This window comes from Anopheles coustani, chromosome 2, assembly GCF_943734705.1.
Source record: "Anopheles coustani chromosome 2, idAnoCousDA_361_x.2, whole genome shotgun sequence".
NCBI lineage: Eukaryota > Metazoa > Arthropoda > Insecta > Diptera > Culicidae > Anopheles > Anopheles coustani.
The window spans coordinates 72,134,087-72,385,632 of NC_071289.1; the positions used below are offsets into that span (position 1 = coordinate 72,134,087).

At 45.9% G+C, this 251,546-nt stretch overlaps 18 protein-coding genes across 19 annotated transcripts; 7 read left to right on the forward strand and 11 right to left on the reverse strand.

Moving 5' to 3' along the window:
• Window positions 1-25,539: 25,539 nt before the first annotated feature.
• On the forward strand, window positions 25,540-26,409 carry LOC131264960 (uncharacterized). Its single transcript, XM_058267222.1, has 2 exons — window positions 25,540-25,584; window positions 25,666-26,409. The coding sequence occupies exons 1-2, from the start codon at window positions 25,540-25,542 to the stop codon at window positions 26,407-26,409; spliced, it is 789 nt and encodes a 262-aa protein (XP_058123205.1).
• Window positions 26,410-30,787: 4,378 nt separating this feature from the next.
• LOC131264961 (uncharacterized) lies at window positions 30,788-32,547 on the reverse strand. The gene is made up of 3 exons (XM_058267223.1): window positions 32,497-32,547; window positions 31,095-32,357; window positions 30,788-31,003 (listed from the first exon to the last, which is right to left on the reverse strand). The coding sequence occupies exons 1-3, from the start codon at window positions 32,545-32,547 to the stop codon at window positions 30,788-30,790; spliced, it is 1,530 nt and encodes a 509-aa protein (XP_058123206.1).
• Window positions 32,548-33,360: 813 nt separating this feature from the next.
• Window positions 33,361-35,045, reverse strand: LOC131264963 (uncharacterized). Its single transcript, XM_058267224.1, has 3 exons — window positions 34,989-35,045; window positions 33,656-34,918; window positions 33,361-33,573 (listed from the first exon to the last, which is right to left on the reverse strand). The coding sequence occupies exons 1-3, from the start codon at window positions 35,043-35,045 to the stop codon at window positions 33,361-33,363; spliced, it is 1,533 nt and encodes a 510-aa protein (XP_058123207.1).
• Window positions 35,046-38,785: 3,740 nt separating this feature from the next.
• LOC131264964 (uncharacterized) lies at window positions 38,786-40,527 on the forward strand. Its single transcript, XM_058267225.1, has 3 exons — window positions 38,786-38,830; window positions 38,957-40,228; window positions 40,315-40,527. The coding sequence occupies exons 1-3, from the start codon at window positions 38,786-38,788 to the stop codon at window positions 40,525-40,527; spliced, it is 1,530 nt and encodes a 509-aa protein (XP_058123208.1).
• A 25,167-nt stretch (window positions 40,528-65,694) lies between these two features.
• LOC131267626 (zinc finger MIZ domain-containing protein 1) lies at window positions 65,695-185,449 on the forward strand. Its single transcript, XM_058270547.1, has 13 exons — window positions 65,695-65,798; window positions 68,145-69,282; window positions 180,421-180,590; window positions 180,635-180,750; window positions 180,829-180,972; window positions 181,155-182,313; window positions 182,566-182,912; window positions 182,992-183,207; window positions 183,267-183,409; window positions 183,485-183,991; window positions 184,078-184,303; window positions 184,367-184,942; window positions 185,312-185,449. The coding sequence occupies exons 3-13, from the start codon at window positions 180,434-180,436 to the stop codon at window positions 185,447-185,449; spliced, it is 3,729 nt and encodes a 1,242-aa protein (XP_058126530.1). The 5' UTR covers window positions 65,695-65,798; window positions 68,145-69,282; window positions 180,421-180,433.
• A 9,088-nt stretch (window positions 185,450-194,537) lies between these two features.
• On the forward strand, window positions 194,538-203,922 carry LOC131264965 (serine protease nudel). The gene is made up of 17 exons (XM_058267226.1): window positions 194,538-194,568; window positions 195,145-195,291; window positions 195,390-197,168; window positions 197,713-198,845; window positions 199,112-199,445; window positions 199,522-200,049; window positions 200,107-200,210; window positions 200,256-200,860; window positions 200,926-201,095; window positions 201,180-201,293; window positions 201,373-201,547; window positions 201,609-202,217; window positions 202,285-202,454; window positions 202,673-202,996; window positions 203,066-203,195; window positions 203,253-203,468; window positions 203,547-203,922. The coding sequence occupies exons 1-17, from the start codon at window positions 194,538-194,540 to the stop codon at window positions 203,920-203,922; spliced, it is 6,945 nt and encodes a 2,314-aa protein (XP_058123209.1).
• A 408-nt stretch (window positions 203,923-204,330) lies between these two features.
• Window positions 204,331-205,180, reverse strand: LOC131264966 (general odorant-binding protein 67-like). The gene is made up of 4 exons (XM_058267228.1): window positions 205,136-205,180; window positions 204,888-205,064; window positions 204,541-204,807; window positions 204,331-204,470 (listed from the first exon to the last, which is right to left on the reverse strand). Exons 1-4 carry the CDS (start codon window positions 205,178-205,180, stop codon window positions 204,360-204,362), a joined length of 600 nt encoding a protein of 199 aa, XP_058123211.1. The 3' UTR covers window positions 204,331-204,359.
• Window positions 205,181-205,761: 581 nt separating this feature from the next.
• On the reverse strand, window positions 205,762-206,591 carry LOC131264967 (general odorant-binding protein 67-like). The gene is made up of 4 exons (XM_058267229.1): window positions 206,544-206,591; window positions 206,300-206,476; window positions 205,956-206,219; window positions 205,762-205,875 (listed from the first exon to the last, which is right to left on the reverse strand). The coding sequence occupies exons 1-4, from the start codon at window positions 206,589-206,591 to the stop codon at window positions 205,762-205,764; spliced, it is 603 nt and encodes a 200-aa protein (XP_058123212.1).
• Window positions 206,592-207,776: 1,185 nt separating this feature from the next.
• Window positions 207,777-208,670, reverse strand: LOC131264968 (general odorant-binding protein 66-like). The gene is made up of 4 exons (XM_058267230.1): window positions 208,419-208,670; window positions 208,082-208,339; window positions 207,970-207,997; window positions 207,777-207,892 (listed from the first exon to the last, which is right to left on the reverse strand). The coding sequence occupies exons 1-4, from the start codon at window positions 208,668-208,670 to the stop codon at window positions 207,777-207,779; spliced, it is 654 nt and encodes a 217-aa protein (XP_058123213.1).
• Window positions 208,671-209,414: 744 nt separating this feature from the next.
• LOC131264969 (uncharacterized) lies at window positions 209,415-210,041 on the reverse strand. The gene is made up of 2 exons (XM_058267231.1): window positions 209,604-210,041; window positions 209,415-209,525 (listed from the first exon to the last, which is right to left on the reverse strand). The coding sequence occupies exons 1-2, from the start codon at window positions 210,039-210,041 to the stop codon at window positions 209,415-209,417; spliced, it is 549 nt and encodes a 182-aa protein (XP_058123214.1).
• Window positions 210,042-210,591: 550 nt separating this feature from the next.
• LOC131267640 (general odorant-binding protein 66-like) lies at window positions 210,592-211,270 on the forward strand. The gene is made up of 2 exons (XM_058270564.1): window positions 210,592-210,825; window positions 210,893-211,270. The coding sequence occupies exons 1-2, from the start codon at window positions 210,592-210,594 to the stop codon at window positions 211,268-211,270; spliced, it is 612 nt and encodes a 203-aa protein (XP_058126547.1).
• A 433-nt stretch (window positions 211,271-211,703) lies between these two features.
• Window positions 211,704-213,579, reverse strand: LOC131267638 (protein THEM6). Its single transcript, XM_058270561.1, has 3 exons — window positions 213,419-213,579; window positions 212,453-212,667; window positions 211,704-212,382 (listed from the first exon to the last, which is right to left on the reverse strand). The coding sequence occupies exons 1-3, from the start codon at window positions 213,570-213,572 to the stop codon at window positions 212,020-212,022; spliced, it is 732 nt and encodes a 243-aa protein (XP_058126544.1). The 5' UTR covers window positions 213,573-213,579; the 3' UTR covers window positions 211,704-212,019.
• Window positions 213,580-214,602: 1,023 nt separating this feature from the next.
• LOC131264970 (uncharacterized) lies at window positions 214,603-215,313 on the reverse strand. Its single transcript, XM_058267232.1, has 3 exons — window positions 215,215-215,313; window positions 215,026-215,148; window positions 214,603-214,962 (listed from the first exon to the last, which is right to left on the reverse strand). The coding sequence occupies exons 1-3, from the start codon at window positions 215,311-215,313 to the stop codon at window positions 214,603-214,605; spliced, it is 582 nt and encodes a 193-aa protein (XP_058123215.1).
• A 1,444-nt stretch (window positions 215,314-216,757) lies between these two features.
• LOC131267639 (uncharacterized) lies at window positions 216,758-217,670 on the forward strand. 2 transcript variants are annotated; one of them, XM_058270563.1, is made up of 3 exons: window positions 216,758-216,892; window positions 216,966-217,088; window positions 217,155-217,669. In XM_058270563.1, the coding sequence occupies exons 1-3, from the start codon at window positions 216,779-216,781 to the stop codon at window positions 217,509-217,511; spliced, it is 594 nt and encodes a 197-aa protein (XP_058126546.1). In that variant the 5' UTR covers window positions 216,758-216,778; the 3' UTR covers window positions 217,512-217,669. The 2 variants fall into 2 exon arrangements, with proteins under 2 accessions (XP_058126546.1, XP_058126545.1); XM_058270562.1 differs by having other exon boundaries at window positions 216,966-217,670.
• Window positions 217,671-219,353: 1,683 nt separating this feature from the next.
• LOC131264971 (uncharacterized) lies at window positions 219,354-220,917 on the forward strand. The gene is made up of 2 exons (XM_058267233.1): window positions 219,354-220,374; window positions 220,913-220,917. Exons 1-2 carry the CDS (start codon window positions 219,354-219,356, stop codon window positions 220,915-220,917), a joined length of 1,026 nt encoding a protein of 341 aa, XP_058123216.1.
• A 313-nt stretch (window positions 220,918-221,230) lies between these two features.
• Window positions 221,231-222,978, reverse strand: LOC131264972 (putative alpha-L-fucosidase). Its single transcript, XM_058267234.1, has 3 exons — window positions 221,930-222,978; window positions 221,570-221,855; window positions 221,231-221,490 (listed from the first exon to the last, which is right to left on the reverse strand). The coding sequence occupies exons 1-3, from the start codon at window positions 222,976-222,978 to the stop codon at window positions 221,383-221,385; spliced, it is 1,443 nt and encodes a 480-aa protein (XP_058123217.1). The 3' UTR covers window positions 221,231-221,382.
• Window positions 222,979-224,135: 1,157 nt separating this feature from the next.
• LOC131264974 (putative alpha-L-fucosidase) lies at window positions 224,136-225,942 on the reverse strand. Its single transcript, XM_058267235.1, has 3 exons — window positions 224,891-225,942; window positions 224,541-224,817; window positions 224,136-224,460 (listed from the first exon to the last, which is right to left on the reverse strand). The coding sequence occupies exons 1-3, from the start codon at window positions 225,940-225,942 to the stop codon at window positions 224,344-224,346; spliced, it is 1,446 nt and encodes a 481-aa protein (XP_058123218.1). The 3' UTR covers window positions 224,136-224,343.
• A 1,721-nt stretch (window positions 225,943-227,663) lies between these two features.
• On the reverse strand, window positions 227,664-242,953 carry LOC131264975 (death-associated inhibitor of apoptosis 1-like). The gene is made up of 3 exons (XM_058267236.1): window positions 241,928-242,953; window positions 241,416-241,527; window positions 227,664-228,472 (listed from the first exon to the last, which is right to left on the reverse strand). Exons 1-3 carry the CDS (start codon window positions 242,951-242,953, stop codon window positions 227,664-227,666), a joined length of 1,947 nt encoding a protein of 648 aa, XP_058123219.1.
• Between the last annotated feature and the right edge of the window lie 8,593 nt (window positions 242,954-251,546).

Below are 251,546 nucleotides of genomic sequence, written 5' to 3' on the forward strand. Positions count from 1 at the left end.
GAAAACGCGTCTTTTTTAGAGAACAACCTGCAGCCTACAGATTCCCAATCCTAGCATTAAACTTAAATGCAAATAATTTTATTAAAATTAGAGTAGCAATGGCCACAGATGAGTTTAGCGACCTCATAATAGACACTGGCGCAGACGTGTCTTTATTCAAAATTAATAAAATAAAACAAAACCACCGATTACATTCCCAAAATAAAATCAATTTAACAGGTATCACTACTCATTCAATTCACACTTTAGCTACAGCAAACACCACCTTACAATTTGGAAATGAAGCAATTAATCACATATTTCACATCATTCCAAAAGAAATAGATATCAGAGCAGATGGTATACTAGGAAGGGATTTTTTTCGCAAAATATAAATGTGTTATTGATTATGAGCATTGGCTTCTTAATTTTAATTTCAATGGGGTAACAATCTGTCATCCTATAGAAGACAATATAAGCGAGGGTTTCATCTTACCAGTAAGAAGCGAGATAATACGAGAGGTAAAACTGCCAAACATAGAGGAAGACTGCGTAGTCTTTGCAGAAGAAATCAGACCTGGAATATTTTGTGGCAACTCGATAATATCTAAGGAAAAACAATTTGTACGGTTTATAAACACAACCGAAGAAGATATCTTCATCAGTAATAGATCGTTTAAGCCACAAATAGATTTGGTGAGGAATTATAACGTTACATGCAGAAAATCCAATGAATCTGATAAAATTCTAAGAACAAGCACAATTTTAAATAAAGTAGATACACAAAACATTCCAAAATACATTCAAAAGGAGTTAAAAGAACTAATTGGAAATTATACCGACATTTTTTGCATAAACGAGGATCAAATCACAACAAACAATTTTTACACACAGTCAATACAATTGAAGGATAAATCACCATGTTACATCCCAAATTATAAGCAGATTCATTCCCAATCGGAGGAAATCAAACGACAAGTTGATAAGATGTTAAAAAATGACATAATCGAGAACTCCGTCTCTTCTTATAATTCTCCAGTACTCCTTGTACCCAAAAAATCAGATGAAGGAAAAAAATGGAGGCTAGTAATAGATTATCGTCAACTAAATAAAAAAATTATCCCAGATAAATTCCCCTTGCCTAGGATCGATTCTATATTAGATCAACTAGGTAGAGCAAAATACTTTTCAACATTGGATCTAATGTCAGGTTTCCACCAAATCCCTTTAGAAAAAGAATCAAGGAAGTACACTGCTTTCTCGACCTCTACGGGACATTATCAATTTAAAAGGCTACCATTCGGACTAAACATTAGCCCCAATAGTTTCCAAAGGATGATAACCATAGCTATGGCAGGTCTAACACCGGAGTGCTCGTTTGTTTATATTGATGATATTATCATCACAGGATGCAACGTCAATCATCACCTGGATAACTTAAAGAAAGTATTCGATAGGATACGGCAGTACAGCCTTAAACTAAACCCAGAAAAATGTAAATTTTTCAGAACAGAGGTAACTTATCTGGGACACAAAATTACAGACATAGGAATATATCCGGACGACTCCAAGTTTCAAGTAATAAAAAATTACCCCAAACCATGTAATGCAGAAGACGCCAGAAGATTTGTCGCCTTCTGTAATTACTATCGCAAATTTATCCATAATTTTGCAAAAATCGCAAGACCCCTCAATGAATTACAAAAAAAAGGGAAATCCTTCGATTGGACAAAAGAGTGTCAAGAAGCCTTTGATACTCTTCGGTACAAACTATTGTCACCTACAATTCTGAAGTATCCTGATTTCCAAAAAGAGTTCATTATCACCACAGATGCTTCAGATGCAGCGTGTGGGGCCATACTTTCGCAAGTCTATCACGAAGACGACCACCCAGTGGCATTCGCTTCTAAAAGTTTCACCAAGGGTGAAAGAAATAAGCCTACCATTGAAAAGGAGTTGACTGCCATACATTGGGCGGTCAACTACTTTAAACCATACGTTTATGGGCGGAAATTCAAGATTCGCACCGATCATAGACCCCTAGTCTTCCTATTTAACATGAAAAATCCTACGTCAAAACTAACTCGCATGAGGCTAGATCTCGAGGAGTTTGATTTTGAAATAGAATACGTTCCGGGAAAAAACAACGTAGGAGCAGATGCCCTGTCAAGAATTACTTTTACATCCGAGCAGCTGAAATCTTTAAAACAAAATCAAAGTGATGGTCCTGAAAATCAAACATTAATAGTGAAAACACGATCAATGACTAGAACCAATAATGATGAGGAAATCCCAGTGCCAATGACGGCACATCTTGAAAAGAAATATACCAATACTCCATCATTTTGGCAAACTGAGAATCCCTCAGAAGTTGACAAGCTACTAAAAATACAGACTAATATGCACAAAGGTTTTACAAAACTTTCACTGTGTAATCATAATTACAACAAAGAATTAGGCAATGTCGTTATTCCAAATAACCAAAATGGAAGTCAGGCGATCGAGCTTGCTCTTCTAGAAATATGCTCAATAGCGAAAAGATTTAATAGAAATAAAGTTGCCATCTCTCTAAACGACGAAATATTCAATAACTATGCGTATGAAACCATAAAGGAAATCGCTAATAGAGCCATTTCCGGTTGTGAAATTATCGCGTATATTCCACCCAAGTGGATTACAAAAAGAGAAGAGATTAATGAAATCCTAAGAACTTATCACATGCTACCTTCAGGGGGGCATGTAGGCCAATATCGACTTTATTTAAAAATTAGAGCAAACTACAAGTGGAAAAACATGAAAGAGGAAATTAAAAGTTTTGTAAGAAATTGTCAAAGGTGCAAGACAAGCAAAACTCTCAGACACACTAAAGAAAAAACAGTGGTAACAACAACCCCAGCTAAGCCATTCGAAGTTATTTCAATTGATACGGTTGGTCCATTGCCAAGGACGGTAAATAACAACAGATACATTATAACGGTCCAATGTGACTTGACAAAATATATAATACAGATACCAACCAGCAATAAAGAGGCGAGCACCATATCCAAGGCACTTGTAGAAAATGTAGTATTGAAATATGGAAAATTCGTGGAATTTAGATCTGATCAGGGGTTGGAATACAATAATCAAATATTGAAAAAAATAAGTGAGTTATTGAAAATCAAGCAGACATTTGCGACTGCCTACCACCCTCAAACCATGGGAGCGCTTGAACGAAACCATAGAGCTCTCAATGAGTACCTACGAGCATTTACAAACGAGCATGGGGACGATTGGGACGACTGGGTAAAATATTATGAATTTACATACAATACCACTAACCATACCGATACCGGTTACACTCCATTCGAACTAGTTTTTGGAAGAAAAGCTAATTTACCACAAGATATGCTAAAAAAAATAGAACCTGTGTACAACCACCATGAATACTATAATGAAATGAAGTACAAGCTACAAAAATCGAATGAAGTGGCGCGGAGAAATCTAGTTGAGCGAAAAGAAAATCGAAAGGAAACAGAAAATCAGAAGATCAATCCACTTAAAGTAAAGCTAGGAGACCTGGTATATTTAAAAAACGAAAACAAAAGAAAACTAGACCCATTATATATAGGTCCATATATAATTACGAATATCGATAACCCAAACTGTACTATAAAAAATAAAGTAACAAATAAAACTAGCGTAGTACATAAGAATAGGTTAATTAAATGATGAAAATTCTACGCAAGAGCATAATTTTCATCTATAAAAGGGGGGAGGTGTAGCGCCTTTATGTAGGCACTAAGCAAATGTTTAGTTTATAGTTATAGGAATTAAAGTTATAGGAATTATAGTACTAGTAACTAGTGTTAGTGATAGGAATTTATAGTTATAGGAATTATAGTTAGATACTAGTGTTAGTGATAGGAATAGATATAAAAGGACAGGGGCAAAGAGGCAAAAAGGATCATTCGCGAGTCAACCAAAACTGAAGCAAAAGCGCGTTACGAAAGATCCAAGAAGTTACTAATAAATAACTACTTAAACTAAAGCCACTAAAGTTTAGTTCGAACGTCACGATACGAAGACGTCAGTATATAAAGAAAAATAAAGATTTGGAAGAACACCACAAGAGCAAACGATTTTCTCTTAAAGGAACTGGACAACCAGGATTGCAGGAAAGTATAATCCACCCTGTCCTTTGCGTGGAAGGTATCGAATCAGAGTGCAAGGTAAAACGAAAAGATGGAGAAGAGAAATTACACTGCGTTAGATATAGTGAACCATCTTGTTAATGAATGAAAAAACATGGTAATAGGAGGACAAACACAATAGTTTTGAAGGTTAGAAGAATCTATTCATTTATGAAGGATTCTTGAAAATATTCATGCAACCGGTAAAAAACTAGAACGTAATTTAGAGCGAAACCTTCCGAAGCCTAATGCACCTTAAAGGAAAAAAAACAAAGTGCAGCGAAAACTCTGGCGTGAGAAACAGAGTGTAGGGAAGTAAAGCGAAATAAACTAAACGAAAATGCAATACGTGGTGGGAGAGAAAATTTATTGGCCAACAACGTTTACCAAGCGTTTTGCATCCGGACTATGGAACGACACGGAAACCCATAAAACACTACACTTGAGAACGTAAAGGGGTATTTGCTTGCGCATCATATCGGTGCGCTTACACAATTCCGATGCATCCGGCGGAAAGTCGACCGGAAGTGGTGCTGTGTTTTCTGGGGTGGCTTGTTCACATGATATGGAGCTGGAATTTAGAGGAAGAGAATCAACACATACGGCTGACGGAAAGCGGAGCGAATTGATCAAATAATAATGTGATGGAGACAACGTGACGAGTATTTGTGAGACTGTCAGTCACTGAGAGACTTTTAACAATTATCTTTAATTTTAGTAAAGTGCAAAGTGTAATAGACGGCTAAATGAAAGGTTACAAATCGGTCGACTCTGACTTCTGACGTATTGTCTGACTCATTTTAATCGGGAATCGTATGGGAAAATCATTTCTCTCTTTTGCGATGTTGCAAAAAGTCGTCGATCGAAATAATCTCAAATTGAATAATACTCTGTTGCTTTCTTTTCCGGCTCGTGGTGGAAAGAAATTTTCCAACCAGAATGAAACCAAGCGAGGTAAATGTATACGCCGGTGGTAAGGGAAGCTGGATCAGCAAAAGGAGGTCAATCCGGTGGCAAGTGGCGTCCGTTGTAAACAAATCCCATTTATTTTTAAACCATCACAACTCATTACGGGGCGCACTGCCTCTGCTACGCATATAGAAAGATTTTCCAAGCGATCATTCTTTGATCGGTTCTTAGCATCCCACTCCGGTTGTGTGCGTATAGACGGGGCGTTTTGTGTCGAAATTTTCTTCCACCGCGCAATAATATCGCCTCACATGCTGGAAATGTCGATTTTGTCTTGGTGGTTACAACGTGTGGTATTTTCATAGGTACTTATGATTGTTTTAAAACGCCGAAACATTGTATTGGTTATATTTACACATGCGCCAGACTAAACGGTAAACGCCATTGTTTTGGGACGAAATTATTTATTTGCTGTAATAGTTTGTGGGAACTTGTTTCGACACAAACCAACCCTTTGAAATTCGCCGTCAGAGGAGAAACCGCCAGCGTTAGACACAACAGGTTTTTAAATACACCGTATGATTTCTACCAATAAACAATGAAGTTTTGTATAAGTTCTTTTTTTTTAAGAAAGTTGTGGCACGCATAGTTTTGCTAGTTAGCTTTTTATATTTTATATTGTTTCATAGTGTAGCAATAGCCAGCAGAATAATGTCTTATCATTCAATTACAGCGTCGGCTTTTGTACATCAACTTGGAAATAACCTGCGGTAAGTGAACTAAAAGATATATAAAGTCGTGTCCTTTTGACTACTGGAGTACGTAACAGTACTTGAAACTTAACCCATCAGTTTGTTAATAAATCAGAGCCGCACACCACTTAATTTATTCACTTAGTCTACTTTATTTGTATTTTTAACTCTGTCCCTGAAAAGATGTATTACACTATTTCTTCTTGACACGATAATTTTAGTTATTATGTTGAAAATCTGATTCCAGTTCCTGGCGTTACAATATGAGCTTAAACTTTTCCTCTTCACCTGAAAATATAAATCGGTTTTTAGTTTTCCACATGTGTGGGTTGGTCCCCCAGATGAATGTTGTTTGGTTAGATTGGGAAAAGCTATCGACAACTTGAGCAATCATGACGAAAATGGAGCACTGCTTCAATCCCCGGTAAACGTCTTGGCCAACCGTCATGATTGTTGTGCCTGTTTGTCGGTCGGTGGCCTCTGTCGTGACAGAAAAGTCTTGTACAGTAGCTAGTACGCGGCCAGTCCGTAGGTAACAGTGTCAGCAGAAGTTTCTACAGCGGACAATCTATGTGTACCTCGATCATGGTTCGGTTGATGGTTGTCGCACTGCTTCTTGTATGCGGGCACCAGGTATGTAACGCAGCGCAAGTGATCAAAGCACTGGAAATCAATAGAGACTAATATAAGTCGTTTTGTGGCACATTTTAAAAAAACACGCAGGTTACACTGGCCAAGCCAGATTATGGGATTTACGGACCGGTCCAGGACAGTGCATCCATTAGGCTCGTTGCAATTGAGCTGGGAAGGGCATTCGAGCAGCTGCAAGCAGGCTTGGAATTGGAGATAACCGCACCCTCGAGTGCTCTGGAGCAACTCTTTGCGGTACTTCAAACCATCACCGATACGCTGGGTCCTTTGGGCATTACAGCGTCGACTGCTCTGGCAGCCGCTACGCTCAGTATGGCCGACCTCGAAGGAACCTTCCGGGACATTCTGGACCCCCTGGTCGATATGCAGACCGTTGTGGTGGTGCAGATTCCGGAGGTATTGCTCGCGATCAATGAACTGGCTGGATCCACTCTTGTGCTTCAGTTGATGGACGAATTCAGCATGATCTACGTGTCGACGCGGACCTTGATCGGGTCGGTAATACAGCTGGTGGCGAGCGTCCGGAATGTTAGCAATCCGTCGGAGGTAAATCAGAGTGTTATGGCTGGAGTGCAGCGCGCCATGCAGCTCCTGCGATCTAACATCCAGCTCCTAACCTATACAATCGGTTCGACAAGCATGGAGTTAAGTGTGGCGAATGAGTTTCTGGTAGAGCTGACGGCGACGCATAGTACCGCAGAGGCTGACAGTCGTGCTGCACTGGATCGTTTCCGATCAAAGCTCGATCGTTTCGAGGACAGCCTAACGTACCTGACAGACTGCTTGGTGGGCGAGTACGCCGACCTGCGGCCGTATGTTTTATCGTATCTAGAGAGTCTCGGTACTTCGTCCGGTGAGTGTGTGCTCCATTCGGCCGCCGAATCTCTCGTGGACACCGTAACTACCGGCTGGGATCGGGCGGTTTGTGTGGTCAAACGCCACTACAAGATGCTTGGTAGGAATTGTGATCTCATGAAGGACCTTTCGGAAAGCTACGAGCAAGTGTGCGACGTTGGTATGGCACTCGCGCAGACAACTGTGGCCAATGGTCCAAACGCGCCCTACTGCTTCTATAAGTTCTTCCGGCTAGTCGAGCATCTACTCCTTCGTCTGGCGGACGATGCAAGCTTATGTCTGAAGCAGGAATCAATTCGCTTGCGGTCACTTCAGGAAAGCGTGCAGAACATGTTTCCGACCGTTGTCTACGATGTGGAGGAGCTACTGATTCACCTTGAGCTGTGTGGAGAGGTCCTGGAACAACGGAACCGCTGCATATCCGACTTTGGTGAATTGTACGAACATCTTGCCTCGCATACCGAGCAGAAGCTGGAGCTTATCGAGAAGTTCTCGCTAGCCGAAACGAGTGCCAGTGCCGATCGACTGAAGCTATGCGTTTTACACTCGCGCTATAACGTGCTCCATTTGGAGCTTGCTCGATTGCAGAACGACCTGGAAGAGTGCAGTTCGTTCGACGGATCATTATGCGACGATCTAACTCCATCTGTTTGATAGATTTGAGTTGTACAAAACTCACAATACATTTTAATTATAAGACCAACTTTTTATATAAAATAAAAGCATAGTCCAACATGTGAATGCATTTGATGGATTTTCGTAAACTGGAGGGTATAATGAACAAACATTTTACTACTTGTACTCACATCGGTATTTGGTTCCTGGCGTTTAGAAGAAATCCATTCTTAATTCAGAACCCACGATGAAAAAAACGTACAGACATTTTTAAATTTATAAGCAGTAAAACATATCTGAAATACATACCAGAAAATTTGTTTTTAAATAACAAAAAACAATAAATTTAGAAGAAAATTCGAATGGACAATTCGTTAACAACGTTGAAGGTGTTATCATGGAATGCTTTCAATAAAATATGTTGTAGATTATTAACGTATTTATATAATTAGTATAGCGCACTTAATATTTAATTAAATCTGACATTAAAATGGTGATATTTGCTCCTATTTCCTCTTATTTATTTTCAAACTGCTCATCATGTACACAAACGTTTCTGAGAAAATGTGTTGAATACAAACATTTTTTCTCGGTTTAGCCTTTCTTACAAGAAATGCAACAGCATGCATTGTTGAACCCAAATTAAGCGTCAAACGAAGTGTAATTCAATTTGTATGAATATAAAAAATCATTTATTTTCCTGCTCAACAAAACGTGTTATCATTGCTTTTGGTAGTACAAACATTAAAAAAAAAATCTAAGCGGAAAAATACCTAGTGAACAAAAGGACTGATTGAAGGCGTTTTAATATTAAGGTTCAATTACCGGTGGCATCATACCTTCACCGGATTCGCCTGATTCGCCTGATTCGCACATTCCTGCCATACAGTCATGGCCTTCGAAGCAGGACGTCATATTTTCCACTAGCTCATACACCACGTTGTCCAATGTGTAGAAGTTAGCTGCGGCCAGACAGATTTTCAGCCGCGTTTGGCTGGCCGTAAGCTCTGTAGCGATGAGTTGTTGGAGTGAACTATACTTTGCCTGATGATCTGCTCCAAGGGTAGTGTAGAGCTCAGTTAGCTAAAAGTCATAAAGGTTGCAACAGCCTGTTATTATGTGCATATTTTAGTACAGTCCTCTAGTACTTACATCGGAGAAACATTCGTCACGACGGGTTCTATGCTTCGCGCAGGTTTCAAGATTAAGCCAGAGGTCCTCGACGTCGTACGACAGCAGGGTGACAAATGAATCAACAACATGCCTAAATTTGCGCCATCTTGGGTGCTCCGTGTCGAGGCACTCGTTTAAGTGAAGCAGCCCTAGAGTGGGCAAGTCTTCTACTAACGCTTGGTACTTGGCGAAACAGTATTCTGCGAAGACATCGGAGTCAATCAACCCATTCACCAGCGCGTCGGCAGCATAGAAAACCTTTGGACCCTGAAAGTAAGCTTCGTCGACGGTACCCTCTAGGTCGGTGACATAGCTTTCCACAGCCATCGCAGCGGAATCCTGGAGACCTTCCAGCAACCCAGGACTAGTGGTCACGAGCACGGTTAAGGCAGTTACCAGACCGTTGAATGAAGGCGAGGAGGAAACGGGTCCAGACAGTCCCATTTCCAACTTTTCTCTCATAGCATCGTACTCCTGCACGAGCTGGTTAAAATAATCGTTGACAGAGTCCCTGAAATCGTAAGCGACCTCGTTGTAGCTGGAAACTTCGGTATCGAATAGACCCAGCGCCATCCCACTGACTTCTTCCTCCACGGGTTCGTATAGATCCGATACTGCCGCTTCATAGGACACGTAGTATAAGTCCGCTGTCCTTAGGTTGACCCCGGCACGTTGAAATACGTAGCACATAGCCTGTAAGTGTGCATTCAGCGATGCCAACGCTAGCAAAAACTCGCGAAACAGATCATCCAGTTCTTCCTCAGCGTTTGGGTCCGTCAAGGCATCTTGTAGGCTCATGAAGGCATCTCGGGACGGCGCAAGCCTACTGAAAGCGAATGTGAGGGAGTCCAGCATTTCTTGGTACAGTAGGCTGCCGTAGGCTTCACTCATCGACGAAAAGAACGCCTCATTGTTGTCGTTAACGAACGTCATCAGCTCGTCGTACGCATCTAGCACGGAACCGAACGTGGCGGGCACGTCGCTGCTGGAACTTACGGCGGTCTGGAGTGCATCCGTCACAAGTTGACCTTTTGTCAGCAGTTGACCGGCGAAGGGAGCCAGCAATGCAAGCTTCGCCTCACTTCCGGTGATCTGCCCAGAGAGCGTGAAATCTAGCTGGTCGTCCAGTGAGCCCATATTTAACGCGATCGAAACGGCCGCGGAGTTGATGTCAGAACTCAGGGCATACGTTAGGCTTGTCCCGAACTCGGGCCGTGCGCTGACGATGGCAACCTGTGGACAATGAAAATCTTAGTCAATCTCGGATAGCAAACGTCGGTACGAAAAAAGCTACCTGCACCAGGCAGAACACCCAACAAACATAACGTGGCGAACCCATTCCCAATCGTGCCGGAGATAGTAACCACACTTCAGATCACACTTTGCTCCCCGGACGGTGGTGCGTATTGTTTTATAGGTTTTCTGGCTCAACTAGAGATGAGGAAACCATGGGGATGCAGGCCACACTACTTTCATCTGAGCCAACATTGCACCACGAAAACTAAACCAACCCGCAACCGCCCGTTACGTAGGTTGTAGCAACATGGCGATCGGCTTTAGGGGAGAACTCTTCAGAAGAGTATTACTCAAGCTCAAACCCAAAAACAACATTGGGTCACAGCCTCTCGGCAAGTGACCCTCATACCACAAAACAAAAAATTGTATGAAAACATGGCTGTTCAACTTTGAGCGATAGTGACATAGTTTGGAAGCATCTTCTGTGAGCTGATGGTTTAGCGGTCTAGAGAATCAGAAGATCAGTTTTAACTTTGATTAACATTCAACAATAAACAATTCAATTCTTTGTTTATAAGGATGGAATACACGTATTGTATCTTTAGATACTACTGTGTCCAAAAAGTAAGGTGACTATGGTACGCAAACTGTGCGCGTCCAAGGTATTGGCGGATTGTTATTTTTTAATTGTTGAAATATGTGTTTTTGACTTCTTCAGCAAATTTCATGTAAAAATATTCATCAGGATAGGAGATATGATTTTTTTTGTGGCCTACTACACGTATGACCCTCGTTGACCCGACTCTGGGCACATTTGGGGAGCAAAGAATTTGCTTAAACTTTGTATGCGTAACTAATTTTTAGCTGCGGATTCGTTGAAATAGCTTTTGGCGATGCAGTAATGTCGAAAAAAAATGTTTACCAGGGGTTTAGTGAATTCCAAAATGGCCGCCATGGCCACAATGGCCAAAATGGCGTCATGGGACACATCATCCTCAACGATTCGTCATTCGACAAAGCTCACGTTCAAAATTTTAAGGAATCAATGTTAAATAATCGTCGATTAATGATTAGAGACTTCACCGATGATATTGAAATATCGAAAGTATCAGTAAATACCATTTTAGAGGAGGTTTTGGGCCTGGAACTCGACTGGTACCAAAATCGTTGAATTTTTTTTAAAAAGGTGTTGCGTTGAAGTGGATGAAACAGCGCTATCCGACTAAATTGACTAGACGAAGTGCATTATTACTGTAGACGAGACTTGTAACTATGCTCCAGACTGTAAAACAATCAATCAATCGAATAAATACCGTGCCAGGAATAAGCCAGGACCAAAAAACTAGCCAAACGAGGGCCATACGTTTAGTAGCGCACAAAATAAATCGTATCTCCTATCCGGATGAATATTTTTACATGAAACTTGCTGTAAAAATCAAAAACACATATAGCAACAATAAAAAATAACAATCCATCAATACCTTTGACGCGCTCAGTTTGAGCACCAAAGTCACCTTACTTTTTGGACACAGTAGTATACTTTTTAATTTTTACGACCTATTCGTATTTTGATCATTTAATATAATTATTAGTTTTTAAAAATACATAATTTATTATGATTATTTTATCATACAAAGTAGAATTTATTTTACGATACTTCTGTTATATGATAAGTTACTTGCCTCTCATCTTGGTTTAAAGAATTGGTATGAAAAATGCACCTATGTTGTTTGCAGCTTCACAGTCTCTTGGTGCCTTTTTTATATCGCGCTCTTCGCTTCAAATGTCAAAATATTTTTTTTAAATAAAATTATTAAAATATTTTCTTCCATTACATAACATTTTTTTCCGTTACAAAATTAGGATCATGAAATTTTCTTCAGTTAATGTGTCTTGAAATACAAATCATAGAAGAAAAGCTAGCCTGTGACAGCGTGTCCTTGTAACTCCTATGTCGCTTGGGCTCCGAGACGTTGAACTGATAAAGGCAATCTTCATCATCGATGAATATTGATCCGATTTAGCACCCAAACCACTCTCTTCCGTGGGCGTAACGCGTAAAGACAAACGTTGTTGCCTTGGGAACGAGGACGAAGAAGTTGCCCATTCCCCGGCGAAAGTGTACACACAACCAGAACTCGCAAAGCACCTCGGGGGTACCGCTATTGCTGGGTTTTGATTATGTTGTGCCATTCCGCCGCTGGCCGTGCTTATGTAGGGGAGGATCACGCCCTGATTAAACCATTTCGATCAGTTTCCGTTTATGGAGCCGCTTCCATTCGAATGCACACTGGCCGCCGGAACTCGCTCGTAACAGTCTTCAACTCCTCGGACCACGTCCATACGCACACCGGATAAGGCTACGCTTTCGCCACGGAACCTATCTGCAGCATCTATTTCCTGTCCACGCGGAATTTCCCTTTCCTTTCGCGCTTATTAGGCTTTTCTTTTTTTTGCCATTGCCTACTCCACGTGCCACTCGGGGTGGCTCTTCCTCTTCCGTGTCCCTCCTAATCGTCACTTACTATTTACCTAATCAATTTGAAAGTGGATACTGTTGATGGCGTCAGACATCAACACCCATCCGCTCCTCCCGAGTGCGAAGCTTTCGTAGTGTGGGAGTCAATGTGTGTGTGTGTGTGTGGGTGTGTGTTACCGGTGTGTCTGTGTGATGAAGCGTTGGATGAGCAAGTGTACGGTCATGATTCGCTTCCGGTTTATGAGCATATAAATCGTCCCTCGGCAAAGCTCGACGGGACGATGGGGTTTGCGTTCGTGGGACGTAAGAGTGAAAGTATTCCCCGAAGGAATGGAAACAGCAACCCAAAAGGATCAACCACGGCAAGAACCATAATGGCAAAAGTCAAGCAAGGTAACGGAGGAGCTCGGACGGTTAGCAATAAAAAGGCTCCAATGCCAGTTCATGGGAAGAAATAGAAAAAAAATATAAAAGATTCAAAGCTCCCCCGCAACGGCACCGAAAAAGGCCATCAAAGACGCAACAGAAACGGAATTGTGCGCTCTCCCATTCATGCGCCGTCCTTTCGTGGGCTTCGGCCGGTTCCTCCCTATCCGGATCAACTGAATGTATGTACAAAGACTTTCTTAACAGTGTTTGTTCTTTCCACACGCGTCCTTTTCTCCGTGTGTATGCGTGGTTAGTGTTTGGTAGTGTACCTGCAGGTGAATTGATACGCTTTAGGAGTGAAAACATTTGATATGTTTTGGGAAGGCATATTGATTAATCAACCATTCTATAAAATAATTTAACATCCTTCTGGTCGCATTGTGGGGAAAATATCAAACAAATATAAACTGACTTGGTTTAGATTTTTTTTTATATTGTTCACAGTAGATGATTGATTTCAAACAATTTTATTCTGATAGGTATGGAAAGCACTTATGTTGATCTTCTTATTTTCTTAGAGTGGTAATAAAAATATGTAACAACGGTAAGGTATTTGACAAGTACTGCTACGACGTTTATTGATGTACAGCAAAAATGTATTTCCATGAGCATGCATTTTGGGAATATTGTCTGGAAATGGAATGAAACACTTTTATTATGTAACAATCGCAAAGCTAAATAAGCTAATCTTATCCTCACGTTGGATTTACTTTTCTAAAATTGAGAACCCAACTTATCAGATGTGCCAGAAACTTATCAATCAAAAGAACAAAGAGACCAATTTCTTCAAGCCAACCAGACGGTAGGGCAGTTGGCAACAGTCCTGCAAGGAAAATGGAGAGTGTATTAACTTAGCAGAGGCGAGTAAGTAGGACGGAGTGCCCCCCCCCGCTACTGCTCCCGAAGCCGCACAGGCAATGTCGCACATACTTTCGGCACCAGCTCACGTCAGCAAACTCACCCACGAGCCGTGCTGGCCGGAACTCCGGCGATCCTTTCGGCGAAGCGATCTGCCTCGGTGTTAGTGTCGCAGATTATGTTGCCCATGTACTGCGCCGTCGGGAAGGTTACGGTGTGGGTGGTGTTTCAAGTATCTAACTTTCACCCACACTGCCTCCGGGCACGGTGGATGAGCCGTCGTCGCCGTCTCCGTTCGTTGGAATTCGCTCCCAGTCGGAGTAAAAGCCAGCACAGGGCAATGTTCATCCCCACTCGGTCCATCCCCTCCACGAATGCCCGTGGCTTCTCGAGTGCCCTTTTTTCCCACCCACTTTCCTGCCACCGCTGGGCCACCCAACCCAGCGACATTATTCGGTGTTTCCGCATCCGGTGTTTGACTTTTCCATTGCAGTTGTTTTGGGACCGTTTTTCCCGTACTTAGGGTGCTTTGCCAGCTATCAACCCGTCAGCCCTTGGCTCCTGTTGTGTCTCAGCTCGATCTGTATTCTTCTCTCTCTCTCTCTCTCTCACTCACTCTTTTTCTCTCTCCCTCTTACGCTAAACACCAGTGTTCCGGTGCGCAAATCGGTTTTTATTTATTATATCTTCTAATAATCGAGTGGCATCTAGTGGCGTGGGTTTGGAGGACAAAAGAAATCGTTTCACCGTGCTGTTGATGTTTGCGTTGTGCTGGTGAGAAACAGAAGGAAAAAAATGAAGACATCCTGGCGGTGGATGGTGCGACGGAAAGGCGTCATCTCACTCCCCACCCGCACCGTCCTCAATACTTTTCCACCAGGGTGTTGTGGCTCAGACGCCCGTTGAAATTGATGAGATTGAACGAAGAGTGAGAAGATTAAATTTGCCTCCCGCGTCAAAACTCGTCGGGAAAAGCTTGGAAACTTCTTGCTATTTAACTCCCCTTTTGCCGAATGGTGGTTGTTGTTGCTGGCGGGGATTGGAAACATTAAATTTTCATCGGGTAGGCCCGTGCAAAACAGGAACGGGTTTTCTTTTTTGTCGGTCCCCTGCCAAACTGAAGACATTTTAGGAGCGGGGCGGACTGGGCAGGGAGGGCTTTGATAAACTGTCGGTGATTAGTAGGGCAAAATATATTCAATCTGTCGGGAGTCGTGCAAATTTTCGCGGCCACTCTGCATGGTGGAGTAGGGGAGAAACTAATGAAACAGCACGAAATTGTCCAACAAATGGTATCTTCTTCTTTTTGTGGGATTGTTTGTACACGACTTGGAAACTTTTGCCGAAACCGTTGTTTGAGCGATGGAATGTTGTAGCGAATTAAACATCGGCTGTAGCTATTTTCACCACCAACGATTTTCTTACGATTTTGTATTAATTTCCAACAACAAATGTTGTTAAGAAACTGTTAGAATACAACTCGAGGCTAGTCTACTTTGTTCACTTTGACAGGACACATACTTAATTTGTTTAATTGGTGGCTTCATCTAATTGCGTGCAATAGTTATTAATGTCCAAACTGTAATGCGTGCTGTTGTTAGTTTACTTACAAAATCTTAGAAACATTTGTGAATGAACAAACAGTTTTCGATTTTCGAATTCGTAGCAGCTGCTTGTTTGTAATCTCTTTTCATTCAATCATATCATTTTAACAGCTAAACGAGTTTTTAAATACTTATTCGTTCTATTGTGAATTACGTCACACCATGAAAAATTGATGAAAAATATTAAAATAAAAAAAGGAAAATACAGGAGAACTTCTCCACCTTCAAATGGCCAAATGCCGAAGGTTACGTCAGTGGCGAACACTTTATGCGTGTCCCAGTCATCCAGGGTCTCCGTGATTGGAATAATGATGCTTGCTCCTGAAACAAAACACCAACCCACGGATCGGTATTCCATTGCTGCGATGTAAAAAACGCAAAAGAAATCGTTTGACTACGCTCCAGGACAAAGTCTAGGAAAAGGAAAGAAAATTATCATGTGTATGTAAGAAATGCACTAGAACGTAGGAGAATCCTACTCGAGGGATGAGGCCAATCCTCTTCAGAACGTCTTCGGCGTTCGTTTCTCGCGGTAGAACAGGGAAATCAAAAAAGAAGTGGCGGAAATCGAGAGACATTGATAAAAAAACAAAAACCTCTATTTTCCATCCCTCCAGCAGCGAGCTCCGGGAAGCTGACGGTGCAGGAACTTTTTCACAATAGGGAAAAGTGGACGAACCTACTGTGTGTCGAAATGGAATCGTTGCGAGCGCCAGCAAAAGGCAAAGAATGGATCGCGCGCGGGGTGAGGAAATCCAACCAAATATATTGAAATGCGGAAGTGGGAAAACTTGTCGATGGTTTTATTTTCGATTCACGTGAACAAACCATACGGGAAGCGGTAGAATTCGTTGGAAAATTTGACTGAATTGCTCAGCTAGGCCCCAGCAGTTTGTCGGAAATTGAATGTCGTGCGCTCTTAATGGTTAAAGGGAATTTCTTATTTTGTTCGAATATTTGAAGTGATGTTTTGGCCAATTTTCAAAAGACTTGAATGAATATGCTTATTAAAGTAATATGAAAGATGTACGATTTATTTTAATTCTTTCAAATACGATTCCAAATTTCCATTATTTTCAAATAGCATTTCATCATCCGGAAACGATTGATTGTTAGAGAGCATCACAACTTCTGCATGCTGCAGGTGAGTAACTCGATGACTACCATGGTGCAAAACTACTAGAATCGACCAAAAATCTTCGAAACAGCGCGTTGTTACTTCTCGGTTTGGGAAGGAGAAAACAAATTCGACCCATCGCAGGGAAAAGACTAAGGTTAAAAGGAGGGAAAACATACCGGCACCAGCAGCAGCAGATACATTGAATCCACCCGAAAACATTGTGACTGGAGTTGGTTGTTTTTCTTGTTTTCTGTTTCAGTTTTTCCCTTTAGCGGTAGCGAAAAGCTTCGGCACGACGATGCCGTTTGCGCTGCGCCCTGACACTTGATGAAACGGTCTCGCAATGAAAGTTTGGAAAATGCATAGGGTAGCAGGTGCAGAGTGTGGGATGGTACTAGCGGGAGCCTTGCTGCAGGATTAGACTACGGTACGGTCAGTTGTTCTGACTAGTTCCCATTGTCAGTGTTGCCCTGTCTGTACCATAGCGCCGGCAGGCTGGTGGGTTAGAGGAAGAACAGAACGCACGGTTTATTGTTGCACAGGACACTGGACGCAGTGTGAAATATTATCGACGTTTCAATAATTATGTCAAGTTGTTCATGGGCTTTACGTTCAAAGTTAGGCGTTTAACTTCAACTCGTATTAAGAAATAGATAAATGATGTTAAAATAAGGCTTTACTTTTACGTACTTTACTACATATTACGTACATATTACTATTACATTCGTTGGGTTCGTAATAAGACAATGACATTTTCCTACAGACTGAAATATTGTCATAATTATAGGGATTGAGCCGATCTAGATGAATAATTAGAAAAATAGTAATAATGAACGAATTGATAAACGAATGAATTATGAATGCGAGGCAACGAAAAATTAAAAATGAAATTAATCGCTAGATAGTTGGCAACAAAAATTACAAGAGCGATGGCCTACTACTGAACCGAGATGGATCTGCAGATGGAAAAAGATGGAATAAAGCAGACATTGAAAAACGGAAAGGGTTGAACCATCGGTCTTGTGATTGAATTTGACGAGAGTGGATAGTGAAAATGAAACAAGTAGTTGAATTTGGAAGTTGAAATATAATGAAATAGAGAAATAATCCGTGAGATCACGACAATAATGTCACAAGTCAACAAATACGACAGTTTTCTCAGCATTTTCCAAAAAATGAGGTAACTCGTAACATTCATAAATATGCAACTCGACTATCTGCCATATCCAATGGAACGATATTAACGAGGGTTATTTTACTTTGATAATGTTTAAACGAGAGCGTTTCATTTTACCAGTTATTTTGATTAAGCAACTTTTTTCCATTGCCCTCTTTGTGATAGTAAAAGATTCATTGTCCTATCACTTTCTTAAATAGTGGCATGAAGTATTTGTTTTTATATTATGATGTATTTAATAGTTAGTAGACCATGTTTTCGATACATCAATATTTGCAAACTAAATCTTATGTCCAGTATGTCCTTCGATAACTTTCCTACTGTGCCAGCTTCGACCGTAGAATCTAAAGATACATACAACTTTCATTCGAATGTTCGTTGCCCTGTGTCAGCCTCGGCCACCCTTACCACCCGCATCCGGCCAAAGTCCACAAATTCAGGACGCTTTTTCTCTGTCACGTGTACGGTTATCCTCGTCTCCGGGCATTGAGCCTTCCGCGCCTTCGGTCATGGCTCAAGCTCACACACGGTAAAGCACCGTTGCGAACCCTAAGGTTACGTGGATCGGGTTTCAAAACCACTGTGCACACATACACACACACAGAGTTTGGAGCACATTGTCTCTTGGGCAGACGTTGTAGGAAAGGATTGTGGTTTAGTGAGAAAATGGAAAGATGGCAAGATACAACGAGAGGTAGAGATCGTGAGAGGAGAGAAGGATGGGGATGTTTAGTATGAAAAAGGCTCGGAAAAGCGAACTGCCAAGCGGTACAGTTTTTTCTATAAGAGGAAAATCTCCATCCAGCGAAGCGGTACCGGGATGGCGAGGGATGTTTTAAATTTATTCAAACAAAAATTGTTCGCTTTTCCCAAGCATTGGCTCGGTGGAGTGAAGGGAAAGAGGTGTTTAACGCCACGACAGACTAGGCTGCCCGGACGATGAAAGTGGTAGTGGGTGGAGTGGTGGTGGAATGGCATGATGGTCATGTAGGTAGGTTTCCTGAAGTATGTTTGAGCGAGGACTTTTTCTGGATGGAGGGCTGCAAAACCAGATCCACAACGATCTACATTGAAAGGAAAAGAAGGAAAATGTCTCTTATCATTTTATTTCTCTCCCTCTCTCTCACATGCATTCTCTCTTTCCTTCACTCTTTCTTTGTTTTATATCTCGCGCTCTTCTTACACAAATTGTTGTTCTGTCGCCGCCACTCGTGTTTCATTCTCTGTCCTTCCCAAGGAGCTGGTGGAAAAACACTGCGCCGGAAAAACCATCCAAGGATCGGTACTAACTTGCAACCTTGCGTACCGACGTAGTCTTTGCTGAGCTTTAACGGACGAAATAAAACGACAGCAGTTCCATTCCGTCAACTTTGGTTCGAAAATTTCGCCAACGCCAACGTATCCGACCGTTTGGAATGTTAGTCAGATTTGTTCCGGACGGTTTACATGCGGTCGAAGAGGGAACGGTTGTTGGGAGCAGGCGGACCGGGTGATAGGTTTTGCATGATAGGATAATGGTGTTCAGCACTTTACCAATGGCACTAGAGTCTGGCGGTAGGGTTCGGGTTGTAGCCAGACTTCTTTTTCCTCCATCCGAGTACCGACGATGGAGCATGGAGTATTTTTAAATTTCTCTTCGTGGGTAGCAGCGAAAAGCAGCACCGGATGTAGCTTTTCATTAGAGTGTGAAAGTGAGGAGAGATACGCTGGTTGATTTGCGACCAACGACATCCAACTCAAACAAGTAGAAAAAAAAGCTTCTTCCTGCTAGATGAGTAAGGAGATGTGCGTTAGGGTTTTCCAGTTGCAGTGCGTAACAGAAATGGAATGGTACCAGCTAGACATGTTTTTTTGGATCTCCCTGTTCCGGAGGACTACTTCGGCTCGCTAGTATTTGGGACCAGAAGAGAACATATGATTGGATGCTTAGTGAATGCTGACCAAGTTGTCTCCAAAATTTAATCCAATAGAGAAATAGAGATGTAAGATAGAAAAACGAGATGAAAGTTTCGAAAACCACTGCTTTCCACGAGCTTCCATAAACAACGACCCTACGCGAACAGGAAACGTACGCACGTTAGTTATTTATTTATTTGCGTTTGATTTACAAAGACGGGGTTCATCACATCACCCAAATTAAAGCTGAATGCCTACATTCGTTTTGAAAAATATCGGTTCTGACAAAGCAATAGTAGCTATAAATTGGTTTCTTCAAACATTAGAGTAACAAAAGTCATTACAAGTAAAAAACAGTTTTGGTTTGCTAATTGCAATGTTGATCAACAACTGACTGTATTTTTCCAAAGAAATGTCTCAAGTATTATGAGGTAAGTTTAAGCACATCTGATGTGTTCTATATTTCATAAAACTTTTTCTTCTTGTCATGTTGTGGTAATCGTTAAAAGTTTTTATTGAAAACGCCGTTAAGATTTTAAAATTAGTATAACCTGATTAAAATAACTGTAGCTACTCGTAGCTGTTAGCTATATCATAACTTCATTACTCAACTTTGCCAAAATTCTCCATTGCATGTATGAGAAAGATGAAAAAGGATTTGTTACACTACTGCAAACCGATGTTAACGTGTGTTAAACATAATTCAACCTTTCGTGGCCGCTTCAATATCGTATTTTAGTGGGCATTAATTGCTTTCGGTGGCTTTTCCATCCCCATATAGAGTGCTCATCCAGTCGCCAATTCTACCGAAATATGCCGGTGGCATCTTCGGTGGCATCAGACGGATGGAGAGCCAAGACACTGTGAGAAGCAAAATTTTAGGCAAATTAAAGCAGCCCAAAGACGTGCAGCCATGGCCAAGTCAACCGAGAAGAGCCGCTCATAAGAATGAGGTTAATAATGGGTGTGCGGAGGAAGTTAGCGCAGGTGATAAAGAAAGTTAACTTGGCCCCGTCACACGCGCAATGGGACGCGTTGGTTACAAAAAAAAGGAAATAAAAACGGGTTGGGAATTTTTATGCTAAAACGTCAAGCATAAATAAATAATCGATATCGGACCACCCAGCTTGATGCGTGTTGATGATGCGGTTCAAAGCAGACGCGAATGCAAGGGCGAAGCATAAAAAGGAAGAAACAAAAACGAGCCGATTCAGTCTGAGATGGTCCGATCGGTGATTTTGCCTTTTTTGCATCTGATATTGGTAGGTTTATCAAGTGAAATAATGATCACAGATAAAACGAACTCCTTGTTTTGTCTAATACACTTGAAAGGCAATGACAAAAATGTGATAAGCTCCCATACAGTTTTGTATAACTATAACTATGTATAACTCAAATTATTCTTATTGAGCATCGTTATTCTTATCTGTCTTTCATTTTGTAATTCAATGTTGAATTTAAAATCTGTAACTTTTCCAACAAACATGCCAAATTACTTAGTTTATCTAGCATCTTATTTACTTTACTTAAAATTAAATGATTTCGTTTTCAAGAATTGTTCCATGTGTCAGCAATGGATTAGTTGAGCACCGAATTATACGACCATTTGAGAGGATGGCAAGTCAATTTTCTAACTGAAACCTGCTTGGCTATATTGCACACCTCTTCCACTTTGTCTCAAACAAACTTCATCATATACGTCTATTTCGGCATCTTTCTAAGTTCTCTTCGATGGAGTCACTGGTCCACTGTTTGGGTGTTGTATATGGCTTTACGTAATGACAAGAACATGTTGGGAAATTAACAGGCAGCAAGTGGGGCAACAATGTGACAACACGGATTTTCAGACCCAATCTGGATTGATAGTTTCGTTGGATGTCGGTGGTGCGTTGTTCCATAAAGCTGCACCGAGCCGAGTTTACTTAGCTGCACCGCACTGTTGGGAGCATTCTGTATGCGCCCGGGTCAGTGGAAAGTACTATAAATGGTTCGACGCATGCTAGCTGCAGCGACACATAGTAGTGTTTCGGTGTACCTAGGAGTCCGATGGCAACTGCAATGAAGTTTCGAGTGTGGGCACTTTCGCTGGTCGTGATCTGTTCGCTGCAGGTTGGTCCATAGGCGGCACTGTCGTGCATGAGGATGGCGTTTTTTTTCTGGTTCAAAAAAGCATGTTTTGTCTTCCTTGTACAGTGGTCCGTTCCTGCAGAACCACGGCCCGACTTTGCACTCGAAGATACCGTGTACGGTGCTACGAAGGTGTCGTCGGCGCTGTCGGTCCTTTACAGTGAAGTTGGCAGTGTCACCAGTAGTTTACAACCGTTAACACTAGAGTCGGACTATGAAACACTAGGTGTACTGTACAGTTTGTTGAATGCGGTTGGCTTTCCCCTGCAAGGCTACCTCGGAGCAATCGTGGAGAGCCTCGAGACTCTCACCACGACGGATAATACAAGCGATTTCGGCTTATTTTCGTCCGTGACCGGCATTATCGACGCTGCACAGACCTGGATAGCCGAAGATTTTGATGTAATCCTTGGTGTCATGAACGAGCTCGTTGGAGGACCCCTTGCAGCGCAGTTCAACGACGCACTCTCGCGCATCGACGATGGTCTTAGCGAGCTTCAAGACGCATTGGAAGAACTTTCCTCGGTGGTCCAGGGAATCCTGGGAAGCAGCGAGGAGTCCAGCTGCCAACGACGGGATGTACCGCCGCGTTATGTCTATCGGGTAGTGTATGCTGTGCGTGCCTTGCGAGGCTATCTGCCGTTGGTCACATACCTGATTGTCACTACGGTGGATAACCTTCGGACAGCCGACGAGTACGTGGTGCGGCTGGAGGCTGCAACATCCGACGTGACCGACGTAACGCAGTACACCGAGCTGGTAGAGATTGGCGTCTATCCAATCGTCACCCATGTTGCGGAGGCCGTGGAAAGTGTTCACAGCGATCTGGGGCTGGTCGTGGGGCAACTGTCAAGCCTTACCAATGTTCAGTCGGTTTCCAGTTATTCGGGTGTGGTAAGCGCCCTCTCTAGCTTTGACTCGGTCCTGAACAGGTTGAGCTCCGCCAGCTCTAGCTTCTATCTGGCCCTCGACGATATATCCGAGAGCCTCGAGGAGTACCTGACCGACCCCGACAATACCGATCCGATGAGCAACAGACAAGACGTCGTAGACACACTCTTGGACACGCTGCTATCCAACGGGCCCTTCTCGCGCTACTGCTTCTACAAGTACTCGGAAATACTGCTAGGATTCACCGATCTCGGCTACAGTGGCGTGGAAGAATGTATCGACAGGGAGTTGGAGAGGCTGCAGTTTCTCGAGGAAACCCTACTCCGACTGGTCGCGGCACTGGAGTTCGACTTCGAGGACCTGTTTGATGAGCTTACCGCGTGCGAAGGAATACGCCGAACCAGCAGGCGTGCGCAATGTGTCGCCAATGTATGTACGGCATGCAACAACCCTAAGCCCCATTGTCACTAACTCTTACTTTTTGCGTGTTTCAGCTGGCGTTCACGTACAACTTTTTGGCGAGCAGCTTTGAAACAAAGTTTGATCTGATTTACGAAGTCGCCATTGCGGAGGCGGTGGCAAGTAAATACCGACTGCTGGCCTGCGTGGAGTCTCTGACGTTCAGGCTACTCGATGAATCGACGGATGACCTGAGAAGGGAGATTAGGAAATGCAGACGACATGGACCGTACTGTGAGCAGGAATCGGGCGAGGAAGGAAAGCTACTTTTAGCAGGTAACGAGGGGAAAGAGGTAAAATAACAGGCTGACCGTACTTGACCCAATGCATAATGCACGCTTACTGCAGTTGACCTGGAAGCAGGGCGGTAGATAATAAGGATGCCTTCGGGTGGACAAGCAGGATGGATGTTTTATTTTTCTAAAGTCCGGAGGTATCAACACAGTGTTTGTAATAAAAAACCATTTTCATTGGCTTAACGTGTTTGCTGTAGTCTTACTTCTTGCCCTTAGTGGTCATCTGCGAGCTTAGAGTTCTCAAGTGAAACAACGTGGTTTTCAACGTCTTGATTTTGCGTCACTTTCTCATTTGTGTGGTACTATTCTCTATTCTTTTCGAAGCACTTAGCAAAATTGTTACCTGTTCCTTGGCAAATTATTGGGTCTGTGGTTTTCGAATGTTTGTCACAGTGACACACACACCCCACCATTCCATATCTGCTCTTTTGACAGCACCGAATGTCTACTTGACGGATGAAATTCTTGGGCGGTATCGCTTACATGAAGGTAATGATTTCACACAACAAAACCAAACAAACAGACATCCCACGTCGAAAATGGTTGGCCCATAAAGCGGCTCAAAGGAAAGCCTGCGAACGGTCCGATGCCCGGCGTCCTACGCTGCGAGTCGCAAGTGACACTTCAACCCCCGTCAGAGCAGGAGGTGATCAATCTTCATTCGAAATGATTTTACGGCCACAGACATCGTGGCGCGGATCACGTTACTTTGCGTGCGGCACCGGGAGAACGGCGTGCAAATGGGGGTAAAGATCGCAACTATCAAGAGCTCGACGGAGGAGTGAACTGACCGAAAAGGAAGGCTTCAGTTGCATGTTGAGGCTGAGGGCACGTGTCGTTCAGTTCTCTCTCGGTGATCGCCGATCGGGGAATAACGCCATGACCTTGGCTGGATGCGTTAATCGAACGTGATCGCACGACCTTTGCTTGGAGCCAAACGTCATTGGAATACGTTTGATTGGAGTACCAGGGAGAAACCGAACCAATCTGTACTTAAGGGAGTGGTTCAACATCGAGCCGTACTGGTGTCTAGTCGGTACCACACTCTGTAGTCTATCCTCTTCAACTTGACAGAGGAACTTCATCCGAAGGCTTCTTAGTGGCGTTACTCTTTGGTTGCTGTAATGGGTTGCTGTTTCCTGTATCACCTACCTTATTTTATGACTTGTTTATTGCTTCGACGTCATACTTCCTAGATGACATTGCGCCATAAACGCTATTGATTTGGTATACTTTTAAATTGTGGGAACAAGCCATGGTAAATTTATTTCTAATCGATAACCATTTAATTTGATGCTTCTGTATTTTAATATATTGCTTTACGTTGCTGCTATTTTCAGGTTGATTTATATTTTACCTGTTAAGTGATGTTTTCATTTAATTGAATAAATTCTTAGGTTTTATCAGTGAGATTCTGTTTGAACATGGTGAACAGCAAAAATAGTATTTAATCTACTGGAGTTTAATATTATTTTCTTGTTTTAATTTTACACACCTAACCTGAAAATTGTGTCGATAAAATAATTTGTACAACAATTATAAAATTTTTAAAATCAAACTATAAATATTTTTTGTGTAAAACCATTCCGATCTCAAATTGATAACATCATAATATTGTGCCGCTTCCAGAGCGATCCCGCTTAGAACGTTCATCGTTCGGTTTTTGCATCGTTTTGATCGTGTATGGAACAGAACGCTATCGGCCGCTGCACGAGTCAATATTTAATCAGCTGATGCTCGAAACGGTCCATATTATTGTTCAGTTTGGCGACGGTTGCAGACTCACTAGATGTGAGGATGAATTTCTGGCGTCGAGTTTTCGTGTAGCACAACAATCCGAAAGGGGTTTTTAAAATTACAAATGGCGATACAAACGTTATTATTCTTGTTTTTCATTTTATTCGAGGTGAGTTTTGCGCACACTAAGCAACAATGATCTCAAATTAAGAATTTTGGGTTTAATGGTGTTTTTTTTACCTTCCCCCAGCTTGTACTTCCCAACCCCGTTCCAAACTTTGGTCTTCCGAGTCCAATTTCCGGCAGCGATCAGGTGTCCAAGGTAGCCAACCAGACTGGTATTTTGCTGCGCACAGTTGACGATCGGCTCAACATCACGCTAACATCGAGCTATGCGAAGCTAAACCAAACCCTCGCTCGACTGACAACGCTGGCACAATTCATCGTACACGTGGACGCTCTCGTTACAGCTCCCCTGCTCACCCTGACCGACGATGTTTCCGGCGATGTGCGGGGTCGGTTCGCACCGGTTCTCGCCGGGATTGCCGCCACGCGAGCGTACATGGAACAAACCTTGCCGTCCGAGCTGGACCAGCTGCAAACGTTGATCAGTGCGTCGGTGCCGAATCGGCTTAAGGATGCCTTCGGTTGTCTGCGCAGTGGGTTGGATCGGCTAGGAGGAAGTTTGGACGTACTGAGGGGGGCATTGTTGACCGCGGTGGCGAAGTTTGGCTCGGGGGATGTTCCCTCGGCCGTTCTGTACAAATATCTTACCGTGGGCACCGTTTACGATGTTGCACGAGCGATGACTGACGTGAAGATTTGCATTCCTTCGATTGTGGACACCATCGATACAACGATCGCACACCTTAAAACGGCAGATGACTACATTTTATCGGTCAAAGACAAGATAGCAAAAATGTTTGGCTCAAACACAGGTTTTAATACATATCCAAATCTCTTGTGTGGGCAAATCAAAGACGGAAAGCAATAAAACAAAACAAACATCTTAAACTTTGTTTTGATGTGTGAAGAACCAGGCGCCTCCATCATACCAATGCTCTTTATAGTTTCTACTTGTTAACTATTTTATACGATTTCACGTACGATGTCAAAGCTACGACGTAACCAGTGTAATGTAAAGACATGATACACATTTAGATTTAAATTTATCCCTTCAATTTATGGCGAAATGAATCCAATCGGGGGGAAATAGCGTATAACTGTTTTTATTTAGCTTTTGATTTTTCTTGACGTGTTTTATGATATTCTTCCAATGTGATCAGCCTGTGTACATCGTCGTCACTTATACGGCCTAAAGCGTATTTACTGTGAATCGCTCATGTGTTTACCGTTTCAAAGAGCAATGTACATTAAATACCAATCATTTTCTACAAATGACCCGTGGTTGTCAATTCTCCATATTGATTGTGCTTTTAGATATTGACGGTCTTGTTAATGGATCTTTATTTCACTCACTTTCTTTTACTTTGCTCCTATATTCAGTTTACAAAAATAGGTCAAATCTTTCAAATCAAATTATTTACTAATGCATGTTGCTGCATATGTTCAGGTAATAATTTAGATTCTTTGTGTTTGTTTTGATTTGTGATGAGCATTTTCCATGTGATATATTTTGTTCATTAAATACTGTTGTGTTAGCTTAGCTAATTTTGCTCAGTGCATATAATGTTTAACGTTGATTTCAAATGAACAAGTTTAGAAGCCTGTTCCTATGTGTTTACCCTGGCATAAAATACTCTATTGTAAAGAATTAAACTCACAAATGTGTTCGTAAAGTGTGAAGCATGTATGTACAATTAATCATATAGTAGTTTTTAACAACATTTTTCTTGTTTTACGCACAAGTTTATTAGTGAATCTTGAATAAAGAACAACATTTTTTAAAAATCATACCCATAATTCTCAACAATTATATTAGTGCAAAACAGTGCTGGTAGAAGGTATAGTTTCAATTGAAAAACCACTGTTGATGATCAGTGCTCGAGCGATGTGATTTTCTCCTTGTATTTCATCTAATAAAAGGAGGTGCTTGTATTTCTGAATTTTACACCTTGAATATTTTTATTTTCCGTCAGTCCCGTTCGCGAAGCGTCGTTGTTGCTTAACGCAGAGTGATGGCCAGTGGCGTTCCCGGTCAGGCTCGACTAGTGTAAGAAACGGATTTGAAGATGCCAGCGAATGTACTGCTAAAGCTGGCAGTTAAACCGAACCGGGTGCGATGGCGTTTATTAGGTTACGGAATTCGCCTCGGATCGCCGTCTGTCTCTCCAAGCATCGCACGGCTGTCATGTGAATAATTGCACGTGGCGCCCCGGGACGAACATGCCGGCAGTCGCGGGGTGGTTTTAATTTTATCTTTCTCTCTTCCCATCCCTCCCCCATCGCTAACCCACCCGCTATACAGGTGCGCCCATTAGAGGGTGTTTTTGCGGGGCGCCTCTTTACTGCAGTTTGCTGATTGCATGCAAATTGTAGCAAACTGTTCACTCTCCCACCCACTACACGGTGCGAAAACCAATGCGAAGATATACACATTGCGAACGGGGGTAGTGTATCGTATTATATTTACTGGACTTTTTTGTTCTAATTACTACCCGATACGGTCAACAACGACGCATTGCTTCACGGTGGTTTTTTAGTGTCTTGTAAAGTTGTTAAATCATCTTCCTAATGGTTTCCGTCATAAGAACCACCGGTGCGGCGCAGATTTATAGCCCCATCGCCGTGGGGGCAATTTGTGGCATCACTGCTCACGCGCACACATACACATACACCCAAAACCTCCAGTGTACGTGTTGGTGGCACACCGCTTGGTCAGAATGCTTCCTTCATCGAGAGCTGCGGAGTAATTCATCGTTTAATTAACTCATCTTTTGCGCCAGAGCCGCTTGCTCAACGTCTTCGATCACTTCCATCTTGCTGATGTGTGCTAAATAGCGTGCAGAAATTCTAACCATCTTACAACCTTCCCCCGTATCACTTACCGGTCCCATCTTGGCGTCCTTTTATCGCCGTTGCTTCAGCTCACCGTTCGTTGCAGCTCGCATCATCATATCCGATCGCGATCCATCGCTCAACGGGTACTGCCGCATTCCCCCTCCCTCAACCATCTCAGTACGATCTCGTTACGTGCCTTCGGTGGAAATAATATTTTAAATATAAACATTTCTCAACATTATAACGTTAATAATAGCCACTCTGGCGGTGTAGATATCTTGTTGTCTCTCAAAGGTGTGTGCGTCGGTGAGTGGTTCGCTTCGTCTCTCAAAACCATCCCGGGGATGGCCGTTCCGGGACGCCAACTAGGACGCCTCGGTATAGTCAAATTGGTAAACCGTTTGTTGCACGCCGATATTTCTTAAAGTAAGAAGTTTGGCGTGGTTTAAGGTGGGTGGGATGGGTTTGGGGTAAGGTTGTGGTATTAATAGAGCAAAGGGCGACCACCCGTTCGGTTTCTACTCCCGCGGTTGGGAAGCACCCCATTTGCAGCTTGCACCAACTACCGGTTTCGGTATTTCCAAATCGGCGTTCTCGGATCATGTAGTTCGAGAAAGCGGGCAAAAATGAAGGAAAACCTACAGACGCCGCGTTAAAACGAGATGGAAACGCGCGCGGATAGCAAGATCACGGCGACGACGGCTTCCAATGATTGTCTATTAATAATCTGTAAATCATATAAACTGTTGCTTGCTCGCCTCGGGATGGGGCACGCTGTTGTACTGGTAGTTATAAGCAGCCGAGAGCTACCATGCTGCCGATCGTTACACTCGTGAGGAGGGCGCATTAGAACACGTTAGGCCCCACGTTGACAAAAGTAACCATAAGTATCATACTATGCCCGTTCCGTAGCTTGATGCTGGCCTTGATGCCATGTTATTCATTGTTGTGCTTATTTAAATGGCGACACTGTCTTATAAAATGTCTCTAATGCATCTTCAATTGTTTTTCAATTGTCACAATCAATATTGTACCAACAAACAAAAGTGTTCGGAAAGAAACGACCCTTCATCCTTTGCATAGTTTTCTGGACAATTTCGGTCTCAATCGTTGCGACAATTTTCGCTCAGTTTGTCAACTATTCCGGTTGGTTTCTGATTGCAGCTGAAACACTTGAGGTAAGTGTAGAAGATGGAATCATTTGTCGATCTTTTCTGCCTGAAATCATTAGCTTAGATAGCTGATTTACATTTTTCTGAGGCCCCTTTATGCTGGCATTAAAAAATAATAGCTAGTGGAAGATAGTAAAAACTATCTGTTCGCATACATTCGCGTACATTCAGCCATTAATTCCCAGCACCTTAACATTTATTTTAAGACATATTTCAAAACATTATCATCATCTATCGCTACTCAACATGTTTTCAGTGTACGCCATCGGTGATTTAAAATAAGTTATTTTTATTTTTTACCCGATTCGATTACGTTCAAGTTCCAAGTGCACTCCAAGGCCGCGGCGTTGGAGCAGTGGATAAGACAACTAATGTCTGACCATAACTAAATTGAACCAAGGAAAGCGCGCTGCTGTAGCGCTTCTAGTATTTATTAGTAGTATTAGTAAATAGTAGTAATCAAGTTGTGAAAGTTTCAGACCTGTACTATTTTTTTCGCGAAATGCCGTACAATTGCTCTCTAAACAACGACGATAACCATTCAGGATCCAAAGGCTCCAGCATATGTAGTCACGGAAAGTCATTTGAGCTATAACTTAACAAAGTCATACATGAAGAGAAAACTACGTTACAATCATATACTATTATAAAATAAGAAGCGCACATCGTAACCACAGTTTGGATAAAAAGTCTTAACATATGTGTTCAAAATTGTATAAATAAAAACACTGCGACAGAACAGTTTGAAGTTATTATTATTCCTTCAAACTTCAATTGCCGACAAGATACCGGTAGTGCCGTGAAGTCAAATGTATGAGAATATATGCAAGCGATATTTTTTTTTTAAGTTTTCGTATAGATTCAGACTCTCAATGTTGTTGGTAATCGTGTTTAGCAAAACCAAATATGTATTTGTGTCTCCTATTGCCAACTCACTTTCAAGTTTGCAACCCTTGGACACATCTGTGCAAACAATACCTCGCAAGTCTTCGTTTTTTTCTAGTTGAACATGATGTTGTGTAGGAGAAAATACTATATTCCTTTGAAAAGGCTTCGGGAATTCTCATCAGATTTGCATCAATTGATGCTCGTATTTGATCCTCGAGCCGCTCGGATTATGTATCGTATGATTTATTTAAGCATAACCGTTCACAATAGTATAGTTCTGACTCTCGTATTCTGGTTCCTCTCTCACCATCTCAGCGTTGAAGCAGAAGGAATGTAAACATATCAGGGCCACTAAATATTGTCGTCCGCCGTCGGACCATCCAACGCACACTGTCGAATTTCGTCCTGCAGGTTCGATTCACTGATCTCGACCAGGTTGAGCTTCACCAGCTCGATGCAGATAAGGAACCGGTTACCGCTTGCCTCCGTTTCCGCGTCAATCAGATCGAACAAGTACTGCAGCTTGTGTCCGAACTCTGTGGCAATTGCGGTATAGAACCCGGATAACTGTGCAATAAACGATAGAGGGGGTGGTGTTGAAGTGTGTTCAAATGAAATCGGAATGGATACTTGACTCCGAAAGCGGATCGTAACTCACCGTGGTAATGCATTCGCCAAGAGTTGTTGAATCGGTGATCGTATCACAGATGCCCACCTGGTCCAGGATGATGTCGAAGTCGAACGGAAGCAGCTGAGTGATCAGTGGCAGCGAGTCCTTGAGGTACGTCAACCGACGCTCTTCCTTGTCGAAGCACAGGCTGGCGTTATCGGCGATCGTGGTGAGGAAGGCGAGCACCAGTCCGTAGTACTTGTAGAAGCAGAACTGGGCGTAGCGGCCGTTCTCGATCAGCGTGAGGATGAGGCTGTCCAGGAGGTCCGACGAGATCCCACCGGATGACCCAGAACTGGGGAGCGCTGTGTTGAACACTTCGAGTAGCGCCGCCAGATATCCGTCGAGGGCCGGGTATTTGGTAGGCTGGAGCGTATCCAGGTGAGCCTTGTACGCTTCTAGGGCGGTCGTGAGCGTGGTGTAGTCGGTGGCAGCCGCCACGGCTGCGTAGTCGCCAACGTTGGACTCCAACGTATCGAAGTCGCCCACGTAGCCATCGAGAGCGGTTTCTACGGTGGTGGAAATGGCGTCGGTGACAGCGCTCATCTGAGCCTGCAGTTGTGTGGTGGTGGCGTCGGAAGCAAGCATCGCACTGGACACCAGCAACACGTAGTCATCGGCCAGGTTGATGTTTTCGAGCGTACTGTCGATAGTGTACTTCACCTCCGGAATGTAAGCCTTCAGCTGGTTGATGGAAAACACTACCCGGTACACCAGTGCCGGTTTGACGTTCTTCTTTACGATCGCCGGTGTGATGGCATCGGCACCTGCCTGCAGTACAGCTGCGTCGATGGCAGTCTTCAGGCTGCCTAGGATAGTCTCTAGTTCAGTGAGCCCGTCGGTGATGCGCGCGAAACCGTCGGTGAACTGTTCCGGCACGTAATGGCCCACGAGTTCCCCGATGGCAATATTGTCCATGGGCATTTCTGTGCCGATCGCCGTCTTAATATCGGCGATCTTCGTAAACACGGGCCCGAAAGCACCCGCTACATTGCCCGACATATCCGCCACCAGCGACGTCACCAGCGGCACCAGCTCGTCGCTCAGCCTCACCGTCAGTTCGGCCATGCTCTTCAGTAGATCCGCTAGGTCCTGCAGTCCCGGGTAGTCCGATTCGGCGGTATAGAGCGTGTTTTCGTCCACCGCATCCACCACATCTTTCGCATCATTAATCGCCTGCGACACCTTTCCGCTACCCGTGATCGGCAGGTTGATGCCAAAGTCTGGCTTTGCCAAGACCATCATTGGTACCTACGTCGGTTTGGGAGAAGAAAAAAAGAAGAAAACAGCAAAAAAAAAAAATAATAAAAAAAGGAGGAAAAGGACAAATCCGATCGCGGATTGGGAAGAGATTCATCAAGGATACCCCAAGGATGACCTATCGCCCAACTACCTGCAGCAGGCTCTGCACGCACAAGGTCAACACTAGTAGGCGAAGCATTGCGTGCTAGGACCTCTCCGAGGAACTTCAAAGGAGTTTGTTTTTGGTCTGAAGGTGTGAGTGTGTGTGTGTACGTGTGCTTGTATGCGGACACACGACGGACAACTTCGAGACAACTTCGCCGAAAGTCGTTAAAACACCCGTCCCCAAAAAACTACAGCAGCGATGAGTTACTCGATACCGTTGCGTGGTTACTGACGCGAACGGATGGGAGGCAACGATCTGCGCCACGGACCATGTGCGTGCGTGTGTACAGATGCTTCACGACGGCGAAGGTGCAGTTGTGTAAAGAAACGTCCTGCCCCGACAAGGGAGGCGAGGTGTGGGAAAACGAGGAATGGACTGTGGCAGTGCAAAACAACTTTCTGCCAACTAGCTCTTGGTGGCGTTGAAAATGTTTGTAGCATGCTGGACGTTTGGTCACTGTTCCGGAATGTCCGAGTAGTGATATATATTCTCCTCAGGGTTCGAAGCTTTATGACACGTGGTGGCAGTTGATGGAAGCCGTTTTACATTGGTTGCTATTTGGGATAGTATTGGTATTTCGAACACGCATCAAGTTTTTCAACACGCTACACAGCACCTACAGACATAGACCGTAGGATGATTTGCACCAACCATTCAATACTATACTACTGCAATCGAACGTTTGACAGAATGAAATACTCGTTAAGAAAATAAATAGAGTTTACTAGATTGGTTTATTTCCCTTTTTTCAATAACAAAGAAACGATGTCTTACATCGTTGGTACGCATGTAAATTTATATGTTTACGGTATTGGTAACCGACCACAAGGAGGAACCAGCCACCAGTTATTCGTCCTGGCCAGTCGGTCCGTCGTTAGCACAGCTGTTGATGTCCTCTAGCAGTACCGGGACCTCGTCGTTGCTCAGCGCCGACTGCGACATAGATATACAGATCTTCAGCCGGTTGCTACTGGCGGCGATCTCATGCTGGAGTGATTGATAGCCAAGGTTTATCTTGTTGCCGAAGGCTCCTTCCAGGTCGTTGTAGATTTCTGCAAACTACGAACGATAAAGAAAGAGGTAGGATGTAAAGATGATTATTAACAACCGGAAGACCGGCCGGGTGCTCGTGGTACGTTACCTTCAAGGTGCATTCCTGCAAGTTGGTAGCATCGTCAATTTGATCGCAAATTTCCAAGTCGTCCGCGATATCCTCGAAATCAAAGAACAAAATTTCGAGCATTAGCTGAACCGTACCCTGGTAGTACTCGAGCCGGGGTGCCTCCTCTTGGATGCACTCGCTCGCGGCGTACGCGATCCAATCCAGCAGGACGAAGAAATAGTCTTTGTACTTGTAGAAGCAGTACTGGGCGTAGTTGCCGTTTCCGACCAGGTTGGTTATCAAGGCGTTCACCAGCGGGCTTTCGTAGATGAAGTACAGCGGGTCGACCACGTCGTACGCATCGATGAGTGCCTGCTTCAGCCCGTCAAGGACTTGTGTGATCGATGGATCGGCCAGCGATAGTAGGTCCAGGTTATCCTTGAAGTTATCCAGCACAGTGCCCAGGTCGACCGCACTGGTCGCGGTGCCGAGATTGGTCAAACCAGCGAAAGTTGTCGCAAGCTCCCCGAGGTCGCTGTCGATGGTGCCCAGTGTATCGGTGATGTAGTCTCCTAGTGGACCGGTAATGGCTTCCACCTCCAGCTGCAGGTTAGATGACTCCCCGATCGTGTCGTCTACCTTTTGGTCGAGCTCCAGCATAAATGCGTCAGCTATCCCGATGTTCTCCATTGTGCTAGAGACGACATACTCCAGCAGCGGAACAGTGGCCTTCAGAAGGTTTAAGGCGTAAATCAGATCTCCTACCAGTGCGCGGGATACCGTACGGTGCACAATGGTGGCGGTGATCGCGGAGGAGCCAGCCTCAGCCACGGCGCTGTTTGCAGCGTCTTTCAGCGCCGTGAGGCTGGTTTCAAGCTTCTCCAGAGCCTTCCCGATGTGCTGGAAGCTGTCGAGGAATTTTTCTGGTAGTGCATTACCAACCAAGGGTACCAACGGGGCCTTTAGGTCCGGTAGCGTGTCATCGGCAAACGCGATGGCGTCGGCAACCGCACCCAGTGCCACAGCGAAAACGCCCTCGACATCGCCGCTCGTGTCGCTGGCAAGTGCTGTGATCCCATCGATTATCGCCTCGGCAAGTGGCTGATACTGGTTGGCAATGTCGGCCACGATTTCAGCCACGTCCGGCAGTAGTTCCAAATCTGACTCAATCAAGTAGTTCGTGACCGACACGTTGATATCGGCGATCGCGCTGTCAGCTGCATCGGCTGCCACTGATACCCGGGACGTACCGGGAACGTTAGCAGACAGGGCGAACTGCGGCCTAGGTTCCGCTGACGTGTACTGTGGGGGAAAAGGCATTTTGGGAAAGTCGTCACCGAAGCTCACCAGCAACGCCACCAGTAACGCTTACCTGCACCAGTGCCAGCACACAAAATGCCACTATCGAGAGTTTATTCATCTTCGCCATGTAGCTTCTTCGGGGACTAGCTCCAGTGGCGCTAGCTGTCAATATGGTAAATCGTTTCGTTTGTTACTACATTTCGATGCATTCAATGCCAACAACCAGAGCACTCGGAGTTCCGAAACGATTGTCTAGCAGCCACAATAAGAACATAGACGCAACGTTGCTAGTGCATCTGTGTCAACAGCAGGGGATTTGGCACGACGCACGGTAGTCTTGAACGTCGGACAGAAATGTGTCGCTCCGGGTACGGCGCAGAAAACGTGGCTGGTAGAGGCCCAATCCAAGCAGCTCAGACCTCATATCGCACCATCGCGTACTTTTTCACAGGACACGATGCCAGAGTGCTGTGTCTTGCAGTATCGTGGCCGTTGTTTTTTTGTCTCTCGAGCATTCGCCCGCGCTTCAGCTCAACATCCATCCTCAGGGACACGCAAACCATTGGAGCACGTCAGTCCATGACGGTACGGTACGCCAGTCGGGAGGCAAATAAATCTGTGCAAACATATGCGTCTCTCGGTAGAAGCGGCTCCAAAACACGTGAAAGGACAATTTGGAGGGGACTGAGGGAAGGTGGTACTAGTAAGGAGGGACGATGTTTTTCATGGCGTGATAGCGAAAACAAGGTGCTATCGTAGACGACCGTAGAGATGTTTTTCCATCTTCTAGAAACAGTATCTCACATGCCAGTAGAATGATTTTGCCTGTGATGTGGCAACCGAACCACCTCTCAGCTGCATGACCACGCGTAATAGTTGCAATGCTTCTCGGTGGACTGCGTTGGTAGCAGCAGCGTGCTGACGTATTAGGTGGTGAAAACTTCTCCCAGAAAACTTTCCCTCAGCCCAGGACACTGGCAGTGTGTTAGCATTGTTTGAACAGTTGATAGCTGGCGGTTTGCGTGGCAACGTTGCACGTTCTCCTTTGGAGCGGTAGGCTCAGTTCAAGCCCGAACAGTTATTGTATTGGATAAACGTATCAACGTTAACAGCACTATGGGCGGTTGGTTGCCGATTGTGAGTGCGATGGCCGTAGGGATCGTGCTGTGGCAGGTAGGAAGCCTCTGCTGTAGCTCACATTGACCGGATGGACCGGGTTTAGGCTGCCCTTGCTTACGCTTGTTTCGTATCTGTTCTGCAGAGCCCTCCGGTAGCCGGTGTACCGAACTATGGACTTACGAATGATGTTCCTGGTAGTCAACGGGTGGCGAACAACATCGGCCGTGTTGCTAGCTATCTTCCATCATTGGCCGCCGACCAGCTAAGCACGGCGACGATAACGCAGACTGCATACGGTTTGCCGACTATCGTACAGCTGCTGAAAACGACGGGCAACCATGTGTCCGAGGCTGGACTTGCCGGTACGGCGGCAATATCGGCGCTCATCAGCGGTAACACCGGTTCGTCAGCCAATCTGTTTCAAAGTGCCATCCAGACCGTCGACGATGGATTGGATCACCTGCAGCAGCATCTACCGACGACGAAGGCAGCTCTGACGCAGCTGATAGGGGAAAATGTTTCGGACCGACTAACCGACAGCTTCTTACGGATCGAGAACGGTCTGACGCGTCTGAAGACTGCCATAACAGCACTTAAAGACGCGGTAGCTGCAGCCGTAGCCGTAGCTGGTTCTGAATCGTCGGTGTCGAACGCAATTCTTCAGCAATATATCACGGTGCAGCTCGTCTACGAACTGGCCGATTCGGCCAGCAATCTTCGAGCGTTTCTGCCGGTCGTGCACTATACTCTTACCACGTCGCTTGAGGACGCAGCGACGGCGGATACGTTCCTAGCTGCATACCAAACAACCGTCAATTTGGTTGGTGGGCTGATTGATCTGATCGTCGCTCCGCTCGTTACGACTAAGACCCAATTCTACAATAACTTCAAACCAGCTGTCCAAGAGCTGGCATCGTCCTTCGCTGGCGTTAAGGATGCGCTGGCGGGCCTGCAAATGAGGAGTGTGCCGAGCCTTGATAGCGCCGTCACAGCGATGCTGAATACCTTCGATCTTACCCTGATCAATACCAATAGGGATGTGACTGCTGTATCCACCTCGCTAAAAAACTACGTTAACTTCATCAAGCAACTGTTGACTATCACCGATACCGAACTTGTTTCCATCGAAGGGAGTGAACTGATCGGAGCCCTCATCCACACTCTAATCGACTGTGGTCGCTACTCACGGTACTGTTTCCACAAGTACGAGTACCTGGTGGCCAAATTAATCGATTCCCTCATTGAAAAGATGGGATTTTGCGTGCAACGGGAAGAGCGTCGCTTGACCAATCTCGGTACGGCCACCAGCTCGCTTGTCGAGTACACTACGTACGACATCCAGGACGTGACCGACTTTCTATCCATATGCGACATAATTGAGAACGCCACAGATAAGGCCAACTGCGTGTCGGCGGTACGTTCAACAGCACTAGCAGCACTTTCGAGCCCGGGATCTAACATATCGCTTTCTTTCGCAGATTTCGGGGTCTATCACACCGCTCGGGTCAATCTTCGGTGACTTTTATCACTTGCTGTACCAACTCACCGGCACGGAACTGGACGCTAGCAAGCAACGTGTCAAGATGTGCGTGGGGCTAGCCAAGCGATTGTTCAGCGAGCAATACATACCGGACCTGCGGGCGGAAATCGAATCCTGCGCTACGGATGGTCCCGCATAGCCTGTGGTCTAATCAATCCATGTATATGCCATGAAAAATATACAAATAAAATCACCTTTAATTTAATCGTCCCAAAGTGTTCCCAATCTCGTAGCAACACACCGAAAAGAGACTTTAATCTCTACTCTTGCCCATTTTCCTTGTATGATACATTTTCAGAATAAAACTGTAAAACGAATTTTGTACCTGATTTAACTTTGACATTGGGTTCTCCTTGCCAACGCAACACGTTGGCTCGTCTAGACCGGTAGATGTACACGTATTTGATCAGTGGTTTGGTTTTGCTACGTTCGCCTCGAATGTTTAATGAATCTGCTAAACTAGTCTGAAGAACGGGGCAGAAACTGAAGGTCCTTGAAACTCAAAGAAACTCGAAACTCAAAGAAACTCGAAACTCAAATAATATTATACTGGATGTGGTATGGAGTATGAACACATACACTGTGTACTTTTTTTATGATTTTTATTATAAAAAACTGTGACAAACAAAAATAATAATAAAAACTTGTTATGAAAAATACACACTACACTGTGTATGATTTATTATTTTAATCAATTTCAATGCTGAATCTTTTGGGGGACCGAATTTGCAAGGTTACATGATTATTAATAATATAGTATGCTGTTACATTGCTGAACGTTGGCACGAAAAGCGAAAACCAGCTCACATGTTGTCCCCAATCAGCCTGTGGAAATCGACCCTTTAAACATTCCAAGGTTCCTCGATCGGTTCAAAAGTATTCGTCAGCGCCGAATCTGCGCAAGTGTGCAGGTATGGATATGGAACGGACTACCGGTGACACCATCGGATTGGCAACAAAATGGTGGCCACGTTTTCCACACGTCCGCGTACGTGTTTGCCGCGTGTCGGAGCGACGGAAAGCTTCCTCCGTTACGAGCTGTGATTTGGCTATGTTTGCACAGTTGGCACCGGGCTCCAGCATTGGCCGACGGAGCTGCGTAGTGCGTCTGGTACGCGTCGCAAGTACCCAGGACAGTATATAAGTTCAATTTGCGGTCCGTAGTCTACAGTAACCAGTCCTCTAGCATAGCAGAGAAGGTCTCCGAAATGAATCGTCTAGTGTTAGCGTTCGGTATCGTCTGCCTGTTGCAGGTAAGTGGTGCAGGATTTCTTTCCTGGTACTCAATGATGATCACATCGCCCGGAGAAGACTCTCGGATATGCGCAGTCTGACACACTTGCTGAGGATATCGTTCTTTTGCTTTCTATTTTACTCAGGGACTCTCGGCGGAACCTCGACCGGAATATGGCCTTTCCTTCACCATCAGGAACAGTGATAAGATAACAGCGGTGGCAACCAACGTAGGCAACATCGTTGACACATTCGACATTACGACATACACTCCTACCTCGGGCTACACCAAACTTTCTGATACGCAAGGCGTACTTGATGGCATTATCGGCGGTTTGCAGGGCTATATCAATCCAATCCTCGACGGCTATACCGCTTTGGTTGCTGCCACTGATGGTGATGTGGACGCTGCATTCGCGGATATCCTAGCCGCCATTTCAGATGCACTAGCTTACCTGCAGGGATCCGATGTTGCAGGTGTCTCTACGACGCTAAATGGATTAGACTACAATGGCATTTCCAATCAATTTGAAGACGAGGTGCAACGTGTCACGGCAGGAGTGAGCACGCTGCAAAACGAGGTTACAAATGTGAAGGCCAAAATCGTTGCAGCAGTGACTGCTGCCGGTAGCGACCCTGTTACCGCTGCCATTCTGCGGACCACGCTGACGCTGAGTGACATGTACAACTTTTTGGAGGCTGCCAGCAACCTGCAAGCCTTCCTACCCCTGTTTGAGTACATTATCTCCACCGCGGACAGCAACGTAGAGGAGGCTGACACTTACATCAACAACTTACAGGACGAGCTGGATACCGTCACCTCAAACGCCGAAGATGACTATACGGATGAAATTGATAACATTACTAGCGACGTCGAAGCAACCCTGATCGATGGATTAGGCGATATCTACGATGCATATGCCGACATTTCAGGTGGCCTCAGTAGTAGGACGGTATCAGCAACGGCTACCGGCTTCGGTGATCTAGGAGACATTATTGACCTGTTCGTCGACACGTTTTCAACTAGTGCTCTGGATGCAGCAAGTGGTCCGTTGGATACTGAGATTTCCAATTATATTACCGAGGTCGGAGATTACGTCTCAACTACGTCTGACCCAATTGAAGTTAAGGACAATCCGCTCGTCCAATTGCTGGTAGACACGCTTATCGGCAATCTCGAATACGGACCCTACTGTTACCACAAGTACAAGGATTTGGTGGAGAACTTACTGTCCCAAGGAAGCGACGATGGCTTTTTATGCGTCGACAAGGAGTACATTCGTCTGTTGCATCTGCAGGATACGCTAGAGCTCATTTTGGATTTGCTGGCATTCGACTACGAGAACATCGAAGCCGAACTAGATGTGTGTGAATCGGTGGGCGCCGACACTACCCAGAACAACGACTGCATCGTGGCGGTAGGTTAATGCGATGCGACGTGTTGAATCGGCAGGGTGATACTATTATAAAATTTTCTTTGAATTATTTCTCTTCCCAAACCTAGCTCACGGGCTACTACACGGATCTGCAAGACGCTACCGAGAGGAAACGCGATCTGGCCTTCCTGCTGGCTAAGGGTGAGATCGTGGCGAGCAAGAACCGTCTGCTGATCTGTATGGAACTGGTGTTCATCGACTTCTCCGTGACGCAAGTTGATTTGCTTACGACCGATCTGGAAAATTGTGCCGATGATGGCCCCACTGGAACACTGGAATAATTATACGCGGTTAGTGCATCCGCCTAATACGACTTTATAAAATCATGAGGACACTGTTTTAGAAGCATAAGCGGCAGCAGCGCATTACCTTGCTAGAATGAATAAATGCAACCAACTTACTGCACAGAAACTTCTTTCAACTGAAGATTTTTGCTAAAATTATATTTCATCCGAAACTTCAAAGAAAAGCGCTAGCAGAAAGGGGGCTAATAGATTGCAAAAGCCAGGGCATCAAGCTTTATCCGAGGACATGCCAACCGTTGTAGCTGGGGGGTTTTGTTTTTGTGTCATACGATTCCACTATAGCACTGCCTTGGTGGACTTGGTCATTTGGAAGTACCTCTCTTTGGGCAGAATTCAGTATTAAACAACAGTTCGTTGGAGCCGCTTAAACGTAGCCTGCTGAAAACAAAACGTCGATGTTTATTTTGTCTGAGACATACCAAACGTGTCCTCGTCAAACGAGTACAGTTGGTCAAACAAGAGCACATCGCTTCGATTTTGTTTTTCTTTCCAGTTTTTCGGCGGTGCGCCCACTGCACGTTGGGTGTTAAAATTTGACTGTTTAATACGCCTTAGTATTTATTGCGCTGTAAAGGGTTGGATCCGACGCCTCCTGAAGGCTACTATAGGCTCTCCTCCCCAACTCCTACTCAATACGTCCGCGACGTACAGAACGGTAACTTGTCGCCTAAATATCCAAGCTTGGGTACACGGGGAAACCCACCCCCTTGGGCGGATGGGCGGCAAGGCTGAATTGAGAGGGGGAATGGACTGCTACTTGCTAGTAGTTCATCCCCGAGCGTCTGTTCTCCATGTTAGGAGCGGCTCGAACCAGCGTCTGTTCCCCATGTTAGGGGCGGCTGTACACCCTGTCCTGGCATCCTACGGGACGTAAAACAGCTAGGATGCGTTGTTCCACCGACGAGATAGGAGGCGGGGGGAGAGGCCTTGCAAGCCACCCCCTGTATAACTGCAACGAAAAGTTACCAAGAAGAAAAACCGATTTGGACCAATCATGCCCGACCCTCGCAACGGAAAAAGGACTATGATTGGAAGCTCGGTACATGGAACTGCAGGTCTCTTACATCACCCGGGAGTACCAGAATACTCACAGAGGAAGTGAGAGCCCGCGGCTTCGAGATAGTAGCACTTCAAGAGGTTCGCTGGAAGGGAGTTTCGGAGCGCCGCTACCGCAGCGATTGCATGATCTACCAGAGTGGTGGAGATAAGCACGAGCTCGGTACGGCGTTCCTTGTTATGGGTGCTATGAGGAAGCGTGTGATCGGATGGTGGCCGATCAACGACAGGATGTGCAGGTTGAGGATACGTGGACGCTTCTTCAACCTGAGCATTATAAATGTGCACAGCCCGCACCTTGGGAGCAGCGATGACGACAAAGACGCGTTTTATACGCAGCTGGAAAGGGAGTACGACCGCTGCCCACAACATGATGTGAAGATAGTCATCGGAGATCTAAATGCTCAGGTCGGGCGAGAGGAGGCCTATAAACCTACGATTGGTAGCTTTAGCGTCCACCAGCTAACCAACGACAACGGCCTCCGGCTCATCAACTTCGCATCCTCGAGGCACATGAACATCCGTAGCACCTTCTTCCAGCACAAACCTCGTTTCAGCTACACCTGGAGATCACCACAGCAGACATATTCCCAAATAGACCACGTTCTCATAGACGGAAGGCACTTCTCGGACATCATCGACGTACGTACGTACAGGGGCGCAAACGTCGACTCGGACCACTTCCTGGTTATGGTGAAGCTACGGCAGAAGCTCTGCGCTGTCAATACACTGCGTCACCGGCCTACCCCACGCCTAAACACGGATCGGCTGCGAACACCTGCTGTTGCCGAGGGCTACGCGTCAGCGCTTGGGGAAGCGCTACCGGACAACAACGCGACCGCCACGATGTCCCTCGATGACCACTGGCGTATGGTGGAGCGAGTCATCAGCAGCACAGCCGAGCAGACACTGGGCCATAAGCCACGTAACCAGAGGAAAGAGTGGTTCGATGACGAGTGCAGGCGGGCACTATCCGAGAAGAACGCAGCGCGCGCCCGAATGCTGCAGCGCGAAACCCGTCAGAACGTGGAACACTACAAACGACTGAGGACACAGCAAACCCGGCTCTTCGAGAGCAAGAAGCGCCGCTTCGAGGAGTCGGATGAACAACTGATGCAGCAGCTAACTCAGTCGGGGGAAACTCGCCAGTTCTACAGGATGTTGAAGAAGACACGAGGCGGCTACACGCCAAACGTCGCAATGTGTCGTGACGAGGAGGGCAACATTCTTACGGACGAGCGAGAGGTGATCGAAAGGTGGAAGTGCTACTTCAACGGACACCTGAACGGAGCGGAATTAGGGGAGTCCAGCAGCGGCGCAGGCAGAATTGAGCAGCACATTAGCCAGGAGGTAGATGACGATGTGCTCCCACCATCCTTGGACGAAGTCACTAGTGCCATCAAGCAGCTGAAACAGAACAAAGCAGCTGGCAGCGATGGGCTGGTGGCAGAACTATTCAAGATGGGTTCGGTAGAGCTTGCCGTCAGTATGCACCAGCTAATTGTGAAAATCTGGGAGCAGGAAAGGATACCGGATGACTGGAAGCTGGGTGTCATCCACCCAGTGTACAAGAAGGGTGACAGAATGGACTGTGCCAACTTTCGAGCCATCACAGTCCTCAATGCCGCCTACAAAATCCTATCCCAGATACTCTTCTGCAGACTCGCGCCCCTTGCTACAGATTTCGTCGGAAGCTACCAAGCTGGGTTTGTTGGAGGCAAATCCACCACCGACCAGATCTTCACTCTACGGCAGATCCTCCAGAAGTGCCGGGAGCACCAGATCCCGACGCACCACCTCTTCATCGACTTCAAGGCGGCCTACGATACCATAGATAGGAAGGAGCTATGGAAGACCATGCGGCAGTACAGCTTCCCCGAGAAGTTGGTTCGACTGCTAGAGGCCACAATGGAGGGGGTGCAGTGTAAGGTGAGGATTTCGAACATGCTGTCGGATCCGTTCGAATCTCATCGGGGTCTGAGGCAAGGTGATGGACTCTCCTGCCTTCTATTCAACATCGCTCTGGAAGGTGTCATGAGGAGCGCGGGCTTCGACATCCGTGGCACGATTTTCACCCGCTCTCTCCAATTCCTCGGTTTCGCGGATGACATCGACATCATCGGGCGGAACACAAGGACGGTGTGCGAGGCGTACACCCGACTGAAACGCGAGGCCGCAAGGATTGGATTGATGATCAATGCGACGAAAACGAAGTACCTGCTCGTCGGAGGCTCTGACAGAGACAGAGCCAGGCTGGGGAGCAGTGTATCAGTAGACGGCGACGAACTCGAGGTAGTAGAGGAGTTTTGCTACCTTGGCACTGTCGTAACTCCGGACAACAACGTAAGCTGCGAAATCCGGAGGCGCATTGTTCAGGGGAATCGTGCCTACTATGGGCTCCACAAACTCCTGAGGTCCAGATGGCTTCTCCCACGCACTAAGTGTGCCATATACCGCACGCTGATTAGACCGGTCGTCCTTTATGGGCACGAATCTTGGACCCTACTCACGGAGGACGCTAACGCTCTCGCAGTCTTCGAGCGGCGCGTGCTCCGGTCTATTTTTGGCGGCGTGTATGAGCAGGGCGTGTGGAGGAGAAGGATGAACCACGAGCTAGCTGAGCTGTATGGCGAGCCGGACATCCTGACGGTGGCGAAGGCCGGCAGGATACGTTGGTTGGGGCATGTCATGAGGATGCCGGACTCATGCCCCACCAAGAAGGTGCTCACCAGCGACCCGCCCGGCACGAGACGACGAGGAGCTCAGCGAGCTCGGTGGATGGACCAAGTGGAGCAGAACCTGCGAGACATCGGATGCGACCGGGGTTGGAGGGCTGCAGCCATGGACCGAGCAACCTGGAAAGCGATTGGTGACCAGGCCATGTCAGCACGACGTGCTCAACTGCGAGCGGGCCAGTGAAGAAGAAGAAGAAGAAGATTTATTGCGCCTTCGATTGCTGGCTTTTAAAAAAATCATCTTAATTTTACATTTGGAACTCAGCACTAACACAAACAAAACAACCATGTACAGTTTCTGCACTTCTTGTCAAAAAACAGCAAATGATAAAATGCTCAAAAACTTTACTTATTTATTTACTACGTTAACGTTCAACTACATGTTTCTGAGTTCCATGGCTGCTGTGAGTCTACGACGCAGGTGATTTGCGTAAGATTTTCTTTAATGTTTATGGCAACATCGAATCCAGCAGTGTATACTTTTGAATATCTCAAAAACTTTGATCAAAAGGCCAACACTTCGTCATTTTAATTTATTCTGACGAACGCCTTAGCAGCCGTCAATGAGTTGGCCGAAAACGTTTCCGTAATAGAAAAAAGGAGGAAAAATAAAAGAAAGGAAAACAGATACTTAGGAGAGTTAAATTCTTTCGCTTCGAAGATTCCTTGAATGTGCGATATTGGAAACTATTGTTGCAGAAGTATATAATTATAATGATTTATTTATTTATTTATTTTTCAGGAAGAACGGCCTGGCCAATTTAAGGTGGATTAGCACGATGTTCTAATGGGACTTGTTGCCATTAGCGGTTGGTGTTCTACTCTCGGCGTGAGGAATTGTTGATAATTATAATGATATGTGCTACAGAACTATCTGATCACTTTAAAGAGAAAGTTATTTGAAGATCAAGAGGCATGTAAGGTAGTAGCAGTAGGCTATTGTAATTGCACCGATTTTCCTCTCGAGATGCTTTTTGTCTGTTTGTTGTTTGGTTGTAAGCAAATCTAAGTACATGGTTAATGAACAAATTTTATCAAAACTGATTGTATTTGTATTCCATGGACTTCCGCTTTCGCTGCGCAAAGGACGATAAATGTTTAGCAACGCGTTGAACAGGAAGCATAGGAAAAATTCAAAACGGTTTCAACTCGATTTTGTTTCCGTGCCAGTGATGAACATTCTGGCGCAACCGATCAACCGAAGACCGAAAACCGAAGAAGTGCAAAGTGTGATCATTCGGAATACACGATTGTTTATTTGCTGGGAAATAATTTGTGTCTGGAAATCGTGCGAACGTGCGTATAGGCGGATAGGTCTATAGGTGTGTGTGTGTGTGTATGTGTATTTTTATATTACCAGGGACACACTGGCCAAGGTTGGGGCGCTGGACGAAGTTCGGAAGTAACATCCGAAATATGACGGGGAAGTAAGAGGTGGGAGCATAGTTGGTGGGGTAGATCTTATGTAGTATTTTGGAAAAGGCAAGAAGGGAATGGAAAATGGGCCGCCGACGGGCCAATAGACACTGTACTGTCAGAGAAGGGCGTACGAGGGTCCCCCGATCGATGTCTATTTTTGGTTTCGTTACAATTTCCCACCAAATTTTGCCTCACCCAAGCCAATGCGGAGTGTTTCTTTTTCGCCCCTTGTTTTGCTTTCGATGAGAGCGTGTGGGCTCTGTCGGGGGAGAGGATTTTCCGATGCGAACGAAACGGGTTGGGTGCAGAGATAAGAGGTAATGTTTTGTATTCATTTCTATTCCATCCAATCGCACCATTTGTATTGCCAACTATCTAGTTTTCACAAAACCAGAAGAGATGAAGAAGAAACCGAAAGAAAAACGTCCATTGAGGAATTTGGGGTCCAACTTAACACAACGCCTTTCCCTGTCCTTGTTGGTTGAATCATTTGCAAGCGCGATGGTGAAGACAAAGATCCAACGACATTAAAATTAACCTACCGTAGGAAAACGTTGTCCTGAACCTGGCGGAGCAACTTGCTCAAAAGTCGATCTCACATGCGCCTTCCATTTGGCTCCTCTTCATCTAGTTCAACTTTAGACTCGGACCCCCCCGCCGGCGTAACCGGCCCCATCAATACGCACGAAAGGGTCGACGTTGTTTGATTTTCCACCAGCCAGCTCGGATCGAAGAGGAAACCGAAGAGGGCAAATCGAAATAAATCCGAAATAGATGGACAAGAATGCAAGCCGGATGGGGAAAACAGCGTGGGCGTATGAGTGGGAAGTGGCAGCATGTAGCTGGAGCGTGGTGCCAGTATTCACCGATGCCTTTGAGCGCAATTTGTCAATCGGCTAGAGGGGAAGAGCAGCCTACGGTTCCGAAGACATTCGACTGAGAAATTATGACCTCGTCTGGATGAAGAAAGGGCGAAGCGAGTGTTAATGATTTCGGTGCTGGTCGCTTGGGTTGAAAGGGGGCACCATGCCACTATCTCTGGAGTGGCAGATGGCAGCTGTGTTTTTCTTCAGACCAACACTCGTTTGGACACTGGATAGGTTAGTTTCTTTTATAAAAACTTTATTTTAACTCACATGATCTTATTATCCAGTACTTATTATATATTTGGATGTAACTTATCCTAGAACATTTCAATGTAGATCAAATTCGAAATTGTCTAGACTAGTGTTGTGCTTAATGAATCTTTCGATGAGATTCATACATATGAATCTTCTGCAATGAGTGATTCGATTCACGATCCGAATCTTGAATGAAAAAATCTCCACGATTCATGAACCTCTACGATCCACGATTCTCCACGATTCTCCTCGATTCTTCGGAGAGGTGTGGATTATGCGACCAAGAAAAATAAAGGATCCCTCAACCCAGTTTTGGCTGATGACTTTTCCTCCCTTGGTGTGTCTTGAGGATTTTCTGATTCATGAATCTTAATCAGCTTTACACAACTTTAGTGCCCTCTCATTTTCTTCCTGCTTGTTTTCATTGCAAGCCGGGTTTCATTAATCTTGGAGATTCGTGAATCGTGAATCTGAATCTGATTCGCACAACACTAGTCTAGACATCACATAGACATGGCGATGGTTGTTGCAGTGGAGAAATAAATCTTTAGTTTAGCTTAGTAAATATAAAACAATCCATGTCTTTTATTTGCATATCGAAAACATACGTTTGGCTGACCGCAAACTACTTTAGCTAAAAATGTTTCTCCCACGAGTGGGTGCCGGAAAAATCGGGCTTTTCCACATTGTGCGACTCTATTGTATACCTTAGGCACGCGAAAGGTCGCTGACCCTTTCGCCTTCTCGCAGCCAAAAACGAAATCAAATTGTGAGCAAAACGAGAAAGAAAATCTAAAAGCTAATCACCAGCATCTTCTTCAGGCGGTAGGAAAGCATCGCGAACGGAGAGGAAACTATTTCCAAGCGGAGCCAGCAGCCCGTTAATACGAGTAGCGTTTGTTTGGTTGCCAACGTGCGAACCCCAAAGCCCGCCCTGATCTGTTTTTCTCGCCCATCGCCCCCCCATCATCCCCTTCCGCTTGGCATGGCTTCCGAATGGAGGCCCCAAAAAAACCGGGAGAAATATCCAAAACCGCACAATCGGAAGCCCTAGCGATGGTGGCCCACTCTTCGCGGGTTTTAGACCCTCGCCTTTCGGCCCACGGGTTTTCCATCCCGTTTCCGTTGCACCCCGAGCCGACGGGGAAACGCGGACGACGGGTGGGGTGGGGTCCCAGTGGTGGCCGCGTACTAAATTTAACTGATCTTTCCCCTCACCTGCTCGCGAACTCGGTGGACGTGCATTTTTCGGCAGCTCCACATACGAGCAGCTTTTCTCGGTTTTTGATCGTATTTCGTTTTCCCTCATCCTCTCCGTATGGTTTCGTCTGTAGAAGGTGCCTCGGGTGAGTCTGGACTCGATTTTTCTTAATCTAACCTAAGTTTCCCGATAGTATGCGCCACTCTCTTGTGCGCTTGCGATCGGTTCATCATCTCAGTGTTTTCTCACTGTTGTGGTTGTTTCGTCGAACTAACCTCAATCTCGGGGAGGACCGACGAAATTTGACGAAAAATAAAAGGTAAAGCAAACGAAACCCACCGAACGCCACGAAGGCCGCTTGGGACAGTTCCATTTCGGGGTGAGAAGTTGATGAACGACTCGCACCCGGAATAGGCGCGGCACCTTTGTCTATTTCCGCCACACGGTTTCTCACTCCTCCCCCCCCTCCCCTTCCCTCTCCCTGCTCTTCGTTTGATCGAAGGTTGAAAACAGAAATCCACACTACGTACTCTCTTTCCCATTCACATCCACCCCAGTTGCCGTTTCGCCACAATCGTGAGTCGTCGAGGGCACAAAACCACAAAACTTCCGTGGTAAATGTCTAAAACGTTCGCCAGTGGTTCATAAACGCAATTTACATTCAGTTTTGACTTTGTTTTCTTTCGAAGAATTAAAGATGCTCGTTTGAGATGTAATTTGTTACGGGTGAAACGCTATTTTTCTTTACAATCTTCATACTTAGTTGTACATCACATTAGGCAACTTACTCTAGGGCAGATCAGACCGCGTTAAAAATTCTTTACCAAGCAGCTGTTTGTGTGGAATGGTTTCTATATTCAAATGAAACGTATTTTATTTACAATTATTCTTTGATGAAGGTGCAATTTTGTGGAATGTTACGCTTGTATACTTCTTTAACGTTAGTTTGACGAAAGTTTGTTTAACTAGTTCATTTTTGCGACGGTTTGCAAAAGTTCCGCAACTTATCTCTGAAGCGCGGGGAAGGTGGAGGGTGTGGGGAGTACAACAACTGGAAACAAAACCTGAATCAAAATTCAACCACAAATTGTCAATCCGATCAAACTGGCTACAAATTAAAGCATTCTGCTGATATTTTCCATGTTAATCTATTTACATTCGTTATAACATATGTAAAGGTATAATGGAAAATTATGTTGCGGATCGAATTCAGAGACACATTTGTTAGAAACAACGGTCAATATAGAATATGACAATGCTGCAAAAAATGTATACCGGACTACAAGCTTAATATAACAAATTAGGTAAACTTTGGGCTTTGGACCATTTAGGAGAATGGAGCTTTAAATGTTGAAATATAGCCTCAAATTACCTTCTTTTACCTCAAACAGTGTGCATTATTTTTAAAACAGCGATTAAGAGTTATTAGCGATTATTAAGTGGACTTTTGATTTATTACAACGTAAACTTCGAGGCTCAACCTTCAGTAGATAGTTTTACAGTTGAACATACTACATAGTATACGATTTTTCAAAAGTCAGGCGCGTTTAACTATTATCATCGTGTTAAACCCTTTAGTTTCCCTCGCATGGGAGTCGCCCTGGATGGTCTCGAAGATACCGTCCTTTTATTTTTCGATCTTTGCCAAACGGCCCATCACTCTTCCCCATGTTGTGTACATGATCTTCCAAATCAACCGGGTTTCCCAAACCGGATGTCCACCCGTGGTACCGAGTGCCGAGATACGAAGGTTCGCTCCATTCTGGAACGAATGTTTCATCTTAAAGTTTCCGCCAGTTACAGGGCAGCATATCAACGCGTCCACACATACCAACACCTGGCACGGATCCCGCAGGTGGAAAAGAAGGTCACCGGGAGGGACGCAGGAAGATGAAACCGTTTCACCTCGAACTCGGGCTGAAATGTGGGGCCACCAGAATCTGAAGTCGGAATAATTTGTTTATTTGTTTATTTGCTTGCACGGACCCAAGCGCGGGCATCCCGTGGCTCCCGTTGTCCCGGGATGACCGCCGGCCGCCCTTCCCCGCGGGCCGTGTGTTGGTGTGCTTCGGTGGGACGGCGGAGAAGCGGCCGCGGCGAGGGTCCGTTTTGCGGTACACTTTGTTCATCTCCTGCTTCGTTTCTCGTCCGTTAGTTTTGTTTCTTTTTGCTGTGCACTCTTTTTCCATATGGACACATTTTCTTCCATTTGTCAAAACCTTGGCAGAACGACAGATTGTATGCTGATGGTATGTTGTGGGATTCGTGTTTATTACTAAACTGTTCAAACAAATATAGTAATTTGATGTTCCGCAATTAGAATATTTTGTTTGAGATTATATTTAAGGCCATTTAAAGGGTTATTCAACAAAAGCTGAGTTGAACAAAGGTACGAACAAAATTGTCTCCTTCTGGCCAGTCAAACAAATCAAGCTTTAATATATGGATTCAGTATCTCTTTGGTTCTGAGTTTTATACTTTTATCTCTACTTCATTCTTATATTCACTTTTACTGTATTGTATTGTTTTATGGTTTACTTCTTTCTTACAAATTGGAACCAAATTGAATCTGATAACCACTTTTTTAAATCACGTGGTTAGGCATTAGGATTTATTTATTTTTGTTATGTGATAACAATTATTTGATCAACAGTACATTCCTTTTATAGATATGATTAATATAAGAACATGCTTTTAGTATGCTGGAAACAGATATGTTGTAATGTGTTTAATGTTCTTTCCATGGTGCCATCAAGTCCAGAGCAAGTGCTAGCATGAAGCATGTAGAAAGAAAAAGCTTCGAACATACCGTTCCAACAATTTGCTCCACAATCCACGGCCAGCCAAATCCAAAGCCGCACATCATCAGCATGCGTTGAAGATCGATCTACCTTTCCCTTGCGCTCCCTTAGAGCAACGAACTATCTCTCCCGGCCCGGCCCGCCTCCCACCAGGGTGGTTACTTCCAGGGCGCCGTTTTTTTTTGTCGTTTTGGTGTTGCTTCTCCGACTCCGCTATCGTATATGCTCCATCTTGACTCCCATGCTTGCTCGGACATCGGCCGATTTGAGCAGTTCGCCTTGGTTCCCATTACCGCCCGTCTGGCCCGTCTCACGTATTCTCGACCCGCCGTGGCTGTGGTACCGTTTGACGCGAAACGAAGATGCGCCATCTCGCAAGCGGCAGCTTTGCCATCCAAATGAGCCAAACGCTCTGGGCGAACGCTCCGTGTAACGACTCGGCTCGGCCATCCCCGTCCCCGGGTGTGTGGTTGGGTGCCGGAACGTGTCCGTGTGTGTTTATGTGCCGCCCTAAGAACCGTGTCTCCGGCAGGGGTAGCCGTTGCTGTTGAACTCGCTGTTCTTCCGTATCAGTCGATTTCAGCTCGGTGTGTTTGTGTGTGGGGGGGGCATATTTTTTTTTCTTCCATTTCCCTAGCAAAGTGTTCTATGCTCGATGCCTTCGAACGGTACCTCCTGGCTTCATCGCCCGAGAGGCCTGGACGATCGTCGGCAGAGACCCGGAACGGGCGAAAGCGCGAACGAAGAAGACCATCAAATAAATACCTGTTAAATCCAATGTTGTGTGGATCGGCGTGTTAGGTTCCACCCCGGGGGCACAATGCTTTGCCACCTTCCTGCCTCGTACGACTCGCGCCCGGGGGTGCACGAGGGCAGCCCGATAGCCGCGGACGGACGGTGGCCGGCGTTTCCGATGATCGGTGTCGAAGCGGGACCGAACGCGGCAGGAAACGGCCGGGCGGGTCTTCGAGGTCCGCACCTCTCGCGCCAGAGATCGCGATCACGATCTACTCTTTGATCTGGTCATTCATCATTTTCCTCCTGCCGTGCTTCGGGTTCGGTGCGGCTTGCCGTCCCTTGGCAAACCTTTCTCCGCCCCGCTACACCGACCTCGGCGTGTAGCGCTTTCCTTCGTCCAACCCGGCTACCGGGAGGGAAGGCTCGGTGAAGCACCGATCATGCTCTACTTTGCTAGGCACCAAGCCCGCGTGCGGATCACATTCAGGAAATTTAAGGATCATTACCGGAATCCGCCCAACCACCGGCACGACGGAATGCGCTCAGAAGCTGCAGCCGTGAGATGGGAGAACGGAACGAGCTGAACCCGAAAGGAATGCACCTACACCGGGTCGGAATGGAAGGTGGTACGAAGTGGGAGGATGGAGGAGTGGAAAATTATGGCCCTTTAGGGCAGATACCCGCAAGCGCGCGCTGCTGAGTGCAGGTAAAGCACAACCGCGTTGTTCTCTTTGCTTTCCCGTCAACAACTCGATCGGATCATTTATGAGTGGGTTAGTTTTCTTTGTTTGCCGTATTGTTTTGGGTGTTTTTTCTGATGCACAAATACGATCATTCTTCATGTCACACGGCATTAGAGAAGCTTTTATTATCTAACGTTTTTACTTTTCTTTACAATTACATACATTTCTATCAGTTAATTTATTCTACAACTTTAATTAAAATAGAATATTTCTTTACTGATACTCTGCTTTTTATTAGTATCATATGAAAAATACAGAAAATCTTTAAGTTTATTTTTGATCTTGTTCATCATTGATTGATTATACATTTTATTTATTTTTTAATGTAAATATTTTTAAAGTAAATTCCTTATACTATTCTCTTTACACTTACATTCTTGGTGGGTTTGTGTGCCTTGCTTTTGACATTCAATTTAAGATATTTTATACATTTAACCAACATTTTTTGAACTCATACTTACATCAATGACACATTTCTTTGTTATACTAGGATCTCACGAAAAAGTCGCAACAAAATTAACTCGAAATAAAAATGATAAACACGATACTGCAACTACATTTAACGTCATTAACACAAGGAGAAAGGTTGAGGAAAAACGTGGTACTCAAAATAGGTTGCAATAAACTAAGTTACTAAGTAGTTGCATTTTAATCAAAGTTATACTTTGCGAGACGTTGTTTGCTATATTTTCACTCGTCTTTATTTCGAAGAAAACAAATATAACTACTTTGTCTGATAAATGGTCATACCTGATACGACGAACCAGATCGAAAAAGTCCAGCTGAATGTTTTCTGACCGATGGAAAAATCAATTTATCAATTCGTCCGGTACCAGACCATTAACATCCCATCTTTTCCCGGGGTTTGACGACCCATCGGCTAAATGGTAGAGAAGTGTTCCGATTGAAGAAACCATAAACTAAACTAATAAAAGATGAAAGATCTATAAGCTCGGTAACGGAGCCGCCCGGAGCATCCGCCGAAATTCTTCACCCAAATGCACCGCATACAACGACACCGTCAAAGGCGCAGGGCTTCTGGGGGCTCGAGAAATTCATTCCAAATGTTCGAGAGATTCTCGTCCGGGCTCACGCTTTGACGCCGTTTTTCCGCTCCGCTCCGTCCATTCTGTGCTCTTTACCTTTTCTAATAGATTTGTTTTGATCGTTTGTAATCAAGTGGGACGAAAGCGCACCTCCAGGCCACTTTTCTACACCGCACCCCGGTTGGCCATCCCTCGCCTCACCGCCATCTTCTTGGGGTCATCTTCTTTCGTAACCGTCCGGCGTTTGATTTATCCTTCGGTGTACTGCCGTCCCTCGTTCGTTCGCTCGCTTGGTTCGGTGTGCTCTCTGGGGAACTAATCATATTTTTATAACGATCGCCGCCTCGCTACCCAACACTGCTTCCACCAGCCATCCGCTCAACCAGCGCCAGGTCGGGGACCAACAGTACCACGTACACGGAGGAGACGACAGCTCCAGATGAACTGTTGCGGGCTGGAGCATCTCTTGGCTGATGCCTCCGAAGAGATGAGCCCGCTTAGGAGTATTTCTTTGCCTTTTCACGGTTCAGCTTTCGGGCTGCGGCTTTTCACACCCCAACTCCCTCCCCCGCCGAGCCCAAGCGAGTCGAACGTCCGGGCCACAAAGAAAGGGAGCCGATTAACAACAGCAGAAATCACGGCGAAGCGATCGCTCGGCCAAACCCCGCGGACACATTCCCCGGAACGGGATGCTGCGGGGGACGCCGATGGCCGAGCGTCGGAATTCGACTGCCCGACTGTCGCCGTTCTTTACGGGCGTGTGGCTTTCTCGCGCTTATTGATTGTTTTGCCCTTCGCGCGAGTGTGAGTGTTTGTCCGTGTTCTTTCTTCGCTTCGTTCTTACCGTTGTTTTTTTTTTCTTATCGTACTTCCAATTGTAGATTCTGCTTCGTTCCGTTCCACGGCGGTGGAAACGCGGGCTAACCGCAGCCACCTGATTCACGTGATCCCACGGTGGTCGCCCGCCTGTTTGTTGACCCCTCACAAAAGCGGAATGGAAACGTGGGTGCTTACCATATCATCTCGAGCTGAACTGAACACCAATGGTTTTGAAGAAGAAAAGACTTGAACCAATAGACATATTGCGAGCAGTAAAACACGTTTTTCTTACGCAAACAAACTCAAATTTGGTTTTGGTTTTTCAAAAGGAAGTTATAGAGTACGTTTGAGAAAAACTTCTACTTCAATTGATCAAATCTACAACATTACATTAAAACGAACACTGTATTGAATAAATCAAAATATCCCTGAGCTATCGGAGCACGTCCCGATCTATTGCTGTTCATCCCTACGATTTCATAAAAATTCCCCTACAAGTTTCGTGGGAACTAGACATTTTATCCACTTCCATATTTCACGTTAGAACATCATCAACTCTATGTATATAATTTAATAAATCGACTGTAAACATATACTGTAGCAAAATGCAGTATGTTCATATTTAAACGTCTTACATTGTATTTCTTAGTGAAGTAAAAATATTAATATCACGAACCCAGTTACATTAACTATGGGAATTACAGTAACTTTGTTGGGATATTTTCATTTTTTTTTTCCTTTTTTTAAACAGTAAAATGATGAAATGTTTTAAACAGTAAAGTCAACCCCATGGTATGTCCTATCTTTCTCATCGGTCACCTAGTGTAGCATTATGCAGCCCCGGACCTTTCGGACCAACTCTGGCTCTGGCCTTGCTTTCGTCCGTCACCCTCCTTGCCGCGACCGCCCGGAGTCGCACCACGCACGAGATTCTTTGGCGACCGTTTGCTCTTTGCGAGCCAAAAGTGATGCGATTTCACGAACCGGCCACGCGACGCTGGCGACGCCATTTTCAGGTTCACACTTTTTTGCTCCTTCGTTCGGCATAGTTTTTGTCACCCGGTCGCGTGTTACGGCATTACGGTCAACCGGTCCGGGCGGCAGGCGAACCAATCCACCGCAAATGATAGCGGTGATGACGCTCGGTGATGATGGATGAGATCATCAGTTGACACCTGTCTCTATCGCAGAAGCGCCCGCCGGTGCTTCTTTCGATTCGGTTCGTGGCTTAACCTCACGGCGAAGACCTGCAAAAGAGGTGGACAAAAACAGCCCGGTAAGGCTCGAATCTGGGAGCGTCCCGCACAGTGTTATGCTTTTGGTGAAAGGCTTCACCATCGATGAGCAACGTTTGATTTCTATTTCTGTAATCCAACGCTTATGGTAATGTTTCATTTTAAGGTAATAGTCGAATCTGTTTGTAACGTGAATCTATGTCAATAAGTTTTTGTACCAAAACGTAACACCCATGTAACTTTTTATAGATGAACCAACTTTCATACCAAATTGACAACATTTGAATGTTTTTCCAACAGAAAAACAGTTTTAACGATCATAAATTGCATAAAAATCTATTTGTGACACGGATGTTTAAGTACTGAGACTAAACAAATACTCGAGGAAAAAAAATAAATTTGAAGTACACGGTACACAAAACAAAATTATACTGTTTCACTAGATATGTGCAGGCTAGGTTAGATACTAGTTTATGTACACAAATTAAAAGCAATTTGAAAACTTTCATTATTTACACCATTTAAGTGCAACTGTTCAGTCGCTTCCGATTACCTATCATGCGGATTCGATTTTTTTTCAAGTATAAATGTTTTGTATAAACATCAGCAAAATGAGCTAAAACAATGTTAGATATTCAGCGCTTGATTTAAAAAATACCTTGTTTTCTTACAATATGCGTAAGCCATGCATTAGTCTTATTGTACTAGTGAGATACAATCTTCTATCGTTACAATTTGTCAAATGCAACAAATTAATTGTAGAATACCTATCCCCAGGTTCAAGTCCCCTCAATCGCAAAAGCATGGTTTTATTTAACTAATCGAATTATACGTTTATAAATTGTAATTTATTTATTTGACTCTTACGGCCCAGCCTTTTCTTCATTTATATCATTATTACATGCTTCCATCCTCAGTTTTCACTGGCTGCAAATAGTTGTTTAATATGTAACTTTCTGAAGCATTCACTGCCTCAACCCATCGTCCTAGCTACTCATGCTAGGCGAGCCCTCTTTTTGTCGCCCAGAATGTTTGCTGACCATCGGAGTTGGACTTCCATCCAGTACTCTTAATTTAGTAGCCACTTTTTCACTCCCATTGGTATGTTTTAACGAACCGTGTGAATGACGTTCCACGGGACATCATTAATTAATCAAATCAAGCCCCGTACTTAGTCAGTAAAGTCTAATAATTAGACGCACATACGGGAATGCTACCAAGGGGTGGGCCAACAAATGCGATGTCATTTCTGGGCGGATCGGTAAACAAAAATCCAACCGGAAGGTCTTTTGGCATTTATGTTAGTTATTGCGCATAAAGCGCGTTCCAGGAAGTGTAAAACCTACTATTTCCGATTGCACTGGTTCGATTCTGGTCCGTGCCCATCTCGTTGCGCGGAAATGGCCGGAAAAAAGCAAGGCTTAAGAGAAACCGATCGATTCACCAGAACGCGCTCCGGCTCCTCCGGTTGGTGTAAAGTGTTTGTGGTAAGTATTTACTCCACATGCTACCGCAAGGAGAACCGAAGGTAAATCTGTAAACAGACCGATGCTACACTCGGTGGAGAAAAAAGAAGAGTGCTGCTACGTGTACTTGCGGAAGGCGAGCAACTTGCGAGCGGTTCGTTTATTTGCTACGTTCTTGATATTTTGATTATTTTTATCCATATTCATCTTCTCTTTGGCTGCCGTCGACGTCGCCTTCGCCATTGCCGGGAAGGGGGAAAGGGGGGGGACAGCGAACCGGGGGGGGCGCATGGTGGGCGACGAGGTCACCGCGGTGTTTCTCTCATTCTCACGGCCCGAGCCCCTTCCCCTCCCCCCCCCCCCCCCCCTCTTGCCCACCCCTTACGGTCGGTCTCCACCCGTTTCGGTGGCTGTTGGACGTTTGTACGTGAAAAACCGAAGCAAACCCCGAGACCTTCCCCGACCGGCACCTAGTCCCAAGGCCCGGAGACGTTACGGTTGCCTCGAAATAATCTCCTATCGTGTCGCAAAAAAGGTGCAGCAGCTGATGCCGCCATCCAGATCGATGCTGGAACGCGGGCGGATGTCGTGCGAGGCGAGCACCGTTTTGCGTTCGATCGAGAAGACTACAGAAGAGCAGAAATGCCGCCAACGGGCAGGATCTGGGACCGGCCAGAGGGGAGAGGGTGGGAGAGAGAGCGAGAGCGAGCTTTCTGCCAGCAGAGAGCCAATTCGTGTGTCGAGGCTTTCGAGCGCAAAGTGCCCGCGCCGTGTCGGGGTTGAGTCTGGCCAACTCCTCCATAGCACACAGCCTCGCATGCACGTCCATCGCCATTAGCCTTTCCATTTTCGCTTCAAATCTCGCACCATTGCGAAAGTTGTCTTATGAACTCTTGCGCGTGTATATGGTTCGACCTGATGGGCGACGGTTGTCCACTTACAAACGCCTGGCGGAAACGGAAAGTGTCTGGAAGGAGCTTGGAAAAATCATCTTCAAATCATTTCTGTCTCGTAATTTGATTTTCAAATGAACGTCAGGAAACTAACAACAAGCACTAATATTCGGAATAACATTTGTAAAAAATGACAAACTAATGTGTATTATGGTTCTTGCAAACATCCAAAACCAACACGGCATTCTTAAACGATGTATTCGGTTTAGCATTTGATGATTCAAAAATTATGCAAAACCAGTTTTTTTCTGGTTTATCTGGGAAACTCTTATTTGTTAGTAGTTATCTTGGATTTTTTATGGACAGAAAAATCATCAAAAATTCAAATATAAATGTTCACCTACCAAAAGTATAATCTAAAAAGAGTCCTGAAGTAAAATGTTAAGCAGTTAAAATTAGTTGTTTTCACAACATTGGGCAGTTTTAAGAAGGCCTTTCTAGAGACTTTTCAACTCAATCGGCCCGCTTATGTTTCTCCGATAACTTCATAGCTTCTCTTTCTCTTGCAACCATTCATACGACCGAAGCAGACTGTTCCAATCTCGCTTCCGATATTTCCACCAAACCGTGGATCGTTGCCACCACGCGTCTCCATTGCATCCTCCTCCACCCCCCTCAACCGAGCGGGTGTTCCCGTGTGCGACAACGAGCGCATTAGTATGCGAACGAACAACCGAACCGTCCGTCAAGTCTGTGGCTCTTCCTTCCACCGCAATCGCCCCTCTGCGTCCCTCTCCAACCCCTTCGATGGTTCGGCGGTTCCGCTAAGGGGGTGGTGTGTTTGGCGAGTGGCTACAATCGATGGATAAACCGCGTGAACAAAAGAGCGAACAAAACGATCAAACGGAACGGGTGAGATGTAGCAAAACTCTCGCCCCAACACCCCCGCCGTCCCTGGAAACCCACCCCCCACTGCGGAACACTTTCTTCGCCGCTCGTCCTGGACGGGGGCAAACCGGCTCACCGATCTGCGTGAGAATGAGATGAGAATGAGCGCGAGCGTAAAACCACGCGCCTCACCGAAATACCAGCTGGGCTGGAACGGGTGAAAATGGGAACGCCAGATGCAAGGACGTTGGGTTCGGCGAAAAGAGAGCGAAAGAGAGAACGCGTGAACGAGAGGGATGGGCAAAGGAAAGAGAAGAATAGAGACAAAAAAAGAGCGTCAAAAGCGTAACGAGGTGCCACCGGGTTGATAAACAAAAGGGTTGCTGCGGTGGGGTTGCTTGGAGCGGCTGAAAGGGGTTGGCAGGGGTGGCGTAAGGCGGGGAAAGGAATGGGAAGCGCAGGGGCAAAATGGAGACGAGGCCACGTACGTACGTATAGGATCGGAAATTGAATAATCCGAAGGGCGAGAAGGAATGGGACGGCATTATTGCTCCAGCGCTAATCAATAGACTCATTTCGCACATTAAACACACACACACACACATACACACATATACCAGCAACACGAGTGTATGTACGATTCGTCGATTAAGTGCGGCTCCGTGTGTGATGACGACAATGAGGCAAATGACGGAGTATGATGACAGTGCGCTGACAACGAAAATAAAGATGACGGCCTCTTCCTCCTGCGGCTTCCTTCTTCCTTTTCGTCTTCATCATTCCCTTCTTACCCTTCCTTTTGTTCGTCCCTTCGGTCATGTGTGTTTGTGTGCCTTTTTTTCCTTGTTATGCTACTCCTTTCGCTGTAATGTAGTTAATAATTGTAATTGGACTTGTCTGGAGCTGCTTTGCATGGGCGCAACACCGAGAACGAGATGGACCGGCCGTGTCTCTAAGGACTATTTAATTAAGGCACGCACAATCCACACACACACAATTCACCGCAGTAGTGCCGCACAAAACACTTGCCATATTCAAACAAGTGTGCTTCCCTTATCGCTTGCACAAGCAAACTCACGCTACCTTCGTTCTATCTTGATCGGGTGCGTTTGGAATTTTCTGGGCCAATTTGCAAAAGCTTCTCACCCTCCTCGAGTTCATGTCATTTTACTAATTTTGTTTTTAGCTTTTTTGTTAACATTCTGCTTCTGTAATCCATTTTTGTTTTTGCTCTGGCGGAGTTAACCGGAATAGTTTTGTTCCCTTTTTCACCTGTTTCTTCAGAGTTTGTGTGGCCTTGCTTCGCCTCTCAGCTTCTGTCCGGCCATCGCATTTATCGATTTAGCTTTTTTTATTTTCGTTTTGATTCATCTTCTATCCTTCTTCAGTTCAGAAATGTTCCGTTGGTATATTTCGAATTATATTTTTTTTTAATTTATCTTCAAAGCACTTATTTAAAGTAAGTTTTAAATAATTTTAAATACATACGAATGGCAAATATAACTAGGATAGTGATGTATCATATTAACATTTCGTTCGCTCTACAGTTGTCTGTGCATGTTTTTTTTTAACTACCCTCTAAGAATATTTGATATAGTTTTGGTTTTTGATTATATCAACCAACCCTTGAGCTGGTATATTTCTGTTCTTACGAAAACATTAGTTTTATACTGTTAATTTTTACGTTTTAAATAAGATCTGTAAGATGGAATGGATTAGACCTCTGTCACTTTTTCATATCCGACACCAAACCATTCGAAATTTTCAACCTTTCCCCGACCCAACTAATCACAACAACAAGCTACATCCCAATACCGTCCTGCAATTTGTTGCTCCTTGCGGGAATCCGCCTGCGGTTGTGCGAACAGGATTTACGTCCTGCGCCATCGGTGGATCGGCGGAAGTGTAGCACGTACTTCAGGATGAAACCTAGCGGCTCTCACGCTATCATGTCATTTATGTATGTATTTATTTATTTATTTATTTATTTATATCGTCAATTTTTTTCTTCTCATTCTCCGTTCTCACAACGGAGAGGAAAAACTGCGCCGTCTGTCCGTCGGTCAAAGTACGCAGACTGTCATCACCATGTACGGTCGCTGTTCGGGGCAAGTACGGCGCACTCGGTAACGGATAAAAACCGCACCGTATACGATCGATGTAAGGATGTGTTTGTGGCTGCCTGTGGGAAGGAAAGAGTGGGTAAGAAATAGGTGACCCGAAGTGAAACAAAAAATGGTACAAACCGAATCAGGCTGGCGTGCGCAAGGATAACAACAGAAAAAAAGCAAAACAAAATGCTACATACGTGAGTTGGAGTAGTGAGAAGTGAGACGACTGTTCTACCGAGCGTGAGGATGAGAAAATTTTACGACCGAGAGCGAGCAGAGCAAAAGGCACCCCTAAATCAAAACGATTTCCCCGCAACACCCGATAATCACGAAACGATTCTTGGAATTAGCTTCACTCGTGTGAGTGAGAGTGATGGAAAGAAACAGAGCGAGAGTGGTAAACGGATTTGTTTGAATGCTGTCTTCCTCGCACGCCTCACTGAGGGTAAGGTGAGAGACATTGGTTGGATTTTTGTGGAGAATTTGTAAACATTTTTCTTGCTCATTGCTCTCTTTATCTCGTGTCACTTGGGGCAGAAAAAAAAGAGGCACAAACCATCGACTCTCTCCGCTCTCTCTCTTCCGCACACCCCTGTCGCAAAGCAAACAAAATATTCTTCGAACATCCCCCGATGCCTACCGTTTGTCATTCGTCGTCTTGCTAACGGATGAAGTTACATCTTCTGGGGTAATTTTTTTCTCCTTCGCTTTTTCGATTCTGTGAAATGATACTGTTTATGCGCGCGTGTGCGTGTGACTTTCCCGAGCATATTTTCCGTCCCTTGCCACTAGCGTGTTGTTGCTTTCGATCTGCGATAGCCGTGAATTCTGGAAGGGTCTTGGGAAAAGCTGAACGGAAAAAAGCATGGCGAGAGATGCTCGTGTTCCAGTGACACGCACATGTGCACACACAAACACTCGAGGTCGATTTGTTTATCTTGCGTCTCGCTCACTCGCAAAGGGTTGATCGGCTTCATTTCATTCGGCGTTTAACGTTGCTCGAATTCGACCGCATTTTGGCATTTTATTGTTCGGTTCGTGGTTGGACGGGGTGCAAGATCATCTGCTTGCTTGTACGACCAACCGACTCACCAACCAACCGACGAGTGTGAGTTTATTTCGATTCACCGTTTTTTATTTGTCTTGTTTCTTTCTTTTTGTGTTTGAAGTGTGACGTTTTCTTTTGCACGGATTTCGTTCGTACGTACGTACGTCCACGCGAGCACATGGATGAAGCTCGACGGAACGGGACGAAGAACGAAAAAGGGTGGTGGAATATTTTCCCTCCCCCTTCTGAACACAGCCATTTTTCCACCCCTATCACGAGACACCCGCAAGCCGTAACGCTCTCTCGCTGTGAGGTGCTAAACGGAGCAGAAGATAAAACAGACAACAAATATTTTTCAAATCGTATCCACCATGCACCTCCCGCCCGCCACTCGCGCTCCCCTTTTCTTCAATACCGCATCCATCTCTTTCCTTTTAGCATTTTTTGTCACGCTGTTTCATTCTCTTGTGAGAGCTTATGTGTGTGTGTCTATAGGAATCGAATGGTCCTCTCATTTGAGGCCACAAATGTTTCTCCATACGCTGTTGCGCATCTTTTTCCGCCATCATTCCTTTGCCCTGGCAGCCTCTCTTCCTTCCTTCCTTCCGCCCTTCCTTCGGCGAACGAGGAAACGGCCGTCTCTTCCCCTTCGTCAACTACCCGCTTGTTGACGCTGCAACATATCGAGTGTTTGCCTCTGCCACTAACGTGTAGGGGAAGCTGTGCTTAAATAAACCCTGTAAGTGTGAGGCCGATTGTAGTTAACGAGATGGCAAGTTTATAAAAACTAGGAAGCCATTGTTAAATTACCAATTATTCACGTTTAAAATGCCTCATTGTAAACTCGTAGTTGGAAAATTTGCCAACAGCTATATTTCGAACAGGTTTACTAGTTAGAAAAAGTGTTCAAAGTAGATATGCCACTATTTGCAAAGTTCCATCAACCGAATGCGTGAGAAAATGCAAGAAAGATTTGTGAAGATACGTAAGTAATATAATAAAGGATTGATTATCATATTGATTTGAAACCGGGAAGGTGGTACATGCACTACAATTGCTGTTTGATTTAAAATGTAAGTAGAAATGGATAATCCAATTTTACCGCATTTAGCAAATTTGGCATTTAGTACATTTCTTCAACAAGGACGAAAGGCGTTATGCTTTAACCCATAAATGAATCAAATTCATTGATCAGATTTTACGTCCATTGCGGCACTATCCCACATTAAAAAGGGAGTGTATAGTGCCATACTCTCCCCTATTAATGTAGTTTTTTGTTCACACAAACACTTACTTTATCGTGCGAATGCGAAGGGAAAAAAATGGCTTATAAAAACGATACGCAAACTTTTGGAAAAAATAAGGTTGGGGTGGAGGGCGCGCGAAAGAGCGGAAAGCAGACGAGAGGACGAGAGACAGCAACAGAGCGAACGAAGGATTGATACAATAAAGAGACGGTAACAACACCATCTAAATAGCAGCCAGTTCGTCCGCACGATCCCAACCGGCCGGGAGGGCGAGGGAAGGCGGCCGGGCGACACATATACTCATAATTGCTCACTCCACTTCCATCCCGACATTTAGGGGTTGATATGCTGATGATGGAAGGGCGAGCGAGATGGAGGCGCCCAGTCCGAGCGAGACGGCACATTTTCCAGAATGGCGAGAGATCAACACGCGCAGCAGGACGAAGTTTGACATTGATGATTATTTTTCGGTCGCTATGCGACAAACACACACACATACACACACGCTGGAGAGGGAAAGGGATAGCTCTACGAAGACCAACGAGTGCGTGAGGGTGAAGCAAATGTCAAACGAAGAACCATCGAGCGCCGAAGCGGGACGGAGTGTGATGAATGAATTTTTCCTGATTTTCCTCCTATCCCTCACCCCGGCTGACCGGTCCAAGGAAAAGCTTCCTTCCGCTCTGAAACCGGAGGTGTGTCCATCTCTTTCGAGCACCCGGTTTTCTTTCTCACTCTAGCGCTCACTCACAGCCTTCTCGTTTCCAGACGCGTCTCACGCTTCCAGCGAGTTTCAGTTTCGGTCGTCGACGGAATGATTGTATTCTACTCACGCATGTATTTCACGCTACCGCACCTCAAGTCCCTCTCGCACCTCGCGCAACCCTCCCCACGGGGGTTGATTCGGCGTTCGTTTAGTTATGTTTGCTCCCCGCCCGGCTCGTCCGCCATCCGCCGTCCGATGCCCCCTGTGACATATACATAGCTTTTCGCAGTCGTCACGCCGACGCTTCTGTGTAAACGGAACCGTCTCGCCGCGTGTTGTTCCTGCTGTACCCCGCCGGATAAGGGGGTGGGAGGTTGGAAGCTGCGCGTGGCAAAGGGGGCCGGGGAATAGGGATGAAACGTACTCGGGCGCAAGAGCGAGAGCGACCGGGGCCTTCGCGGACAACCGTGGCGGGCGAAGCATCGTGAACTGTGGCGACGTTTTTCACCTTCTCGCGTCTCATACCTGCATTATTTTTTTCCCATGTCATAGTTTTTTTTCCCTTCTGCTTTGTTACTATATCGGTGACGGATGGATCCACCTAGATGGAAATTGTGTTGATTATTTTTGTTTACACTAATATAATTGAGATGCTCAATCCGTTGCTCGATTGTAATCGAATGAAAAGCAGTCTGGCAACGTAATTGATACAGTTTTGAGAACAAGAGTCGATATTTTAAATGTCTGACGGGATAGGAATGAGAGTGATTTGTTTATGGTTTATGTTAAGTAACTATCACTATCACCTGCGATTGTCTATGAAAAGTGATTCAATTTTTTTAAACAAAAAGAGGACTCTCTAATATTTTGTATTATTTTAATTGTAATTAAAGTAGATCATGTGTCATTTATCAATTTCTGAAATGTGTAAGATTAAATCAAATTTTGCCAAAACCTATTGTTTTATTAAACGTTGCCACATAATTAGAAACGATCCGATTAAGGATCGCACCAATTCAAGGCCACGCTCATGTGTACGCGAATAGCATCGAGCAACCACTCCGGAGGAGGAAAATCAACCAATTACATTTCGATTTGCTTACCCAACTCATCAACCCCTCAGCTGGAACAGTGGAAGCGGGGGCGGGGATGGTTCGATACCAAACCCGAACGGGCCAGTTTTCCGCCCCGTTAAGATACACGCTCCCCCCCTCTTGCGGGTCAGGGAAATGTTTCCCCCGCGGGTTGAAAATGGTTAAAGACGGATGGGGAAAATTTTGACAGCAACCTATGTGGGAGACCAGTAGATTAGAGCGATGGATAGAACGAGGCAGAGAAAATAAGGTCGCACGGGTAAAAGGGACAGGCCGAAAGTGTGTGCGCGCGCGCGCAATTCTCTGCCCAAGCCGCCATTACTACCCCAGCACAAATTCCCTCCCGAGCAGCAACCCAGTCGTCATATCACCATTGCGTTTTTGCTCGAAAAAGTCTGCTTTGCGACGCACATAGCCTCACCGTTGTGCGACTCACTGAGTCTAACTTTTTTAGCTCCGCGTGAGCTGTGTCGTGACATTCGCGTGTGCGTTTGTGTGCGTGAGAAATAGTGCATGTGTTTGTGACTACTACATAGAACGGGGCGCTATGATTGGCTACCAGAATCGGTAAATACCGCTTCGGAACCGGTAGACAATGGTTTGGCGAGGCGAGCGTCGGTCGCTGTGAAAGGCACCGAATCGGTAATTCAAGGACAGTGCGGCGCAAACTACACTCACGAGATGAAGAGAGCCCTCTTGTGCGAGTCAGATGATGAGTGGTGTAAAATATCGCAGTTTTTACTGTTTAGTCTATCGTTTACCTTCCGACCGAGCGCTACCTTGATGTGCGTCGTCGCCCTTTCGACGCTGATCCAGTGTTTTTGTCGAAACTACGCGACCCTGCAGACGGTTCGTGATTTTCCTTAACGCAGAAAAACTGGTAACTTTACATTGAGATTCATTTTCGTAGCAAACAGAAGTGTTAAGAAGTTTGTGTGATTTATTTAAAACAAAATGTAAACAAGTGAAACCATTGAAAGTGGATCGAATAGTATCAATCGAGAAATCCTGTCTGAAGTGTCTTCGAATGAATTAAAATATAGAGAATTTTTAATGAAACAAATTGTGTTTGTGACAAACGCTTACCGAAAAATTGGAATAAAGCTTGATGGAACAGTGAGCGGGATGCCGTTGAAACAAATAGTGAAAAATAGTCAATCCGACCAATCGGATGTGGAAACGATTATTATGTGCTTCTGATAATTAAAGCAATATTACAAACGAAAGAAATACACGACTCAGAAACGATTTTGGGCCACGAAAAAAGACACTATTTACACACATTTCTTCGAGTGGATCCTGTGGTTGATAAGTGATCGGCTTATAAGAAACTATCAATAAATAAAAGAAATAGTTGAAACAAGCATAATAGTTTGAACCGAACCGAACACGAACCGAATGTGTTAAATCAGTGAAAACAGAAAACCATTTAAAACAGCTACTTTCCGGAATGAGAATGTTTGTTGTTATCAGCTAAAGCTATAGCACGTTTGACAGTAGTGCTGCTTCCGTTTGATGTTGTGTGCGTTAAATGTCGGGGCTAGTGTAGTTTTTCATTTTCTTGCCATTGATTTCGACTATGTGGGATTTTTTGTCCAACAGTTTTATGTTAAACTAGAATTAAAAAAAAAGGTCACCAACCAAAGGGACCAACCGAAGAGTGGACAAGGTGCCGGAGTTGAGGGTATGGTAAGGGGCCAATAAACATAAACGCACGACCACAGACACAACGACCCGTTGACTTGCACACAAGCAAGCCAGAAAACGTGTAACCTTCGAAACGATCGTGGAACGCACGTGTACGCGAGTGCATTATTATCAGCAGAGGAATGCACGCACCCTCCATGAAGCCACCACTGGTTTACACGTTAACAGCGCTGGCTTACATTTATATGCTCTGCGCTGCAGACCCCAACGCTCAACATGCTGAATCGGCTGCAAATGGTGGAGTGGAATGAGAAACAAAAACTATAAAACACATCTTCCGTGTGTGAAAAATTGAAGGACATACATAAACCACACACGTAAACAACAACATTACTCACGCCTCGAACAGAACCGCGAGAACCGGGGAAGGGAACACAGAAACCAACAACAACAACCACAACAAATGCAACGTCGATCCGTATCGACATTTATGCAGCGTAAACACAGCCTCTAAAACGTCAACGCCTTGTGCCCGGTCATCCGTGGAAAATCGTGCGTGCTTGCGTGCCTTTGTTCGAGCGAGTTCCGTGCGCCGATTTCTTGGCCAAATCTGCCAGCTACCCATCAACAAACAATAGAAAACTGCACCTCAGCTGCGGATATCGCCAAACGCTCACAGTTGACGAGTCAGCTGTCAAATGGCTCATCATGATGGAAGGAGTCGTATGCTCTCGCATTTGTTTATTTGTTTGCCGTTCGTTCATGTTTCCTCTCACCCCATCGTACAACCTGACAGAAATCGTTATCAGTAGTTTTGTTTGAACCGAGTTTTTTTTTCAAAACCCTCAAATGGCCTACTGAGAAGAGGCAACTGCTTGGGGTACGATAAGTGTGGTGTATGTGTGTGTGTGTGTGCGTGTGTGACTGTGTGTGCATGTGCGTGTCGTTGGCGACGATATGACCTCCTCCTTCTTCTCCACCTTCTCCCTTTCCTCTTTCCCGTTCTCAGCAAGCATCGCGCTGCTGCTCAATTGCGCGAACATGTGAGTGTCGCAAACAATTGGGTGTCCTCGAGGGGACGACAGCTTTTGTGTGCGGTATTGCTTGCCACCTGGGCGAGTGAGGTGCAACAAATGAGCCCGTGAGCGTGTGTGTATGTATGCGCGGCAAGCTGGTAGAAGCGAAACCTCACCGTATTTCACGAGGGGGTTGGTGTGTTTTTAAAATATCTTTTTAACTCCGTTTGTGTCTCCATTGGGTTAACGCTTTTGCTTGAAGAAGCTCTGCTGTACACTGGCGGAGCTGTGTAGTACAGTGCAAAAGCAATACGCGGAGGACGGGAAATGCAGGCAGGTGCCCAGGAAAAGGGTGGTCAGATATCGCGGTTTTGCCTCCAGCGGCCTTTTGACTTCCCGATGCGTGTAGGTTTCTGTGTGCGCTCTACTTCTCGAGCGATTGACATTTTTGCCGCGGTTGCACATTTGTGTCCCCATTTCCTTCGCAGTGTTTCTATCCACCACCGGTGTTGCCTCTCTCCCTCCATTTCCTAACCAATTGTTTCGAATACGTATCGTTGCAGGAATGAAACAACCAAAACTCTGACATACTGCGGTTGAATGAAACCCTTAGTCAATGTACGACGAGCGGTTCCTTCGTGAAAGAAAAACAACTCCCAACGGCAGTACTAGTGATGCACAAAACAAGCAGGAAACGCAAAAGTTCAAGTGCGTCGAGACGAGACGAAAACAAAAACATAGAGCTGTTTCATCGCAGGAAGCATTGAGCAAGCGAAGAGCCAAACGTCTTCGGCAGTGAATTTCCGATCGAAAACGGAGCCCGATTTGACACGGAACCATACGCAATCGGAAGGTAAACCAGAGATAAAACGGGAAGTAACCAAAGAGTTCATCAACAGCTGCAAAAATAAGCTAGTGAAGTAAGATAAAAGTGCGGTGTGCAGGTGAAGTGGAAAACGTGCAGTTTACCGGCCGTAAAACCTTGAAGTGCGCTGTGTTTGTGCAAGCTTCAAACGTACTTCGGACGCGTGTTTTTGCTCCAGTCCCGTGCGAATGGCGAGTGTGGAGTAGAATCGGAAAAGATTTTCCTCGCAGACAACGTTCGTCGAGGAAGCGATGTGAAAGTTCCTGTGACGTCCTTTTGCGTGACGGTTCCTGTGACATCCTTGCGGTGGTGGGGTGGGTTAACAGGCGAGCAGCGAGGGCACAACAGATTGGCAAAGCAAATCTGTGGTGATTGCCAAACGATACCGGCCAACCCGGTTTGGTGAAGAGTGAAAAACCGGGCAAGTAAAAATAATCTGAAAAGAAAATTGAAAAGAGTTTCCACACGCCAGTGCCTCCGAAAGGTGTTGTGTGACCGAGTGCGCACCCGTAAAGTGTACCGAGGGTGGTGGTGATAGTGGCGGTGGTATTGGAGGGGGTGTTATTGATAGTGGGGTTGAAGAAAAAATCGTGTGTGACGAGAAGAGGCATTAGTGAGGGAGAAAAAATAAATAAATTACAGAAAAAAACCGTGACGTACCGTGTGATAAGGGATCGTATCTAAAACAAACGCAAACCCAGCGTAACGTGGCGGTGAAAAATTGTGTGCAAAGTTGGTAGACAGAAGCTGCTCCGGAACCGTGGCGACACTGACACACATCACGACGCGCTGCCTCACACACCAAAGGACGACGCAAAACATCAGCTAGGCTGAAGGTAACGAGCGCTTCTAATATTTTCTTATCAGATGTTTACACTTTCGTAAGGAAAACTGATCGGTAGAGAAACTGAAATTAAAAAACAAAACATTTTTTTATATTGGTTTTGTTTGTTTTTTTATTTTGCTTTGAACTAGCTAGACTTCCGTAATCGTTTTCTTTCTTCGCAATCATCTTGTTGCCTTATTTAAAAAAAATAATTTCCTTAAAACAAATCTACAATTTAAAAATATAGATACATCTCTAATAAGCTGCAATTAGCACGTTTGCATGTACAAAACTTTGATGTACAAGTAAAACAAAATCGCACTAGGTTTATCAAGGCGAACAACACACAACCCTCAATATTAATATATAACCATACTTGTAGGGCAGAATATGTTCGAATGTGTGTTTGCTTGTGTGCGGAAAGGTCCTTCCGGTAGCCGCCTGTTGGCGTGTGTTGAGAGACCCGTCGATGTCCCTGCGGATGGAAAGGAAATGGTTCGACGAAGGAAAAAAAAAGCTGATTATGATGATGGCAGTGATGATGACTACATATTTCCAAGAATAAAATGAGAGGAAGAGAGAGAAAGAGTGCAAGAAAGAGAATGAGAAGGGGGAAGGAGGAAAACGTCCTGTGCGTGCGCGTGTGTTCGTGCCTATGTGTGTGTACGTACATATGGTTTTCCGCCGTTACTCTTGCGCTTCCTGTTGATTTCCTATTTCGTCAACCGGCTGTCCTTTCGTTCGGTGGATGTTTTCCTTTTTACTTTTATTATTGGACGACGATTCCACTTCGCCACGTCCTCCCCGCGATCGCTAAGGATTATTGAATCCTCACTAACTGCATCGCGCGCTTACACACACGCACACACACACTCCTTCCAACCTTCACCGCCGTCAACAGCGCGGTTTGGGTTTTCCAGCCAGAGCGAGGCATCGGTCGAACAACTGCTCGGCCGCTTTTCGGGTCGTCTCGATCCAGCTGTTGATTAGTTGAGCCTCTTGACGCAGGACGAGGCAAAGAGACAGAAAGGACAGAGGAGAAAGAAAAAAGGAGAAAAAGGTCCCCGTTCCCTGCCGGGCGGAAACTAGCAGGACCCCGGAGGCCAGTGTGCGCAGTTGTGGTTTTCCCTACCTACCCTGCCTACTGCAGTGGCGTAATTGAGAAGCGAGCGAAGCGGTGTGTTTGATAAGTTTGGTGTTTATATTTTTCCCTTCTGGCCCCTGCGTGAGACACACGCATACACGCACACGATCGTTGAGCCCCGGGCGGACAAAGGACGAACCGCGTCGCTTTCCATCCATCTCCGTTTCACACACTATAAGCCATCATTGCCGACTAGGACGAGCGTTAGGAACGGGTACGAAAGGCTCCGGTGAGGTTGTTTCTCAGCAAACCTTCCCCGGGGAAGTGAAATGCATCCATGCAAGCGTTGTGGATATTCTTTTACACAATCGCTACCTCAAGCGGTCGTTCGAGGATCAAACGACAGCCCTCGTCCTGCCAGAATGTAAGGCTTCGCTTTGGGATGGCGCATTCCAAGAAAAGAGTCCGGACGAACAGAGCCTCCTTCTTATGATCGTCGTCGTCTCAAGACACCCGGGCAGGGTGGATATCCCCAGTCCGTGAGTCCGTCTTCAAGCCGATAGGATCGGTTCCGCGTGGTCGATTCCGTTCGAAAGGATCGCATGTTTCGGACTCGGTGTATCCTTACGTTTTTTTTAGAGGAAACCTTTGAAATTTAAAACTCACCTCCCGCGCATAATCTGCGGCGGGTTGAGTTGGTCGATAGAAACATTCCTGGAATGTAGACAACCGAGGTAAATTCAATTTCGACGTGGAAAAAACACAAACCTCCAGTCCTCCGGCAAGGTGAATCATTCGTACGATCGTCCCTCACTAGTTATCAGCTCGTTCATCGACCGAGTAGCCTGTTCCGATAAATAATTTTATCTTGCTTGCCTATAATGCACGCGCAGACAACACTTGGAAGTGTTGCGCAATTTATCGCGACCCACCGGAGCCGAGGAGGCCCTAGATTGAGCCCATTCCAGGCATTAACAGATTTCGAAAATCACGTCTCTGGTGTGCACCATAAATTAACCGACTCATAACCAGTGCCGGCCATCGACCACTTCCAACGGGTTCGAACGCTATCGGGCTAACCTTCGGTGACAGAACTCACGGTGGAAAAAACTGACCAGTCACCGGCATCGATGGATGCTTTCCGTTTTGTGCAGTCATGCAGTGGGCAAAGAAGACGACTTCCAACAAGCAACGGAAGTGTTATCCCACGTGGGTACACCATTAGGGGAAAGTGGGGCAATGTGGGCTTGCAAAAAATATTTTAAACTATAAATTGATTCATTTTGATACTGTATCCAGTGGGTTAGATAGCTGATGTGTGTTGAGAATTTCAACACAATAAATAAAATTCAAAATAAGATATCAGGTATGGTAAGCATGTTAGACATGACAGCGATCTTTATATGTTTAACATGTGTTTAAATGTGATTTTCATTCAAGAATGACGAAATCTGAAGAGTATTCTTTCAGTAAACCTTACGTTCCAGTATTCTGGAAGAGTTATACTGCCAACAAACCTTACACCATCCTCTGAGATTGCGACTAGACTTTTATAAATCTGATTCAGATTCATGAATCTGAATGAATCTCTGCCTTATAAGGCCTCGATCTCTGCCTTATCTCTCGACGAAAGATTCATGAATCCCATAGACACCTCAAATGATGAAAAGTCACTGGTCAAAAATGGGTTGAAAGATCTATATCTATACCTATGAAAGAATCGTGGAGATTCATGACAGATCCATCAAAGATTCATCAAGGTTTCGAAAGATTCATTAAGCTTTGAAGATTCGAATCCGCAAAGATTCATGAATCCATATGAATGAATCTTAGGTGAAAGATTCATGGGAATGAATCTCGCCAAAAGATTCATTAATCACAACACTAATTGCGACCCAATGAGATTGCGTCGAAGCTCGAGGTTTCGAAGAACATGAAATTCTGACTCGAATTTGACAATTTTTTATTTCATGCAAACTCATACTGCTGTGTGGAACAGAATGGAACACGAGATTCAAGTCTTAGGATGATCAATTTTGTTCTCGAAACCAAAGTCACCTTACCATATTGCAAAACGCCCAACTGTGATTCTCCATGGTCCATGTGAAAAGGAGTTCATACTTTTCATCGTAGAAAAGAAAGCAGAAAATAGAAAACTTTTGATACATTGCAAAATATGGAAATGAGATCCAATTTCGGGAGTGATTGGGATATGAGATTACTTTTTTTGCTTACAAGATTCATATGGCCCCACCGCTCCCTAATCCAACCTGCCGAACCAATGTCGACCCATCGAGCACTGCACTTGTTGATAAAGGGTTTGCCCGGAGGCGAATCCGGGTGTTTGCGTGGTGAGATTTTCTCCACTGATAAGTTACACCGGACGCGTCGTGTCGTCGCTCGAAAGGCGGGCCGCCCTTCACATTTGGTGGTCACCACCCCATGCTGGGCGTGTGAGCGTGTAAGTGGCAGTCGTTTCTAGGAATCACTACAAACTTTTCCATGTTTTCTGCCCAGCCAACCCGCTGGACATCCTGATATCGCCCGATAGAACGTGCCTGGTGCTTCCCCGGCCAGCTGCAAACAGTCGGTTATCGACGGTGGGTTTGCGACTATGGGGCAATGTAACGGAGGGGGGATCAGGGAAGAGGGTGGAGGTTGCGAAGAAACCCCCAAGGTTTCCCAGAAGGACACCCCCGGCGTACGCTGGAGCAAACATATGCGCAAACACATGCGTAGTACTTTGAAGAACTCGTCGATCGCGATTCGATTGATCGATCCTGTACGGGAGTGTTGATATGTCGCATCAAGACGACACCCGACATTACCCTACCCCCGTTCGGTTGCTCCCCGTTCCCTAACTCTCCCAAACCCATCTCCAGGTTGGAGTATTGACTTTTAGAAAAATGGGGACGTGTAGACTAAAAACGCCACCTCCAGCTCGGGTGACGAACACGACGACTAGAACAAAAGTGCGAAGATGAAAAAAGATAACCAACCTCATGTCGAACCACCCCCGAACCCCTTACCGAGGGGTGGCTTTCGGGGTTACGGCCAGCAAAACGACCCAGGGACGCACTCGAGCGCTTCCAGCTCGCGGCGTGCGACAATTGCTCGCGGGAGGCACCACACACAACCACCCACCGACACAAACACACATAAAGTGGGGTGTGTGTTGCCACAAGTGTTTGCTTGATTAATGCCGGCAAACCAAACGGACGTGGTTGGAGCGGCCGGAATGGACCGGGAAGGGCCGGCTAGATGGCAAGATGATGCTCCAGCGTTGTTTGCGGACTCGGCGTGCGTGTTTGAGGGTACGGAATGGTTGGCCTTTGAGGGTGTGAAGGCAAGACAGAGGAAACGATCCGCATTACGAAACGCGGTAAAGCTTGGCCCAACTTCGCGCAAGCCTGTAAGGGCACAAGGCCCGATGCGGGTTCAATCGAGTGCGGTATTCATTCGGCTTATCCGAGTCGGAGAAAAATCATTTCCAACAGCCCTACACACACATACTGACTATACATCGGAAGTGGACCGCTAGACGCTTGCGAACGAACCCTAATCGAGCCCAAGTGTCACTGTTGCCAGGCGTCATCGAGTCATTACATCCAAGAGGCGGAGGAGATGGAGTGGTAACCCTTTTTCTCCTATAGATATCAATATCTAACTGCTACCATAGAGTTTTTCTTGCAAATGTAGCTTCTGAGGGACGATGCAGTGATGCAGTGATGATTCGATAAATTGTTACATCAATGAATCGAAGAGACAAGAAGTTCTTTACGCCAGTTTAGAATCAATTCCGAATACGGAAAAACACGGTTTGTTTATGGGATCTTTTAAAGGGACAAGCAAACTAATTGTTCAACAAGCCCTTTGCATCACCAGATCATATTTTTATACCAGATTACAGAGCCGATAAATGTGTTGAGTCGGTTGTTAAATTAAATCCATGTACCGATTCGAAAATTTCCAACGAGAAAGATAAAAAAACACATGGCAATCGGTGGAAAAATCCGGCCAGGAATACACGAAACGGGAAGGGAAAATCACACCCGCGAGATGGAAGAGAAAAATGGGAACGTAGCCGCCACTCGACTCGGTGTTGGTGTTGAGATGCATTTCCCCCAGTGCACCAATTGCCCCACCGACCCTGGTGGTAATCCACTTTGTTTTCCATTCGATGGATTTCTGTCTTTTCCCTGCTGTTTTTTTTCTCCTCTTCCGTTTTCTGGAACGCCGCGTACATCTGCCCCGTCGACAAAGGGCTTTTTCCATATTTTCCACAGCTTCCACTGCCACACCCGGGAACCTTCTCCCGGGGGCGTCTTCGTTGTTGTCTTCATCGTTTTTTTAAACGTTTTCTTTCCTTGTTTTTTTTTTGCTTTCTTCCATTGGCTTACCTTTCCACCGACCCGGGCAGAGCCTCCGTCGTGCTTTCCGGTTGTCGCCGGTTGCGCTGACATTTTATGTTCTGTTTTCTGTTTGTTGCAGTTTCGCCTAGCATTTTCAACCACAGTGTTTTATAGACACGGGTGCCTCCACCCGACCCAACCCCTCTCTCTGTCACTTTCTTACAGCCACACATACACGCTCTTTTCCCAATCCGAGAATCCAATGGCAAGCGTACGGCTCTCCACCGTACCGTCGTTTGACGCGATGCTAGTAGTTTTGAGGTCGCGCAAGTCAATAATGCCAGTTAATGTGGCTGGAAGCGAGGTGGCGGAAAGTGGTGTAGTGGTAAATCGTTCGTCGATTCGGTGGTGGCGGAATCGTCTAGGGCAGGGGTTGGCAACATGGGCATAAAATAAAAATGTCATATGCCATCGCAACTTAAATGTAAGAGAGGTATTTTGAATCTAATGACAAGAGCACGAAAAGAAAGATTTAAAATCAATTCATACCTGTAAAGGTTGGTTTGTGTAGCCATTATTTTCAATTAAGTTACAAAACCAAACACTGAATAAATGATAACCAAAGATGCATGGGATCATATGAGATTTTTGTACGTTTTACATATTGAGCTTACGAAAGCTACGAAAAGTGGCCTGAACCTGGCTAGAGTAAACACAATTTAAAGTATTTCTTTAACTGCGAAATATTCCAAATTGTTTACAACATTTATTACAATTTTTTGTTTTACAGTTGAAAAGCAATAATGAGGCGAGAAAAGCGTTTAATGATGGCTGATTTGCTTGCCGACTCCTGGTCTAGTTGAATGGTGGAAGTATGATGGCACAATCGGTGTGATGCCACGACTGGGTGGATCTTCACGCGAGACGACAATAAAAAAAATGGAACCCTCCGGAAAACCCCCGGAAAGACGCTGTCGAGCGGGGCTTCGGAAAACAAAACCATCGCCACGCAAAACTCTCCGCCACCGTGATGAAGCACAACTACCATTGTTCACAAAACATTGTACAAAATCATCGATAAGCACATATACATACACACACAAATCGCTCTCCTACACAAATAATTGCTAGTACGTATGTTAAAAAACAGAAAACATGGGAAAAGATAAAAACTGGGCAAATGATTTGCATTGCACTTTTCCGATGCACGTCGGACAAGTTTGTTGTGCGCACCGGCATGTGGGCGTGTGAGTATGTGTGTGTGTGTGTGTGTGTGTGTGTGTGTGTGTGTGTGTATGCAGTTGTCCCCTATGTGCAGTACGGGCCTCGATCATGCGATTCGCGATGCAACTGCACTGCGCGTGCAGCGAAATGCATCGATTGCGGACGCTCATTGCCAACGTCATCCGTCGCCATCGCGTCGTTCCGATGGCGATATTTATTCCATCTTGCCATCCCCCTCCCCCCACACAAAACTGCCCCAGGCTCTTCCCTCTACGTTCATTGGTGTGCATAGTGTGGCGTATGTGTGCATCGCTTCTCGTGTCACCCGTTCGCTTCCATCGCACAGCACAAGGCTTGCGTTCCATCGGCTTCCGTTGCAATGAAACCTCACAGCCAACCCCTTCCCTCCCCAATCGCCAGCCCCACCTTCCCTCCTTGACCTATCACTGCGTATAACAGTGCCACGAGCCGATGGCGACAACCCGCGCCACCTTCAACCTCTTTCTCCTGCCGACCGAAATGCAACTTCCTCACGGAATGGAACCGAATCGAACCGTGGCCGGATACGAATGATTGACAACGGAGCGGCCCGCAACAGCGGCGATCGTGTGGCGACCGTCGGCTCTCGAGTGTCCGTCCGTGTTGCGTGTGTGTGTGGTCAGGAAAAAGGTCATTCGACATCGTGTCACACCTTTGCGCGGCACGATCCACTTTCGGTGTCTTCCAAAGGGTCTTATAACTCTTTCTATCCGACATCAGGTGAGACGCCACCCTTTTGGCTGGGTCCTGCAGATGAAAATCTGCTGGTGTATCAGGCTTTTCCCAAGCAATCTATCATCCTTTCGAGGTAGACTGCCTGTGTCTCGTAATAGATTGCCAAAAGATAAAGGTGAACTTTTTTACTTCCGACGACCATCGCGTCCAAAGCTCTGTTCCGCTTTCGTTCGTATTGGACGTTGTTTTTCCAACACCCGCCCTTTAGCGTGTAGGTGTCAGGTGCGCTAAGTGACGGCGCCGCGGCTTTAGTTCAAAAAAGGTTGCTGCTTCACATTCACGAGCCTTACGTTGGGGAAATAAAAGCACAAAAAATACTTCACAGGTTGCGGCGGTGACCTCGGGATGCAAATTGACGAAACCACCTGCCTGCCACCCCATCGGCTTCCGGGGAAAGATACGGCTCAGCGTCGGTCGGGGAAGATAAGGCTTATTGAGCCGAAGTGTTGTACCACGACCGGGGAGGGCAAAGATTTGATAGCCAAATAAAAAATGTTGGTGAAAACTAGGGCCAAATGCTTTGAAGACAAAGCGTGAAACCGAGAATAGGGACTACATTTGGAAGTTAAAAAATTAAGAAATAAAAAAAACTGTATTTAGTACAGTGTGGTAAAGTGTTCTACCTATTTCTAGTCAATGCATTTGAAGAAAATTGAAACACTTTCAATCAAAACGATTAGGTTTTATCTGAGCCACCCTGTTTTGAGCTGAATCGATTTGGTCCGACAATTTCCTCCGAAAGGTTTTGCCTTGTTTGTGGGAATGGAAGGTGACTCCATTTTTATTTTTATTTTTTATTTCTCTTCAGGACTGGCGCTCACCCCGTCACTGTGCCTTTTGCCGATCAATTATGTTCATTCAGTAATTCTCGGTTTGTGCTGTTTTGATTTTTTGTCTTCGCTCGCTCCTTTCTTGGATTATCTTCTCACAACACGCTGTTCTCCTGCAGGCAGACACCGTTCTTTGCCGATCTTTAGTTCGCTCCCCCCCCCCCCCCCCCCCCCCCGCCTCTTGTTCCTCACTCGTGCCCAAGTGGCAGTGTCCTTCTGAGGAGCTGTTTCCTTCGTTTTCGCTGTGCTGTGTGTGTTAGTATTCCTCGCATCGCTCTGGCAGTGGACCAAACTGAGGCAAAACTACTCCATTTGCTCCCTTCCATTCGGCACCGCGGCCCAAATGGAATGGTAAACTTTGAGACACTGCACCACTGATCGGCCAGTTTTACCTTTATCGCTCTGGTCGCCGCACCGACTCTGATTGGAGTCCGCGTGCAATTTCTTGGGCTTCAGCCCGACCTAAAAGCAGAGGACGGACGAGTTGGCGGATTGTTGGATTTCTTGATATTTTGTTTTATATCCTCTCCCCGAGCCGCCGGCCTGGGGAAGGTTTGCATGCTCCCCTCTACACCCCTTTCCACCATTCGCTATGTCATCTTCCGATCAGTGTCGTTTTGCTGCGTCCGTTGCGTTTTGTAGTGTTGAAAATGTTGAGCGATTGGCCCACGGCGGGGTGGGGCGTTGTTGGATGCCCCGGCCTCATTGCTTGCCCGCCTTAGTCTGCAGATGCCTTTTACCACTCATTTTGTGCAGCTACCCGTTCGGCGAGCGTTCGCCTTGGGTGCATTTATTTCGCTTCCTTACCATTCCCTTTTCCGTCCGGAGGATTCGTTCTTTTGCATCCTTTCAACGATGCTTCGCCAGACCTGGCTGCCGATCCTTGCATAGATCTTCCACTTGCTTACCTCCTATACTTTTCCACGTTCATTTATTTTTCTTTGTCCTCGATGGTGTTTGCTTGGCCGGTTTTTGTTTTTCACGTTTACTTCTTCGTTATAAACTTTAAAACAAAAGCGAATAAAACCGAATGCTGGAAAGATGCATTTTATACCGAGACAAATTATTAATTTCCTCCATGAGGGGCAGACTGAAGTCTCGTGGGGAGTGCCTGGTGCTTTGGTCTGCGTTTGGCAGTGTTGTGATGTTTGTAGTCGAATTTTTATCTGTCTATATGTTTTTATTGGCGGTGGCTCCGGTTTGTCCCTGGAAAAGAGAAAACCAAATCATTCCATCCAATCAGGCGGTGATGTTTTCGATCGTGCTAATTGTTTAAATATAAAAATTGTGTCTCTACGAAAGTGTCTTGCTAAATGTACTTTTAAATAAAATTTGCTACATTTTCTCTCAGTTTAATGAATTCGAATCAAAAGTGTAGTTTAATGTAAGTGGAAACTTTTGATCTTAAAGACATATGGCGAACAAATCTAGCACGTTTAGCTTCGTTCTTCACCTCGATTCAATAAATACTTTGTCATCTGCAACCTCTATGCTTGACCGACTGATGACAGGCGATAAAATCACCGTTTCGCCGAGGTACGAGATAAGACTTCACAAGGTTACCGGCTGGCGAGGGGAAAGAGGTGGTGTCGTCGAGTTCAGCCCCATAACCGCAAGGCATTCAGTTAGGCTCGATCGTAGGTTTCTTTTTTTCAAAAATGGCAAAACTGTTTTCGTCTCTCCTCGCCGAGTTTCGATGCACCCGAAAGATTTTGGGGCCATTTGTCAATGGCACACATTTTGGCACCTTCCTAAATGGGGTTAGGCAATTAACGGCACGCACATTTTGTCGACCAAGGAGGCCGGGGGAAAAGTTGTGTTTTTTGGGCACCTTTTTAAAAAAAATGCTACCCGATTTCAACATTCAAAAATGGTAAAATTAAAATAACAAACGAAGGAACTATCAGGTCGGCACGCATTCGGAAGTCACGCTCCTATCTACATTTTCCAGTAATCAATTTGAAATAATGGGATCAGTGGCGAGGTCGCCGATGAAAACACATTTACAAACCGCTACATAGTTTCGGTCCACGAGGTTGTTGAATGCGGCAGTAGTTTGCCGAAGCTGGTCGAGCTGCTGATAAGAATCTGTTACCGCAGCGTGCCCTCGGCGGGGGAAATCAAACATGAAGCCCACTCCGGGGGCAGCGTTGTAAAACTAAACACGTGAAATCAAACAAAAGGGGACCGGGGGGGCTATCAGAAACTGCTTGGGCACCATGTGAAAAACGTGTCACATTGATGGGCTCCGTAAGCGGGTTTCCGTTCCGGTCGATCCGCACACCGAACGCTACAATGGAGTTGAGGAGTTTTCGACTTCTCGCCGATTTCACCAAAAAACCTCTCCTGGTCGACCTGGGAGGGACCTTCGTAATTTGTTGAAAAGTCACCGAAAATCGACCGATCGTCACCGTCCGCAATCGTCTCCATCGGGCGGTGCCAAAAAAAAGCTGCGAAATCGTTGCAACCAAATGAGCGCGCTAGAGCAGGACAAGAACGGACGAACGGGCAAACGGCAAGACGGAGAAGAGCATCGCACAAGGGAGGGGAAAAAAGAAACAAACCACGCATCAGCTATCAACGACAAATGTGAAGAAAACGTTGAATTCACCGCCGGAATCTGGGTTCATCTAATTAGCAGGTCGCGTAGCAACGGTTTTTGCCTCGCTGGGTGCAGAACGTACCCGAACGACGAACGACGAACGAGGTGGATTGGAAAGAGGCGTGGAAGGCGAGGAAGGCGTGTAGAATGGCAGAGAATTTAAAGGGTGCAAGGGGTTGGAGTGGCGGCAGATGTGAAGGGCAACCCATGCCAGATACCGCAAAGCGCACGGATCGGAGTGCGATACGGAGCGATAACACGTGTGTGCACATTCGTCGCAGATGGTTGCAACGAGCCGTTAACAATGTGTAAAAACTTATCACCAAAACGCTATGTAAATGAAAAATTGCCATCATACACGATTGTGAAAAATTGCAAATTTTATGGTATATCATTGTCAAATAATGAGTTGAGAAATCACGCATTTGAAGCTTACTTTAAATTTTATCACACCACTTCCTGACAAAGCTTTCAACAAACATACATTTAAAAAATGATCAAATCGTGGACGTAAGAAAACTAAAACTATGTTTTGATTACTTTGTAAATTCTATTTGATTACTTCAGTAAGGTATTCAGCAAAACGGAGGTTGTTTAACCCTTTCACGACCAAGGGAAAAAATTTTCCCATCTACAAAACTCGTTACTGTTTGTTCAACTATTATGAAAACGATACTTTTGAAACGAAACATCAAAAAAATAAAACATTATATACACAAACATAACAGTCAAAGGCAGCGAATGTCTTTCTGAACGAATTAACAAAAACGAACTACCAAAATTAATAGATCCAAAATCAAACCATTCGTGCGTTCAACCAGCAACAACAACTTAATAGTTTGGAGAGTTTATTAGACTTGATGAATTTATTATTTTTTTATTGGAATGCCTAATATCTTTTTTTTAGAACTTTTAATATGTAATTTGCATTGAAACGCAAACAAAAGAAATTCCGATATCATTACTATACTCGTCATTTATTTACTTTTATGTTCATAGAGAAAAATATTTTCCATGAAATTATCAAAAAAACCTACACAGACTGCTAGGTTTTACTGGTGATATTCTCTTATTTTACACCCCACATAGCCAAAATATTGTGTTGTGTAGTCAATTTTAGTCTTGGCTTATGGTCCTGAAAGGGTTAACTGCTTGTCTGAAAGATAACGAAACAACATATTTTCCATGTTTTCTATGTTTTATTGATAGAACAGGTCATTTTTGATTTTGGTTTTCTTGCATTCATGCGTTGTATTTTCTATTAATTCTTCTAGGTTGCTTTTAAATTTCCATAAGTCTAACAAATTGGTGCCTACCAGTTAATACTATTTTCATACAAACTAATCTATAACTGCATAAGTTCATTGAATGCTATTGGTCTAGAACGGTGTCCAATCGGCCATTCGATAGCCCAATATTTCGAACGGTTGGCGCGCCTTCCCTGTTGTTGGCTGTTAGTTCGTCCACCAGTGTCGTCGGTGCGGCTGGCGCTCGCGTTTCGCGTATCTCCACCGTTTCGCACGTACGTGTTTCGCGAAACCCCCGTCCCGCAGCATCGCCGTGCCGGGGGGCGGGAACCCGAGCGCGAGGCCCGGGGACCGTGTGGCGGGCAGCGCCGAAAAGCACCGTGAAAGAAATAAAAACAAAAATCGCGAGTGCGCGCGACTATTTTGCCGAGAGATTATGTGCGCCTCCCCTGCCGCCCGCTGCCGACTCGCTCGCCATTTTGGGAGAGTGGGGGGGGGGGGGGGGGGGGGGGTTGCAAGGGGTGGTTTGTTGGACTGGACGTGAGCAGACGCCGCCACCACCGAGCCACGATCGGCGGTGTGGAAGTGTGAGTGTTCGTTGCGCTCGGCTGTGTTAGCATCGCTCTGTTTTGGCATCGCACCGAAGCGCACGATTAAGACGATAATGATGAACATGCTTCAGCACCCGGCGGGATGGCGGCTGGCCGGAAAGGGAGATGGAGGGCCCAGGGGCACATAAAACCGTCGACCGTGATCTGCGAACAAATCCACCTCCGGCGTCCATCTTCAAACCGATCGACTCGCCGCTGCTCGTGGGACGGTTTATGTTACATTTTCCCGCCCTCCAATGGGCAGTGAGGTGAGATGGGGACGGAGGCTTCGGGCAGTTGCTCACCAGCCACCGGGGTGGGGGTTGGTGTGGGAAATGGGGGGAAAAGATGAATTATTATTATACCATTCCCGTCGCCCGGCTTTCGTCGCGATGGGCGGTGGGTGGGCCGATCAGAGTGGAGTAGGTGAGATGGGCGGGCGTAGCGATGATCACAAGGGGTGAATATGTATTGAAACGAGTCACCATCGATCGTTATACGAGATCACCAATGTAAATTTAGCAGCGCGTGAAACAATGCACTCAAAACAACTTTAATAAACAGAACAAACGATTTTTATAACCAAAATAATCGCTATTTATCAAAACATTATTGCTATATTCAAAACCATACGAAATACATTGTTCTATTTCTATCTTTAATTGCTTATTCAAGTTTTAATTACATGAGGTACATGCTATAGCTTTTACACGTTTCAAAATTAATCACTTATTAACTTTTTGTATCAATTTGCCTCGATTCATGTTACTTCGTTTGGATGATTGGCTTTTTCTAAAAGATGCGGCAATCAGATTGTTAGTTTCCGGTTTGGTTGGGTGTTACAGTTGTTTGTTATGGAATGGGAAATATTGATTGGAAAAGTATACCTATTACATTCCATTTTAGATTTAATGTATTTTTGTAGTTGTTTATATTATTTTTTTATTTATTTTAGAGACTTTCCGCTTGAAGGACGACATTCATCTATGATTTAATGTGTTGATAATAACAAATTTAGAATATACTAAACTTTCTACCTGATACACTGAAAAGTAGTAGCGATGAGTTGGGATTAATTTTGGTTTTGTAAGGCGTATTTCCCACTGCATTTATTTACCCATTCCTTACCCGTCAACATTTGTGGCCATTCTCGTTCTTGACCGCAATTTCGTTGTTTTTCAACTCCACCGCCGGTTTCGTCCGTAGCCTTTTCGTTTCCTTCATTGTGTTGCTGCTTGTTTTTGTTTCTCTCCGCGGTCCTGTTTCTCACCGGCCTCATCTCATCAGCATCTCACCGCCATCGATGGTCATTTCTGGCGGCTTATGGCGTACGTACGCGGTGCGCTTAATGTAGCGTCTTATCCCGCCGTTCCGACCGTCCGTCCATTCCCCCGTTCGGTTGTTTCCGCTTCTTTATCGCTTGTTTTCCGCTCGCTTGTTTACCTTTCCACCAACGTCCCCTTTCATCGCCACCTGGCCAGCTTCTTCGGTTACTCGTCAGCAGCCTTGCCGTTCCGTGCGTTGTTGCGGGCGCTGCCGCATCGAACCACCTGCCCAGCGCTCTTCCGACCCTCGGGGCCAGGTGGAGTGGTCGTGGCGCGTTTCTTTTACCCGCTCCTTCTGGTAGTCCTACCCACTTTCCTCGGCAGCGAGTTCGAGGGCAAACCGAGGGCGCGAATGCTGTTGTGTCGCGCGATATGTCGCTATGACATTTTGTGCCTGTGTGCGACCCCGCGTGCCCCCGCGGTGCTCTGCACAAAATGTGTCAAATTATTCATTTCGACGGCGACTGCTCGTTTTCAATGTGATGCGGTTTTGCTTGCAGGAAGTTTTCCTAATGTTTAAAAGCACAGAGATAACCGCGCTATCTCTGCCAATCGGTCCGACGAAAACCGGACGGGAAGTTCGCGAAGGTCGCACTAGCGGCGTCTCGCGAGCCGTTTTACGATCGTTCGAACTTGTATCTGCATACGCGTGTTCTAAGGCTACGCACCGTGCAATGCTAATCAAGCTAATGAGTCCGCGACAGATCTGAAGAAGAGGACGAAAAACACCGCCGCGATTTATGAGGAAGCTCGTCGGGCAGCGTCGGTGAAGCGCACCGAGATGGCCATTAAAGGCAGAATCGATGAAAATATTTACCAACAGAGCATACACGCACACACACCGTCAGGGAATCCTTGTCCGATGGGAAAGGGAGCCGCTTTTCGCAGTCTCCGCAGTTGGTGTTTGGAGGAGATCTTCACCCCCTTCGCGAGCAACGATCGGGCGGATCGAGGGGCGGGCGTGCGTGGGTGGCGCGCGGGCAGGTGTGTGCACAAAACATAAATACGCCTGTAGACGGGAACAACAACACAAAAACGACACGACGGACACACACGCGCAAACAAAGTATCCCACAAAACACCACGCGGAATGCTGATGATCTCGTTGCTGCGAAGACCCGAGCAGTGAGTGCCGCGAGATCTTGCCGATCGCACGAGATCTTCCTGGTAGCTCAGCGAGATTGATCCAGCGATGGGCGCGTCTGGCACTTTTGTTAGCTGGTATGCGTACACGCATGAAAACCCGCTACCCTCGTTTTCGCACCGGGGTGGAGGCGATGACGGCGGCGCGGGTACCAACCCCATCCGAGTTGTCCCCTGAACAGGTAAACAGGGGCAAGATGATGAGGATCATCTTCGCGTTCACCGAGGCCATTATATTTCGGTCGCACTACACACACTGTTTGCCGTTCGGGTACTTCTCACGGGATTCGCCACCCCTAAAAAAGGCACACGGTATATGGAACCGTACGGTTCCTTCCGTCTTGGTGGTGGTGTTCTCCATTCCCTCCGCCTTTTCCGCCAAGTACCAGCAAGATCGTTTGCTTTGCCTTTGTTTTGCCCCTCCGCAAGAGATTGATTTTGGTGCTTTTTTTTCTCATTTCGGAATGATCGTCTCCTTCACCAATCGAACAAAAAAAATTAAAAAACTCCGAAAATTAATCAGCATCATCCTCCGCGGTGGAGATAAAGATAAAGAGAGAAGGAGAGAACGGAAAGAAGCCTCCTGCCGGGATGGCACCGCGTTTGACGGAACGGTGGAACGGAGCGAGCCGGGGATCGGACACAAACGCAAACAGTTGAAGGCGGACGAGAGAAGGAAGTCGGTCTCGGAAGGACGATCGTCAGATGTTTTGTATCTTTTCTGTTCTCTGTCGCTTCCTTCACACGGGACGGTCGGGCGAAGGTCCACAGACGATCAGATCTTGCGGGGCGGAAGATGCTCTCACGCCTGCTCACCTTTTCCTTTTAGGTTTTGTCTTGTTTTAATTTTTGTCTGAAAGTTCTTCGTCTCCGGTATCACCAAATGTTTTCGCGTTCCACCAGCGCTCTCATACGTTCTGCTACAGATACTTCTGCTATGGTTGGTTTTTGCTCTGTAATTATGTTCTTTTTTTTACATTTTGTCTTATTGTATTCTTTTTTGTCATGATGTTTATATTCTTTTAATTTTCTTATATTCAACATGAGAACACATTGATTTTGATATTTTTTCCATTGAATAATGTTTTTAATGAGATGAATAACTAGTAGACTAATTTGTTTTTTACTTACCAAAGATGTTCAATCGTTTGATGATTACAATAAATATACCGATTGATTTTTTGTATTTTGATGACATGATAAGATTTAAGTTCAATTTTACGATGAATATACTATTGAGCAACATGAAAAGAGTTAGGGCACGTTTCGGTCCAAGCTGTTGTTGTTTCAAAAACGGAATAAAAAATGGTGAACAAAATAACCTCCATAATGCCAATCAAAGGTACGATCATGCTGTCAATGAGGTGCTCAAGTCGGCTACCTGGTTCTTGGTCCGCGCTACCGTAGCCCGTCCGGAGGAGAGCATAAAAAAAACCCATCAAGAGAAGCACCTCCGATTCGAACGATGGTTATCAAGCTGCCGTCAAAGAGGTTTGATAATCCTCGCTGTTAGCTGCCGCGCTCATCCGCAAAAGAACTCCTACCCGGAGGGTCTTGTCCCATCATCTCGTCCCTGTCTGGTCGAGGCAAACCTTCCCTCGAGAGGCAGAAAAGGTTCTGTCGTAAAGGTATAGAAGATCCTGCCCTGTGTGAGGTGCAGATCAGTCGAGGTAGTGAAACAGAAGTCTACATCCGTTCCCAATGCATGCCTCTCGGGGTGAAGATCTCGATTTCACCAACATTCCGTCAAGGACTCGGGAGGTTTCCGATTATCCTCTAACGAATGTTTTTTCTTGAAGATACTGCTTCTTGAGATGCTTTATTGGCCTGCGATCTCTAACGGTCTCGTTTGGGATCTCCCACACCAACAGCCATTCAATTCCCGGATACCCTTACCTCAGAGATCCTTAGAACTTTCCGGAGTTCGGGCGAGCGCGTGATCGACGCATTGTGGTATGCTGTCTCTTCACGCTGCTCCGACGACGTCTTCCCCGCGCAGCCAAAGGTATTTACGCTCCCGGAGGTCATACACACTCACCACCACCACCACCGCCTTCCGAACTCCTCATCCACTAACGTCAGAGCTCCCTTTAACTGTTTGTCCCTTCCGTTCCGTGGCGGTCGAACGGTCGGATCTTCTTAAGACGATCATTTTCCCTCTTTGCTACATCAGTTTTTTTCCCTTGGCTTTCCCCTTCTTCATATTTATCCTCCCTTTCTTTTCTTCGCTCCTTCTCTTTCCTCCTCTCCGGTTCGTGTCCCTGCAGCCTTGTGGACAGAAAAAGTCCCGCGCCGGTGTATATTGAGTGTTTATACACTTTTATTATCCGATCATCATTTCCATGTGTTTCCCCGGTGAACGATCTTCTTTTTTCGTTCCGTCGCCCTGCGGTTTCCGCCTGCCGCTTCCTTTGCGCTGAGGGCTTTTTAGTTTTGTTTCGTATCGGTTTTGTAGAGTTTGTATTTCTGTGTTTTCCTTTCCACCTTCCCGCCCCCTCCCTGGGTTGCTTCGAATCTGCCCTTTTCCCAACCTTCTCCTTCGCTTCGCTTCCCCATCGGTGCTCCTATTTGAACGTCTTCACTTCGCTCTTTCCCTTTCTCGCTCGCTCGCTCTTCTTCTCTTTCTCTGGACTCCCGCGTGCGTTTATGTGCGCACCTTCGAGACCTTCTTTTTCAGCATTTTCTCATAGTTTTTCGTCGGTACCGGCACCGCGTCTTCCCCGTGTTCGTCTGCTCACTTCGCATCGTTTCGTTCGTTCGACCGGTGCTTGCTTTTGTTTGCTTTGTTTCTTCTGCCTTAGTTTTATAATCTCTCTTTTCACCTTTCCCTGCGTTTCCGGCAGCGCACACCCCCTGTTCCTCCCCGCACGATCGAGCGCTCGATCGGCCGCAATCTTGCGACCCGTTGTGTACCCGCGACAGACTCCCGCACGTCCACCTGCTCAACCTTTCTGCCTTCCTGCAGCCCTTGCCGCTTCGCAAGGCGGCTCACGCGAGCGAACACCCTACCCCGTCCCGCTTCCCTACCCCTACTCGCCCAGGGTTTCCCTCGGGCCCCGAGACGTTGGTTGGCCGTGGCGGCGTTTTCTTAACATTTCCCTCGGTTCCCTCTTTCGCAGCTGTTTCGTCTGCCTTTCGTTTGGGTCACTCTTTTCACCGGTGCTTTCTTTCTCCCTCTGCTCTGCACCTATTTTATCACATCTTCGTCACCCACCGCTTCGGCCCAACTTCTGGCCCCCACGGGCCGGCAAGGCGTACGCGCGCGCGCGCGCTGATGCGTTCGATTTGTATCTTTTTCTCGCCTGTCTTCCGATTGCCTTACCGTGTCGCAATGTCTTCGGTTTGTTTCTACCTTATTTTTATCTCCTTTTTATTCGTGCTTTTCTCTGTACTCTCCTGGCTTCCTTTCCCTTCGCGCCAAACATCTCGCTGTTCTGCGCGCCTCCGCTTGCTTTTCTTTTCGGGCTCCAGTATTTTCCCCTGCCCCGGGACCGTTCTTCTTCTGGGCGCACCAATGGCACCGCGGTGGAGTTGGAGTTGAAATTTGTCTTTTCTCGCCCTCCGCGGAGATGCCTTTCGCGCGGAGTGCCGTAGGAATGTTGAAATTATATTTATTAAAGCAAATGAAGTCAAACGATGATACTGACTCGTCGCGCTCACTCTTGTTTCAACCACCGAGCAGTGCAGACGTGTTTGCAGCAGCCTACCTCCAGCATCCAGTGCAGTGAAAGTGCTTGTGAAAATCAGTCGTGTCTTCAGCTACCTGCCTCGAGCATACAGCTTAAAGTACCTGTGAAAGTGACTTTACCTGTGAGTGTGTACAAGTACCTGTGACTGTGAGAGTGACGGAAGTGAAATCTCTGAAGGTGGAATTTTGGACGGACTTTAACATTGGTGTGGTGAAAAGAAAATTTACTCAAAGTTACTGACACCCGCCCAGGATATGGCGGGTCATACACCGCCTTGGGGAGATCCTTCTCCCCGAGAAAATCAACGTGGACGCCTAGCACCGGAATGGATGGACCCGAAAGGAGTAAATGGCGAACTCCTTTACTTAATCCTACAAGCACCAGAAGGACTCCAGCTGCCGAAAAACCCGTTCCTCATCAGCAAAAGTTTAACCAGCATTGTAGGCGATATGGAACCCTGCGCTCCGATCAACAAAGGAACCAGGTATTTATTAAAAACCAGATCTAAGAACCAATTTGACAAACTACAGACAATCACGCAGCTATCGGACAATACCCCCGTACTGATCACGGAACACCCATTTTTAAACCGCGTGCAATGTGTCATCACATGCCCGGAACTAAAAGGACTAACGGACGAAGAAATCCTGGAAAACCTAGTGGACCAAAAAGTGACAGCAGTTAGACGATTCCTGCGACGCAACAACAACGAAACAACGGAGACAAACTCTTTCCTGTTAACTATAGATTCAGTGCTCGTGCCCACAAACATCCGCATTGGACTACTACAAATAAAGACCCGAACCTACTACCCCCGACCCATGCAATGTTTTAACTGTGCCAAATTCGGTCACAGCAAAGCAAAATGCCCGTCGCCTGTTCCAGTTTGCTCAAACTGTAACCAGGACGCGCACGGCACTTGCAATGCTGCCCCGAAGTGCAAGAACTGTGACGGAGACCACAACTCTTTGAGTCGCTCCTGCCCAAGATATGTTGATGAACAAAACATCATCCATATCAAAGTGGACTGTGGAATCACATTTTTTGAAGCACGGAAACAGTACGAAGAACAAAACCGAAAATCAGTTAACAACCGACTTGACGCTTTGAAGAAAATCGACCCACGAGACCAACAAATCGCTGACCTTACTTCCTTGGTCGCAGCCCTCCAACTGCAAATAAAAACACTTACGGAAAAACTTGAACAAAACAACACAACCACCGAAACTGAAGACACTGAAGAATCCGACGAAGAGATGTCCACCGCGACATCTGACTCCGAAACTTCAAACTCCACCTCGAACAATACACAGGAACACGAAACGAAAACAACCCAAAAACGCAGAAACACCCGACCAAACTCATCCGAAGAAGACCTTCGCTTAACGAACAAAAAATCACAGAAACTTGCACCCAAACAAAGCGACACCCAAAACACTCCCAAAAAAGACACCAAAAAGAACAAAAAGCGGAACGGCTAACAAACACACACGAGTTAGACTCAAAGAAACGACCCTAGCAAGCCCCAAGACACATTCTAACGGACCTACGCTCTTAAACAAACTATCTGAAAAAGAAAACAACCCCCTTTTTAAAAATGACAAACAAATTAGCACTACAATGGAACATACGTAGCATCAACTCGAATATTAACAACCTCCTACTTTTAATTGACAAACATTCACCGATTGTTATATCATTACAAGAAGCATACCCCCGAAGACACATAAACAACAATTACAAATGGTATTTCAAAGAATCCAATCCACCCCATCACAATGTCTGCCTAGGCATACACAAAGACTATCCTCACAAAACACTCAACACCAACACAGACCTCCCTGCCGTAGCAGTACAACTAAAATGCCCAATCAAAGCCACCTTCATCAGCATCTATCTCCAAAACCAAAACATTCCTAATCTCAACTCAAAACTACAAGACCTAATAGACAAAGTTCCCAAACCAGTCGTCTTTCTTGGAGATTTCAACAGTCATCATCCCATTTGGGGTGGTAGCCATATCACGCCACGGGGGAGGGTGATAGTTGATTTTTCCATCAGAAATGACCTCATAATAACCAATCCAAACAAACCTACCAGAATCTCATCACATAACGGACATCAAAGCACACTCGACTTGGCAATACTATCCTCCCAACTAACACAACAACTACAAACAGACGTAGAAACCGACACGTATGGCAGTGATCATTTCCCTGTCATGCTGCAACTTAACGACAATCCTTCCGAATCCCAACTTCGCCCAAAGTACATATATCAACAAGCCGACTGGATTGGTTACCAAAAGGAAATAGACTTTTGCACAACTTATCAACAAAACTGGACAGCAGAACAATTTACAAACCTTATTCAACAAACAGCAAATAGATTCATTCCCCAAAGTTCCAACAAACCAAGAAAACGACGCAACCCCTGGTGGAACGCGGACGTAGCCCAAGCCATAAAATCCCGTAGAAAAGCCCTAAGGATGCTCCGCCGAGCAACCAAAAACAACCCTCCAACAACCCCTCAAATCCTTGCTTTAGCAGAAACATATCGGACAGCCAACAAACATGCAAAAATAATCACAGAAAAGGCAAAAGAAGACTCTAGAGGACGTTTCGTTGAAGAAATAAACCCAGACATGACCTGTCAAGAAATGTGGCAACGGGTTTCTCTCCTCAACGGAACTTACAAAAAACCCAAACCAATCCTTTACCTGAATAACACGTACACCACAGACCCAGCAGTAATAGCAGAAACTTTCAACAAACATTTTTACAATACCTCGTCTACCCAACAATACTCAATCCCATTCCAAAGGACCAAACAGACAGCAGAACTCCACGAAATCAATTTTCCTACCCAAACAAACGCTCCCTACAACAAACCTTTCGACGCTGCAGAACTTACCTGGGCACTCTACAAGTGCAAAGGGAAGTCTGCAGGACCGGATGACATCGGCTACCCACTGCTTCAAAATCTACCCCATTCAGGAAAACTGACCCTCTTATCCATATACAACGACATCTGGCACACTGGCAATATACCCTCGAACTGGAAAAATAGCTTAATAGTCCCCATACCCAAACCAGACAAAAACCCACACGAAGCAACAAACTATCGCCCCATATCACTCTTAAACTGCGTAGGAAAAGTGCTAGAGAGAATGGTAAATCGTCGTTTGGTTTACATTCTCGAAAGCCAAAACCTGCTCAGCGACGCTCAGCACGCTTATCGTGCAGGGCGCGGTACAGAATCCTATTTCGCCTCATTAGAAACAATAATCCAGAAATCTTTTTCTAAAAACGAACAAATCTCCTGTGCAACAATAGACATCTCCAAGGCTTTTGATCGAGCATGGAGATACCCGATCTTAGATCAGTTATCGCGCTGGGGCATCGGAGGAAACCTTGCTTCCTTCATCTCCAGCTTTCTCTCAGACCGAACCTTTCAGACAATAATAGGAAACACCCGATCATCAGTAAGACAGTTAGAAAATGGTGTCCCTCAAGGCGCCATTCTCTCCCCTACACTATTCAACATCACAACACAGACACTTATAAACTCACTCCCAGAAAACATCACGCCACTCATATACGCCGATGATATCCTTCTGATAGCTACCGGCTCAACACCGAAACAAACACAACAATCTCTTCAGAAAGGACTCGACAAATTACAACAGTGGTCCCGCTTCACGGGCTACGACATTTCCCCTGAGAAAAGCAAAATCATCTGTTTTTCCCAATTTTCTGCCCGCCGCTCAAAACCACTATACATCAATAACTCCAGAATTCCTAACGTAACAAAAACCAAAATTCTAGGAGTAGTCATTGACTCAACTCTTAGCTTCATACCACACACTCAATATCTCCAATCTTCCACCAAAAACAAACTACAGCTGTTCAAGTATCTTGGCTGCGGTAAAAAGCGAGCTTCTCGCGAAACCCTGCTGAAGGTCATGAACGGCTGGCTTGTTCCGAAAATACTATTTGGCGCCGAACTCTACTCTAGAGGCGGCCCTAACATCCAAACCAAAGTAGAGAAAATTTACAACCAGGCCCTGAGACAAATCTCAGGAGCTTTCCGCACCAGTCCCATATCTTCATTAATCTGCGAATCCGGACAGCTCCCTTTCAGTCACACCTTACTCAATAGACTAGTATCAGCACAAGCACGACTCAACGAGAAAAATTTCCCAGCTCATCCCCTCACCAACAGAACCAAAACCCTCTTCAAACAAATTACCACCAAAGAACTCTTAGAAATAGAAAAACTAAACAGACTCAAAGACAGACCCTGGAACGCAACAAAACCCAACATAGACTGGACAATGAAAGACATTAAAAAGGACAACTACAACCCCACCATTGCTCAACAACTCTTCCAGCAGCTCATCAATGGCAAGTACAAAACACATCACCACATCTACACAGACGGTTCCGTTCAAGCGAATGAAACCGGATGTGGAATATACTCGGAAACCACATCCAGCAGTCTTAAACTCAATAATAATCTATCAATTTTTTCCGCAGAAGCTTTAGCCCTCCTAATAGCGGCCGATGAGGCCACAATAGACAACAAACCTAACGTTATATTTACAGATTCCGCAAGCGCACTTCAAGCAATAGAAAAAGGAACATCAAGACATCCCTACATACAATCCATTGACGAACACCTAGACACTCGGAACATCACCCTTTGCTGGATACCGAGTCACATGGGAATCGCTGGAAACGAAGCCGCCGACCGATTGGCGAACGAAGGTCGAGCGAAACCGGTCACCATCGAGACACCCTTCCCAAAGAGAGACCTCCTTCGCTGGGCCCAAGACGAAGTACGCTCATCTTGGGAACGCAAATGGAGATCGCTCATCGACGCCAAACTTCACAGCATCAAACCAACCACACTACCATGGAATGACACACCGAAACCACGCGACCAACGGATCCTCACCCGCATCAGAATAGGACACACCCGACTGACTCATAGCTACCTTTTCACGAAGAACAGCCCACCACCAATGTGCATCACCTGTGGATGCCAGCTCACCGTCAATCATATCATAGTTGAATGCAGAGCCCATACTACAGCCAGACAGCAATTCAACATCCCACTAAACCTAGAATCCGCTCTCAGCAACGACCCCACAAGCGAAGACAACATCATAAAATTTTTGAAAGAAATTAAAATATATAAAGAAATTTAACAGAAAGGAAAGAATAAATAAAAATGAAAAACAAACCTAGTCTTAAATTTAAATTAAGGCAATATTGTTCCCCTCCCCACCCAATCCTTTCCTTAAACTATCCCATGATTCCAAACATTTCCCTAATATGTAACTTTAATTTAAGATAGAGATGAATGTCGCCGTTAAGGCGCAAAATCTCTTAAATAAAAAAAAAAAAAAAAAAAAAAAAAACTGACTCGTCGCGCTCTCCGGTACGACTGTGACCCGCGTTCTTTCGGTTTCTTTTTTCTCTCGTTGTTGTTTTTTTTTATTGTTTTCTTTTTACACCGTGAAAACTGCGGTAAGACGTGAAGGTAAGACGTGCCTTCCGACGCAGGGGACTGGCCGCCCAGTTTCGTTTGGCCAGAAGATGGGCGCTGGGAATCGAACCGAAATGGGAAAGGAGAGCATGCACACCGACCGAATCCGAGTGGTCGGTTTGATGGCCACGGCGCAATTGTACGTGTGCATGTGCCGTGTCGTCCGAGCGAAGGAATAGGAGAGGGAGGGGGGGGAGGGAGGGGCAGCATTCAAAACAGCACATACAGGCAGTGCCTCATGCATGCCGTGCCGGCGTCGTTAAACTTTTTCCAGCCGGCGTCCGCCGTCCTCCCAGCGAAGACCGAAGCCAGCAAGATGTTAATGTCTTTTTGTTTCTCTTCTCATTTTCAAATATATTTTTCCCTTCGCCCGGACGGGCATTGCATTGCGTCCACCGGGTTTTTCGTCCGGCGTCCTATCTGCCAACACCCCAAACGAACGGCGTCCGGCTGAGTGGCCGTCACATTATTCACGTTCGTATTAATTTTGGACGAGTTTGCTCACCTCGCTGCGCTGCCAACTTTATTTCTTCACTGTGTACTCGGTTTCCTACTCTTTCTTACCGGGCTCCGCTTTCACGGGTGCTTGTTTTATGTTTTTTTTTTCGATTCATTATTTTGTATGCTAAATGTTAACTTTTTACTCTACAAGTTCAACATTGTTTGTTATTCTAAAAAATGTTTAATGTTCATTTGTTTTTATCAAAAGAATGTCTGTACAACATGTTGTTAGAATAAATGTATTACCATAAATTAAACTATTAAAAAGAAGCTTCAAATTAACAATAGAACACATCAAATAATTCATAAAATTAATCAAACAAATCTTAGCAACAATTAAACTTTTCTCGCAGTACGTCTGCTGCAGTCTATACAATTTTGAAATTTATTTTCCCCTTGTTTATACTACTTACTCGAGTATAAAAATGACGTAAAATTTTATACGTCTTATATTCGATCCAAGTGTAAATAAGGCAAATCTGTTCTATCTTATTGTATCGCTATAAACGATTGGGAAAGTAAAATTAAAAAGTATGGTTCACACGCTCCGCATTTAAAATCGGAACGCTGGAGGAGTGGGACGGTGAAATATATTGTAGAAATATGTTGAAGACAAAAAAAAAAAGAGGGAAGGGTACAAGAGCGAAGCCATGGGATGCATGTACTCATCTCGGCTCGGATGGAAATTCGGATGGATGCATGATTTATAGCAGAAAGACACAAGAAGCAAGAAACGATAGGCTCCAGGACGGCATTGAACAGCGACAGCAAATCGTTCTATCCCGAGAGAACGAACTTCTCGTTTCATGCCACTGGAGGATAATGTTGTGGTGGAACGGAAAACTGGGAGAAAATCAGGCAGGAGATAAGGGCGAAGCAGAGAGATATGCACACTGGAATGCACTGCAGCATTCGTCGCAGCGCTCAGCAAACTGCTGTGCAAGCTTCGGCTCTCTATTTTTAGTTTTCCCGCGAGTCTACGCTCCGTGCGCACATGCGGCGAAGATGTGTTGGAAGGGCAAGAAACCAAAGAAAAAAAGCACGAAAAGGAAAACAAAATGCACACGTGAGTGATACGCTGAGAGCGCGAGAGAGCGAAGGGTTGGGAAAGCGCGTACATTGTTTGTTTTCCTTCCTTTCTTTCGTTCCTCCCTGCGCCGCAGCATTCGGGATTTGCTGGAGTGAGTTTTGGAGTGATCTCCTCTCCCTTCTGGGACCGCACTGTCCTCCGCCCTTCTGGGGTGGTGGGAATTTCCCACGGGAGATCCAGTGCCGCGTGTGAGAGACGGCGCGGTTTGAATCGGACGTGATCGAGTTCGGGCCACTTCGGACACAACCACCACATCACATGGGAGGACGTTGCCGGTGGTTTCCAAAGACTGGGAATGCTGCGCTATGCCGAGCCAGAACACGCCGAAGAGAAATCTGGCGAGAAAGAAGGGAATGAAAGAGCCTCCGTGTACAGCATTTCCTTACCTTCCTAGGAGCGAAGGCTATCAGCTGACGGAGGGCGGTTTAGAATATGACTTTCCTTGCCCTTTTTTCGCTTCCTCTCAAAGTCGATACGGCGTTCCAAAAGATAGCGAAGGGGATGGAAAAGCCATGGGAAACAAATCGGATGCTACGCCATGCGGGCCAAAAGCAAATCGCGTTGAGGGAAAGAAACCGCACACTAACGAAAAATCACTTTATTTAGATGACCCCGCTGAACTTGGTCTCTTTGGTGGTGGTGGGGACGAGCCAAGGGGAAGTGGCGCGATAATGGTGCAATTGTTTTTTTTTTACTCCAGCACCCACACGCGTTCCGTGGGAAATTTTCTAACGTCTCATACACCGGTTTAGATTATTTTGTACGTTCGTGTAGCGGGCGGGGATAACAAAAAGACCACACCTTAGGGTTCACGTGCCAATAGCTGTTTGGAGTTTTGAAGAGTCTGAAATTAAACTAAGATTACCAGTCGTTTCCACAAGGAACGCCTTTTGTTTTCAAATTATTTTATTGAAAATATTTGGTTTAAAAATTAACGTTAAACCTCATCGCCCATCACTCGAAGCGATTCGATCGGGTTGGAGAACAAAAGTAAAAGTGTCGAACCGCGTTCTTCGGCGCGTTCGTTGTTCACAACACGAAATTTACATACCCAAACAAAATATTTTATGTGGTTTAGAGGTTTGGGGCAAAGTTTTATCAGTGAGTTGGAAACCTTTGCGCGCTACCAGCGGTTGCCGTTTCGCGCTCGGTGACACATTTCACCCAACGGTTATGCAAATGTCGCACCAGGCAACCCGAAAGCATATGCATAGTTTTAGCTCCGAACCCCATCCGTCGGGGGCAATGCGATAACCAACACCGGTTCGGCCGCGCCGGGCCCAATCGTTCCGGACAAATCTTTTCTATGTAAAATAGTACCGGTAAGAAAACGGGCGAAAAATAAGTGAGGATAAATAAGAAAAGCTCAAGAAAGCCAACCAATACTAACCATTTTTTGTTTTTCAACCATCCACAAACGCACAGTGGTTCTTACGGAGGGGCTTGCTGGTCGTCAAGGCGTAAACATTTTCAAGGTGAAAATGTATTATAATATAGTTCTTCAAATTTCGGTTCGTTCTAAGATAAATTTTGAACATGTCTTTCAAACGTTACCCTTGTTGTTTTTAAAGATATCTTTCAATTACGATATCTTGGTAGTTTTTACTTCAGATAATATTTAAGAACAATTCAAGTATCGACTTTGATCGATCGGTAGCAAATTTTCTGTAAATATATTTTACAAACTGTCAAATCAAAAATCTACTCTCTTTGACAAATCAAACGTCTGACTGACGGCACCCCAGTGTGCGCAGGTGACATCTTCGACGAAAGAAACATCTTCAAAAAAGCGGTGGACCACGCCGGGCGGAGGGATCCGGCATGTAATCCATCGTTCGCGGTTGTTTGGTGGCTTGATTTATTCAGCGAACACAGAAGCTAAACAAAACTTAAATGAAAAATAAAAACCAACGAAGCATCATTCACGCGAGGAACGCTGCTGTCGCTAGGTTTGGTGTGCCCGTCCCTCGGCTAAACTTTGCACTACCGCAACCAGCCTTCCCTGAGGCGCGGAACAAGTCAACCCTTCCGTTGACCCCGTGGCGTAGGGCGAAGGCTTCGCGGGGAGGGAGAACCCGGGAGGCAAACAGGGTGCTTATGCTTCCTTTTTGACGTTTCGGCCTCGAACGACGGCGATGGTCGGCTGATTACACGAACCCCGCGGTTCCGTGGTGTTAGCGGCAAAGTTTTTCCACTTTTCACCTTCCAACATTTTTCCACCCTCGAGGGGTGGTGGGTCGAGAAGGTGGGGAGGAGGGGAGGCGTTCACTACTTTGAGGTCATTCTGCTTCGTTTTCTTCTCGTTTCTCCTCTCCGGTTATGTGTTTTTTTTAGTCCCAATCGATTCGGGTTACAATGGTTTGGTGCGGTTGTGGTTTCGACTGCTTCTACTTGCGCCACGGAATTTGAATGTATTTTCGTTCTCTTCTTCCCCAATGGTAATTCAACCGACGATCTTTTCCGCCTTCCGCGACGCTGGCTGGCTTTGTCGACGCTTTCCATTCAATCTTCTTCGTCGGATATAGAACCCGCGAATAGATGAATGGGTTGCCGGCTGCCGGGGAAGGCTGCGGGGATGGTGTGGTAGGTGTCTATGGCGTCGCTGTTTGGTTTCACGATTTCCAGTTCCGCTCGCGTGATATGTATCCGTGCTTCGGTGGAAGTTTAATTCCTCACTGGTTGTTGTTGTTGTTGTTGTTGTTGTTGTCACTATTCTGATGCTTTTTTTCTCCCTCCCGTGTTGTGTTCCCGTTTCTTCTCTATTGCTTTCGGGCTCCATTGTCTTCCGCGGGGTCTGGTTAGGCGAGTTTGTTTGCGCGCCCTCAACAAATAGCCGTGTGTGTTATCTACGATTTTTGGTTTTCTGGTTGGAGCCTCAACAGTTAGTTTCAGCCGTTTTTGACGTACGAAGGCTTTCTCGCGTGCGCAGCATATTCGACAGATGAACGTTACTAATGCTATAACCATTATTTCTTCTTTCTCTCTTCTCAGGTAAGCGGTTTCCTTGCGCATAGCCATTCGGAAAGGTTGATGTCACCATCAGAGCCGCCACAATACATATATGTACATCGCAGGTATTCTTAGAGGCGTTGAAACTATTTTACCCATTGCCGTTATCAGCTTTTTAGATCGGTCAAAACGTGGAAGATAAAAGGGGAGATTGGCATTCACATTTTATTTAGTTAAACCGAAAGCTAAAGATTGTCTTTAAGAGGGAATCTTCCCTCTCCCATTTAACAACTTTAGCGTGAAATTATATTAAATTAGCATTCGTTTATGTGTAAATTAGCACAATTATCCAGTTTATACGAGCTCTTGAGGAATGTCTAAAATCCTTATTGAACCAACTGATTTTTCTCTTCGTTTTTCTTCTTAATTTTCATGTTCTATGACTTAATTTCATCGTTTAGTTCATCAAGCCAATTGGACAAGTCTTTAAAATAGAACCAGTTCCTATAATTGCAATTAGATTTTTGGTTATTTGATATTTGTTATTTTATATTTTTTGTTATTTGATATTTTTTTAACGATCACCATTGAGTAAATAAGGTCCCAAATACTTATGACCGCTTAAAACATTTATCATGAATTGTCATCATTTTAAGCTACATGTTTAGAAACATTTGTAAATGCTGTGCACCGCCATAGTTGTATTATTGGTAATGAATTTTCTATTATTCGAGCATTTTGTGACCATGTGTTTCGGTTCACGCTCTGGCAATGTGACATAAGTTCGCCGGCGTTAAACATACCTCCCTAACTCCCCCTACGCGTTACGATAAAGTCAAATAAATCCTCGACTTCAACCGGCGGGGGAGGGGTGCCCCTTACTATCATGCGTAGGAGAGTTGAATCTCGGCATCAGCATAGCAACAGTACGATCGTCGGAGAAGAAAGTAACCGAGCCAAGATGGTTCGAGAAGGGTAGCCGGTTGTCTGAGGATCGGCTCGCATAAACAATAAGTAAGCCATCGCGCATATCTTTTACTTAATTGCACCCAAAATGTCACGCTACGCTACGCCGAACCGTTTGGCTAGTTAGTGGCCTCTGACAACTGGGGGAAACCCTCCCCGGCGTGGATGTGTTTCCCTTCAAATGGAAGCGATTTTCCATCCCGGCTCGGCGGTCGGTTGCAGTTCGGTTCGTTTTCCCCCCGCTGGCCCTTCTTATCTGCCTGCGTCGGAGCAAATCGATGGAGTTGACGCCTTCCAACCCCCGGCAAACATGGCACACACACACACACACACACACACACACACACACACACACACACACACACACATACGTTAGAAACGGTGGTGGCCAATTGTGGTTTCTGCTTTCCGATTGTGTTCCTGTTCAAAGCTGTCGTCACACTCGCCGCCGTCGAGGGGTTTTTTTTGACGAAGCAGAGAGGTCGGGGAGGTGCAGCGAGAACATTAGAGGGCAGGAAAACTATTCTTGGAGCATTAATGTTGCGAGCACACATGCACACATGGCGGTCGGCATTCCGTTAGCATTCGGGGCACAAATAAACTCCGGGCGCGTCGTGACTCCAACGGCGAATGGGACGCTAGAACTCGACGCGCACGGCCTATTTGGGGCGCACGTCAACGGAGCTGAGGGTGGCACCAGCGTCTCGTTCTGGTCGATGGGAGGAAGGGAGGGAGGGAAAACACCGGTCTCTCGTTGCCTCGTTGAGACACGAAACGCCGGCCAAAGAAGGGAAATGACTCCCCACCGACGACGACTCCACTTCCACAATCTGTCCGGATGCGTGTTGGTTTCGAGTTGACAATACGATGAGCCATGCACAGGCACACGCATACACACATGTGCAGACACAGGCTCGCGATGTAGAAGCGAATGCATACAATTTATACCGATATTCTTCAGCTCCCACGCAATCACATCTCCACAATCCAAGGCGAACGGCGTTGTCTCCGAGAGCGTCCCGGGACGATATATCCGTCCCCACGGTCACCGCCACCACCGACGACGACGACGACGATTTCCGCTTCCGCCCTCCACCACCGTCTTTGCCTCCCTCGACCCGGGATCCGGTGAAGGAATGCATTCGCTGCCAAGTGGCTGGTGATTCGCTCCAGTCGCTGGAAAGACGGTGCAACTGGAGCAACGGCAACGCCTTGCCTCTGGACTGCGGCGCAAGGGACTGTGGTGTGTGGTGCTCTGCCCCCTGTCCATACCCAACCACCCGCCCGCCGAGTGGGTGGTGCAGCAATAAGCCCGTGAAGTATCTCGACCTCGGCTATAACCGTAAATGGTGTCGAGAAGTTTCATATCCAACTTTGGGGCGGGAGTTTAGCCGCCCCTGCAAGGGGAAGGGGAGGGGGTGTAGGTGGGCTATGCTACGTTTTGGACCTGCAGCATCGCTGCATCGCATTTCGAGAACCGATGGTGTGAGCCCATTTGGAACCGATTAAACCGAATGAAAAATTACTCTCAAACCCAGCGAATGCGAGGTTGAGTTTAGAAAAAAACGAAAACATCACCCCGTTCGTGGTGTTCGTATGCGCTCTCGTATTGATAGTGACGGTAGGGGCATCCCTTTCATGGCCCACGCTCTGCCAACATCCGATGATCAACGAGGGCGACAAATTGCGCCATCCGATCGATGCGCGCCCAATCGGTGGACCAAGATGGCCCGGAGCTAACCTCACTTTTTCGAGCGGCGCGTCCGGCGCGGATTAGAGCGTGGGCTCTGTTTGGATCTGTCGTTTGTTATGTGTGTGAGCCCTGCTTTCTCACGCGATAAATCGATATTGATGATTTTATCATCGACTCACATTAGCCGTCACTTTGCGTGGAAGCCGCCGTGCAGGGAGAATGCTTCAGTCGAATGCATTAGTCGAATCCCATATGGTTTATTGTTTGGCTGAAGTTAATGTAACATATTTTAGGAATTCAAGTGCGTAAATTATTGTTCAAAATGTGGATATTTGAGAAACCCATCAAGCTAATTTTATATTTTTTGTGACATTCAATTTATTTTATCGGGTGTTCTATCTTCAAATCTATATAAATGCTTTAGTTTACAATGGAGCTGTATTTTTACTTGCAATTTACGACACATTTTAAAATGCTTTGAGGAGATTCAGACATATGAATGATTCTAGATTGGCATGACAAGCATGGAGCTCGCCGTAAGACCTTGTATCGATGACGATGGAAATCCTTCAGCCCTGCCCGATACGAGATCGATTGACTGTCTGTCGACACCTGATCGCAACGGCTCTGGATCTCGAGTGTATGTGTGTGTGTGTGTGCGTGTGGGGGCCGGGACCGGGGTCGAGTGTTGAGGTGTCGAAATGTGGTGCCTCAAAGCCACCCATCTAAACCTTTCGCTCGGGCGGAAATGACCAAATCGGGCTGCAAAGAAAACAAACAAACGCAAGCTGTACGCCCGAATCTCGCGGTGTTTCGGTGATGTTTTGTTTTTTTTTTCTTCTCTCTGCCTTGACCACCTCCTACGCCATCGCGTATGGGAGGAAGACGTGTGTGCGCGTGAGGATGAAGCGGGCGAGAAGTGAACGGCCCGATATAAACGCCGGTCGGTACGACCGGTGCGGTTTATGATCGCCACAAATTTACTTTTGATTTCATTTGCTCGCCACTCGGCTCGTTGCGGGAGGGCACCAGACCGGCTGGAGAGGGAGGTGGAGACGGGGAAAGACGAACGCAGCCTATGTCCTTAATGCTGCGCGATCGAGAGCCGAGACTGGTCAACGTCCGGCCCGGAGCGTACAAGGGCGTTGACGATGGCGACAGAAACGTGGTTTTCTGCTTCTTTTCGGCGGCGCAGATCCTTTTTTGGCTGGCGCCCATAAAAACCACTGGCGTGCGCGCGCGAGGTGCGATGAAGACGTGGTCGGAATTGGCCACCGGAGCTCCGGCGACCAGCGCTGTCTATTCTGTCCGAGCGGGCGAATCTCGGCTCGGGTGTGTTCGCCCGGCCGGAACGCACCGGCGCGCATTAGATTATTCATTTATTTATTTACTTAATTTTGCATCCATTTGCAACCATCTTCCGCGGGTTGGACATTTGTTTGACCATCGGCACACAAGTGTCCGGCCTCGTTGGCTTTATTCTGGCCAGTTTTTGTCCTACCAACTGTTTGCGGTCCGTTTTGGCCTCAAATCGAGCTTGCCTAAAACGAATCCGTCCGAGTGGCGAAGCGAGAGAACAAGGAGTGGGATAAATCATACCCTTTTTGCTTCCCGGCTTGCTCGCCGTGTCGCCGGGCATGGTCGCAACAAATGGCTGAAAATATGGGGGAAAAAAGGGGGGCCAACGGTAAGCAGCCAGAGCACCAGAGCCAAAATGATTTTACTTTCAAATCGCCAAAGCCACACACTGCAGCAAAACGAACGAATGGAAGCAATCTTTCAAGCACTCAAAAGAGTCAGTTACAGACGTCAAAGCAGAGGGAGAGAGCGAGACGGTGAATGATAAACCCCACCCGATCGAATCATCTCGTCACCACGCGATCGTCGATCGTTTGTCGATTGTCGATCGTTGTGTCGACGCTCAAGCCCGCCATTTGGTTTCTATGGCAACCGATTGGCGTATTATTTGGCTGCTGGTTGACGTTTTCCTTCTTTTACCACTCGGCACACAGTAGTGATCGCAATTTGCACCGATTTGCAAACCGAATCGACCGTACCACCGAACCCGAGGCCTTTCGAACGATCGTGAGCGTGCGCGCGCTAACGCGGCGAAAGGGTTCGTTGCTTGCCGCCGAACGGTACGGGTGAAGTCTCCCAGCCGCATTCGGGCCGTAATCGCATCGTACCGCCGCTTCTACCCCTGCCGATCGGCTGAAGGTTTTGTTTTTAGACCAGGTCGGGCTTTACACTGCATGCTCTTATTAGCCATCGTGTTGAATGATTTTTTTTCATGATTAATTGGAAGCAAACTTTTACTCGAAATAATTTTTATGCGCAAAAAAGGGTTTCTCTGAAAATAGCCCATTTAATAGAAGTATGTATCCTTTCAATATAGAAAAGTTTCGTACTGAAATTCGACTTTGTTTTGAAAAATTCCTCTAGTGGAAGTATTGCTTTACATATTGCAAGCAACATTTGTAAAACCTACTTCGCAAAAAATAAATTTCTTTCGATTATTAACGTTATCAATTTCATCCATTGCCTAATCGATTACTACTACTACTATTTTAAATTAGCCAGCATTTGTTCATGCGTTCCTTAAAAACTGAATGTCCCGGGAGCATGATCAAATTCCATAAATTTTTCAAAACTTCCTTTTTGTTAAAAAAAAGAAGGGTAATCGAAACCTCTCGATGACGCTGATCGACAAACCAACGTGGAATGCTTAATGAGCAAACCCGGTGGGGTGGGGAGAGGGGGGGTGAGGGGGAGAGCGGGAGGCGGGTTAGCTTTCGTTGCGTTTTCGCTGCAGCGACGCTTGATCAGGGTGTTGCATTTCATTTTTCGATTCAGCATCGAACGGACGGATGTGTGGAGGAGCCGATGGAAACGCCTGGTCGTTGACGATCGCTTTTATTTGCGGCGAAGGGCGCGCGGTAGAGGAGGGTGAGAGGGCTGGCAGTAAGCGACGATTCGTGTGTTCGGCCGGGAGGAGATTTCTCCCTTTGCGACCTAATACAGTCACTTCGGTGGCGTTTGCCGAGTGAAGGGGAAATATAAATTGATGAACTGCTCTCCATTGGGGTGTGTAGCAACACACGGGGTTGCTAGATGTGTGTGTGTGTGCGCTTGAAAATGAGGGCTCCATAATTGGCGAGCTTCTCAGGCCTCCTGCGATCGAGATGTGCAAAATGTGCGAGAAAGAGTGGAATATCGAGGAATAACAAAAAAAAAAACGAAACATAGAAAAACCAAACGAACCCAAAGAAAACGGTCCATCGATCTCGGCATGGCTTCCTTCTCTTCCGAGCGAAGGGAGCTGCTGGAATTTAAATGCTGCCGCAATGGTCCAGCGTTCGCCACTTCGCTTGGACGCGCGCGCGCGCACACCCGCGATCGACTGCCACCGACAAATCATTGGCCAGCCCTTCCCCGCCGACATCTCCCCCCCCCCCCCCCCGCGAATCCACCATCATCCCTTTCGTTCCATTCTGCACGATGATCCACGGCTTGATGATGCCTCACGGTATCAACTCCAACGCCCGGAAAGAAACAACAACAACAACAACAACATTATACACACACACACACACCCTCCACAGATTGTGCGATTGTGTCTCTAACGCCGCTCCAACGGACCTTCGAGCGGATCCTCCTCAGCATATTCGCGCAATCTCGTCGGGCTTTCCCCGTTTCATATACAGCCCTTCTGCCCACCCTCTACCCCACCGATGTACGGGGGTAGGGAGTGTGTTTTCGCATGCTTTCGTCAGGAGGCTCACGGGGGGAGAGGCTTCGGCTTAGGCCTGCGTCAATTTCCTATCCACGGGCGAATCTGTCCCTCTGCGGAGAAAGGCGCAGCGTCTTAGGTCCGCACAAAATGTGAATGCGAAAGACACACACATCGACACACACACACACACAGTGGCCAGTGCGCAATTTCTTCTTCATCCATCCATCTTTTCCGGGCGGTGTGTGTTATATGCTACAAATTCCACCCGGCCCATTTGACGAGACCTCGATCGATGTTGTGCCGGGTTCGCATCGGGGGTCTCTATTTTGAAGTTCCAACCCTCTTTCCACCCCCTTCCATCCTCTTGCCAATCATTTGACAGGCATAACTGACCGTCGGGCTGCCGGGTACACTTCTAATCCACGGTTTCCCGTCATTTTTTGTCCCCTTCCCCGACCGGTGGCTTTCCCCAGCGCAGTGTTTCATTTCTTCGTCATGCGGGAAAAACAAAACCGGGACGTGGTGTTTGCAGCGATTGATTGTTTGCTTGTGGATTAACTATACACACAGCGCACATTTTGAATGGTTTTAAAATCATAGTTTTATTTGATCGTATCTTCTGAACCACTCCGAAAGATGTAAGCGTATCAATATTCAATTGTTCATCTAGTATTTGTTATGATATTTCATAAAGCTTTCAAAGAAGAATCCAAACAACTGATGAGTTAAGTTAGTTCTCTGGACAGTTGCTTTGATTTGAAAGGACCCTACTACTCAGTATGTTTGCAAATCTGTTTGGATACAGATATTTCGTTTAATTGTTTTTGTTTTGACGTTTACGATTTTACGAAATCACACTAAACAGTTCCTTATGAAATTAAACAACTCCCAAAGAAGTATTCGTAATGGAAATAGGTTTCAAGAAAGGCATTTTGGTTGAGTTTTTAATTTTTTTATCAAAGAATCCCGGGGTCTCTGCAACAAATTGGAAAGTTCTTACTTCCTACAAACCTTAACAGTTAACAAATGTAAACAAACAGACTGTCCAGCTACACAATCAACCATAGCATTTCTAATGTCTTTACATTTATTTTCCTAGTGTTTTGGTTTAATTGAATAGCAAATTACAAGATATTAGTGATTGATTTTGGTTCGCTCGGGACCAGCAGCTTCCACTGTGAGCAGCTAGTCCAGGTTCTGTTCGATTAAATCTGCTGTGCTCCACTTTCGGCTCACCTTTTTTCGTGGCTCTGGTTAAGCGGTCGATCATGAGCTGCCAATGAAGCGTGTGCATTTGGGAGTTAGCCCGTTTGTGTTACTGTATGTGTGTGTTTGTGTGTGTGCGCGCGCGGTATGCTGAAACAGCTGCTCGGCTGCCAACTAATATGTCCGCCAGGGGATGTATGTTGGCGCTTTCGGTCGTGATGAGCCAGAACGGCGAACGACGCGCGAGATATTGGGGCCAGCGGTATTTGCCCGGCATTTCGAAGCCCCGTCCCTTCCTCCCTCCTTCCCCGTCCCGCGGGGTGGGGGAGCGAAGAAGCCGCTCGGCGTGGAGGAGCATAAATATTAACGGCAGTGGGTGTTACGCGATGCCCTAGCCGGAGCAAACGTGATCGACGCGTTATGGTGATCGTGGCTAGCGGTGGAGTCTGGTTGTTGGGAGAGAAAGACACAAACCTCCGATCGGAATGGGGGGGAAAGGCGTGCCGGGGGACGGCGGAGGGCTCAACTCAAAGCTAAACCCATGCTAAAGCGAAGCGATCTGAGATGAAGCAAAGACCCGAACCGGCGCGGGAAGAGAAAGAAGAAAAGGGTTCAAGCAATCACTCACCGTTATGCTTATGCTGTTAGCGATGGGCCGCTCTTATGCTGCGGTGATCTCTACTTCCCCCTACCATTCGCTTCCCCCCCCTTACACCATCCCGTTCCCTTTCCTCTCGCTTGACACTGGAGCGTTCCGCTAACACAGACAAGAAGAGAAGATATTTTGATGCCGTTGTTTGGGTTACCTTTTCCCCCGGTGTTACTTCGTTTTTCTCAGTTTTCATCACTCTTTGTGTATCTCCCGGTCGTTCCACCCTTTCGCCGCGGCCACCGTTAGGACGGTTTCCCCCCGGGGCACCTAGCACCGGTAAGGTTCATGATCTAGGGTAGGGTTTTGACGAAACGAAAGTACCGAGCCGAACAAATGATCGAGGACCTGTTGACATTTTCGGATGCCAGACGAATGGTCCAACGTCGACCGTCGGTTCGATGTAGCGTGACTGATTTGGAATGATTATCTCCTCTGTCGCTAGGAAAAAAAAACTTATATGTCGAGAGATATGCGGTATTGTTTTGCAAAACTTCCCAGATGTGTTGAATCGGTTTTTAACTACCCTATGTGCGAATGTTTTTGTTTGGCATTTTGCAGTACGTGACATACGAGCACTTTCTCTAGATTACCAATCAATCATCCTAAATCATGTTTTCATTACTATAAGAGATTGTAAGGCCGCCATAGCTGTAGGTACGATCAGTTAAAAAATCAATAAAATGCCATATTAATAGAGTTTTGATTGAAAAACGCGATTGGTCAAGTTGTTGTGGAGACTACAAGCCCAGTGAAGTGGGTTTTTTGTTCAGAATCAAACATTAGCATATGGCCAACCGTTCGGGTCGTAACTCCTGTATCGATTTTAACATCGAGACACCAATTCACTTGCCGCGAGTGACCATCTTCTCTATTATTTCTTCCAACGTGGGCCGGCATCAATCACCTCACGAAGCGCATCATGCCATCGGGCCCATGGCCATCGGTTTCCTTTTATGTTCCTCCTCGCCAGTGGTGGGTGGAACATTCCACCCACCTTACCGCCCGCCGGCTACTCTTCCCACCCCGGGGGAGGGAAACGCCTGGAAGAGACGCTGGGAACAAGTTGACCGTTTGTGACCATTTCCTAACCTTCTCGTGTGCGTTGCGTGCCAAGCACCGCTTACATGTGCCCGTGAGTTTGGTTGTTTTTTTCTTTTATAGTTTTTGTCACTACCCCCTTTGGGGGGAGTCTAACGGGGCTTCATCCAAGCATCGACGGTGGCTGCTGCCCTTCCGAAACGCTGCCCATCCGAAGGGGATGAAGGCGAATGCACCCTAAAGGCCCAAATGCGCACCTAGTTCAAGCTCGAGCCAGAGCGCTTTTGCTCTTTGCATCAACATCAAACATGTCCCTTGGTTTCCACATTCCACAACGCCCTTTTCCCAACCTAAACCACTATCCGTCACCGAAGACGCTACTTACGTACAACGTGCTGCAAAACATTGAAACGGCTCATAAAAAGCATCTCAGCCGCAGCAGACTCTTCTCTTATTATAGGTTTTCCGGCGTAACCTCAAGCTAACACCTCCTAGAGGGATGCAAAGTTACCTTCTCGTTGGACGCCACTGGTAGCCGCCATCTCGGCTTGAGCTTTGACACCGCCAAACGAAAGCTAAACCGTTCAGCAAAAAGGTCGCCCCTGGATTGGAGGGAACGTCGCTCGTGTTAAACTCGTGGCAAAAGGGCGGCAAAATAATGCGCATGAGCTGAGGTGTTAAGTAAGCCAGCGTGCTTCTTTCCACCGTTTGTGCCACAAAGGGGGGTTGAATTAGTTTGTCAAAAAACCATAAAATCCAACTGGAACCGAATGGTAAAAGGTGATGAAAACAAAAATCCCGATCGTCAGCTAACAATCGGTCGGTCGCCTTCGAGCGCAAATTTGGTGTCGAAGTGGCGAAAGGTAGACCATCGTTCGTTGGTGACGCGAAATTGATTTAAACCATTTCGTAAGCCCTGTCGGGTTTTCTTCACGATTTAACCAAACGCAAATGGGGAGTGGCAGCAAACGCTAGCTAACACGCCAATGAAGGTTACCTTTTGGCTTGTAGTACCTTTTATTTAGATAGCGTATTAATCTGGTTTCGTTCATTGCGATATACTTTTGAATTACAGATGCTTAATGTGAATCACTTTGTCTTGGAAAACAGTTTGGGAAAAATTTATTTGTGAAAATTTTCAGGATATAATTCAGAGGAGCTAAGTGAAATAGAGTAACGTTGTCATTCACAAACTTAGAAATTAGAAAACAAAAGGAGCTGTCATTACACAATTGATAATAAAATCGAATGAAAACATCTCGTCTATCGATGTTTAGAATTGCAGCAAAAATAATTTATGCTACAAATCAATATGAGCAATTATATCATACACTTTCTATTGCGTTTTTCTTTCATTTTCATTGAGTTATGTTAAAATTATGTTTTGCTTTGAACAAACGATGTTGAACCTTCACATTTTGTTACTTTTCATATTGGAAATATTACATGAATTTCTATTGAAGACACGCCAAATCCCTCACAGTATAAATATTTTCTGTACGTAAAACCTTTCATGTTCTCTACGGTACTTTTGCCGAATTCTAAATCATATGTGCCGCCCAAATAGGGGTATTTAATGTTCAGAATGGCCGTATCCTGGAATGGTAGCTCCTGGTTAAGTGCGTGCCCGTAATAATTGGAAAATGAGTGAATTCGCCGGCCCCGGGTGTGGAAAAACTGGACACATCGGTGTCAAACGTGGGACCGCCCCTGCAAACGTCCCTAATCGATTCTGATGATGGTTATTAAAATAATTAAAGTTTGATCAGGTCTAGCCGTTAATGGAATGACCAGGCAACCTGCACCACAACCACGCACCGGGGGAAGAGGGTGGGGATGGAAAATCCGGCATCGATCAATCGTGCGGGGGTGGGTTGGGATGTTTGGTATTTAGTTTATTTTTTTCCTCTAGTTTTTGTGCATGTCGCGGTATCGGTGTTCGCTTGAAATGATAGCGCCACCGGAAGGGAAAAGGATGCGAGTCGGTGCGTTTGAATGTGTTCGCCCCAACTGCCCCAAACCCTCAGTCCTCTTTGCTTCCCTCCTCCACTTCCTATCGTAGGAGGCATAGAGAGTAGCGGTATTAGATAAAATCATTCCATTGCCGCGAACAACGCGGAGTTCGTCGTCCTAATTAGCGGCAACCGGAGGGTGGGTCGTAAGAGAGAGAGCGAGAGAAAGGGAGTGGGTGGATGGGTTTAACGAGCGAGAGGGGGTCGGAAAATGTTTCCCACAAAAACCCTCCTCCCACCCATCAGCTTTCCCCATCGTTTTCCGCTGTCCCCCGTGTTCCGTTCGATTTTGTGGCCAGCTTTTGAAGCGACGAGAGCTTTTGCGGTCAACCGGAAGTTAGTTTATGCCATCTAACCATCCGGCCCGGGAGAAGGGGAGCACGGTGACTAGAGAAATGAGTGTATTAGTGTGTCTGTGTGTGTATATATATATATGTGTGTGTAAGCCATGTGCTCGTTATTTACGACCGCTACGCTTCCCTGTGTAGGCATTTCCAGTAGGTGGAGATAAATTAGAGCGCGAGAGAAAGAAAAGGTGGCACTTGTCCGCGTGCGAAAAAGCGAGATGAAAAGAGGGAGAGCCTTGTTTTTTTTCTTGTTTCGAACGCCTCTTGTCGCGCGAGGTAGGAATTTCGAGCTGGAATGGAATCCCTTTTGGCGTTCGCCGATGTTGCGGTAACTTAACGGCCGTCGTCCGTGGATCGATTGATTGATTTTCGAACTTTTTTGTCCCGCACCTTTCATCCGCCATCCGCCTGCCGAGGGGGGAGAGATGTGCACGAAATGCAAGTAAGCGAGGCGTACCCAGCATGTGACAGCAAACTCACGGAAAAGCAAACGATGCTTTCGAAGCCTCGGAGCTGAAATGAAGGAGGCGAAAGAGAGAAGGAAAAATATGCTTATATAAAAGGTCACCCCGGAAGGTGAAGAAAATCAAAACGATGGGAAAACGCCGGTACCCAAGCCACGCCACGCGGACGAAAAGTGATAGTATATTTATTTGAAAAATAACCACCATTCACCGACCGGGCCGCGCGTCGCTGTTTGATTGCTTTTCTTCGGTTTCGGGCGGAAGAAAGCCGAAACCGGTCGACACTTTGCTAAACTGCCGTCCATCCTGGGACGTCCATCCGTCAGCGGAACGAGATGTGACGAAATGGGGGCGCCGACGAAACGTCCATTGCGTGGTTGGATGTGTGCGCACGTGTTCGGTGGCGTTCGTGCATGACCGATGGGACACATAAGGGTGGTAGTTCCATTGAAGCGCTAGGTGATCATATGGGCCGCAGAATTTATAGATTACAATAAAAAATGCAGTTTACTTCAGTTAAAACATCAGTCAAAAATCACTGAAACAATATTTACTATGTGTGTTGGAAAATATTCCATTTCATTGCTTTTTAATATGAGATAAGAAAAGTGAAGAATAAAAACATGAAAGCAAGTCGTCCAAAGTGTCAGAACAGTTACAACATTAATGCAAATAATATAAATAAACTTAACACTTTATCAACATGTACATAGCATAAACATTGTAAGACGCAAAGTATCGATTCGATATGTTGAAATCTTCCAAAAAGAAAACAAAATATTGACAAACATGCAAGTCGATATAAACATTTTTGCACAAAGCTTTATAAATCACATTTGTACTACTACTTTGTTTACCTTCTTCTAAAGAATGCCACACGTCGTTTGGAAATGGCTAGAAGTATAGTCTATTGCGTAGTTTAAAATCTTTTCTTTAGTGTTCAGTCCACAACATAAACAAAACATTTAATGTAGAACAGTGTGTCTATAGTAGTGTAATTTAAAGCGTTTCGATTTTCGTCGCGATTGCGTAACAAAAATAAATACAATGAGAAGAGATATATGTCTCCATACACCCATTATCCCTTATCGGACCTAATTGGCCAGCGCTCGCATGTCCACCAGCCATCCATCGCGTCATTGCTGCACCTTTGGGTGATGGGTGATTTTTTTTAAGAAGCCCAACCGCAATCCACTGCACCCAAGACACGTCGTTGCGTACATCGGATCGCGGTTATGCAAATGCCATCGTCGTCGGCACGTTGACGTTTCCAAACGTCACCGTGCGTTGTCGCTTGAAGCGTCTGACTGACGTCCGTTTGCGAAAAGGAAGAGGAGGGGGGGAGGGGTAGGGAGGGTCCACTGTGTGTATGGAAGGCGCACGCGAGTGAATTGAGACAACAAACATTGCAAGACCCGGCTGGAACCGACCCGGGGATCCGTCTTTCGTGTGGCTTTTCCTTTCCTTTGCCATTATTTAACATTTTCGGACCAAAACGTTTCGAAACGCGACAAAGTGAGCAAACTACCGCACCGCTATCACCGTCGATTTTGTTGTTTTTGTTTAGCCATTTTTTTTTTTTATTTTTACTTGCTTTACTTTCTAGCTCACAACTTGTGCCGACTACTCGAGCTGTTTTGCAAAGTCGAGCCCTGGATTGGATTTTTCAACGATCGGCCACTAGGAGGCGTCGCGGTTCGCTGGAAAGGGGGAGCAAATTTAAGAAAAATACGCTCACCAAACCTACCCCCTCCGAGGGTGGCGGGATGAGGGAGGAGTACTATTTTTCAAGCACGCCGCGAAACGCGCCGATTTGTAACAAAGGTGTACTGTGACTTTATTGCTCGGAGACGGCGCGGAATGCGAACGGCTGACGTCTCCATATCGTTGCAATTGGGGAGGGTTGGAACTGAGGGTGGTGGGAGGGGAGTTTGAGAGGAGTAAGCCAATGGTGCCGATGACTGCTCGAGAGCCAGCCCTGCCTCGGGGCAAGGTAAATCAACGATAAACGATGGAGCCGACTGAACGAAACGGCAGGATGCAAACGTGCGATAGTTTTCGTAAAGGCACAATAGTTTACTATATGAACTGCACGTTTCGATGCATTTGAATTTTTATTTTTTAAATTTGCTTGATTTCTTTTTAGATATTTTAGCAAACAAATCATCTTTAACCGGCGCTTAATGATGTCAACGGAAAATATCTATTATCGTGCCCGATTTCGCGCGGAAGGATTTATTTCATGCTTCCATAAAACAACATTTATAGACACTCGCAGACAGTACTGGGTGCTCGAGTGTCTCGATGTTATCAACCCATTATCACTGCCCTTCGTCGGGCGGATTTTTTTTTGTTGATAAAAATGACCGAATTCTTTACTTCAGATTTTGTTTTACAACCCTGCCGCAATCAACGGCCAACGAGCGGACGATTGCACTGGCCGCCATACAACCTGTTACGAAACGGGGCGTTTCGGCGTAGCTCATGGCTAAGAAGACATGTCAGAAGAGAGAAGAAAAAAAAGCACGACAACAAACAAAATCAAATCGAGCCCATCGTTCGCACGTTCGACGGCCATCGCCACCACCAGCCGCCCTTCCAGCCGGCCTCGAACTGCAGTGCCACTGAGACGGTTTTCGGGTGCAAGCGCTGATTAGATAAAATACAGACGACGGCAGCGACGACGGAACAGACGCCAAACGTGGCTTCAAACCCGGCCGTTGTCCGGAGGGTTACATTCCACGCGACGTAACGTCACTGGCGGGAAGATTTTGCGTCCCAAAACGTTTTTTTCGACGAGGAATGGGGAAGGGAATGAGCCGGGAGGGTTGGTGGTTCGGGCTGTGCGTAGTTCACGGTTCGACGCTAGGACAAACAAATACTTCGAATGGCCGATGTGGGCTGTTTCACAACATCTTCGTTCGTGGAAAGCGAGAGAGAGAGAGAGGGAGAAGGAAATATCACCACCCGTTCAGTAAGGTGGACGAGATAAGCAATTCGGTGGACGCTACTTTGTTCGGTGTGACCTCTTGGTACCGCGGCGTCAACCATTCCACCACCACGGTCGACCATGAGAATAATTGGGTTTTGGGGGTAAGACGCGTCGGGTGACATTTGGGAGATGTCACCCCTCCCACTTTCAATACCTTTCGTTTGCTGCCTCGTTTTTTTTGTCTTCCTCACGAAACACCTCCCGGAAGCACGAAAACATAAATCTCCATGCGGCACGCCATGATCGGCGGAGATGATGCTTACGGGTAGAACTTCCGTAGGTGTCACACTCTTCACCGCCAAACCCCGTGTGGTTGCGGCAGCGGCCTGTCAAACTAAACGGATGTATCATAGCAGCGAAGGGGCAGGTAATGCGATCACCGACCCGCCCGCGACCCGCCCGCGATCGAGCGATAAAAAAGCGATCAATCATGCTGATCATCGGAATGGGCAGCAGGGGCAACCGGAGCGGGACCTTCTTAGCCGGCCAACGAGTCCAGCGAAGCGACGGTGAAGAAGCAGTAATTTCAGTGATTTATCAGGCTTAAACGTTGCATCATCTGCATCCGTATAGAACGCCATCGCCACGGCAGTGGTCAGTCACTGTCACTTGAATCGTTCGGAGTTGGTGAAGCAGAACTGCTCTACGAACACTTCTGATGTAGAACTTAGTATTAATATACACTGCTCGTTGATCGTTTTCCTACCACGATTTTACTGGTTATGCAAACAACTGGTCGATTCCGTTACGCTTGCTAGATCAATCCGTGCTTGAATGAATTCCACCTTTTGCTAGAAGTGGATTGTATTTCGAACTGGCTTATCTCACTTCCACCAGTGCAACGAGAAGAGTTTCGCACCTAAAGCTGCTCCCTGTCAACTGCGCAGCTTCATCGCAATCCAGCGAGGTTCAAGCGAATTTTGGCTTATCTTTTCTCATTAGTGTCAATGCTCCCGGTTTTATTAGCAATCATGGCACACTATTTTGTAAAGCGAAGGTAAAGCGAAGGTTAACCGTGTGTGCGTACTCGAGTCGATGGTCATCCCGTGCCGTTGTTGGTGCGAGTGTCATATCGGATGTTCGATTTGCTGATTTACCTTCAGACAGATTCCGGGTTGCACCGAAGGTACTTCATTCAGTTGGTGCCTCGAGTGGTTTGGTTCATCGCGTCGCAAAAATCGAGTGAAGTACGATTTGCAGTGCGCGTTTATGGATTTTTATTTACCATCCTTCCTCCCGTTGCATGCTGCCTGCGGGGAAGGGGGGGGGGGGGGGGGGGGGGGTGACGAGGATTGAGGAACAGGATTGGCGTGGCAGAACAGAGGAACCAAAAGAAACCATCCGCCACCGTTGTCGATCGTTAGCGAACGCGCCGACTGGTTTGCTTTTGGGCGTCCATTTTCACCGGCAATCCAGTCAATCCTCCCCTCTCCCACCATTCGTCCATCCGTCTGTGATTTCGAGCACTCGCGCGCCACGTCCTCGTCGCCACCCCATACACCACCGCAAGCCATCTCGCACCAATCGCTCGCACGCATGGTTTGCTTTTTGGTTTAATTTTACCATCACTATACGCCCGCTCGCCCTCGGCCCCCCACCCCGCCCGATCGACGACGGGTTCGCTTTCGGCCAGCGCACGGCAGCATTCGCCTTCGCACTGCACCCGGCGTCTTTCGTTCGGTGTGTTCGTTCGTTCGCGCAGCGTTTATTTTATTTACTGCGCTGCGGCCACTACCACGCGCTTCACTTGATGAGCTTCGGCTGCAACTGCACCGTTTGTTGGTTAACTGCATCGCAATGCTGGCATTGGGAGCGACCACTTCGCCGCCGTCGTCACTTGATCCTCCGCTTCGCCGCCACCAACGCCACGCCATGCACGTCGCTGGCGTCATCTCGCGAGACACCGTGCGACGGCCTGGTGTGTGACCTCGACTGCAAAGTAGCGCGGCAATAGGGCGGTCACGGTGCACAGTAGGCAAGGGATAGGGCAAATTTTAATGATTTCGCGTCAGTACAAATCATTCAGTGCTCTAAAGTTGTTGTTGTTGATTGATTTTTATAGAGAGTTTGAGCCTTTCGGCTTCATTCGCCACTTAGTTCTGTAAAGATCAACAAGGTACCAACATTTTTTAGCAGTGAAAAATCTTCCAAGAATATACTTAGTAAGAGACATTTGAAATCAAACGGGGCAATTATGTTTGGATTTGTCAGAATGTGTTGTGTTTAATATTAGTTTATGACAGACATTTCATAAATATTTCGTTGATGTAACAACAAAATGTATGAAAAGTTAACGAATTCATGAAAATATTGAGCTCAGTCAGTGCCTTCGTGTAAAAAGAATTAGTTATGCTGAATTTGCATCTCAGTCTTCTTCACTAGGCGTTGCATTCATGAATTATGTTTATACAACTTGAGTACGTTCTTTTTTACCTCTTCATAGATAAAAAGGCAAATTTTGAACAACTGAAGTTCCAACTACTAAAATACTCCATTCGGTCTACCCTGTTCTTGACGCATGAAAGACTACGTTGGAAGCTGTTACTATAATGTTTTGTTATATAGAGGAAAATATTATGGGCAGTAAACAGTGTTAGAAAGGAATGATGATAATTTATAAAAAAGTAGCTATAGTAATAAAAATACGTGGAGATATTCGTATTATACCATAAAAAAATTCCTTATATATCAAATGCTGGAATATTGTGAGGTTGTAAATGATAACCCAGTGATTGAAATACCCGTATACAAGATCATACAATGCAATACATTGTTATTTTACGCAAACCCATAGCAATTTCTATTGTTTTGATCCGCGTTTTTGAAACTGTTTAGTTTCGTCCCAATATTTGTATGCCAAACGCCTTCTGTGCCGTTGTGGCAGCGATGATACGACAATGAGAAGGCAAATTATTTATCATCCGTCCCTTCCACGACGGATCTCGCAACGAGACGGTCGGGGATTTTTATTTCTCCTCTTCATTCGGTCGCGGTTCACTCGTCCGCTGCTCGATTTGCGAGTGTGATTCGCAATGCGAGCTCTGGCCCGGAATGAGATGGGGCAACCCCAAAACCCTACCACAACCACCACCACCACCTACTCTTGCTCATCCCCTGTGGTAAGGCAGGAATTGTTTCCATATCTTCTCGATGGTGGTTTTTCTTCTTTCTCCGAGTTTGTGTCCGAGTTGTCGCGAATCCGTTTTCCCTTCCATTGCCGCCATTGCGTCGACCATTTGCGCTTCTTGCGGCCGCGTCCACTCGACTGTTGCCGTTCGTGGGCCTCCTCTTCAGCGCTGCTGCTGTTTTGAAGCCGACACGCGCACGCGAATCTCGCACGCACGCAGCCCCAACCCGGTGCGCGCATTCCGGCTGCGGGTGAAAAATAAAACAAACCATCCCCAAGCGCCCCAACCCGCATACGGCAATCTCCTTCCTTGTGGTCGATGTACCTTACCCACTTAAACCGGGTGTGTGTGTGTGTGTACGGATTTCTGTGCTGCTCATGTCCACCGGCTTCTTGAGCTTCTTGTTACGTTCATCTTCCGGTTCTGCTGCTGCACTTCGATTCCTCACCCGACCGTTTTGCGCAAGTTCTGGTGTGCTTTTTTTATTTTATTCCGGCAAGGTTAATGTGATAAAGTGCAACACGAAGGGGAGGCAGACCGCGCATTTGCGGGGCCAGAAGGAGGAGTGAAGTCTCCAAAGGCGGTGGTGGATGAGGTCATTGAGTTCGCGATCGAAGAAGCGGCAAAGTTTTGACAGAACGATCTGCATACGACGATCCGTGTCTCATCCCTTCCCAAAACCCTCTTCACCACCCCCCGTGACCGTCGGAAAGGTTATCGAGGCCGGAGCTTGTTGAAAATTTGTTCTCGGTTCTCTTCGGGAAGTGGTTGATTTTTTTTTCGCTTTGTTGCTGCGACCGGATCACCAAGGCTGTGATTGTTGGTATTATTTTTATGCTTATTAATACATATCGTCGTACCTCGCCAGCGTCGCTTCTTCACCACTTGCGCGCGGACGTTTAGTAACCTCGGAACGGGGGAGGGTTCTTAAGCCTACGAAATAAGGACACAACGACAGCACTTGCACCGTGGGGTGAGATATGTGTGCGTACCTTGGGGAGGGAACCTCAGGCGGTCGCCAACGATGGAGAGGCAGTGACGGGCACGGGACGAAAACATGGAAACGGAATGCACTCGATGCATCCGTTGCCGTGGCTAAAGGCTGGGGCAGACCTGTTCGAGGACCGCTCCACCCGTTCCCTCCCTGCCCGCTAAAAGTTTGAAGCCTTTGGCATCATTTATCGTTCTTGAGGGCGAAACAAAGAATCTGAAACCCGGCAGAAGGTAGCAACGGCGGGCTCGGGATAAAATGCACGGCGGCACACAAACAACCTCCCCGAACCTTGGTTGATTCTCCAGTCCCAACAACTTGATTGGATGGATTTCCCCTTCTCACAATGAGCAACGAATGATGAAAAAAAAAAATGGGGAAAAACGAGGACGATCGGGAATCATGCGTTCTTCGATCGTCTGATCCTTGAAACTGAAGAAGCTCCAGTGGTAATGGAACCGAGGCCTTAAAAATTTGCGGTCGTCGATGGAATGGAATGTTCATAAATTAATTGAAAATATACTTTCTGCTCAAGGTGCCACAGAGATAAGATCAAAAACCGCATTTATTTGTTTTATTAAATTATGCCGATTGTAGAGCGTTACCCTTTTGATTATAGCAGTTCTTCTCAACCGAGTAGGCTTATATCGCGAGAAAGGCAGGCAAAAATCGTGATGCTAGATGTTAATATCGGAATAGGTGGCTCAAAAACGTAAAGATACAACTCATTTCAAATGCATCATGCTCAAATGTCATTTGCTAATTGATATTCTTTTAGATGGTATAGCTCTTAAGGTCGATCATTCATATAATTCTTGAAAAGTCATGTAGCAACGGCAGCGCGTTGACTCAACCATGGTGGACTCGGAACTCTGCTCGGTAAGAACCCAAGCTCCCCCCCCCCCCCCCCCCCCCCCCCTTATATACGCCTAGAAGAAGAAAAAAAGAAGCATAAAAAAATTGTCACCAGAAAACGAATATCCAAACTCAATCATTACGTTGATATAAAGAATGAATGAAGTTTTACAAATAACCCAACGTGCATTCGTCCAATTTAAACCTGAGTTTTTCTTTGACGTACTACGTTGCTGTTTACGCTGTTGCGTTGTTTCGTTAAAAATGATTAATTCTAGATATATTGCGGTCCGTTTGTCAATCGATTCACCGTAAATAATTCTATCGTAGACGATGCGAAATAAATCGACCCGCTCTTGCCGTGGCATTGAAACACTATTTTCTTGATTCTTATCCGCAACGTGCCGTTTGCATGGGGTAGGTACTCCTATCCGACGGCCGGCCTGTTGTTATCCATCGTGAATTTGTGTTCCTCGCTACCCCCGGGGCTGCCTGCCGGAAAGAAGGCATCGCTTTACCGACATCGGTTATATTTCAGTTATTCACTTATTTATTGCCCACTGTCGTCTTGGCGCTTTTCAGGGCGGGGAAAAAGGAGGTGAGGGGAGGGTGAGGGTTGAGTGAGGCGGTGAGGCGCGTGGTAAAGTGCACCGGTGGAATGAGGAACGCGATGGACTGGACTTCCAGCATGTGAACTCGCGGTGCAACTCCTTGCGCTTCGGCATGAGCAGATAAATTCGATTCCATCGGTTTTAATTGGTCGATCGCGGGGAGGGGTCGGGCGGTACTCAAGGGTGGAAGAAAGGGAGAGGGGCTAGAGGGGTGTAGCTCTCGCGAAAGTCCAGCGACGTCCGCGACGACGACCCCACTATCTGTGTTTGCCTCGGTGTGGTTTGTTGTGTGTTTCCGTCCAGGGTCGATCTAGCGACGATTGTGCGCGCGCGCGCGCGTCTCTTGTGCACAACGCCCCAACCCCACCTCCCTTTTACCCCACCACCTCATCCCCAACCCCGCCAATCTTTCGCGAACCCATAGTCTGCCCGATGAACGACGTCGCAAGGTTTTCTCTCGTTCGCGGCTTTGTCCAACGAGACAGTTGCATTGCGCCGCGTCCTCCATCGTTGTTCGATGTGCATATGCAACCGCATTCAGACGTCGCCCCCATCCCACACTCCCGGTACCCAGCCCCGCGCGTGCTGCAGTTTGTTTTTCGCCGAGATTCCTCCAAAGTGTTGCTCCCACTCCGAGCGTCTCCGTGGTCGTTCGAAGTTCGATGGCCATCGTTTGCGCCGTTCGCGAAACGACACCCGCTACCGATCGAACAACGGATAGGGAGCTCGCTTCTGCGCTTCCTTACGACCGGTTCCAGCGAACAACAAAACACGACACCGTCCAGCGAACCAATTCTGATCGGCCAGAATGCTTATGCTAACTCTCGCCGATGCCGCCTCATTACAGGGTTCGTTCAGTGTTGCCAGCCGTCGGATCATAATCCTCCGGTGGTACGGTTTGTTTCGATCCCAGGTGGACAACGTTAAGGTGCCTTCGTTCCCATTGCTCGCGAGAACGCGCACTGCGATCATCGGTTCGTGGCTTCAATTATCCGCAGTTCATTAAAACTGATTGCTCACAAGGCTGCAACGTTTTTTTCCGCGGCGATAAAGGCAGGGCTGCTGGACATCGATGATTTACCTATGATTTACCGCTTGTTAGCTCAGTCTAATGTTTTCGTGATGTAACGACGAAGGTAAAGGTACCTTGCAAATACGATTTGTGCTTTTACCTGACGGTTCAAGTAATAATATTCCCCCATATAAAAATCAGAAGTTTAAATTTTTCAAAAATTCCACCCTAGGTTCCCTTTTACTGATTTCCCAATGTTTTCATTCGTACAAGCTTTAAAATCGAAAACACCTGAAGTGCGCGCACTGAAAAGCCGTTACCAAAATGCCACTGATTAAGCGATTTCAATTAAACGACCGCTTATCGACGAGAATGAAAACAACAATATAATTAGTATAATGAACGACCGGGCCACCCCCGCTCGGGTGGTGCATTGTTTCCCATTTTTCCACCAAATTAGTTTCACTCCTTTTTTTATCGCGCTTCATTCCGCTTCCGGGTCCAGCGCGTGGAACGTGTCACTGTTTTTTTTATGTCCTGGGGATGGGACGGGGTCCACTGTAGGGAAATAAAATGAAGCTGCGGTTTGAAGTAACCATATGCGATTTCGATTATTTGTGTCCTGCAAAATGGGATTTTGTTATACTTTTATTCATTTGCTTTTATTTGATTAAACGAAAATAAGGATTTTATTCATTCATTTTTATATTATACTAATTATTTAGAGAATAAAATAACCTCTGGCAACGCGTGTAAATAAGAAACATTGCTTATAGTGAAGAAAAGCAAACCCTCATACATAAATCGATTGCATCTATTTTACACAGAACGAAAAACTCATAACCAATACACTACTTGGGTTAGTTTCAGCCGATACCGAAACGGTTTCAGGAGTAAAAAACAAGGAGAAAATAAATTCATTTTCACCACTCCCATTCCTGGCACCCCCTTGTGCCATTCCGGGCCGGAAAAGCGGTCCTGATTTTCCCTTCCCAAACTTTTGCGCCCGAAGCCTTGTCCTTTTTGGTTTTGGTTTTTTACCTCACATTGTTCTACCACTCCACCGGGCACTTATTATGTTTCCCGGTTGTCCCGCCCCCCACCACTGACCGGCGGGAGGTATGGGAGGCAGACCCCCGTCCGGATATCGGAGCAATCGTTTGTTCATCGCGTGGGGGTGGAGCCGGCCGCACCAAATTCATTTATCGATCCTTTCACAGATGGGTGTCATCGGTTTTATCGGATCGGAAAAGCGGAAAACAAAAACACATTTACTCACACACACGCAAACACACAGGAACACAACCGCACTCGCACACTCGGTAGGGATGAAAACAATAAAATGGCGAACCCCCCGGTCGGCCCCTCCCGGCTGCTACCCGAAAATGACAACTGTTCATTATTTCACATTATCGCTCTATTGTTTCTCACTTGGCTGCGATGACGGTTATGGTGGTTCTCGCCGATCGTGATCGCGACACGTTGACGCTTTTATTCAGTTTCGCCTTGCTTGTATGTGGGTGGGTGAGCTTTTTCATGTGTAGTGCCAGAAATGGAAACTTTTGGAAAATCAGGATTAAAGTTGCCCGCGTAAAATAAAAATAACAAGGACCAACTGAAAAAAACATTCACAGGGTTGACAAATTGTTATCCCGAAAAAAGGATCGCTTACGGAAAAGAGTAATTTTTTTTTGTCCGTAGTTGTTTTTCACAGCTAAAAGTAGCTTTCGGAGGGTATCGAGTATCTGCAGGGTGAACGGTGAAAATCGATTTTTGCCAGCAAATGAAACTAACCGGAAGCGACCCATTTCAAGCGATAGGAGAACTATTGTATTGATGGGAAGGAAGTGTTAGTTGATCGTGTAATGATGCGTGACTTAAAAGCCGAATTAAAACGATAGAACGGATGAAGCGGATTTAATTAATTTGTTTGTTTCAATTTAAAATTCAATCGAAAGAGTAACCTAATATAAATTTTCTTACTCTTTATTAAGCAAAAGGATCTAATTTAAAAGAAACTGCTCGTTTTGCTTATTTCTAAAGCATTAGAGAACAATGTATTGAAATAGTGCTAGTGGGTTTCCATTGAACCTGCTGATATTGACAACATTCCTTAAGACTTTTTGTCACTCACACCGACGCCGTTGTGTTGACCCATAGCGTTCCCTGCTTCGTGTTGGACTTATTGATTTTCCTCAGCAAACAGCTCTTTCCGATCGACACCCCAAAGATGCGCTGGGTGGCCCAAGTGAAGTTTATGAAACGCTCCGGAACGGTCCGGTCATTAGTCAGTTCGGGGTCGACGGAGTGGGCGGGGAGGTGGTAAAAGAAATCAATGACCCTTCCAGAACGGCCGCCACCTTCCAAACGGAACGTGTCCACACACAATCGTCGGGCCCAGTGTATCGGTAAACCATTAATCGATCATAAAGGCCCTGTTGTTTCTCCCTTTTTTTCGATTCCGGGTCCCTTCCCCATGGTGCTTCGTGAACATTCCGGAGCGAGCTTATCTGTTGTGGGCTCCGGCTCGCCCTGGAATCGATCCTTGGAGGCTTGCCCACACACTTTACACATGAATAGCATCCACCGAGCGCGGTTGTATCCGAACGAAGCGAGCCGAGGAGAAGAAAGGAAAACAAGCAACCATCCCCGTCCGTTTGCGTCCGGGAATTGGAGAAGTTGCGGAACTTTTACGAGCCAACCCGACGACCACCGCACCGGCGAGTGTGCTTCCTCCGTTGGTTCCGCGAGCGAAGAAAAAATAAAGCGGGAAATGCACCGATTAAAATGAGAAAGCGAGAAAGCCGACGAAACCGCCGCACGGAAAAGCTTCGGCGACATAAGCGAGGAAATGTGGCGGATCGAAGTAAAACAACGTAGGGAAGGGGAGGAAACCACTATGGGAAGGGAAAGATTAAAATAGTCATAGTAATGAAAGGAGGACCATCTAACGGCCAACCGGGAAAGGGGATGGAGCATTGATGCGGGTTGGGTGGGACGATGTTGGCAGAGGGTCACCCGAAGGTGGGACGCCGTCGTGGCGTCCCCAAGTGACCAAGCGAGCAAACAAACGAAAATATACGCCACAAGAAGGCAGCAGTGTGTAATGTAGCGCAAGTATTGCGAACAGCGGTGTTTATACAGTAGTGGATAAAAAAAACACCAAGCAATGCAAAATGATTATTATTGATCAATTAGGTACGGTTTTGGAAGAGACAGCTTTACGTTTTCAACAAGAATATATGGGAGACACTTCACTCATTGTAATATTTATTTAGTCACAAATTTTACTGGATGCAACGTGAGACAATTTTTCGAAGGGTTTAATATGTTTATGGGATTTGAATTGATGTTTTATGACTTTTCTTTGTCAGAAAAACGATATTTGTTTATACTTTCTAATGTCTCACTACTTATTTTATTGGCTTCCCGAACCTTTTGTTTTTTTTTCTACACCAACACACTTAAAATCAAGAATTGTTTTAACTGTACTTAATTTGTTCATGTTTTCAAATGAGTTTCTGTTTGACTTCTTCATGCATATACTGTTTTATTTTTGTAAATCAACGGTAGATTTTTACATGCTGAGAGTTTTTCAGTTTTTCATCATATTTTCGACCAGTAAAGTTTTTTTTTTATCGTAATAATCCTGTTACATGAGTCTACAACCATGAAGTATTTAGATGGTTATTTTTCCAAAACACAAAATATACGAATGAGGGTTATAAATAGATTAAACAAAGCTAGAACTAGATTGCCACCATGGTTTGTGGCCATTGTAGTACACTTTTGTAACCATCCCGTTGGATAAGGTTATTTATCGCAATTTGTAGCCAACCTGTTGCAAATGCTGTGTGCATGACTGTGTAATCCAGTTCCAGCTGTCAGAAGTGTGCTTTCGGGGCCATCGAAGAAATGTCCAGCAAACGGTGCAAACGAGGGGCGGCAAATATCACTCGGGGGCCACCCCCCTCACCCGCTGATTTGGGCTCCAGTTTGCTTCGGTTCAGTCCCCAACCTCGATGCGACGCCGCACCGGGCGCGGGGGACGGAAGGTCGTCGAAATGCCGGGGAAATGGCAAATGCGCCTGCTGGCGGAGAGGGAGCGACGATGACGACGTGAGGGCAAGTGACGTAAGGAAATTCATGTGAATGTGAGGAGGTCGCCCTCAGGGGTGGCCAACACTAAACCGACTCATGGCGACGATGGCGACGACGACGGTGATGGCGCGACGCAATGGCAAAGCAATCGCCGTTCGCCCTCGTTCCACTTCTCGTTCTTCTTTCTTCTTCATTAGTGTACCAACCCCGGTTGGCGCCGCCCCGGTCGGCCCTCATCGCTCCTCATCCGCCATCGCAAGTGGAAACCATTCCGTTTGTTTCCGAGCGCCTCGCAGTTCCATCATTTTATCGTCTTAAGGCGCACGGCCGAGAGTCATCGTCGAGCTAGCGTGAGGCGTGTGTGCATGAAGCGACCATTGTCGCATTTGCCACTGACCACCCCAGAACCCCCATTCTCTCCTCCCCCGCTCCACTCGCTCGTAAAACCGCTCATCGGAATGGTTGGGTGGTGGTTTTAGCCTCTCGCCGGGGTTTTCCATATCGTTTCCATTGGGTCGAGTTTTTATTTCTTTCCCTTTCCCACCGGCAACCCTTTCCAGCAAGAGCGACGACGACCTCCCACTCCTCCTCCTTCTCCCTGAACCGTCGGCTTCTTTTCCCCGTTTCGCGGCTTCGATTCGCTCTTATTTCGTTCGCCTCATTCAAAAAGCTTCGTCGCCATCCGCCTGCTTGGATCGCGCTTATGCCGACTACCCTCCGGTTTGTTTTCTCTTCTTTTGCCTGATGCCTGATGCCCTCAACCCACACACACACATACACACACACACACACACACCTTGCGATTTGGATGGCATTTTCCACCGCGCGCAGTCGTCATCATGCCACCCGAACGCGAATCATGCCCTGAACGGCGCGAATGCTGCCGGTTTGCGAAGCTTTATTTTTACGTTTCACGCTCACCCGCCCGCCGCCCTGCGCACACCGGTGTAAGATGGAAATGAAATAAGAAATACACACGGCGAAAAAAGACCCATTTCATGAACCCACCGGCGGCGGCAGCTCCACCGAGCGAACGAATGTCTCCAAGCGCGCGCTGTACGTGTGCTGCACACGAACACGCCAAGTGGTGTCGAAGTGGAGGGCCTTAAGGGGGGTGAACAACGAACGTGAAGGGAGCGCGCGCGGTCGACCGTTCCCCCCCAATCGCACGTCCATTTTGCCTCGCGCAAGATGGTAGGCAAAATCACATTTTCACCCTCCCGCTCCCGTACGTGTGCACACCGACCCGATTGTACGTGTGCTGGCTCGGAGAGCTCGAAAACTGGCGCGCGCTTGTTTGTATGTGAGTTTATAAATTGAATATTATACGCCGCTCGCAAACACACGCTGCAAGAGTGAAGCAACTTGGCTGGCTTTAAGTCGAGCCCAGTTCCACACCTCCTCCCATCGCGTTTCCTTACCGGTCCGCTCCCCCTCGCGGTGCGGGAAAATGGGAAAATGAGTTCATTTGGATGGGCAGGAAAATGGGAGGCACCCGGTGGACGAACGACAAACCGGCTGCCGGTTTCTGGTGTTTTGACACTCGTTTTTTTCATTCCTGATGTTTTTTTTTGTGTTTTTCATCTTGTCTTTCATGTTTATCATTTCGTTTTGGAAAATGTATGTATGCGTCGATCTGAGCTGTTTTTTCTTTAAAGTTAAGAATGTAAGAAGCAGGATTAACTATATCAAACGGTGTGGTTGGTATATTTTTTTTAGGAATCCAAACCATCAACACAAAGTTCTGAAAAACATGTAAAAAGATTATGTTTGACATTTAAAATGTCAATATTCAAACGGGCAGACCATGCCCACAATCTTTATGTTATTAAAGTAGTCCCGTTTCTTCCCTGCTTCCACCCCTACTTCCCAAATCACCCCTACGCAACCGAACTTCAACAACTTCGGTTTTAAGCTGCAGTGCTTTCATCGGTTGAAAAGCATCATTTGGGCACCTTCCATCTTTCTGGTTACGTGAGCTTTTTCTGTCACCCCCGCCAGGCCACCCACTTCGTGCAAAAATTTACCCTACCGTAAAGGAAAGCTACGAGCGGGGCTGGAGCTTCCTCAACAGTTTCCAATAAAACAATTCCGGCGCGAGTTTGGCAAGTTTTCTTTCTTCTTCGTGATTCATTTTACACTTGTCTGCTTGAGCTTTTTGGTTGCGGTCGGAGAAACAAAGGAAACCCCATCGACAACCAACACTGGGAGGCACACGAGGGAAAACTTTACCATCATCGGTGGTACTCAGCTCGGTTAAAGATTACAGTATGGAAATTCAAATCGAACAATAAAACACACATACCCTACTTGGAAGGCTGTGAGGAGCATTTGACGATTTGAGCCCTCGAGTTGTTTTGAAGATGAGCAAAAAGTGTAGCCAAATTATGTAAAGCTATAGTTTTCTCTTTATGACATAAGCCCGTACTTGGTCGATGCTTTCTGCAAAAATATTTCCGCCTAACCTCCTCCACGTTTGAATTTCATATGTAAATGCTCATAATTATTGTTGAACACACTGCCACTTGCCTGAATAATTGACTAATGTTATGTAATTTTCTTCTCCCATTTCCAGGTACGTGACACAAACTCATCTTCACAACGCTCGAGCTCAACCCAACCACACCAAGGTACTTTGTCGTCCGGCAACGACTTGTGAACTCACTGCAAATGCACTGTGTAACCCTTTTTCTGTCCCTTACCATCTATCAATTGTCGTTCCCCCAAAAATTATCGCTCGAAAATAACCATCGAACCGCGCACCGGGAATGGGACCGTATGTGTCCCACAATTAAACAACCATCGCTGCCGCTAAACTGCCGGCCCTGACGCCGTTCGGGAAACGTGGCTTCGGGAATCGGCGTTGTTTGACGCTGTTGATTCGGGATTCGGGAAAGACACAACAGCCCGAGCACGAGTGGCGGCAGGCAGAGAAACTGCTGCCGTAATGAAACGTAATGAAATCGGAAACATAAATGCACGCTCCCGCCGGGCGGCCGAGCGGAATGAAATGGCACAGCATGAAGCGTTTTTCAATTAAAGTTAATAAATCTTCCCCTCGATAGAGTGACGCTGTGCGGGTCCAGCGGGTCCGGGGTTTCCTTCGCGGAGTTCAAAGAGAGGACACTGGACCGGGCGGCAGAAACGCAGAGAGATCCGTTAAATATGCTAAGGACTTAAGGGCGATTAAACGTCACATCATCATCCTGCTGCAATGTTTTTTTTTCGGAGCGATCGAAGATCGTAATCATTTCGTCAGAGTTGGCCTTTATTTACTAATCATTGTTTTCCATCTTTCCTTGCGGGTATGGGACAAATTACAAAGGCAAAACAAAATATCACTCAAATGGAAAACACGACCCATCCCGGAAAGTTTGCGTGTGTTTGGGTTCTTTTTCAATTTTTGTAATTTCCTCCGTCGACAATCGATGGAACAAAGAACGAACAACCGGAAACAAACCAGAACGGAAAATCGTGAATCAAAGTATCGAACGACATGATGATCTCGTCTCGCTCGTATATGCTTCAAAATATGCCCGAGGGGTCAAATGGCATGCGTAAAAAATACGGGCAGAATTCGTCAACGACTCGTCATCAGAATTCGCCGATTTCGCTCGCAATCGGGGTTGCAACATGATGAAGCACGATTATGATGCCCTTCTGTCGGGGTTTTTATTTTGCCTTCATTCGCTGGCAATATTTTCACGCAACCAACGAGCAGCAGCTTCCCCGTTTGGCCGGGAATGCGACGAGATTCCCGGGTTGTGAGCCAAACGAGCCAAGAACAAGACGCGAACGGATGCGGGACCCTCCGTCCGAGAATTGAAGGGTGAGGAACGCGAGGAACTGTGTGTGTCCGGGCGGTGCTTGACTGAATCCGAAACGGGTCGGAAATTGTGAAGAAAAGTTGGCCGAAGGACTCGTCCGAGTGTGTTTGTGTGAATTACACGGAGCGTCTCGTTACGTCCTTTTCTGCGTGCATATACAATTTTTTTGTTTACACACCGTGCATCCTGTTTGTCACTGGGAAAGAGAGGAAAAACTCTCGCCCTACACTCACTGCTAACGCACCGAACGGCTTCAGGTTGGATGAGATTTGCAAGTAGAATGGAAAAAAACAACCTCACCGGAATCAACCCTCCCATGTTGGGGTGAGCTGGCGTGAAGCGAGGAAAGGCGAGCATATCGATAATGCTTAAATCCACTGCCACGGAACACATTGGCCCGGCACACGGTGGCGCGGGGCGGAAAGGCTACGCGGGGTCGTGTCGGTAGTCAGTCAAACACCACGCCGTACGGGATACGGTTACCGACCGAAACATAAACCACGCCGTTACGCAAAAGGAGCACCTCAGGAGGAAAAAAAGGGGTAGAATATACGGAAAACCCTCACCGAAAAGGGCTGGCTCGTGAGGGAAATGGATGGGAAAGCAAACGGAAAGGAAAAACGAAAACGAACGAATGGATGGGCAGTGGCAGTAAATAACCGAAATCCTTCCTCTCCGGGCCGTTAAGGACGAATCGGGGGTAAATGGGTGGATGACGAATGGTGGATTTAAAAATTGGACAAACACGCTGAAAGGACGCCGAGGCGTAATTGAAACATCGTCATGTTCTCTGATACGGCGCGAAATGGGAAAGCGTTTGTGGCGCGGAAAAGTTAACGCAGCCAAAACGATTCAGCGGAAAAATGACACGATAGAGTTGCATTGATCATATTTGAACACAAAATAAATTTGTTGCGATTTTATTTTTGTTTATACATTTAACAAACAAATTTCATTTTCACGTTCATCAAACAATATAACGATCAATGATCATCAAAAGTTAAACAATTGAATTATTGTTCATATAACTATCCACCGAAAAACAAAACAAGAAGATATTATCTGTAAAAGTTGGCAATATAATACATTTTATCTTATTAGTCGGCGGACAAAAGAAATAAGTTCAACAAATTTAGTATTCCTAACGGCGTAAGTTATGAAATTTCATTCGAAAAGAAGTAAAATGAACTGCACAGTAAATGTGATCAATATTCAATCCCTGCCCAATTAACGCAAAGAATAAACATATTCAAGATCCTAAACGAAACAAATAAGCACTGCTTTGTGAATGCTTAACCGAAATAAAATTGTCCATTGAACAAATATAATTCATAATAAAAATGGAAACGTGTGCTTCATAACGTATGTGATCGGAAAAGACACTACCGATCCTTTGTAAACACGAAATGATCAATAATTCATCCCTTCGTGACAAATATTTTCTCATTCACTGGGACATTTACCGAACGAGACACGCACAGGGCCCTTCATTTTGGTGCTTCAATCTTTAACGCCGCAAACGCGAGTAAACAGATTGGGAATGAAACGAGACAACCCTTCCACCGTTAGCCGTGCCCTTTGATGGTCCCTCGTTCACTGATTGGCTTCGCGCTCACCTGACGATGGCGCATCACTTTCACCTCACTTTATTATCGCTCACGAGCCCAAGGATCGCCGCGACGGGTTGATGACTGCTCTAAGGGGTTGTGGTTTGTCATGGTTTGAAATGGTGAAGAGAAGAATATAACCAGGGGCGAAAATGCGCGCTAGAAAAAAAAAATCTAAAAATTAATACAGGCTTCGCAAAAAGGAAGCGGCAAGTACAAAGCGACGACAAATACACTTTTTTTCGAATTCTCTAACACATCGATATGTATAACACAAGCTCAGCATAAGAGTAAGAAAGAAGGAACGAAGAAACGTCATTATGCTTTCGATTACCGTTTACGATTATGATTAAAATATTACTCGCGACCGTCACCGTTCGCATCCGATTGTTACTGTTCATTCATTCTCACTCACACACACACACACAATTGCAACTACTGCAACTGAAGAGGGTTCCTCTTTACTCTGTGCCGCGTTTTCTCAGTCTGCTGATTCATGTTTTTTTTAATAATCCAAACGCCCTTCAATTTGCGTCGTTTGTAAGCGATAGAACGTTCTACCGCTCGTATCCGGGCGTATTGCTGCAATTCGACACGATGTCCTTTTCCCACTCTGCACCAAGACCCCGGCAAAAAAGGGGTCTGCCGTATGGGCAGACATATTATATAGCGAAGAGCAAAACATAACACCGACAAAGCAATCGATGGTTTGTCAAACGTAGAACCGAACGAAATGTTGACGTGAAAGGTGACGCATTGTCAAGAGTATATTAAACATGTTTTAATTTAATTAGCTTATTATTGGATTTAATGATGAAACGTAATCGATAACCGGGGTTCTGCTTCATTTGCAAACTGATCAAACATGTTTGCCCTTTTTTTTCTCACCAACGATATAAAAGATAATGTATGAAACAGTTTTGCAAACTGGTACAGTGTTGAACACTGAAACCGTTCAACTGATCATAAGCGCCGAAATTTAAGTGCGAAACTATTGCGTCATTGGCCGTACCCGAGTTGGTACGGTAAGAAACACAAGGCCGTGAGTGGGTGTGAAGGAAAACAAATGGGAACAGAGAAGAAAACCAAACTTTTCCCCAAACCCCCGGCGAGAAACAAAAGGGTTGAGATACGAAACCATGAGAGTGAAAAAAACAAAAGCCCTAAACCCCTTTGCGGCTCCTTTGAGCGGGGGTTCTTGGGGATGGAGGAGGGGATGGAATAGCAGAAACCTTACAAAGCGCACAGAGAAAAAAACACAGCGGCAAAACGACTATGAATTCGTACAAAATTGAGAAAGTTTTCGCTTCTTAATTCCCGTCCCTCGGTGCTCGGGATTTCCATCCAGAATGCGGGGTGGAGGAGGGACGGAAAAGTGGAAAATTCGAAGAGCGTAAGCAGCAGAAGAAGAGGAAAGAAAAGAAAATGGAAACCACATCACGTCGTAGGAAAAGTGGTGCTCGAGGGCGGGACGAACGGGTGGTGGAAAACTTCGTGAGAAGACTTTTCCAAGCTGGCAGTTATTTGGAGCGATTTTTCCACTCCACTCCCCGCGCCTCCTCCACATCCATCCCTTGCGGCTTGCGCTTTCTAGTTAACCGAACTCGAAACATTCTGGAACGAGGTTAAAATGATGTGTTTGTCCTTAACACGATTCGGGCCGCGGCGTGTCGGGATTGGAGAGGTCAGGAAGAAGCCGTGCCGAGGGGGAGCTAATGGGCGAGAGAAGGTGGTAGCCGAGAACACAAAAGGAGAGAGCTGGCGAAAGGTTCAAGACGAATACATGGGACCGTATCGGAGCGGTACGATTTTCTTTTCGTCCTCGCACGGAAAAGGATCCTTTCTTCGTGCGCCACAACCATGCCATCCGCCGGCATTCCATCAATTTCCACCGTTCGGGTAAATTTCACAACCCTTCCCCACGCTTCCCAAGTGTTTGACGGGTAGGTGAGGGGGGTGGGGGGCATTACTACCCGTTTCCCCGAGCTCAATCATGCCGGGCGAATGTGGTCGGGCATTGATATTCATTTCTCGACTCAAAATCCGGCACTTGCTCGTCCGTGCGCTCGTCATTGTACATATGTGCACACATTCCGAAAACCCATCACAGGGGGAAGGGGTGGGTTAAGGGGGTGGATATATCCTTTCCTCATCCATCCTCGCACTCCGCTTTTGCATCAGTCTTTCTGGCACACGTACGAACGCGGTACGTTTGTGTGTACGCCGTCCAACGTGGTTCGACATTTTCCGAACCGACTGTGACGAACCGATGGAACGCGTTGTGATTGGAATTTTGGAAAATCGGTTGGTGGTTGGAAGGGGCACCTTTCCACAGCATACGCTGCAGTGGGGCCCTCACACACATATGCGCGGGAGCCATTGACGCGAACACAAATATTCCCACCCCATATGTGTGGGAGGCAGATCTATTGTTGTTGTGCGCTGCTTTATGTGTTTATTGATTTTGTTGTCCTTTTTTCCAATCCGTACACACACACACACACACACGCTCGCGATTGCTCTTCCCAAAGCCGGATAGAATTTATACACATTTCTTCGTTGTCTCTGACGCCCTTCGCCCCGCTTGCGGATGGTCCCCCGTGTTAGACGATACTTTCAGTTTGTTGTATGAATAAAAAAAAACTCCATAACCATCTCCCTTCCATCCCCTTCACTTGTTCGAATCGGAAAAACGGGCAATCGAAATCGGAAAATTTTAGATCGCTTGCTACTGTGCGTTTTTTTGTGTGTGTGTGTTTACGTTTTAATTTTTTTTCTTCTTTGATATCCTTAAACCGTTTTTTTTTTGTTGGTGATCCCTGCAGTACGAGATGGTAGGACGAGATAAATTTGGGTCCGATGAAGAAGGTTAGCTGGAAGGTCCGTGTTGAGTTTTCACAGTTTTCCGGCTCTGGTGCGAACCTTTCGCGTAAGTTGAAATTCAAAAGCAAAATAAAATGGATACGACGGCACCCATTTCATCGGCCATATTTTCCGGTATGTTGGTGGGTGGTGGAAAGGAAGCGGGTGACGTCGGGGGTCGCTGGGATAAACCTTTTGGTTGCGTTTATTTTGCTAACGATTTTTTTCTTGTCCTTTTGATGGACCATCCGATTTCTTTAGGCTGAATTTTAGGTTAGATGCTTTTTCCTTTTTCACCACTTTGGGAGCTCAGTTTTTCATGGGAAAAATCCTTTCTGTCCCTTCCGATTTACGGGATTGGCTGCCGTAGATTTTCACATGGTCTCCGCGTTGGGTCCCCGAAAGATGTATCCTTTTTAATACAGCAATCTTGCACCTTTCCAGTACCTTTTCGTGGAAGTGTGGAAAGGAACCCTTCTGGACAGTGGTATATCCGGAGGCACAAACCGGCAATTTTGCACACGATTTTTGATAGTATAAAATACATTATAGGGTATGTTGGTGTTTGACAAACGAAAACATTTACTTAATATCTAATCGTGATTATTTAAATTTTATCTTTTATTGACCTTGCTTTTTCGTCAAGTATACGTATTTCTGTCGATAAATTATTCTCTGAAAATTAGTCTGATAATTAATAAAACGACTATTGAGAAAACTGAAACAAATAATGGTTGAAAAAATGAGATGCTAAGATTTGAAACAATGATTGTTTGTAAAAAAAAATGGGTCTGCCCTTCTTCATTACTTTTTTTATTTGCCATGGCCGAATTTTGTTTGTCCTAGTTGTTGCTATTTTTTATTGTTGCACTTCTCTATTCCTTTCGGAAGAAAGGGAGGCATCGAATAGCTCAGGACAGCAGGGGAGGAAGCTAATCCTCACAGGACTTTGAAAAACTTGGCCCAAGGACGGGACGAGCCGAGCGCGCGTGGAAAAAGGTCCTTTCCGACCCTACTCGAAAGGTCCACCTAACGAGACCGTCCTTCGGGCAGCGGCCATAGCTGTGTGGGCCAAAAGCGATACAGGCAAAAGGCGACATCGAGGGATCACAAAAAAAACGCAACACACTCCAACACACACACACACACAAACCGGTGAACGATATTTCTACCGATGCGGTCAGGCATGCTTATAGGATGGACCCCTTAAAAGAGGGGAGGGTGCGAACCGGTGCTGAAATGGGGATGGAGAAAGGGGGCGAGGATCAGCTGTGTGGAAGCATAAAAAGGCGGGACGGACGGACGCGCAAACAAAAAGCCATCCTCGCCACCTCCCCCCGCAGATTGGCCCCCGCCCGCCAAACGTGGAGTGGAAAGCGCGCCGGGCAATGTTCGTAGGCGAAGTGGACGGATAATAAATTTCCTCGGACTTCCTGTTGTATTATTCAAAAAATAAACTCGATTCTACCTCTGATTCCTTTTTCACGCTTTCGCTCGTTCCGTCGCCCGGCGTATGACTTTCTTTCGCTCACACAATGTCCTTTATCCCGTTCGCTGTATTTCGTTTTATTTTATTTTTTTCATATTATCCTTTACATCAATCCTGGACAGGGCTTACTTTGTATACTGACCTTTTTCTTCGGGTGCCCACCCAAACCTACGCGAAGGATATAAACGGTACGTTTCGCTTCTGTTCGGGTTCACGTTTCACCGCGCACCCCTTTCGAGGCCGTTCCAGGAGCCGTTCCCATTCGGGGGAAAATGGGCTATTTTTTCTCAGAGGGAAAAAAGAACCATCGGTTCAATTTCACCCACATTACTGTAGCGGCACTCCGTTAGGCATTTCACAATCGATTTTGGATCGCACGACCGCCGGAGGGTCAACCTTAAAACGGGCATCCATGGTGGGCATCATCGACACAACATATCCACCATTTTCCACCCACCACCCCCAATGGTGGGATCATCTGGTAGACGGACAGAAGGAAAATTCCCTCCCGATTGAGGTCATTAATTTGACTGCTTTTGTCCTCGTCCTCTCGCTCGTTTTCCCTCCTGCAACCACTTTTACACCTTGTCGTGGACACATTCAATGTAATTGAAGTAACGGAGTGTCCTTTTTAACATCACACTGCAACTACACGCGAGCACGTTGACGTTTTCCATCGACTTTCGACTCGTTGTCCCGCAAGGGGGAGAGACGGTCGACGACTCAGAATCCAGGAGTCAAAAACCATCGCCATCAAGATGTTCAATGTACTCAGCATGACCATATACCAACAAAAGTTTGATGCTTCGTGGCACGAAGGACACTTACCGTGCTCGCCGAATTCGACAAAGATTTTATGCTTCTCGATTTTCCATCCATCCAACCCGGTTTGACCCACTCATTTCCTTCATTGCCCCCTTTGTGTCAGGATCGTTTTTCCCTCGGGGCTGTAACTGTAGAACGCGATGGCTCATTTATAGCTCATCTCTAGTGCTTTGCCGCACAGTGGTTCAAACAGTGGACACATTTGGTGAATCTTATTTTCGCAAAAGCATCATGTTAAAGACATTTTATGTAGAAAAAATTAAATGCAGTGTAAAAAACACTCACACAATTTCCCTGAATTATGGGAAGTTATATTATTTGAATGACTTTGTGTGGTTTGATGCATTTGAAGAAAAAAACGAATATCATTCTGCTGATAGAGAGAATACTTAGGTTAATTTCGAACTGACAGTATAATTTAATGATATTTGTTTAGTGTTCAGAATACGACAAAGTGTGCACGTCAAAACATAATTGTTTGAAATAAGATTTGTTGCGGCTAGAATGAGACCGCAACACCGTCGCTGTCAGCTGCACCAGCAGTCAATGTGACAGCGGCCGAGGCCCATGCAGCATCGATGGGGCTTAGGCCACGAAGGGGATAAAAGGGCTGCGCGAGCCACCATAAGGCCTCTTCGCGATAACGTTGGCGTGATAATTAGATCGGAATAAAGACACTAATTTGTGGTTTCTTCGATACCGAAAATTCCGACAAATTTTATTTCAATATCAATGCCAACATTCCACAAATTAGTTTGTGAGGATTGTGGAACTAACATTCCACAAATTAGTTTGTGAGGATTGTGGAACTAACATTCCACAAATTAGGTTTGTGAGTGTGGAACTAACATTCCACAAATTATTGTGTGAGCATTGTGGAACCGACATTCCACAAATTACGTTTCCTCTATTCGAACGGTGCTGTAAAGCCGGAGGGTTTGCACCGCGGATAGAAGTAAAAGTTACCCGGTCGTGTTGAAAGTGTTTTCGCAAATTCGGTTCGTACGGTGTTATAAAACCAGAGGGTGTACATCGCGAGTCGCCGGTCCAATGGAGAACACCCAAGAAGCACTTAGTGACGCGGGGTCAGATGGAAGCGCGAGCGCAGCGTCGTCATTGCGCGCAAAACGAACCATCATCGATCGCGAACTAGAGCTGGCGCGGAAACGTCTCGCGCTGGAACGAGAAGAATTCGAGATCAAAATCTCGCAAAGGGAGTTAGAGTTTGAGGAGCACCTCCTCGCGCTCGAGAAAAGGATGGCCCAACGGGAGCCGTCCAAACTCCACCCTGCTCCGGGAACGCGGCCATCCGAATTCGCGATGGCGCCGAGCGACCCGTCGAGCCACCACATTGCTCCGGGTGCGCGGCCAGCCGATTTCGCGATGGCGCCGAGCGACCCGTCGAGCCACCACACTGCTCCGGGAACGCGGCCATCCGATTTCACGATGGCAACGAGCGACCCGTCGAGCCACCACACTGCTCCGGGAACGCGGACATCCGATTTCGCGATGGCGCCGAGCGACCCGTCGAGCCACTGCACTGCCGCCGAATCCACGATGGCGCCAAGCGACCCGCCGAGCGTTCACCTCACTTCGGGTGAACGACCTGTCGCAAGTCATGGCGCGGCAGCATCAACGACCCCAGACCCCAGCGACCGAAGCTGGCCTCACGCACTGACGATCACGGTTGATCGTTCGACCCGGTCAGGAAGCATCCAGGAACACCAATCGCAGGATTTTGCGCGATGGAGTCGATGTTCCGATAGTTTTGACTATCCCCGAGCCGAACGGAGGCAGCTCAGCATCGGAGACCGGCACGAGACGATGACGGGTCCGGGAACGGAGAGCGGTGGGCCGTCGAGCACCGCACGCGAGACGCGTGAGAGCGCGATGGGGACGAGATCGACGAGTGATGGAGGCGCGATGGCGGATGGGTGCAACACGCATTGCGGAAATGCGGAAGTGGCTAGCGAGTGTCACACTTTAGCACTTGCACACGGGCTGGAGTTTACCCACAACGCGGACAGGAAGGATGACCACTTCGAGACGAGCATCTCCTCCAGGAATAGCTGCACCCATCGCGAGCTAACCGTAAGCAAGGGTCAGTTTGTTTACGGTCCACTAATCGTCACTGACACCCCGGAGATGAACGTAAACACGGAACACGAATGCACTAACACCACTACCGCAGTCACCGATCGAGGACGCGTACTCGAGAACTCGAACCCGCACTTGCTCGGCTACGACACTGCATCGGTTGAAAAGTATGACGCTGATGGACGAAAGGTCAACCCATCCGATCATTCCATTCAGGGGACATCATCGACTGACGATGATCGGCCGTTGAGGTTGGTCAGGGTTCCAGATCAATTGTGCCTGCAGTGGACGGGAGATGGAGTGAGACAGGAAGTACACTCCGTTGGATTGAAGGAGAGTGTTTCGGGTGTGCTGTCATCAACAAAGGCGCATGCACTGCCGAAAATCCTCACGGTGCAAAACGTCTCACGTCGCAGGCGATCCGTTTATGTTGAAGGTTCGGCGAATCACACAGCCGAGCGGATTTCGGACGTTGAAAACATTTCCCGCCTTCAAAAGGATCGCAACGGAATGGCGTACGAGGCGGTGGAGAGGTTTCTCTTTCACCCGGAAGGATTGAGCGAAGCGATGAGCGCGTTGCGCGAGGAGTTTCAGCAGCTGAAGACGGTTACGTCACTGTCCGTGAACTATCATCCGCGTGTCGGAATCGGGCCGGAGAACCCGCTGAGCGTGGAGCGAGACCAGACGGCAAAGCTGGAGTTCAACATCGACGCGAAGCCGAAGCCGAAGCAGGTGGAGTGGACGCGTAACGGGCGCTTTATTTTGTCGCACCCGACGCACACGATCCACCGGGTGTCGCTGCAGGACGCCGGGTGCTACACTTGCTCCGCCGACGACGGGCTGGGCAAGGCGGCCGAGGAGAAGGAAACGGTGCAGATCAAGTGCAACGTGGCGACCAACTCGCCGCCCGTGACGATCGAGTGGCTGAAGGAGGGCGACACGCTGGTGCTGCGCGACGTCCGTGCGGAGGATACGGGCACGTACGTGTGCCGGGGCATCAACATGATGAAGCCGTACGAGGGCAAATACAACGAGCTGGACAACGGGGGGATGACGAGCGCGACGCTGGAGATCCACCAGCCGCCCCAGTTTCTGGCTGAGCTGCAGTCGAACATCATCAAGAAGGCGGGCGAGATGGATTTCTTCGTGATGTGCGGTGCGAAGGGTAAGTCGGAGCCGTTGATCACCTGGTTGAATGATGACGTGGAGATTACGCCCGAGCTGCGTCGGTACGAGGTGAAGACGAACCGGGAGAGGGGAGCCAACGGTATGGTGTCGGTTCACAGCACGCTCATGGCGCGCCCGAAGGAGAACGGGCTCATTTCAACTGATCGCGGCCAGTACACGTGCCTGTACGAAAACGCGGTCAACAAGGCGAATTCGATGATGCACCTGACGATCGAGTACGCACTGATCGTCCTGCACCATATCAAGGAGACGGTGGAGATACTGTGTAAGGTGCAGTCCTACCCGAAGCCGGAGTTTATGTGGCAGTTCGGCACGAGCCTGCTGAACAACGGTGGCCACTACAAGATCGTCACCAACTCGGACGGCAACGATGTGTACACGAGCATCCTGAAGATCAGCAACGTGCGCCACCAGGACTACGGCGAGTACCACTGCCGGGTGGCGAACACACTCAACAACATCCAGGTGCCGATCCGGCTGCAACCGAAGGTACCACCGGAGAATCCGACGAAGCTGAGGCCGGTGGAGTTGGGTTCGAACTTCGTGACGCTTGCGTGGAACCCGGGCTTCGATGGTGGGCTGGCAAACACCAAGTACTTGTGTCGTATCGCAAGATAGTGACCCCTAGTGGGCCACACTTTGGAGGGTGCTGGGAGCGGTTAGTACATTCCGTGAAGAACAAGCTTCAACGGATGAATCTCCCACGCACGCCGATGGACGAAGTTTTACTAACCACACTAAAAGAAAAGAAAATGTTATTAATTCTAGGCCGCTCACATGCGTACCTCTGAACGACCTGGATGACTTACCGATTACGCCAAACCATTTTCCTTTAGGAAGTGCAGACGGGAGAAAACCGGCATCCGCTGTTGATAAGCCAAGACCTGCAAAGAAGGAAGATGAAATGGTTGCCGCAGATGGTTACTTACCTCGGGGCAGCTGGCAGAGAGACGACAAGACCATCGTGGCCAAGTATGGACGGGTTCGCCGGTAAACGAAACGCCGGTAGCAAAGAATTGCGGTGTCTACTAATCGACCGCCACGAAATTGCCGTTCTGGAAGTCGTGCCACATGGTTTTCTGGATGCCAGCCGACAGCAGGACGGACAGAGAGAGTGACAACACTTTGTTTTGTCACTGGCCGGGGGAATGTTGCGGCTAGAATGAGACCGCAACACCGTCGCTGTCAGCTGCACCAGCAGTCAATGTGACAGCGGCCGAGGCCCATGCAGCATCGATGGGGCTTAGGCCACGAAGGGGATAAAAGGGCTGCGCGAGCCACCATAAGGCCTCTTCGCGATAACGTTGGCGTGATAATTAGATCGGAATAAAGACACTAATTTGTGGTTTCTTCGATACCGAAAATTCCGACAAATTTTATTTCAATATCAATGCCAACAAGATTAGAACAGCTTGATAAGTCCTTATGTTTCCCTTCATGTCCTCAGAATGATACAAGCAGCAGAAAACAATTAAAATAATTTAGCCTGGACGTACGGTAGAATCATCTTCTCTAGACAATTTACAGTATTTGAAAAAGTTAGCAAACTATTCTATTGTCTTTATATCTTAAGATTTTGGTTTAGTTGTTTGTCTTTTAAAATGTTAACAAGTGCGTCATAGCGATGTCACAAAATATTAGACGCTTGCGGGGAAGTTGTGCTCGGTGCTGTCGAGGGTCCTTGCACCGTTGGAGGGCAGCTCATCTTTTACTTTCGACCGACGAACAAACACACACATACACACAAAACCCGGCGGCACAACCAGGGCAAAAACCATCCCCGCTCCATCGTGGCCTTCCGCGCCCAATGCTTGGCTTGGATCCTCAGGATGTTGTTGCTCTGCTTTACATATTTACCGAAACGATAACTGAATCCGTATCTGACCTTTTCTTCCCACCGCGCCATGAACCCCCCCCCCCCCCCCCCCCACCCTCGGCGCCGTCCGAGAAGCCTTCATCGATGCTTCATTTAGTGTCTTCGTGCAATTCGCCTTGGCCTTCTTGGGATGCGTCTTTCTTCGCAAGCCCGAAGACGCTCGTCGTGCATTCCTGCCACCGACCTTTTCCGCCATCCCACCGGTCGACCTTATAAACCTCATTTTACCACCGACCAGCCTCCCACACCCCTTCCTTACCACCTTCCACTTGGTGAAATGGAACGCACATGCTCCCCGAAACTTTACCCATCATTCCAGCGCGCTCGCAACTTTAGCGATTTTCTTCACCACCCACTCGCTCCCACTCCCTTCCGCACAGCAGCCCAGGACGTTGGAAAGATCGTGTGGCCACGGTTGTACGGTGTGTGAAGGCGGACCCCAACCACCGCTCCTCTTCTCCTCATAACCTCAACCCACCCAACCACCACTCGGGATGCCGTTTGATGCCGTTGTTGTTCGGCTCTTATCCCTGTTGAATAAAAATGGCTCGATGAAAACGACGAGAAGCCACCTCGGGCGCGAGAGGGAAAATGGCAAATAAAACCATAAGGCAGGGGCCACGGCAGGAGAACAAGGAGCGTAAAGCGAGAGTGTGTGTGTGAGAGAGAGAGAGTGTGTATAAAGGAGCAAAACGAATGAGGTTTTATGAGGCTGGCCTACGAAAGGAGAAAAGAATGGGAGATGGGTAAATAGGCAAAGCGGAGGATGGGGAGCTATCTCGAAACGTGTGGAAACGACGGCAACTTTTTCCAGCGTGTCCTTTTGCGTCTTGGGAGTTTTCCACTTCAGCCTGCCCTGCACCCCCTCTCAAAGCATCCTCCCGGGGTGGCCCTTCATCGCCGAAACCGGCTCGCGGTAAGGGAGGATCTTTCGCTCGGAAATGTTTCTCGTCTATCACCGGCACCCGTACGCCTGCCCCCCCCCCCCCCCCCCTCTATCATCTCTTGGCCACGCCACTTAATATTCCCGCGGTAGCATCACTCTTATTCCGAGCATTTGGCTCGATTTTCTTCCACCCGCCAGCACGGCGCTTTCTCTTCCCCCGTGCACTTCCAGCCATCAGCTGCCCGAGCAAGCGAGGAATCGGGGAAAATTCCGTACGGATTCCTTTTCGGTGCGCTTTTCTTTTGTGTTCCACTTTTTTGTTCCATGTTGTTTTTTGCTCTCTTTTCCTTTTCTTTTTCCCCGCCAGCACCACTAATCTCAAACAGTTGCTCTGCTCGGCATTTGGCATCGGTTGCCGGTTCGCGGAAAGGTTGCAGGAAGAGCTGATGTTTTATTTTACCTAACTTTTCTCTTCGTGGAAGGTTTGTTTTTCTTTCCACCCCCGTCCTCCCGTGTGGGTCGTTGGCGAAGAAGCTTTTTTTTTGTTTTTGAGATCGCTTTTGCATTCTTGAATTACCTTCACCGATGCGAGCAAATTTTTGAGTGAAAAGCAATTAAAAAAAGAAACGGGTGGGATTGGTTTTTTTCTCTTATCGTTAAATGATTTCGATTAAATGTGCAACTTCTGGAATTTTGAGAACATTGAAAGTTTTACGGTTTAAAGTATGATAAAACACACTAAGATCATTGTACAGTTGAAGTGTAAAATTATTTTAAGATTAGTATGCGATCCAAATGTTTTATGAAATATAAAAGGTTTTAAAGTGAAAGATTAAATTTTAATTTAAAAAACACTCATTAAAAAAAAGTGTGCTAAAATTTGAGATAAATAAAGTATAAGAGTATTCAAGCTCTTTTCGACGCGGATGCCAACACAAAAATGAGTCTGCAAATCGGTTGCCAAACGGTAGGAAATACGATCGATGGCAACGAACGATGGGAAAATGGGGAATGGTTTTGGCAACATTTTATCCCACCGTTACGAGAACACACAGATGAATACACACACACACACACACACACACACTCGCTTAGACCACTCTGAAACACTGGAAACACTGAAACGCTTCCCGCTTTGGTCGATCCATCCGACACGAAATGCTCTTTTTCAATCCGTCCACCCAATCTGATCCGGCCGCTTGCATCCCGGTTCCGATTACGTAGTCCCTCCCCCCTCTCCATCTCCTCTCCCCTTATCATTACCCTCTGTTACGGTGCTCCCTCTTCCGCACGAACCGTTTCCAACCGGATCGACCTTCCGGCTTCCGGGTTGTGCGTTCGGGCTCATAAATATGTATGCAGGAAAAGTATTTATAACACATATTTTCACATTTCCACCGTCATCCGTCCCGGAGGGAGTTTGTGGCGCCGAGGGAGAAGGCATGGGCGGAGCAGCATCGTAGGTGCGGGAAGGGAAAACAGGGAATCCTGAAACCACATTTTCACAAAACACATCCACGAGGCAGACATGCCTCATACAGACAAACGAAGAGCGAGAAACGTACTCTGATACATCCAAGCACGGTGGCAACATGGATTCATTTTCCATTTCCCATCCCCCGCACTTGCAGTCGCACAGGCCACCCACCACCCCAACCCAGGAAAACGCTCCACCGAAAAAGTCCTTCGAGTTAGTTTCTATCATTACGGACCGTTTTCTCCGTTCGTGTTCGGTCTCGCTTTCGCTTAGCTGTCGTTTGGTTTGGTTTCCTTTTCCAACCTACTCGGTTGGACGAACCAGGATCATCTCGGGAAAAAAAACCGTTCGTCGTCACCATTATCCCAAGTCAACCATCAGCGGGTCGAGTCGGTCGTCTTCTGGTGTCCACAGTCATTCCGTCTTTACCGTGCCCCGCGCCCGGAAAATTGTTCATGCAACTTGGCAAAAACCAGAGCATACGAGCGAAAACCAAGCAGAAAAAAACAACACATACACATATACACACACAGAAGCATACAGGAATAAAATAACTCCAAACCGAAAGGACGAACGAAACGAAGCAACCTTTGCCGGCAGAACATTTTCCATTCTTCCCGAGCACGGCATGATGACGTTGATGATGATGATGATGTTGACGTTGGTGGTGGTACTGGTAGTGGTGGTGCTGATGGTAGGGTAAATTTCATCGCTTTCTCCCGAGACTACCACCAACTTTTCACCCAAAATCCAATGTTTCCAGACGAGAGCGAAGCGCTCGAACCGACCTTCGAGCGAGCTGGCGAGTAAAAGTTTTCCACGATGGAACGGTGGCAACCGCTGTGCGAGGGGCCTGTGAAAAGGCGAGGATAAGACGCAAACAAATAACTGTTCTCTTATTTTACCCTCGATTTTCATCCTCTGACCGCGTTTCGTTTTCCACCGTCATCGTTGGCGTCCTCGAGCGGATGCCGAGTGCGAAAGTTTCCACTGGCACCCGGTGAAAGTCCGTGCAGGAGGCTCGTTTTCTCCACTCGAATGCCACAAACATGCACACACATACACGCACATATAACACATACACCGACACAAACGCGATCGAAGACATACGGCTCTGCAAACGCCAAAGACCGTCGTCAGGTTTTTCTTTCCGCCTAAGGGATGGAAATCGTGGCAAAGGAAAACTCCTTAGCCATCAGTATGGGTGGTTGGAGTGCGAACGACTTGGCTTCAGCCGTAGTTGCATGTACTTATTTTCCGCTTCTTTTTCTTTATCCAATTGCACAATCGTATTGGGATGGAGTTCTTGCCAGGAATGGTCCTGGAGGGCGTTTGGCGGAGAAGGGAATTTTTCCGTCTCAACCCACTCGACTTTCTTGACTTAAAAAAATCAAGTAGAGAAACTGAAGCGTGTTCCAACATTGATTAAAATACATTGATTTAAAACACTTCAGAATAAGAACTATAGTAAGTATTACAATTTTATAAACGTAAAACGAAACGGAAAAATAGATGCTCCACTTTTGTCGAATGATTAACATAAATACTGTATAATTCTGCTAAACAAATGGTAGAAATATTAAAGTTTACAAATGTTGTAAGGTAACATCAAAGCTGCAATAAGCAGTGGTTAAGAGTGGCTGAAAGGGAGAAGACGTTAGAATGTGTGGCAAAAAGATAGAGAGACTAACATGAAGCAGCAAATGCACGTTGAGAGGTCAAACGGCAAACAACAACGAAAGACGGGGTTTTTCTTCACCTCCACTAAGACTTTGCGAGACTCGCTTTGACTTATCCAACCAATGCATGGAAAAAAAGGGGACGAATCAAACAAACGCAAAAGAAAAAAATATTTTCCACTCCGTTCCGTGTCACCCATCCGTGCTAAAGGCTTTCCACGAGCAACCACGTGGCAACATAGTTTTCAGATTGTGTCTTTGTGTGGGAGGGAATGTGAAGTTTGTATGTAATTCCATGTGAAGAAGCGTTAAAATTCTAACAGAAGCAGCATAAATGCTTACGCGAATGCTAAACCATATGGGCGAGAAGAAGATAGTGAGCGCCCTTCTGCGGATAGTACAAAACTTTTTTTTGCCATGCTCTATATGTAAATGTACCAAAAAGTCTTTCAAACGAACTAAAACTTATATTGCCCATTTTCCACATGAACGTTTGATACCATTTTGAATCGTCCAAATTAAACATTTAACATTTAAACAAACGGTGCAATTCCAGATAAAGAGCTTTCTGGCGGAACGCTAACAAAAGAAAATCTTAGTACTAACTCAATAAGATAAAACAGTTTTCCGGCAGATAACGGCTTTGGTGATAGATTTTCCAGTACTGTATGCTTCTTTTGAAAGAAACACACATTGAAAACTGTAGCGATTGATAAATTTATTTATTTGTTAATTTATTTAATTACTATTGGTTCGCGTTATCTTGCATAGTCTGCCTCCATAACAAAACACAAATATTAATAAAACGTGGTAAAGTAAACCTAGGGATCGTCAAACAAGTTGTCTTTAACAATTTTTAACCGGGTTAACCGTTATATTCATATCAACTAGATTACTTATAGAATTATATGCCTCCATCATTTGGGTTAAAGGGTCACTAGTGCTATGTATTGTGGATCTGTATTCTACCCGTAGTAGTTGTCTGGGTCGTAACTGTCTACTTGGAGCTAGAAGGTTGATTTTGCTTAAAATGAACGGGGCGTCTATGGTTCCTGATAAGGACTTCTGTAGAAATGTGCACTGTGCCGTCCTTCTTCTGTGTTCTAATGAATCGAGTCCAAAAAGTAAACATCTAGTTCGGTAGTCAGGGCAGGCAATATTACTAGACCATGGTAAAAGATAAAATAATTTTTTTGTTAATTTCCGTTGTATGGATTCTAGTCTAGCAATCCTGTCTTGTTGCAGCGGCGACCAAACTACACTAGCAAACTCAACGATGGGTCGAACCAATGAACAGAACAGAGATTTTAAACAAAAAGGATCGTTAAAATCTTTACAGGCACGAACAACAAATCCAAGAACACGTAGAGCTTTAGAGATAGTGAGGCCAAAATGCTTCTGAAGAGATAGCTTGTTGCCAAGAAGTACACCGAGATCGCGAGCTTCAGAAGAACGAGGAACTGACAAATCTGCTATCTTATAACTAACAGTATTGGCGCCTTCTTCTTCGAGAACGACACAACATTACATTTGCTAACATTAACATACATATTATTTCTAATGCACTTCATTACTTTGTCGAACTGAATTCGTCACGTTTCATAAAGTTTAAAAAATCTACCCAAAAGTTTTCTTAAATATAGTTTTGTAGTACCCATGCTGGAAATAAATATTTCCTTTGAAAAATGGCTGTTGAGGAAAGAACAAAATTGAAAACTTCACATATTGGTGCTCACTTTATTTTAAAGTTAATGTAGGCCATTTTAAAGTTCTAAAGTTCTTCATTTAAATAACACCATTCTTCAAGTAGATCGAAAAAGAGAAAATGAAGTCAAATATGACAAATGGAGTAAAGTAACCATTGTAATACACAGAGGTTATAATATTCACCTTTTTTCTAAGCTGGGGACGTTTGTTTCAATTGTATAATTTCTTATCTATTGCTACAAACCTATATCTCGCTAAGTTTTTAACTACTTTCAATTTAGCATTATTTTAGTAAAACATTGAACATGTAATACCTCTGAGCAACGTACTACTATGGAACCTTCCCAGGATTAACCCTATCCATAGAGACTAGCCCTCTGGCAAAAGGATGTGAGAGCGAGCAAAAGGAGATGTGAGCTAAAACTTGTTCCATTTTGAGCCAGCCAGCCGCCACCAGCACCGCCACCTTCTGCGCTGCCCACCGGCGCTCCAGTCGCCCCAATGGAGGCGCCTGGTTGCTGACTGGAAAGGAAAAGTTTTATTTGATAAACGCTCTGTCCGTGCCCGTCTGCTGCCCTCGCTACCCGGTGTCCAGTTTATCTCCCGCTGTGGGGCTGCTACGGTTCTTGCACTTCCGAGCGCTGGCACTAGTTGGACCGGACTGTATATTGGACGAACGACCCGGCGTCCCCATCCCACTACCGGGGGCGTCGGTGTCGGTTTGACGTCGGTCGGTCGGAATCGTTGCATACCGGATTCCGTTCCGTTGCCGTTCGCTGAAAGCTTGCTCTTTTTCGTCCGCCTGCTTGTTGCGTTGCGTCTTCGTCCGCCCAATGTAATTTACCATCCACTTTGGCGCCCTCGGGGTGGAAAAGCGATGGAGAATGGGCGAGTGGGCGAATCCACCCCCCGCCGTGGCACTCTTTTATCGTTCTCCCTTCCTCCCTCCCTTGCTCTGTCCTGCTCTCGCCGACGCTCACCAACGAGTGAGCATCAATTTTATGACCACATCCGATGGAGCTGCCTTCGAATGACTTAATCTGAAGCGTTGCTTTATGGCTTATGGGGATTGTGGCCCGGCTGTGCGGCAGGCAGGCACGTTTTTAATGCCGTGTTTTCTTTTTCCTTTTTTTTGCTACAGTTCTCTCTGGGGCGAACTTTTTCATATTTCACCGAGCGTTCGGTAGGAGGAAGTTTTTCCGTCGGTTCGCTTCATCCTTTTGCATGGTTTGGGAAAAGTTGTTTGCAGTTAGGATCCCAACTCGACGAACGACATCAAATACCGAAATTTGCGGGCAAAAGTTCATATCAAAAATTCCGAAACTCGTTACATAGCAGTGCGTTGCAATCGAACTGGTGCTACTTATTATAATGCCTCACAGAGACAAGAAAAAAAAACGACCTCGCGATTGCAGATATAACCTAATTTTACGATGTGACCACGAACCCAGCATAATCCTAACGATATCATTTACATAAATCTCTCATTAGAGTTTCGCCCCGCGGCAGGAAATAATGGTCCCAGCGGAAGGGAACGCGTTGCTCACTATTAATTGACCACTACAGCCAAACCCGGCGAACGCAAATAGACCCTTTGCTCTTTCTTTTCCTACGATCGTCCTCGGCTATCATCTCGCCGCGCCGCCCCTCCAGGTGTGAGTTAAGATTTAATTAAAACCATCAAATCATCCGTACTTTTAATGAAATTAATTACCACCCGTAATCGCGGGCCCGTTCTTCCCGCCTTGGTACGGGTTTCTCCTCCATGACACCTTCTTTTCACGTCTCGTTCACCATGTTTTATCCAAGCAAGCGGCTCGAAACAGGTGGAAGTTAGCCTACCTGGGTGGAGAAAAAAATATCTACCCGAAAGGAAATGAATGCTAAAACCGTACCCACTCGTTTCGTGACACTCGCAGAAAATGGTTCGCAAAACTTTTGCGTTAGGGAAAAACAAACGTATACCATCGCAAGGGAGCGCATCTTCTGGGGATGGTGTGTATTTATTCCCTTTCCTTGTGCCACCTTCGTGGATGACAAAAACGTCGCTCGCCAAAAACTTGATTACCGCAAGATTGGAGAAACCTTAGACCTAATTTAAAAGTTTGCGTATCGTCCACGGTGCGCGTGGGCCGCGTTTTCCAATTGATATTTATTTTTATTTATCTACATTAAACCGTGATCAGTCAATCAGTTTTCAGGTATTTATTAATTTCAGCGTTCAAAATAACTACAACTCTTAAAGAACAATTGTCCAAGAATGGAAATTATTAAAAGTCAAAATATTGATGAGTTAGACGCATTAAGCAGAAGCATTTCTATACCTTTCAAAAATTATGTAATCTGACAAAGTGTTGTTTACTTGTTTCTTATAGTAAAAGTTTTCCAATCTTTTACCTTCTTTAAACAAAAATATGCTTATCGTTTGGAATTTGTTCCATCTTTTTGTTACATAACTTACTCGTTTTGAATGCAAATCATGACCTTCATAAAATTATAGCTCAATTCACAATGCACAAAAACAATCTTTCATTCTACTTTCTAAATGACAAATTAGACTCCTTTCTTTCTCCTCCTCTCTCTTTCTGTTCTTCCCAGTGTGTTCATGTTTGTGGTTTTTGTCGTTTCTGTATCATTTTAACCAGCCATTGTGTCGGTAAGGATTTACTCTCATGTCCCGCATGTACCATATCCAACTCTTTCCTACCCCTTGCACGTCCTCGTTCGGTCCCTTGGGTTTCCCTCGAATCTCCCTTCGCAACTCCCGAGCAGGAACACATCCGAAATGTAGCTATCAGATAAATTAAAATTAATATTTTATAAGCAACTTGGGCAGTGCCGGAACGACAACGAAGGGAAAAGGGAAGAAAGAATGGCCCACCGTGGAAATGTGTGGGAAATGGAGAGAAAAAATTATCCCAAGAAGGGAAAAAATTGCCGTACTCAGAATGGTAGAACGATTTTTTGACATTACACATTCTTCTGCTTCCCCCCCCGCTGCCCGGGGATCGCACTGTCCACTGTCCTGGCCTTGCGCTGAAGCCGGAACCTTACTTTCCATACCAGTCCAGGAAAAACGGATCGGTCGTCGTGGTTTTTCCCTCCCCCCTCCCGGCGAGGCTTAGTTTTTGTCCTGCCAAGTATGTTTTCCGTGCGCCTTCCGTGAACTCTCGTATCCGTCCGCTCCAGCAGGCGGACCATTTTCCGACGAAGGCTCGCCGGGTGTGTTTGTAGTTTTTTTTTCCCCCGCTGCTGCATGTCCTTCCTTCCTTTCGCGCCTATGCACACCCATACTCACATACCGTAATGGCGTACGGCATACACGGACGGAAACTTTTCCGAGCCGTGCCTGGAATCGGTGCTGCGTGTTCGGACTTTCTCATTTCCCTCATCGCCGGGGAATGGAAAGAAGCCACGACAACGGCAACAACCAACTAAACAACCAACCTCAAGGGATGGAAGAACTCGTCCACAATACAACATCAACATCACCAACAACATCAGCCGCTTTCGTACGGTTGTTCGTTCCGTTGGGTTTTATTATTTCCTTGTTTATTTTTTCTCGCTCTCGCTGAGCTAGGTATCTCAAGGCCTGCTGGATTCTCGCGGGACGCGGACGATGAGGCTAAGAAGCGAAAAGGCATCCAGCGGCTCTCGAAGCGAAGCGAGCGATAAAACGAACCGAAAGTCCGGCGGGTGCGCTTGGGTAGTCGAACGGAAGCGGCCTGAAATCAGCCCCGAGGCGGTGGAAAAATAGACGGCAGCTTTTCTCCACCGAACTCACCGGCCGCCCACTCCCGGCATGAAGCCTACCTATTTTTCCTTCCCATTTTTCTACCGTCCTGTCGGCATTTTGTCATGCAATCCGACGATCCGTGCCCACCGGAGCCGGGTCGTCACATTTTGTTTTTCCGTTGCGAAGAAAATCTTCTCCCCCCCCCCGCCCCCCCCCCCCTTCCGAGCCGAAGAGCAAAGGCAAAGGAAATCACACAGCGATGGGGTGGGGAAGCGAAGGTTCGTGTTCGTGAGCGAAATGAGAAAAGCTTCTGCCACTTTTGCCACATTTTCCCGTTTCCGATGTCGTGTCTTCGCTGCAGGGGACCGGGATCGGATGGGTCGACCGTGGTTTTCCATTTCTTTTCCCTTTTGCGTGTGTTTTTTTTTCTTCTTTTTATTTGCCTTCGCCTTTCCATCCACGAACCGAGCCCGGCATTATCTGGGCTGTTGAATTCACGTCGCTCTCGTCGTTCACACTTCCGCACGTTCCACACTTGCATGACCGAGACTCAAGCGATAGGCAAGTCCGTGTATGTTTGTGTGTGTATCTTTTTATGGCTTTCTTTTTCCTTACGCCGCTTCCGCTACATACGCGTCGCTGGTACGTGGCGTTTCCTACAAAACGTACCAGGCGCCTCCATCGGGCTTCGGAGTGTGAGGGAAAGCAACCTTTTTCGCCCACTCACACAAACTCGCCCCGTGTGGGTTTATGTTTCACCACGTCCTTCTGTGTTTTCCTTCGTTGCTTTTTTTTGCGCTTTTCTCACTCGTCGCGTCGTTTCGTTCCCCTCACCCAAACCTTGCTTCCCACCTCGCTTCGACGCTCCGTCGGGGGAGGTTTTGGCTCTATCAGGAAGGCAAATCTTTTTATATTATTATTATTTTGCCTATTTATTCGCTCACTCACTTTGGTAGTGCCGCCACCGGTAGGCGATTTTCTGTTCCGAATTTTTCTACTTAGCCTGATTCTAGCACTCGGAGAGCCTGGAGAGAAACCCAAAGGCTGAACCCAGTTGGAAAATTGCCGATTGATGATTCGGGAGAGGGCTAGCACTTTTCTCTATAGCTAAGACTTTTTTTTATGGTTTTTTGGCATTACAGTGGAATAAACGTAGGGCGACGGATTTTTTTGTAACTAGAATGGGATCTACCTGACGGCACAGCTCTAAGATGATTTTTAGCACTCAAATGTCAGGAGTCAGTTTTTCATAAGTAAATGATTTGCCAGTAAAATTTTATACGATCTGTTTGCTGTCCATTTCCACATCATAAAAACTAGTTCAATTCAATCGAAAGAACCTTTGATCTAAAACAGGATACAATTGAGATTGAAGTGGTTTAAGTAGAGTATAAAAAAGTTCTAAATGGCCGCTAAAAACCTTCAAGGAGCATGCCTATTTAGACAAATTCCCTTAAACAAGTTTAGTGTTAGTTATTTCGTTGAATTTTAATTTGTACACCATTAAAAAAGCCGAAACAATGCTCTGTTACAACGAACCGCGAGATTTCGCTCTCACGTACAACAGCGTCAAGTGCCCTCAAGCATAGTTATCCTTGCCTTGTTCTTCCACTGACTCTGCACAAGCGACAATCAGGTCAAATTATAACTCATTTATTTCTCCCCCCCTCCAATGAGCCCACCCCTTGCCGAGGTATGCTCTAAAGCCGGTTTGGTTCATCATTTCTGACACCGAACCGAACGAAGTCGAACTTCTACTTCGAAACACCCTCCCGACGGGCAAACAACGGATGCTAGTAACTTTTTAATTAATCACAAGTTGTTTCTAAGCCCCCCCCCCCCCCCACTTCGCCCCATCCCCCCAGAAGCGGTCGCTTCTTTTTGCGTCATTTCACGGGTTCAAAAAGTCAAAGCTTAATTCACCCCCAGGGCGAAACCGAGACCGTTTCGTTCGCCCCAAAACCGCTCCAGGTGTTTGATGGCAAACGTGCTTCGTTGAAATGAAGCAAAACGATAGAGCTCGGGCCAGAAACGGTGGTGTGTTTCGCCTTTTATGGGGCGCTTGACTATGTTCAAGGTGATAAGTGTTGGGTTCAAGTGCACTATTTGATCATTATTCATACATTGATACTAAGGGAAACGTTCCCAATATTATGGCGCTCATATTGATTGAGTTTGTGAAGCGAATGTGCTGGAAATTTCCGAGAATCGTTAAACCCACACTCAAACTGCTGACTTTCCTTCCCCCCCCCCCCCCCCCGCCATCAGCAACAGTCGATCGTCGCTTTTACGACGAAACACATTGCTCCCCCATCTACACTTTGTGGAAGAAATCTCGTCGCCACCTTTTCGGAGGCGTCCAAAACTTTCATCTTCATCAACATTTTATGCCACCCACCACCTCCACCCACTGCGAGGAACTTTCACCCTCCAGAGCACCCCCCACTCTCCAAAGCGTACGTACGGAAAATCTTCCAAGACACCCGAAAACTCTCATCAATCCCGCCCCTGCCAATCTGTCCGAAAGCCGTTTTCCAACCGCCATCTTCTCGCCCCCTCCCCTCCAACTCTAGCTCAGTTTCGTAAGTTACCGTTCCCACCCACTACGAAACCACCCGCTGTCGTCCGGCCGGAAAAGTTTGCGCTCGCATAAATGTCGAAACCTCTTTTAATCCCGCCCCAAACCGGCGCCCGAAGCATCCCATTCAACGGAACCGGAGTTTGTCGAGCGAGTTGGCTTCCATGGAACGAGCGCACAATGGTTTACTGTGTGGCCGTATGGAGACAAGTTCGTCGGTCGTATGGATGTTACCCCTGAAGATTGAAGCTGGTTCAATGAAAACTCTATCAGTTTGAGAATTCTATTGATTTTTAAGTCTATAGACTGACATTTATTATAGAATCTGGGAAAAAGTTTTACGTTTAGGAAGTTTGAGGTAGTTTTGAACTCTTGTTACTTTCGAGAATTACATTTTGATCAATTCACTCCAAAAATCAAAGAGAAACGCTTTAAATGTGAAACTTTAATTCTATTCGAAGACATTCATTTATGAATCTTTAGTGGAATTAGTGTTGATTTCTTCTCAAATTTCTACTATAAATTCTGATCGTAGTGAGTTATACTTACGTATTAGTCGTATAATAATATTGGTTAAAACAATATTTGTTTATATTTGAATGTAGTTTCTTTGACAAAGAGAATACTTTATTTTTTTTCTCTTTTACCTTACTAACTACGATTAAAAGTCCCCCTGCTGACCCACTGTGCGTAGATTTCTGCAGAAAGGGTCGTTGGTTTCAGGGGCTCCCCTTCACCCATCCGCTCCTCCCCTTGCTGGCAGTGAAGTAATTCGCCCTCTGCCGGCAAATGTTTCACAATTGCTTTTTCGCAACCCAGCCAGGATGTTGTTGGTGTTTGTTTGTTTTTTTTTCCTTTCTCTCTTTTCCAATCCCGGGACGGATGGAACATCCTCTCGCCCGCACCATGGACCGAACGGCGAACGTTCGCATCGTACATACACACCGACAAACATACAAATGCAGACACTGGAAAGCACAGGCGATGCACAGTGAATAAATGATAATGTTTCCAGCAGTTTGCCCACCTTCGGAAGGCGAGCGAAGGAAACTTTGCCCGTACCGCCCGGCCTGGCCGGTTTTGTGGTTGCGTTCTACTTCGAGCAAACCCGTCGATGAAGTGAAGAAGAGGTTAGGAGCCGGGTGCACAAGGCAAAGGCACAAGTTGACTGGAGAAAAGCAAACCTCCTACAGGGAATTCCTTGCTGCTGCTGCCTCTGTTGGGCTGGCGAACGATAAGAGCATGCGACACAAGTCTCGGCACGGCTCGGAAGGAAAGGATTGCGAAGAAGCGGAACATGGATGCTGTTTAAAGGATGCAAAGACGATGGTTATGCGCTCCCACGATCACGTCCACCTCCACGTGGCCACGAGGTGAGCACGAGGAGTGTATTGGGACGAGCGAAAGTTGCGACCGTGCGAATGAACGAATGCGATGCGACGACCGAACCTCGGCCAAGGGATGACAGGTAGAGAGAAGTGGTTGAGGGGGATGGAAAAGTGTGGAAACATTTCAGAAAACTTGGCACAGCAGCGCAGCAGCAAGTGAAGCAACGGGAGCAAAAAAGACACAGGACATGGCACAAGTGCCGGCAAACATTTTCACCCACCCACCCACCCACCCACATTTCGATCCACGGGCAGGGTTTGCAACCAGCAGCAATAATAATAATGATCTAAATAATATAAATAAAAAGACACAGAAGCGGGAATGGCAACAGTGAAGCGAAGCAGTAGCAACAATCACCAACCCATACACACATACACAACCTGGAGCACCGTGACCGACCAAAGGCAAAGGGAGAGAAAACATCGGTAGCGCTAGAGATAGATAGAGAGAGAGGGAAAGAGAAAGCGAGAATGTTTTGTATCGAAGGAAAGGACGTTGAATGGTAATGAGCGATGGAGGGAGAAGACGGATGATAGCGACCCGAAAAAGGGCGAGCGACACCCTGTGGGAAAATGGAGTGACGGTGTGGCGCTATGCCAGAGAAAATTCCTCATCCCCCCCGCACTCCAGGGGTGGGGATCGGTGGCACAAATGGGGCGAAGCGCGCTGAGCTTTGTTGGGCAAATGAGGGCAAATCCTATCAGAAGAAAATGGAAAGCATCCATGGAGCGGACCGGTTCGACGCGGTGAGGTGCTCGCCGGGGGAAGGCGTGAGGCGCAACTGCTCAGCTCGAAGTTGGTGAACGAAACCGTAGAGAAAGAGGCATCGGGAACAGAAGGTCGAGCGAGGAAGGTGGAAGTGAAGATAAAGAAACCACCAATTCGATTCGGAACACAGAAGCAAGGCTGTTACAGGCGGATTGAAGTCTGCAGAGGGCAGGGAAAGTATGTGTTTGAACGTGAGAGAGACTTCTAGAGCAACAAGAGAGAGTGAGAGAGCAGTAAATGTGTTTATGTGAAAGAGAAGGCGAGAAAATAGCCAGAATGCCAAAGGGAAGTTGAACCAAACCGAAGGAAATCAAGGCGAGAGACCAGTGCTGGGTGGGGATACTGGGTGTATATAAAGTTATATAAATATGGTTTTACAGTTTTGAAAATTGTGATCCTTCGTGTATCCCACCCCTCCCCCCTCCCCCCTCGGGGGTCGTGCGATGGGTGGGAAAGTTCGAACGGCAAATTCGAGAAGGTGTTGTGGGATGAGACCCACCACGAGGGAGTTTCGCAAATGTGGAGCACACAAACTACGGTCAGGGACTGACTATGCTGAGGGGTGTATGTGCGGAAAGGGAGTAACGTGAGTGAACGAGAGACCAATAGCAAACGGCAATCTGTTTCTTCGAGTGAGCTGAAGCATAAAACCAGTTGTCATAATAAAAGAAAGCAAACCGAAGGAGTTGGGAGTGCAAATGCCATCAGAACGAGAGTAACAAAGGGAAGTGGATAATGAGAGGGGATGGAAATGTTTCGGGACGGGAAGGAAAAGTAAAAAATATATATCATGAACTCTCGTCTCACGATGGAGGCGCCTGGTTGCTCATGGAAGGTACGATCATTTATCCACGTTCACTTTTGGCCGTTGCTTGCGCTTAGTATGCGCATCAATAGATCGTTTTAGATCGAAAAGAGAAAATAAAAAGCAAACTTTTACAGTGAACTTAGCTCCAGTTTCATCGAACATTTTACAGCTTAAATTTATGTTTTTTATGGTTGGAGTTCATTATTTTTTATTATTTTATTATTAGTAGGATAATTAATAACATCTGTTTCAGAACAAAAAAAATGATTTTAATTATAAAACAAGTCTTCATTTCCATTTTCTTCAAACACACATTTATTGTGCACTTATTTTCCATTTCTGTTCTGAAAATAAAAGCTAATTATTTTTGTTTTGTTTCGTTTGGTTGCGAACATTCAGATGTGGTCAATCGAACAATTAAAAAGTGAAAAGGAAAAATGTAACTCACAGGGCAAATTTTTTATGCTTTGATTCTCAGTTGTACCCTTCTTTTCAGCTCGCTTCGGTCTTCTCAATATCTAATTATTTCTGCTCGCTCTCTTCTCGTTCTAGGTAAGCAATCCCTCTGTTTACTTGGGGCGCCGTTTTGTGGTCGACAACACAACTTTTACCAAAGGAGCCCCGATAACGGTATGTTATAAAAACCACGACGGTTTGTGGAAAAAAGTTAATGATAAAAAAGTAAATGTTTCGTTTGAGGAGGCGATGAGTAATTGAAAATCAAACCACTACCAGGTAGCTTCGATTTAAAACTCAGTACATTACGACGGTGAGAAGAAAAGATTCAATAAGCAATAACAATTAATTCCTTTCATCGACACTAACTCAATGGGTGTTGCTATAAAAGATTAATAATATCATTGAATTTCGACCACCTTTTTTGGTATAATAGTATAAAACAAACACATTATAAAAGAAAATGCAAAACAAACAAAACCACCACAAGCCCTCACGATTATTGTGCTGTCGTGCAAATAGTGTATATAATCGGAAATGGCCAAATCCGCTTAAAAAGACAATAGGAACCCGAAAGGCAAACACCACCCGCGCCCCCCCGCAATGGCGGAGCGTCTGGTGGAATATCGTAGTCGCAAACCGTTCGTACCCGGTTCGTGCTCGGAGATCGTAAAGTTCCTTCAACACTCGCCCTCCCTCGCCTCGCAGAAGCTACACGTGACTCGATGGAGGCGCCTGGTGTCGGATTCCCCCAGGTGAAGTGGAAGCACAAACTTCAACCCAACGAAACAGTTGGAGGAGAGAGGAAAAAAACGGGTGAAAACAACATTAATAAAGCAAACCGTCCAACTAGCCAACCAATTTTCCCTCGGGTTGAGCCCTGTTGGGTGTGGTGGGTGGCTTTAGTCGTTGGAAGGCGGAACGGGGACCTACAACCTTCACTTATTACATAGATTGTGAAACGACTCACTTTGCGGTTCGCTCTGCTCATCCATTTATGTTGCCCAAACACACACACACACACACACACACACACACACAAACTGAGGCTTCCTACGGCTGGTGACACGAAAGGGTGAAGTTCTTCGAAGCCAACCCAGGCGCTTTCCTTGGGCGAGTGAAGCAGGCGGAGTAATTTCCTCGCCGACGTCGTTTCCGAGCGCGCCCGTTTTGGGGCTAATATATTTATTTATTTTTCCCCAAGCGGAGTTGCGGGAAAATGTGGAACGCAGCCCAATCCTGTTATGTACAGGGCTTCAAGCTGTGTTTGTGTGTGTGTGAGTGAGGGTGTGTGTGTGTGTGCGCTTCAGCTGTCCGTCCGTCTGCCGAATATAAAGCGAACGGGAAAGGTCCACCGACCAAACGTCGATTTTCAGCACAGCAGTACCATTCTTTTACCAGCTGTTTCGTAAGGAAAGCCTTGTCGATGTTTATAGTTGGTCTGTTTTGTTTTATTTTGCGTCCGATCCATTTTTTCTCCCTTCTTTCCCTTAGGGTATTTGGTCATTTCAGTATTTTCTTCCGCCAGCTAGCGTGGAAAGCTAGTTTGGTATGGGTTTAGCCTCACTTTCTGTTCTCTATTCTCGGCAAAAAAAACCCCAGTTGAAAGCTGGAAGCAAAAGACACAAGAGAAAAAAAATCGAGAAAATACTTATTTTATCATTCCGTTCATTTCGAACGATGAAAACCCCCTCCGAACCTCGAACCACAAGACAAGGAATACACGGAAGGAGCACGAGCACCGTTTGCGACCTACCACATCCAGCGGCTGGTTCTCTCTGCTCGGAGGCCACAAACTTTCACGCCAAACTCGGTCCTTTCCCCGGAAAGCAGTCCTCGGAAGCTAGCCTAGCAAAAAAAACGGCAAAGACCAGAGCGCACCATTGTTGGCAAGACCACCGGCATCCGTTCGCTTCGCTAAGCACTACCAACGAGGACGTTCTCTTCTCGGGGCAGGCAAGAAAAACGAAGTAAAAACACATTCACACACACACAAACACATACAGCCCTGGTCTCCATCGTCCAGGAGATAAAATCCAGGAGACGAGGCGAGCGCCCCAAAATGGAGCTCTGGTTTCGAAACGGTCCGCTAACGGACACGGAACTGCCAACAGCGAGTGGAAAGGCCGCAATCACGAAGCAACCTCCCCCCCCCCGGTTGCTGCAACAGTATGTGTATGCACGTATTCCGCACGATGACGATGATGTTGATGGTTTTTGTTGGTTGGGCAAAAAGTTTCACCTTTGCCTATCAGAAACTCATCGTCAAGGAACTTGCTCCGAACCGGAGCCGGAGCCTTAGCCCGTGGCGGGTTTGTGTTGTTTGTGCTGCAAATTTGGCGTTGCTCAATTTCTACTCGTAAAACCTCCCACCCCCCTGAACCTACATACATACACACACACACACACACACACACACACATACATGCATGCAAACGTACACGTGAGCAAACAAACCGAGCAGGACTGAGCCGTTCCGGAAGGCATAAGGTTTTGGTTGGATGTTCGCATACCGAGCGGCCCCATAAATACCGGTGGAACGGGGAAAGCTTTTCGGTTTCCGGCACTACCGGTACTGCCACAGACCTGTGCTCATCATCAGTCCCCGCTCGCGCGGCCCGGAAGGTGAACCCTATTCCTCGAACCGGGAAAACGCTGGCGACGACGACGACGACGATGGTTTATGATAATGTTTCTTTTTCCACCGTCGAGCGAAAGGCAGAACGACCCACCAGGTGAGGAGGGGGGAGGGGGGGGGGGGGTTTCGGTGAGGCCTTATGTCGATCGAATGGTACCAGGAGAAGATGCAACATACTTATGTACCGAGCAGAGCAGGGCCCAATATTAATTGTTCCAGTGAAGCGAAGCGTTTTCCTCCTAATGCACCGTACGTCGAAGAATGAATTTCCACCGAAGTGGAAATAAAAGAACATCCCAACCCCAACCCCGGTTTGGAAGAAGCAACAATCGGAGCGCAGATAAATCTTGGCTCACTTAATAATTTAACTCTTCATTTGTTTTCCCACATTCTCGCCAGGCAAGTTCCGGCTTCATTCCCCCATTCCCTCCCTTCCCACCGTGTGTGGGAAATTCTCTACGAAAATCTGAACCTACGCCAAGTCTTGTTCTTGGAATGCTTTTGTAATGCGGCGACTTCTGAAAAGTTGTGCACCGTACGACGATCGAACCCGGTGTGTGTATGTGTGTTTGTGTGCGATGTATGTACATGCGGCCGGCTGTGCGACATGGCGTCATCAACCAACGACCTCGGTCCTCGCTCTTCGGTATTTTATGTACTGCCCTCAGGTTTTCGTACCTAACCCGTGCCGTTCGTTTGTGCAGCCTTTTCTCCTTCCCCTTGCAGCCAAACTCACTCCCGGTGCGGCTTTTCCGCTTTCCCGAGAAACTTTTACCCGATGCGAAGAGTCTACTGTACGAGACACATACACACACATACACTCACGTAAGGGTACACGGAACACGGTCATGGCAGCATCAAACGAGAACGGATATCAAATAGCTCGGAGCCAGAAAGAGAGAGAGAGAGAGCGAAAAAGGGAGAGAGAGAGAGAGAGTGAAAGGTGCACCAGGAAGCTTAAGGAGGAAAGAGGAGCGGTAGAGTGAGACAGGCGAGATTCAATCCAACAAAAATCGTCCATGGTATGGCGAACGGCGCTCTGCCAAAGGACAAGAAGGAATATCACTTTATGTAGATTCACTTCCCGCAGCTTTTTGGGGTGGTAAAAGGGGAGGGGAGGGTTGGGGTGAAGTTTGAGTGGCTGCACCTCCACCGTCCGTACGGATTTACGATCCCAACTCACACCGAGAACGAAGGGAACAATGGCGACGGTGGCTTGAACACGCAAAGTCTGAAACTTATGGGCGGATGTCGATGAGGTACGAGGGGAAAGATCGGGCTAAAGCTTACTCCTAACCGCTTCGTCAAGGTGACGCTCCAGGGGAGGGGGGAAAAAGCGGCGGGCACCGTGGTGTGGAAAACCTGCGGAAGTGAATACATAAAACGCTGACGATGGCTCGAAGGCGAAGGCGAAGGTGGGTAGCTCAAATGGTGGTTGCTTTCGGCAGGACGGGATGGGGCTTGCCGATTAACGGAAAACTTTGGCCGCGTGTATATTTCACCCCCCTCCCCAACCAAGCGTGCCGTGCACCTCGTGAACCACCACGATTGCATTAATTTTCAGTGTCCTTAAACTCTTCGCTCCCTTTGCGTTGAGTTGGTCGACGGTGCAGGAACGACGTTAAGGACGTCGACTTTGGACGCTGGTGGCCGAAGAATGTTACGCCGTGTATTGTGTTATATTGTCATGAAAGTTTGCCTTCGCACACGGCACGGTCCTTCGTGGGAGCGGGTGGTGGTACTGGCGCCTTTCTTCAGCACCGACACTGTTGTAGCGCTGTCGTCATAAAACTCATCTCGTCGGGGCGCTCCTGAAGAAGCAGCAGGGAATTTTAATGCGCGTTTTCACTCCCGGTCCAAGAGGAGGGGTGTGTGAGGGAGAAGGGATTGTTGATACGCGAAGATACGCTTTTTACGGTGTTGCGGATGATGCGCTCGCCGAGGAAGGGCAATCTGGTCCCATCGCTTTTCGCCAGCGTTGATGATTGAAAACATTTTTGTGGAAAGTTATATTCTTCCATACCGTTCGTTTTCAGCTTTGATTCCTAATTTTATGCGGACGCTTGGAAGAAATATCTAAGACAAATTTATTGCATTCAATGAATAAATTGTCAAACCAACATAACCTTGCTAAATCAACACAAACTTCGGGGACCCAGTTTTTTATCACATGTCATTTCAATTAAGCATTCCAACCCAATTAGCCATTTTCCGTTATAAACTAACGAATTATCTCATTCGTAAACATTACATTTATTTACAAGACATTACATTATTGAACTTGCTTTCAAATTTCAGAGTAAAATTTAGTCAACTTTATTGAAAATACTATTTGATAGATACTAACCATTGATAAATTCAAAAATGAAAAACTGGTTGAATAAAACACCAGAATAAAACAAAATAACAATCCAAGTTCTTCTACGTGAAAAACAGAACACTCAAAATACGCAACCGAGTAAAAGGATGTGACAGTGTGGACTCACATTGGAAAAAAAGGACTGACAAAAATTCGATTGAAAAACAAAATCAAACATTCACCTTTAAATGAACGGTAACGCCAGCGAAACGGTTGGAAATCGCCCGAGCTTCAATCGACAAAGTTGGTCCAATCGGGTGAAGACGAGGCAGGAAAGGTTGAAGCAGAAAGAGAAGCAAAAATCGAACACAGACACAAAGTTTGACAGGGCTCGGAAAAACTCGGTCGTAAACCCAAATGGAGCCCTACACGAGTTGCGGGAGCTTTTGAACCATCCCGGGTTCCTTTTGCCGTCCGATGACACCCCCCAACTAAAGCGCTTCCCTTCGTTGTTCCCTCGTTGGCACATGGCCAGAACACCCTCCTGCTTGCCAGCTTCCGGTCCGCTCCGTCCGGTACCGGTCGCTTCATCAAAGTTGACGGAATCGAGAAGGGGATGCGATCCGATCCGTAGCAGAAGCTTTTCCCAAAGCGGACCAGGCCGGGTTCGTGTCCGTGTGCGAACATATATCGCCCCGAATGGATGTGTTTCTGTACATGGAGATGTTATGCCTCGTGTGCATGCATTTGTGGCTACGTGCCGTGTGTTTGTGTCTCTCTATGGACACGTGCGCTTTATGTGTACAACCACTCGTCTCCGCTTGCGTCCCGTGGGTATTATTTATTATTCTGGCCAGCTTTCCTATCTGGGCGCTTTTTTTTTGTTTTCTAGCAAAATTCTCCCTCTCTCGCTTCTACACAAGTGATCAGCTATCTGCCCTGTCTTTCTTTGTTCCACACGACACACACACACACACACACACACACACACACACAAGCGCAAGCACACGTCCCATTTCCCGCCGTACAGCCAGGCGCTTCGCTTCAGCATACTTTTGTTCAATGTTTCTGACTTTTTGCCGCACGATCAAACGTTCGGACGATCCCGGCACCTCTCGCGCCCAGTGTCATCTACCTTCCTCTCACCGCACGTACCACCCACCGACAAACAGTGCAAAACTCATAGAACGTGCTGCACAATGGACTAGCCTTTTGTCGCTGTTTTTTTTTTGTGTGTGTTCCTTTTCGTCCGTACCCATTGTTTCTCGCTCGCCGCACTTGCATCCGCTTTCCCTACCTATATTTTCTCGTTTTTCCCAAACTTTCCCACCCCACCCCCCGGATGCAAGTCGTCAGGACGATGCGAGTGGTTTCGGCTAGCAGGATGCAATGGAACCGTTCCATTACCATACGGTTGTCGTTCCGTTCCGTTTCGTTCGCATTCCTCCGGTGAACGTTACAATCCGATGGCCAGGTTGGTTGGTGCGGGGGAAACAGATGCACACTGTGGGCGGTGGAAGGGTGCACTTTGGTAAAATTGAGTTTCCACAGGTTTTTCCGACTTGCAACCGGCGCAACATGGACCTCCAGAAGGATAAACGACTTCGATGTGCTGGGCTTTTCTTGAGAGTGTCTCGCATTATTCATTAGAAACTATATTCAAAGGAATAAAGGGGAACAATACTTTCCAGAATCAATAAGACAAAATCAATCTTCACCAAATGGCGTAAGAGGGGTTTCATTAAATAATCACAATTTTTAATCCAACTTTAAGTTGCATCGGCAAAACCATCGTTTTCGTAAATTTTGTATCTACATTCGAAAAATACCAGCTTGAGTTATTTGCTTTGTACCATGCTTTACTTCATACTTTATCACTGCCAACATAGCTGAACGACTACCGAAAGAACGATGACATTTTGTGGGACGGAAATTTCATTTGAAAATCGTCCTTCCACATAGTCACCCCCGAATTTCCCATTGGCCTTCCTCTCCTAACCCTTGCTTTGTGTTCATTCCCATTCCCAATTGCCTTGTGAATGATTTTCCACACCAGACACCAGGCGTCTCCACCGAGAAAATAGAAAAAAACAACAGTTTCCCAATAATTCCCTATAGCCATGTCTTTTTTTTTCTGCCCATTCCGAGAGCTCCAGCATCACTTTGAGTTTGTGCCGTTAGTGTAAAACCGAACCGGTTACTCGGTACGGGTGAAAACTTCAACGTTTCAACTTTGTCCACCGACTCCAGTGCCGCCCGAGTTCGTTCTCCTCTTTTCAGTTTTGCTCCGTTTTCCCTCGTTTTTTTTTTTTTACTTTCACGTGCAACTTTTTAACTAGTCGTAATGCTCTTGGTCCTTGGTGGGTGGGGGAAAAGCGAGGGTGGCCGTAAAAAATCCAGCGAGGCAACTTTTCTCTTTACTACCCTCGGACTTCTCACTCTGTGTCCCTCACTCTCTCTTTCTCTCTCTCTCTACCGCACCAAATGAACCGGGGCTATGGTACCCACGGACTGGTGAAAGACTTTACGAAAGCAAGGAAAAACGGGTCGGTGAAGTTTGTGTGGCAGTTGTTTGGCAGACCATTGGACCGTCCACGAAGGTTACCCCTTAGATAAGACTCAGTGGGTGTATGTGGTGCGTTTTTTTTTCTTCCGTTTTCCCATACATTTTCCCTCGTTCATTCCCCCAATCGGTCAGTGTGGGTATTCTGGGTGGAATCGGGACGTCGGGTCAAGCACGGGATGGGGTGGAGAAAACCGAGAACCCCAAAGCAAGGACAAAAACTCAATGGTCCGAGCGCGAAAGAAGATTGCGATCGAATGTTTCATTGGAACTGACGAAAAACAAAAAAGATTGAAAATTGTGTATTCCTTTTTTTGCCTCACTCCAGATGTTTCATTATTTTTCTCTTCATCCACTCGGGGTTTGCAATATTTTTGTGTCCTGCTTCGAACGCTCCGCACTCATTGGAATCCGGGCAAGTTTGTATTCCTGCATGGCAAACTCAACCAGAGGCGGGAATGGGAAATGTGTTTTCCCGCTGTATCCATCCGGGGTTTTTTTCCTTTTTTCATCGGACGCAAAACATCGGTTGCTCACGGGATGCTTTTGTAATCCATTTGGTCGTTTTTGTGTGTGTGTGCGTGGTGTGTGTATGTGTGCGTGTCTTTTTTATCTTCATACTTCACGGAGACGAATATTATTTTTTTGTTCGATTGTTGGGTGTATGGTGCGGATGTTTCATCTTTTTATCTTATTCCATCCCAAACCATTGATGGAGTTGTCGTGAAGCTGTACCAAGTGCTGCCGATCTGACCATTTATAGCTGGTGGAGAGGCAAAGGATGGATCGGATGTTGGTGGAAAAATCAAATATGCGAAAACGCTAGAATCGGTTTTGAATGAAGGGCTGCTGCAATTTGGTGCCAAACCTTCCGCATTTGTAAAGAGCCATTCGCAACCATATTGTGACATTTTGTTACAACATATTTGGAAAGGTAATATCCAAGAGAACAAACGTTATTTAACATCGTGTTAAAAGCATTAGAAAAAAAGAAAAAAAAGTTTCAGTAATGGTCGGCGTAGGACTTCCCGCCATGTCAAATAATTCAAAATGTTTTTAAAAATTGGTTCGTCTTGAACCAGTTTTTTTTAAAGATGCACAATATTGAATTAATAAACAGTAAGAATCCGAATAACTACTCCTACAAGGTGACACTAAAGTGTCCAAGCAATGTATGTATTCGTTTCGAAGTTTAAAATTAAGAACTTCTCTAAAATCGAGCACCTTTATTTTAATCTAATGCTTGTCACGTTTTTAATCTATTAGCAATTAGTTCTATTTAAATCATGACGCATATCCCAACATGTTTATCTAAAGTCTGGAATATGTTTCTTAGTTCTCGCCCTGGAATTGGGTACTGTCTGGAAGAGAAGAAATCTCTTACCAATACCAAATAATTTAAAAACAAAACAACCCAACATTTCTCTCAGTTGCGATGTTCATTCCAACGAGCTACTTTCTTTCCAGATACGGATCACACGAAGCATTCATCTTACGCTCCCACTAGCGAGTTTACTACATTTCGCAGACTATCTCGAACGATCTTTCCTTCCCACCCCAAACCGGTTCCCTCACAACACCCCTAATGCTTCCAATGTGTGACATTGTTTCATTGAATTACCAACCAAAAAGGACACACCACCGGGCGAAGGACTGAGTTTTCTAACCGCATCGAGTCCCCTTTCGTTCCCGTTCCTCTTCCCTACACCCAAGCCGGATTGAAGGAAAGCGTTTTTCACAAGTGTGGTTTCTTTGTCCCGTTCGGAAAACTTCCAACCGTTTGTCTCCATTGAATGTGGCATTCGCAGTTGATAAAAGTTTCCGATTCCAAGCAACCCTTCTGTCCTAGGTTGCTCTTTTTCGGGAGAAATGTTTTCCAGCGACTGTTTAAACTACTCCTACTGTGTTTTGCGAACAAAACAATACACTCTCTCCGATTGCTTTTGTTTTGGTGTGTGGTTTTGCAGTAATTTTGAATATGTTTAAATTGAAATCGATTTAATTCAACATTCAAATATTCTCTGCCAAATAGGTTAATTTTTATTTTGTTGAATTTCTCAAACAAATCCCCTCAATGTTGACTATATATTTATGGCGCAGAAGTTCATTTAGCTGCCAAACATTAAACACTCTCACTCGCCTTTTTCTCCCCGGTCCTCGCCTCTGTCTCAGTAAGCTAACCGTGGACAGTTTGATTGATCGTTATTTCATGTTTTCCTATCATCGATAGACACGAACAACAGTGTCCGACGGTTCTCGCAATGGTAGACGGAAGCAAACGGATCTCCTACCTTCGGTTTCGGGCGACTTGATTATAGGATCTTACGAAATCGATCCATCTTGCGAGCAACCGTCAGTGTCGATTCCATATTGCGCTTGCCGTTTCGCCGGCACAAATCACTCAGAATTGAACCGGGCGCAACGTTTTCCTCGCCTTGAGAGGCCGAGGAGGGTGGGCGAGTCCTCTTTCACAAAGTTCATCTTCAAACATCGGCTGGGGGAAAGGGGAAGATTAGATGAGAACGGATTCCACAAGCAAGAGCACCACCGTGGGTGCAATGATACGCTTGGCAGCTTCTCATTTTCACGATTTTCCTTCCCGTTAGGTCCCGCAAGGCTGTGGCTTCTACGGTGTTACGGATTGCTCGCTCGTGATGCGAGGGTGAGGAATTATCGTCCGGGATACGGTAGCCGGAAAATACATCTTCCTAAGATTGAACCAGAGCGAGAGCGCTGGGGGAAAATGGCCAAACCGCAGATGCGTTATGCTGAGCGGAGTCTGAAAACCTCAAATTTACTTAATCGAAAACCCCAAATGCACAAACTCGAACACGCCTTGAGCGGCAGCACTTGCCCGGTGAAGGCGTTTGCATGTGCAAGTGTCTGTATGAGCGAGGAAACCAACCCCTGGCCAAGTGTGTGTGTGTCGGTGTGTGTGCTTTGTGGGAGGGAAAAGTGAGGGAATTGCTAAACAGGACAGGCGCCAGGATGGATTCGAGCGTGGTGGTGACGAGTCGCCAAGGAAAGGGGAGGAAGGGCGTCTGCGACGACTTGCTGGCTCCTTGCACCATCGTGCGGTGAGTCTGACCCTTTTTGCGTGCCGTTGTCCCGTTTCCCGCCGTATCCTTCGATTTCCTACCACTCTCTTGGAGCGGAAATGGATGCCTTCGGTGGAAAGGAGGAGGGGAGGCTCCGGAGGGAGAAGCATGATAAATGTCGTCTCCGTCTTCGTCAACATCGCCACAGTCGCCATCGTCGCAAGCATCGGTCGAAGGCGGAGAAACAGTGAACCCTAGTTGGAGAACCATGACGGTCATCTGAGTTATTATTTATAGTTATTTATAGTTATTTATATATTTATTATTTATATTTATTATGAGTTATTTTTATATTTAACAAATATATGAAAATAACAACGATTATTAATGTCGAATATTAAAAAACTTTCCACTTACACAAGATTTCAAATCAATGAAATCAAACTATGATTTAACTTTCTAAATCTAAATGTAAAGATTTCGATCGAGATATTCTAGACACCTACACTTTGAAAGGTGTTCCCAAATCGAACGAAGGTTTTATACGTATGCAATCAATTTGGAAAACAAAAAAATTTACTAAATGCCATTCTTAGACCATCACATTTGCCCACTGTGCAATGAGACATTGTTTGTGAGGGTCGAACTTACGAGCGTCCATTGCCTCACGTCTGAACGACATCCCCACTGCTTTAGCAATAAGTTTGTACTGACCAGCATTCCGTGCTGAACCAGCGGACTCCCCAAGCCACACTTCCTACGCCTCTTATCACAGTGTTAGAGCATGGTGAGTGATGGGATAAATGGCCGCAGCATTTCGAGCGTCTCGAACAATGCGAACAATCAGGGCGACATCGGGACGAACTGATAAGTTACGCTTCTTCTATTCGGTGTTCCCCTGTCGATAAACGCCAATAGAAGGATACCAAGGACGAGCCCTAGGAGCGAGGGTTGACGACTCCCACGACGCACTCGGTGGTGACTCATTCGAAACCAACTGCGTAAAATAATTCCTTCTGCACTGGTGAGCCGCCTCTTGGACGAGGAGTCCTCTTTTGAACCCCGCTTTTTTGCACCGTTAACGCTGTTGCTTGTAATTGTTATTAACATAGTCGCAATACACAAACCGGGCAAAAGGTGGCAGCTAGAACAAAAGCATGTGCCCTGGAGTGTGCCTTTGATTTAGTGCGACCCTTAGGCGAACGTTCTTTCCCTCCGTGCCTCTACGGGTCCGCTCGCGAAAAGGGGTCATATATCTTTTCCTTCGCTGCAGTTCGCTCGTTCGAGCCCGACAACGTACGCAAGTGGGTGGGAAAGTGCTCCCGGAACACTGCCTCTGTTTAACTTACGAGGTTTAAGGGGTTAGTTCTCGTTTGCTTTCATCGGCCAGCAGCAGACGTTCGTGGAAATCGGAAACCTTTTGGTCCTTTTTCTACGCTTCAAAGTTGTTTTAACCATTTGCTTTAACGGTGAAAGCAGGAAAAAAAACTCACTGGCAATAAAAAACCTACAATCCCCGGAAGCTGTGGGAAGTGTGGCAGGATGTTTTTACAGAATCAACCCTAGAGCGATGGTTGAAAAAATCGCTACTTTGACAAACCATTACATCGTATGGACAAAAAAAAATAACCGACAGATTGCATTATGTCGCCCGACGCAACGCCAAACCCTTCCAATTTCGCTTTTAACGCGCATAACAAATCATTTTGAAGTAAAAAACTAAGTAGAAAGAAAAGGGAAAACAAACGGGTTTTTTTAAAAAGAAATTCCACCCTCGCCCGGTAATTAATGGAGGAAAGTCTTCGGGTTGCAGCAACGAATCGCCAGGGAAGAGTAATTTCGTCCATTATACCCTAGGATAGAAACAAATAAAGGGAAGTGCAAGAATTTGCTGAAAGCTAGCAATTTGTGACACAGTTAAGAAAAAAACAACGAAAGATAAACTTAACAAACGAGGATCGTATTTTTGTTGTTCAAAAAAGGAAATGGCAAAAAACGAAGGTGACGATCCTGTCGCGGAATTTTCTTATTACGGTGCAAATATTCAACAAACGTACGGAAGAGACAGAGGTAAATGGAATCTATTCTACCAATTAAACTAATTACCCCGACCGGACGCTCATGGAATACCATTTTACAGCATGCGAACCGGCGGAAATGTTATCGCAACAATTAATTGTCCCGTTTGGAAAACGGCCTGGTGAGAAGTTTGATGAGATAACTAAACCAATAAATAAAAACAATCAAACAACCAACCGCCAACGAGAAAGGGCAGCGGTCCGAAGGGCCCACGCGATGTTGCTGGAAACCCCAATCGAAAGAAGGTACCGCCGAGAGGGAAAAGTTCACCATTATCTTTCGTCCGTTCCGGCACGACGACCCGACATTCACGATTCAATTAATCATCTTCCTCCCCTCTCACCAACAACCATCCCCAAACCCACGTCGGGCCAGTCCCCGGCTAATCGGTGGAAATCGGTTTGGAAAATTAGAAAATTTCCATCGATCTCCCTCCGACGGACTGGAGGGACGGAGGGTGGAAAAATCGACCCAAGGCCAAACCCGTGGCGCAGCGGTGCCGTGTGCCCATTTTCCGAGCGCGTTCGATCCTTTTTACTTCGAGTGGTGACACCGTGGTGGACGCGAGGGTGCAAAGTCCTTGGTGAAAAGCAGTCAGCGCAAGAATGGAACAGAAGACGAGCCAAAAGGCACCGGCACCCAAACACACGGACGGGACAGAAGGACATTTAAATCATCGGACCAACACAATGGCCGCGCGCGGTGGGGGGGCTAATAGTAATGGAAAGAGGTTCAACAGCAGCAACAGCGGCGATGGAAAAAGGTAATGCTCGGTGCTACAAGTAGCCGTGCAAGTAATGGAAATGAAGCGCGCGAGGAAAACACACGCAGGGGAAAAACTTCGTGGCAAGAGTGTCTCATTGGGAAAAAGGCAACGTTACTTGCACCATTCAGTCCAATCAATCGAACGCAAACATGCTACTGTAACACGAACGGGATGTAAATGGAGAGTAAAAGAGAGAGAGAGAAGAAAGTAGGTGGTTGAACAAAACAAAGGGAAGGAAATGCTGAGGTACTGATGGGGTAACGCAGAGAAAGGAAGGACACCAGAAGTGAGATAATAAAAAGTAATATACGTCCGATGGTCTCTTGGAAGGGATCTCTTTTTTCGGTTACACCATCGAATCCAATAGAGATCTCTTTCTCTCTTCCCCTCTCGCACTCCCTCTCTCTCTATCTCTAGCTGTCTGGTGCAAGTCCTTTCACACACGGAAAAGTCTATTGAAGGCTTACTTGGATTGAGATCGCATCGTAAGTCGAGACGGGGTATTAATGTATGCGTATCCGCGTGCTGCTTATTGTTGGTTACGGCGTCAGTAAAGGAGTTTTGAAGGGCATCTCCGTGAAGTTAACGGTGCGCGGGGGGGGATGTCAACCTTCGCTCCTCTTTCCTTGCCACGCCTATGCCCCTTTCCGCGACTGTAACGAGCGCCGAAAAAAGGGCCAGACGTAAATCAATACACACATGTTCGACATAACCGACCGAAATTACTCCGCAGGGAAAATCGACAGCCCGCAGGAAGCCAGGCGCACGTTTCACGCACAAGTAGCGCACCACCCGGGGCCCTTTTCCATGAGCACGCTGTCTCACGCAATATTTGCCTTATCGATGCAAATGGAAGGAAGGAAAGTGACATACCGTATTCCGATTGACACAGGAATCGGCTCCAGTGCGACAGCCTTTGCTGGTATTTTATGAATTCTGTATTCATAAAACGGGGAAATAGTGGTTGTATTGTCCGAAGCAAAATTGCACCAAGCTTCAAAGTACGGAAAACTACTTTTGCGACGTACACTTCCTCGCGGCTAAAGAAGGCATCAGCTTACGGAACCCACTTATAGTGAGAGTAACAACGTCATCACTATCATTACTAGCAATGGGGGAGGACAACCATAAATACATCCTCGTCTCGGAGCGAATCGGGCTTGTTAGTTTTTCCCCCTGGCCCGCTTTTCCCACCCAACCCCTTATGGAGTGCCCCTTTTTGCGTGGTGCGATGACGAATGGACTCGTCGGGGTCGGGTTCGCTCATCTGGCATCTCATTCCGTGCGATGATTTCGTGGTGATGACCGTAGTGGTGATGACCGTAGTGGTGATGGTGGTGGTTGTCAATATTTCCCCTTTTATGGGAAAAAAAACCCGGAAAGAAAAAAAAGCGCCAACCCCTTTCGAACAGTCGACGGTGGAAGGGTGAATAAAAACTGATTTGCGTTTTGCGTTTTACGTTTACCCTTCATGTTTCGTTATCACCTCACGTGGGAAAACATTCTAAATCTCATGCCAATTAGAAAGACAAATTTGTCTATGCAACTAAATACTTCACTGAACATATTTAAGAAAAAATATGAAAGTGGTTGGAAAAGCGGTAAAAATATTAACCACAAATAAAATATAAAATGTAGAAAATGCTTCTTAAGCCTTGGAAATGAATTCATAACAGTAGAAAATGCTTCATAAGTCATTCATAAATGAGCAGTTCATTTCCAATTAATAAAGGATCTCTAATTAGTAAAACAAAACAAAACGTAATAGAAACATTCAAGCAACTATGTCATAAAATGGAACGTAAATTTCAAAGAAATTCAGTTCATACATTTTAAAAATGTCCAGATATAAGTTTTATGTGGACTAAAAATAGCCAAAACATAACACTTGGAGTTTGTTAATGTTTTACACAAGACAACAAAATGAATGACAATAAATCATACAACCCATTTCATACCTTGAGGAAAATACAATACGAAAAAATCAACAGAAACGCAAGAGAACTTAACTCTAACACTGCGCGTAGAACAAATTTTCGACTAGCGCAGGCTTTTTTTCCACACGCGCAAACACGCATTGACGTTCGGTGTGCTAGACCAGTTACAGAAGTGGGTTTCAAACCACCGATAAATAATCAGCTCATCCGATTAAATGAGACCGAGTGTTACATCATGTACAACTCATTTCAATGATGCACCCATATGCCTCTCAATTTCCGACATTACTACCGGATAATCTTCCGATGATTTGCCACGCCGGGTCCCGGTGGGAAAAAAAGGACACCGTACGAAGGTCGAGTGTTTGTCTGCGTGTGACGATTTGCGACTCGCGCCGTTCGTCGGTGAGGGTTGAACTCGGGCTTTCTCTTCCTTTCTCGCAAATCGGCGCCGTGTGTGCGATGATGATGGTTTTGTGTATCTGAAAAGGACGAACAACAGAAGTTTTCATCCGAGCCGATCACTCTAGAGGAAGGAATTAACCTCACAATGGAAAAAAATGAATACAATTTACGAACGCAACAGAGCCTCGAAAGTACCGGAGGCGATGAGTGCATCGGTGAGTGGTCCCACGCGCACTTTCCCACCGAGGGTGGAAAATGATATTTTTCTCCTCGATTCCATCTCCACCTCGGAGAGTTGCGGAGTTTTCCCGTCCTTTCCATGCTACGAGTTTTCTCGAGTCACTCAGCGCGGCTGGCGAGAGTCTCTCTAATGCGGAAGGGAGAGAAAGAGAAACACTTCGCAGTACATAAGCCCCGCCACCCCACTCGGAAAGATAAAGTGTCAACCGGCAGATCCGCCGGAGAATGTCACCAACAGTTCCCTCCTCGTCGTCCTTGCACCCTCCGACACAAACCAATGCAGCCCGGTGAGGGGCGGGGAAAGGAAAACGTATTAAATATGTTTGTTCGGCTTTTGTGTCTCGGTTTCGGTTCCCTCGGCGCGCTGAGGAAGGGTCGACACATACATTTGCTGCCACCATCAGCATCGGGATACGTCTGTTTGTCTGTTTGTGTGTGAAAATGTTGCGACTGTGTTCGGTTTGTGTTTTCCCTGCCGAGCGACCAACCCACACGTGGGCTGATTTTCCGGGGGCAAACGGAAAGGACCGGCGGGGCCGGGGGCAATGTTTAGGAATATTTTTGGAAGTGTTTGGCTTTTTGCTTGATGTTTTGCTTTTCCCTTTGGGTTTGTGTGTGAGAAAAGGGCTTTGGTGAGTGATTTTTCTCACCCAGTCATTCACGCTCTCTCCCTTTCTCACCACTGTGTTGCATTCGCTCGCTCTCTCTCTCTCGCATACACACACTTGAAACCTTGTTAGAACGGTATTTGGCCGCTTTCCGCCGTTAGGGTAAATCACTACCGTGCGTTTTCCGAATCCTGTTCCACTTCCGCCAACGGTGTAGAGATTATGAAGGGCACCCACTCGGTGCGTGACCCGTCGGACCGGGGCGGGAAATGGGATCGGATCGGATGAGGATGAGTAGTGAAAATAAACTTAATATCCTTCCGAGGGTGCGTCGGGAGTGGAAGCCGAATTTTCCTATTACGGAAAGGCTCACCGGAAGGTGGATCGTCTGTGTGTGTGAGTGTGTCAAAGAAAAGACCACCGTGTGGCGAGTGCCAAAACGGGATCAAGGATATAATCAAAGATAATGTGAAATCATACCACCCGCTCTACCCCCCCCCCCCCCCCCGCCACCCCTCGAGGGGACGATTTTCCGGAGCCTCGACCTAAAAAACGAACGCATGTGAGAATGAAAGCCTCGGGGTTAGACCGTTGCTCCAGAAAGATACTCGCATCTCTACGCTTTTCTTCCTTTTTCTTACAAGAAAACGAAATTGATGGATTATGATATACCACAACGCTGAAAGCTCGTGGGGGAAAATCCGACGCAAGGAACCGTTTCGGACATTATATCATTTACATCTCACTAGAAAAGAAAATGGAGACAAAAAAACACCCACACCTACACACACACGTGTACATGTTTTAAAGCAGTTTTGATGGGCTGGAACAAAATTGAAATAATAAAAAAAAATCAAACGCTTTGGTGAATATCGAAAGAAGTGCTCATCGATGGGGAGTCGCGAAATTGTCGAGTTCGTTGATGTCTGGAGAGCCGGTGCTGTGTACAAGCAGCGGAAGGTGGTTTGATGCTCCCTTTTTTAAATAAAGCATCCCTTATGCTCCCCCCTCATCCCCACGATAGCCATCGTTCTTCGGCAATGGCTCCGGTCGTCACTTGAAACTCATTTTCCCGCAGGGAAATCAACGCGATTTATTCCCGCTCCTCGGAATAAGGGAGTGAAGGTTGGAAAATTTGACTTCCCGCCCTTCAAGCCTGTCCGCCCAATGGGATGGAATTTTGTCACCGAAATAAATTTAACTTGTTGCTCGAGCGAGCACCGCACGATGGTTGTTAATTTTTCGTTCGGAAAAAGGGGTGCACCGAATAAAAAGCAAGGTCCTAACTAAATTAAACACACTACCGAATGTGCGTTTTAACAGGGGATTTCAAGCGTGTTTTGAAACATTATTCATACGAAGTACGGAGTAACGCCTCATGATACCTTTTGTGTGATTTATGGTTCTCAACACTCATTTGTATTTCTCAAATACAAAACTACTGTCTAAGCAGAAAGATTCCTATTAAATACCACCCCTTACAGCTGTAAAATACTTGGATATGTTGCAAGTTTCATAAGCTTACGGTTAATAAATTCTTGTTCAATACAGAGTTCTTTAACACCAATAATGGAATCTGGTCACAACAACATGACTCAATTACTAATTAGTTGTTTACCTTTTTTGACAGCTATTCAATTTATCGCTATACACTTAAAAAACCATGATTTTCTACAATCTGTGGAAAATGTTTACCAGTAATGACAACAATAAAGCATTTTATTTAGCATTTTCTGATACGTTGGGGATCATTGAGCAAAATATAAGCAAATCCATGCTGCGTAATAATTGATACTCTACGGATTGGTAAATAATCTAATTGAACTCACCCGATAGCCTGCACGTCAGGGAAGTTGATCGTGCACCATAAACCAAGTGGAGTCATAATTGAACAATGTGATTATGTAAACATACACGCAAGCACGAGCCGTAGCCATAAGAGTTGTAAATCGGGCGTCAGTTTTATATGCATCTATTTTTCACCCACGGTTATCAATTCACCACTCCACTGGCTCCAAACAACTGACGCTTATTCCCAAACCCTCATACGAAGGGGCGTTCAGACTTTCATTGGTTTTTATGCTCCCAACCAGGGGATTTCAATGGATTGTCACCTGCAGCCTCCCCCCTAGGATGGCTTTTTACCGGGCACATTCTACAGCACGCCACCGGAAAAGGATCCCAACCGTGGATCCCTTTATTGTGGAACGTGTGTTTTTGTCCATATCATATTAATGTCAAAACCACGGACACCGCAGTCGACGCGAATGATGCGAATAATGTATAATTTATAATTAACATTTTCCTACATTAAATTACATTACAATCGCCACCAATCGGTGGACCCGCCATTGCCGAGTCCGTTTTTTCCCATCGATGATTTTATGGATGCTCCACTTCACCCGTTTGGACATATGCTCCCATCGGAGGCGAAGTGTGGTCCCTCTTTAGCTGAGGAGAAGAGAGGGAGTTTGGAAGGCTCAATTGCCAGGAATGGAAATTTGGTTACCTCTACTCTAACCTGTCCCAAAGGTGTGTTTACGTGTGATTTTTGCCCCCCCTCTCTCTCTCTATCTATCTATATATGATTCACATCACCTACCTGTCACATCGGATTTACATCGGGTAGCTATTTAACGCTTTATCACGCGGAGCTCGGTAGGTGGGGGCAGCGTAATGATAAATTAACTCCAGCTTTTCCCTCCGCGTGCATCAAACGAGTGTGGTTTCTCGCTCGGAAGTGCATGTTGTTTTTAGTACGGATCAGAAAAATAAAATCAAGCAGATACAAAATATCACCCCCGAGTGCCGAAACCGTTCAAATGAGGGCAATGGGGGATGTTTTAAATAACATTATACCCCTCGGTACATACAAGGACGTTCATTGTGTGCGCCCGTTTCGAGAGCAGGATTCGACAGGGAGCGCATCCGCAATCGAACCATGTCTCCGGCCTTTTCCCCGGGATGGAAACCCCGGCATCGAACAAGGATTGGCCAGGTGGGGACATTGTTTGGCAACATTTAAACACTCGCACCGAGACGCAAATAGTCTAAATGTTGCTCTCGTAAATCATAATCTAATTTTAATTTTGTGTCACCTCTGCCGAAAGGAAACGCAGCGCCAAGGCGTGAACGCTTACGCCTGTCGGTGCGCTGGGGTAAAAACCGATACTGAATATTTTAATTAAAACAACAAACCACCCGGGAGTATTGGAAACGACGCGGCATGCGCAATCGAACGTTGGGTGTAAATTGAAATGAGGGCGAATTAAAATGCGTTATTTCAGAGGGTACAACTTTTCATTTTCTAATAAATCAATGTACCAATCTATAATGTTTAAAAATATTACAGGTTTTTAAACCAAATCTTAAATTTCAAGAGAAGGAGAAACAAGTAGTTAGTCAATCATTATCACCGAATGTTCTATTTTGTTGATCAGCTCGATCGCGGCCATAACTTTAGTAAAGCAGATAACTGTCGTACGCCAACACACGTTCATAGTATTCGACCCATTTGGTGACCTCTCAGACCCGTATCATTACCCTTTTGGGCTGTACAATAATGTGCTCAGGCATCCGTTACGTAGAATGCGAGAAAGGTATACAGAATAATGGAGCGGATGGGGAAATAGGTTGCTCCCCATCAACAGTCATCGAAAACTATGGAAAAAACATAAACAAATTTTCAGTTGGTTTTTTTTTATTCATAGCTGTTTACTATCTTATTTACTCTTGTTTCCTTTTTTTTCTCAAACGTATCTTTTTTATTTAAAGTGTGGGGTCGTGCGAATAACCATCATGAATTTTCCCCTTATTTTCCACATGTGTTTGTTCATCTTCATCCTCCGCAGGGCCAAGTGTCGAGATGCCAATGGTGGTGTTTTGTGGTGACGGTTGGAACGGTTGTTGCTTTATTTGCATTATTGTTATCATTTTTCATATAAAGCGGGCTGCCGCTTGTTTTTCTCGCCCGTTTCCCCCCCCCCCCCCCCCCATCGTCTGCCGTAACATGGTCGCTTGCTCTGCGCCAAACGAACCGGCCAACCGACGGCTTCCCATTGCGCTTCCCGATTTTCGCAGCAAGCGCCATAAATTGACTCCATATTGTAATGCGATTATAATAAAAATGAAATTGAACGAAAACGATTAACTCCGTGCATTGCTTCGCCATGTCGGTCAACGGTGGATCGGGTAAGGGTTGGAACTGAACACATTATGTGGAATGGTGCAGGTCAGTGCTGCCCTTGGGATGCAAAAAACAAAACCCTTGGCAGCGGTACGGGCGAAAGTTTGTCGAGCTGAAACCGGGTGTTGCTCCAAAAATAAAATTTAAAACATAATAAAGCTGTAAAAAGTGCAGTAGAAGGTTGGGAGGGTGGCGAGGAAATTAACGAAAAACGAACATAACCGCATAGACAAACAACGACTAAAAAATCATGAGAGTGTAAAAGAAGAATATGTTAAATAAAATACAGAAAAGCAACATTTAACTCGATGGTAGAACGACAAAAATGCTCCACATGCAAAGCACGAATGCGTGAAATCGAACCCACTGATAACTGTTCCGTGGCGTCACCTGCATGTTGGTGGGTGTAGGGGAAAAGTAAATAGCACTGTAGAAGGAAGGAGTAACAGGCGCCCTTCTGCCACTTCCGTGCAATCAACAAATTTCAGATCAGTGATCCAAACGCGATTGACGCGTACCTTTCTGGGGTTGGTTTAAACAAAGTTTGTGAAGTCTGACCGCAAAAAAGATGGAAGAATCAAGCGTTTTCGAACAGTAAACTGTCATGAAGTAATTTTGAAATGCGTTGGAAAATAAATTTAAGTAAACAAACAATAAAAAAACATAACTTAATCTGTGAAATTAGATTTTCATGACTTGAAACTCATGACAGAACTTTTCCGAGTAATAGTGTACTAACAATTCATGTACGCAAAAGGGAAAACGTGTAATAAGCCCTTAATAGAGATGGCATGACCGGAGACGTTCTTTACGCCAAAGAAATACACTATTTTTTTATGAATGTAAAGTAAAGCGTCAAATTCAATAGTATATTTGTCAAAAGTCATGAATCTTATGCTATATTTACTGGTTCTGTCTAAAATGATGATCTACATGTTATGTGTTTTGAAATGATTGTAAAACGTTTAAAATAAAGTTTAAGCTATTACATAATTCATTTCCTCCCGTTTTACGTGGACGTTAAAAGAAGAAGAATTGCTATTGCGTGGTTTTATACAAAATGTAACATCATATGACCTTCGAAGGAACTTTGCCAAACAGAAATCCGCAAACTTATCAATCCGTTCAGTAAACAAAGCTGGAGTTTGGAGCGTTGCCGCCCGTCCGGGGTGCCACCTATCGGAAGCACTCGTACATGCCGATTAAACGGACCTTTCCACAGTCCCTGCGTGGCTGACCTCATTCACTTCCATCACCTTGCTTTTTGCCTCCCCTTCGTCCTATCTCCCTCGTTCTCTTTGTCGATATGCATGCTAAAACCCGGTGCGCCCAATTCTGCTTCCCATCGGCGCTTTTCCATCGGCGTCAGCAGCATCGCCATCGCTCCACCGCCACCGTCGCAGTCCAGTCATTAACAGCACTGGCAGCAAATACACGGGCAGCTCCACAACCCCCGATGGGGTGGGGGAACCACGATTCGCCGAAAAAGCCTGAATGAATGATGCGCGCGGTGGTCAAACCGACGGCACTTTTAACCTGAATTAATTTTCAACGGTCGCGGTACGGAAGTATGGTGCGGCGGGTCGACCGAGGAAGCCCTCATTACCATCTTTCACTTCGCCGTCATCTCCGCGTTCCCTTGGTCCGTGGCCCAGCTCTCCTCGTCCCTCCTGCCAGCCCGAAATATGACGCGATGGACGCGGAAAACAGTCGCCTCGCGATCTCGATTTAATTTATAAATAATATTGCCTCAGTGTGGATGCGGATTTGGCCGGTTCGGGGCGTCGGGGTTTGGAGGGTTGGTTGGTTGGTTGGTTCCCCCTGTGCTCCCTTTCCCACACGGCATCCAAAAACGCCACGTTTACCATCCAACCGCTCCACCTCGCCTCGCCTCGCCCGGGACGTCGAATTATTTATCCGGACCGATCCGATGGCCAAAATGCGCGTCCGATGGCGACGCCGCTTTCGATTGGTTGTGTCTGTTGGCCCAGTGTCGGTGCGTGTGTATCCATTTCCAATTCGTGTATGCCTTTTATTTTTTGTTGTTGTTGTTGTCTTTCTTTCGTTTTGCGCCTCTTCAAACACCCCGGTTGATTTGCGCTTCCCATTTCTCGCGAGCGCGCGCGCGCCCGAAATTCCGTACATAACATCATTTGCGCCCAAAATCGTGTGTGCGGTTGTGCTATCTGTGTTTTTCCGCGGGAATGGAGCGGCCACAAACACACATACACACACGTTAGGGTGGTGTAGGGTTGCCGTGGTCAACAATTTTGGAACGGCGCAACACTTCGACTCGCGGCGCGTCGAGCGGATAAGCGGTGGAGAAAACATTAAACGCGATGAGCAGAGCACAACAACCGGCTCGGTGCGTTTGTCTTACTTTTTATTTTCCACATCGTTGTGTTGTTCAAACCACCAACTACTCACACCGTTTCCCCCATATGTGCCATTTTCATCATTCCCAGTGCGGGAAAGCGGTGCAAGGTGGTGGCTGTTAAACCGTTTACAAAATATTGGATCGACGAAAAGCCGTCGTCGAAGCGGTCGTACTGCCCTTCGGCCAACGTACCGTACCACACACGCACATACGCTTACAGCTCGGGAAAAATGTTGGTTTTCCCCCCTCTCCGTCGTGCGGTACCGCACGGTTTACCCTCGGGCGCCCCGTTACGCAGTCATGCACATAATGTACTGGAAGGCGGCAAGTGTGGCTGGAGTTGATTTTTGCCACCTGCCTGCTACCGAAGCGGAGGATGGGCAAACCACGGTGGGAAAATTCATCTCAGGGGACACGGGACGCTATCGAGGGGTGGGGAAAATTTAGCGAAACGAAGTATTAATAGACGAGCTTGTTTATGCCCTTTTCCGATCGGCCAAGTCGGCGATTGTAATTATTACTGGCGAGCGAGTTGCGGATGCGTTCCGTTCCGTACTTCTGGGAAACAGTATTCCTGTTTCGTTGCAGTATTTGCCGCACAAATGTAGCATCTTCTAACGGTCATTTTTTTTCTCTGTCTATTTATAGGTAAGCTCCACAACTTATGCGTTGATTGGTGGAAAACGGTTAGCGATCCCCGTAATTACAGTGAGTGAGAACCGGATTTTCTAATAAACTAAATTATGCAACTTCTGAATGTAATGATACAGTTTGCATTTAAATTAGATAAACACAAATTTGCCCTTTTCTTAAATCGTAACTGTTTCATGAGTTAATTGTTTAAACAAAATAAAGTTTTATAGACCTAGTCAAACACAAATTAAAGCGCTCACACACAAACTTTGATAGAACCCTTATAATTGTCTGTTTAAAAAGCTAAACAATGACACAAAAACCTGGATAAGTTGAACTCGAAAAGCATAATACATTGGTATTTATTACTATCAGCATCGGTGTATCTATTACTATCAGCAAAATATACTACACACTTTATAATTATTATGGGAAAAATTATATAATAATTTGTCAATTGTATTCTACACTTTCAACATTTTGTTTTAGATAATCTATACATCAAAACATAGAAATCAAATTTAATAACTAGTCAAAACTTAACTCTATCCAAAGTAATTTTCCAAAATTATGTAAAATAGCTCTTTAGCTATTGAGTTAGAACTATTGCATATGAAGAACTCAAATGTAAAGTGTTTTTCATTTAAGACCGAAAACGTGTGACGCTAGTGGGCGTTTATCTTTATTCATCGTTAAATATTTCAAACAAAGATTGAAATCCTATTTCTCAAAATGACCAATGTCCGGTTGCATGGATAAGGTATTTTGCAGGAATTAAAATAAGTTTCATGGTGTACTAGATTGAAATTTATTTTATCTTATTATTCGGCTTATCTTTGAATCGCTCCTTCCTATTCATTACTAAACCTTGGTCTTTGTTGCTTCCCTGAACGCCTCCGCATGATTGTTTTGCTACCCACAACCATCGGAATTTTCACCGACCGTGTGACCTTTTCTACCCCGGTCGACTTTTCCGGAAGGTAGAGAAGATTTCCCAACTTACATGCCCACGCAACCCATGGTTGGTTTGGCGCGAGGGCAAACAGACAGTGCCGCTTCTGGTAGACATCTTTATTAATTCCTTTTTGTCGTTTTTCTGTTGTATTGCCCGCAGTGGGTAGGACAAAGGATCCCTATGAGCTAGCCTCTTTGTGGGGCATTTTTCACACTAATACACCCAAGTTGGATTTCCTCGGCACGCAGTCGAGCTGAAGCTAAAATTAGTCACGCAGAAGAGGAAGCAAAATGGCTCTCGGGTGCCATGGTTGGAGGCGCATGAAGCTGACGTCAGGACTCTGACGGATGACGTCAACGGAATGCCGGACTGTCGCATGGAACTGATCACACGCCTCGTCGTTCCCTCTTTGCAGCAATGGCTGAGGAATGAGTGCCCAGGGGGGCTCCCTAGGGGCTCCAACATTGGGTGATCGTCGATCTCCTTACATTGGAGGCTATCCCGACATTCAGCAGCATCAGCAGCAGCAACAGCACCAGCAGTTGCACAATCAACACCACGGTAAGCGGCTTAATACAGACGCACGTAGTACGCGTGTGACCAAATCCTAATTGGTTCTTCCTTCACAGAGTACCATCGTGGAACACTCCATCCGGACGCTGCGGCCGGCTACCTGGATGTGAAGCAGCAACAGCAGCATCAGCAACTTCAGAAAGGATACGCCAAGCAGCAGGCACAAGCGCAAGCAGCTGCAGCAGCTGCAGCCGCCGCAGCAGCCGCCGCAGGTCAGCAGCATCCTCAGCAGCAGCAGCAGCAACAGCAGCAACACCAACACCGGTCACGTGCTGCCGCCGTTAGCCAAAGTGCTGGCGCCGGCGGGCAGCAGCATCCAGGTTTCAACAGTCAAAGTATGGTCGCCGCTGCTGGCGGACAGCAGGGTAACATGGACGTAGGATATAATCCACAGGTAAATCATATGTAGTACAATGACGTACAGACGTTAGCAAAATAGGGACAACAACTCACACTCGATTTTAATTTTTTAAAGCCTTATCTTTTTAAGCCATTATTTTTAGAATTTAATATTTTTTTACAGCTAAAATATATATCCTCTCACGTGTATTTTGCCTTTTCCTTATTCTATAACAGATGAACAACATGGCGATGCACTCGCAGTCGTCCTGGAACCAGATGAACGGCATGAACCAAATGGGCGGAATGGGCCAGATGAACGGGATGAACCAGATGGGTGGTGGAGTGGGAGGAGGCGGCGGTGGAATGGGACCAATGAGTCAGATGGGGTCCGGCGGGGGTGGCGGAATGGGTGGTGGCGGTGGTGGCGTCGGCGGTATGCCGATGAACCAGATGAACGCCATGAACGGGATGGGTGGAGGAGGCGGCGGTGGAGGTGGCGGAGGCTACGGAAGGCATCACCAGCAGATGAACCCGATGGCGCAGATGATGAACATGGGCATGGGCATGGGTGGCGGACCGGGCGGGGGACAGATGGGTCCGGGCGGGGGCGGTGGTGGTCCCGGTATGAACGGTATGGCGGCGCAGATGGGCGGCATGAACCCGCTGAGCCAGATGAACCAGATGTCGCCGATGTCGAAGATGCAGGGCATGGCCAACGGGTACCCGCAGCACCCGCGCCGGATGGCCCCGTACCCGAACCCGCAGATGCAGATGGCCCAGAAGCGCTCCATGTACGGCATGGGCCCGGGAGGTGGTGGTATGCCGGGCGCCGGTGGACAGTTCCCGCAGCATCAGGCCGCGGCGGCCGCAGCAGCAGCAGCCGCCGCCGCCGGAGTTCCTCTGCCGATGCAGGCCGGCGCCGGCTACGGTCGTCACGGGCCGATGGGTCCGATGAACTACCGGGGCGGACCTCCGATGATGCAGCAGCGGCAAAACACGCCACCCTACGGTGGACCCGGAGTTGGTGTTGGGGTCGGTGTGGGAGTCGGAGCTGGTGGACCGGTAGTCGGTGCCACCGGCGGTCCAGGACCGGGAGGTGGAGGACCCGGCGGTATGGTGGGTCACCAGCAGACGCAAGCTCAGCAGCAGCATCACCAGCAGCATCCGAATCCACATCAGCAGGCGCAGCAGCAGCAACAACAGCAGCAACAGCAGGCGCAGCAGCAGTATTACAACACGGGCTACCAGAACATGCAGGGGTACCAGCCCGACATTCGCATGAACTTCCAACACAGTCCGGTGCCCGGGAACCCGACGCCACCACTCACACCCGCTTCTTCCATGACCCCCTACATCAGTCCCAATCCGGACGTGAAGCCAAACATACCACAGAGTGAGTATAAATTGTTCAATAAACGCGACAGTTCATCACTCACACTTTGGCGAACCAGGTTCTCTGCAAGAAATTGCTAGAAAAGCTTGTCAGACATTGGTACTACAATTCTGTAGGATCTACAGTTGAATATATAACACTTACCGGCGGGAAATCTGATTCACAGTGATGAGCTCGTAAACTAATGTCGCTTCAGAGAATGCAGCCGCTAACGATTTCCCTGTCTATCATTGTTTTTTTTTTTCAACCTAGAAGACGAAGAGCTGCGGCTGACGTTCCCGGTGCGAGACGGCATCCTGCTGCCCCCGTTCCGGCTCGAGCACAACCTCGCCGTCAGCAATCACGTGTTCCAGCTGAAGTCGACCGTCTACAACACGCTCATGTGCCGGCCGGATCTCGAGCTGCAGCTGAAGTGTTTCCACCACGAAGACCGCCAGATGAACACGAACTGGCCGGCGAGTGTGCAGGTGTCGGCCAACTCCACGCCGCTCGAGATCGACCGGGGCGACAACAAGAACACGCACCGGCCGCTCTACCTGAAGCAGGTGTGCCAGCCGGGCCGAAACACCATTCAGATCACCGTCAGCACGTGCTGTTGTGTAAGTGTGCCCAGCGTCAGACTTACCTTTGAACATTGGACTAACCGTTCCGGATCTACGCCGCTTTTCCCTTCCACAGTCGCACCTGTTCGTGCTGCAGCTGGTGCATCGACCGTCGGTTAACCATGTGCTGCATACGCTTCTGAAGCGCAACCTACTGTCCGCCGAGCAGGCGGTGGCCAAAATCAAGCGCAACTTCGCCGTCAGCCACGCAACGAATCCAAATCAGCCGCTGGGCGGCCCGGGTGCGGACAAGGATCCACTGGCGGTGGAATCGTCGGCCACATCCGCTAAGGTAAGTTGGGCGGAAGGATGTGCAGGTTGGCATGGACCTAACAGTGTCTTTCGTTGCAGGTTTCCCTCAAGTGTACCATCACCTCCAAGCGGATAACGCTTCCGGCTCGCGGTCACGACTGCAAGCACATCCAGTGCTTCGACCTGGAAGCGTATCTAGCGCTCAACTGCGAGCGAGGCAACTGGCGGTGTCCTGTGTGCAAGTGAGTGTCGATTAGGACTCTTTCCTCTGACGATGTTTATAACCGTTTGTGTCACTTTTTCTTCAACCTCCGCAGTAAACCAGCGCTTACCGAAGGGCTTGAGATCGACCAGTACATGTGGGCTATATTGAACACACTCAACTCGTCGAACACCCCGAACGGCATGGACACGGAAGAGGTCATCATCGATGCGCAAGCCAACTGGCGAGCGATCAAACCACCCGGTGGCGTCAGCAATCCCAACCTCGGTGGCAGTCTCAATCCGCAGCAGACACCCCAACAGCAACAGCAGCAGCAGCAGCAGCAACAGCAACAACAGCATCCCCAACAGCAGCAACATCCACAGCAGCAACCACCACAAGCGCAACCACCGGAACCGAGTGGCAATGGGCGGGTAGGTTCTGGCACACCTGGTCTACCCGTCATCAAGCCGGATCCGGACGGTGCGGATGCGAAGCATTTCAGCAAGGTGATGTCACCAGGCTCCACCTCGTTACCGACTTGGGACAACATGAACGCGATGAGTCCATACATGAGCCCGGACATGAGCTCAATCGCGAGTGGAAGCATGATGGGATCGAAGTAAGTTTCAAGACAAATTCCTGATCCTTGGCCCTATTTGCCGACCGAACAATGTCTGACCCTCTACTCCCTTTTTTACTGTTTAGTTACAATCGAACACCGCAGTACGATTCGTACGGAAATCCGATCATCAAGCAGGAACCAGGCACGCCAGGTGGCAGCAACGCCGGTGGACCAGGCAGTGTGGGCAACAACGGACCGGGCACACCGGTCGGTGGCGACTTCCACGGTGGAAACCCGCTCGCCCATTTAAGCGACTCCGTGAACTCGTTGGATCCGCTCAACGCCATGGAGAAATCCCTGAACGATCAGGTAAGTACCATCGCATCTGGAGTTTCTCCGAGGACATATCTAACGACGCTGTCGCTCGTACAGATGCCCCACACACCACACACACCGCACACCCCGGGTGGTGGAAACTCCTCCGGACATCCCATGACCCCCGGCGGACCACCGAGTGTACCGCCGGCCAACGACAACAACTCCAACCCGCAACAGCAGCAGTCCACGGCGAACAACAACGGTGGCTCGGGAGGCCCCGGAAACAACGGTGGTCCCAACATGAACGGGGGCAGCAGTGGCAACAACGGCATGCCGAGTCACAGCCCTGGCAATGGCGGGCACAACAACATGCAGCTGCACTCACCCCAACAACAGCAGCAGCACCAGCAGCAACAGCATCCGGGAATGGGTCTCGGTCCAAACAACCCGGCGGCGAACATTATGAACTCGCCTCAGAGCCTCATGAACTCACCGCAGAACATGATGAACTCGCCGCAAAGCATGATGCAGCAGCAGCAGCAGCAAAATCTCCTCTCGCTTGGCTCGATGATGGGCCAGCAGCAAAGCCATCAGAACGCACTGGCCGGACTAACCGATGTCGATCTGCCGGCAGATCTCAACTTCGACCCGGCGGCCGTCATTGAGGGCGAAGGGGGCAACGATCTTAACGTAAGTATCCTATAATTTCTCTCCGGTTAGCTAGTAGCATGGAGTGAAACGGTTTCCTTCGACCCCTGGTTTTATGCAATCTATGTCCATGCTAGTATATAATCCAGCTAGAACGCTACCAAATTAAATTTTTTTTCGTGAGATAGGTTTAAACTTTAATTCACACAATTCAAATTTAACGAAAATACGCAAAATTATTTTTAATTATTTGAAAAGGAATTTTAAAGCAAATTAAACTGAACATTGAAGTAAAATACTTTGCTCATACAATAATTTAATCGAATCGATTAGGATTCTTAGCCGAAGAGTTTAGTGACAAGACTTCGAAAGAGTTTAAAATCATTAACATTTGGTCTTCTTCTCTTACAGCTGCTACCGGACAATGGAATCGTTGATCCGATGGAATTGCTCTCCTACCTGGATCCACCGGATCTGAACACGCCCCCCTCGAGCGGTTCGAGCAACAACGCCAACAGCGACGACATCCTCGCGGCCCTGTTCGACTAAGAAGTGCAACCACTGCAAAACGCCGGATACCGCTGCCGGATGCATAATCACAAGGGGTAGCAAACTAGGGCAACCCGTGGACCCGCTCGCCTTTTTTGTATTCTGTTAGTTTGTACACAGTATATTAGTTCCAAGCGCAACGCAACGAAGGTTCGTCAGGCGGACGCGGACATTCCTCGGCCTACCAGGCACCGCCGTTGGTGGTGATGGCTGTGGGTTGGCACGGACAGCTGTTGCTAGCGGGGGAGCTAGGAGATAGGATAGGGTAGTCGATAGTCGAAGGGGGCATTTTTTCGTTCCTCTCCCTTCCCGGACGCAACGCTGCCGTTCCCAGCACAGCCCGATGGTCCGAGAACCATCCCCACCGATGAGGTCGCGCCGGCCTTCGTTACGGGGTTTTTTTTAGAGTGTAGACGGAAAGAGGTGTCTATTTTACCACCTTGTTCGGTTTTAGTAAAGGTGATGTGTACAGGATTGAGAGAGAGAAAGAGAGAGAGAGAGCGCGAGAGAGACAGAGGGAGTGAGTTTAATTCGAATGAATGGCAGTGGTCTCAGGACGAAGTGGCAGGGCTTAGCAAACACAGCATCTAACGTACCAGGTACTCGCATCGCACACCTAGCTTCCCTTCCGAAGGCGCCCATCTGGCGTGCGGATGTTCGGCAAAGGTGTACTCCTAAGTAGCAGCAAAGTGAAGCAACACACACAAGAAAACCCACACAATGGAGCCAACACAAACATCCTAGGTTCCGTTGTGTACGTTGTTCGTTATCCTTTTAGTTGTATGTTTTATTTTATTTTACTATATGCGTTTTTCGTCGCATCCAAAAAGTCAATCCTACTCAACTTCCCACAAAGATTTAAAAAAAAACATGGAACGGCTATAAACGCGTAAAAAGCGATTAGTGGTTCGTCCGAACTTTGTGTCACGATCGCTCGTGCCCGATCGGATCTAACCGGAAACACCGGAACACCGAGCAAGGCAGCCAATTTGTACAGTATAAACATAGCCGACTAGAGATATGTCCAACAGTTGCAACAAACAAAGAGCAAATGGAAAAAATAGTACACGCGGGAATAAGGGAACCCTTCCCCTTTATAACCTCTAAACGCTCCCACAAAAGACCGATCAGCTCAGACTGCATGTTTGGACTTGTGTTTTGGATGTAAGAAGCATTATTTATTTCCTAGAGATCGTTTACACCTTTTTTTTTTGTTTGCTACATGCGAGCAATTATTTATTTTTATTCCTTATTTTAAATTATCGCCCGTGTCCTCTTTGTAAATTTGTGTTGTCTATGTTGTACATTTAGCAACTTTTAGCCGTTAACCACCAACGTCACCAATTGGCTCTGTTTTATAGAGAGCGAAAGAGAGAGAGAAAGAAAGCGATAAAGGTGAAGAAAACGTGTTAGAGAAAGGTAGCGTACGGGAAGGAGCTGTAGAAAGAATGTATTTGCGTGCATGTGTGAATGGAGGGAATCCTACTGGGAGGGAAAGTGTAAAATGTTTATTTAGAAAGGGTGATTGTTTATTGCTAAGCTTAAGTCTTAATCGTGTACGAAGTTACGTACCAGCATGGAATGGTAGTGTGCAACAGAGATAGAGCAAGCGAGGGAAACAGTGGAAGGGAAACATAAAAGTAAGTGAAAAGTGAAAAAGGTAAAAAACACTGGAGGGTGGAAAGGAAACAAAAATGAAACATGTTACATTAAATGATACTAAATTTTAAATACAACAAAACGACAAACCCAAGAAAATTAATCAAAAGTGTACAAAAGAAAGGTAACATACTAATAACGAAATTTCAACGTAAGTAAGACAACCACACATACACAAACACTCACATAAACTCATAACACAGTACAGAGATACACAAAACAAATACAAACACCCACACTCATGAAGTAAAAATCACCACTAAATGCATAAAGTCAAACAATTAACTACGAACTCAAAAGCGTATAGAAAAAAACCCAGAGACATACAACACGGAAACGAAATGACAAACAGACTAGTACGATAATGGTAAAGCTTAGCAAATTATGATTCCATAACCTATCGATACGAAACAAACCTCGAAACAAGGCGGTACCGGAAGCGGCAGAAGAATATGGAAGTTTATGATCCGGTCCGCTAACTCACCCATCAAATCCAACTCATACATTGTGTCATTTACATTCAATTGATTACCACTTCGATGAGATGAAAAGTAGAGTTAAAGGCGAATGGAAAAGATGTACACAAACACATCCACACACAAAAACACACACAAACACTCATACACACAAACAAGATGGACCCAAAAGAAGGAAACAAAAAGATTACTTGAAGTACGCTATAATAGTTGACATGCCAGTAGAAGGTGATAGGAAGTGATACTGGAGTAACAATGGAACACTAATAAATGAATTGAACATAATAAAGAAATGAAAAAATACACATATAAAAAATAAACTCAAGAAAAACGTTATAATTTGAACGAGTTCGTGTTTTTCACTATCCCCACTATAGCCACATTTTTGGATCGTTTCAGCTTTGCTTAAAAGGAGGCAATCATTCTTGCTACTGTCAAAAGTCCTTCAAATCAGTTGGATCAAATTAGCTGTATAAAAAGCAGCTTCGTCTCATTTAAACACATCTTCAACCATCCCGATCCTTTTTCTTTCTATGTTTTCTGCACATTCTGCATTGTTCTTAACGCTTTTCTCGATGACAATAATCGGTAACCGTCTAAGCTAGAAGATACCCTCTAAACTATGACGGGAACGGGGTTATGAAACTGTGTTATTTACTATCTATTGTTATGTGAAACTCAATAAATTTTAAGTAAGTTACCAGCAACGCACCGCAGGTCTTGTTTCAGTATATCAAGCATGATAAAAAAAATAAGAAGGAGATAAAAATAACAAGGCTAGTTGTAGCATTTAAATATAATGTGCGAAAATTTTGGTTTTGGTACAATTTTCTAACGTCAACTGGAGTTAACATAACTCATCTCCCAACGGGAACTAATTATCTCGAAATAAATTTGGCGGTTAAACAAAATGGTGGCTGATGCGATCGCAATGATTGAGATCTCTCTCACAAACTATCGTTTTCTCGCTCGTTTACCGTTATGTTACTAAGGGAAAACATTGCACTGAGCGGTCTGTACCTGATAAATCCCATCCTTACTGACCTGGTTCATTGCACTTATGCACATTCGCTCTCGTGAGCGTCACTGAAGAAATTATCAAAATGCAATAAAGCGGGATAGACGGCGAGTAACCCACCATTAACAGTTGAACAGTCCGAGACTTAACATCGCAAGGTACGGAGTCCGACCCTTAACTCTTGATAGAAAGTGTCTTGTCAGAAAGTGTTAATAAATAGAGAAGATGTAAGGAAGCTACATTTCGAAATATATTCAGCGCTTTTTTCCTATTCAGTGGCGGGCGGAACCAGTTCCCAAAAACTGAAACCTTCCTCAACAACTCCTCGATCAGATTCGTAAAAATTATAAATGGAATGGAATTATCAAAATGTGATTGTGAAATAATATTGTTTGATTCAAACCCAGTGGCAAAATTGGTGTATTAAAATCTTACAGTCAACGTGAGGGTGGTTCACAGTTAAAAAATGCTCTGCAAACGCTGTATTTCTAGGAATGGGAGTGTCACCGGTTGCCATGGTTTTCTGTGTGGCTTGGCTTCTCAGTAGATACCTGTTGCCTGGGTTCCGTAATCAGGACCGCTCCAATGATTGCGATTGTAATATGCGTGAAAACAAGTCACACTATTGCACTTGCATGCGTCCATCCCATACAGTTGATTCCTGTTTGCTAGCCTCACTCGCTTTTCCTTACTCTCTTTGCGCTCTGTAGGGGTTCTCAGTATATACAGTTTTTGGTTCACTTCGGTTCTATTTAACACGTTGCGTACCGCGTCACCCAAATATGGGTGACAGCAGTTTTAGTACAACAAAGTTTTTGACCCATAAATAAATGAAAATGCTACATAAAAATTATTATAATATTTTATATAAATTTTTTGGGAGGCTAAGTTTTTGCTTGGCCTTCGAAAACAATCGGTTTAACAAATATTATAAACAAATTATAATTTCAAAAATTGTACTAAAAAGTGTGCTAAAACGCTTGGTACGCAACGTGTTAAGGATAGTGGTAACATACAGAAACTTTTTACTCTTAATTAAACAAAATAAACTTCCTTAATAACAGGTCTACTTCTACATACTCACTCACGGTGGCTTCCTGTATATAGTTTTAGTATTCGGATACGACTATAACCTATCGGTGCACGGAACGGTTTCTGTTTCACAAAGCAGGATGGCACTTTGCGATTTCTCCAAAAACATTCGAACCCACGCTTATATCACTGGGGTTGTTGTGACACTGTGGTCCTTCATGGCAGCCATTTTAGGTTCGGTTGCATCAATTTATCTGAAAGAAATAAACGCTTACCTCTTCAAACAACATGAAGATGACTGTAGTAAGTGATAAAAAATGTATTTTGGATATAAAAAAATATTAAATTTACAAAAATATTTCATGTTATTATTATGTTTCATGTCTTTCTTATAGAAATGTTAACACTAGCCAATGAATCAACCTACTACTATACAGATACTAACATACACAAGTCCGAGCATAAAGGTAAGCATATTGCTGAGAAACAAAGATATTTCAATGCACATATATTTGTTTTATCATATAATTCCAGATACACGTATTTTTAACGTGTTACTTTTCACCGCCGTTATTGTAAATTGTATTTTATTTATCGTCTACTGGGTTGGCTTCCTGAAGGTAGTTGTTATACTTTTCCAACTGTCCCATTTTGGAAAATGTTCACCAAATCTTTTTTTGTTACCAAATCATTCTCTTCTACCAACAGCGGAATCGGTGCTGCATTTTTTTATGTGTGGTGGTCGTAGGTCTCAATAACATGGGGCTTCCAACTGCTATTATTGGGGACATAATTTTCATGCTGCAAGTTGGCTGGACAAGATTAATGTTACTAGTGTTAATGATAATGATTATCGGTTACGGTAAGTAAAGAGCACCAATACATTCATTCCCTTTTGAGTGCGAGCATAGTCAGCCCTCTCGTACAGGGGAGGGTCTGGTCTCGATTGGGATTCGAATCCACGTTACCGCTCATCTGTCGCGGATTCACGACATGCGTCATTCATAACCAGTATTTATTGAATGAATTAATCTATGTTTTTAATTTGTCGGTATCTTCCTGTTCTCAAACTAGGTTTTAATATCTACGCATGGGATGGCATGTCCCAACTACTTAATGGTTTTGGTAATGATTTGTATGCCCAGCGCCCAGCAGTTTAACAACTGATTGACAGAAGTGTGACCATTTCATTCGTGACGTCATGGCGATAAACAAACTTTAGCACAGCAAACGTAGTCGGTAACACCACAAGTTCCGTGTAACAAGCACCGGTCATCAAAGTGGTAACATATATACGAAAAAATTAAATACGAAGAATGAAATAAAAATCAATGATAAACAAAAACCATCGAGATGCGATAATCTTTGATGATTCATGATTTGAAAGAAAAATGCTGCGTCAGTAGCGCTTCTTCGGGAGCTATAAAGCATTTCTTACAAATGATGTTTTCTCTAAACTGTTTTTTCCTTTATACCGATTGATAACAAGTCGTAGCGCCAAAACTAAAGCTTCATTAGAAACGATCTTTCTTCAATGACAATAATCGGTATCTGTCTAAGCTATAATATACCCCCTAAACTACGATGGGAACGGGTTTATAGAACTGTAGTAAAATTTTCTATCGTCAACTGGTGTTAACATAACTCATCTTCCACAGTGATCTAATCTTCTCGAGAAACATTTGGCGGTTAACCCTTTCACGACCAAGGGAAATATTTTTCCCATCTACAAAATTCGTTACTGTTTGTTCAACTATTATCAAAACGATACTTCTGAAACGAAACATCAAAGAAAACATTATTGCGCCTCAAAATGTCTTTCTGAACGAATAAACAAAAAAGTACTATTAAAATTAATTGCCCAAAAACCAAACCATTCGTGCGTTCAACCAACAACAAAAACTTAGTATTTGGCAAGTTGATGAATTTATTATTTTTTTCATAGAAACGGCTAAGATCTGTTTTTTAGAATTTTTATCATGTAATTTGTAGTGGAAATCAAATCAAAGAAAATCCGATAACATAACTATACTGGTCATTTATTTACTTTTATGATTTATAGGGTAAAATATTTCCTATGAAATTATAGAAAACCTACACATACTGCTAGGGTTTTCTGGTGATATTCTCTTATTTTACACCCCAAATAGCCAAAATATTGTGTTGTATTGCCAATTTCAGGCTTGAATAGCTTTCGGTCGTGAAAGGGTTAAACAAAATGGCGGCTGCTGCTATCGCAATGATTGAGATCTCTCTCACAAACTATCATTTTCTCGCTCGTTTACCGTTATGTTACTAAGGGAAAACATTGCAATGAGCGGCCTTTACCTGATAAATCCCATCCCTACTGACCTAGTGCATTGCACTTATGCACATTCGCTCTCGTGAGCGTCACTGAGGGAATTACCAATATGCAATAAAGCGGGATAGACGGTGAGTAACCCACCATACACAGTTGAACAATCCGAGACTTAACATCGCAAGGTACGGAGTCCGACCCTTAACTCTTGATAAAAGACAGAAAGTGTTAATAATTAGTATTAAAAAAAGATGTAAGGAAGCTACATTTCGAAATGTATTCAGCGCTTTTATCCTTTATCAGTGGTGGGCGGAACCAGTTTCAAAAATTTGAAACTTTTCTTAACAACTCCTCGATCAGATTCGTAAAAATTATAAATGGAATGGAATTATCAAAATGTGATTGTGAAATAATATAGTTTAATTCAAACCCAGTGGCAAAATTGGTGAATTAAAATCTTACAATCCACGTAAGGACGGTTAACAGTTTAAAACTTCTCTTCAAACACCGTCTTTCTAGGACTAGAAAGTGTCACCGGTTGCCATGGTTTTCTGTGTGGCCTGGCTTCTCAGTAGATACCGGTTGCCCTGGGTTCCGTAATCAAATCCGCTCCGATGATTGCGGCATGATACGAGTAAAAACAAATCGCACTATTGACGGAACTCACAGTTGGCTGATGCGTCTATTGGCAATATTAACTTAGGAAGTTGCAGAAGCTAATAAGTTATTCGTCGCAAACTAGTCTAGTTGGTTTTTAATTCGGAATGGCTTTGTCTGAAACTGCATTCCAAGTTACACTTGCATGGGGACAGGGGACATAATTTTCATGCTGGCAAATGGCTGGACGGAATTCGCGTTATTAGTGTTAATGATAATGATTATCGGTTACGGTAAGTAAAGAGCACCAATGCATTCATTCCCTTTTGAGTGCGAGCATAGTCAGCCCTCTCGTACAGGGGAGGGTCTGGTCTCGATTGGGATTCGAATCCATGCTACCGCTCATCTGTCGCGGATTCACGACATGCGTCATTCATAACCAGTATTTATTGAATGAATTAATCTATGCTTTCAACTTATCGGTATCTTCCTGTTATCAAATCAGGTATTAAGTTGTACGGATGGTTTGTCATATCTCAACTACTTAAAGGTTTCATTAATGTTTATAATGGTTCAATGCCGAATTCCGGAACTGTGGAGCTTAGCAGTTTAACAACTGGTTAATAAAAGTGTGACCATTTCATTTGTGACGTCATGACGCGTAGCAAACTCTAGCAGAGCAAACGTCATCGGTCATCAAAGTGGTAATATAAATGAAATACGAGGAACGGAATAAAAAATACTAATAAACAAAACCATCAAGTTGCGACAATCGTCGATTTTTCATGATTTGAAAGAAAAATGTTGCGTCGGTTATGCGTAGTCAAGGTAGCCTCCGGTAATTTAGCAATGCTTTGCTCCTTAAGAAATGAAGAGCATTTAAAAAATTAAATAGAGTTTTATCGTAATAAAACTAAAGAGAACGCTGCAAAAATCTAACAGAATCCAACAAAATAAAAAGAAATCAATTAACTTCGGTTTATTTTAATTATTTCAAGATTCAATCGCACTTGCAATGAACACTGGTCTTCGGTTGGGAAACCAATTAGCGATTAATGTCTACACCATCTTGAGGGTGCACTTAGGATCACAATTACCTGAGAATGAATCCCATACCTAAGAGATACAAAAAAAGAAACAAGAAACGGGTGACATATCTTGCAAGATCGGTACAAGAACAGGGGATTTTGAGAGAAAAATAAAAGTGAGTTAAATTTACGCTTTTGATTGATTATTTGCTGAAATAGTGTTCAAATGTTGAGCTTTATAGAAACAAAACCAGATTGCTAGAAGTGTTATGCTGCGAAGGAACGAGCATTTAAATGGTAAAATTGCCACGAGCTCGTTGTAACCACTCACTTCCTCGTAGGCCTACTTTCCTGCTGTGCCATTGTTTGTCTATTCAGTTAATTTATATTTATGTTGTTATTTTTCGGCAACAAAAAAAAACTGCACCTCATAGCAAAACCCTTACCGATGCACTATACGAAGCCGCCGACTCGCTCGAACCAGGAACTGCTGACGTCAGCTACCAGGCGCCTCCAGCCCGAAAAAGCCAACACGATCGATTGATCGACCATCAGTCGGTGGAAAACCCTTGGCGAGTGTGGTGCGTAACTTTCGACAGTTTGGAGCAACGTGGCCTCGGCTAACAGTGATTTGATGTGAGTGTCAGCAAAATAGGTGTAGTGTGTGTGTGTTTTTCTGTGTTTATTTACACCATTTTAAAAGTGCTGTGAGCAATAGATCAGTGTTTAAAAGCCCGAATAGTTGAAACGTAGCAACTTGTAAAGAAAATCATCATCTACTGCTGCAATCAAACGTTGAGTATCGAATACTACAATCAAACCTTGCATGTTTACAACGAGTGAATTTTAACATATAAAAATTAAGAAAACATCCAAACCAACGTGATTATGTGTAGTGATCGACGGGTACCAAAGCTGCATCAACTTCAATTTTATTAGCTCAAACACACCGACTGTCGAACGACAGCTCCAATCAAGTATGATCAAGCTCGATCAAATGGCGCAGGATGGTAAGTGCCAACATGCGAAAAGCGCCGATTTTGCCGACCTACATTTGCATTTGCCGTTGTTTTCAAAATACATACCAGTTGGTAGGGAAAAAAACACCGTCCCATCAATCGATCTAGGGCGGGCTTTTTTAATTTGTTTTATTTGATGTCCGATCCAGCGCTTCACTACAAAGCACCGAACGTTTGGTGTGCGGTTTGCAGTTTTATTTATTCTATCCATGCCAAAAATTTCAACATACCTTCGAAAAATTGTACTAACGAAAGACGACCTACATGCTCCAGATTAAGGTTGGGCGTGGATGTTCGAGGGGTAAAGTGTGAATGAATGCGTTTATTCCGCCTATGTTTAACATTGGTTCAAATTTCAAACTATGTAATGGGGAACGTAAAACGAAAGGGCAAAATAAGGAGCAGGAGGAATGTTTTTGCACCTTGCTGACTAAGTTGACAAGCTTCTATTAACCTGACCTACATTGGGGAGAGAAAACTTGGTTTGGCCCCTTTAGGAAAGAAGAACAGGAGTCAAAGTTCCATTTCGATTTTTTTTATTTGGGGTACTACTTAACTTCTCAACAGAGGAACTATCCAACTCTTCGGATGGAACGCACGGGCTTTCGCATGTCCACAGAACCAATCTGCTCTGTCTGATGTTGACGGCTGTCGGAGGAGTGATCATCATGGGTACGATCGCGTTCGGGTTCTATATGTGTATGCCAGCGTCAGGTGTGTAAAACCTACACCGTGAAAACAGGTCCAACTCTTACTGACACCATGGAATTGTTTCAACTTTTCGATAGATCTCAACCCGCTCCCATCACCAGCGGTACTGATAGCGGTCAAGGAAGAGTATGAAGTTAGTCAGGGAACAATTGGCGACGAGATGGAGGATATTGGCGTGCGTAATTTCAAGCGCGAAGCGTACAACGCGTTGGTACGATCCCTCGAGCTACTGGAGCTGATGGAGAACTTAGAGCCGCTGTACGAAAGCCATCAGCGAATGAAGCGCGAACTTCCGGAGCCTGCACCGAACCGTATCTCGCGTGATGATCGCTCGGAGGAGATTACCTACGGTGTTCGGAGGCGCGTCCAGCGTGAGGACGATCTCGGTACGTTACCGATCGCCTACGGTGGGTTCTTCGGCGGAAATGGTGGACGGGGACCGCGCCGAAAACGACACCTTTCGCTGGAGGAGCTGGAACGAGCGAAGCGCAACGCCCAGAAAGATTACCACCGGCTCGAGCACGAGTACTATCGCTGCCGCAAGGAGGCCCCGAACGCAAAGATCTGCGATCAGATCTACGAGAAGCTGCAACGGCTCTCGGAGGAGGTGAACGCACGCTTCCAGGAGATGGCCAATTTACTACAGAACATCCAGGAACCGGCGACAAGCAAGAGCCCTTCGTTCCCGTCAGTGGTGTTCGGTGTAACCGAGGCACCGAAGACGAAAGTCACAGTAGTTGCGCCACCACGGACGACGACCTACCGGACGGAGTCGCACGTGCCGAAGTACGATCCGGAGATCGAAACCGTTGAGCAGCTGGTGAATCAGATGAACATTTCACAGGGATCGTCAAACGGTGGGTCTTCCGTGAGGAAGTTTGATCCTCGATTGCACTATCCTGTGGAGAATAGTTCCATTCAAACCTTGGACGATCTTTTCGATCATATCGACTTGGGATTCGTCGTTACGACGGAGCTACCCAAAGGAACCACAGTTGGGTATGAGTTCGTTGACAATACCTCTCACTCGAGTTCATCGCATTCGGTGTCGACTACATCAACAACTGTAAGGACAACGACGGTTTCACAACGCACAACAACTGACCACGATTCGGAGGAGACTTCCTTCGAGCCGAACAGAGGATTGTATATAAAGCCTGCAACACCACCACCGAACCGCTGGAGCACGACGAAAAGTCCTTCGCAGGCCGCTCGTAATCTGCACGATGTCGTCGAACAACTCCAGCTTGCCCAGATGCTCCAGCTACAGCCGGCTCCGTTCCACGAGGACCTCGGCAGTCCGCCGTCCAGCATCAGCGAGTTCGTCATGGCAAGATCACGCAATCGCGAACACACCCACCACGATCACGATCAACCAACCGGACTGGAACCAGACCCGGTCGCCTCCTCTTTCTCCGATGGCTCGGAAACACTGCGATCGGCCCAACACCAGCTCGTGGTTGGACCCAGCGCACCCTTCCTGAACCTCTGCGAACAGCTTCGATCGGCGAACGGTGGAGGCGCAAGCCACACTGGCCACGTCAAACCTACGCACCCCGGGACGTTCCACACAGGGTCCATCCAACCGGGGATCCCGTTTACCGGCGAGGCAACCAAAGCCTCGTCCCAGATCATCGTGAACTCAGCCTACGGTGCGGGATACGTACCGAACACGGTCTGCTTCTACCAGAACGCACCACCAACGGCCGCCGTACAGACGCCGTACGCGTTTCGGCCGGCCAACACCTACGGCTACCCGAATGGGGCCTACCCGCCACCAGCCTATCAGCACCACCAACAACCGCATCCGGCCGCCGGAGGTAAGCTTCCGCTAAACGATCCAGCGATCGATGCGCTCATTGAACCACGCATTCCTCAAGGTGCGTGTACGGTGAATGTGTGGTGAACTATTTGGGTTTGTTCGCTTTTGTGTGGGAGTAAAATTTGGAAGGAACTACAAATAAACTCGATCGATAGTGGTATCTTCAAAAGTGTAGATGTACAACCAAGCATGAAAGGACATACATTGGAGTTATTGCAAATTAATCCAGAATTTAAGATTCGTCCTTCTTGAACTCATTCACCAAAAGTAAACGAATTTCAATGATTATTTTTATCTTATTTTGTAGATCGCATTACGATCGTTTGAAATGTATTACTACTGTAAAATTTCCACCAGATCACGTATTTTGAACTTAAGATATTCTTTTTATTTTCTTGGCCTACTCAATTTTTTTTCTTGTAACGAACTGTTTAGTCATTCTGATCTTAAGCTTTGTTGCTGTGTTTTTCATGAATTTCTGCCTTTCTAGAAATAGAAACGGTCTGATAAATTCTCTGATTCTCTTACCGTAACCATGTTACCTTTACATTTCTCATCAATGATGTCACGTCGACGTTAATCGTGATGGTTCCCATTTTCAGCAATGATCAACATGCCAGTGAGCATCCAGAACCACCAACATCCCGGATCGCGTGCTTCAGAAGCCTCGAACGCACCAAACAATCCGATCCTTCTCTGTTCGATGATGTACAACGGTGAACAGCATGCTGGGCTTCCACCAGCGGCAGCGACCGTCCCGCAGCCTACCTATTCGGCACCATCCCGCCATCAGTTCGGCAACGAAACAAGTGATCATGGTGAGGAAGGTGAAGATCTTGCGTCAATGTTTGCCTCGGGTCGATCGCTGGCGGCTCGAGCCAAGGGACGTCAGCACTGTCGACGAGGTTGGGTACCGTGCTTCAGCTCGCATCAGTGCGTCCGCCGGAAGAGCTGGTGTGACTCGAAGACGGACTGCATGGATGGCAGCGACGAGAGTGCGTGCTCGTGCGTGTCCCGGCTGCCAAAGCGTAAGCTTTGCGACGGGTACGCCGACTGTCCGCTCGGCATGGACGAGATGGGTTGCTTCGGGTGCGAGAAGTTCTCGTTCTCCTGCTTCCACAACGAGGCCGAGTATCAGATGGCGCACCGGTCCGGCTCGATGTGTTACACGCTGATCGAGAAATGCGACGGCTTCGACAACTGTCTGAACCGGAAGGACGAAGAGGACTGCACGATGTTGGTGCGGGACCTGGGCCACTACCTGGCGTACTCGGTGCCCCACTCGTCCGGTGTGCTGCACCGGAACTACAAGGGTAAGTGGTACCCGGTGTGCCACAATGGCGTCCAGTGGGCTCGGGAAGCGTGCGAAGCCGAGCTCGGTCCGCTCACCAGGGAGCCGCAGCTGAGCCACGGACATGGTGCACTACCGGGACCGTACATTAGCCAGGCCGAGGATAGCGCTGTGGCGCAACCGGTCTTCAGTGAAACGTGCAACGGCGTGTACCTGAACGTGAAGTGTCCTCCGGTGCACTGCGGCACGAGTAAACTGCACGAGATGCACTCGGCGCGCGTCAGTGTCCGGACACGCCGTAACGTCACCACCGACGATGAGCTGGTGGAAGCGGTACGCATTGTCGGTGGATCGGACGCGGAACCTGGCGCCTACCCGTTCATCGTGGGTATCTTCCGCGATGGCAAGTTCCACTGCGGTGGAAGCATCTACAACGAGCATTGGGTAAGGACGGATTGCCTACATTTAGGCGCGTATCTCAGAACGTTTCAGGATGATGGAAAAGGGAATTCAGCATGGATTGTTCCTTTCAAATCGATTAAATTTTCAATTTGTCGTAGATATCATTCTTTTTAAACCTTCAGAACGATTCTGGGTATTTTCTTTACAATTTTACAAAAAACATCTTGAATCCTCAGTCATCAAGCTACTACAAGCAGACGGAATTATTGCACTTAAATTAAATTGTCCTGACAATTCAACCTTCATAGATCATCTCGGCCGCCCATTGTTGCGACAACTTCCAGCACCACTACTTCGAGGTGCGCTCGGGAATGCTACGGAAGCGGAGCTTCGCCCCACAGGTGCAGGTCACCCGCGTCACACACATGATAGTGCACCACGCGTACAGTGCTACGCTGATGGCGAACGACATTGCACTGATGCGTGTCGAGCACCCGTTCCACTACAACCGCTGGGTGCGTCCAATCTGTTTGCCGGCGAAGCATCGCACTACGAACGATCGCGACTGGCTGTGGGGACCGCCACCGGGCACGGTCTGTACGGCCGTCGGATGGGGTGCGCTGAGAGAACGTGGTGGTGCCCGTGAGTATGACGGGAGATTGAGGCTTTCGCTTTCAGTAGCGTTAAAATCACCTCTTTCGATTTCTTTTCCCCACAGCGGATCACCTGAAGGAGGTGTCCGTACCGATCCTGCGTACCTGCAAGCACAAGGTGGATCGCGATAGTCTGCAGATTTGCGCCGCTGAAGAGGAAGGCGGACACGACGCGTGCCAAGGGGACTCGGGTGGTCCATTTGTGTGCAAGAGCAGTGCCAATCCCTACGAGTGGTATCTGGCGGGAGTGGTCAGTCATGGAGAGGGTTGCGCGCGGGCCCATGAACCCGGAGTGTACACCCGTGTGGCGCTATTCGTGGATTGGATTGCGCAGAAGGTACGGGAACCACTTCCAAGTCAAATGGCCGGGTCCGACTGCCCCGGCATGAGGTGCATCTGGGGTGGAGGTGTTTGTCTGCCACCGGGCAAGAAATGCAATGGATTCGTTAACTGTCTCGGTGGTGAGGATGAGTCAGGCTGCGAAATGGATCGTTTACTTCGGTCGATGTCGAATAGGGGTGATGAGGAAAGCGAGGAGTTGGGCACCACACCCCGGGATATGGGATTCCACGAGAATAGACAAGCGGATGGTGATGGAGACAGTACGGATACGGTGGAGACAACATCTGTGGCACCTGATGAACAAACACCCACCATCAGTGTGGATCTTACGACGATGAAGCCGGAGGAAAGTACAACGACAACTCAGGAGGAAAGTGCTGAGGCACACGAAAGTATGATCGTAACACACACAGTCCATGCCGACGTTGTGGAAAGTACGACACCAACTCTGAAAGAGATAACTACAGATGAACCGAGTACCACTCATGCGAGTTCCTCTGAGGAAAGTACTACTGAGACAAGCACTACAGAGGAAAGTACCTCCGAGCCACCGACTACTGAGGAAAGTGCAACGGAAGAACTAAGTTCCACTGTGAATCCATCGACAACCGAGCAAGCAACGACTACAACGAGCTCAACAACCACTCACGCAGTAACTACGGACAGTTCCGCAATCGTATTCCAAGACGACACCATAACCACCCAAGGGCCAATCGAGTTTGAGATCATTGCGCCTAGCGTCCCATCCACAACGGAGGCGATCTGGAAGGCAGTGGAGAAAACGGTACTAGAAGTACGCGGACAAGCTCGTGTGGACAACGGTTCAATGCCGGCTTTAACAGCCGAAACCAGTACCAGTCCTGACCAGACCGATGAGCCACAGGACGATCTACTCGATCCTGCCGATCATCCGTTTTTCGAAGAAATCGACACGATGCACAAGGAGAAACACAAACGTGTCGCTAAATTCCGCATGACCGTGCACAATCTGCATACCAAGACGAATGCCCAGCTGGTTCCAGCCAATGTGACCGCTAAATATCGCCAGTTTTGGTGTCAAAAGTAAGATGGTGGCGTGATGGGTTTGGTGAACTGTTTTACGATCGTACGGGGTTTTTTCCTTGCAGCATCACCCAGAGGATCAATATGGCGCACCGGTGCGATCGTATCATCGACTGCGAGGATGGAAGTGATGAGCTGAACTGTACCTGCCGGGACTTCCTGAAAGACAAGTTTGATTTTCTTATCTGCGACGGAAAGACGGACTGTCTTGATCGTACGGATGAAGAAAATTGCAGTAAGTTTGATAGACGGATGAAGAATCGAAAAGCTTAACAAAACCTCACATGAGAGCGTTAACAATTATTTTATTATCCACCAGTGAACTGTCATGTGGACCAATATGCGTGCCGCATCAGCCAAGAGTGCATTCCAAAGGAGAAGGTATGCAATGGCCATCCAGATTGCCGATTGCATGAGGATGAGTTAGATTGCTGTAAGTATCAACACACGAGCTTTTGCATGTTTAAGTTGTCTATAAGAATACTTTATTAAATTCTAATCTCCTCTTCCAGTGGCTTTGACCGATGGACACAGAGTTTATTTCGATGCAAACAATTTGACACTCTTCCGAAACACGGGAATCGTGACGAAAAACACCAATGGGACGTGGGAAGTTGTGTGTGGAGCTGTACTAACTGGCAAAACGGAACATGCTGTCGAGAAGATTTGTTCGTTTTTAGGATTCGCGTAAGTTTCCATCAAAATTCGTAGGTTTTACTAGCTTTAACTATGATAACAAATGTTACAGAGGTTCCCGAAACTACTCACTGGTGAAACTGGAGCAGCACGACCTCCCGGCCGGAGTACTGGTGACCGTTGGTGACAACTACCAGAATCTAACCGTGAATCCCACCTGCCAGGCGTTGAAGGTATCTTGTGCTCAACACATCAACGCTACCGAACACGAGATTGCTCACTTCGATCCCAAGCCAACGGAGGAACCGGTGCAGGTGGACATTCGCCCGCTCAACCCGATCCACCGGCCACACCACATGCCCCAGATCGTGTTCCAGGAGAACGCACACATCGAGCTGATAGAGAACTTTGGCGACGACTACGATTGGCCCTGGAACACCAACATCTACCTGGACGGGGCGCTTATCTGCAGCGGGCTCATCATCGACGCCGCATGGATCATTGTCGCAAGCAGCTGTACGCGGTTGGTCAACATGCGCCATCAGTACGTGGCGGTGGTGGCCGGCGGTGCCAAGTCGTACCTGCACATTGCCGGACCGTACGAGCAGGTGGTACGGGTCGACTGCTATCACTTTATACCGGAAGCGGAAACGGTGATGCTGCACCTGGAGCACAAGCTGAACTTCAGCCGCCACGTGCTACCGACCTTCGTACCGGAGAAGTATGGCCAACTGAGTTTCAGAAAATGTTTATAGATTTCATCACAAAGTTTCCCCCTTTTCTTTCAGCGAAAACGTCACCGATAGTGAGTGTTTGGCCGTGGGACAGGACAAGTATGGACGAACCAAAACGCTACGAGTCCATTTGAACTCAACCAACTGCCAGGGTGAACGAGTTCGATGCTACCACAAGGATCTTAAGCAACCATACTTCCACCATGAGTACTGTTACACGCAAGGTAGGAACAACAAAAACACCTTATTTACAAAACTTCTTCAAATACTTTTGCATTATTAAAAATTGTTTTCTGAGTTCAAGCTCAAAATAGTAATGGTTAAATTACACGATTTTGGATAATTTTCCATTAATCAACTCAATCACTAGCTAGAAAATCAATCATGATCCAGATCTCGTAGTGTTATAATAGTTCATTTTCTTTTATCATTCCCCCAATAGAGGCGACACGCTCCGGCGTGATCGTATGTAAGACGAGCCGTTCCGGCTGGTACCCGGTAGGATTCTACCAGAACAAGCGCGGTCTGTGCGGTTTCAACGAGGTTGTACGGGTGACGAGTCTGGTAGAGTCGTACCACAAGATACAGCACGTCCTACACGACGAACAATGTGCCGGGCAGTACTACGAGGAACCAAAGTGCACCGGAAAGCGCTGCCGTTACGGGAAGTGTGTCGGTGAGACGCTGCTCTGCGATCGGAAGAATGACTGTGGTGACGGATCTGACGAGGATCAGACATTCTGTGCGGCACGCAATCGAACTACGAGTAAGAAAAGGATCGGTTCTGGAGGGTAAATAGATACTATAGGACTTAATCTATCTTTCTATTTATAAGACTGCCTACCCCATCAGTTGCGCTGTGCCAATGGCAAGTGTATCGACAAGAGTAGCTTCTGCGATCGGAAGAATGATTGCGGAGATTCGACCGACGAACCGCACGACTGTTCGTGCTATACGTACTTGAGGTGAGCCATCATGAGCCATAAGGTTTGGAACTAGAATTCATATGTGACCTTCCGTAGAATCACTGACCCCGGCAAGATCTGTGACGGTGTGCGCAACTGTTGGGACAAGTCGGACGAGAACCCACGCGTCTGTCGATGCCACGCGACGAGTTTCCGCTGCGGCGAGTCGGACATCTGCGTACCTTACGATTTCGTGTGCGACAAGGAACGGGATTGTCCAAACGGAGAAGACGAGCTGTACTGTTATGCCCTGCAGCAGAACTCCTATGAAGCGTAAGTCTTATCTCGTTGCGTGGGGAGGGTGACTCTTTTGTCAGTCGAACTCTGATCTTCACGTCCAAACGCTTGCAGTGGCTACGGCGAGCTGATGGAGCAGAGCTACGGTATCTGGCACTCGAAGTGCTTCCCGAAAACGGCCCAGTTTGATGATGAGTACATGCGGCGCGTGTGCGAGCAGCTCGGGTACAGCCAGGTGCGCAAGATCTACGGCCGGGCAATCGTGGAGGAGGCCCGGCTGCGGACGACGGCGAACGACACCGAGAGCCCGGTGGAAAAGCTGCGCCGGGCGGCCACGAAAACGGTCGTGCAGAACAAGTTCTCCAAGGTGGTGATCAACGCGAACCACACGTTCTACATGAAACCGAGCCGACCGATGTTCAAGGTGATCAACTGGAATCAGGAGGATCAACAGAACTGCCACCGGTTGGAGCTACTGTGCGCACCTTAGATCGCGAGTGGGTCCATGTGTTCTTTAGGATTAAGCAAGCAATAGAATAAAAATTCACTTCAACAGGCAAACGAAGGAGTGGCTTTTGAAGACGAAAGATGACAAAGATTATATGTTCCACAAGGTGAGGGTTCTTGTGTTGAAGATCACAGCCTGTGGTCGTTACCATAACTGTTTGATGAAATTGATCTTCATTTCGTACGATTTTATATCTGCTTTGGATATTCACAACCTTCTTTAGTGAGGCACACTCCCAAAAAGGATATTAATCGCTCGTCGTTTAGTTAGTCCAGAATTGATATCATTCAACAGATAGACGTACTTTGCAATAAATTTATTGTAACACATAGTTTGATCAATGGGGAAAACAGAAAACACGACACACGGTAAAACTTTCTGATCGGCTATCAGAGTACGTCAGCGTGGTGGGCCTACGTTCAGTTTTTTGGTCCACGTCCAAGCTGCGAGAAGTAGGGACATCCACCATCGAGCTTCTGCTTCAGCGCCTGACAGTCGCTGCTTTCGGTCCAGACCGCCGCCGGGCAATTCTGAGAGCCAGAACGAAAGTGACACCAACGTCAGATCAACGCGCAACCCAGGGCGAGTTCCTCTACTCACCTTGAACAGCGTCGTGTGCAGACAGTTGAGGAAACCCTGCGGAATGAAGCTGCAGCCGGCCCGATCAGGGGACGCCGAAATCGGTGCCACATTGTACGCCGGATCGCTCTGGATCTGACGGGCACAGTTATCGACCGCACCGTTGACAGCCGAAGCGAAGTTGGCATCGGCCCCAATCGTGGAGGCCAGCGTCCGTTTGATCGCGTCCGTGTTGAGAGCGTTGTTCGCGAATCCACCCGTCTCCGTCAGGATGCATTGCATAACGCACTGTCAGGAAGGTTCCAGAGGTTAGGGAAAACCTGATTCCTTTTCCATTTCCTTTTCGCCAGGTCATTTTTTCTACTTACACAACCCTCCGTCTTCGGGACGCCCGGCGCAGGCATCTGCTCGGACCGGGGATTGTCCGCCCGACACTTATCCATCACGGCCGTATCGACCATCTTCGGTATCTGACAACAGTCCTCGGCCGTTACCGCACCCCGTTGGAAGCAGGACGCATCCGGTGGCGGTGGCTGCGTGGAAATCTGCACTCAGGAAGGAAGGAAAAACAGTTTACGCAAGCGAAATCTACCGACTTTTTCCGGCAAACACCTACCATTCCAAACACCGCCACCAAAGTTGCCAAAGCGAGCTTGAACATTGTTTACAAAATGGTTGATCTGTCCGCTGGATTCTATTAACTCTCGATTGCGACTACACGGATGGTTCTGATGTCGATGGTCCTCCACACGGGGACATTTTATATGTATCTTTTAAGATTTTTTCACAACAAAACCGAGCTTCAAAATAAAAGCAAATAACTTCCGCGTCAGAACAAACATTGGAAACAATGTCTTGCTCATGCGCCAACCATGTGATAGTCGAACACGATCGAACTGAACCGAAACGTCCCTGTCTGCAACCTTGGGGTAATTGCTCGACAATACCCCAGCACCGGCCATGCGTGCCAACGTACAATGACCATATTTTTCCTGGCGTAGTTAGGGGCGACAAAAATAGTAGCTCGTTTATGACCAACTCACACATTATTCTGATTGAAAAATGCTATCAACCGAACAATGGACTTCCGTTTGGGTAATCACTCGTCAAAAATGGTTCCAAATATCCGGTTCTTCAATTTATTGATCATTAAACACGCCCGCAAACCTTTGCATTAAACCCACCCGCACAAAAACCCACACTGCTGAGACGAAAGCCCGCCGCACTAATCCGGACACTGCCTCAGTCCTCACGCTTGGGATGCTTTCGTAGGGCAAAGTAGGGACATCCTGACTTCAGCTTGTCCTTAAGCGCCGAGCACTCCGTCTTGGCGGTCCAGGCGGAGCTGGGACACTTCTGCGGGGTGAGAAAGGAGGGGTTTTTTGTATGGAAGTTGATTGTTGCCCACAATGGTGTTTGTAAATAAGAAAACGTACCTCGAACAGCTTGCTGTAGACGCAGTTGACAAATATTTTCGGGGCGATGCTGCAGGGTGGAGTTTTATCATCCGACGGGGGCTCTCTCGTGAAAGCGGAATCGACCTGGGCCGACGCAGCGCACTGGTCGATCGTCTGACCGATCAGCGTCGTGAAGGCGGGATTGGCCTTGGCCACCTTCTCGACAGACTTCTTGAAACCTGCGACATCAAATTTGTCGTTCTTGAAACCTCCCATAGCCGTCAGAATACAGTTAGAGATGCACTGCAACAGGGAAGAAGAAAAGGTAACGGAAAACTTGCGGTGGAAAACCAATTACGCTTCGGACGATGCCACGATCTTACCGATCCATGAGAACCATGTCCTTTAGCGCCTTTTCCGTGCTCATGCTTGAAAGGAAACTCCTTCCTGCACGACTCAAGCACGGACTTGTCGACGAGCATTGGAATTTGGCAACACTCGTCCACCGTGGCGGTCAGGTTGGCGAAGCATTTTCCGTGTCCTCCCGGATGCCCAGCGACCTATCGTTGAAGACGATGAACGGTTAGATCACATCTTCGACATCAAACCAAACAATTGTTCACTTACCAAACCGAGGAAAGCCGCTACTAGAATCGCTACTACGCACGGGCTCATATTTGCCGATATTGTCTTTGGAAAAGCCTATCTTCGAGTTTGCCATTTTATAGGGAAAATATCAGCCAAACTCGAAACGACTTTGGCCTGATAGACATTAAAATCGCATCAAAACCTCATCATGGAGTGAGGGTGAAAATAAATTAAAGGACACAAATGACAAAACTGAGCAGGATGTGTCATCAATGTGTGAAATAAAATTATTAAATTAATTTTAACTTAATGACAGTCTACAGTACGTAGTGTTTTAATCATTGTCAACCTACCGTTAGGAAATCATTTCATTTTTTTTTTCAAATCATTTTAAAATAAACCTGAAAGAATATATTGTACAACCGGAATCCCATCAAAATAAAATAAAATAAAATAAAATAAAGTTAAAGTTTGGTATTAAGAGTAAATTAAATTCATTATACAATTTTTATAAGCTGATCTTTTCAATCCATCTCAATGCTGAATAGTACGGTAAAGTATGCCAGAATATAAGAGTGGAGAATAATGAATCATCATCTCCATTATGTTGGCATTATCAAACAACTTGAAAATATATGCAGCAAAGCAACGGCTGGGTTAATTTATTTCTTTTTCATTTGCATTGCATTATCCAGCACTGGATTTTCAAGTAATAGACAAAACAATCCTGATTATTGGATTAGTTGGTCTGAATGCATGACTATCGGATGGAGTTTACTTTGGAGGGCATTTCAAACATGCCCTTTTTTAATATTACCTTATTTAATCCATGAATAATTCTACTATTTCTAACAAACCAAATTATTCCTTCAGCCATTTATTTAAGATCGTTCTTATCCAAAATCGAACATTGCTGCCCCGCAATTCGGTCGTGACAATTACGAAAACATATTTTGAAAACAGCTCTTTAAAAAAGGTGTAGCTCTATACAATAATATTTTAAAACATCTTTTTAAAATAAAAGGTTTATATTTGTTTTTGGTAAAAAAAAAACTATTTTTTTATCGGTACAGTGAAACAAGTAGGAACACCTAGTATGCTTTCAATTTAAGATTAAAAAAAATAACTAGCAAAAAACAGTGATTGATTTGCAGGTGAAAACGAGAGAGAGATAAAAAGCATTTATTGTTCCAATTTGGATTGTACGCCACGTACACTCGACTCATAAGTAGTTCCGAATCGTGCTCGCTGTCCCGATCCTCGTTGGGGAAGCTAATTTTGGTTTTCTGCTAGCTTGCGAGACTCCACTTGCTTGAACATTTCCCCCAAGTCATCCACCGTGTTGGCGCATTTGGTGAAATAACTTTTCCATTCGTCGCACGCTTTGCCTGCAGGAAGTAGAATAAAATTAAGAAAACAGAAAAGATGTTTACAATGAACGGGTACAATTGGAAAATTCACTCACTTCCTGTCCAGCTACTGGTGGGGCATTTCTGGAAAAGAATTTGAGAAAGAAAGGAGAAAAGCCCCAGTTAGAAAGGGTGAAACAGATACCTTCGGAATGGTTAATTTCTTACAGCATAACTTTTCGAAGCGGCGCAGGCTATAAGGAACGCAGGGGTTGGATCACAATCGGACTTCGTTAGCTTCTGGATAGCGGCGGCGTCCTTTTCAATCATCGGCATGCACTCCTCCAGCACAACCTTCTCAAGGAGGCTCTTCCATTCGCTCGAGGCCTGCAAACTCTCTTTGATGAACGTTCGCAGACGATCCGAGTCCACGCGCCCATCGGACTTCGTGAACTTATCTTGTTTGAAAACGCACGCGGAAAACTCCTGTAACGAGACCGTGGCACATTGTAAATGATCTTGAAAAGTCATCTCCCGTTCGTTTGCCTATCCTCGGAATACTCACACAACTTTGCTCCACCTGCGACTTGCCCGAACCTTCCACTTTGCTCCAGCACTCCTTCACGGTTTCGTTGAGAAATACCTGCGGCATCTCACAACACTTTTCCTCGCTCTCCGCCTTCATGAACTCGGGAACCGTTTTGCAGGCCGGATTTGGCTCCCCGTGGACCAGCTGGGCCAACCAGAGGGCAACCAGTACCTTACCGAACGTGATCGAAACCACTTGCAGCTGCGATCGGTCAACGGAGGTGGCCATCGTTTTGCGTAACTGCGTCAGTCGACAAGCGCTACTACCGAATATCACGGCCGAACGGAGGAGCGGACCTTTTTATAGCATAAATATGCCATTATAAAAACCAACGTAAAAACGGAAAACTCGGTGGCCTTGTGTAAATATTGACCAAAGGGGTTCATTGGAGCCATTTTTTCCCACAATCATTTTAGAGGTGTGGCTTTATGGGAACCCATTTCAGTGGAGTGTTTGAACATCGTTTTCCATCGCTTATTCTAACACATGAAAGGTGATTATTTTAGCGGCGAAAAAACGCGAACGGAAAAGTGTATTGAAATACACATGAAATGCCGCATGCTCGAGCACGGGTTGAAATGGATTCAAATTGCTCACACCTGTGGGCTTCGAATGGGGTTTTTGAGCACAAAAAAAACGAAAGAAAATAACGGAAAAGAACTTAATGATGTATGCAATTAAAATCCCAAATTAATCATTCAATTCCACAGCACTTAAGTATCTTAAGCTTGTAGCGTTTCTGGTAAAAATTGAATATTTCAAAGTGTATTTGATTAAGAAAGGTTTTGTATGCGTTTTGCAAGAATCAGAGGTTTCTAACCTTTTACCTTAAACAATCTTCAATTCTAATTGATTCCCGATTCTAATCGGTTCAGTTCCATTTATTTTTATTTGTGATACTGTTATAAATTTTAATATACGGTTTTATGGTGCCACTTTTCCAAGATTGTCCCTTTTTTCAATGAGCAACCACTAATCGACCCGGGAAATTCCGAAGAATGTTGAAATGTTACAGCTACCCGATTGGGTTTTCTCCTTCATCTCGTTGCATTTCTCACTGGTATCATCGAACCCTAGACAGTCCTGTGGAGGGAGACAAAAAAATCCATTAAGAAGTGTATTAGCGTAAGATGTGCTCCAACCCGGGAGAAAAACTCGTACCTGGAACCAACTCTTGACCATGCAGACGAAGAACCGATTCACTCGCTCATCGCACACGACGCGCTGGAAGTCTCCCTGGAACATGTTACCCTGGAGGAAGTCCATCAGGTCCGTCTTACACTCGTCGAAGTGGGCAGCCAACTTCGGCCCATAGGTGATGATGCGGGACAACGATAGCGGCACGCTGCTGGCCCACGGTCTCAGACTGTACCCTTGTAGAATGCACTGGGCGATGCACGTCGTCCCGGCCCTGTCCGGTTTCGGCATACACGCAATGATGGCGTCGTGCAGCTCCGTGAAGCTACGGCAGCATTCGCGAGGGTTTAGCGCACCCACCATCGTACACTCACCCGGTGTCGTATCGTTTTTGGGCAGGACCGCCTCGACGCCCACCGTGAAACCGAGGGCGATAACAAGTAGCATTCGGGAAGGTGTCATTGAAGCCCGCTAATCACTCTCACTAGCGTCCGGGTCCGTTGTCGAATGGCTTTTTATCAGTTCGGAGAAAAGCGCCACTATTCACGGGGTGAATTTCACACATTAGAGGCAATCAGTACTGACGGTGAGTAATGGTGCGAGTATTTTTGATGACCATGTTTGGTGCGATGATTAAACTAAACAAAATTATTAAACTTTAGAGAAACCGTCGAGTAGAAAAAAAACGTTAACGTGCTCATCAGTTTCCAATCAAAACAGGTCGTTAATAATACATTTTCAGTCATTTTACCAAGCCATAGTCTCACAAGCAGAATTTCCGGTCTGGAAGCTCAAATTTTGTTCATTATATTTTCATTAAAAATTTCAAAAGAATGGAAAAATATTTTCATTTAATCGAACGCATGACTGGTACTAAATAATTAAGGTAAGTGCGTTGGCGAATGACTGGTATAAATGTCACCCCCGGTTCGTCGAGTAAGGCACATCAGGCATCGGTTTAGCCACAGTTCAACCAGCAAGCTAAGAAAACTTGAATTCTTCCAGCATCAAGATGAATCCCATCTACGGCACCACCATCCTGGTCTTCCTCTGCAGTACGCTGCTCGCTTCGGTTGCCGCCGCCCCCAGCAAGGACGCCTGTGCCAAGGGAGACATCAACACGGATCCGTTCTCCTGCTGCACCATCCCGAAGCTGCTGGACGTCGCGGTCGTGACCACCTGTTTCGAAAAGTACCCGATCGATCCGGCCACCAAACCCACCAAGGGATCGTTCTCACCGACGGATGTAAGTGATAAAGGGGATGCGATGTGTTGGACGAGTTGCTAACCACCTGCCGCGTTCTTCTCCACAGTGCATGTCGGAGTGCATCATGAACAACACCGGCATCTACAACAAGAAGGGCGACGTGGACTCGAAGAAGCTGTCCAACGTGTTCACCGACAGTCTGCCAGCGAACAGCCCCTGGCTGACCGTGGTGAACAACGCGATCAAGGAGTGCTCGACCCAGGCCACCAAGAAGACGGGCGAGTTCGACAAGACCATTGCCGCGTCGAAGAAAACCGCCACCAAGGGCCAGCTCGTGTGCAATCCGGAGGCAAGCTTCCTGGTCGACTGCATTCACACCACCGTGTTCACCAACTGCCCGGCCAGTCTACGCTCGGCCTCGACGGAATGTGACAGCATCTGGCAGTTCCTGAAGACCTGCCCGTTCAGTGCACTGCGTCAGTAAGTGTGTTCCCCGAATGTGATGATTCTTCCTTCGGTGATGGGTTCTCAATTTCTTTCGATCAACTAGTAGACATTTTTCCACCCGGAACAGGTCAATAAAGAGTACCAGTGTAGAAATCGTACTGCAGGTTGGTCTCAATTTTGTAACGAATATTTGTTCTCCAAGCGTTCCGAATACACTGTGGGCATATGTAGCTCCAACTAAAAATATCTAATGTAGCATTCACCTTCAAATTAGATTTGAATATCTTGCTAACTCACCGACTTAGATTTCTTTTTTAAATTACAAATAAGATGTTTACAGTCACTTCTATGAGTGACCCTCGTCTCAATGCCGGCGCCCTTGCCTTAGCAAGAAAATCATATTTGATAACATTTAAACATAGTTTATTTCCCTACAACTAGACCAAAGACATCTAAAGATGATCGAGGGATACTACCCGACATTGATTTTATTTTCATTCGTTAACTACCAGAGAAGGATCAACAACGATATAGACTGATCTAGGAGATAGTAATAGAGACAGCGAAGGTAGAGCGAGAAAGTGAGGAAAACACGCGCAGTTCTTGGTCAAAAGGAGGGAAAAGCGCGTACAATATGTGATGCTTTTGGTAGAGGGCGCTCGTCACCATGTCCTACATGGAGACTGCTGTGCAAAACACGAAAGCTGACAGTGACCGTTTGGCCGGTACGCTACTGGAATGTAAGGCGGATGCCAAGGCATTCGATGAGGAAGGCAGAGGGAAAAGCTAACATTCACTGCGCAGACACGCACTGGAGATTTCGTTCCATTCGAGCCACTTGGCCACCTCGAGCGGTAGGTCGGGCTTGGAAAGGCTCGCCGAGTCTAGTACGTTCGGGCCACCAGACCCGCTGGTACCATTTTCCGCCCGCTCCAGATACTCGGTCGAGCTGGTCGCTTGCGGAGGCTTCTTGGGGGTACCCATCGCACCCTGCAGCGCGATACCGCTCTTCAGCAGGGTGGCCATAACGTCGTCCACCGAGCACTGCATCACCCGCTGGCGACAGAGCGCGATGCAGTGGATGAAACCGTCCGTTCCACCGACGAACCGGTGCTCCATGAAAATCGACTGGTTGTCCCAGTACACGATCTACGGTGAGGGAAATTAATTCAGTTCTGCTAAACGGGATGCGCTTGCCCTCCCGAAGAACGCTACTCACCCGCGAACTAATTGTGAAGCGTGTAAAGGGACGAATGAAACGCCGGTACCTTATCGTGGTCGCACCCTGGACCACCGATCCACCTTTACTTCTTATGGTCCGGTAGAGGGAGGTCCGCTCGTAGAAATCCACCCGAGCAAAGTCTATTTCTCGCAGATACCGCGCATTGTTCATATGATACAGTAATGTATCGATGTCATTTGTTAAGCACAGCCCTGAGAAAGACAAATAGGTTAGATTGTAATTAACTATAGAATAATATCCAAAATCAAGATCGTCACATCATTTGCATGAATTAATTTAGAAACCCCATTTTTCATCACTACAAAGACATAAAGGTATTGAGGCGAATTGATTGTAATAGCAGAAAAACAACAGCACGAAAGAAATTATACCAATCTAAACTTATTTTAGCTTTCTAATCTCCAAACTACAGCTCTTGCTGATTTTTCTAAATCTTATCATCGTTTTGGTTTGGTACTGAGCAGATTTTATTCCAATTATGAATGCGATGCATGACACACCAGGCGTCTCCATCATTGAAGGATATCAAATTAACTTATTTCTATTTATTCAATTCTTGAAAAAGTACATGCTAAATTCTTCCGAAGTACTCGTTTCTTGCATAATTAAACGTGAACTAATTATTCGTGGAACAATCCTCCAGATTCCGCATCGCTTGGTCTCGCTAACGATGGAATCGATTACGTTTGCGGTAGCAGTACGCTTTGGAGCATGTTTAACTCGCAGCCACAAACTAATGATTCCGCGGAAACCGTCCCAAGCGATCGAAGTCGCATAACTTCCCGTGCGCTATATTTAGCACATCGTCTCCGTAACAAGCTCCGCAAGCTCCGGTTGCCAAGTGGCATGCGATGGACAAGGGTTGCCGGAGGGAGGAAAATGATTGTCCGCAAGAAAAAGGCCCTCCCGCGACCCGTGTGTCCGTCTTCTGTGCCCACTCACCGACAACACTGCTGGTGTCTAGAATGTGCATCCGCTTCTTGAGAAAGCGCGCCGACAGTACGCAAAGGCACATCCGCAGGAAGTAGTGCAGCTCGAACAGCGCGTACAGCGCCACCAGAACACCGAGCACAATTCCGAGCGCGGTACAAAGCATTTTCGCAGCACCACGGTATGCGATAGGACGATGGTTTTCGGGAACGTGGATGGTGACTCTAGAAAACACTTGCAACAACCACCGCACGCGTTAGGAATTTGTTTGCTGTGACTGCTGAACTATGCTGAGTCGCTTTTTATCCCTCCTTTCTTCTTACTCTCGGACGCTCGGCAAACCAAAACTGCGACCGTTTGTTTCGTTCATTTTCCTTCCGCTGGGGACGAATTGTCAAACGAAACAGGATGGTAAACCTAAAGGCCTCTGTCACGCGCGCACCGAACAAACAATACTGTTCAACGCATCTTGGCCAGGGATGGCGATGAAATGGACACTTTCTTCACGTTCGGGATGGTGACGGACTGCTGAAGCGAGGCCTACTACTAGAATCCTTGACCGCAGTCAAGGTAGTGGCGGCACATGTGACAGCTGAAGAGCGAGGAAAAGCAGGCGAACTGTCAGACCGCGAGGATAAGATGATGGCAGCCAGCAAAAGGACAAGGCTTCTTTGACTAGTGGTTTGTTTTGGTTTTGGTAGCGCATGCGCTTCCGGCAAGCTATCGAACGATAGTTCAAACCGCCTGCACTAACACCAACACGTTCAGGTGCATTCTTTCGTAACAGCGGGCGATGTAAACAGAAGGTAAAGCCAGTGAAAGGTGAGCTCGCAGTGCAGGTGCAATGTGGTGAGAATTCTCATACGATCGATGCTGAACAGTGGAACCCTTAAGTGTAACATTAAGATGTTTTCCAATTTTTAGTTGACTCATTTATTTGAGGTAGCAAAATTTCAATAGTGCTTTTGTTTTGTTCCCAAACCAAATCTGAAGGGAATACTTATATTAAAAAATTAGAAAAGAAATAAGTTAAGTAACTAGTATTATAGTAAGATTGCTATAAGATATTTAACGTTTTCCTTGTGGTATTCCATTGAAAAACTTCATTTCATCTGATTGATTAAGTGCATAGGTGCGTAAAGATATTTATTTAAAATGTTCACTCATATTTCATTCATTCATTCATTCTCCGAACTTTACAAAAACGGACACTGGCTGTGATACTCCTTCAATTTATTGCAGTCCGCATTGACGGTGAAAAGTCTGGCGGGACATTCGGCGAACAGCGTCATACCCATGCAGGCCAAAATCGTCCCCGAAATCGGATGGCAGATCTGTTCACCCTCGAACGCCGGTTTCAGCAATGCGCCAGCGTCGATTTCTTCCTTCATCGAATCAGCCATCTTAAAGCACGCATCAATGGAATCCAGCGTGATCTGCTTCCACTCAGGAGCCATCGGTTTGGCCGAATCCACATACAGCTTGGTAAGAGCCTCTCGATCGATCTTCCCGTTGGAGTACAGCTTTGTCGAGTTCATAACACACTCGGCTACGCACTGGCGTAAAGAGGAAAAAGGTTAGAAAAATACAAAACTCGGGAGTTGAAGCCGCACACTTACGCATCCCCTCGGTATACCCTCCATCGTCATTTGGCGCTTGGTTTGACTGATCCACTTCGAATGGCAGGCCATGAACGCACTCGGTTCTACTAACGCTGGAGTAATGCAACATTCTGCCGCATTCTGTCGGTAAAACAGAGGAAGAACTATTTGTTAAACATTCAATTTCTAATACAAACCATAGCTTACCTTGGGAATGGGAGGTCCTTTAAGGCAAGGATTGTCAGCAAAAGCTGAACTTAAAACAATCCCGAAAACCACTAATACTTTGAGATTTACTTCCACCATCTTGTGATAAAGCAAGCCGTTCTCTTATAAACTTTCTAAGAAATAAGCAAATCTTCAATCCTCAAGTTGATTCGAGTAGCTTCTTTTATACTTCATTTTGAGGGAAGATTTATCTCATGATTGACGCAAAAGGTTTTCAATTTTTCAAACATTGAACAAGCTGTTTCCGTTTCTATTTCATACCCATCAATTAACTCATAAATGAATATTCAATATCTAAACATCAATGCTATTCTTTATCCATTTGTCAATCAATCGCGAATGATGCGATAATTGTTATAAAAATCATTTCAGTGTATTATCAGAGTCAAATATCAACGATCAGTTGATCATAGACTTGTAACATACGCTGCGAAAATGTCATCTTAGAGCCTCAGTTGTATTTATTGCTCGGTTTTTACCTAAGATCGGTTTGAAAGACAGTCAGTCGGTGATTTTTGTCTGGAATCGTCGGATTCATCTTCAATTGTGAATCTTAAGAAAGTTTTTAAATCAGCTTTTAAAAATTCCCATTTTCCTAGTACTTTTGTAACGGAATTATTACTTTCTTTCAATCACAATGGAGGATTAAAAAATATTTACTTTGTTATCCATAAACCAAATAAACAGGGAAATTATGGTGATTATAAGGAAACTGTAGTGAAAAGACCCATTCGCTAAGTTTTCATTAAATCGATGCTCACGCAGTTACGATCCATGTGCATGAACAGCCAGTGTTAGCTTGTTAACCGTCTCGATTGATTGCATGAACGTGCATGACGCTGGTGGGAAATAAGAACGATTTTGCATTTACAAACAGCCAATTTCTATTGCATACCCTTGTGATCATAGCGATCGTTATTCAATCAACTATGTCAACTCACCCCCACCTCCCACAAAAGAACATGCAAATACGACGTGGCCGCAACAAGGAGAGATAATGCAAACTCGGTCGTCTTCTCACAGAGGAAAGAATAAAACAAGTGCCTACGATCGAAAGCAAACAATGGCTGGAATAGTAACAGCAACTCGGTGACAGCACCCCGGGCTCTGGTCCGGTTGAGATTATATTTAAATGACATCCGGATGTGCGCGAACATTCGCCATGGAGCCCGTTAATTAAGCGGCATTTTCCAGTATCAACCCAAAGCGCCGGCGTGTTTGTTCCGCAGCCGTGATGGGGCACTTTTCCACGAGCGGTTCAACCCAGAGAGAGAGAAAAAGAGTGAGAGGGAACGAGATTGCCCCGAGTTCGGGGTTGCATTGTGCATGTAAAAACGCATAATGATGGCGATCAACCGGGTACAGTCATTAGCATGCACGCAGAGGGGCGTTGGAGGGATTGGAAAATTTCGTTGTAAAACGTTTCAAACCCGAACGCTATTGACATGGCGAGACGGCGTAGATCGACAGCTGGATAAAAACGAATGCAGCTCACCGACGATCGATCTCAGTTGAAGCGAACCGTTCAAACGACGACACCGAAATGGATCTACAGCAGCATTCGTACCGTGTGGTAAGGTTTCTGATCTACCTGATCGCCTTCGGAGTGCTCGTCGTGGCCGAGAATCCTTGTGCCAGCGGACCACCGGTCGATACGGTAAGAAGTGGCGTTCGAAGGGCCTTTAGCTGAGAGTTTAGTTCGAGTAATTGTAAAAATGTTGCCATCACAGAATCCGGCTGAATGTTGCCCCACGCCGATGCTCATCGACGGAAGCATCATGATGGATTGCTACCAGAAGTACGGCGAACAAACCAAGAAACAACTGAAGCTAGACGGTGTCCCACGAGGATGTGTAAGAAAGTGTTCTAAGTTGTCCAATTGGCACATATTAACGTTTCTCCATTTGTGTTCCCACCAGTGCATCGCGGAGTGCGCCATGAACGCAACCAACATGTACGCCGACGGTATGCTGAAGCGTGACGACGTGTCGAAGATGTTCATGGACGCGATGAAGGACAAGCCCGAGTGGATGGCGCTGGTGCGTGATGCCACGAACGCGTGCTTCGAGCTGGCGGAGAGCAAGAAGGAGGAAATTGAGGCCGGCGCCAAGCTGGAGCCAAGCTTCGAGGGCGAGAAAATCTGCCACCCGATCTCCGGGGTCGTCCTGCGCTGCATGGGCATGATGATGTTCGCCCAGTGCCCGTCGACCGTTTTTAACGGCTCGGAAAATTGCAAAAAGCTGCAGGAGTACGGCAGCATGTGTCCTATGATTTAGATAAAATAAGATTGAACATCCGGCGCCAGGCGAAACTTCGGTGTGTGCGTGAACCTGTGTCACATTTTCAGAATTCTGTGTGGCAAAACTGTAGTCCTAAATCTAGTAAAACTATGCAATATAAAATAACAATTTTAAATTTGTCAAATTTTCTTTTGTTTTCACATGCACATGAAAATCACATGCAATGCTTCACTTCTTGAGATATAGATGGCGCTAATGTTGTTAGTTGTTCAATGAAGTTTGAAATGTATAATAACTGCATTCGCCATTTTCTGCGGAGCTCGATAAGTGAAAGTAACATCATTTCATGGAAAATATTTGTTGCTAATTTCCATTAATTTATCTAAACTTCCGAGAAAAATAAACAGCAACTAAGCGGATATGAGAGACGTTAAAAAATAAGATTGTTGACCTCATTGTGATCGAATTCTATAGTAGACATAGGCAAAGTAATATGTGTACGGTTTGCGTAAGTTTATTGCAAAAAAAATACTAACTGAAGTGAAATTTAAACAAAACTTTCTACACTACAAAAATTGAAAACAAAAAAGTATGACAAATCCAGTATATCCCTTGTCAGTAAATAGCAGAAATTTCCCAGGAGCTGAAGAAATACACTGTTTCCCAGTGTTCCGTCATGGTTCAACAAATTAATCCACTTCTTGGAAAATAAATCGTAAATCGCCTAAACAGGAAACAGTCCTCAGGGTCATTGAACCTTCCTGCATTGTGGCGCGTGAACATTTTTTTCTAGTTCAATGACAAATTTCGAGGGAAATGTAATTAAATTTGGCGATTCTTATCTCATATGATATGTTTCTCAAACATAACATCCCGAACGAACATGCGCGTGTTCTTGACGGCAGGAACAAATTGGACAACAATTATTCAATCAGCGTTATCGCGTTCATTCATACGCGCAGTTCGCCGAAAGTGTACGCCTTTAATCGAGGAATTTCATACATGAAAGTATCAAGTCATGCTCCTGCTGGAACAGTAAACTATGACCATTATCAGAACCGTACGTTAGGCGTGCTGTGTTTGAACACCTGTTACACCTGTCCACAAGTGACGCATAAGATCATCGTTTTGTAATCTCGGCCATCAACATGTCTTTGTTGACCAGGTGTTCAGCGCCGTGTAGCCAGGTGTTCAGGGGTATGGCATTACCCCCGGGCGGCGCATCGTAAATGTAGCTCCCGTGTCCCGTTTATCGCTGGCGTAAATATTATGGTTTGTTTGGGTCCAGCGAGGGAACGATCCAGTATCAGACGAAATCCACAGTGGAGCTAAACATCGATGGATTGCTAGCTTTGATTGTAAACCCTGACTGAAATAGTATATTTTTAGCTTAAGCTAACTATTACAAAACGTGCTGCAAGCAGCAACAAAGCGGAAATCAATTAATTCCACGGCTAAACAGCGATAACATAATCATTTGGTCACCTTCGATTGCAAGATCAGAGTATTCAGCAGTCCCAATGAGCAGTGCATTAACAGATTATTTAGACGTCTCGGTGGATCACAGACAGATCTTGTCGTCTGATAACCTCGCCCCGCCGGTGCGATCCTTTGAGCATTTTCGTTTTATCACACAAACGCGCCTAACCAGCGCCAGCAGCGAGCAAAAGAGAAACATAAGTGACCAGTAAGATGTGGGAACCGTGCGAAAGAGAGTTCGCGCGATATGCTCGGGTCTTTGGAGCTGCCTTGTGGTGTCGTGATCAGACCAGTACAATGAATACCAGTCCTGTCCGGGCAGCCGACCAGTCTTGGTGAGAAGCTTGAAGCTGACGGACGTTTGCAGTGTTCAACAGTGAAGACACACGATCAGACATCATGCGCAGCAGGTTAAGAAGTATCTTAGTAGGCGTTTGTGGTACCCTAGCGACACTCTTCTTGAGCGTGTCTGGTGAAGCCTGTCCAGTTTATCTTACTATCTCGGCGTACTCCCGCACCATCGAAGATGCACCGTTGGTAATCAATTGGGGTCCCGGATGCGAGAGTCCTCCCGATTGGATTGGGCTATACACAGAAAATCCGGCGTTATCGAACGCTCCACCGATCGCCAAAGTGCTGGTTAACGGAGAGCCTACCGGGCATGTGATAAGTGCGGTGAAATTTGGCCACCAGAAGCTACCGGGGGGTTGGAGCTACGAGCAGGTTCTGCAGCACATTCCGAAGCGTAAAACCAAGCCCATCTGTTTCGACTTCTACCTCACGAGCTACGATGCGACCGGTCATCTGCAGTACTTCGACTGCCTAAAAATACAACCCGCCTGGATGTTTGCCGAGCCCAGCCTGGGCAACATGTCGCTCAAGGATCTGTTCCTACCGGGGACACACTGCTCCGGCTGCTACCAGACGCGCACCAACGGCGGCAATGTTGTGCTGAAAAAGATTGGCTTCCGCCAGAGCCTGGACATCTGGAGTCAGCTCGTGTTTGGCGTGCGCTATCTGGACTTCTCCGTCGGCTACTATCCGTCGCACAACGGGACGCGTAACTTTTGGATCATGAACGAACACTTCCGCGTGGCCTCACTCGTGCCGATCCTCCAGGACATCCGTCGGTTCGTGATACTGTCGGAGGAGACCGTATTCCTAGACTTCCGACGTTTCCCTCTCGGGTTCCACAACCATCCCGAGCAGCATGTGGTGCTGCTGGCGCTGCTCGAGCAGGAACTCGGCGATCTAGTCTACCGGAGACATTTGCTTTCTACATCCGAAGAGCCGGCAGAGGAACGTGCCAGCGCTGGCGAATACGATGCGGATGGGGAATCTTACGATCTAACCATCGGAGACATGCGCCGAGAGGGAAAGTACATACTTATCACCTACAATCATGAGGCCAGCTTAAATGGTAAGTTCGGCAGGGGTTCGGGTAGTCGGTGCGGGGTCAATCAAGTGTGTAGCTAAAGTGCCTCGATAAAGCGCTATTATCCAATTGAGGTTTTGCCAGGCTTGTGGCCGAACGTACAATGCACTTTTTTTTAAACCTTCCATACGACGTTCCAAGATCCAGAGCGATGAAGATTTTTTATTTGTGAAATGTAGTTCAGTGATGATTGTGAAAAATTGCAGTCTGCTATACATAGACATTGTCGTTTGGTGCCACTTAAGGAGATGCATTAGTACCCCGGTAAAACTGTGTCTTTCCAAGTGCGCAAAAAAAGGGTTGTTTACCCGATACTTGGCCCCTGTTTGTAGCGGCGTTCTTAATGTGGATAAGTTATAAACGTTTGGCCTCGCGTAAACAGCATCCCTCGTGGGGTGGCACACGATCGTTTAATTGTCCATTTATGCCCAATCCCATACCGCCGGCGTTTGCATTCATGATCGTGTAGGAAATACCCTTTACCCAAGTTCTCAACCGCATTAGTCTCTACCCCTACCGATAGCGTAGCATCGAGTGACATCCACACCGTCCAACGATTCCGACTCACGAGAGTCTTCTAACTTTCGCCCTTGACATTCGTTACCTTGGTTGTGCGTTACGAATCAAAGCCGCCGTTTTACAACAAAAAAAAAAGCTTCACTGTGGGGGGTTTGTTTTGTTGCGGTAAAACATATGGGGCCGACTCCGACACTGACCCACATTGTCAGCCGATGCGCTCGCGATCTCCGTGTCGTAATGGATTAGATATGTCAGAGTCGCACAAAACGACTAAACCAACCCAAATGAAACACAAATGCGGGAGACGCTTTTCGGGTGTCAAGCAAAGCCACGACGAACCTAGCGATAATATTTATTTAATTTAGTTGAACCGAAGAAGACTTCTTTGTAGCAATAAGCCCAGTATGCTCAAAAGCTACGTCGCCTAAGAATGTAGTTCATTCCGTTGGTCTGTTCATTACAATGCTTGGCTCCCTACGACGACAGTGTGATCTTCAGCGTCCATCCGTGGCGCAGCTTGAGCTGATCGATTTCATTCTTGACCGGAAACTCCACCACAATCCCTTCGCTGGATGGCTTCCACTAGGGACCAAAAGGAAAAACGTTATCGTTAGTTGATAGGGTAAGCAGGAGGAACCGAAACATTAATGCACGATCACACCTCCAGTGCTGTTGGGTAGCCGAGCATCGTTATCTGCACGATCTTCCACACGTCGTTGCTGAAGACTCCCAGGTTCACGGAGTTAGTAGCATACGGATAGTCCAACACGATCGCATAAACCGTGGTGCCAACAGACGTGCGCTTGGTGAGCTTCATTGGTGAGGATTCGTAGACCGACAGAGAGTTTTCGGAAGGAGTTGTGTACCATACGCTTCCGGTGCTCGTGTCATTTTGATACAACCAAGGGCGAGTTTCGTAGATCGCTTCCCCATTCACCTTTAGCCAGCTGTGAGAGGAAATTAGCGGAAAAATTCTGCCGGTAAGCAACAAAGGGGCAACTCTCCGAGGTCACATACTTACCGCCCCATCTCCACCAGGCGTTCGGCAAAGATCGGCTCGATAGTACCCTCCTTCGTGGGGCCAACGTTGACAAGAATATTTCCGCCGCAGCTAACGGTGCTCACGATCTTTGCGATCAACTCGTCCGTGCTGATAAAGTCCTCCACCCGGGCATTGGTCCGATGAGCCCAGCTGAGCTTATCGAGTTTCTCCATGTGTTCCCACTTATGCCTATCCAGCACACCCGTCTTGGCAAAGTTGGAGCACGAGCGAAAATCTCCGTGCAAGCATTCCACTCCTTTGCCCCAGATATCGTTTGTCACGATCGTGTCCTTTACGGGGCTCTCGTTGTACAGCCAGGCGATCAATTCCTTCGTCCTCCAGTACTCGATCGGTGACATCCAGTCGTTGGCATAGAACAGATCCGGACGGTAGGTGTTGACGAGCTCCTTCAACTCTGGTACCATTTTCTTATCTACGAAATTACGCCATTGAAACGCGTTATTCTTATCATCAATATACAGAGGGTTGAACCACTCGAACAGCGAATAGAATACACCGAACTTTAGCTTCCCGTTCTCCCGAATCGCATCGGCCAGCTCGCCCAAAACGTCCCGATGTGGCCCCACGTCGACCGCGTTCCACCCGAAAGAGTATCGGGATGGCCACAGGGTGTATCCATCGTGGTGTTTACCCGTTAGCACCACGTATTTGGCACCGGACCGTTCGAAAAGGTCAACCCACTCGGCGGCATCGAAATATCGCGCCGTAAAGTCACTCGCGAATTCCTGATACGTAAAACCTGGCTTGTAGTTTTTCCGCATGTACTGGACAAACTTTGGCGATTTATTCACCTTCCAGTGATACCAGAACCACGCGGCGGTATTACCGGACCCATAACTTGGCACCGAGTACACACCCCAGTGTATCATGATGCCCACCTTGGCATCGTCGTACCACTGGGGAAGGGGACGAGAGTCCAGGCTCTCCCATGTCGATTCGTACCTAAGGGCGGTAACGGCGCAAACCACCAGGCTCAGGATTGCTAAAGACAACCGTACCGAACACATTGCTGATAGAAACTGACTGGTACTCGGCCGCTTCTCGATGACCTCTGGTTTTCGACGCAAAGAACGTTTTCATTTCGCTTCTAATAGCATCTCATATTGTCCAATCAAATCAAACTGCTGATAAGATGAGCAACAGTGTTTTGCAACATAACTTCCATCAGAATTTGTTCTATTCCTTCATTTTAGCTTAGATAACAATACGTTTGTTTTGACGACCCAGGTTTGAGATTATTTAATCACCTCAATTATGCTCCTTTAAGAAAACATTAGTCTTAGCTACTCTTATTTATCGCTCCTGCTGAACAGCGTAATTAATTTTTAACAATTTCATTACCAAGATTATTATATATTTTTTATGTTTTCAGCAACCCAAGTATTATACACTTCGTTGTAATGTATGATAAATAATGTAGTTAATTACAAGCTCTAAAATATCACTTTGAAATCGGTGCACTAAAACTTGAGATATCAGAATTGGTAAAACAAAAACAACCACTTTGAAGGGAGTTGAAAATAAGCTTTACAACATGTTTACTCCACGTCCGTATAACTTGCATTGGAGACAATTCTTATTGGAAAACGATGGCCTTGCGTAAACCCAGTACGCTTTCCGGGCTGGGGCACGAATTTTCCCTTTTTATGTCTCTTTTTATGTCCCCATGAAGCGCTTGGGATCGTGACCGTGTGGCAGATGCCGTTTTTGCAGGTAATCACTACAGGGCTTCTATTATCATGCCCTTCCGATGATGTATAAGGGGGACAGTATGGAGTCCAACGGTTCCGACCCACGAGAGTCTTCTAACTTTCGCCCTTGACATTCGCTACCCCGGTTGTGCTTTCCGGCGTTACGAATCCTATAGGCGCCATTTGACAAGCAAGCTTCGTAGTACAAAAAACACACACACACCTTAAAACTCGCAGCATCCGAGGCCGATTCCGACACTGACCCACATTTTCTACCGGGCCGCCGGCTCGCGACCGCAACCGTGTCGTAATGGATTAGGTTTGTCATACCGAATCGCCAAAACGACTAAAACAACCCAAATGAAACACAAGCCCAAGAGAGGCGGTTTGTTTTTTTTTCGGCGGTGGAATCTGCAAAATACAAATCAAATGTGATGCAAACACCTTCCCAACCCGGCACGGAGTTCGGAGAGTGAAGTTTATTGAGCTGCTACTCGCTATTAACGACCGATCCCTAACATCCTCTAAAGATTATCGAAAAACTGCTAAACTTCAAGCTACGACGGCCTTTCCTCAGCATCGTTCGTTGTGTTGAGCTGTTGCATAAGCCTTCCTTTTTATTGCTGCCAATTAAACAGCCGCCACTGCCCCGTTCCAGTCTGCCGTTGCTTCGTAACGAACCTAAGGCCACTGGGAGGACAGTGTGATCTTCAGCGTCCACCCGTGGTGCAGCTTGAGCCGATCGATTTCATTCTTGACCGGAAACTCCACCACAATCCCCTCGCTGGATGGCTTCCACTGGAGGGCAAAAAGGAAAACCGTAATTGTTAGTGATAGTGAAACCAAATAAAATCGAAGAGAGATTCGCAGGAACACACCTTCAATGCCGTCCCATAACCAAGCATCGTTATTTGCACGATCTTTCTCACGTCGTTGCTGAAGACTCCCAGTTGAACGGAGTTCGTTTTGTAAGGATAGTTCAGTACGATCGCATATACCGTGGTGAAGCTGGTGTCTCGCGCCTTTGCTGATGTGCGCACGCCGGAAGAAGATGGTTGCCGTGCGGCCGTATACCAAACGCCCGCGGTAAGTGTATCATTCTGGTACATCCAGGGACGAGTTTTGTAGATCGCTTCCCCATTCACCTTCAGCCAACTGTGGCGATAAAAAAAGGGCAAGAAAACTCAGTCAAAGCCCTCCTTGAGATTCACTAGGCAGCCCTACTTACCTTCCCATGTCCACCAGGCGTTCGGCAAAGATCGGATCAATCGTGCCTGCCTTCGTAGGGCCTACGTTGATGAGAATGTTTCCGCCACAACTAACGGTAGTCGCAATCTCGGCGATCAGTTCCGCCGTGGTCATAAAGTCCTCCAGCCGGGCATTGCCCCGGTGACCCCAGCTTTGCTTATCGAGCGTGAGTGCATTTTCCCACTTGTGCTTCTGCAGCACGCCCGGGTTGTACCGGTCGGAGCAGGTGTGGAAATCACCGTGCAAGCAGAGCGTTCCCATGCCCCACCGGTCGTTGGTCACGATCGTATCGCGCACCGGGCTGTCGTTGTACAGCCACGTGAAGAATTCCTTCGCCTTCCAGTACCCATCCGGTGCCTCCCAATCGCCGTCACTCCACAGCACCTCCGGCCGGTAGGTATTGATGAGCTCCTTCAACTCCGGCCACACCTTCCCGTCGACGTAGTCACGCTTCAGGAACGCGTGCAGCTTGTCATCCGTGTACAGTCGGTTGAACCACTCGAACAGCGAGTAGTACACGCCGAACGTTAGCTTCCCGTTCGCCCGGATTGCACCGGCCAGCTCGCCCAGAATGTCCCGGTGCGGTCCCACGTCCACCGCGTTCCATCCGAACGTGTGGTGCGATGGCCACAGCGTGTAGCCCTCGTGGTGTTTGCTCGTCAACACCACGTACCGGGCACCGGACCGTTCGAACAGTTCGGCCCACTCGGTTGCGTTGAACAGTTCCGCCGTAAAGTCACTCGCAAAGTCCTGATACGTGAAGCCTGGCTTGTAGTTGTCCCGCATGAACTGCACGTACGCTTCCGTTTTGCTGCCCTGCCAATTGATCCAGAACCACTCGGTGCCGAAGCTGGGCACGGCGTACACACCCCAGTGGATGAAGATGCCCACCTTCGCGTCGTCGTACCAGCGGGGCAAGGGCCGGGCATCCAGGCTCTCCCATGTCGGCTCGTACTTGCGGGCGGCCGTAAATGCCTGCCGCTGCGAGCAAACCAGCGACAGCAGCACGAAACACAACCGAACCAGACTCATCGCAGACAGACACTAACGACACTTCTCGAACTCGATGCTGTCCATGGGGGGCGTAGAACCTTATCTTCTTTCTCTTAAGCGAGGCCTTCACACAGTAGCATCTCGCAAATGACACAGTATAATAGGCGTTGATGGATTGTATTTATTGCCCCATCAGTTTCAACTGATAACGCAAAGATTGTTGAGGGAACAGTGGATAATAGAATGTGAAAGTTGTAACGCGATCGTTTTGCATGCGGTAGCTTGCTTTCCAATGCATAAAGAGAAATATCCAGACAAATAGATGTAGTATCGCTAATATTAGAACTTTTTTTCACGGAAAACAGTGCAACAAACACTTTGGTAATCAAAACAGCCCAGTTTTCCATACTCAACACAATATTGGCATGGTCACCTACTTTTAAATAATAGCCCAACAGGAGCTCCCGCTTCTTTTTTCGATTTCCAGTGCATCGATTTTCCCCATTTTTTAATGTTTTCCAATTGTATGAAAAATACTTTTTAGATAACGTCAGCTTTGCTGCTATTATAGTGCATTGCGTTTCACATACCTTTAGGCGTTGTGTGATGCTTTGAAAACCAGTTGTTTCAGTCGACATAGAAATTGCATACTTTACTGCGTCATTCACCTAATATCGACTTTTCAAATGTACCGTTCTCAAAAACCGTCTTCTCTATCCCCCAGAATCGGACATCATATGGAAACCATGGAAAAAACATTCCAGCGCGTTCCTCAAACACTCGGAGCTTGGAGAATTTATGCAAAATTTGTTCACCCAAAAGCATCCGGATGCACCGAGGGACATCGGGTGGAGTTTACATGGCGTGCAAGGTTTCCAGGGAAGCTATGTAAGTTTACTGCACCGCTCAACCTGGATGCTTTTACAACGAGTGTTTTCTTTCTCCTATTTCAGAACGAAGAAGAGGCTACCTACTTGCTACCGAAGGAGCGAGCCAGCATTGTCAATCCGAAGCTGATGCATCTCCTCGGCGGTCCGTGGAGTCTGCGAGCCAATGCGGTGCTGTTGGATTTCTTCAGCAACACGAATCTTGTTGACCTAGCAGTGTACACAAACCGCTACAAAATGCTACACAACGCCATGAATGAAGCGGTCGTGCTAGATATACAATAAACCATGTTTAACATCAACTCTACGTACGCGGCTTGGCGGAACTCATCACGCATAGCTGCCAACATCATTTCTTCGCCAATTCAATGCTCATAAAATATAGCCTTAAGAACATTCGTACACTTGTATTTTGATCCTAAGAACTGAAAACTGAAACTGAGGCATTCAAACACGTTGAGTATTTTAGCTCAGTGAAATCGATCAAACATGTTTGCAAGTACGTCACCGGAAGTGACAGAACGGTTTTTTGGTATTAAAGGAGATGTGATTTGGTATTAAATGATCTTATACGTTGTTGTGGATCCTGTAGTTTTTGTTTTTTTATTTCACTTTTCAAAAACCATGAACTCTTGAGGTAGGAGTACAGCATGCAAAAAAACACATGTAGCAAGATTTACGTTGTTTTTTCTTTTTGCGGCAGCGATTCGAGTTCCTTGTTTTCACTTTTTTTATGATTTAAAACATGTAAAATGAGATATTAGGATTCGAATCCCAAATGAATAAATAAGTGAGTACAAAAGTTGCACGTCGTCATAGGTATTCGAATCCCAAGTAGAGATCAACAACGAATCATCACAAATGCCTATCTTATTACACGATGTGCAGTCGAAACACGTTGATAAAAGGTTCGTTACACAAAAGGCAACTTTGGGCAGAGGCCGCACACCCCCTACAAGCCACCACATGACCGCACGGCATGAACGCTGTGTTGTACTCATTTTCATAACACACTTTACAGAGCTTCGATTCCACTGGCTCACTGCGTTTTTCATCTTCCGAAGCTTCGCTGCTTTCTCGTACGTTGTCCTTACCAACGGTCAATTCGGATGGCTCTGCCACTTGCTGAGTTTTCTTGGCTTTGCAGTTTTCAATAAACGTGCGAGTTTTCATCAGCCTGAGGTAGTGACAATCTTCGTAGTATTTAGCATGCTCCTCCCAGGGATCATCATCCGGGATCCAGCCCTTCAGTTGTCCACCGCAGCTGAAACACGCCACCTGGTCACTTTCTCCGGTGTAAACAAATCCTGCTTCAACCAGTTGCTCCGGTATTTGTGGAAGTGCAATCGGCCAATCGTCGAATGTTTTCAATCGCTGCTCAAATTCGGCGTACGAGGGACATTTAGCACGTTCTTTGAATTTTTCGACTTCTTTCGCTAACGCCTGACGGTTGTACGCTGCTGCCGATACCGCATCGGTGAGCCTCAACGATCCGGGAGCTATTGGTTCTCCGGCTGCTTGTTGCGCAGGTGACACTTTCTGACTTCTCACACCGACCGTATCAAACACAGGTTGTGGAACATCATTCAGAAAGTTTTCGTCCAGAGGCACATTGTTTGTCTGGCGTCTCGTCATCAAAGGGCAGTGCCGCGACCAGCGTAGATGTTCCCTTGCTGCATCGTCTGTTAGTTCCCATGAGCCAATCTCAACGAGACAGAAGTAACACTTAACTGTATCTCTTGCTCCAGTATAATAAAATCCAAAGCGAGCCAGAGTTTCAGGCCTAATGATCAACGGCTTAGGCCACCTGGAAAAAGTTTCCAACCGTTTTGACTCTTCGTTAAGCCCATCATTTGAACTGCCTGAATGGTGATGGTGATGCACCAGTTCAATCGGCACTGGAGTACCCATCATATTGCTTTATTGGTTTTTAAAATATATCAAGAGATTAGTTTGCAATCTCTAACAATTCCAAAGGAATTCCTTGATGTCCTGAATCGTATTGAATAAATATAACAAAATTTGAGCAGTGATGATCTGAAAAGAGAGAAAAAAAATACTATCAAATGGAAAGTAAACAAATTTCACTGGACGCGTTGTTGTTCGTTCGTAAATTCTGTTAAAGATTGAAAAAGATTGATTAAACAGGGCGGCCAGATACGGAGGAACTAGTGCAAACGCGCTGGTCGCAAAGCGTTCCGACACCGTGAATTGTGCGGCCGTCAAAGTGTTAACGATACACACTACGGTTCAAATACTCGTAGGATGAATTTAACGAATTAATGTATCACCAATTGCATACATTCAGTTTAAACGCCCACAAGCTACACGTCATGATCGAAAACATGGCGGCCGGGGCCTCATTTACTCTTTTACCGATAATTATGCTAGTAGTAATAGATGTGTTAGTAATAGATAAGTGATAAGTGTTTTTTTTTTTTAATATTTGAACGGCCAGGCCGTATTGTACTTTTTGTACCAAAAGATAACATTAAGTGATAAGTGTTAGTGAGATAAGATCTAGCGTAAAGATAACTTGTAAAATTACATCAATAAATGTAATTTAGTCTAAGCTGAACCATCGACTTGAAGCTATCGGAAACATTGGTCCTTCGAACCGGATAGAATTTGGATTGTCGAAACATTCATCCGGAATAAACCGCGTTAGAGCGTTGATTCGTGGATAGGGTTTTAGTTCAGTGGATGGTAGCTAGATTCACTACTTCGTGGTAGTTGCCGTTTTGAAATTGTGAACTTTGGACATGTACGTGACCGACCGTGTCAAGCGGCAACCGAATCCAGCATAGCGTGCGCATTTGATACGACGCTACAGTGTGGCATAAAAAGTTAGCATTTCTCGGGACAGAAATAATAAAGAAAATGCCGGTTACGGACAAAATGGTGCGTCAGTTGAAACGCGTATATAGCTGGGGCTGATTTTTTTGAGGAATTCATCGAAAATTATACAGAAAGCCAGCAATGCCAGATAAGCAGCCTCCTCATTTCGTTAGAAGAGGCTAAGGCTAACTTCGAAACTGCGAGAGAAAAGTTACTTACGGAGCACGAAGAAAGTGATGCGGTGGAACTTTTGAAGGAAAAACAAGCCTTCTATGGAAAGTTCCACCGAGTGAAGGGCTTTCTGTTGGAGAAGCAAGATGGGGTGGATAGGCCTGCCGCAAATAGCACAATGGCGAATGCAAGTTTTTCAAATTCGCAAGTGAGGCTTCCCAAAATTGATTTACCGGCTTTCGATGGTGACAAAACAAAATGGATGAGCTTCAAGGACCGCTTCACTGCAATGGTTCACGATGCAGAGTTGTCGGACATAAGGAAGCTGCAATATTTGTTGGCTTCGCTAAAAGGAGCTGCCAGGTTATTCGACCACGTAAAGCTTGTAGAAGGAAACTACAACAGTTCGTGGCAGGCTCTACTGGATCGGTTTGATGATGCGAAGATGCTGAAACGGGACTATTTCAAGGCGCTAGTGGAACTGCAACCGATGGCTGCCGCAACGGGGGAGGAATTGATTCGTATCGTCAACGAGTTGAAGCGCTTAGTACTTGGAATGGATAGACTGCAGGCGCCTGTATCTTCCTGGGATATACCATTATCAAGTCTGGTAAGATACAAGTTCGACGAGCAAACACTAATGGCATTCGAATTTATTGCAGCCGAGCAGAAGACGGACACCTTTAAGGCATTGATGGAGTTTTGTGAGCGCCGCATCAAGATTTTGACAAACTCGGTCGTCCACACGCAAAACAGGATCGACACGAGGCCGGCAATCGGTGGAACAAACGCAAATCATGATCATCAAGGTACTCGAAAGCCTTCACAAAGACAGTATCCTGCTTCAATGTCCTGTGCAGCACAGACAGGCAACATGTTCAGAGGGTGTGTGTTGTGTAAGGCCGAACATCATATCGCAAGATGCGAGAGATTTGCAAAGATGTCGTTGTCAGAGCGCCACCAACAGATTGCGAAGGTTGAGTCTTTGTGCTTCAACTGCTTGGGAAAGGAGCATCAAGCAAGATTCTGTAAGGCCCAGTCAAGATGCGGAAACTGTCAGAAACGGCATCACACATTTTTTTTATGTGGCACGGCATCCCCAAGCGGTACAAGGCCTCTCTCCGAGGAGAGTTTTCGGTGACCAAAAGGACGGTATATTATGTATAAATCGGTGGTCAGCCGTTCGAAATACCGGGGGGTGCCAGACTTGAGATTCGATCCCACCCCTGTGGCGTGGTGTTTCCTCGCACTACCGCTGCGCCATGGGCATCACACCTTAGTATGCAACAAAAACGACCTGATTACCCCGCAAACAGAGAGCAGCATAAGCGCCACAACATACAGTACCAGGCATTCAAAGTCGGACACTTGAAAATTGAATAATCTTTTCACTTTGAGTTAAGTTATCTTCTTCTTCGAAGCACCTAGCGACACGAAACTGCACAGGAGACTTCTCCAACCTTTGTTCTTTACGAATATGCAAAAACAAGAAACAAAAAATACTCCAATTGCGGAAATAATGGAACACGAATGAAAAAAGTATTGTTTTCGGGCCAGGCACTAAAAGTCGGACACCTCATTTTATCATTTTATCAAGTGTTTTTTTTTTTTAATATTTGAACGGCCAGGCCGTATTGTACTTTTTGTACCAAAAGATAACATTAAGTGATAAGTGTTAGTGAGATAAGATCTAGCGTAAAGATAACTTGTAAAATTACATCAATAAATGTAATTTAGTCTAAGCTGAACCATCGACTTGAAGCTATCGGAAACATTGGTCCTTCGAACCGGATAGAATTTGGATTGTCGAAACATTCATCCGGAATAAACCGCGTTAGAGCGTTGATTCGTGGATAGGGTTTTAGTTCAGTGGATGGTAGCTAGATTCACTACTTCGTGGTAGTTGCCGTTTTGAAATTGTGAACTTTGGACATGTACGTGACCGACCGTGTCAAGCGGCAACCGAATCCAGCATAGCGTGCGCATTTGATACGACGCTACAGTGTGGCATAAAAAGTTAGCATTTCTCGGGACAGAAATAATAAAGAAAATGCCGGTTACGGACAAAATGGTGCGTCAGTTGAAACGCGTATATAGCTGGGGCTGATTTTTTTGAGGAATTCATCGAAAATTATACAGAAAGCCAGCAATGCCAGATAAGCAGCCTCCTCATTTCGTTAGAAGAGGCTAAGGCTAACTTCGAAACTGCGAGAGAAAAGTTACTTACGGAGCACGAAGAAAGTGATGCGGTGGAACTTTTGAAGGAAAAACAAGCCTTCTATGGAAAGTTCCACCGAGTGAAGGGCTTTCTGTTGGAGAAGCAAGATGGGGTGGATAGGCCTGCCGCAAATAGCACAATGGCGAATGCAAGTTTTTCAAATTCGCAAGTGAGGCTTCCCAAAATTGATTTACCGGCTTTCGATGGTGACAAAACAAAATGGATGAGCTTCAAGGACCGCTTCACTGCAATGGTTCACGATGCAGAGTTGTCGGACATAAGGAAGCTGCAATATTTGTTGGCTTCGCTAAAAGGAGCTGCCAGGTTATTCGACCACGTAAAGCTTGTAGAAGGAAACTACAACAGTTCGTGGCAGGCTCTACTGGATCGGTTTGATGATGCGAAGATGCTGAAACGGGACTATTTCAAGGCGCTAGTGGAACTGCAACCGATGGCTGCCGCAACGGGGGAGGAATTGATTCGTATCGTCAACGAGTTGAAGCGCTTAGTACTTGGAATGGATAGACTGCAGGCGCCTGTATCTTCCTGGGATATACCATTATCAAGTCTGGTAAGATACAAGTTCGACGAGCAAACACTAATGGCATTCGAATTTATTGCAGCCGAGCAGAAGACGGACACCTTTAAGGCATTGATGGAGTTTTGTGAGCGCCGCATCAAGATTTTGACAAACTCGGTCGTCCACACGCAAAACAGGATCGACACGAGGCCGGCAATCGGTGGAACAAACGCAAATCATGATCATCAAGGTACTCGAAAGCCTTCACAAAGACAGTATCCTGCTTCAATGTCCTGTGCAGCACAGACAGGCAACATGTTCAGAGGGTGTGTGTTGTGTAAGGCCGAACATCATATCGCAAGATGCGAGAGATTTGCAAAGATGTCGTTGTCAGAGCGCCACCAACAGATTGCGAAGGTTGAGTCTTTGTGCTTCAACTGCTTGGGAAAGGAGCATCAAGCAAGATTCTGTAAGGCCCAGTCAAGATGCGGAAACTGTCAGAAACGGCATCACACATTTTTTTTATGTGGCACGGCATCCCCAAGCGGTACAAGGCCTCTCTCCGAGGAGAGTTTTCGGTGACCAAAAGGACGGTATATTATGTATAAATCGGTGGTCAGCCGTTCGAAATACCGGGGGGTGCCAGACTTGAGATTCGATCCCACCCCTGTGGCGTGGTGTTTCCTCGCACTACCGCTGCGCCATGGGCATCACACCTTAGTATGCAACAAAAACGACCTGATTACCCCGCAAACAGAGAGCAGCATAAGCGCCACAACATACAGTACCAGGCATTCAAAGTCGGACACTTGAAAATTGAATAATCTTTTCACTTTGAGTTAAGTTATCTTCTTCTTCGAAGCACCTAGCGACACGAAACTGCACAGGAGACTTCTCCAACCTTTGTTCTTTACGAATATGCAAAAACAAGAAACAAAAAATACTCCAATTGCGGAAATAATGGAACACGAATGAAAAAAGTATTGTTTTCGGGCCAGGCACTAAAAGTCGGACACCTCATTTTATCATGAATTTCTCGGTAATATGGAAGAAATAGTCATGTATCAATATGGCACAAGTAAATTGAGTTGGTAACTAGTAGGTGAGCATCAAGTGTAGTGGAAATTTTAGTCACTGAAAATGCCTACAATAGGTTTTAGAAAAATCGTCATACACAACATGACTCAGGGCAAAAGTGTCCGAGAAATTAATGAATTAACGAATATAAGTCGGCCAACAGTTCATGATATTATTAAGATATATACAGCTAACAAAAGAGTTCAAAATAAAACTAATAATAGAGAAAAAATACGTAAAATTAGCGATCAAGACGGACGGAACGTTATTAGACAAGTTCGTTCAAACCCATTTACGAGTGCTGTTGAACTTCAAAAAAGGCTGAGTGACATGCGTGGATTACATTTTGACGTTTTAACTGTACGGCGTTTTCTAAGAAAACCCCATTTGTTCGGAAGAAAGGCTGTAAAAAAACTAGTCACATCCGAAAAATAAGTTAACTACGGCTTGATTTCGTAAAATAATGCATGGATAAAGATGTAGAATTTTGATCATAGGTATCACTTTAATTTTACTAAAAACTTCTCAAACAACCATGTTGTAGCTAGATTTGATTATTTTGACAGGTTTTGTTAAGAAACGAAACAAAAATCAACCTTTATGCATCAGATGACTGCCAATATGTAAGGAGGAAAGCTGGTGAATCTTACGACGAAAAGTTATAATATATATTACGGTATAACCATAAAGACTGCGAATCAAGAAGGGTGGATACATAATGATTTGGGGTTGTATGGCTACCCAGGGGTTAGGAAAACTGCATGTCATTCGTGGAAACATGGATGCAATTTATTACATCAATATTCTAAACGAAAATGTGCATGCGAGTGTTGAAGAACTAGGCATCACGAACAACTTTGGATTTTATCTGGACAACCATCCTAAACATACAGCTTTCATGACGAAGGTGTAGTTGCTCTACAACTGCCCATTTGTTTTCTTAACCCCAACACAGTCTGCAGACTTAAATGTAATCAAACATGTTTGACATTCGTTAATGAAAAATGTTGCTAAGCATTAGCCAACTTATCAATATTGGAATCATTAGTGAAAGAAGAATTGGAAAAAGTTGACCAAAAATTTGTCTGAAGTTAGTTGAAAGTGTACCCAAAAGATTACAAGCAGTAATAACTGCCAATGGTAATGCTACCAAAGATTAAAACAATGGTTTCTGTGTGATGTGTAAGGTGTCCGGCTTTTAGTGTCTGGCTCGAAAACAAGACTTTTTTCATTCGTGTTCCAATATTTCCGCAATTGGAGGATTTTTTGTTTCTTTGTTTTGAATATTCGCAAAGAACAAAGGTTGGAGAAGTCCTCTGTGCAGTTTCGTGTCGCTAGGTGCTTCGAAGAAGAAGATAACTTAACTCAAAGTGAAAAGATTGTTCAATTTTCAAGTGTCCGACTTTGAATGCCTGGTACTGTACATACAAACTCCACAAGAGAAAATGATTTAGTTGTCAACAGCTCAGGTGTTAATTTGCAACGATGAAGGTAGAGAATTTCCAGCTAGAGCGTTACTGGATCAGGGGTCGCAATCCAACTTCATGAGCGAACGGTTGGTGCAGCAGTTGAAGCTAAAGAAAAGGCGACTAAATAAACCGTTGTCCGGGATCGGAGCAGTTTCGCTAAAGGCAGAGACGATGGTGGTAGCTACCATGAAATCACAAGCATCAACCTTTGTGTCTCGAGAAAATTGGTTGGTGCTGCGAAACATTACAGCGAACTTTCCTGCACAAACTCGGAACACGGAGTCCTGGAACATTCCCCAAGGAATAATATTGGCAGATCCAGCTTTCTTCCGGAGTGAGCGGATAGTCCTTTTGATTGGTGCAGAGTTATTTTGTGAGTTGCTCCAATAAAGTCAACTGAAGATAGCAGCTCACTTGCCAAAGCTCCTGAAGCCTTGGTTGGATTGTATGCGGCAGGGAAGAACGAGTCTCCGAAAATGCAGCTGAGGTCGTCTGTTCCTGTTTGGCTGACAACGATCTTGGGGCATTTGAGAAGCTGGCTAGCCTGGAAGCAATACCGGAAGAACGCGTTCGGTCCGGGCAAGATGAAGAATGTGAAAAGTTTTCTCTGACCTCAACCAGGCGCACCGAGTCAGGAAAGGATGTCGTTAACTTGTCCAAGGTTGCCAATTTCGAGGAAAAGCTGAGAGATTCCCTTGAAGGTATACAGTTACCCATGGCTTCACGCTGCGCGAATGATTTCTATGTGGATGACATCTTGTCTGGCGCAGCGAGCACGGAGGAAGCGGGAAAAATGGTCAAGGAGCTCAGTGAGTTGTTCCGCATGGGAGGGTTTGGGCTCCGCAAGTGGGCTTCCAATGAGCTTGAAGCACTTGAAGCTATCACACCGGAGCACATCGCAAAGGCAGAAAATTGTGAGTTTGGGACGGGGCCTATAGGAGCGGTGTCCACATTGGGTTTGTCGTGGAACACTTCGTCGGACGTCTTGAGTGTTCAAGGTAGGCCACCGCAATATATCTAAGCCCCTGTGTGGCATTGGGTGAATTCTCCTCACGGAAGTTGGAAGACATTCGTAGCGAATTGCTCATCGAACATCCAGCGGAACACGGAAGGAGGTCAATGAAGACAAGTGCCGGAAGTCGAGAACCCGGCAGATCTGGTGGCTAGAAGGGTGAATCCTGCTTCAAGAACACGCCGAAGCTGGTGGTGCAACCAATGGGGGAGTTACCTGCATCAAGAGTGGCGGAAGCAAGACCGTTTGTCAAATCAGAGGTGGACTAATGCGGCCCAGGGTACGTCAAGGACAGTCATAGGAAGGCAGCAACCACAAACGCATACATCGCAATGTTGGTGTGCTTCGTTACGCGGGCAGTGCATCTGGAGTTGGTTTCCTCTCTGTCTACTGCAGCGTTCATAGCAGCACTCAGAAGATTCGTGTCGAAGCGAGGATTACTGGCAGAACGGTACTCCGACAATGGCACCAACTTCAAGGGAGCTGCCAACGAGACCATCGACTTGAAGCTATCGGAAACAGGAGCTACATCTATCAGAATTGAGTAACACCCAGCTAAACATTACAAATGATTTTCCTCAAAAACTTCTCAACGCGAACAAAACACTGCTTATTTATAGGCTGCTGATAGGAACAGACTAAGAAAATACTCACCAGCTACCCGAACGACGACTAAAGGGCCGTTTCCACACGGCGAGTATCAGCCGGATTTCTAGTAGTGAGTTTTTGACAGATGTCAAAAACGCGCACCGTATATGGGTGAGTATGCTTCCGTGTGGACGAAGCCAGGTGAGTATGGGCGAGAATGGTATGGGTTATGTTGACAGATGGCGCACCAGCTGATGAAGCCGACAAAGAATGCTACAGTGTGGGTGATTTGTTAAGCGCATGTTACTAATATCCATTGCTGAATGAATTTACTAATTTGTTCTTTAGCTTCTTAAATAAACTTTATTTCGCCAATTTAACATTTGTGTTTGATTTATAAGAAAGAAAACGATGAAAAAACTTTCGGTTGTGGACGTTAAATACACATAAAAAGCTCTAGTACAGCTTAGAATCTGAAATTTAGCATGTGCTAAAATAGTGTAAATATGGTTAGGAATCACAGAAAGCCTTGTCGGCCTTGATGCGTCGGTTTAAAAAGTTTGTTAAAGTTTTGCAATCGTCAGTGTAGCAGTGGCAATGGATTCAAACATCAGACAACAACTTGCACTAGCCATGAGCAATTTAGCCCGCCTCCAAGTATTGCGGAGAATGCGTCGAGAACGCAATCGGCTTGAAAATCAGCGCCGCCGTCATCGCATGTGGATGAACGACATATTTTTATGCCGGCAGAATGATGACCTATTCCTTACAATTATTTTGGAAAACAGAATAGTAGTGATGTGCGCTCTGAGTGAGAATGAATGAGTGATTCGAATCTTAATATTGAATGAACGATTTAAATCCTAATATATAGTTTTTGTGACTCCCTTTGATTTGAATCCTTAACTGGGATTCGAATCCCAAAAGAATGAACGAGTTGGTAAAAGAGTCGCTAGTCGCCATAGAGATTCGAATCCCAAGTTGTGATTCGAATCCCAAGTTGTGATTCGAATCCCAAGTTGTGATTCGAATCCCATTTTGGGATCACTACAAGTTATATAAAACGTAAGACAAACATTTTTCGGTCGTACTAAATATATCTAGTACTTTGTTTTATTCTTTATTCTAGTTTGACGATACATATTTTAATAACAATACTTGTAAAATTTATCTCGTAAAGCACTACTTTCAGTCGCAACACATAAATTGTTTAAGATAGGACGACTTAACATCATTTGTTTAGCAGATTTGAAAAAAAAAGTTTTTGTAAACTTCGGTGGATATTTCTCTGACACATTAGGACGTATGACCGAAAAGACAACATGCCACCCTATGTTGAAGTATTCAACCTCGTTTACACCATGCTTTTGTATGTCATTGCCTCTGCTGCCAGCCCGCTAGGCAATTTCGAGCAAATCGTCCTCAAAAACGTCCTCCATGACACACACATCGAGCAGTTTTGTATGGTGAGGAGGACAAGGAGGACGATTGCTCGAAAAACGTCCTCCTTTTGTTTCATCCCCATACAAAAATGGAGGACGTTTGTTCGCGCGGAGGACGTTTTGAGAACGATATTTCGAGCTGCCTAGCGGGAGGTTTGTGTCATTTGACAGTCGTCAGCCATATCAGCCATACTCCCGGCGATGCCGGGAATGGTGAGTATGGTAGTGAGTATGAAAATGGGTGCCTGGTGAGTATGTCGAGTGTCGAAGGACCCGTCACTCATCATACTCACTACCATACTCACTACCATACTCGCATCGTGGAAGGAGCCCTTTAAGGGCTAATAAGTAAAATCGTATACACGCCTGCTTGGTTCGGAAGGCACTAACCAACTAGTGTTGCGACGTCGGAGCTGGATCGTATTGATTTATCTGATGCAGGCATGGAGTTTTTCGATCCGATCCTAAATTTAGTTTGATTAGCTCCTCATGTTGCATGAGTCAGTAGAAACGTGACCCAGAAGCGAATGGGATTTTGACAGTCATTCGATATGGGAACGAATGGGATTCCCTCCGGAGTGGACTGGATTTAACGTTTGTTCGATATGGGATCGAATGGGATTCTCTCCGGAGTGGATGGGATTTGACGTTTGTTCGATATGGGATCGAATGGGATTCCCTCCGGAGTGGATGGGATTTGACGTTTGTTCGACATGGGATCGAATGGGATTCCCTCCGGAGTGGATGGGATTTGACGTTTGTTCGACATGGGATTCCCTCCGGAGTGAATGAGATTTGACGTTTGTTCGATATGGGATCGAATGGGATTCTCTCCGGAGTGAATGGGATTTGACGTTTGTTCGATGTGGGATCGAATGAGGAATATGAAAGAGCATAGGAAATACAAGTGTGCCGAAAAATGTGCAAAAAGTGTTGTTACAAAGTAACACTGGCCGACGACTCAACATAAACTAGAGGTATCCACGCGGTAGTAGCACCAGAAAGTAAACAATAACAGATAGTGACAGATAGGGTTTAGAGAGTAAGGGAGGCCAAATTAAGCAGTTAATGCTTACCTTGGTTGGGCGAAATTTCGCCCGATCAAGATGCGCGAATGATGACCCCGATGGGCATTTTGAATATGAACCGGCCATCGCGATTCAGATAGTATAAAAATAAGCTACGAAGGGAAGCGGGGCTCTTTGATTCGACTGTGAAGATAGCCCGAATAAATACCGCGTTTTTTAAAACGCTTGCAACACAAAGTAGCGTTATTAATATTCGGTTGGGGGCATTTTCCACAAGTGTGTTTATTTGTGATGTGTGATGAGAAATCTACCATGAAACCAATGTTGGTAAGTAAGATTCTTTATACAGGTAAGTGTTATCCATAATTATTTCAGTATAGCAACGAAATACCGGTAAAATCCCAAATGAAGCCCCCCCAGCCGAAATCGCCGTCGTGGCTACACCATTTGTGAGCGGATGTACCTGAAAAGTATGCAATGGGTGAAACAAATGCCGTTGTGTGAACCGTTTGAATTGAATGTCTCGTTAAATTAAGCGAGAGTGGTTATACTGAAAAGGTTGTATAACATAAATTGCCTCATGCACTACTTGCATGAGTTTATGAAATTTCGGCTATGCAATCAACCTAGGGGTGCTTATTTCACAAATTTATAACAAACTCCCATTTTCAGTAGACCTAGCGCAGTCCGCTCGCTGCGCTCGCTGCGGGCGCGCCGCCGTTTCAAACTCATTTCTTCAGTCCTACTCATTGGTTTATGATCTCCATCTTGCTCAGTTTAACCGATTAGTTCAAGTCATTACAGCTTCTAACGGAAATTCAAAGGTTCAAATATTCAAACTGAATCGATGTGCCACCTATTGCATACTTTCAGGCGCACACGTGGAAAAAATGACGATGATGCGGCGACGGGGGGCCTCATTTGGGATTATACCGAAATACCTTCAGCAATGCCCGATGGTCCAGCATCCAGGGTAAGTGGAGTAGTATTGTAATTGTCCATTCAAAGGTTCTAATGGAATGTGATTGCTTGTCTGTTCTTTTCTTTCCATAAGGTATGTAATTAGCAACTGTTTAATGAACAAACAAGGAAAATAAAGTTATTAAAATGTAAGGAAACTTTGCGTGTTCTATTGATGTACGGCATGATGACTGGATGGGTACAAACGAATGGTTGGGAAAGGGAGAAGGGGAGAGGAGAGAGTGGTGTGAAGAGGAATCACTCAGTTCAGGGGAGGGTCGCTCAAAATCGCTCACGTTTTGACTGAATAAAACTACTCTTTTTCAGTAATTTATTCAGTCATTTATTCAGTCATTTCTGTCCCGCAGAACGCAGTGTGCAACTGCCAACTGCACAACCGGGTTGAATTGTTTCCATGAATATCAGGTTGGTTCATAACATTTTTTGGGAATAGTGTCAAATAAAATTGGTCAGATCGAAAATAGCAATAAAAATTACCATAAAAAACAATTCAAACATTTTTTATGATAAATTAACTAACTGGAACTGGTCAACAGTGAACTAGCCGAGACTCAAACCAGGTATTATAAACGTATTTTAATATATGTCCGATTATCCGTGGAATTATAAATATTATCTCTTTTTACACACCTTTTTTTTTGAGAATGGAGAAATCTTCGTAGACATTCCACGGATCGCTTTATTCCCGCTTATAATACTAGAACTTAACTAGTATCACAATATGACGGAAACTCAGTTACTCCCTTCTCTTGCCCTTTTCGGTGCCCCCACACAGCATGCACCTACACGGTAGAGCTGTGTGGGGGCACCGAAGGGCTTCTGGCCGTTTGGCCCTAGTTTCTAGCTTCCCAATCGGGACCTCGCGTTTTTTTTTATTTAGGCCCAACTGTCCTTAATCATTTCTTCTCCTACGGTTCACCCGCTGGCGTTCATTTTGCCGCCCACGCCGAGCGCGCCGGAGATTTGTTTGATTGAGACATGTCGGGGGACGCATCGTGCAGGTTGAGCTTTGCTACGATCCGAACCATCGTGGCCGCGTAAACTGCTGGCGGCATCCGGTGCTGTCGCCCACGAAGCCGCCTAATGTTTTCGAGCAGCTGACGCGCCCGCATCCTGAAGGCTGTCCAGGCTGGCTCGTCCATTGCCAGGGTTCTTCCGCGAAGGGTCGGGTCCCGGCCGAAGCGCCCCGTCGTAGCGCGTTCCTGGCCGCCGCCGTCTCTCGCTCCGCCTCAGCAGCCCGCTCGCTGTTCCATTGCCGCTGCAGCTTGGAGCAGACGATACTTGCCGCCTCGGCAGCTCGCTCCCATGCCTCGGGGCTGTGCAGCAGGTACTCGGCGAAGTTGTCTGCTGTCGCGGGCTGCATTCCGTGACCGGTCAGCAGCCGCTCGCGCACCTCACCGAAACGAGGGCATAAGAACAACACATGTTCCCTGGCAGACTGGGCAGCCCGGGGATCGGATGATCTTCTTTATCGCGAAGTACTGACGGAAAAATCCATGTCCCATCAATACCTGCGACAGGTAGAAGTTCACCCGTCCGTGTTACCGGGCCACCCAGCGCTCCACATCCGGGATGACGCGGAGGCTCCAACGGACGAATCTGCTGCCTCGATCAGGGTCCTGGGCGAGAGGTCGCCCCAGGTGTGCTGCCATATTCCCCTATTTATACACCTTGGGGCCAGTCTGTGTATTGTAAACATGCGCCTTTGATCCGTTTTCGATCACTTCTACAAATTGAATTGATTTATAACTAAATGATGATAATAAATGTCTACCTTATCACGACAGGTGTACTCGAAACACGTTGGTAAAAGGTTCGTTGCACAAAGGGCACCTTTGGACAGAGGCCGCACACCGCCCACAAGCCACCACATGACCGCACGGCATGAACACTGTGTTGTACTCATTTTCATAACACACTTTACAGAGCTTCGATTCCGCTGGCTCAGTGCGTTTTTCATCTTCCGAAGGTTCGGTGCTTCTCCGTAGGTTGTCCTTACGAAAGGTCAATTTGGAAGGCTCTGCCATTTGTTGTGTTGTCTGCGTTTTGCAGTTATCAATGAACGCACGAGTTTTCATCAGCCTGAGGTAGTGACAATCTTCGTAGTATTTAGCATGCTCCTCCCAGGGATCATCACCCGGTACCCAGCCCTTCAGTTGTCCACCACAGCTGAAACACGCCACCTGGTCACTTTTTCCGGTGTAAAAAAATCCTGCTTCAACCAGTTGCTCCGGTTTTTGCGGCAGTGCAATCGGCCAATCGTTGAATGTTTTCAATCGTTGCTCAAGTTGGACGTACGAAGGATATTTAGCACGTACTTTGGGTGCTTGAACTTCTTTCGCCAACACCTGACGGTTGTACTCTGCTACCGGTACCGCATCGGTGAGCCTCAATGATCGGGGAGCTATTGGTTCTTCGGCTGCTTGTTGCGCAGGTGACACTTGCTGACTTCTCACACCGACCGTATCGAACGCAGGTTGTGGAACATCATTCAGAAAGTTTGCGTCCAGAGGCACATTGTTTGTCTGGCGCCTCGTCATCAACGGGCAGTGCCGCGACCAGCGTAGATGTTCCCTTGCTGCATCGTCTGTTCGTTCCCATGAGCCAAGTTCAACGAGACAGAAGTAACACTTGACTATATCTCTTGCTCCAGTGTAATAAAATCCAAACCGAGCCAGAATTGCAGGCATAATGATCAACGGCTTGGGCCATCTGGAATAAGTTTCCAACCGTTTCGACTCTTCGTTAAGCCCACCATTTGAACTGCCTGATTGGTGATGATGATGCACCGGTTCAATCGGCACTGGAGTACCCAACATAACGCTATTTTAGTTTTTACAAGGTACTAAAAGATTATTCAGTCTCTAACAATTCCAAAAAACTATTCTTTCACCTTATTATCTGGTGATAAAGATACGATAAATCCTTGATGTCTTGGATCGTATTGAATAAATATAATAATGTAAACCTGTAATATGCTATTTTGATATTTTCAACTGAACATGTGAAGAAATAGATCCTCATGGGGATTATTATCGTGTTTGCCAAGATTGTCAAAGATATGACATTTTCCTAGAATTAAATCTACCACCTAAGACTTCAATATATCAAGAGAAAATCCCTTGACTAAAAATGTGTTCTTCGTTTTCTCTAACTTTAAAGATGTGTAGTTATCTCAAACTTTTTTCTCGAGTTTTTAATGAAACTTAAAGTATACAAAAAAGCTCCAAAATTCTTAACTCGACAGCAATACCAGCGTTTATCATTTTTGGGCAGGGACCATCTGAAAATTAAAAAAAAAAAATTAATGACGAAATTTTTAATTTAGCGTCATTTCCTGCCCGATAAGATACATTTTATCGTATATTGTGCCAAGGCAATCCGTCATAAAGGTATGATAAGTTAATCTAACCGCGTGACTACATTAGGCGTACCATACCAAAAACTTGGTACGGTCGAGCTCCAGCGTACCATACCAAATGCAACCCAGCACTTCTGGGTTGGCTGGTGACACTAGGAGCGTACCAGTTTTTTGGTATGGTACGCCTAATGTAGTCACGCGGTAAGAAATCAAATTGCTGTTACTAGTCAATGATAAGATTACGCTGCAAAAATATACGACAGAATCAACTCTGGATAGAGCGGTTTATATCTCACCTAGGAACCCCCGACAGTGTACGTAGAACATCAAAAATGCTAGCCTACTGTAAAATATTTTATGTTGCATCGTCAAACCTCCAAATCGCAATACAAACGGGTAAGTAGACAATTCATCACTTTCTAGGATCTACCAAAATGATAGCTAGCTGTTGAATGTTTGTAGTAGAGTAAACCAGTTTTCGCATCAGAAAACGAGCGCGAATCACAACAATCCTCGCAAAAGTATGTTTTCAACCGGAAAGTGATTTTCCCCTACTTTTACCAGCACCCCTCGACTGGTCCTGTCTACTAAAAACATCCATACCAAAGACAATTAACAGACAGGTCGGGTCAAAGCTGTTTTTTGCTCCGCCATTGTTGTGACAGTTGGTTAAAAAAGTGTTTTCAAAAAATTCCAGCTTACTTGTGGGAGATCTTCGCCAAAATCTTCACGAAATAGTTAATGGGTAATTTTAGACCACAGTATCCATGGTCTTGCTGATAGAAACTGTTCTTCTGAGTGAAATCATGGGATATGGATCCTTTTGCTCGCTGTGATTGCCGAAATTAAGTGTGTTGGTCTGCCTTATACCCAGTCTTCCTGCAGAACATATTTCGAACGCCTCAACTCTTTTTTCTTTTGATGAAACATACCAAATTTGCAGTTTTACCCCACTTTCTTCGCTGTTCATAAGAAGTAAACAAAATTTTAACCAACTGTCCAAAATTTTCCCACGGTTTTCGGCTCGTTACATGGTATGCTGCGATCTGTCTGTTAATTGTCTTTGATCCATACCTTGGTGCAAGTGCGTGTGCGCACAACACACTGAATTTTGATGCTTTACCCAACACTAGTTGCTAGGTGAGATGTAAAGCAACCCGTAGACGTTGCGAACTTGTACGCGCGAACAATTTGACAACCAGGCATTGCCTATGTAAAGGAAAGGAAAGGAAGATATAAGAGGAAATCTTCCTTTCCTTTCCTTTACATAGGCAATGCCAGGTTGTCAAATTGTTCGCGCGTACAAGTTCGCAACGTCTACGGGTTGCTTAAAACGCTGTAAGACAAAATGTTAATAGCATGTCATTTCGTGCACATCACGTCGCCAGCGTGTTGAAAGGATAGGGTTTCTCTTAAGCAAGCCGTAGACGTTACATATTAATCTGCACAGATGTTTGACGTCTACAGCCTTTCCTTAGCTATTTCCAACATCCCTCGAGATATTCGGGATATCTGGAGGGATGTTTGACAGACGATGGGTACGAGAGAACAAAGGAAATCTGTAGACGTCAAAGATCTGCACAGATTAATATGCAACGTTTAAATCCAGCTTTACTCTATTCACTTGTGTTTTGCCTTATTCACAGTTTCTTGCGTGCCATTGAATCTAGTGATGTCAGAGTGAGTGAGTGAGCCAAATCATCGTAATGAATGAATTGATTCAATTCACCAGGATGATTTATTTCTGCTCATATGAATTCGGCTTAGTGAGAATGTATTGACTCTGTGAGAATGTATTGACTCAGTGAGAATGAATTGGCTTAGTGAAAGTTAATTGGCTCATGAATAGTGAATTGACTCTCGAAGAGTGAATTGGCTCAGGGAGAGTGAGTTGACTCACGAAGAGTGAATTGGCTCAGGGAGAGTGAATTGGCTCATGAAGAGTGAATTGGGTCACGAAGAGTGTATCTCACTCTCACTGAGCCAATTCATTCTCACTGAGTCAATACATTCTCACTGAGCCAATACATTCTCATTGAGCCAATACATTCTCACTGAGCCGAATCTTTCTCACTGTGTCAATTCATACTGAGTGAATTAAAGAATGGACTCTCTATTCCAACTCACTCACTCTGTATTGAATCACGTTACTGAATCGTTATTCTCATCCCCAATTGAATTAACCATTCTTAAACAGCCAATGTTGAATAACATAAAAAATTTAAATAATTGAAATCTTGAACTTGAAATTAACTATGTGTGTAATTGATCGGTATTAAAATCGAGAAACATTCATCACTTTCAAATTCCGTTAAGCACGGTAAAGATAGAATATTCCACATAATTTTGATCCATGCTGCCTCGGCCCATACAAAAACGAGAGAATTTTCTTTTATCGACACTTTCTCACAACACATTCCGGTTGGATTAGAAATAGTAGACTACTCACCATAATACACTGATTAAAGTTGAGTATTGTATTTAACGTGCACGTTCGTGATTCGTATTCATAAGTGATCAGCTGCTGCAGGTAACTATTTAGTTGCCTAAAAACCGTTACTAGAAGTAAAGTGATATTTCCTTGAAACCTGATGAACGTCTGATTGAAACGTCGCAGAATATCGATGTTTTATTATCATGAAATGACGATGATAAGTAGTCGAACGTTGGTAATGTGTGCATGTGATAACGGGGGTCGGCTGTCGTGGCTGGGCCAACTGATCTTAACTTATCGATGGACGTACACACTTCGTAAGGTACACTACACCCATAAAGTCAGTACACAGCAGGCTCAAACAGAAACAAAGGCCATTTTCTTTGTAAAGAACCAATGTTTCAAAAAAAGTAAAAATGAGGGATTGTTTCTGGCACTACCGTCTTCATTTTGATGTAATTTGGCCGCGATACGAGCTTGGGTTCCCGAGAAATGGTCAAAACTGTGCTGTCGCACCCTAAACAAGCACCAAGAAGGTGAGTACACAGCACAATGTTTCATCATATTTTGTATTTTATTTTGCTTTTACTTGGTATTTTGGTGGTTGTTTGAAGTTTTATGACATAAAATGAGAACTTTTTAATCAATTCAACTATGGCTGATAACAGATTTACTTCTCTTTTGGCCCAAAATGGCCAGAAAAGGAACTCCTTTGCAGAAGAGGTCCGATATCATCCGATGACATAAAAATGAAGGAAAACGGTACAATAAAGTTGCTATTTTAGTAAACTGAAACATAAATACAATAGTAAGAGTTGTTTAGCAATGTGAAATTGTTAGCCTTCTTAAAAATTTATCAAGAACCAGTCGTGTTATCGTCATATCGAACCGAGTGTGGCGCATGATTGAGACGATTGTAGCTGCTGGGGCCAAAATAAGTGGCCAAACTGGTGCGACAATATATCATTAGAGATATGGCCTATCAATCAGTGTTGAATCTATTCAAAAGTCATGCACACATTTAACTTAAAAGCATACAATCAACGTAAGAAGTCTCACAATGGAGCAGTACATCGCCAGCGGTGATTAGACCCCCAAAAAAACTAAATAAACAATTCCCTCGGGTTCGCAGAACAATGCAAGTAAAGGACAAGAATAAATTGACTATTTTTTGAAAGGATGGTAGAATAAAAGTGTGGAGAAAACCCACGGTAGAACTGAATCCCGCTATACGCTGAATTCCGAGGTGAAGGCGTCTTATTATGGGGCTGCCTTGTACATTTCTGACGGCCGGTATATTTCTGCACAAGATCTGTAAAAGTGAGAGGTCGCGTATGTTTTGAATACTGCGTCAGGGATTGCTCTCAATAAAGCTAGCGGGTGGAAAATTAGATGTTTTTGAATAGTGTTACAAATACTGCTTTGCATCCGTACAGTATCATCATTTAAAGAAGGTCAGTTTGTTGATTATGCGGTAGTTTGACAGGTTTTGCTATACGATGGTATGAGCAGACCTCTCACTTCACAGATCTTGTGCGGCCGTCAAAATTTGCGTCCCTCCAACAGACCGCGTCCGCATTTCAACAGTAGGCAAACGAGATTCAGTCATATGGCGCGCCGTACGACCGTTGATACTCGCGTTTCCACCGTTATAGCGCGCCATTGCACAGAAGGCGGCCGCGCTTCCACCCTAAGTGGAAACGGGTGTAAAACACACAAACTTTGTTATAGTTTGAAGAACACCTTCATATCAACCACTGAAAATTCTGACGAGATGAATGTACACAACCAACGTTTGTTTTGTGTCAGTCAAGTCGTGAGTAGGTATTACAAACGTAAGAACTTTCGTCCGCTAGCCGTTAACGGGTTAAGTCCCGTTTGGTGACGAAAACCGAGGCCGGCCTGTATTATGTAATTGATAACGACATGCAGATAAGGAAAAGGAGTAGGGGAGAGTGGAATTAGGAACACTAGCAGCCCGGCTTGGACTTATTAGTCTTGTGGTAAGCGTCGTAGAGTGAAGTTGTACACTCGATATCCGACTTACGCGGATAATGGGGACTAGAAAAATTCGCGTATCTCGAATTTCCGCGTATCTCGATTATTGCTTGACACATAGCTTATACTAGGAGTTAAGAGATCGAGTTCTTGTGTACATGTATCATAGAGTATTCAAAATTTTACTTTGTCCGTTAATATGAATGCAATGCAAGCATATTCAAACAACATAAATTGCAATAAACGAAACAAAAAGCGTAAGTTATGCAAATGTGTAATTTACATATTTTTTCGTGAGGTTGGAATTTACATCGATGCAATAAACCCAATCTACTGTCAAATTTTGAAAACCGCGTACTAAAAAGCACCATACTTGGCGCGAGTCCAAACTTGGAGCACTTTCTAATATTTTTTTCAATATTATACTATTTCCAAAACATTTTAGCCTCAAATATGTAGTCAAATATTTGTTTATGTTAGTACAATACATCCGCATCAAAACATGTTATTGATTTTTGTTATCGAATGTATATATAATTAAATGAAAAATTCCACCCACAAGTGCGCCATTTTTTACCCGCGTTAGCAACGCTGCTAAGGAGTGGGTTCAACTGTTTCCAATAATTTATATTTATAAGGAAAAATTATTAGTGATTTTTTTATCAGAAACTGTTAAAACTGGTAAGTATTTCCAATAAATTCATGTTAGATTCGGCGCGTTTTGAGATTTTTATGCTAATTTTGAAGCGAAAATATTTTGCGCAAAGATTGGCTCACAGTGTTCCTAATTATTCACCGTGACCGCGTGACTACATTAGGCGTATCATACCAAAAACTTGGTACGGTCGAGCTCCAGCGTACCATACCAAATGCAACCCAGCACTTCTGGGTTGGCTGGTTTGACACTTGGAGCGTACCAGTTTTTTGGTATGGTACGCCTAATGTAGTCACGCGGTGAAGATTATGAATGTTTGCCCTGCTAGTAATGAAGAATCATAGAAGGCTCTGATGAATAAGATTATAAAGGTTAGCGAAGAGATAGTTTTAGTTGTATGAAAGAATCCAAAGTCCACTGCTAAAAATACAAAATTGATTTTTTAATTGCTATTGAAATGTGTATCTATTAGTTTAAGTTGACTGTTGAATAAAACTGTTGAATTTCATGAACTACATCCAATTTATTTTAAGTGCGCCAAGTAAGGAACATTGCGAAAATAATGCGCTAAGTTAGGAACATAATGTGCCACACAAAGAGTTTCTGAAACATGAAGAAATATTAGTTTTCGAGTTTCTCACTTATTTTTCTTATATTCTATGGTAGTTGGGCTAGTACTGTGCAAAAAACAATATGATTGGACAGAACATTGATTTTGTTATTCAACTTTTTATGCACAATTTCCTTAACTGCGCCAATTATGGTACATCTACGGTATCTCCGAATCCGCGTATGTCGATTATCGTGTATGTCGGATATCAACTGTACTTAAAAGTTGTACGTAAAAGATTACCCGGGTTAGACCGAGACCCGGGACTCTAAGTCAGGATGAGCTGTCATTTTTGTAGAAAAGTACAAGGTGTAGCAATTGTTATTCGGAAAGTAAAGGGGGGATGATGTCCAACATTCACGACAGTGATGTGTGACCGGAATTATATCAGTGGGGTGATAATGATATCTGCCTTTTTTTTATAGAGACTTTGACCTCTCCGGTAATTCGTCTCTAATATCTGCCTTTTCATGTTATAGGATTGATATGTTATCTTTCATATTCTTTCTTTTCTCTTCAAGAGATTACTTACGTATGTAGCGCTAAATCGCTCACGGTTGCTCGCCAAACTGATCCAATTCCGTATCCCGGTTTCTTTTTCTTGCGACTTCGTTTACGCCATCCTTCCACCTCAATTTAGGCCTACCACGCCTCCTCTGTCCTTGGGGACAGCCTAAAAGGACTTTACGGGCTGGGTCGTCCGGTGCAATTCGCATGACTGACCATGTCTTCCCACCGGAAACTGGCGAGTCCAATTCGCTGTACGATAGTGGGGTACAACTCCTAGGATACTAAACGAATTGATTGTTTATCTTATTTTCGCATCTCTTTAACCTATGGTTGCGTGCGTCATCGATACTACCTCCCACGTGCAAGAGCACATACATGTATACTCATTTGTAGTCAATAGTTTAATGGAGCACCTATTAAAAACAAACGCATTTAAAGCTTGTCGAAAACGAATATCAAAGCCACTTGCGCTAAGCCAGACCTACTCCCACATAACGTCATGATGACGCCAGCACATACTAAAAGTGGTAGTATACTACTACCCATAACGATCGCAGATGATCGGTGGACAGACGGTTCCATCAATGCGCACCAGCATTCCACAGTGTGCCCCACGGTGGCGGGAGTCGCTAATTGTCCCACGTTTTGATTACGCTGCACCACTATTCTTCTCACGTTCCATTCGGTCACGGGGACGGACATTCTTCGCGCATGGCGTGTGTCAACGGATTGCGAATAAAGGGAATCCAAATTGGTAGTTTCAGAGATGGATGGGAAAATCCACTTCGAAATAGTTGCAGCACAATACGTAATTCCCGCGAATGTATGAATCTATCAGACAGATCATGGATTCTACTGATAGTTTAAAAAGATTGTTTTTTTTTTCGACAAGAATTGCAGGAATAAATCTTTTTTGTGCAATCATTTACGAGACACAATTCTACTGGCATTGTTCTAAAAATTAGGCATGACTCACGTCAATTGTTTAGAACGCATTGTTGTACAATCCTTATAAAAACTGTTAAACTGATTGGATATTTAATGAACAAAACCTTAGAATGCTACGTCCGGAGATTGAACACCTTAGGGTTTACTTGTTTTTCACTTGCGCGGCAACCGTTGGTGAGATGTTTTCGTATGTCCAGCATCGGAACGTTGATCATGCAACGCATACCGTCAATTGACCGTTGGCGACCTTCAGGCGGAGGCTGATTTATTCTCGCTCGAGAATTCTAGGCTCTGACTCATAGCTGGTTGATTGACTCTTTCCTGTTTGCATCAGAAAACACCGCCAGAGAGAGAGACAGAAGCAAATCAGGTTCTATCCTGTAGAAGAAACCAGAACTCACACTGCAAACAATCCAAGATGTGGGGGCAAATTCACACTGGCGTCATTTACATATTTCTCAACAAACATCGCCCTGATGATAAGCCCTTCTTATCTGCTAAATAGGGATGAAAGTGCATCGTCCGGGATAATTCATCGTACGCATCACTACGAGTTGTATTAAAATACTCAACAACACAACCAGTTTACACAATTGGTTGTGACAAAAGGAATGAAGGATCATTTTAGAATCTGCAACGAATCCGAACAAAACATTGAATTAACCTGATGTTAGTCTTAATTTCATCCGAAATAATAATGACTGTTCGTTCTTTTGCGTGGTCCCGTTAATAGCCTACTGCAACATTTTAAGAAAGATCTGAAAAGATACCGACATCTTCCCGAAATAATATTCCACAGGCCAGAGATTATTAAGCCCGTCTGCGCATGCAGACACTCGCCGACTCGCTTGGATGCCATTCCCAAACCGCTCCTTGGATGGCCGAAAATAAACACA

Excerpts from the sequence above, each read along its gene's own strand:
- LOC131264975 (XM_058267236.1), bottom strand. The coding sequence starts at position 242,953 with ATGTTGGGTACTCCAGTGCCGATTGAACCGGTGCATCATCATCACCAA. Across the intron at positions 241,528-241,927 it reads CTTTTACCAACGTGTTTCGA|GTGCGCGAGCGGCTGCTGAC; the intron begins GTACACCTGTCG and ends CGTTTCGGTGAG. Across the intron at positions 228,473-241,415 it reads GCGAGCTGCCGAGGCGGCAA|ACGATGCAGCAAGGGAACAT; the intron begins GTATCGTCTGCT and ends GGGAACTAACAG.
- LOC131264963 (XM_058267224.1), bottom strand. The coding sequence starts at position 35,045 with ATGGCGAAGATGAATAAACTCTCGATAGTGGCATTTTGTGTGCTGGCA. Across the intron at positions 34,919-34,988 it reads GTGTGCTGGCACTGGTGCAG|TACACGTCAGCGGAACCTAG; the intron begins GTAAGCGTTACT and ends TTTCCCCCACAG. Across the intron at positions 33,574-33,655 it reads TGCAGGAATGCACCTTGAAG|TTTGCAGAAATCTACAACGA; the intron begins GTAACGTACCAC and ends TATCGTTCGTAG.
- LOC131264970 (XM_058267232.1), bottom strand. The coding sequence starts at position 215,313 with ATGGTGGAAGTAAATCTCAAAGTATTAGTGGTTTTCGGGATTGTTTTA. Across the intron at positions 215,149-215,214 it reads AAGGACCTCCCATTCCCAAG|AATGCGGCAGAATGTTGCAT; the intron begins GTAAGCTATGGT and ends TTTTACCGACAG. Across the intron at positions 214,963-215,025 it reads AGGGTATACCGAGGGGATGC|TGCGTAGCCGAGTGTGTTAT; the intron begins GTAAGTGTGCGG and ends TCTTTACGCCAG.
- LOC131264966 (XM_058267228.1), bottom strand. The coding sequence starts at position 205,180 with ATGTTCAAGCTCGCTTTGGCAACTTTGGTGGCGGTGTTTGGAATG. Across the intron at positions 204,808-204,887 it reads TCCCGAAGACGGAGGGTTGT|TGCGTTATGCAATGCATCCT; the intron begins GTAAGTAGAAAA and ends CCTTCCTGACAG. Across the intron at positions 204,471-204,540 it reads TGCACACGACGCTGTTCAAG|AATTGCCCGGCGGCGGTCTG; the intron begins GTGAGTAGAGGA and ends TCTGGCTCTCAG.
- LOC131264960 (XM_058267222.1), top strand. The coding sequence starts at position 25,540 with ATGGCGATACAAACGTTATTATTCTTGTTTTTCATTTTATTCGAG. Across the intron at positions 25,585-25,665 it reads TGTTTTTCATTTTATTCGAG|CTTGTACTTCCCAACCCCGT; the intron begins GTGAGTTTTGCG and ends ACCTTCCCCCAG.
- LOC131264968 (XM_058267230.1), bottom strand. The coding sequence starts at position 208,670 with ATGGCCACCTCCGTTGACCGATCGCAGCTGCAAGTGGTTTCGATCACG. Across the intron at positions 208,340-208,418 it reads CGCAGGTGGAGCAAAGTTGT|GAGTTTTCCGCGTGCGTTTT; the intron begins GTGAGTATTCCG and ends GTCTCGTTACAG. Across the intron at positions 207,893-207,969 it reads CACCAGTAGCTGGACAGGAA|GCAAAGCGTGCGACGAATGG; the intron begins GTGAGTGAATTT and ends TACTTCCTGCAG.
- LOC131264972 (XM_058267234.1), bottom strand. The coding sequence starts at position 222,978 with ATGTGTTCGGTACGGTTGTCTTTAGCAATCCTGAGCCTGGTGGTTTGC. Across the intron at positions 221,856-221,929 it reads CGCCTGGTGGAGATGGGGCG|CTGGCTAAAGGTGAATGGGG; the intron begins GTAAGTATGTGA and ends TTCCTCTCACAG. Across the intron at positions 221,491-221,569 it reads GCTACCCAACAGCACTGGAG|TGGAAGCCATCCAGCGAAGG; the intron begins GTGTGATCGTGC and ends TTTGGTCCCTAG.
- LOC131264974 (XM_058267235.1), bottom strand. The coding sequence starts at position 225,942 with ATGAGTCTGGTTCGGTTGTGTTTCGTGCTGCTGTCGCTGGTTTGCTCG. Across the intron at positions 224,818-224,890 it reads CGCCTGGTGGACATGGGAAG|TTGGCTGAAGGTGAATGGGG; the intron begins GTAAGTAGGGCT and ends TTATCGCCACAG. Across the intron at positions 224,461-224,540 it reads GTTATGGGACGGCATTGAAG|TGGAAGCCATCCAGCGAGGG; the intron begins GTGTGTTCCTGC and ends TTTGCCCTCCAG.
- LOC131264971 (XM_058267233.1), top strand. The coding sequence starts at position 219,354 with ATGCGCAGCAGGTTAAGAAGTATCTTAGTAGGCGTTTGTGGTACCCTA.
- LOC131264961 (XM_058267223.1), bottom strand. The coding sequence starts at position 32,547 with ATGCTTCGCCTACTAGTGTTGACCTTGTGCGTGCAGAGCCTGCTGCAG. Across the intron at positions 32,358-32,496 it reads TGCAGAGCCTGCTGCAGGTA|GTACCAATGATGGTCTTGGC; the intron begins GTTGGGCGATAG and ends AAACCGACGTAG. Across the intron at positions 31,004-31,094 it reads TTGGCGAATGCATTACCACG|TTATCCGGGTTCTATACCGC; the intron begins GTGAGTTACGAT and ends TTTATTGCACAG.
- LOC131267639 (XM_058270562.1), top strand. The coding sequence starts at position 216,779 with ATGGATCTACAGCAGCATTCGTACCGTGTGGTAAGGTTTCTGATCTAC. Across the intron at positions 216,893-216,965 it reads GCGGACCACCGGTCGATACG|AATCCGGCTGAATGTTGCCC; the intron begins GTAAGAAGTGGC and ends TTGCCATCACAG.
- LOC131267638 (XM_058270561.1), bottom strand. The coding sequence starts at position 213,572 with ATGCTTTGTACCGCGCTCGGAATTGTGCTCGGTGTTCTGGTGGCGCTG. Across the intron at positions 212,668-213,418 it reads AGACACCAGCAGTGTTGTCG|GGCTGTGCTTAACAAATGAC; the intron begins GTGAGTGGGCAC and ends TGTCTTTCTCAG. Across the intron at positions 212,383-212,452 it reads GCTTCACAATTAGTTCGCGG|ATCGTGTACTGGGACAACCA; the intron begins GTGAGTAGCGTT and ends CCCTCACCGTAG.
- LOC131264969 (XM_058267231.1), bottom strand. The coding sequence starts at position 210,041 with ATGACACCTTCCCGAATGCTACTTGTTATCGCCCTCGGTTTCACGGTG. Across the intron at positions 209,526-209,603 it reads TGGTCAAGAGTTGGTTCCAG|GACTGTCTAGGGTTCGATGA; the intron begins GTACGAGTTTTT and ends CTCCCTCCACAG.
- LOC131264964 (XM_058267225.1), top strand. The coding sequence starts at position 38,786 with ATGAATCGTCTAGTGTTAGCGTTCGGTATCGTCTGCCTGTTGCAG. Across the intron at positions 38,831-38,956 it reads GTATCGTCTGCCTGTTGCAG|GGACTCTCGGCGGAACCTCG; the intron begins GTAAGTGGTGCA and ends TATTTTACTCAG. Across the intron at positions 40,229-40,314 it reads ACAACGACTGCATCGTGGCG|CTCACGGGCTACTACACGGA; the intron begins GTAGGTTAATGC and ends TCCCAAACCTAG.
- LOC131264965 (XM_058267226.1), top strand. The coding sequence starts at position 194,538 with ATGATCAAGCTCGATCAAATGGCGCAGGATG. Across the intron at positions 200,861-200,925 it reads CGCCAGTTTTGGTGTCAAAA|CATCACCCAGAGGATCAATA; the intron begins GTAAGATGGTGG and ends TTTTCCTTGCAG. Across the intron at positions 203,469-203,546 it reads CAGCAGAACTCCTATGAAGC|TGGCTACGGCGAGCTGATGG; the intron begins GTAAGTCTTATC and ends AAACGCTTGCAG.
- LOC131267626 (XM_058270547.1), top strand. The coding sequence starts at position 180,434 with ATGAGTGCCCAGGGGGGCTCCCTAGGGGCTCCAACATTGGGTGATCGT. Across the intron at positions 180,591-180,634 it reads GCGGCTTAATACAGACGCAC|AGTACCATCGTGGAACACTC; the intron begins GTAGTACGCGTG and ends CTTCCTTCACAG. Across the intron at positions 180,973-181,154 it reads ACGTAGGATATAATCCACAG|ATGAACAACATGGCGATGCA; the intron begins GTAAATCATATG and ends ATTCTATAACAG.
- LOC131267640 (XM_058270564.1), top strand. The coding sequence starts at position 210,592 with ATGAATCCCATCTACGGCACCACCATCCTGGTCTTCCTCTGCAGTACG. Across the intron at positions 210,826-210,892 it reads GATCGTTCTCACCGACGGAT|TGCATGTCGGAGTGCATCAT; the intron begins GTAAGTGATAAA and ends TCTTCTCCACAG.
- LOC131264967 (XM_058267229.1), bottom strand. The coding sequence starts at position 206,591 with ATGAGCCCGTGCGTAGTAGCGATTCTAGTAGCGGCTTTCCTCGGTTTG. Across the intron at positions 206,477-206,543 it reads TAGCGGCTTTCCTCGGTTTG|GTCGCTGGGCATCCGGGAGG; the intron begins GTAAGTGAACAA and ends CTTCAACGATAG. Across the intron at positions 206,220-206,299 it reads GACATGGTTCTCATGGATCG|TGCATCTCTAACTGTATTCT; the intron begins GTAAGATCGTGG and ends TCCCTGTTGCAG.